The following is a 249,137-nucleotide window of genomic DNA, read 5'->3' as shown; positions in this document are numbered from 1 at the left end:
TATGGTCGGATGAAAGTATGCCCGACATCTACGAGACGTTCGATACCAAGCGAGTCTTCAGACTTGATACTTTCAATCTATTGCTGGTGCAAATAATACGAGCTGCAGAACTGAAAGAGAAAGGTTATGCGGAAGATTTATTGTCCTTTGAGTATTGGCAGCAGCGTGTACCGCAGGCGAAATATGTTAGATCTATTTCGTTATGTCGGAATCAGAGGCTCTTCAAGTATTAGTTACAAGCTCACACAAGAGTTTCACCCTTTCCTCAGAAACCGACAAAGACTCGGTACTGATTTAAGTTTCGGAAGACATACTCAGAAGCAAAATACACATAACAGTTCATATTAGTTCTTACTTCTTAAATAAAATACCAAAATAGTCAAGAAAATTATCGTTCGATGAATGGGTCAAGAATGACATGGTCACCGATCCCGATAGCCATTTGAATGGGTACGTTTATAAAAAAAATTGTCGCATTTGGAGTGATGCTTGTTGAGTCGCCTTTCGATCCTAAACATTCACTCTTTAATGTGCTCTATGCGCAAAGGGAATTATTGGCCCATATGTCTTCAAAGTCGGCCGTGATATTAAATCAATGGGGAACTCTATGGTGTCATATTAAAGACTGCGTGAATTGGAGGATGTTGATGTGCACGACCTTTGGTTCCAACAAGACGGTGTTACATACCTTACAGGCAACGTTGCAATCAATTTATTTTAGGAAACTTCTTGATGAGTGCTTATCTCGCGCCGAGAGTTAGTGGCGTGGTTGCCAAGATCGTGCGATTTAACACGGTTGGAATATTTTTTGTGAGGTTATGTAAAGTCACTTGTCTACGTAAATAAGCCTGAGACCACTAACTCCTTCGAAGTGAATATATTGCGCGTCATTGCTGACATACACTCCGAGTTGCTGCAAAAAGTGGTCGGAAAACACACCCCTTACCAGTTGATCAAATTTGACGCGGTCTAAGAAAAAATACGTATCACGAATTTTTACATAACTCTTTATTATCGCTCTCAAAATAGGCTCCATTGAAGCCAATACAAGTCTGCTAACGCTTAGTTAAATTTTCCATACTCTGATTGTAAGCCTTGGCTGGGATGGCTTGGAGTGCTTTCAGTAAATTGTATTTTTTTTTCGGCTCATTTTTGGTGCGCCATTCGCTAGATGTTCAGAAGTCCAAGCCTCCTCAAGTAATGATAAGTTTGATGAATGTGGGATTCTCAAGCGATGGTTTTTGCGACCTTTACTCGAACTCGTTTTTGCTAAAGATTCATATCTTCTGGTACGAGTCTGGCATTGATACGCTTCATACCCAAAACATTAACCAAAATGTATTGAGTCGACTCTCAAGAGATGTTGAGATTTTCTGCTGTCTCCCTGATGCCTACACAACCATTTTCAAGCAGAGTTTCTCTAACTTTTATGATGTTATTGTCATCAGAGCGGTGGTTGGACAATGCGCATGAGACAATGAGGTGACTTTACAAGCTTTACTGAAAGCTTTGTGCCACTTAAATGCTTGTGTTCGTGATACAACAAATTGAAATTCATACAATTATTTCATCGATTCCACAACCGTGATTTCACTGGAAACACAAAATTTCAAGCAAATTCATTTTTCAGTATTTTTTCGTGGTAAAAATCGTTTGACAAACACTTTAATTGAGCCAATCAGAGTCAAATTAAAGCAAATGGTATACAGAGATGGTGTCGCCTTAATAGTTATACAAACCTGTGATCCATCTGAAGATAGTTATGTACGCTTTTACTTGCAGAGACGTATTATAAACGTTCTCTGTTACTTGTTTACGTCCCTTACCGACCTCAAACTTTTCGCTGAGCTTTCAATAATGAGCTTTTTATAGCAAACCCTTTCATAAAATAAAGCTCAGACCATACATACAAACTTACACAAGAGCAAAAATGGAGACTTAAGTGCAAAAGCGCAACTACTAAAAGCTCTGCCTGGCTTATCTGCTTTAAATGCACTAAAATCAAATTTAAAAATTGCAACTGATTAGACAGACAATGAGCGCTAAGCCGCTAGTCTCAAAGGGCAAACCACTTAGTGCAGTTTACAAACGCAAATCTTCAGGTGCAAACGTACAGAAATCTTAATTTTTCAAAACCAGCAGAGAACCAGTTATGTTCAGCATATTTTTAGCGCTAAGCCTCAGCCTTTTGGCGGCCGCTTACTACTGGTTGCGCCAGCATTTTAGCTTTTGGGAAAGGCGTCGCGTGCCACACATACCATCCACACTGATTGTGGGCAACATTTTCGATCTACTCCGTTATCGTTGCTGTTTCGGCGAACAATTTGAGCGGCTCTACAATCATGAAGCCGCCAGCGGTCAAGACTTTGTGGGCATACATGTGCTGCATAATCATGCGCTGCTGCTGCGTGACCCTGCGCTTATCAAGCGGGTACTGGTAAGTGATTTCAGCGCATTTGCAAGCCGCTTCGAACGCAGTGACCCGGTAGGCGATGCCATGGGCTCGTTGAATTTATTCTTTGCGGAATACGATGTATGGAAGGAGATACATAATATCTTCTCGCCGCTGTTTGCTCATGGCAAGGTGAAGCAAATGTATCCGCTGCTGCAAGAGGTTTGTCTTAACACCTTGAAATGGTTTTCCAAAATTAACTATAATTCCATTAAACTCCATTAAAGATTGGCGGTAAGCTGGAGACGCATATGAACGCTTGGAACTTTACAGCTGACGATGCGTGCTCGGCGATCGTTGAGGCAAAGGAGTTGTGTGCGCTCTTCACCACCGACATCATATCCTCACTCGAGTTCGGCATCGCAGCTAACAGTTTGGCGAATCCGCAAGCTGAATTCCGACGCATGTGCGTTGAAGTGAATGAGCCACGTCTCTGGCGTCTACTACATCTCTTTACCATATTCTTCGTGCCGGAGCGGGTCCGGCTCGTACGCGCACATCTCTACTCAGCAGAGTATGAGAAATTCATGCGTACCTCCATCGAGTATGCGATTGCGGAGCGCATACGTAGTGGCAACCAACGCAACGATCTCATCGATATATTTATCGCGCTGAAGCGTCAAGCTGCCAACGGCGCAAAGGACAGCGTACTGAACCAACCTGATTTCTTTGTAGCACAGGCCGCTTTCTTGTTACTAGCTGGCTTCGACACGTCCTCCTCGACAATCACATTTACGCTCTATGAACTCGCCAAGCATCCCGAGTTGCAACAGCGTTTGCGCGCCGAGCTGCGTGAGGCGTTGCTGAAATGTGGTGGCGCGCTTGATTATGACACGATTGCTAGTGAGCTGGAATACATGCGCATGGTCGTCGATGAGGTGCTGCGTTTGTATCCCGCCACTTCATTTTTGGATCGTCGCTGTACCGCTGAGCAAGGCTACTTGCTGGAGCAAACAAGCGGCAACTATCGTATACCGAAAGGCATGCCGTTATATATTTCGGTGCTCGCTTTACATCGTGATGCACGGGTGCGTTTATCGGCTTTGTCTTAAAGCTTTGTTATAAATAGTTTCTACTTCCTTGCAGTACTGGCCGCGACCGCTCGAGTTTGATCCGGAGCGCTTCTCACCTGAAAACCGCAAACTACATGCACCGATGAGTTATTTGCCCTTTGGTGCCGGTCCACGCGGCTGTATTGGCACTTTATTGGGTTTGCTGGAAGTTAAAACGGGACTTGTGCATATTTTGAAGAATTTTCGTGTGGAGACTTGCGACTCGACTTTGCCAGAAATGAAATTTGAGGAGACAGCCTTTGTTTTGGCGCCGAAGGGTGGCGTTTATTTGCGTTTTGTGAAGGATAAAATTTACTGATGGCAATAAATGTGTTATTTGAGCAGTTAAAAATTATTTTTTAGTTAAGTTAAACTCAACTGGTATTCAACAAGTCTTATATGAAGCCATTTCTACCACGTTGATAACTTTCTTCTAATATTCCTAATTTGGTTGGCACTTATGAACGATATAACTGATACAAAGTCTCACTAAAAACAAATCCTTATTTCGGTATGTTTCTTCCTATACCGCTAACCACGATCTACATTTCACCATCGCTTAAGATCCAGAATGAAACGCGTGTCTTTTAATACTTCACACCGTATAACAAAGTCACTTCAGAAGTGAGTATGCAGCAAACTCGTCCTCGTGGACTCGTGGAGTCCAATATTCCAAGTATTTGTTCTGTTAAACTTTCCTTCTACTGTGAGTCTTGACTTATTTAGTAGTACTTCAGTAGTAAAAATTGCTGGCGCGGAACAGATATGGGACCCGTATTCTCTTAGGCAAAACTGTCAATGGTGGATTCGTATAAAAGTCCTTAATTTTTTTCATAAAAATGATACTCATCGTTTTTTTTTTATGCCCAACCGTGATGTGGTCGAATATGAATTTGTTCCACAGAGTCAAGCGGCAAATAATGTATAGTACTTGGCGTTTTGCGGCGTCTAGGTGAGCGATAGCATTTTTTTGGATAGAAAATTAATGAATTTTTCTCTACGATAATGCGCTGTATTTGTAAGGTTTGGCTTTCTGTGACTTATTTCTGTTTTCGGATTTGAAAAATCTGTTTTGTGGAACGCGTTCGGAATCTACTGCAGACATTAAAATAGATTCGATGAAGGCACTGGAGACAACCTGGTCTAGTCAGGGTACGGTCCAGGGTTCGCAGCGATTCCGCTGGTTTCGAAAATCAAAATTTGAAATAAATTCTTTGTTCGATATTCTTATCTATTTGAAAAATCGCAATGGACTTCTGCGGTGTACCAACTTAAGCAGCTGCTGTAAACAAACTGGTAGGATCTTGCGATTCTGTACTTACCATGACAATCGCTGTTGTGTGCTGCGTAGAGTGAAGTGACACCTACCGTCGGAGTTTTGACATCATCGACCGAACTGTTGAGGTGCAATCTGTACTCCAATATCCAGTTTGTAAATAGGCTGGGGATTTTCCAGGATAGACTTTTAGGCTTCTTGCAGTGAAGAAGCGAGAAAGTTCTAGATGGACGTTCACTGGTGCGATTCCCAAAACATCCGGTTCTACGATACTAAAATTGAACCGGATTTTATTCGGCCATATATAACCCTATTCGAATCGGAATGTTTCAGGTCAACTTTTAGTTATGAAACGTCGCATTCTCTACCTTAAGCGTTTGTGTTTGCTCCTCTATATTATACCGGCTGATCCAAGTAGATGTACCATTTTCAATTGCCCTTTTTTTGACAGATCACCCGTGAGTCTTTTCATGTTATTTTTGATCAGTATTGTTTGGCATTTCATCGTGGAAAGACTTACGCCTGAACAACGTTGACAAATTGCTCAACTTTATTACGAAAATTCACGTTCTGGTCAACATAATCGGTTTACTGAGCGTACTATTCGCAACACCATCACCCATCTTGAGGTACAGCATTCATTATTAGAAAATACAAGGTGCGTTCCGTAGTAAACAGGACTTTAAAAAACAAAAAACAGAACAAATGTTTTTTTCGGCAAAATCAATTTATTTTATTCAAAATAGTCTCCTTCTGCTTCAATACAGCTTTTTGCACGGTCCAAAAGCATGTCGAACGAGTATTTTAGCTCGTTGGCCGGTATGGCCGCCAGTATGCCGGTGAAAGCCTTTTGAATGGCCGCTACGTCTGAATAACGCTTTCCTTTCATGAGCAAATGCATTTTTCCGAAAAGGAAGAAGTCGCACGGTGCCATATCAAGTGAATACGGTGAGTGGTTAATGGTTAAAACGTGATTTTTGGTCAAATAATCGGACACAAGCGTCGATCGATGAGACGGCGCATTATCGTGCAACAGCTCATTCGAAGCTCATTTTCGCACCGATAACACAAATATACTGACACTTAAAACGCAATAATTTCACTTCCAATCTATGAAATGTCACTGGACAAGGGGCGCTAGATAGAGCTTGTATAAGAACTGAAGCCGCTCGACCTTCCCAAGTGACATCGTCGAGTTCGAGTCAAATTTTGTTCAGCGTTAAGGCTCATTTCTGGCGCAAAGGGTAACAAGGAAAATTGTCACATTTGGGACGAAGAGCAAGCAAAAGAGATTCAAGAGCAGTATTTTCATCAAAAAAAAAAAAAACTACAGTTTGGCGGAGTTTGTAGGCCGGTGGAATCATCGGTTCATATTTCTGCAAAAATTATGCCGATGAGAGCGTAACCATCAATGGCGATCGTTATCGCGCCGTGGTAACCGACTATTTGATGCCTGAGATTAAAGCTCGTGATCTCGGCGACATTTGGTTTCAACAATACGACGCCACTTCCCACACATCGCATCAATCAATGGATTTATTGAGAAAACACTTTAGTGAGCAGATAATTTCACGTTTTAGGCCGGTCGATTGGCTACCAAGATCGTGTGATATCACACCGCTAGATTTTTTCCAGTAGAAATATGTAAAGTCTAAAGTCTATGTGGACAACTCTGCTCTGATTCAGGCCAGGGAGCAAAACATCACGCATGTCATTTGTGGCCAACATTTGAAAGAGATTATCTTCAAAAATTAAATGCCAATTAATGTTCTTTCGAATGTTAATAAACATTCTCCATTAAATTTGAAGTTTCTGTGTTTTTTCCTTTAAAAAAGTAGGGAACCTCGAAATGGATCATCCTTACTCTACTAATAGTAGATCACATAGAAAAAACAACAACAATTAAATTTCACATTATTTTTTATTATTATTGACTACAAATGACCACATTTAGCAACTGCCTCAAAAATACTGAATAAAATGTGTGGAAAATTCGCAAATTCAAAATAAATAGCAAAAAACGCCGATTACATAATAATAATGAAGTTAAGCGCGTTTTTTATTAAAAACATAAATTATTGTTAAACCAAAGAAATGCTTTTAGTCAAGTTGAATTGTTGAGAGTGAAAGCGGCTGATGGATTGGCTGATGGCGAGTGTGATGTGTTGATGAGCATGTGGCAACGCGTTTTTAAAGCAAATATTACAACAAAAAAGTGTCGCATACACACACGTTCATATATAGGTATGTGTGTATGTTTGTATGTATGCTTGATGGCTTAAAAATTTGCTTTCTTAGACAATTCTTTTTTATACAAATTATTATCTGTAATTGCTGTAATTAATTATATGCGTCTATATTTTTGTTGTATTTGTAAACAAATTTGAAAGTGGTATTTAATTAATTAAATTATTTACGGTAATTTAATTTGTAATTTTTTATTAATTTAACTTTTCATACATATTTATTTACTCACAATTTTTGTTTATGTCAAATTTCATTAATGTAATCTTTATTATAATTATTTAATATAATTATTATATATATTTAATTATTATTATATGTATTTATGTATGTATGTATTTTAAAAGGCTAACTACGTCTAACAACTAAATATTATAATTGATATTTTTTAGGCTTAATAATTCTTGTTTCTCCATCAATTAGTTAAATAATTAATTATATTTTATAATCAAACAATTCACTTATATGCCTTTAATTAATATTTATAATTATGCAGTTTTTTTTATTAATTTTTTATGTTTATAGTTTATCGAAGAGCAGCATATTAACTAAACACAATCATTATATAATTTACACAGATAAACACGCACAATTTTCATTTTCATTAATTTGTGTTTTTGTTTTTTGCATTTTTGTTGGTTTTTAAGAACTAGGCAGGATTAATACATATGTAAATATACATGTATATGTGTTTATATACTAGTTCTAAATAGTTCAACGCATACATATATGCACTAATATACATATATACTAGAAGTAGGTAGATAAAAGTAAACCGCAACAAGTGAACCAACAAGTACTTATACGAAAATAATGCGCAAGTGTGTGTATGTGTGGTAAAATTGGGATGAGGTGGCTGGTAGGAGAACATAAAGACAGTTGTGGGTGAGAAAATGAGGTTTTATGGATGGGAGGGAGGTGCAAGGACTTGTTAGGCAGGAAGATTAATATAATGGCTAATACAGTTTTTTGCAAAATTTTGTAAAAAAAACAATTAAAAAATTAAAAAAAAAAAAAACAATTAAAAAATTAAAATAAAAAAATTAAAAAGTATTTCGAGAGAAAAATTTTTAAAAACAAAATTATTTGAAAAAAATTGTACGAAAAACAATTTTTGTAAGAAATTTTGTTAAAAATTAGTTTTGTAAAAAACATTAAAAAAAACAGTTAGAAAATTTAATAAAAAAAAAATATTTGTAGGAAATATTAGTAAAAAAATGTAATAAAAATTTTATTAATACAATTTTTGTAAGAAAAATTAATAAAAAACTAAATTATTTTTGTAAGAAAACTTTAGAAAAAATGTTTTCTAAACTATATTATACAATATTAAAAAACACGTTTTGAAGCTAAACGCAAAAGACAACATTGTAGAGAAAAAAATTTTAGAAGAATTAATAAAAAAAAATTTTAATATATGTATAAGAATAATTAATAAAAAAATTATAAAATATTTAAGAATAATTTATAAGAACAATTAATAAAAAAGAAATTTTGTAAGAGAACTTGAAAAAAAATATTTTCTCAACTATATTATAGAATATTAAGAAACATGTTTTGAAGAAAAATGCTAAAAATATATTTTTTACAAAAATAAAAAAAGAGTTTTGTTAGGAAAATTAATAAAAAAAAATTATTTGTAGCAATATTAGTAAACAAATTTTAAGAAAATTTGACAAAAATATTTTTGTGGTAAACTTCAAAAAAAAAGAAAGTAACTTTGCAAGAAAGATTAATATTAAATAACATTTTTTTAGTAAAATCAATGAAAAAAATTACTAGTAAAACAAATTGATAAATAGATTTTTATAAACTATATTATACAGATAACTCTCTAAATTTGTTGCAGAATTGTGTAAGAAATCCAAAAAAAAATAATTTTAAGTAAAATTAGTAGTTTAAATAAAAAAAAAATTAATAAACAAATAAAAAAAATTAATAAAAACCGGTTTGTAATAGAAATTTATATAAACCAGTTTTTAAGAAAGTTTAATGAATAAATATTTTGAGGGAAAGACTAAATTAAATTATATAAAAAACATTATTTTAAATTATATCAAAAATATTATTTTTTATATAATGGAAAATATATTTTATAAGAATAATTTATTTCAAAAAAAATATATACATATGTATGTATGTATGTATATGTAAAATATGAATTATTCAGCTTTCGGAATTATTTTTAGTACTTTTTATATAGTCAGGCACTAAAGGGCTTAAAAACAACAAAAAAAAAATTATTAATTTTTAATTTAATTTAATTAAAAATTAATTTTATCATAAATTATTTAATTTAATTATCTTTGCAATCATAAATTAATTTAATTTAATAATTATATATATAATTTTTTTCAATTTTTATATTATTTGAAAATTATTTTTTAATTTAAACATTATAGATAAAGCTAGATCTTTATTACTTCTGTACAGCCAAGCGCTAAAGTAAGCATAAATACAAATATTGAAGAGCTGAAAATTCACAAAAAATCATTTACTTTAATTTTATTTTTGAATTTAAGAATTTTTTTTAATTGGATTTTTTTTTTAAATCTCGAAGTATTAAGCTTCAGCGAGTTACTTTTAGCACTATCTATACAAACAAGGACTTAAATATGCATACAAAAATATTAGAAACCCCTAAAAGTTTTTAATAATTTTTTCTTTTATTCAAAAAAATATACTTTTCTAATTCAATAAAAAATATTTTAAGCTATTTATTTTAGAACTATTTATACAAACAAGCCCTTAAAACCTCTAAAAAATTTCAATAATTTTTTTAATTCAAAAAATATTTTTTTTAATTCAATAAGACTATTTTTAAGCTTGAGTTTAAGTTTTAAAACAGCAAATTTTGATAATAAATATTTTATAACAAAAATTTATTCTTAAGCAACTCTAAAAAACTTTGTGGTGCACATACTTCAGCGACTGACTGTATATTTGCATGGAAATAAGACAAAAAATATAATAATAATGAATAAAAATAAAGCAAGAGATTGTAAAAAATAATAAAATAAAATATAAATAGTTAAAATAAAGCCTTAAAAATAAATTGAAGTATAATAAAAAATAGTAAATAATGTATTTAATACAAAAAGGTATAAAACAAAAACTATAACTACAATTAAAAATTGTTTCAGCTACAAAAAAGATACTACAACTACAAAAAAAGTGTTAAATAAATAAAAATATACAAAAAACTAAGCATGAAACAGTAAAAATTGGGTTTGAGCAGCAAACTGAAGGCGCATGCGCGTGGCAAAAATCAACAAAGTTGGCTGGAATACACCTAATGTCCATAATCGCGTCGAAAATATACATATTTTTGCTTATTTAGTTAAGCTAGTCCATTATTTTATTATAATTATTTGTTTTTTAATTTCCCTAAGCGCAGCAGCTATGTATACAAGCCTGTCTATGCAAGTAAGTTGGTTGCTGTTTAAAGTGACAGCATGCAAAATGAGCCTAACGGTCATGCGCAAGAACGTTTAAATTGTAAGCTGTAGTTGTACTCTTTTTCAAATAGTTGCATTACTAATATTTTTTAATTTTTTAAACTTTATTTTTTAATTTTTGAATTTAGCATTATTTAACTAATTTAATGTTTAAGTGCTTGCCAAAAATTTGCTAATTAATAACAACGCGATATTTGCTTTTGTGTACACATTTGTTATGTAGTTTCGTCAGATATTTTTCATATTTTTGAATTTTTTTTTTATCCATAAAATTTTAAGTCAACGTACAGTGGCAACTCTGCAAACATTTTGCAATTTCAAGTGAATTTTGTAGCAAATTTAGAAAATAATGCTGATGATTAACTACAATTTTTTTAAAACTACTGAATTAGAATTTTTTTTATTTAATTTGAACAAAAAAATTTAATTTGAAAAAAAAAATTAATTTTTTTTGTAACTCATCACTCTCGAAAATCACCGCTATAAACCCAATTTACACGGCTAATATTGAAAAAAAAGTCTTCAATTTTCATATAAAATATTTAAAAAGCGGGCTTAGTCCAAAAAGTTGAGGTTATGTACCTGCTTTCCATAACTGAAATGCAGTTAGAGCTTTTTATTGTCTGCCAAGCTTTTGCACTTTACTAAATTTTTTTCTAATTTTGTTTTCATATAAATATTAAAAAAAACTTACTTAAAAAAAATTGAGGTTATGGTTCATCATCTTGCACCACAGAAATGCATTCATTCGCCTCTTTTCGCAGTCTACTAGAAATGTTATTTATTTGAAGATTTAATGAATTTCGACCGCAGAACTTCTCAATTTCTTGCAGACACTGCAGAACCCGCGTCTTTATAGTGACTACCTTTCTGAATATGATCGTTCTAATATAATCAGCAGTCTAATATACTCCCAACGTGCTTTTAATTGCATTTATTTAAAGGAAGGCATCAATTCTGTAAGAAAGGTTAATCTGCTGAGCTACATAACAGCCCTTGGTTGGATAAAGTCCGAGTCATTCCGGTGCGTAGAACCGGCTGTTGTAGGAATGACATATTTGGATCTTACTTCAGAAAAGTAGTGAGCTGTTGTTGTTGTTACGGTGGCACAAAATAGTCTCCTATTAGTTTTAGAGCATACTGTTGAGCTGACAGTCTTTCGCTGGGAAAATATGAGACAGTTCGGGCTACGTGTGTCTTCGGGCACTGTCTTTGAACGGAAAAATTTTTACTGCCTTTCGCACAAAGTGACTGAAGTTGTATTTTCAAGCTTTTTAAGCTCTGCAGTCCAATTGAGTTTATTTTCGGTAGGCAAAAAACTTAAAAGGACTTCACTACAGATAAAAGCTTTTGCTTTCTTGGCAAAAAAAAGCTCATCGGCCGTTTTGCGATACGAGTTCGTGCGCCAATCTTACAAAACTAAGCTGAGTTGATTAGATTTTGCATTGCAAAAGTTTAAATTTTTATAATGTTGTTGTTGTCTCAAGCTTTTTAAGTTCTGTAGTCGATTTGGGTTTATTCTTGCTTTTTAAGTTCTGTAGTCGATTTGAGCTTATTCTTGACAGGCAATAACATCACCTGCATATTTGCTGATTTTTTCTGATCAAAAAAAGCTCATACTTTTTTGACTCAAAACAGCTGCAAATAAAAGCTCATCCGCCGTTTTGCAACAAGTTTGTTCTCCAGTAATACAAAATGGTTCGAAGCGCAAACGTTCGAATATTGTGTTGTTGTGTTTTAATGCTTATTTCAAGCTTTACAGTCGATTTGAGCTTTTTCTGTGTGGCAAAAGTGATCATTTTCAAAAGTTTTTGAAATATAAGTTAAAAATGATAATTCTCAAAAGTTTTTGAAATGTAAGTTAAGAGGGATAAATTTCAAAAGCATTGCAAATATAAAGCTTGATTTGAAAACATAAATGTTTAAAAATTGATATTGCTGTTGTTTTTGCAAAAGCTCCACAGTCGATTTGAGCCTTTTCGTTTCATCCGAAGCCATAATTTTTAAAAGTTTTTGAAATGTAAGTTAAGAAAGCTGGTTTTTCAATACAAAATTTTAAAAAATTGCTATTATTGTTGTTTTACAAAAGCTTATTTTAAGCTCTGCTCTCGATTCGAACTTTTTCTATAAGCTTTTGAAATTTATGCCACCAAATGATCAAATTAGGCTTAAGAGCTTTCGAGTTTGTTTTAAGAAAGCTGGTTTTCTAATTCAAAAATGTGAAATATTGCTACTATTGTTGTTTTACAAAAGCTTATTTCAAGCTCTGCTATCAATTCGAAGTTTTTTCGTCTTATTTTTAGCGTCCAAAGTTATGCCGCCAAATTAGGATATAAAGCTTTCGATTTTTGTTGTAGTTAAATACAAAATCAATTTCAAATATGCTTTTCGGCTACTTTTTTTAAGCTTGCCTATCACACGCACCTTTCTCAAATATTTTTAACCGCTTTCTTTGTCCGTTCCATTTTTGTTGAGTCTACTATTTTTTAAAACCAGCCAATATATACAAATTACTCACTCTTTTGAACGTTGCCGAAAGTTTAGCTTTGTCTAAAGAGCCGAAACGCGTTTGCTGATTTTGAAATACAGCCGATTTGAGAGTTTTGAGGTTATGTTGTATGTATGTATGCAGTTTGCTTGCATTATTTCTAACACTGGACGCGCCTCACTTTTATTTTTGCGGGCGAAAGCGTACTTGATACCGTTAAATTTGAAATTTATACGCTTACAAGTTGTTGTTGTTTGTGTTTGCTAATTTCGAATTTCAGCTTAGTGATTATGGCTTGAGTTGGGTGATGTTTGTGATGGAGTTGGCTGATGGATTAATGATTTCTAGGATTTACATGTTGTTAGTGGATATTCGAATGAAATTTGTTATGTTTGTATGTAGTTAGTTGACATATGGTATGTATGTATGTTTTATGCTTAATTTTTGCCTTTTTGTTGTTGGTTAGTTTGCTAGTTCTTCGGCTGACTACTTGCTTTCGCATACACTTGCTGTTTGTTTAGCTGGTTTTGCTGGCTTACATTTTCATTACAGTTACAATTTTTCTTTAGCTTTAGCATTTTTATGTATTATGTATGTATGTATTTATTTATGCTATAAATAATTTTATATTTATTATTAGTTTTGCATTTTATTTTAAATTATTTATTATTTATAAATGTGTGTGTATGTATGTTGTATATGGTTGCTGCAGTTTTGTAGTAGTAGTTGTTGTTGTTGTAGTTAATGCTGTTGTTGTTATTACTGCTTTTGTTGGTTGGGTTACGAAATTCCTTTGTTGCACTTCGCTTCCGCTGCGGCATGCCACACTACTTTGCTTATGTATGTGCGGGCACGTCTGTATGTGTATACGTATGTTGCTGTTGTAGTAGTTAGTGTGTAGTTTGTAGTCTTCTTGCTTCCGGCTTACGAGTCTTACAATTTACGCTACTATCTTGGATTCTTCATGACCACCTGCTTGAAGGCGCCGGTCGGCACGCGCGCTTTCACCTCGTGACTGCCCAACGAGGCGGTGCCATCGCGTGCTATATACAGCTGCAGGCCGGATGCTAAGCGAGAAGAGAGGAAAAAATATATTTACTTGCTTTTTATGACAATATAACGGCATTGCTACTCACTCTCCGCCGATTCGGCTAACTGATCCAATTTGGTATCCTTCAGTATTTCATCGATTAGCGAATTGGGATTGACGCGCGTCTCCTCGACGCGATCCGATACGCGTGGCCCATCGTCCAGCGGTCCCTTCTTGCGCTTCTCAGCCGCATTCTTCATGCGATCTAGAGATCCTGTTTCACTTATGACTAACGAACCGGAACTGGGGTTCCTGAAGCAAATGTGACGCAGGCGTAGTGGTGTGGTGAGTTGTAAGCGTACATAGTGTTGTTGTTAGTTTGTTGTAATAAAGTGCGAAAATTGTATAATTCCACATTGCAGTCGCGTTTTTGTTGTTTTCGGTGTTGTTTGTTGTTGGAAAAGAGCATAAAAATAAAAAAGGATTAAATTAGCTTACAATTATATGCAATTTTTGTTGTAAATATTGGTACTAACATCTAGGTATGTATGTAAGAATGTTTTACTAACAAAAAATGAGACAAGGTAACATATACATATAACGGTACAACTCGCGTAGAGTCTTTTCTGCTACTACTTGGCTATGCAAACAGCTACAAAAATTTGTGTGAGTTGTTGTTGCGTATTTGTTGTATTTTGGACAGGAGTAAACGTTCTGAGACAAAAAAGTTGATGCATTAGACAAAAATTTCTATCACGTAATGAAAAAATGTTCACAAAAATTATGTATGTGACGCTAGGTGTACAGTGTTGCATTAGATAAGACGAAAGTGTTGTTGCATTACCAGCTAGTGAGTGGTGAAGAGTGGGTAGCACGGCTTAAGGTGTTGAAATAAAATGTGTGTGGTGAATAGTGGGTAGTACGGCTAAAGATGTTGAAATGAAATGTTTTTCTACCAAAAATTAAATTTTTTATAAATAAAATGCAGGACAGCACATTATTTCGTAGCTTATTTACAAAAATATGTGTTTATTACATACAGACATATAAGAAATATGTTATTAATTACTATGTTGAGGTTAGATTTGAGAAACAAATGTTATTTTGAGGTTAGAATTGAAACAAAAAATTATGTTGAAGTTAGAATTGAAAAAAAAAGTATTTTGAGGTTAGAATTAACATAAAAAAAAAATTATTTTGAAATTTAAAAAAAAATATATTTTGTGGTTAGATTTGAGAAACAAATGTTATTTTGAGGTAAGAATTAAAAAAAAGTAGTTTAAGGTTAGAATATACAGAAAAAAATATTTTGAGGTTAGAATTTACAAAAAAAAATATTTTGAGGTTAGATTTGAATTTTTGATTTAAAAAATAAAAAAAAATATATTTTCTGGATGGGTTTGAAAAATAAGGTTATTTTGACGTTGGAATTGAAAACAAACAAAAACTATTTTGAGATTATATTTGAGAAACAAATATTTTTTGGAGGTTAAAAGTGCACTAAAAACTATTTTGAGGTTAGAATGTAGAAAAAAAAATTGTGAGCTTAGAATTGAGATAAAATAATATTTTAAGGTCAGAATTGAAATAAAACATTATTTTAAGGTTAGAATTGAAATAAATCATTATTTTGAGAACAGAATTGAAAAAAAAAAAAAATTATTTTGACGTTGGAATTGAAATAAAAACTTATGTTGATGCTAGAATTGAAAAAAATTAATTAGATTTGAGAAAAAAATGTTATGTTGAGTTTAGGTTTAATTATCAATAAAACACAAATCATATTAAAAAAGAAAAAAGTGTTAAAAATGATAAGAAAATGTTTAAATATGAAAGAAAAAAGTTTTTGTTGACAAAATTTGAGGTTGGGTTGCAATATAAAAAATGTATGCCTTAAAATTTCTAAATTTATTAAAGATAAGTTAGTAGAAAAGTTAAATGTTGCGTTTAAAACTAAATCATGCGTTATTAGTTTGAGGTTAGGTTATAATATAAAATTTTTCTTTCGAAATTTTTACTGAGTGAGTCGAAATTGTTAAAAGAAGTAGCAAAAAAACACCCTATAATGCGTAAAAATTTAAAGCAAGTCACGAATCAGGTCAAAATATTAAACTCAGTAGTTTTTCATATAAAGAGAGGGAAAGAGAGAAAGAGAAATGTCAGCATTCGAAATTTTTTTTTCCTTTAAATCAAACTTTTCGTTGAATATATAATTCAACAGGGTCAAGCGAACCAGAAACAAGAAAAACAATAACTTCAGCTGCTATAAAGTATGTAGTACACCCTTCAGGAGCATTTCTTATAGCATTAAAGTGTTCAAAAGGCTCTTTATCTTGATTTTGATAGGTCAGTTTGTACGGCAGCTATTAGCTAGGTTGGACCAATTTCAACAATTTCTTCGAAGCCTATAGCATTGACTTGGACAACAATCTCTGCCAAACTTCGTGAACTTCATACAAGAACTTAATTTTTATCGTTCAATTTGTATGACAGCTACATATATGCTATAAGGATCCGACATGAAAAAGTTTTTCCAGAGATTATATCGCTGTCTTGGAAAATAGCTCCTGAAAAATTTCGTGAGGATATCTTGTAAAATAAAAAAGTTCTTCATACAAGGAGTTGATTTTGATCATTCAGTTTGTATGGTAGCTATATGCTATAGTGATCTGATCTGAACAATTTATTCGGAGATTGCACCATTGCCTGAGATAATAATCCATGCCAAATTTCATGAAGATACCACGCCAAATGAAAAAGTTTTCCATACAAGCACCTGATTCCGATCGTTCAGTTTGTATGGCAGCTATATGTTATAGTGGTGTGATAACGGCGATTCCAACAAATGAGCAACTTATTGCCGAGAAAAAGGCATGTTCAAAATTTCGGAACCATATCTCAAAAACTGAGGGACCATATCACGTTTATACAGACGGATGGAAAGACAGTCGGATACGACTCAATCGTCTTAGGTCGTCAGGCTGATCAATTGTATATACTTAACAGGGATCTAGATGGTACAAATTTCATGGCAAAATCGAATCAGACTCAGATAAGGAGTTAACGGTTTATACAGGCTTAAGTCTCATTGTTACATCGATAATTTAAGTCTAAAGATTCCGGTTACTCTCGGTAACCTAAGGGAAGAAAAAATTTTCAGAAATATTCTCGGTAAGCTAAGAGAATAACCGAAATCATTTGCAATCAATGGTGAAATAGCTTTTCTTGATAATTAAGCTTAGATCGCTGAAAAAATGTTGACTTGATAATTTTTCGAACGGTGAGTTCACCAAAAATTATATGCGCTTGAGAAGCGTCCGAACTTTCTTCAATAGAAATTACAATGTATTACTAAAATTTAAACTTCAGTGTATTCAATTGCATACAGAACTCAACAGATGACACCAAACAAGTCTAAAATTCACCACACATGCTGAAGAGTGCCCGAGTGTTCAAAAATCATAAAACATGCGACCAAATTTCGACAAAACAAATCTAAAACAAGAATATACGCATATAGTTTTCAGAAATAAGTACCCGGGAGCATAACATAGAGTAAAATGCGTGCAAAATGAAAAAAAAAAAAACGCAAAATCGTTCGAGCGAAAAAGCGCACATTCAAATACATAGCCGAGCACTTCCGACACTACTTTCGAAAACAAGTCAAAATTAATTTTTACTGAAACGAAAAGTTTCTAGCGTTCGAGGACATTGAAAATTGAGACTAAATAATGCATTTGAAGACTGCCTCGCAAGGAGGCTGTCAAGTAAACAAGTCACCCAGCGCGAACGCACATTGTAATGCTGGGCCGTCGTATGATTTGTGTGGTCGCGAGCGGTGAGAGCGTCGCGCCCGATGCGCACAGACCGGCGTTATTGTTGGCGGCCACTTGTGCCGCCGCCGCTTCTGCCGCCGCCATTGTGGCGGTGGTGAGCAGCAGTGATGCGGCCGACGGATTCGAACGTATGCTGCAGGCATCGGTAGGACTGGCCGCCAAAGAGCTCAACGCATCGGTGGTCGCCGAAGTGGAGGTGAGCGCGCCGCCGCTCGCCAAGCGTGGACTATTCGCACCGCTGCTGCCACAGCCACCGACGGCGCCACCAACACCACTGCCAAAACCGTTATTGCATGGTGAGCCAATCAGCTGCTGGTTGGCGTTGTTGGTGTTGGGTGTGCTGACGCCGCCGCCGCCATCGCTGAAGCCAATGCCATCGACGGTGTCGCTGCTGCTGCCGATGCCCGGGTGTGCACCACCGGCACATTGGAAGGTGATAACGGCGCCGCTGCTGCTGCTGCCGCTGGACGAGGATGCCGAATGCGTGGAGTGGATGCTGCCGAGTGTACCGCTGGGTGAGGAGCTGGTGTTGGCGGCCGACGCCGTAGCGGCGGAGGGCGATGTGTTGGCGCCCAGCGCAATGGATGAGATCTGGCGATTGCTGCCGTCGAGTAGGCGACGCGGTACGCCGCTGAAATTGCGGCCGGTGCTGTTTCGTTTGCGTAGCACGTGATTTACGGTTTTTTTAACGTTATATATTTAACGATATTTTTTGATTATGGTTTTGTCAAGGGCGAAAGCGGAAAGCAAAATAACGACGGAAAAACAGTAGAAAAGACACACATGTATATATTTATAGTAATTCATATGTATAGAAATGTATATATATACTATATATATGTATGTTTGTTGTATAGACATTGATAAGCGTAGTAACGTAAATAGAGGTTTCAACACAATAAGAAGCTAAAATTTCAATTTTCAATAATTTTTGCCATTAAATTTTTTTAAAGGAAAAGAAATTTACAAATATATAGCTACTATGTACATATGTATGTGTTATGTATTGCGATGTGTGTAACTATTTGCCTCAAAATATGCATGTGTTTGTGGGGTGCGTGTAGGACGTGGTTTCACTCAAGAGAAAACTCGAAAAAAAAACAAAAAAAAATTAAAAAGCAATAAAAAACAAAACAACACAAGACTCAAAAGACAATAACACAAAACGAAAAAAATATTGATAATATAAAAATTAGTGACGGACAAATGAATAACTCCTCAGAGCAGACACCAAACGTTGAAGCCTTTTAGCAGGCTGTCTTGGTTTATTCGAGATCTCGAAGGACGATACACAACACAACTTAGAAGGCGAAGTATTATTCAGAATATTGCATTTCTTATAATATATGAAAGAGAATGCTAAATGGTCTAAGGGAAAAATTATAACAATAAAAAAAAATAAATAAAAAAAATTTTATGAAAAAAATAAATAAAAAAAAGATTAAAAATTAAAAAAAATTTTTATAATAAAGAAAAATTCAAATTAAAAAAATAATAATTTTTTTATTCCGTTCTCGACATAGTTTTTGTTAAGTTTTAAATTTTTTTATTTAAAATATTTAATTTTTATATTAATTATTTTAACAAGATTATTATTTTTGCTTAATTTCAATATTATGTTTTTTTTTCAATTTTGAAATTAAATTTTTAAAACAAAATCTTTTTGCTATTATGAAATTACGTGTCTTAATAATTGTATAAACATTATTCCGCATATATCCTAAATTTAGAAACGAAATATTAATAAGAAAATTGCATTTTTTTAAATTTGTGAAAAATAATGGTCATTAAGTGATATATGAAAAAAATTATATATTATAAAATATTTTTTACACATAAAATATTTATTTTTTCATTTTTTATTTTATATATTTATTTTATTTATTAACTTTTAATAAAAATAAAAATAAAAATAAAAAATGTTTACTGATTTTTAGGAAAATAATAATATTAAAAAAAAATTTTTTGGTATTAAATAAAAAATGCACTCTTCAAAAATTTTTTTTTTCAAGTTTATGTATAAAAAATTAATTTGTTCATCATGCGTTTATTTTTTTAAATAAAGAAAATTTCATAATTTTTGGAAAAATAACGTTCAAAAAATAAAAAACAAAGTATTTTTTTTTTAACTAACATGGAATCTCTTCGAAAGGAAAAATTGTTTAAATTTTTTCATATATTTTTTTCAAGTTTACATATTATATAAAAACTAATTTTTATAGACCATTACGCATGATATGCGCTTATTTTTGTAAATAAACATTTTTTTAATGATTTTTTAGAAAATAACGTTAAAAAAATAATATTTCTGGTTTTAAATAAAATAAATAAAAAATTCCTCAGAAAAAAAACATTTATAATTTTTTAATATATTTTTTCAAGTTTTAAATTATGTTATAATAAAAATAAAAAAATATATTTAACTTTTAATTACATAAAAATAATTTGTATGGACTGCTCTAGCGAAATGCCATAACTTTCGTTTTTTTTTTAAAGAAAGAAAAAAGTCTTAAGTGAAGCTTATAAAAATAATAGCATAAAAAACAATGAAGAATACTATTTCGAAAATTAAACATTTCTAAACTTAGGAAAGTAGTTTTGGTTTTAAATAGGACAGTATATCCTAAAGTAAAAACAATATTTTTTTAATTACATTTTTTTTAATTATAAATATTTTTTTAATTTTCTTTCTTGGTTTAAAAAAGAACATCTTAGTATGAGGTAAAAACAAAAATTTAATTATTTAAATTTTTTTCAATTATAATTATAATTGTTTTAATTTTTTAATATTTTTTTAAATTAATAGTTTAAATTTAAACTTACAAAAAAATATAATTTTTATGTATGTATGTATGTAATGTTCTCGTAAAACTTAGGATAGTAGTTTTGTTTTAAAATAGGACAGCCGGAGCCTTAGGTAAAAATAATAATTTTTTAAATAATTAATTTTTTTAATTATAATTGTAATTCTTTCAATTTAATTTTTTAAGTTTTACATTTCTAAATTTAAAAAAGTAGTTTGGGTTTAAAATAGGACAACATATCCTAAGGAAAAAACAAGAACTTTTTAATTAATTAAAATTTAATTACTTAAATTTTTTTTTATTATAATTTTAATTTTTTCATAATTTTTTTGATTTAAATTTTTTATATTTTTTAATTAGTAATTTATATTTATATCGCTCATTATAAAGGTAATAAAAGAACAATTCAAACAGTACATATACATACATATGTATGTATGTATATTTTTAAACATTGAAAGTAATAGAAATATACTCTTCAAAAAAAAATTGCATAAAAAAACAATAATTTTAATTAAAAAAAATTAATTAAAAATTAAAATAAAAAAGAAGTATTGAAAATTTTAAAAATTAAAAAAAAAATTGAGTAAAAAATTTTAATATTCCAAAAAATAAAAAATAAAAACTAACAAAGTTGAAAAAAATTAAATTAATTATAAGTATTATTACTTATAATTCCGTGACGAAGTTTTGCTCCCTCAACATTTCCTTTGGGGCTTATAATAATTGAACATAAGTATAACGCAAAAATGTTTTAAAATAATTTTTTCAAAAATGTATGGTATTACAGGTACCACTTCGAATTAGCTTTCGAAAAAATAAAGAAAATATATCCCAAAAAATTAAAAAAAAAAAAATACAAAAATTTAGGGTATTATAAGAAGACAAAAAATAAACAAAATTTCGGACTATTTTTTTCATATTTTGATTCATTATAGCTTCAAAAATAACAGACTTAAATTTTAAATCGATAATGGGTCATGAGTTTTTGAGTTACAGCCTTCTAAAGTGTAGCCGCTTTCCTAAATCAGCTCCATGAGTTTATTTTTAAATACGTGCAATTAATTTAACTTTTTCTATGTGTTCTCTATATAGTTCTCCATATAAAGACGAACCAGTTTTTTGATCTGATCAAAAGTCGAAATTTGACGGGTCAAAAATAACCAAATTGCGTTTCTTTTTTTGTGAAAATCCATTTTTTTCAAACGTCCCCATTTTGTTAATTAATTAACAATTAATCAAATTATGTTATTTTTTAGCTGTAAGTCATTCAGAACATATCTATATATCTGTAGTATCATATCATATTTTAGTATAGTTTTTTTAGGTTTCATTCACGTAGAATACCGGAATCACTGTAGCAATGGAGGCCCTTTTGATTTATTAATGCAAATATAATTAAAAAATATTAAATTATTTACTTAAATAATTTTAATTTTTTTTTCGTAAGATATGTTGAAATATATCCTTAAAATTTTACATAATTAATTTTTTTCTTTTAAAATCTCAAAAATCAACCTTTTCGCTCAAAAACCAGTTGATAAAGTTAAAAGTTTTTAGCATAAAAATTAAATTTAAAATTTATTTTTTCAGTTTTTCAGAAGACCAGCCAATCAAGAAGAAGAAGAAATTGATAAAATTCAAAAATTTTCATATAAAAATTAAAAAATTATTTCTTACAGTTTTTCATAACCCACAGCAACACATAACCTCAACTTAACTGCTTAAATACTGCGTCACGCAACGCCAACGTGACAACGTAAAGTATTTAAGTGCTTTCGAATAATTCACTTGCGATTACAGCTCAATAAATCACGCGGCACAGAGTTGTAACGCTGAAAGAAGCGAAAAGGACATTTCGCACACGAAGCGATAAATCAGGCAAGAGCAAAGATAAGCGCTAGGAAAATATGAATGTGTGCGCATATGTAACACACGCATGCAATTTAAGGGCTAAGACAAAGTTGAAAGATTTTACATAATGAAGACGATGATGGAAGCGAGTAGGAGACAGGAGTATAGCTTGAGTCTAATTGACGCTGAAATATTTTTAGACCAGAAAAACAGGAATATATACTACACAAGAGGAGTATAGTTTTTAAATTTAAGTTTAATTTTCTTTTAAATTTCCAACAGGCTCTTTTAGCTCTATAAAAAGTGCCCAACTATTATTGCAAGCAGCGCCCTAGCTCAAATTCGCCTTGTGGCCATAAAATCATTGACCCAGTACAATGCAACTAAGCACAATGCAACTCAAATCTGTATGCCTGCATACACACACACACACACACTAACAATTGTTTGAGCCTTAGAACATTTTGCGCCTGTTAGTATGCTATGAAATTCGCAGACTGTGCATGACGGCGACAGCAGTGCAAGTGCAAGTGCACCCGAGTAGCCGAGTGTCATGGCACAATATTTTAGCGTGTAGAGAAAAACAAAAGCAATAACAACAACAATAGTAGTTGTGCAACACAATAAATATGAATTTTAGATGTACACGCTTGTAGATTGCCTTGTGTCAAGCATAACGGAAGCATATCCTTGCTCCAATTTATTTATCTGTGCATATTTACACATACATATTTAAGTAGCCTGAGCAATTTTTTTCACACATACAGTACGAAAAAAAGTGGCTATAGTTCAACAAATTTATTTATATTTTATTATTGTTGACATTTTATGGGCATTCACGCTCATGCTGCGCAGCCGGAAACTGTTAGCCGCAAAAAACGACAACAAAAAGTGGAAATAAAAACTAAAAACAACAAAAACAGTTAACTGCGGCTGCAACGAAGCTATAGCCTATACAAATACAAACGTTTTCCAAACAGAGACATGATCTCGATCGTTCAGTTTGTATGACAGCTATATGCTAAAGTAGTTCGATCTGAACGATTTGTACGGAGATTGTACTGTTGGCTTAAGCGATAATCCATGCCAATTTTCGTACAAGTATCTCGTAAAATAAACAAGTTCTTCATACAAGAAGTTCATTTTGATCGTTCAGTTTGCATGACAGCTATATGCTATAGTTGTCCGATCTAAACAATTTCTTCGGATATTCTACCTCTACTTTAGGTAATAACTCATGCCAAATTTCGTGCAAATATCTCGCAAAATAAATTAGATCTTCATACAAGAACTTGATTTTGAACGTTCACTTCGTATGACAGCTATATTCTATAGTGGTACGATCTGAAATATTTCGAACGATATTGTACCGTTGTCTTAGGTAATAACTCATGCAAAATTTCGTGCAAATATCTCGTCAAATAAAAAAGTTTTCCTTACAAGAACTTGATTTTGATCGGTCAGTTTGTATGGCAGCTATATGCTATAGAAATCCGTTAAGGACGATTCTAACAAATAAACAGCTTCTTGTGGAGAAGCGAACTTTTGCAAAATTTCAGATCGATATCTCAAGAACTGAGCGACTAATACATGTATATATAAACAGAAGTAGCTGACGTTTTGTTCTGCATATGACAAACTTCGTGACAAACGAAATATATGCTGTTCAGGGTATAAAAAGTGAAAATAAAAACCACAAAAAATAAATATTGAACATGTTACTACAACGCGCGCCTGCATTTGGTTTTTAAGGTTAGTTGCAAGTTAGTTTCAATGTTGCACATGTCAACCGCGCAACACATGTGACAGCCGCAGGAGAAAGAAAAATATAACAGTACATAACCAGCTAGACAGCAAAAAAATCGAATGACAATATTAAGTGCCCAACTGCCAAGGTAATGCAATTAAAGGATATACTGCAACAACAGCAATACAAATAAATGTACAAGCCAGTTGTCATGGCTGCCACTGTCACTGTCAGCGATGGTGGAGAGTTTGCTGCGGCATAGGTGTTGACAGCTCTACACGTACAAGTGCTTATGTACTCAAGCTGAAAGTAATTTCAGGGTAATTACAACTGTTGCATGCTACAACAGCAGCAAACACTATGAAATACATACGTTTATATGCAAGTATTTCATATAAAGTTATAGAGCATATATGTATGTACATATAAGTTTCATAGTCGCCTGTCAGTTAGTGGGGATTAATTATAATTGAGTTTTGTTATACATATGTCGCACATATTTCAAAAGTACTACATATAAGTGTGTGCTAAAGAGAAAACGAATTTCATATAAAAATACGCTCTGAGTATTGGTAATGCAATATAGCTACCTCCAAACATGGATTCAGCTCGAAAGAGTAAGAACTTAAATAATGAAACAAATTTAATAACAGAAAATGGTTCTAAAATGTATTCTTTAGCTCGAGAAATAAAAGTTGGACCAGCTTAGGCAATTACTATCATTAGACATAATTTTAAGAAACTTTATTGAACACAGTTTGTACTGAAAAGTTTTGCTTCAGCTTAAAATTCATTTTTCCATGAGCTGAGTAATTAAATTTCGTTTTCTTTTCAAAGTCTATTATAAGCTGGAGCTTTCCAAAGAAATTGGTAAAATTATAAATTTGTATACCGTTTAGTTACACCAAAAATTCATTGGTGGAGAATTACAGGCGCGTTTTGAGCACGAATGAAATCATAAAAAAATAAAGCCACAAAATTATGCCAAAGCTTGAATATCGGTAGATTTCAAGTAGAATAATAAATATGACCTTGCGCTTTTATCTCTCGCTCTATTAAATAGGTGATGGAGATAAAAAAAACGAGTATTCGCGAGCTGAATAATGAAATTCGCTATTTGTTTGAACATTTACCATGAGCCACAGCTATACAAATATTTTATATAAATTATAAATTTGAATAACGCTTAATTACACCAGAAACTCATTGGTGGAGAATTACAGGCGCGTTTTGAGCACGAATGAAATCATAAGAAAATTAAGTAGAAAGTTCATATTTTTAATGCCTAGGCTTAAATATTGTTACATTTTAGTTGAAAATAAAATGTTTCTCAATATTTATGCGATAAATCCATTTTTTCGATTTCTTCACGTATAGAACGTCGAATCAGTATCGTAATCACAAACATATTCAAATATATATACACATAAAAAAATTTCAATATAAAATCCACATATTATTTAACATGTATTTAAAATTAACAACTTATTGTAATTAAGAAAAATAATGCAATTAAGTAATATTATATAGTAGGTAATAAGTAATGATTAACTTAAGCCAAAACCAGTTAAAGCGCAACACAAAGCAAAACGTCTGAACGAAAAACGAAAACGCAAGGAAATGCATTTAACCTTAAAATAAAATTATAAAAACAATAAAATATAAATACAAATATGAACTTATTTATGGATTATACCAGATGAGTAATTAAATACTTAACTAACCATAAATAATAAATGAACCCATAAAATACAATAAAAATATGGCGTAAATGCAAAGCGTTAAGTTGAAGCGTAAATAAATGCAAATAAATATTATACAAGTAAGTACAAATTGGGTACTGATTACGGATTAAAAATTCCCGTTTAGAAACACAGTGATGGGATGTAAGTTGATGCGCCGCAACCCGAATGGGAATATTTTGCTTGTATGAATGTGCTATGTACGAGTAAATGATGGAACCGGTTTTGCAACAACAACTGCATGAAGGTGGGGGTATCTTAAAAGGGCTTAAGTAACTTATTTTAAGCTGGTTTGTGGTGCTGTTTGGTGGGCGCTAATGAAGCGCAGTGACGTCGGTGGCGGTTTCAAATTCAACGATATTTCAAAAAAATAACAGAGAGTTCGTGAAGGAGTTAAACCTAAATTTAAAGTCAATAAGGCGATGCTGGTATTTCTTGGTTTGATTGAAAATCATTTAAAAATTACAGTCGATAGCATTTTATTAATCGATAACTCTTAAGCAGTTTTTAAAGCAAAATGTAATCCAAACGATAAATTAAAAATATTAATTGAAATTTAGTTGGACTTCCCTAACTCGAATTAACAGAAACAAAAACTTCGAGTTAGAGAGACTTCAAGTTATGGCAGGAAATCTGTATGAAATTCGACTTCTATTGCCAATCCAAGAGTTCTGGTTATGGATAACTTCGAGTTATAAAAGTTCAAGTTATGGAAGTTCAACTATATTTACTTTCTTGTTCAATTGTCGATAATTTTTAACTAACCTGATAAATTGTCGATAGTTTTCATCGATTAAATTGTTAAATGGAAATCATAAGAGTAAAATAAAAACACATATTTAAATACCGATCAAATATCGATAACTTTCTAACTAACTCGATAAATTATCGATATTTTTATTGATGAAATGGTCTTAAGTGGAAAATAGTAAAACAAAGAACAAAAAATTTTTGACATTATTGATCAATTATCGATAGTTTTTGTATAAATATACTCTGAAAGTCGGCAGTTATTTTCTAACAATATGAGATTAGTTATTGATTATTTCAGCAAGTTATCGACTTGATAAATACTCGCTACGTCCAAAAGTCGAAAGTTATTTTTGAAAATAACTAAATAATAAATATATTTTTTTTGATTATTTGAAAAAGTTATTGATTAAATAAATGCTCGCACGTCGGGTAATCGACAGTTACTAAACGCGAATTTTTGATTATTTCGATACACTTAAATAGAAAAATGGATATTGATTACCGTATATTTATCGAGTAATTTATTATATCGATAAATAATTGATATTTTTCAATATGCAAAACGATTATATTTTCTGACTTTTTGGAAAATCATCAATAAAACAGGTTAAAAAATATTTTCCAAATTATCGATTTTTTATCGACTTTGCTGATAATCGACAACCTCAAAATCGAATTTTTAATGCCTTGATATTTATTATCGTACATTTATCGAGTTGTTTATTATTTCGATAATTAATCGATATTTTTCAATATGCATAACGATTATATTTTCTGACTTTTTGGAAAATCATCAATAAAACAGGTTAAAAAATATTTTCCAAATTATCAATTTTTTTTTATCGACTTTGCTGATAATCGACAAACTTATAATCGAATTTTTAATGCCTTGATATTTATTACCGTATATTTATCGAGTAATTTACTATTCCGATAAATAATCGATGTTTTTTTAATATGATGAACGATTTTTTTAGAAAACTGTCAATAAAAAAGTTAAACAATTTTTCAAATTATCGATTTTTTAGCGACTTTGCTGATAATAGACAACCTTGAATCCATTTTTTTTATCGACTTTACTGTCCTTTGACCACCTAAAATCGCTTCTATGTGTGTATTATGTATTGTTTGTGACAAATAGTGAAGTGATTTTGATAATAATTATTGAAAAAATGGATAACTGAAATGTATCGGAGAGCACTAAGATCTTTAGGGCAGTTTTTTTTATAGGAATTATTATTTTTAAAGAAGCTTCAATTATACCATTACCAGCACGCCTTATTTTTATTAAAAAGGAATACCTACTTATGACCTTAATGTACAAGTATGTATATTACAGCCTACATTAAATAAATTAAGTTGGGGAAATAATTTTTCGAAATATCTTTTTGAAAGATAAGTGATTTTAAGTTACTAGAACTCAATACGAACCAAGATTAATCGACTATTTAACATTAAAAAAAAAAAAAAATTTAGTGGAAATTGTGACAAAATTCTGAGGTGAAAAGCTCGAGATTTTTCATAGATTCTTCTTGAACTTTCGAAATCCCGAAAAGCACCCTTGTGGCATACTTGCAGAAGATGCGGCGAATGAGACATGAAATTTAGTTGCATATGTTACTTATTATCGAAACTAATAGGTACGTGTTAAAAACTAAGGCACGCGTACGAACTACTACTTAAGAAGATCCGTGACGCAGTGATATAATGAAAGTTGAGAATTGCTTTTTTGAAATTGATTGATTGATTGATTGGTTAACTGTGTGCACTCTACAAACCTCATTAACTCGTAGGCGGCGTTCGTTGAATGCGGACGCGCCAGTAGCGGCTCCTGATGACCTAACATGTACTGTTGTACGCCGCCCTGCTGCAATTCCTGCTGCTCCAACGTAGCGTACTGTGTATAGCCGTGCGCCTGACGCAACGGCGTCGAACTCTTCAGCAACGTGCGACGGTAGGCGCGCTCGAACGGCGTACGCGACATGAATGACAACGCAGTGCTTGGATCATTCGACAACAACTTGCTCACACGATCCTGTGTATAGAGCTCGGTTAGGGAGCCGTGTGTGTGCAGTTGTGGTTGCTGCTGCTGATTATGGCTATTGGTGGATGGTGAGTCCACGACATCGTAGTTAAGTATGCGCGCAACGAACGACGGCGGTGAGGGTTTCTCCGCCGACTGTGTTACCAGCGGGAAATTCGGCTTGCGACCCGAAGTCGGCGTGAGAAACGGATCCGGTTCGACGCGTTCCGTCACCAAATCCGGTATGGTGCCCATCGAACGCATTTTCTGTATGGGATAGTGTGAGCCACGCTGCAGAAATAAGGGCGGTTGCTGGTTGTTTGGCTGCTGCGGCAGTGGACTGTCATCGTTGCCAATAAACTTGGCATTACCCACTTTGTTCTTCACAAACAACTTGCCCGAATTCGTCGATGAGGTGGAATTTTTGCGTTGCTGCAAATTGAAGCGATGCTTCTCCTCCAGCGCGCGTTCGCGTATGCGCAGCAATTCCTCGCGGATCTGCTCTTCGCTATAGTCATCGAAACGCAAATTGCTAAGCGAACGCATTTTGTGTATATGACCGCCATTTTCGGCCAGCAATTTGAGGCGACGCGGCGAATTGCGATCCAACTCCTGTGAGGCGCGATGAAACTCCATTTCGATGATGGAGAGATTTTCCATCGATTTGATTTTGGCCACGCGCGGCGTATGGAAATTCTCATCCAAACCCGAGTCGTCCGCCGTCTCCTCCGAGCCCGATTCACCGCTACCGCTGCCACTGCCACTAACACCGCTGGCGCTGCCGCTTTCGTAAATCTGTGAGGCGCGCGAGCCGCTGCGACTGTTGCTCGCCACGCTGCGATACGTGGGCGAGGGCGTGCTTAGCACAAACTTTTCACCGTAAATCGATAGAGAGCTATTGGTTGAGGGTGGCATTTCGTTGAGTGGCGTGCGGAACTCCTCATCGCGCATAGTTGAGTTCGGCGTTTGAAAGAGCAACTCTTCGCATTCATACTCGCAGATAGTTTCCGTTGGCTGTTGTTGATGGTTCAACGCTGGTATATTCAGCTTCATGGCGTTGGCGGTTTTCTGATTGAGTCTATTAAGTAGAGAAACGGATTTGCTGAATCTGCGGTACGTGTTTGTATGTGGATTTTGGTTTTTGGTGGTGGTGGGTGGTAGAGAATTAGAGAGAGAGAGAAAATATGGTGCGGCGTAGTTCGTTGGATTCACAGATTTTTGGTCGTTGGTGCAATATCGTTAATATTTTCGCAAATTTACATTACATTACATAACGGTATAATACAGTACATTACAGTTATATAGGATTATATTGCGTACGTTCGTTGCAGTTGCGGTGTTTGTGTACCAACAACACATGTTTTATACCAAACAATATCATTGTTATTGTTGTTGTTTGTGTGTTGGTGGATGGTGCCCATGATACCAACAATTGTTTCGTTTTACAATTTTTTCAAATTTTAATTTACAAAAATTATGAGAATCAACATAAAATAGAATACAAAGAAACGAAAAAATATTGATTAGAGGAAAAATATTGAATTGCAAGAAATAATAAACTAAAATTACTAAGCTAAGTGCTGCTGCTAAAAGTTATGCGCCTAAAAATATGTAAAATAATGATAAAAACCTACAAATACAAATAATTATGCTAAAATATTCCCATAAAATGTATAAAATACTTTGCCATATAACTTGTCTATAAATAATTTGCTAAAAAAATCAATAAAAAATTGCTTAAAAATTAAAAAAAAAATTAAACAAAATAAAATTCTTATAAAATTTCGATAAATTAAATACAAAAAAAAATCATAAATATTTTTTGTAATGAATTCCATAAATAAATTACAAAAAATAAATTCATAAAAAGAAACTCTAAAACCGATTCAATAAATAAATTGTTAAAAAAAAATCAATAAACAATTGCTTGGAAACATTTGATTAATATTGTGTTAAAAAAACTGCTTAAAAATTTCGTAAAATAAAATACAAAAAAAAATTCATAAATAATTTTTATAATAAGTTACAAAAAATAAAATCATAAAAAGAAATTCTAAAACCGATTCAATAAATAAATTGTTAAAAAAAATACTAAAACCAATTCCATAAATAAATTGATAAAAAATAAAAAAAAAAATTAATAAAAACTTGTTTAATAATTTCGATAAATAATTTCCAAAAAAAACTTAAATAAATTTCTAATAGCAATTGAATAAATAAATTGTTAAAAAAAATTTAAAAAAAATTCGATAAATAAATTGCTTAAAAATTTGTGATCAAATAATTTAAAACAAAAATTCATAAATAAATATCTAAACCAATTCTTAAATAAATTGCTAAAAAAAATTCAATAAATAATTGGCCAACAAATTTTTATAAAAAATTGTTAAAAAAAATTTTAATTTTGCATAATTCCAAAACCACAATCCAATAAGTAGAACAACCAACCAATTATTTGAATTTTGCAAACTACTCAAGATGAAATTTGCAATAATTACAATATTACACTAACAAAGCGTTAAAAATTACGCGTGAGCTAAGACTCTAAAAAAATGGTGAGATGTGAGTAATATACCAGCAACACTAGTTTTTACACAAACGCAATCAACTGAAATGTTTTTCCAAACAAAAAAAAAAATTAGTTTTTTAACTATCACTTTCGAGTGACTATTTTGAGTCAGAATTTATTTGAGTGGAAAAATTAATGAGTATTTTGTTTTAGTATTCAGAATTTACTTGAAGTTTTTCTCATTATCACCTCTGAGTGATTTTTTTGAGTGAGAAAGCATTTGAGTGGAAACATGTTTTTATTAAATAAAGGAGGCATTTTCTACAAAACAAGCGAAATTTTTTTTAAGTTAGTAATTTTTTTGAATTAAATTGTTTTTTCGAAGAAGTTTTTTTTTAAATGCAACCGTCAATTGATTTTTTTCTGTAAAAAGTAGTTGAATTTTTTTTACTGTAGAATTTGTTTGAGCGGAAACTTTCTTTCAAATAAATATATTAAAAAAAAATTATTATTTCTAAAATTTTTTCAATACAAAAACTTGAGTTTTTCACAACAATTTTTGATTGACCTTTCTTAGTAACATTTTTTAGAAATGAAAACTTGTTCTTTTTTAACAAAAGAAAAACTGAATTTGTTGAATTTTTTTTTACTTTAGAATTTGTTAGAGTCGAAACTTTTTTTTCAAATGAATATATAAAAATAAATTATTAATTCTAAAATTTTTTCAATAAAAAAAAACTTGAGTTTTTCACAACAATTTTTGATTGATTCTTAGTAACATTTTTTTGTAATGAAAACTTGTTCTTTTTAGCAAACGCAAAACTGAATTTTTTCCCTAAGGAAAAACCGTTTTTGCTATAATTTTTGAGTGATTTTTTTGAGTCATGTATTTGAGTGGAAACTAGTTTTTTTTTTATCAAACAAAGAGCTTAAAACTGTTTCTCTGTAGTTTTTCCAAAGCAACCGCCAATTGAAATTTTTTTTCCTGTAAAAAATAGTTGAGTTTTTCACTTTAACTTATGAAACTTTTTTTAGCGAACGATTTATCTATACAAAAACTTCAGGGTTTTTACAATAGCCTTTGAGTGAAACCTTTGAGTAACAATTTATTTTTTAACAAACAAAAAGCTAAAGCTTGTTTCATTTTTGATTCATTTTTTTAATTAAAATTTATTTCCGTGAAAACTAGTGTTTTTTATCAAACAAAAAAATTAAATTTTTTGTACAAATAGAATTGAAAGTATTCTTTATCAGGAATTTGAGTTATTTCACTTTAATATATCGTCACCTAAAATGTAAAATAACGTAACATAAAAAAATTTGAAATTGAGTGCTTCATTGATTACGATCCACTACTTCAAATTACATACATATAAGTACATACATATGTATGTCCAACATTTTAAGGTTCTGCTATCAGATATAACCCAGTTTTAACCAATATTTAAATTTTGTTTCTCTTATGTTTCATTTTATTACGTGTTTCATTCCTTCCTCTGTAAATTTCCGAAAATGTTGTTACGTTATTTTGCATTTCAGTTGACGATATGTATGTATGTACAATCCTTGATTCAGAATTTATTTGAGTCAATTGATGAGGCATAGTGAGATCCACCACCCTTCGGCTAAGAAAATAAATTTTTATACCAGTTGGTTAACTTCTGCGACGAAAGGTATGAGAAAAGAGCTTTTCTAAACTAAGACTCGCAAAATCAGGACGCTCAATGGAAGTAGCAAGATGGTTTTACCTTCTCTTGTTTCAGACAAAGTAGAAAAAAAATTTTACCCCCAAATATGTATTTTCAGTCAATTTCAGATCAATTTGAGATTTATGGAAAGGAAGAAAGAATTAGAGGAAAATTTTGTATATAGAGGCTGTAGAAATAGAGAACTTTGGAATAAAATAAAGGGACAATACCGAGATATTAAATAATATTGGCGAAAAAAAAAACAGGTTATCGTTAATATTGAACTAAGAATTTCATCACTGGATGGGGAGAAAGAACACTCAAAATCAGATATTATAAATCCAGTGAAATATTATCGTTTATGGCAAAATGTAGCTAACTCTTGAGCTCAAAATTTAGTAAAATTGTGTTATATTAATTCAATAGGCAATATTTCCAAAAGCGAAGGCCTCTTTACTCATAAAATTCCAATTGCCCCTGACCAAAATTGGCATTAATAAGCTGCGCCCCTCATAACTCGAAAACAAATATTTTTAATTATATTTTAATATTTAATTATGACCAACTCCAAGCGCACTGATAAAAATAATTGCAACTGCGTGCCGAAGAGATGAGCTCATCGCGGTTTACGCCCCAAAATTACACGAAAAATAATCAAAAAACTTTAGATAGCTATACAAACATATGTACTTATATGTACACAAATGAATTCCGAGTGAAACATTTGCCACAATTTCAATATCTTCGAACGACGCCACGCAACAACAACAGCGTAAAGTCAACAATATAATTTTACGAGTTAAAGAATTTATTGCCAAAAATGCTAAATGCAAATTTGTATAAAATTTTTGCATATACAAATGTAGACTGGTTGCTTTCAGTGAGTAACAAATTTGACTGGTTGCCAATTTGGTGTGTGCATTTGCAAGTGACAAATGCTGCAAGCAAAACAAACGCAGAAATAAACCAGTAAGCCATTGAATAAGTTTTGAAAGGTTTTGAAAGAGTTTAGGTTAGGTTATTTGTGTTTGTCGGTTGAAAGAAAATTTTGAAAGCGAGGTTAGAAATATACGTTTCTCGTTTGAAAGCAAACATTTTCGAGCTGGGAAAAACACATATCGTAACGCGTTTAGTTTCCAATGAACTTGCTTACACTAACGAACCTACAAAATCAATAAACCATTAGATTAAAGTGAAACACCTGACAATTTTCAATAATTTCACTTCAATTACGCGGCAATCTGAATGCATTAGGTGGTTATTTGTGCAACTATATAACAATTTCAGTTCAAATACACACAAACGCAGGGCTAATACTTATATACATATTATGTATTTACGCACATTATATGCCTTGAGTCATGTCGTCACTTTTGAGCGTACGACAAACTGTCGCGCAATGGCCTTAAACTTAACATTGAAAAATGTTTTGAGTTCGCGAATATTATTTTTATTCAATTATGTACAAACGAACACTCTTGACAATGGCCTTTTCGGTGTTTTCAACGAATATAATAATGCATTTTTTAAATATTTGAAAATTTTATAATAATTTAGTTTCCTTTTTCCAATATAAGAAATTGTTTTTCCAAATTAAAGCAGCTTATTTCAATTAAAGCGGAATTTAGAAGATTATAATTATTTTTAAATATTATTTCGAATAATTCTGTTATCTTTTATTTTAATGCAATTCGTTTCACTTTGAATTACTTTTGATTCAATTGTTTCAGCTTCGAGTTTTATTAAGGGGTTGCGTGGGTTTACGGGTTCCAAAAAATCGATTTTATTTTATTGTTTTATTAAACTCTACAACAACTCTAGAATATTGTTCTAAATTTTCAAGTGGATCCGAGTATTAGTTTCGGAGATACAGCCTTGAGAATTTGTGCGCTTGAGGCTAGCTAGGCTAAGTGCGCCCGGTATAAACACGTTTTTCTTGAAACTGTGTTTTGAAGACGGGTGGCAAGATTTCTCGAGAACTACTCAACCGATCTTCATGAAATTTTACACAGTTGTCTCAGTTCTTAAAGACTTGGACGATGGATTTTTTTTTTCGATTACAACTATTTAAAAAAAAATGTCGCGAAATTTTCAGTGAAATTTTAATTTTTTGTAAAAATGTTTGCCAAAAATCCATTTTCAGTTTTCCTTCGTCCAAGTTCTAAGTTAAGGTTTTAACTAAAACACGTATTTTTTTACTTTAGATGATTCTGTAAGGAGTTATCCTGCCAACGCGGGCGCATCTTTTTTCCGAGGGGTCACCGGAAATGGCGTCGCAATGGCCGAGTTAAAAATTTTTTTTCCAAAAATTTCAGAATATCTTTTTAATAGTGTATGTTTGTAACAAAAAAAAAAATCTAACAAAATTTTTCTGTTTTATATAAAAAAAAATTGTTGAAAAATGGTGTCTTTTATCCGAGGCAACCCTGTAAACCCTTAATAATTTCTTCAAATACTATTAATTTATGCATATATTTAATAAAATTGCCTCCAAGTAAATTTTATTAATTAAATTAATAGTTTTTATTAATTTTAATTAAACTGATTTTAATTAAGTTTTACTTTTTATTCTATTATTTTGCTATTTTTTTAATTTTAACTAAATTGATTTAATTAATTTTGTTTATTAATTTTAATTAAATTGAGCTAATTAATTTTTTACTAATTATTATTTTTTAGATTTCAATTAAATTGGTTCTAATTAATTCTTTACTAATTATTACTATTTTTAATTTTAATTAAGTTGATTTTATTAATGTTATTTATTAATTTTAATGAAATTGATTCTAATTAATTTTTTTTTACTAATTATTTTATGCTTAATTTTAGCTGAGTTGATTCTAATTATTATTTTATTAATTATTAGTTTTTAAGTTTAATTAAGTTGATTAATTTTTTTTAATTAATTAGTACTTTTAATTAATTTAATTATTATTCCTTAATAAATTTTAATTTTTCTATTAAATTTTACATCTTCTTTTCTTTTTAGACCACTGAAGATCATTTAAATTACAAAAAAATATATTTTTTTTGTGTTTGGCTTTCATTTACTTTCTTTCTAAATTCCGCTCAATTCCGTTTAATGTCAGCTAATTTAGATATTTTGATTTTTATTTGCGCTTTGAACTTTTCAAAACAAATTAATTGATGCAAAACACATTGAGTGAAGATTTGCAGCCCAACATTAACCCTTGTGTAGTCTGGTGAGCTTTTAGTGAACTTTTAACACTGGACGATTCGACTAACAATCATCGTGTTTTGTAAACAGCAGCAAAATAACGATGTCCGTTAGAACGTAGGACGGCGTATAACCGAATACTTTGAACTTTCGAAATGCTAAAGTCTACTTAAGAAGAATCACAAAAAAAAACTGTAAATTATAATAATTTATAACGCTTAATGAGAGAAAATTTAACGTAGCAAATAAACTAACTGAAAGCTAGCAGATCGAAAATGGATAATGTGAAATTTAGTAAAAAAAAAAAATTGTAAAAAAGCCGCTATTAGCAATTTTGTGAATAAAAAAATTGAAATGTACGCTAAAAATTTAAATTCTCACCAAAATGTAGGCTAAAAAATTGTTATGTAACTAAACTATTAAAAATGGCAAGTAAAATTTACTTGACGCTATTGTAGTGTGGACGCTAGTTAACTCACGGCGGAGTAAATTTAAAAAAAACACAAAAAAAAAATATTATTTTAAACTGTTATATAACAAAATTAGTTTAATTATTGATTGACAAGTGTTAATTTGTTATTAATTTTTTTTTTTTGTTTCTGCTTGTTACTTAGTAGCTTAGTAGGTGTATGAATGTCGGGTAGTAGCTTAGCGGGTTAAAATTGCGACGACTTGGCGCCTCTTTGTTATTGTTGTTAGTTGCATATATATGTATTTTTGGTTAGTGTTGCTTTGTTATTGTTAATTGTTTTGAGTATTGAGTAGGCATTTGTGTGTGTACAAAAACAAAAAGTAGAATTTCAAACAAAAAACGTAACTATTTCATACAAAATTTATATAATACCATACATAAACTAAACGCTTATATTTCGGTTTTTTGAATTTTACTTTTTTGTACTCGAATTAGTTTTGGATGGCAAATTAGTATATAAATATTGATAAGAAAAGAGAATTGGTAATTACAAATACAATACATACGTACGTACGAAAGAAGGTAGGTAGTATAATATTAAATAAATTAATTGCTGTTGTTGTTGTTGCAGTGTTGCAAACAAAACGCTTACCTTGCATGCCCCGAATCGCCTTCAGAACTTTGCCTCGAATGTTGACTGTGCGAAAAACTGCTATAACCCGAACCCTTCGACATCTAACAAAGTGAAGAGAGAAAGAGAGAGAACAAAGAAGCAGAAGAAGAAGTGAAATATTAATAAATTGCAGTTAAAAGCGCACAAATCACTGTGTCTTTTATGCACTCACTTGACTAGTGTTGCTGGAATTACGCGAGTGGCCCATTTCCATAATCGACGACGTGCCGGTAGTGCCACCCAGGCCGCCGCCGCCCATCGCATTCGCGCTGGTCGTGCCGCAATTGTTGCTACCGACAATGCCCATGCTGACCGCCGCGCCGCCAACACTGGTGCCGCCAATGCCAACGTATGGCTGCATTTGTTGTGCATTCGTCAATGTCACGACAGTGGTTGTTGTTGTTGTCGTTGAGCCTAACGTATTTTGCGGTGGATAAGCGATAAACTGTTGTTGTTGCTGCAACAGCAACGCTTCTGTGGTGAGTGTAGTAGCCGATTCGGAAGATTCCGACAAGCCGGAGTCCGTCACAATCGAAGCGATCACTACTTGGGGGTCCAAATCTGCGCGGATACAGGGAAATTATTAAAAAAAAAAATTAAATTTCAAGATCTAATAATACTTACCATCCTCACGCACGGTGGAGACGGGACGCGTGCTGGTCGCGCTATTGAGTCCGCCGCCTAGCGTAGCGCCACCAACACTAACCGGTATGCCTTGACTGCCGCCGCCGACGCTTGGTCCGCTACTGACCACACCGCCGCCACCCATGCTGGGCAACGCTGTGGCGGTGGGCGTCTGCAGGCCCACACCCGTCGACGCGGTGGCCAAGTCATCCGTTGAGGGTTTCTGTTTGTTCTTCAGATTCGGCGTGGGTCTGACGAATTGGATGTAAAAATTAAAAATAAATTCAATGAAATAATATTAAAACGCGCTTCCACTTACGCCTTGAAGAGTATATCACCGCTGAGCATGTGCATTTTGATGGATACCAGCAGCATGGAATTGTCCAGACGATGACGCGAATCATAGCCCTCGAGCAGAAAGCGTCGTGACGTCAGGCCGGCGCCGGCGAATTCGGCAAGATTTATATCGATAAAACCTAACTTAAAATAACTACGTCCGCCCTTCATCTCTTTGCGTATGGAGATGCGTAAATAGCAGGGATCCAATACGCCTGTGGATGCATTGGCGGACATTTTGCAGGGAAATTCGAAGTTGCGATTCCATACTACACGATGATCGCGCACCTCCTCTCTGTGGATTAAAGGGGAAATCAATGCTTAGTATTAAATATGGTCTAAAGCGGTATTCCGAAGTTTATGGAGCAAAGCTTTCGCCAATGGAGTCCCTTTACTAAAAGTTTTTATACTAGAAGCGTTGTACGATAACTGGTCTAAAGGACTTCATTTTGATTCGAATCATATGCTTAATTATAGTCTTCTCTGCGATAGATTGGACTTGACGGAGAGAGATAGTGCCCCAGTTCGGCGAAATGTAAGTAGGGGCACCCCACAATGTAGAGTTCCTTCTCCTATTCTATGGATCTTGGTTCTCAACGGAGGACATCTGATAATGCAGATGATGTAGCACTCAAGGAAAGAGTACGTGAAGGGAAAGTGATGCAAGCGTATCTTCTCAGTCGTGGCCTCGTCATTAACCCAAATACAACCTAAAATACAAGATTTCGGAGGCACTACTGATGAGCTGGCAAGGAAAGGCACGCTAGCCACGCTATCAGTAAAATGGGAACGGGTCGGTACTTCGCTTTCCTTGCGTGTTCTACTACTGTAAAGCTGAGCTATTATATATGTATATAGTAGTCCAAGTGCAATTCCCATCTTGAGGATCAGCCATCGAACCTTGACTAATTTAACGACAAAAAAACTTTAAACTTCTCAAACCACATATAATTAAAAGAACGAAAAATCTATAAAACAAATCCCTTTTAGAGTTAATTTAAATCGTAAGACAGTTCGCGGTGGAGTTCTATGTAATTTTTAATATTTTTGTATAAGGAGTCGTGGGCTTGTATCAGGTCTTAAATATTCTTAGTTCTGAACCTTTTGCTGACGTTAATTTGTGGACATTTTGTAAACGCATCTTAACGTTTTTCAATCGAAAATATTTTCAGAAATCTTTGTTCATGCCATATTATTTGGGAGCTTTCACTTTACTTACGAAAGCTCAGAAACTTCCGCAAAAGTTCAATTGTGGACATTTTGCAAAGGCATCTCGTAGTTTTTTAATCGAAAATCTTTTTAGAACTCACGGTTGCAGCTTCGAATAAAGGCATTTGGAGCTTTCACTTTTTCTTCGAAAGCTCTGAGATTCATACTGAAGTTCATTTGTGGACATTTTGTGAACGCATGTCATAGAATTTTAGACGAAAATCTTTTCAGAACTCACTGTTCTTGCTTTTCTACTTCGAATCATGTCATTTGGAACTTTCCTTTTCCTTTCCTTAGCTCAGAAACTTTTATTTGAAGACATTTTGTGAATATTTCAATATTTCAATCAAAAATCCTTTCAAAATTATTATTCAAGTTATATTACATCATTTCAATATGAGCTTTTGCTTTTTCTCCGAAATCTGAAAAAATGTGGTAATTGAAGTGAAAATTGTTCGGATTTTAGCTAAGGGTTGTAGCAGAGACACCAACCATTTTAGTAAATAGATTTTCGCTACCAATGAACTACAGTTGACGGTCCAACACCTCAAAAATATGCTTTCTTAACTTTATTCCAGATGTGGTGGAAGACATTTTGCTTCGAAATTAAAGCTTATTTTTTCATTGAAGAATAGGTGGGAAATGTGAACGAAGACCGTCAGAAAAACTCTTGCAAAATATTTTGATCATTTTGGGAAGGCTTACTATAGTTAGGTTAGGTTAGATGGCTGATCGCCAAAGATGGCAGGGGATCATATTTAGACTGCAAAATACAGTCCTTTTGTAAAGCCACATTCTTTTTGCAGTTGGATATTAATTTTCAACAAAACGCCTTCAACCTATCGCAAATCTTATTCTATCGGGTGATTTTTTTGAGGTTAGGATTTTCATGCATTAGTATTTGACAGATCACGTGGGATTTCAGACATGGTGTCAAAGAGAAAGATGCTCAGTATGCTTTGACATTTCATCATGAATAGACTTACTAACGAGCAACGCTTGCAAATCATTGCATTTTATTACCAAAATCAGTGTTCGGTTCGAAATGTGTTTCGCGCTTTACGTCCGATTTATGGTCTACATAATCGACCAAGTGAGCAAACAATTAATGCGATTGTGACCAAGTTGGAACTTTATTGGACATTAAACCAACACACGAATGCGTACAGTGCGTACAGAAGAGAATATTGCGTCTGTTTCTGAGAGTGTGGCTGAAGACCGTGAAATGTCGATTCGTCGCCGTTCGCAGCAATTGGGTTTGTGTTATTCGACCACATGGAAGATTTTACGCAAAGATCTTGGTGTAAAACCGGTGTGCAAGAACTGAAGCCGAACGATCTGCCACAACGTCGAATTTTCAGTGAATGGGCCCTAGAAAAGTTGGCAGAAAATCCGCTTTTTTATCGACAAGTTCAGCGATGAGGCTCATTTCTGGTTGAATGGCTACGTAAATAAGCAAAATTGCCGCATTTGGGGTGAAGAGCAACCAGAAGCCGTTCAAGAACTGCCCATGCATCCCGAAAAATGCACTGTTTGGTGTGGTTTGAACGCTGGTGGAATCATTGGACCGTATTTTTTCAAAGATGCTGTTGGAGGCAACGTTACGGTGAATGGCGATCGCTATCGTTCGATGCTAACAAACTTTTTGTTGCCAAAAATGGAAGAACTGAACTTGGTTGACATGTGGTTTCAACAAGATGGCGCTACATGCCACACAGCTCGCGATTCTATGGCCATTTTGAGGGAAAACTTCGGAGAACAATTCATCTCAAGAAATGGACCCGTAAGTTGGCCACCAAGATCACGCCTTTAGACTATTTTTTGTGCAGCTACGTCAAGTCAGCTACAGAAATAAGCCAGCAACTATTCCAGCTTTGGAAGACAACATTTCCGAAGAAAATCGGGCTATTCCGGCCGAAATGCTCGAAAAAGTTGCCCAAAATTGGACTTTCCGAATGGACCACCTAAGACGCAGCCGCGGTCAACATTTAAATGAAATTATCTTCAAAAAGTAAATGTCATGAACCAATCTAACGTTTCAAATAAAGAACCGATGAGATTTTGCAAACTTTATGCGTTTTTTTTTTTAAAAAGTTATCAAGCTCTTAAAAAATCACCCGATAGAAGGAAGTGTTATGATGATTCTATCTTTTCTTCTTCCAAGCATCCAGTAAATTTTGACTTTTACAACTACTGAATTGGCTGGAAATAGTATTACACGCCTCAATAAATTTGTGTCAGGCTCTATGCATCAGAAGTCAGCTTATTTAACCAATCTAACTATTGAAAGGCGAACTTTGTTGTAAGCGAACAGCTTACAAGAATTCTTACGATTTAGCTGGATCAAAAGGACCTTCTGAAGCACAGAGGGCCAACTGTGCTATATTGAACAGCAAGAAGTCAACGAAGTTACTATATGGTTCCATTTTGCAGCTAGTGAGCAGCTAAGGTACCTGACCTATCAACCTCATAAGCTATGTAATACTGCTGTGAACTGGCAAACAAACTAGTCTAACCATGTAATAACTCGATACCAGAGATAGGGAGTCTAGATATGCCTTCACTACTCTTGAAGGCACAGTCAACCAGCTACAAAAATTATATAGAACATTATGGGATCGACAATCTTAACATAGCGCAAAAGAAGTACTTTCGCCGAGAGACCTCAACTTTGATCAATAGCTTCTCTGCTGCTTACTACAGTCCTTTACAAGAATAGATATTTCTCTCAGGCAGCTTTGAGCAGGTTTACAATTCTGCCTAAATTTGTAGATACATCAGAAATCTTACTGTCGTTTGATATCCTTTGAATATTTCTACTTTCATAAAGTTTGCAGGATCGCAATAATCAAATAATTAAAGCTCAAATATTTATTGAAGATATTAATTTTTTAAACCAAATAACTTTAGAAATAGAATACTAGTTATCTCGCCGGCAACTCACCTGCTGCTGTACTCCTGAAACGAACCACCATCCAGTAGACGTATCTTCGCGAACAGCACCTCATTCACGAGCGCCACCTCGGAGAGCTCTTGTAATTGTACCTCAACATTGAACTTATACTTTTTCTTTTTCATCATAAAGGCCATACCAGGGGCGCTAGGCCCAAGTAATGTCATACAGTTTTACACCAATAGACGCACAAACCGGATATCGCTGTTTGGTCGAAAAACAAACTAACGAAACACTTTCGAGGTTAGTTGCGACGAGCGAAAATTACATCGGCAGCGCACAACAAACGAAGAGCTCGGTTAAAAACACCCAAAAAAAGGAAAATAAAAAGAAGCACGAAAAGCACACGAACTCAAAGCGCACTTGAGCGATTTAACAAGGGTTGTTGTAACGGTTTTGCTATGTTTTGCACGTGTTGAGTTAAAAAATTAAAATAAACACTAAAAGGTGTTGCGGTTTTGAGTAAAAAGTCTCGTAAAAAAACGGACTACGCTTGAGAAACGCTGAGACTCGGAAGGGCTGGAAAACTTTTGTTGCGTTGCTCCTTGGCGGATTTGCTGATTGTTTTTGTTTTTAGTGGTGGATTTGTTTTATTTTTTTGTTGGATACTTCTGTTTTGTTGTTGTTTTTTGTTTCTTTGCTTTTATTGTATTTTGTGTAACAATTCTCCGCAGTTAAGTTGGTAGCGACATGGCGTGCTTGATGCCGCTTCCTGGATTTGCTTTAAAACATACGATTTTATTGTTGCTGTTGTTGTTGATATTTCAGTATTTGTCGATATTCAAAGAGCCACAACTGCAAATAAAAGAAAGAAACATTATTTAGTATGAAGGTATAGAAGTTTAATTGAAATAAAACAATTAAAAAGAGAGCCATGCATAAAGTGAGTTTATGGCCACTGCCGTTTTGCCTAACGAATTGCGCAACTTAACCTTAAGCTCGGGAGATTCAGTTTTCAATTAAAATGCGAGTAGAAAACAAGTTGCTGCACATTCTTAATACCACTACTCCCACTCTCCGCGATTACAGCACGAAAAGCTAATTGGAAAAAGGCAGCGTATCGTTGCCTTGAGTCGAGCAAAATGAAGCTGGAGATGGAAAATGCTAAAAGTCTTAAATTTGTTACTCATTTAGCATGGAAATTTTAAAACTTAAGGCACTTTATGCCTTTTTGATCGCTTCTAATGGAAAATTAAATTAAAAACTTTGGATTAATGCATAGATAGTAGGGTATTTTTGGCATTTCTGAGAAAATTTACCATAGTAATGTATACCAAATTTCGTGTGTGAAATCGTTGCGGATATCGGAGGCTTATGGTGATTTAGTTTTATTAAAAACACAAGCTTACTAGTGGTACAAAGCCTTCAAAGACAGTCGAGAGATCGTTGAAGACATGCCACGTTCTGGACGACCTTCGACCTCCTCAACTGATGAAAATATAAAAAAGGGAAGGATATGATGACTGAAAATCGTCAGACAAGTGTTAGAGAGATTGCAAGAGAGCTCGACATCTCTGGCGAGTCTGTTCGAATGGTTTTGGTGGATATTTTGGGTAAGAAATACGTTCTTGCTCAACTCATACCGATAAAGCTAACTTTTTTTTTTCAAAAATATTACCGTTAACAAGTCTCTTTGAACATGTTTGGTCGTGAGAATTCCGATCTCACATTCATGGAGAGCATTATAATTGCCGATTATGAGTTTGACAAGCAAACAAGTCAACAGTCATCGGCATGGAGGCAAAAAAGCGAGCCGATGCCAAAAAAAAAAAAAAATGCCGCCAAAGCCGCTCAAAACAAAGTGATGTTAGTTTTTTTCGATATTCGTGGTTTGGTGCGTCATGAGTTTGTTCCAGAAGGATAGACGGTCAATATGAAGTTCCTTTTGGCCGTGTGAACGACCGGAATAGTGGAAGAACAAATCATGGATTCTATACGATGATAATGCGCCAACGCATCCAGCCACGATCTTCCACAAGCTGAAACTGCCGCTCCTTGGAACATAAATATTGATGAATAATTAAATATTTTTCATTTTAGTTACAATTTCCGGGTACATCGGAAAGTAGAGTTTTCAGAAAAAATAAAGTTTGCTGACTTTTTAAAAAAAGCCTGATACCTTCACTTAAGCATTTGTAATTTAAAACTAGGGGTTTTTTCGAACTGGTGTAAAAATAAGGTGGGTTATTTGAATTTTTTGCATACATTTTGAGGTTATGTGCGAAAAGAGTGTATGTGTAGGTTATAGATCCTTTCATAACCTACAACATTGCCGTATGACTTTTTTCTATAGGCCGCGTACTTTGGCTGGAAATGGGGATAAATCGTTTTTAAACTTTAAAAATCCAACCAAGACCACTCCTCCACCTTTTACCAGCCTCAGATCGCCTGTAAGTTATTCTGCCTTTATTTTGTCTGTTATTTTATCTTCCGTTTCTGATGGGTTTCAGTCTACTCTCAACTTTTTTTTATCATATGCAAAGGTTTCTGCACTAGTCCATGATTATTTGGTATGATTTTGAACGAATATGAAATTGTTAAGTATATTTTCTATAAAATATATATCGTCCCTTGAAATGCAAAATAACGTAACAACATTTTCGGAAATTTACAGAGGAAGGAATGAAACACGTAATAAAATGAAACATAAAAGAAACAAAATTTAAATATTGGTTAAAACTGGGTCATATCTGATAGCAGAACCTTAAAATGTTAGACATATATACTTATATGTATGTAATTTGAAGTAGTGGATCGCAATCAATGAAGCACTCAATTTCGAACTTTTTGATGATACGTTATTTTGCCTTTAAGGTGACGATATATTTTTTATAATTACGTATTTTTTTATAAAATCTGTATATTTTTTATAATTATATAATTTTTTTTAGAAAATATTTTTTCCGTAGTCAGCTAAAAATGTAAATTTTTCATTTATTTCTTTTTGTTCAATTTATAATAATTTATTCGCACGCACGTGTAAGTATTCACGTATCCAAGTTTTAGTACTAATTAATGAAATTAAGCTGTTTTTGCTCAATTTATTTGCCTTTAAAATACGAGTTCACTGCTCTCGTTAAAATGCTGAATGCAATAAAAAAATGCTTACACAAAAAAAACAACAAGTGGGAAAATTGCGTAGGTGAAAATGTGGCTGACGCAATCATTCAAAAGAATATAGTAATACGAGTAATAAATAATTGCGGTCTAATTGTATTAAGTAGTAAATAGGGCTAGAAAATAGTTTTTTAACGAAAATTTTTATTGTAATTTAACAGAAAAAATAATTTAGTAATGTTAATAATATTAAAAATTTTAATAAAAATAAAATCAAAATTATACCAAAATTTAGCAATTGATAAAAAGTTTTGAACACGCCACCAATCAAAACGCACCACCTCTTTTCTATTTTAAAGCTGCTTTGACAGCACGAAAAGGAGCTGCATTTATGCCGCGATGCCTGAATTTGGTATTTCTGCAAAACTACTACGACTGTGTAAGCTCACGTTGAGCAATACCAAAAGCTCCGACAGGATCGGGAAGGACGCCTCCAAGTGTTTCGATACTAAACGAGGTTTCAGACAAGGCGACTCCCTATCGTGCCACTTCTTCCATCTATTCTTGGAGATAATAATTTGACCTGCAGAACTAAATAGAGAAGATACCATTTTCTATAAGAGTGTACAACTGCTGTCGTTCGCCGACGACATCGATATGGTCTCAACAACCGCGCCGTTAGTTCAGCTTTCTCCACTTCGAAGTTGTAGATAATTTCGTCTATCTTGGAGATTGGCAACAGCGGATATCGCATTCGATTGACATAGTTCAGCGAATTATGAGACATCGGCTACAGTGGCTATGTCATGTCATCCGAATGAGATGAATGTGAAAGAGGATGTGAAGAGACCAGGTGGAGAAGGGCCTGGCTACTATTGGAAACTCCAATTGACGTCAAACATCGAAGAGGAGGAACGAATGGCGCGCTGTTGTAAAACAATAAGCGGTTTCTACGCCAATAAAGAAGAAGTTTTAATGACGAAGCATTGAACTATTCAGGATATTTTGAAGTCTTTTTGCAACAATAACGGTGGTTTAGGTAAAGTTTTTTTGCTAAATCACTTGGAGGTTTGATTATTTGGTATATCGATAGCGAATATTTAAATTTTGAAATACTTTACTTTTTATTGTCAATTTCTGATTTTCGATAATTCCAAAACTTTCCGATAATAATCGTTTTTATCGATATTTTTTTTTGATTATTCTATCACATATACGTTTTTAAATATCGTTTTATGATTTTCGATAGTTCCAAAACTTTCCGATAATAATCGTTTTTATCGATATTTTTTTTTGATTATTCTATCACATATACGTTTTTAAATATCGTTTTATGATTTTCGATAGTTCCAAAACTTTCCAATAATAATCGATTATTTGTCGAAAACATTTTTTTTGATAATATCGACACATATCTATTTCTAATTAAAGTTTATCTGATTTCCGATACTTCCAAACTTTCTGTTAACAACCGATTTTTTATCGATAAATTATTTTTTGTTTATTCCATCATATATACATTTCTACTGACCGTTTATCTGATTTTCGATAATTCTAAAACTTTCCAATAATAATCGAGTTTTTTATCGATAAATTATCTTTGATTATTACGTCACATATGCATTTGTAATTACCGTTTACCTGATAGAAAAAAGCATTTGTATTTAGGAACTACAAAATTTGAAAAATTTGTTGGCGCCTTTTGCACTCACTGATTTGTGATAAGTTTAATTTTTTCTTATAATATCCGATTTTTTTCGGTAACAAATTGTTTTGTTTCTTTTTCACAACAAACTTTTTCAATCAAATATTTAATTTTTTCAGAAAAAAAATTGTTTCAATCACGATTCTGTTAAATTAAGAATTAGAAAAATGTTAAAATTTTTTTGAACTATTAATTTCTACTAACAATAATGTTTTTCTAGTTGAGTACTTAATTTACCAACTGCCTAAGCGAATTCCGACAAATGTAAACACGCATTTCTAAATTATGGGGCATAAGCGCCTAAAAGTATACACAAGTAAGTTTGTCTGCCAATACACATATACTATAACGCGACAAATTTTTATTCCCCGTAAGACTAGATTTTGTTCGGAAAAGTAGTGCTGCTTAAGGCCATTAAAAATCATTTATTTATTATGAATAGCTGAAAAATTTAAGAAAATATTTCAAGGATCAGCAATGCTTACAAAATTTATCAGCGCTGATTGCAAATACATTAGAAGTATCAATATAATCCATCAGCATCAAACTAAACACAACTTAATCCAACTGTTTCCCTACAGGACCCTCATAAGAGTGCTGTTTAGGTGCGACTGCCGCGTCATTGGCGTCGCTAGCATGCTTTTAGGCGCACCAAAGCTATTTCGGACACAGCCAAACCGCCAACCAGCAATTCGCATGCATTAGCTGACACGAGTGGTAGTAGAGCGCCGGAGTAGACACTTGCGCTGACTCAATGCTACCAAAATAGAAACGGTAAAATCATTAAATCATTAAAACCGGTGGGCGTTATACAAACAAACATATTTGCGTGTGGACGAAATCGGCACTTTGGCCATTGAAATAATACTTAACCCACAGCGCAAGGCTTTTATGCATCACTTATGGCGCGTCAAAACTTAATGACGCAGCACAGAGTCACCGAGGTATACGCGAGTGTGGGCTCGGATGTGTGATTAAGGTTTTTCGCGTGCCCGGGAGTTGGGCATATAATGAATTGAAAAGGCAAACATGCAATTTGTTTGGGTGCAGGACAAGTTTTTGGTATTTAGTGAAAATAGAGTACGGGAAAGTGCTAAACGATTTTATGTCGGGCAATAAAATTAGTGTGAGATTTTTCAGGAATGTCGGAGTAAACATAAAGAGTGAAAAGCTAAAGAGCTGGAGTAAACAAAATACTGAAAATATAAACTGAAAAGGCTATTATTTCGAATTTCGTGACAGTCTATTGAAATTCCTCCTTTTTTTTGGTCGACACTCCTAAATCTAGGCAATATTTTTTATAGTATTGCATTTAAAGGCCTGTAGTCAACATTTGTGCGAATTAGCGAAGACTCACACCTAAACGAGTTTTTAAATTCAGAAAAAATAGAGATGAAGAAATTGCTAAACAATTTTATGTCGGAGAATAAAATTAGTGTGAGATTTTTCATGATTGTGGTACTAAAAATTGGCAGTAAAGAGGAAAAGAGCTAATTATAAAGAAAAATTTTAAATGAAAAAGCTTTATATCGAACTTTGTGACAGTCTATTGAAATTTGTGGTTTTTTTGGGTCGACACTACTAAATGTAGGCAACATTTTTGAATAGTATTGCATATAAACGCCTGTAGCCTATATTTGCGCGCTTTAGCGAAGACACACACCTAAAACAGATTTTAAAACTCAGTAAAAATAGATATGAAAAATGTAGTGAAAAATTCAAGAAATTAAAAAAAATATATTGAAATATAAAGTGAAGAGGCTATTATGTGGAAATTCGTAACACTCAAATGCGATTTCTAGTTTTTTTTATGCCACTCCTAAATGTAGGCAACGTTTCAGTTATACTTGTGCATATAGCCTACATTTGTGCGCTTTAGCGAAGACACACACCCAATGTGAGTACCCTTACTACCGCTAAATAATATCAAAGCCACTTCATTAAAATAACTTCTTTACTCCCACAAGTTCTATTCAAAATATTTAACTTCAGTAAATCAACAACCGCATTTTTCATTATTTTTTTTACCTTTCTCGTAACAAACACTTTCAATGCAACGTAATTAAATCCAATTTTATTATATAATCCCTACAAAATGCGCTTTATTAATACAAATATTAACTCAAGTGAGCTCTAACCCCTTGAGGGACCTGTATGACCCCATTTATTACCGTTTACACAGCCACATACTCAACGGCTATGGCACGACATGTGTGTCAGCAGTTCATTCATTCATGCCAACCCATAAATGCTGAGTGCAGCTGCACCTAAATTCGTGCTGCGTTCGGCGCGGTAAACTATACTATGCTTGTGGAAAATTGTGGCCGCATTTATGCAACGACAACGCTTAAAGCGATACGTAACCAAACGAACTAATAACCGAAAAAGTCAATTGACCCAGTTGTGGCAGGATGTGTCTGTAGATATGTTGGCGTGTGTGTGAATGCCTTTGAGAAGCCTTGACTTTCCACAAACGAAGAGCAAATCGACCAGCCAGCCAGTCGGTTGTGTGGCCATAAACGTTTACGTATGCGTTGCGGGTGGGGTTGGGCGGCGTACAACTTGACCTGTATGTGCAACGAGCTGACGAATGAGTTTAGAAGGGAAAGCAAATAATGTGAAAACTGTGATTTACTTCTTTAGAAATGGAAAATTGTGAGAAGGATGAAAAGTATATATTAAAATATAAGTTATACTCATATTACTCATATTCATAAGAGTATAGAGGGATGAAGATATTATGATAAAAAATGAACGAAAATCTTACAAATTTCTTTAGTTGAAATATACTAGAAATAAAGAAAGGTTAGCAGATAAATGGAATATCGCATAGTCATGTTTTTTTGTTGCATGTGTCAAATGTATGTATGCTTTCTCAGCCCAACTTTTAATGCTGCTAATAGTAAGTAAGAGTTGTTGAGTTACCGGAAAAAACTTTTCTTTACTTACGTAAGTGCTCACTAAACCACGTAGAATGCAACGAAGTATAGAGAAACCACTCCTCAGACTTTGCTTTCAAATTGAAATGCAAAACTTTAGACAGCACATCACCACATTTCACTTAAAAGCTCACGAAAGCATCCGGTAAAGCGTCTAAACTATAAGTTTGTTAGGGAGGAAGGTAAGGTAACCTTAGGATTGCTAATTGCATAAAATCGAAGAGATGTATATTTATATTTTTTAATACATAATAACCCAGCATTTTGATTCGTATAATTTCTGTGTTTAATAATTTATATAATAGAAGCATGTGGCAACATCCTATTTTGTGATACATTCACAGGGTTTGTCCGGAAAGTTCTACGACTGAGTCGATTACAAAAAAAATATTGAACCAATCGTTACAATTTTTTAAAAACTTTTAAAATGGGCTCCTTCTGCGTCGTTGCAGCGCTGTCAGCGCGATTTGCAAGCATTGAAGGCGTCACGGAAGGCATTCTCCGGAACAGCCTCAAGAGCCGAGGTGCATGCTGCTTGGATCTCCTTTCATCGACAAAAACAAAGTCCGAGGGGGCACATCTGGGCTGTAGGGCTGCTGCGGAAGCGTTGGGATGCCGGTCTTGTCGGACCCGATTGACCCTTTGTTCGAGTCTCTTGAGGACTTTCATGTAAAACCAGGCGTTGTCGGTTTGTCCAGAAGGAACAAATTTATAATGGACGATGTCAAAATAGATAATGAGCATCGCTCCGATCTTCATCAGCGACCTCTTCTCGGCCATCCAAAAAGGCATGGTGCCACCGTAACACATCACTTCTTGTTAAAGCAACATCTCGGTAAGCCTGCTTGATCATATCAAACGTCTCTGCAGCAGATTTACCAAGTTTCACACAGAATTTAATCGCATATGTCTGCTCTAACGAATGCTGCATTCGTGGCTTGCACCACTCACAGAAATACGTCGCACGAAAATGTTTGTGCTGACTCTCTAGGTGTTCGAAGACAACTGACCAGCCGCTCGTTCGTTAGCTAGAAACGCCCTCTACCGAATACAGTCGGTGCGCGAACGCTCCGAAGTACAGTCGCGGCGGAAGAAAATCAGTCCTATTACTTTTCGGACAAACCCTGTAGATTTGGCTCAGTTGTAGGACTGTCCTTTCATTACTTTGCCAAGCCTACGAGTGGTTCAAAGCCTTCAAAAACGGTCGATATATCGTTGAAGACATACCTCGTTCTTGACGACCTTCGGCCGCTTCAACTGATGAAAATACTAAAAAGGTGAAAAATATGGTCTTTGAAAATCGTCAGACAATTGTTAGAGAGATGGCAAGAGACCTCGACATCTCTCACGAGTCCGTTTGAATGATTTTGGTCGATATTTCGGTTATGTAACTCGTTATTTCTCGACTCGCTGAAAGCTGAATTCTTTTCAAGAGTACGGAATGCTCTCGGTACAGGTCTTTTTGGATATGCTTGATCGTACGAATTCCGGTCATACATTCGCGGAGAACATTATAACTGCCCATGAGACATGGGTTTAAGAGTTTGTCATGGAAACAAGTCAACAATCATCGGAATAGATGTAAAATACGAGCCGAAACCAAAATACCACGTCAAAGCCTCTCAAAAATCAAGGTGATGCTCATTGATTTTTTTCGATATTCGTGTTTTAGTCCATCATGAATTTGTGCCGGGGGGACAGACGGTCAATAAATAGTTCTATTTTCTACATTGAGGCGTTTGCGTGAGAACATCCGTCGAAAACGACCGAAACTTTGAAAGAAAAATTTATGAATTTTACAGATGATAATGCGCCGCCGCATCGAGCTACGATTGGGACCGAATTTTAAGCGAGAAATCCAATGAATACCATCGATCAACCCCGTATGCAGCAGATTTGGCTCAGTGTGAGTTTTTCTTGTCCCTCAAAGTAAAATTGCCGCTTCGTGGAACACGTTTTCAGTCTTTCGAAGGGATGAAACAAAATTCGCTTAAGAATCTGGAGGCCATCCCAAAGAGTGCTTATGAAAAGTGTTTCGAGGACTGAAAAAAACGTTGGCATAAGTGTATTACACTTGATTACTTTGAAGGCGACATAATAAATATTGATGAATAATTAATTATTTTACGTTTTATTTACAATTTCCAGGAACTTTAAAAGTTAAATTAAAATTTTTTATATGGAGTTACCACACATTTTTATTATGAGCACTGATAGGCTATCAACAATTTCTAGAATCGAGTTGGCCAATCATGATTTATAGAAACTTAATTATGTCAATGTGATCTGCGATAACAGTAAAATAGTGTTTATAAATAAATACATATGTACAAACACAAAGACCTACAAAGTTGTCTCAACATTTCCTGCCACAATACAACAACATTTATGAAAGCACACATCTGTTATTAACTTGAAAATGGAAAGAAAAGTTTCACAAAGTGTTTAATGTGGGGCGTTTGCTCATTTCCGAATTGCGGACATGCAAGGGAAATTACTAAAGTGAATATAAGTAGGCGAGCGAATGAAAGGAAAGCACACGAGCAAAAGGAAATTTTCAGAGAAACAAAAAGTAATGTGTGTGTGTATGTGAAGGTAATAATTTTGAGGGTAAGTCAATGTATTATTTCAGAAAATTACGTAACACACGAGCAGTTTATCAATCAATCAGAAAATTACTTAGCTTAACGAGCGCACCCACATAACCGGAGGATAACGGTGCATGCCATATATGGGCATGACATTTAGGTGACCCTACGCATTAAGGGGACGACAGTACGATTTTTTAACAATAAAAAATTTATAACAATTGTTTTAGTATGAGTGCAATTAGCTAATGTTATAGGGAGAAGACGAAAAATAACAACAACCGCAATAGATTAGTAAAAGTAGGCGACAAAATCGTTGACGTGTGTGCTTGCTGACTAGGTAAGCCGCTTGGTGAGCGGGTATTTTGGGCAACGCCATCAATTCCATGAAGAGTTGTTTAACGAAATACATAAAAAAGGCTATAATATGTATGTATGTAAGTATAGGTGTATATGTGTTCCAAGAAAACTTAGCTAATTGCAGCACGCACCGTCTGAATGACTGAGAAATTCCTTAGCTTACTTGCGATTAAATTTATAGATATTTAGTGAACTGCTCACACACACATGCATACTTATATTCTGGTGTATAAACACACACACAACACACAGCAGTACTTTATCAGCCTTAAGTGGCGTAGAGATGAGCTTAACTTTATAGCTGCCAGATTAGAGACGATTACGATTTAATGTGTCGAACAGTAGGCTAATGACATTTCAGCAGCTTCGACGTCATTTATAAATAGTTGTAATTAATGCAACCCAGCAGGCAAAAAGTTAAAATATAAAAAAAAAATCAACAAAAGGCAACTGTTCCGATTGGTACTAGTTGGCATAAAATAAATAGTTGCAAAAAAAAAAATCAGTAGAGCAAAAATAAGAATAAATGATTAAAATTGCATCAAAACGGTAACTGGTCCGAAGGGAACTAGTTACAATATTATAAAAAATTGCTATAAAATGCAGTAGAGAAAAAAATAGTTTACAAAATTTGTTTTTCAATTAAAATTGCATCAAACCGTGACTGACCCGATTAGTACTAGTTAGCATATTATAAAAATTAAAAAAAAATAACTGCGTAGAGAAAAAAATTTTTTAAAAATGCATCATAATCTGGTCCGATTAGCAGTTACATCCTATATATGTAAACTCGAAACTGTCCCTCAATTTTCATAACTATAGTTTTTCCTACAGGGCATTTACCAATGTACAGAATATATGCTAATTAGGTCTGAATATAGTATACTTAAGAAGTGTGCTGTAATCTATCCAGTATGATTGCTTAATCTATATAAAGGCACTCATATAGTTTGTATATATTTTTATAATCATAAAGCTTGCGACTAACGGTACGAGACAGGAAATCGCTACATTATAAGATTCACCGTTGATAAGGATTTAATTGAAAACAATTTGAACTCCTGTCACATCTGAATAGTAAAAAGTTAATGCGGCGATAAGAAAGTCGTACAAACGGTACATTGAACTATAAGTATGTTTGTATTTAAGCTGTGGGATGAACGCTCGAGCGCATAAGGGGGGAGCTTATAAGACCTCAAATCGAAATAATAACAATTAAAATAGAAATAAACTAGAAATTTTATGAGTTAAAAGGTTATAAAATGCGGCGAATAAAAGTGAGTAGCTATTATGCAATTGTAATTTAGAACACAATGTTGGTGTTATTGTTGTAAATTCGCATATATGTATGTACATATGTAACTAAGTTAGTTATTATTTTTTATAAGCCGCTGCAAAACCGAACATTGATTTGTGTTGAATATTTGTTTTATATCTACGTAAACGGTAGTAAAATCTTACTATAGTTTTTTGGCCTAGTTTGTAACTAGTTAATTTTTTTTAATTTGCTGTAAAGTTACTTTAAAAACAAAACATTGATTTTTGTCGAATATTTTTCTTTATTTCCATGTAAAAATCTTACTATGGTTTTTGGGAGTAGTTGGTAACTAGTTAATTTTTTTTAATTTCCTTTAAAGTCACAATATATAATAATTTACAACAAAAAATATAACTATAATTTTTGGGACCAGTTTGTAACTAGTTAAATTTTTGTTCAAAATTTTTTTATTAACAATAATGTGTGTATAAACATTTTATTAAAAAATTTCGTTATTCACACGGCTAAACTGTTACTTTTCAGTAGTTGTTGTAAACAATAGGTCGGTGTATTTATATATTTTTATTATTCCTATGGCATACAAAAACCTAACTGCTGATGTTCTTTGGGAGTATTTGGAACTACTGCATTTTTTGTATTAGCTAAGACCGGATACGTAAGATTTTGCAATAGAGAAGTACTATATATTTTTCAGAGAAGATTGTAACTAGTTAATTTTTTGTTCCAAAAATTATATAGTAATATGCTATACAAATGTTCTTATATCTGCATATTTGTAAATAAAATTTGGTTTTTCCATAGTTTAATTGTTATGGTCTACTAGTTGCAGAAAAGTAAAATTTTAATTGTTTTTATTCTTACGTAAAAAACTAGCTACATACATATATACTTTTGGTGTAGTTTGTAACTAGTTGATTTTTCAACATTTTTTGTAACTTGTTGCTTTTACAGTTACTAAGGACGCAATAGTAAAGGTTTTACAATAACGCGCGAACTATACTTTTTCGGACCAGTTTGTTACTAGTTTTTTTTTTTTTAAATAGGATACATAAAATTATGTTTTACATTAAATCGTGAGGTATATTTTTTCGGAGCAGTTTGTAACTAGTTGCTTTTTTTAACTTTTTTACAACAAGTTGCTTTTACTGTTATTAAGACGCAATACAGAATATTTTACAATAAAGCGCCATACCAAACCATACTTTTTCGGACCAGTGTGTAACTAGTTATTTTTTTTCAAAAACGCGATTCATAAGAAAATATTTTATAATAACGCTATAAGTAAGCGTGGGCTATATTTGTTCCGAGTAGTTCGTAACTAGTTACATTTTCTCCTAATAATTTTTATTATGAATAATACATGTATGTATGTACATATGTAGACTTGTAGATTTATATTATAATTTTGTATCTTTTCACAATATAAATTGCCGTATTTTCTAAACTTCGCCAATGTGTTAACTAAATTAAATTCAATCAACGCAATTACAGCCACAAATGCAGCAACAAGATTCAATTGAATAGAAAATAACGCCAATTGAAATTAATAAAAATCAAGGCGAGAAAAAACATGAAAGAATGCAAATTTAAGAGGAAGATTAAGTAAAGCAGAAATAACAGCAAAAAATATAAAAACAAAAACAAGAAGTATAAAAAGTAACAACAAACAAGTATAAAAAGCAATAACAAAAAAGTAAAAAAAAACAACAAAAGCAACAACAAACAAATACAAAAACAACAAAACCCAAACATAAAAAGTCTACAACAAAAAAGTATGAAAACAATTATAAAAACTGAGTAAAAAAAACAAAATGAATTTATACAATAACAACAACAGTTATTTTTACAACAACGACAAGATAATTTATGCAAACAACAACAAAACATGTACAAACGAATACAAGCAACAACATGTACGAATATCAGTGAAATGGGCGTCGAAAATTTTATGCAAACAAATGCACAGCTATAAAACAACAAAACATGCAAATAAAGTAAAACACAATTACATACACATACATAGCTATATAAATAGCTGTTAAAGGCGAATTTTAGCAACCCAGCCATAACAAATTAACAACAAATTGCTATTAAATTAATTGCGACAAACAAGCTGAGCAAACACAAGAACAAAGCAAAAACAAGTACAACAAGATGATAAAGAATGAAGACGCGACGAGTGCACGAGCTTCTTTTGGCATACAAATTGCGGCACATGATTTTCATATGAAATTAATGCAATTTGAAAACGAATTCCTTTTGCCTTATATAGAGAATTTGTGCGAAGGTATGGCACAGAGCACGTATACGCCCGGGTGTGCGTCGCTCGACTGAGCATTGGCAGAGTAGCTGGTGTGTACACCTGCAACTGAATGACTATGAATTGAGTTTGATTTAAATTAAAGCGAATACTTTAGAAAATTAATTACAGAAAATTAAAGAAAAATTAAGTAATTTAACAAAAATTATAAAAAAATTATTTAAAAAAAAAGAAAAAAATATTGAAATACATAAAAAATAGGATAAAAAAATAAAAGAAAAAAAAAATTAAAATATTTAAAAAATATATATATATTTAGAAAATATTAAAAACTTAAAAAATTCAAAAAAAACCAATTTGATTTATTAAAACCAATGATCTAATGAAAAAACCATCACGAAATTAATGATAAAGGATAAACTTAATTTAATTTAGACACATTAAAAAAAATATAATAAGTCTAATTATCTATTAATTTCCAAAAATTCTACTACAAATACACCCCTAAAAATTGAATTCACTCCATTTTAATTGCCTTGCACATTTTTCCAGCGTTTTTTTGTTTCTGTTTTTATTATATTTTCATAAAATTTTTATGATACCATTTCAATCAAAAGTCCAAAAATTATTGAGGTATGAAAATTTATGCATGTCATGCATGCCAAATTAATATCAATTCGTGCTTCACTGAAATATGAACCGCTGCTGTTGGGGCATTCAAAGTCACTAGAGACCAACCGAAGGTGACAAGCAGGCTGACTTACAAATTCAATGTCAATAACAAAATTTTACATTGGAAATTTGCATATCAACAAAGTGTATATACATATGTATGTATGTATGCTGGCACTATATGCATTTGTACTTGAATATCGATTGCGGCATTTGGAATAGGCTGAGTGCATGCACAAGCAACAAAAATAAATAAATTGTTGGAAAATGCATTTTTGTGAAATTTTTGTAGAAAGTTAAATAATGAAAATAGATAATAAAAAAAATTTTAACAAGAGAAAAGTGGAATAAAAAAAAATTATAAAAAAAAGTATAAAAAATAAAAACTTGACATTTTTTTTGTTTGAAAAAAGTGCGAGAAAATAAAATTAAAAAACAGAAAAAATAGAAGTTAAATAATGAAAATGGACAATAAAAAATGTTTAACAAGAGAAAAATAGAAAAATCAAATCAGAAATTAAATAAAAGCCAAAACTAAAAATAAAAACAAATAATGCAATAAAATATTAAATTAATTAAAGAAAACGAATTATTAAATAATATACACAAATTACACATTATAATTACTAAAATTTAGTTTTAATTTTTTTTTTTAATTTTATACATATTTAATTAAATACTCCAGTGTTACCACGAACCAGTGTTATTATATTAGATAATTAAAATAACTTTATTTATAAGTTCTTTACTTATTTCATTAAAATTTTATTTTATTTTGTCTAAATTTCTGAAACTATTTTCCATTTTTAATTTATTTAATTAAATTGTGTATTTTGTGATTTTTTATTAATTTCTGAAGTTAAATTTTTTTTGTTAAATTGAATTAATTATTTTAATTTTATTATATATATATATATTTTTTTTTTTAATTTTTAAAATTTATTGTTCTTTTCTTAATTTTTTTTTTATTAAAATTTATTTCATTACAATTTTTTAATTAAATTAATTAAGTTTATTTCACTAAAATTTGTGTTTTTGTTTTGGTAATTTTTTATTGATAATAAAATATTTCTAATAATTTTTTAAAATTTATTTCATTAAAAGTTTATTTTAGTTTTATTAAGTTTTAAAACAATTTTTAATTTATTTCATTAAATTTTGTATTTTGTGAAATTTTTTATTAATTTCTAATAACTTTTTTTTATTAAAACAAGTTATTTATTTTTATTTTGTTTATTTAATTATTTTTACTTTCATTAATTTTTTAAATTAAAACTTTTTATTATTTTTTTTCAAAATTTATTTTTACTAAAATTTAATTTTTTTTGTTATCAAATCAGTTTTTTTGGTTACGAATTTTTGTTAATTTATGTCACTAAAATTTAATTGAATTTTTTATTTTAACAAATTACTAAAATTAAAATTAATTTATTACAATTTATTTCATTTAAATCTTATTTATTTTTATTTTATTAAATTTGTTTTAATTCTTTTTAATAATTTTTAAAATTGAAATAATTTTTTTAAATTTTTCGAAGTTTTTCTAATTTTTTTTAAATTAAATTTTACTATTTTATTTCTAAATAATATTATCTACATACAATCACTTTCATTTCCCCCTAACTGTTGCACTGCTTAAACTGAAAATCTATTTTTTACTGCTTTTAATCCACATCACTCATATCTCTATATCCGCTTTCAATCTTGATTTCTATAAATATGCTAATTTACGCTACTGAATAAATCATCAAAATGCCATAAAGTACGCCTGCCATGTAGGCGCGCACCCTTAATTTGCATACAAACACATTTGTGCATGTGAAAATGTCAAGTTACCCAAAATAGTGCAACTCCAAGCTAAGAGGTGTGAAATAGTGGGCAAACAGGCACTCATGCTTATACATATGTATATGTGTACTATGTGCAAATATTTTTGTCTGAGAGTCTGGGCGTATGTGCGCTTGCATCTGTTTATTAAATTGATTGTCAGCTGTCGGAGCAAATAGATGGACGCACACACGCTTATGGCAAGCTTTGATTTCGAGGAACATATGGGCATGGATGTATGTACATGTTTGTATATATTATTGAATTTTCGAATATGAGCACATATGTACACATATTAATTAACTGCACTCTATTAGCAAATATCAGCAACACCCATGTATGTATGTGTGTATGTTTGTATTCTGCATGGATATTGCAACATCAACTTGATACATTGGCAAATATTGCGTCATTTGGCAATGTGGCCAACAACTAAGCAAATATTTCCTATTTACAAAGTGCAAAATTTAAACATACTGTACGCTTAGAGACATGTGATTAGTAAGCAAATATGTTTTGCTGCCTCTTCCATTATAAACAAACCGACACACAAAAAAAATAATTTTTTTAATTTTTAATAATTAAATATTTTGCCTTTTATTTACAATTTCCGGGTACTTTTCTGTCACAATGTCCAATAAAAAAACTTTAATATAAAAGCTGTTATTTATTTTTGGAAAGTTGTATTTCAATTCTTTGTCTTATTGCCTTTTGACCATTGACCATATATTAAAATATCATCCTAAGGATATGCCATTTTTAGTATTTTTTTGGTTATTTGTTGCGATACTTATCAAACTTAATAGAGCAAACAATGATGCTTTAAAATTTAAGTGAAAAGTAGCAAAGACACAAACCATATAAGCTTATAATTACCAATTATTACAGTATTTAACTAGAATTGAAGGTAGATTATGAGGAGAATGTTATTTTTGCTATATTTGCTAAATTTGCATTAGTCTTTATTTCGTATTATTCGTTCGTATTTTAAAGCATACATTAAAATATCATCCTAACGGTATACTACTTTTTTTATTCGATGCGATATTTAACGCTTTTTATAGAATCACATGCTTTGCTAAAACTGGTGCCTACAGTTAGACTTTCTCTGAAAAAAGCAAATACACATACCAAATAAGCCCAAAATTAGCATTTAATACAAAATATAGCTGGAAACGAAGGAGATTGTTAGGTGAAATGCCTGAACCGATCGAATAGAAATCTTCACTTGACCTTCTTATAAATATTTGATCGAAGGAATGAGATTTTATTTTAATAATTAGGATTTTTCAAGCCACTCTGAAAGATATTTTTTTTACACAAAATAATCAGAATTTTTCTAGCCACTCTGAACTGTAACTTTTTTTACAACAAAATACTTATTTTTTGGAAGACTCAATTTTGTTAGAAATTAAAATTTGGACGTAATTTTACGTTCTTTATACTCGTCATGCACTAATGGCCAGTTTTTGATTTATGAAAGATGTTCAAAGGGAACTAATAAAATTTGAAAAAAATAATAGAGACAGCAAAGAGAAAATAAGGAAGAAAAAATATAAAAAACACGTAGTAAATTTTATAGTACAGATTAATGTTGTTCGATCTATATAAAATATTTCGCCCGCAAATTTTAAGGAATTGCTTGAGTTGCCAAACTCTGTTTAGATAAAAATATGGGTCTCTTACCTTGACTAATTTGAACGAAATGAGATTTTTATCCTCTAACAAGAAAGCTGTAGCCTGAACACGAAGTTTTTAACATCCAGAATGAAACATCGGAGATCCTATAAGGTATGTATATAAATAAGTTACACTAACACGTAGGAGTTTATGATTGTAATCAAGGTGACGGGCATAATTTTTATGTCGTAGTCAAGGGTCTGTAGGGGTCAAACATTTGCTAAATTGACGAAAATAGCTGTACGTGATCAAAAATTCTGGAACTCAAATTCGTAATCAGCACATCTCAAATACGCCACAGAACTCTTAAAACGTCAGTCGCAAATTTTTCCCACAAATTTGTTAGTAGTGGTATCAGCCTTACGAGCTGAGTCGATTTATGTATGCGAAGAAGTCACTCAGTTTTTGAGATATCGATTTGACATTTCGCAGACATAGTTTCCTACCCAAAAAGTTGTCATACAAAATGACCCGTCAAAATCAAGTTCTTATATGGAAACTTTTTTATTTGGCAAGATATCTTCATGAAATTTGGCACAGACTATTATTTAGGGTATTGCCTTAATCTCCAAACAAATTGCTCAAATCGGACTACTATAGCTTATAGCTGTCATACAAACTTAGCTATCAAAATCAAGTCCTTGTGTGAAAAACTTTTTTATTTGATAAGATATCTTTACGAAATTTGGCGTGGATTATTATCCAAGGAATTGCTACAATCCATCAATATTTTATTTAGATTGGACAACTATATAATATAGCTGTCATACAAACTAACCAGTCATATTCAAATTAAATATCAGATAATACCTTTTATGACATAAGAAATGCACTTATGAAGGGTATTAAACAAAAAACTAATAAGTATAAAAATTATGTAAAATACCAAAAATAAAAATAAATTTTTCTTCTCAAATTTTAGACTTCTTTAAAATTTTTATTAACTTTTTCATACAAGATAATATTTTTGTAACAAATAACAATCTAATAACAACAGAAATGCCAACAAAACCAGCAAAAGCTATTAAAATTGTTATTGAATACTCGTAATAAAGCAGCTAATAAAGGCAATAATTATTAAGAAAATAAGATTTAGCATGTATAGGTAAGCAACCAGTTTATATTTATTTTTTAATTGCTTTCAAATCAAACGCAGTCAGTGCCAAAGCGGTTCGTCATGCCCGCGAATATTTTACACACACACACACACATGTACAAGCAATGCAATGAGCATATTTTATTTATGCCCGTCACCTGACGTCACTGATCGCCCTTTGCTTTTGCCAGCACTTTCGTGCGCCGCAAATTTCGCTAGCCACTTGACTGCTTGGCATTCGGCCGCGTTCAATTAACGATGCCTGGCAATTTTCACGCTATTGTTCTGCTCACACAAACTAGTCGCCGCGACGATACACATGCATGGCAACAAAAACATTTCCAACAACAATAAAGTCGGCGCTTGCTTGCGACTTTCTGCAACTCATCGCCCATCACGTATACGCCGTGTTGCGCGCCTCTGCCGCCGCGCCGCCGCCACGACCACTACGCTCGGCGCTCGTTTCGCTAGCAAACATTTTAAATTTCATATTATTAATTTTGATTGCATTGCTTGCTTTTTCATTTATTTGCTTGTTGCACGCTCGCGCAGAATTTCGCTTCTGCTGTTGTGCGCTTTTGAGTGTATGTGTGTGTGTATGTGAGTGCATTCATGCATGTGTAAAAACTTGCTCTGGCGTTTACGCGCCGGCACATTATTCATGCATCTCTCGTCAAGGTAAAGGTCAAGTTGTTCATATAAAATAATAATCAAGCGAATTATCGCATTCACTTGCGAAGCGTTTGAAGTCAGCTGGTTAGTCGCAGCTGACTGATTGGTGAGCAGTGAAGTTGAAGTTATGTAGGTAGACACATTTCACGTGGTATGTTGTAATTTTTAAGCTTTTAGCTGGTGATGAAGCTTAAAACTGAGCTTGAAACCAAATTGATGATTCAAAACTAAACGAAATTAATCAATTTCGAACTAAAGACTGAATTGATTAATCAAAACTAAACAAAATTAGTCAAATTTGAAATTAAAAATTGAATTGATTAATAAAAACTAAACGAAATTAGTCGAATTTAAAAGTAAAGATTGAATTGATTAATCCTAACTAAAGTGAATAAGTCAAATTTGAAACTAAGGATAAAATTTATTAATCTAAACTAAAAGGAATTAGTCAAATTTAAATACAAATATACAAAAGATTAATCAAAACTAAGAAGAATTAATCAAATTTGAAACTAAAGATTGATCCGATTTATCAAAACTAAGAAAAATTAATCAAATTTGGAACTAAAGCTTGAGTTGATCCATCAAAGCGAAAAGAAATTAGTTAAAATTGAACTAAAAGATTGAATTAATTAATCAAAGCGAAAGAAATTAGTCAGATTGTAAACTAAAGTCACCAAATCTAAAGCTAAAATGAGTTAAACTATTCTAAAACACACGAAATTAAAGAAGACTAAATGGAATAAGTCAAATTTGAAAACAACAAATGCATGATTAATCAAAATTAAAAGGAATTAGTTAAAATTGAACTTAAATGTTAAATTAGTTATTCAAATATAAATGAAATTAGTCAGTTTGGAAACTAAAGTCACCAAATCAAAAGCCTAAATTAGTTAAACTATTCTAAAATAAACGAAATTGAAGAAGACTAAATGCAACTAAAACAAAATAATCTTAATTGAATAGAACTAAAAAATATTTTCGACTGACTTCCGTTATCTGTTTATTCTGGTTTATACAACAATAACTGAAATATTTCTTATAATTTCCTATAATGTAAAAAATCTGAACATTTTTGACTTTTCGTCAATGATTAAGAAGGCATAAATATTCTTAAAATAAACGAAATTGAAGAAGACTAAATGTAACTAAAACAAAATAATCTTAATTGAATAGAACTAAAAAAGATTTTCGACTGACTTCCGTTATCTGTATATAATTTAATTAATTGCTGAATTAACTAAAATTATGGTAATAACATCACTCGCTTTGAATCCTTCAAAAAATTACAATTTTCGCAGCATAAAAACTGAGTTTTAATAATTTGAAATATTTCCAAAGCATTCTAATATGATCTTTTAATAGTTATGCAATCAATCAATTGCCAATTAATCAATTTAACATTTTCTGCTTTCATTACAATAGATTCCCACATTCTGCTGTGCGAAAATTCACATGAATTTGTAGAAATTTTGCATTTCGCGCGCATGCTTTGGCAGCTATCATACGCCACTTGACCTTGCCCGTTTCATCAGACACATTTCTTTTTTTCTCTTTTCAATTTCCATGTTCAAGTGTTGCGTTTGATTAGTTTGTTGTTGCATAATTTCCGCACAATCGCACATACATACGTGCACACGCATTGTGATGATGCCAGCCGCGCGCGTACTGACTGTGATAACGGTGTGTCTGGCTTGTCAGCGCATTAAAAACGCATCAATCAAAATAAAGTCAAGCAAATTTCTAGTAAAGTCTATGATTTGCATATGTATGTATGTACAATGTTGGTGGATCACTCAGTTAGGCAACCTTGTGTCATATACACTTGAGTGGGTGTATGTGTGCGTGTGTATGAAAATCAGCGCGCTTTTGCGTCAAAGAAATTGGAGAAATATGCAAATTTCCGGTGAGCTTCTCGCGCCTCGGGAATATGTTTTCTTTTTCAATATGTGGAAAATTGTTTTTACGTGTTTGAATTGCAAACACTCTGGCAAGTCAAGTGAGGCTAAGTGCTTTAAAATGGCCTGTTGCACGAGCAAAATCGTTGCTTAATAGAATAATACAAAAATGCTTCTGAATAATTGAATATTAACTAGAATTTAACTTTATAACAAACTCTTATTTGCTATAATGTTTATAGAAAATAAAATCTTTGGAAATTTTTCGTTGAAAATATCATTTAAACGCATTTAATTAAACAATTTTTCGAAAAATTGTACTACTTTTTTGCCATAATTTTTTACGGCAAACAAATTTTTGAAAATCGCAAAACAAAAATCAAAAACTGTGAAATAAGATATTACTTAAACATGTTAAATAAGAAAATGTGTGGAATATTAGACAATTCTTTTGCTATACTTTTTTATAGCATACAAAATTGTGCTGCACACTATCACATAAACTTATTTGAGTAAAACGAAAAATGTGTACGAAATACACCTTGTACTTTTGTATTAATTTCTAACAAACACACCAGCAAATTTAGTGAGGTTAACTCCTATAAAATGGCACGTTGTTCGAGGAATATTACGGCTTAAATGATTAATTGAAATTTTTTTCATAAAAATTAAATTTTAACGAGATATTCACTTAACAACAAAGTCTGTTATTAAGTTTTGGTTTGCTATAATTTTTATAGAACAATTTATTTAAACACTTTTCATAAAAAATATTAGTTAAGCACGTTGAATGTTTGGAAAATTATACCCATTGCTTCCAATAATTTTTATGGCATACAAATTTTCGAAAATTGTGAAAAAAATCATATCATCAAAATACTTTTAAATAAAAAAGACAAGGAAAATTATGATACTTGTTTCCTATAATTTTTATAGGATAACAATTTTCGAAAATTTTGATAAATTATACCATTGAGGCTCATGTAAGTGAAACTAAAAATAGTGGAAAATTCTCTTTTATATTTTTGAATTATTCTCCTACAAATACCTGGTAAGTCAATTGAGTTTAAATGATTTAAAATGAAATTTACTCGAGGTAAATTCTTGTTGTTACGAATAATGAAAAAAATTTTGCTAAAAGCTTAATTTACATGAGAAATTGCGTTTATAGAAAAGATTAAAATTATTTGTTTAGTTGCCATAATTTGTATAGCTCACAAATTTGGAAAGTTTTTCGTAAGTATCATTTAAACATATTCAATTAAGAAAATGTGTAAACAATTTTACTCTTTGTGTGCTATAATTTTTTATGGTAAAAAAAAAATTCTGATATCGTTTATACGGTGTTTTCTTTTCAGATAATTTTAATGTAGTGTAAAACAAATTTCACAGAAATTTTTGAGTTAATGCTATAATTTAGCAGCGGCTGCTCAATTAAGTTCCTTACGAACAGACCTTAAGCTAAGCACATAGTGAATCAGAGAGCGACGTAACATTTGACCCAAAAATATAAAAGGTTAACTACTGTCAAATCCTCTGTGAGTGAAGGTGCAAAAAGACAATTTTTTCACCTTTTGTGATAATCGAATTTTTTATCAGCTCCTTTTAAAACATTTTGTCTCTTATTGTAAAAATATAAACAATTATTACTTCCTGCTTCTCTCCACCTTCCATTTTTGTATTTTCTTTATTATTTTTCAACCATTATTCGTTTATAACGCGGCTACCTCGAAATGTAATTTCGTTTTTCAATTAGCGCCTTTGTTTACATTTTTATTATTTTTTCGGTTTTCGCAATTTTCATTTAAACGCCGCAACGTTATTTTTGTTTATTTACTCTGCCATTGTAAAAATTGTGGTTTATGGATAAAAATTTTAATATTTTTTCTTTTGTTGTCTGTTGTGAAGCTGCTAGTGCGGCGGCCTGCAGAGAAGTTTGATTTTATTTTTGTTTGTTTTCGGTCTGCTTTTGTGGCGTGGACAACACATTGGCATTAAAGTTATGTTGAAAAACCACAGAAAAGGCATTTGAACTTCCAACTTGACTGCAATGACACTTCGTTAGCCACAAAATGTAGGCTTACTTGTTTAGATGGTAGTAAGAAGACAGTTAGTAGCTCGCCTGATTGAAGGGGCTGTTATTTATGGCAGCTAAAAAAAGAGTTTGAAGGTGCCAATGAAAATAGAAAATGATTATGTTATAGATATGGTGCTTGGAAGTTTTTAATGTGGAAGTTTTTCTAACAAAATAATTTAAAAAATTATAAAAAAAATTAATAAACATATCAGGAAAATTGTAGTCCTTGTATGGATAACTTTTTTATTTGACAAAATAATTTCACGAAATTTCGCTTGGACTATTGTCAGAGGAAATGGTACAATCTCCGAAGAACTTGTTCAGATTCACTATAGCATACAGCTGCCATACAAACTTATCGGTCAAAGTTAAGTCCTTGTATGAAAAACTTTTTTATTTGAAGAGATATCTGCATGAAATTTGGTATGGATTCAATTATTTTAATTCCCCGGCAGCGCTACAATTTCCTTAGAAATTGTTCAAATCGGACAATTATAGCATATAGCTGTCATACAAACTGGTCGGTCAAAATCAAGGGCTTGTATGGACAACTTTTTAATTTGATGAGATATCTTCACGACATTCGGCATGGATTATGGAGTCAGGCAATGTTACAATATATGAAAGAATTGTTCAGATCGGTTCACTATAGCATACCGCTGTCATACAAACTGATCGGTCGAAAATAAGTCCTTGTATGGACAACTTTTTAATTTGAGAAGATATTTTCACGAAATTTAGCATGGATTTAACTCCAAGGCAGCGCTACAATTTCCGAAGAAATTGTTCAAATCGGATCATTACAGCATATACCTGCCATACAAGCTGATCAGTCGAAATCAAGGGCTTGTGTGAAAAACTTTTTTATTTGATGAGTTATCTTCATGAAATTCGGCATGGATTATTGTCTACAGCAGCGCTACAGTCTCCATAAAAATTGTTCAGATCGGACAACTATAGCATATAGCTGCCACACAAACTGATTGCTCAAAATCGCGATAAGATCCTTCTGTTATGAACCTGAGCTATTCGATTTTTATTTCTTCAATTATTTTTGGTTTTTTTGGAGTCAAATATTACAAAAACAACAAAAAAATCATAAATGCAAAAAAAAAGAATAACTCTGCCATCAGATCTCCACGAACTTCTTCTGCTCGATTGCCAATCAAGTATTTGATGCGTTTCAGTTAGCGACGCCATCTTTCGATACATACACATACATGAAAACGTATACTTGCATGTGTGCATCATTAACCCATATGTTAGCAGCTGTTAGTTACACTTCATTAACAATAATAATAATAACAACGAGCGATACAAGATACGGATGAGCACGAAAAATGATGCACACAAGCAGCTTGATGGACGGACAGAAATACAGTGCGCTACAGTAGGTACTCATATGACGGACAGACCGACAGAGAGACAGACGGTTGAATGGAATGCGCATACAAAGTGAATTGGCAAATGAAGCTGCAGCAACAACACACGCGCACTTGCACCGAACAGCAGCTGAAGAGATGGACGGTGTTAAGGAGAGCTGGTATGTACGTATGAATACACATACATATACATATATGTATGTAACCGTGTATTTGTATAAGTATGCGCAAGAAATTGAGCTTTTCGATTGAATGCGTTTTAAATGCGTAAAATGCTTTGTTGTTGCACTGCTTTGAAGCTGACTGCCGGTTGGCTGATTGTCGGCGGGTTACAAAAGGCAATTGTATGTCCGCATGTATGTATATGTGTGTGTACATACTATGTACTATAAGAAGCACTTAAGTGGAAAGAAGTACAATGAGAAATAAAAGCTGTGAAAAAGAAAGAGTAAGTAATCCGCTACTTGGAACTCATATGCTGGCTGACACTGTGCGACATGTGTGCCACACGTGTTGTCCTTTGCTGGGTGGTATTGGACTCTTATTCCAATAAATATTAAATATAAAGTGCAAAAAAATTATAAATATAAATGGATGGAGTTCAGCATAATTTCAAAAAAAAAAAATTGCAAAAAATAAAATAAAATTTAATTTGAGTTATGCCGTTTTTAATGCTGATTGCTTCGTTTATAAATATTTTTTTGCCATGACGTTATATATTTTGTAATACAGTTACTTATTTGAGAAAGGAATTGTTTTTACTACGGTAATAAGTGGATCTATATGGAAAATTACATATAAAACTGAATTAGGTGGCAACACTATCCTCAGAAACCTATAATAAAAATTTTCAAGAAATATTTCGAAGCCTCCATGTCAACTAATATATCATTTGGACTGGATAGGTATAAACTTAATTAGGTGGCAACACTGTCTTCAAAGTCTGCATTACAAATTTTCAAGAAATAAATCCAATAGGAATTATTTTGAGTACGATAATAATTGGAGCTATATAAAATATTACGTATAAAACGGAATTAGGTGGCAACACTATCTTCAGAAACCTATAATAAAAAGTTCCAAGAAATATATCGAATCTTTCGATGTCACTTAATATGTCATTCGGACCAAAAAAATTACGTATAAATTGAAGTGGGTGGCAACACTGTCATTAAAGTCTGTATTAAAAATGTTTAAGAAATATTTCGAATATTCTTTTAAGAATTGTTTCTGGTACGTTAATAAGTGGAGCAATTTAAAAGAATACGTATAAATTGAATTAGGTGGCAACACTACCTTCAGAAACCTATAATAAAAATGTTCAAAAAATATATCGAATCTTCCATGTCACGTAATACATTTGGATTTTGAAAAAAAGTTACGTATGAACTGAATTAGGTGGCATCACTGTCTTCAAAGTCTGAATTAAAAAATTACAAAAAATATTTTGAATCCTCTCTTAAGTTATTTGGATCTTACTTGACAAAAATCTACTTAAAATTAATTTTGGGCGCAAAATAAAGAGTTTACTGTATTTTTTTTTTTTTTTTTTTTTGAAATTCTTCAGAACATTCTACGAAAGATTAATTAGATTTAGACTCACAGGCGAATTATGTATATATAATTTAGGGTTTTATAAGTAAAAATATTATAAAGGACATAAATTGAAAATATTATATTAACCTCTTAAGCTCACCCTCGGGTCATTTTGACCTCTTTTCGTGAGACTGTTCAATTCCAATATAGAAGAAAGATCGAAGGGATAGGTAAAAAATGTTAACTAAGGTTGGCTAATTTGTGAAGGTTTTTAGTTGAGAGGGTTTTCGGAAAATTGAAAAATATCCAACAAGGTTCTTTTATAAATATACCTACATACATACATATATACTATGCATGTATTTTAAAGAAGAGTAGGTTTTAACTACAAACATTGAAGCAAATTTAAAAATAAACTATTTCTTCACAGCAGATACATTTCAAAACTTTTGTCAATCTATCACACATTTTAGCTATTAAATAATTTATGAGCGAAGAAAAAATTTGAAACTAGCCGAAGCGTCAAGTAGGAACAAGTGGAGCGCAAAGTTCGAAAATTTCTAAAATAAGCTTATATGGCATCTGGAGGCCGTGCCCGAACATAAACGAGCACGAATAAGTGAGAATTTATTGAAATGTGTGCGCAATAGGCGAAGTGTGGCACCAAAAATTTTACGGAATGAGATAGTAAATTACAACATAGCCGGTTTTTGGACAATTATGTGACAAAGTCATTAAAAATGGCCGAGTAGGCACAAAAACACAAAAAAAGACTAAAACGAGAAGGGGAGGTTTGTGGAGAAATATTACATAGAGTACTTGGAAAAAGAGAGGGCGTGTGGAAAAACCAGCGTCAGATGCTGTCAAAGGCAGGAAGTCGCATAGCTTGAATGCGTAGGGTTGCCAAATAAATTGAAAAATTTAAAAATATAAAATTTTCAAATATACGTAGAAGTTAAAAAAATAATAATATATTAACAACAAAAACAAAAAAAAAATAATTTTTCTTTAAAAAAAAATTTAAATCTTAAATTTAAAAAAAAAATTTTTAAAAAATCAATTATATTTTTTTTTAAATTTTAACACATAGATTAAAAAATTTAAAAATATATAATTTTGAAATATGTATATATGTATATATAGAAGTTTAAAAAATAATAATATATTAACAATGAAAACAAAAAAAATTAGTTTCTTTAAAATAAATTTTACATTTTAAATATAAAACATTTAAAAATTTATATAAAAAATAACATTTATTATATTTTTATTTTATTTCAAATGTTCTACAAAATTAACTGGGAAAAATGTATTATATTTTTTTTTTAATTTTAAAACATATGTACATTTATAAATTTTTTAATTAAAAAAAATATATTTTTTTATTAAAAAAAATGATTCTTAAAGAACAAATATTTTACAAAATTTTTCATGAAAAATGTATGAAGAAAAAATATTTTAAAATAACAATATAATAAACCTTTTTTCATTAAAATTTTTAACATATTTTTTTGTCAAAAATCATTTTTTGTATAAATAAAAATTATTTATTATTAAGAATTTATGTTAGAAAAACATTATAAAATTAAAAATAAATAAGTAGATACAAAATTTTAATTAGTTTTTTGTTCATTAAAAGTTAAAATATATTTTTTTTACAAAAATAATATTTTTATATAAATAAAATTACGCTTGAAATGTTTTATAATATAAATAACGAAAAATGTAAGTGCAAAAAAAATATTTTCAAATTATTTTGTGACATTTTTTTTTTTCATTAATAATTTTAATAGATACACACGTATGCATATATTTTTTTTTTAAACCTTTTGTTTTAATAAATAAATTGAATCATAAAAGTATAAATTTAATTTTTTATAAATTTTTACATAATTAGTTAGGAATTTTTGTTTTCAAAACTAATTTTTTTTGTATAAATAAAATGAATTTTGAAATGTTTCGCATATATTTATAATGAAAAATGTATTTAAAATACAAAAAATTATATAACATACTATTTGTAGATCATTTTATTTTCAATTTTAATATATATTTTTTCAAATAGTTTTTTATATAAAGAAAATTAATTTTCAATCGTTTTTTATAATATTACTATAATTTAAAACATTTTTTTACCATAAATTTTTTTTAAAAAAATAGATTAATTATAATCCACTTTCTCATTAAATGCTTCTCATATATTAACAAGATTTAATTCGCCGCGCTTGGCAACCCCGTTTTGCACTTAAAGCACAACGCGCGCCAATAGCACACACTAGAACGGACAAGTGACAAGAAAATGTGTGTATTTATATATTATATACATTTATATACATAAGTATATATGTACATATAACGGTTGCATGGAGACACTTTATATGATTTCTGCTGACAATACAGTAGGTATGAAAGCACACATGTGTGTGCGTGTGTAATAAAACTTAGCAGCAGGCGGTCAGCAAAAGCCACTTAAAGACAGGCATGAAGGCACACACCCTCACACATACAGAAATATTAATATATTTGAGCACAAAAGCATTTGTAAGTAGGTATGTTTGTTTGCTTTTTATTGTGATGAAGATGCGGATATTGTGGCAGAAATAAGCTGTCGATTGCAGAGTGGCAGCAAATGGCCACTGTATATGTGAGTATGTGTGTGAGTGCGTCTGGTAAGTGTGTGTGTCGAGAGTGCGTGCAGTTGTGTTTGACACTTATTAAAATTGCACAGCTTATGAATAGCGACGACAATGAAAATGCGATAAAAAATAAAATGCAGTTAGTACAAAAGCGAGGAGCAGTAAAAACAAAAACAAAAAATGAGGAAGCTACAAATATTAGCAAGAAATGCAGAAATTCAGTAAAGTAAAATTCAAAATTTTTTTTTTAATTTTTCTGGCTCTTTAACAGTAAAATACAGTTAACTAATTGCGTAAGGAAGTAGTTTTGGAACAACAAAATTTTATTATTTGTATGATTTGAAAGCAAAAAAAAAATCGTCGAATGAAAATTTCACAGTTCAGTTCCGAAAATAACTCCTTAGTGCTTTTGTACAGCATTATTTGCAGTTATCCACAGTTGAGTGGCACAGCTGCCAGCAGATTTCAGTTTCGGCGAATATGAGGCAGCCATATTTTACAAAAACGCTTGACTGACTGACCAAATGTGCAGCACAGCAAATACAAGTACAGCTTGGCGTATTATTAATAAGGATGTTTGTGCTTCAGTGGCATAACGAAATGGTTGGGCGGTAATGGAGTTCATTAAGTAACGAGTTCTACACGAAAGAGCTTTACAAGGGAGAACAGCACGTTTGAAAATGCGTACATAGTTACATATGTTTATCTGTAAATGAAGTAAAGCTCATATAAAGTGCATTTCAGAGCAAAATAAGTTTGAAAGTGGAATATACGCAGATATAGTGGTGAGTAACAAAGGGAAAAAATAACACAATAGCTGAAAATCTGTGTAGGAGAAATTGAATTTTCAAAGCAGAGTGTGGCACCATGTGATGGAGGTTTAATGCTAAAATTAGACTGCAAGGACACAGCTAAATATCGCTACAATATCAAGGTTCTGTAGCAAGAAATATTTATGTAAATTTAGGGATTTTTTTCAAAAATTCATGGGAGACTAATAAGAAGCCATAATTCAACGAAACTTGTACAAAGGATTTTTAGAAACTCCATGAATCAAATATGCATATATCATCGCCAGAAATACTAAAAAAGCAAAAAATCACAATAAAAGTACAAGTACAATTGAACTATAATAAATAAAAATTTTTTATATAAAATTTTTTTCTAAATATTTTTTTTTATATAAATTTCTTATTTTATATAAAATAATTTTTTTATATAAAAATTTTAATTTTTTTTATATAAAAAATAGTTTTTGAGAAAAAAATTATCAGAAAAAATTTTTCATATAAAAAATATTTTCGAAAAAAATAATGACTTCAAACGGTTTCGCTGTAGATATTTTGCTTTTATAAAGCAAATAAGTAACAGTTTTAAAAAATGTAATATCAAGTCCAAGCACAGCTCCTGAACTAGTTAAGCAAATTTCAACAAATAAAACCTGAATTGTAAGCTCAATTTATCACATAATTAATTAACTAATTGCGCCATTAGTTTTACGGAAAATCCTTAGTAAATGTTCAATAAGATGAAGGTAGCTGTTAATTAAATAAAAAATTAATTAAATAAAAAATTTTCAGCTTTTTAACCGTTAATTGCACTCAATTTACACTACAGAGAAAAAATTAAACATCTAACTTCTCAATTAGTACTAAATTGATATAAACTTAGTAACAAAATTTAGACTGTCAATGCGAGAAAGAAAGCTTTTATTGACAAATCAAAAAAATTTAGGTTATTAACCGCTAATTGTTCTCAACTAATTTAATATAGGTAGGCAATTAATTAACTAATTGAACAAATTATTACAAATTTATAGCAATTTAGTGAACAAATACCCAACAAACCTTTTAAGTAGTGTTCAGTGAAAGAAAGAAAACTGTTAATTGGTAAAGAGATAACTAATTAACTGTTAAATTAGTTGGACTGTTAAAAAATTTCAGATATTTAGTCACTAATTGTTCTAATTTACAACGCAGTGAAGAAATTAAATAATTCACTGTTCAATTAGTGAATTGGCTAGAATTGCTAAAAATTCCCACTTAATATTTGAAATTGTGTTCAGTGAGAACAGAAAAGCTAATTTAGTAATTAAGAAATTTTAGTTATTAAGCTCGTAATTGTTCTCAATTTAAAATTATTTGAAAAAATTAACTAATTAACCTTTACATTCAATGAAACTCACTTAAAATGCAGTGAGGCAAATAACTAATTAACTGTTTAATTAGCATTATGTTAACCTAAGTTAATGAAAAAAAATCTCGATGCTTCCTGTTAAATGTTTTCCAATGAAAGAAAGTAAGCTCTTAGTTGGGCAAATTAGAAAATGTCAGCTGTTTAGCTGCTAATTGTTCTCAATTCAAAATGCAGTGTAAAAATAAACGAACTAACTGTCGATTATTATTACATTGATTTATGTACAATTATTAATCGGATCCCATCTTTTGGGTAAATAGTCTTCAGGGAGAGGAAAAAGGCTTCAAATTAAGAAATTAATAAATATAGTTACCTAACCGCTAATTGTTACCAATTTCTATATAAACAGCGAAGCGCTTAACAAATCTAACAATTATTATGTAATTGGAAGTTTAAAAGGGTTTGTAAATTGTATGAAATCAATAGAAGTCTGTTCAATGAAAAAGTTAAGGCTCCAGGAGTTAACTAAATTAAAGTTTTTCTATATTTAATATCGGCAGAAGCTATTAATTCCTCAATTAACTTTTAATTGACAAAATATTGATTTGAAAGTCTCTATGTAACCCTGAAAATGACTGCTTGGATAGAATATGAAATTATATGCAAAGAAGAAATAGAAGTAAAAGCTGTTATCTACTTAAAATATTAAGTAATCCCAGCTGGGTATGCGTTTAGCCGTAGCCAGTTTGAAAAGTGTGATTTATTTTCTAAAAAATTTTCATCCGCTCCCAAATGTATGCAACGCATTACAATTAAATTACATTTGATGAATTAAGCATCGTTTCTGGCACAAAATAGAGAGAGTGACTTTGAAAATGATATTACAAATATAAAATAATTAGTTTTTCAATCATCAAAGAATCTGTGAAATTTAAATCTCGAAATCAATTAAATCGAAAAGTTCAAAATGTCAACAGACAGCCAAAGCTATCTCATATGACTAACATATGATCGAGAAATAATAAATTCTGTTAGGCACACCGCATTTAACTTAAGTTTCTCGCTTTTTCTATTGCTCAAATTTTCACTGCGCGCCAAAAGGTAGGCAACAGTAACAATAAGTCTCATATTTTACATATATGAGATCGAAAAGTCTAAATTCTTGCTAAGCACAATGTATTTAACTTTAACTTCTCGCTTTTCTATTATTTAAACATCTGCTGCGCCAAAAGGTAGGCAACAGTAACAATTAGTCTCATATTATCCAAAATTGATTGAAAAATATTATGTCATTGTAGAGCAGATAAAATGTTTCATATTTTACATATTTGATCGAAAAAGTCTAATTCTTACAAAGCACAAAGTATTTAGCTTAATCCTCTCGCTTTTGCTGTTGTTCGAACTTTTGCTGCGCGCCAAAAGGTAGGCAACAATAACAACTGACAACAAATGGATTATAAATTCTTTTGAGAATATGATCAATAATACAAAAGCTGAAGTTTTCTAGAATTAATTATGTACCTATAGAAGTATGTACATTAGGGTGATTCAAAAAATTTTTTTTTTTTTTCAATTGTTACTCGCAAAAATAGGTTCCTAGACACCTCTAAGAAAGCCTCTCCAAATATGAGTTTTTAATTGTAACGGGAAGGTCCTCCGCCTAACGGTTTTCTAATTTTTCTTATTATCAGATAGAAAAATTTATATCTCGCTTCCAACTACTTGAAAAAATATCTTGTTAATTAGGTTTTGTAGGAAATTGAATGCTCTAAAATATGGTCTCTTATGATTTTTTCGTAAACCCAACCGTTTAAAAGATATTAACGGTTGAAATTTGACTATTTTTGAAAAAATTCTTTATTTCTTATTAATTTTATAACTCAATGAAAAAAAATTATTATGAATGATGAAACACATAGTTTTGTATGAAATTTACTGCTCTATAAAAATGGTCTACGATGATATTTCGATTAAGTTAAGCGTTTACGAGATATTCATCGTCAAACATCAATGCATATTAGGGTGGATCAAAAAAAAAAAAATTTTTTTCGTTTGGTACTCTGAAAAATAGGTTCCTAGACACCTCTAAGAAAGCCTCTCCAAAAATCTATTCATAATAATTTTTTTTCATTGAGTTATAAAATTAATAAGAAATAAAGAATTTTTTCAAAAATAGTCAAATTTCAACCGTTAATATCTTTTAAACGGTTGGGTTTACGAAAAAATCATAAGAGACCATATTTTAGAGCATTCAATTTCCTACAAAACCTAATTAACGAGATATTTTTTCAAGTAGTTGGAAGCGAGATATAAATTTTTCTATCTGATAATAAGAAAAATTAGAAAACCGTTAGGCGGAGGACCTTCCCGTTACAATTAAAAACTCATATTTGGAGAGGCTTTCTTAGAGGTGTCTAGGAACCTATTTTTGCGAGTACCAATTGAAAAAAAAAAAATATTTTTGAATCACCCTAATGTACATAGACTTTTATTTTGTCACAAAATTTCACAACATAATTTTCTGCCAGGTCTGCGACCCTTTGCTACACATTACCTTGGAAAAAATTGGTTTTCATGCCAGACAAGAAATATAAGGTTATATATATACTTTAAAATGGATCTATAAAATCGATAAGAAATGTGGAAACCCCAAGACTGATAAATTTTTTAGATAAGCAATCAGAATGTCTTTGTTCTAATTTTAAATTTAGTACTTATGTTTGCTGTCGGCGATAACAACTTGTAGCTTGTTGATGAATTCTAAGAAATTTGCGGGTTTACTTGTTTATATTTTTTATATGAAGTAAGCTATTATAGATATTTATGAATTACTAAAAAACGGTGTTAAGTATCTCAACAACAAGTGTTGACGACGGAAATGTAAGCTTTTTGTGAGGCGAAGTTCCGGTGAATTTAGAAAAAAGTAATCAATTTAAGTGGAAATTTGTAATTAAGAATTTATATGATAATTGGCAGGTTAAGTGCTTTTTTCTGGAACAGGAAACGGATATATAAAGGTAAAAAATTGTATTATTTATAATTTGTGGTTTTTACTGTTATCTTTGACTAGGAGGGGAATTCACGTTAGTTTATATACTATATTATTGTCATATAATTTAAAGTGGTATTTTATTAGCGCACAAATGCGACAATTCGCTCGAAGAAAACGCGCAGAAAATCAGGGATGTCTTTATGAGCTATAAATTTATATTTTAATGGCATCTTTAAGCAACTTTTAGCAATTCTATGACAAAATTTAAATGACATTTCATATCTCTTCATACAAACACACGAATAAAGTTCCTCCATCTCTTGCAAGCCCCAACCTACACAGCTCTGATCGCGTGCTCCCTTCGCAAAATTCACACACTCTCTCTTTGTAGCGTGTCTTTGCCTAACTGTCGTAAGTTGTGAAATTTATTAACGCCTCACTTGTCAAGGTCAACACAATCTACGCTTGGTCCACATTGGACCATCAAATCATCAAAGCTAGTTGCTTAGTTAGCTGTCGTCTCGAATTTGTGCAACGCATAAGTATGTATAACAACTATGCACTGCAACAATATTAAGGGCCACGCGTCTTAAGCTGAAAATGTGCTTAGAGCGTTGCTGAAGTGTAGCTGCTGAAGCGTTTTGTAATGGCCACTGTCAATGCGGGCGCCGGTAAGTTGGTGTTGGGGCGCATCTGCCGCCAGCGCTGGAGACTTGTGTGTGTGCCGTTAATTGGTTTGTTGGAAAAACCCTTGGTTTAGTAGAGCATAAATATGACTGCATTTTTATTAGTGTGACCTTGCATATGGTTTTATGTGTGATATTTAGGTGTATCCAATTATTTGGTATATAGTTACTTAACAGTTATATAATTTTTGTTGTTAAGAGCAATGTTTTTGCTTTTGGTTATCAGTGGTATAATATCTAGAGAGATCTTGCTTTGGCATTCAATTCAATATTTCGTATGCTCACAAACAAAAAAATTAAAATAATATTTTTGAAATTGGTTAAAGTGGCCACCCTGTTCAATATTTTTCCTATATATTTTTTATTATTATAGAAATAAGGATTTAGTATTAAATCAAACAATTAAATACACACAATTTTTTTATATTTATTTTAAATTCAAATAGGTGGCAACCCTATTTAATATTTTTTATTGCTATAATAATAACATTTTAGTATTGAAGAAAAAAATTTTAACAAAAATTGTAGTGTTTTAAAATTGAATTAAGTGGCAACTCTGTTAAATATTTTTTAATCTCTCACATTTTTCATTGCTATAATAATAGCATTTTAGATTTAAAGCAAACATTTAAGCACCAAAAAAAATTTTAGTGTTTAAAAATTTACGTATGTAGGTGGCAACTCTTAGTTAAGTTTTAAATAAGTGGCAACTCTGTTAAATACTTTTTAATCTCTCACATTTTTCATTGCTATAATAATAACATTTTAGTTTTAAAGCAAACATTTAAAATCCAAAAAAATGTATTGTGTAAAAATATAAACAAGCGGCAACTCTGCTGAACATTAATTTGGTATTACATATTCTTTTAAACTTGTCTTGCTATCATGACAGAAATTTAAATTCTTTTTAATTAGATATACAAAATAGGTGGCAACGCTGCCATAAATAATTCGAAAACTTGCTGTTGACCAATGACTAGTAAATATTAGTTGGTTTTATTTCTGTAGGAAACTCGATTTCGTATTTACGCGAACAATAAATACTGTATACAAAACAATATTTTTTAATTGGTAAAGTGGCAACTTTCTTAAGTACATTTTAACGTATTATTTTTTTTATTGCCACAGAATTATCATTTTAGTATTATAACCAAAAATCCCAAAAATTTATAGTATTTATAAATGTAAAAAAATGGCAACTCTGTTTAAAACTTTTTTGTTTTTTAGCTATTTTACACACATCCTTGCTATAATGAAAAAATATTTATATTTTTTAAATTAGAAAAACAAAATAGGTGGCAACTCTGCAGTTAATAATGCAAATTTACACAATTTCAAACGTTGCATTAAGCATTAAACATAAATTTTTTTTTTTCTGAGTAGTGCCTAAAATCACCCTTAAGCTCCTAACTTTACTGTGTACACAGCCTTAGTACCGTGTACTCGCTCCAGTGATTTGCAGCGCTTTACTGTATTGATTTCATAGGTGTGAACTAAGGAGTATCACAAATGACGAAATATTGCTGTAAGCTTATTTATTTGTACATTAAACTATTTGATATTGCTGGGTTGGCAGGGAAGTAAAGGATTGCCAGCTTTGAAATCAAGCGCTAATTATTTGTCTAACCATAAACTTGTAGTTGGTGTTGGAAGTTGGTTCATATGTATATTGTCTATTGAGAAATCCAAAAATAAATTAATAATGTTTACATAAATATATACATATGTATGTAGGTATGTAAATGTATTAAATACCAAAAGCGCAATTATTAAGCTTTAAGCTACAAAATCACGTTTCAACTCTATGAAACAACAATTACTTTTTGTCACAAATATCATTAGTTATTTATTTGCATAACTGCCTCTTAATACCCACTCATTCAATTTGTAATTAGTGGCAGATTTGGATGGAATATGAACGGTATTTGGAATTTAGGTGTGAATGAGTAGACATTTCGGAGTTCTAATGAAGCGCAATTCACATAAAAATGCAAATAATGATTTTAGGTTTTCATTATAAATTAATTAATTTCAAATCAAGTTACTTTTTTTGAATTGAATATTTTGTAATGGCTTGAAACAAATGTAGAGACTAAATATATGTATATACATATATGTTTCTAATAAAAAAATCGGATCAAGATAAACCAAAACCACTTTCAACGGGTAAAGAAAATTTAATTTCGAAACGAACGAAGACTATTGATACCTCAAAAATATTAAGGTTTGATATAAAGACTTCTGTATCTTTTCTTTGATACCAAATGTGTTAATAATTTTAAACATGTCGTTACCCTCTTAAAACAAATATTTTTTTGAGACTTTCAGTTTGATGTTTTAATATTCCATCTATTTTCATATTAAATTTCATGGAAAAAAATAAACAGGTGGTAGCCTTAAGAAGTTTTAAACTCTAAACCAATTTTCAAAACTAAAGGTTTCTAAAACTACATATAGGTATTTTTTTTCTTTTAAAATTTAAATTTTCAACAGCTGGCAAAACTTCTATTCATAAGATTTGTTCCATTAAAATATAAAAAATCAAACATGTGGCAACTTTCTATTGCTTTCTATTTCTATTAAACATATTTAGGTTTGATATAAACATTTCTTACATACATACATTCATATCTTCCCTTTCATACCAACACTGGCAATAACTTCAGTTTTTTTTTTTTTAATTTTTTATTCTTTCAAAATAAAGCTTTTGATTTGGTATTTTTATCGTAAAGATCTATTTTCATACTAAATTGGATGAAAAAAAAAAATTAAACAGGTGTCAGCCCTACAAAATCATAAATTCGAAACCATTCTTTTACGCTAAAGGTTTCTAAAATTTGTTCTATTAAAACTTAAATTTGAAACCGATGGCAACCCAAAAAAAGTTTTTCAACTCAAATCAATCTTAAAACTTCTGAAGGTTGCTAAGGCCTCATAAAATTTATTCCATTAAAATTTAAAATTTCAAACAGGTGGCAACTCTCTATCCATAAGTAAGTTTTTAACGTTATTATACAAAGCTGTCGAAAGTCGTTTTAAGGTTTCTGAAATCTCCAAAAAGAAGACTATTCCGTTAAATTTAAAAGGTGGCAACTCTCAATTCTAAAATAACTTTTCAACTACATTAAATATGTATTTATCAAATTTATCTGTTTTGATGTTTTAACCACTACCTTATATGTATATTTTTTCATTTTAATTTTTAAACAGGTGGCAACTCGCTATACTCAAAAAATTTTATCTATATTATACAGAGCTATCGTAAGACTTAAAGTTTCTACAAAGTCAAAAAAAACTATTTCTTTAAAATTAAAAGTTGGCAACCCCGTATACTAAAATAACTTTTTTACTACATTAAATATTAGTCAAAATTTTGTTTTGGTGTTTTTATTTTACTAATGTACATATATTTTTGCTTTATTTTAAATTTTCAAAAAAGTGGCAACTTTTCAACTTTTTAATTTCAACAAAGGATATAAAAGGAATTTTAACTTGATTTTGGTAGCTCAGTTTGTATTACAACTACATATATGCTATAGTGGTCCCGTGTGAACAATATGTTCGCAAATTAAACCGTTGCCTTGGGCAATAACCTTTGCGAAATTCCGTGAAGATGTCTTCTCACATAAAAAAGTTTTTCGTTATAGGGCTTGATTTTGACCGAACAGTATCTATCGGTTCCAACAAATCCAACGAGTCGAACAGCTGGGGAGTTCTGTTCAGGGCATAATAAAGGTCTAACATAGTAATATTTATTGCAAAATGAGCATTACTTCTGAGGAGATCTACGGTTCAAGTCGATCCAGTTCGGTGGTAATCCGATAAATATGAGAAAAGAGCAGACTACATATAGTATATTGCTCTATGTATATTAAATATGTTATATAAGTTTATTAAAATATAGGCAATTTCGTCAGTTACTCACCATTTCCGCAATGTTGTGGTTGTATGCATGTACATGTCTCTGAGACCCACAATTGAATGCCTGTAAAGGATAAAAGAAAACACACTTTAGAAAATTAAGTTCGTTGCAAAGTTGACTTGAAAGCTAAGAAGAAATACAAAAGCCGAATACACACGAAAAGCTTTGCAAATTTATGCTGTAACCTTCAACCGAAGTTTGTGCAAAAACTTGCATACAAAGTGGAGCATATCAAATTACACCCATGAGGATTAAATGCAAACAATAAGGGGCCCTCGCCAGCATATGCAAAAGATCAACAATTATTCAAGCGAAAATTTGCAAGCGAAAGTTTTCATGGAAAAGAATACACTTAGGTACACAGTGTCACACACATGTGCAGTATGGGAAGTGCGGTGTGAGATGGTGTGGCAAGGCAGAGACGACTATAAATTGCGGCTGCTTTGAATGATGGAACAAATTGCCCAAGAACGCAGATGCAAAGTGCAAAGCGCAGCATCGTAGCAACAGTAAAAGAGATAGGGAGAGAGAGAAGGAGGGAGGTAAAGGTTGAAGTAGATGGAGGGGCATATGTGGTACGAGATTTAGATATTACATTGGCACTAAAAGAATGCACATACGGTATGTAAGACCTGTCAGGCGCTGAGTGTCATACGTTAGCAAGGAAGAGTTATCGAGAGAGACAATGATGTGTAGAAGCGCATGGTGGACAACAGAGCGGGCGGAAAAATGCATTTGTGTACTATGTAAGAATTGCACCATAAAAGATTTACCGTCATCATTCAAAAATAGAAATTTAATGTAATTAAAACAATAACAACTAAAGCTCCTTTAATGTTTTTTCAGCGAACGGAACGCAAAACCATGCAGCAGTTTTCAACGCCTACATTTATCAATACAAGTACGAACTGTGGCAGCCATTAGGTGTTAAATAACGGCTTTTGTGGCAATAATTCAAGCCTTCGTCACTCGGTATATGGCGTAAGGCAGGAATGCCTACACAGTTTGTAGTGAAAGCCATTAAGAGCCTACGCTGGAAAATTTACATTATGCGAAGGTTGTGACGGATTGTGAAGAGTGACGTCATCGACTAGGATTGTTGTGAAAACCTCACCTACAAATATAGCCAATTATAATAGGAGAGTGCCGTTCCAGTTTTTTTAAGATAACCCACTAATTGACCGATATATACCCTATAGGTAACCGGAAATTTCAAAAATTTGTATTTTAGGCATATGGGGGCTAGGGGACTACTGTCCCGATTTTAGTTTTTTGACACAAATGCACATTATTATCAGGTACAGGGGCGACCTGATTTTCATTGTATGTCTGAGGAAGTGTTCGGTTTATATAATATATGTGAAGTGATGGAATCAGATGGAACTTAAATTTATGATGTATGGGAAATAAGTGTGGCTGTCGTGCGGTTGCGCTCATTTTCATAATGTAACATAAGAATGTCGGGATTATTGTTGCGAAACAAATTTAGTTGTTATTGGTCGAGGAGTTCCTGAGTTACTAAAGGTCATCTTAAAGTCGGGGAGAGCCAATTCTAGTTATAAGGGTGACTAACCTTGCCAAATAGTTTTCTTATCAGACGATGAGTCATGGCAACCACTAGTGACTGTTTTTCTGCGTTTCAGTCGGTGGTTTTATAAGTAAACGAGTATGCAGAGCTTTGGGATAATTATAGTTTATTATGTATGGATAAAAAAATGAAAGGTCATCTAAACACTGAAAGAGTTAATTCTAGATACATACATGGGTGACTAACGTTATCAAATCGTTTTCTCATCAAACGACGAGTCATGGCGACCACTAGCGACAGTTTGACCGCATTCTATGTGATGCGGACGTTCAGCCGGTGGTTTTAGAAGTAAACGAGTATGAATGGCTTTGTGAAAATTATAGCTTAGTATATATAGTATGTGGGCAGAAATTAAAATTATTCATAAAAATGATTTCCAGATAATGTCGAACTAACTTAATGTTTGGAAAAGTCATAATTAGTCAAGGTATATATACCGACATTAAAGATCCCGCATCTTGTATATATGTTAAAGCATATACTCATATAATGCACTACGTAAACAACTTAGTCATACTGCCAGTCAAAAATCTAATAAATAAATTAAGTTTACAAAAAATAGTTCTACTTTCACATATTTATTTACACTCCCACCTTCATCTCACTAAACCCGCATTTAAAAACTTGTAAAACTCATTAAAATTCCTGCCAGCGCATTTAGTCACATCGGCTTGTGACGCACAGAACGCTTTTCATGCATCGCAGCTGCACTAAATGCAAACTAGCGAAGTCTATTTTTAGGCGCAAACGCGCACGCAAATTCTATTTATTTATATAAGCGCCTAAAAGTCAACTATGCGCTGTTGTTTGAACTTTTCATCTTAGCATATTTGCGCGTTTCACTTTTGCTTGCGGTAAAGGACTCCCACATCGAGGTTTTCCCACGACCATAAACTTTACTTTGCAGCGCAACATTTCTGATAGTGCAAGTTTCTATGGCGCTTTTTGTGCAGGAATCTTTGAAATTTGCCTACACGCCTGTTGTTATGCTACAGCTAGTTGTTTTATGTGCCTTAAGGAGACAAGTTGGCGGAAGTTGCATACTTTTGGGCGCATTGTTTCGAAAATATCACTTAACTGGTGCTTGACGTCGCGGCAACAAGTCAGCTGTTAGCTTAGCGCTGCACAATTTTGCAGTCAATTTGAGGATATAAGCGGTTGTGGGTGGGTTTTGTGGAGACTTTCATTGTATATAGTGGTATATAGCAATATATATACAATATATGTCAAATAGCTGTCTATATGTCAAATAGTTGGCTCCAGTGCATTGAGCGCGTAGTAAAAGTTAATTTCGGGCGCACGAAGGCTTTGTAAATAATAATATAATATTTTCCCTTTGAATATCAATAAATATTATTTGAGCACTATTGAAAATAATAGAAATATATTTCTATTTCAGGTTATTATTAATGCAACATATATAGTAAAACAATAGATGTACTTATCTTTGGGACAATGAGAGTAGTGAATACTTGAAGTAGGGAATAGTCGACAGTATACCTGACAGCTTACCACTGACAACGGTTCTACGACAAAAGTAGCATTAATGATAAAGAATTTCAGAATATTTTCTGGAAACAATTCACAGTCGAATTTCGTCTGACAGTTGACAGCTGACTACATAAGTGACAGTTGTTACATATATGACAGCTGACAGCAAAGCTACATATTGGTATTTTGAACTAAAAAAAATCAAATTGATTACAAAAGTGTATGAAGATATTTTGGAGTATATTTATGTATAAAATGAATCAGAGTTGTCATAAAGTTCAATAGAATTTGGTGATTAATAATGCGTTGAGTGTTAATAGAGATTTACTTTTATTATTTGGGAGACTTTTATAACGATTTTTTTCAATAGGGAAGCTACAAAAGTAGATCGATAGGCACAGCAACCGATACCATATTTTTCCCTGCTCTTTTGACATTTCTCTTCAATAAGGTTTGCCATTTCATCATGGAAAGATATACCATCCAACAACGAGTCGAAATTATTAAAATTTACTACCGAAATTTGGAGTCAATGGACTCAACTTTAAGTGCGCTACGTCGCATTTATAGTCGTCATAATCGTCTGTCAGATCAACAATTGAGCGTCTAGTGGAAAAATTTGAATCCACAGGCACAATACAAAATGTTCCTGTGGTAGTGAGACAAAGAAGTGCCAGTAGTGTCGAGAATATTGCTTCCGCTAGCGCATCAATTAAGGAAGGCCCAAATCAGTCTTTCACACGTCGTTTTCAAGCGTTTAGGGATCTCTGTGACATCGTTGTAGTGAATTTCACGAAAAGATCTTGGCTTAGATCTTTACAAGATCAAACTGACGCAAGAACTGAAGCCGCTTGATCACCAGAATCAACTGTCACTTATGTTCGTGAATTGGTCTAAGCAACAACTTGAAAATGATCACGATTTTCATCTAAAAATCATCTTCAGCGATGAGGCTAATTTTTGGCTGAATGGCTTCGTCAATACGCAAAAAAAAGCGTTATTGGTCAGGCAGTCGGCTCGTTCGTGCGATTTGACGCCGTTAGATTGTTTCCTGTGGGTCTATGGTCTATGCTAAAAAGCCATCGACGTTTGATGAACTTCGTAAGAATATCGAACGTGAATTTGCAGCAGTATCGGCCGATTTATGCTTGAATACGGTCGAAAATTGGGTTCAGCATCTGGTCTTCTGTAAGTGTGTCCGAGGTGGTCATGCAAAAGAAATCGAGTTCCATACATAATGGCATAGTATATACTTTCACAGGAATAAATAATTTCCCTGTTATCCCATACCGTTTTTGCTTTATTTAAAAAAAAAAAAAACTTTTTTAGCCCTCTTATTGAAAAACCTGTTACAGAACTTTCTGAAGAAGCCACAGTAGATCTCTTTAGACACAAAAATTCGCTATTCAATTAGACAATACTTTGATTCCAAAGAACTGATCGAAAGAGAATAATTCTGGTAAGTCAGTTGGGATATTGACTGCCTGAAACTTAGTAGTTCAAGGTTCTTATATAATCGGTGATGATCTCAAGAAAAATTTTCTGATAGATCAGTATAGGAGATTGATTTCCTGAGATTTATAAGCTCATTTTATGATCCTACAGGTAAACAAAACTTTCTGTAGGTCGAATGGGACATTAATTCCATGTCACATAATCAGTAGAGATCTCATGGCAGTGATATCAGTTTGTCAGTAATGAAGGGTTCTGATTCAGAACCAATTTCATGAAACACAGTATGTGAAAATTGATAAAACGACGTTTGACATGCAAATGCAATTTGAGTAAATTGTTGCTATTGTCATTAGCAGCAAGCGGTCCCACCCTCAGCATAACGACTGGACAATGTAATTACAACCAATAAAATTACTATGATTTGTAAAGCAGGCATGTTCAACCTAGTTTCAAAGAAGAAATATATATATTTATTTGTACATATATGTATATGTATGTACTTGTATCATAGGCGCTGCAATTAACGCTTGAAGTGGTAAATGGCCATTGAAGTTAACGGTAAACATGTTATACTAAATTATAATATGATATTCACCCATAAAGCTTATAAGTATACACATATACAAGAACATTCATGTATTGGTATGCGTGTAGACACATATCGATCGCTCCAACAGCGTCATGCAATGCCAATTCCATCAACTGTAAGTAATGTGATGAGGTGTCACAGCTGTTGGCAGTAAAACAAGCAAATAAAAAATATTTACCGGTGATGTGCGACAGCTTGGTAGCTTCAGTTGGCAAATTCGTTCGTTGAGTCTTTGTTCTTTTTTGTTTTTGGTTTTTTGGCAAACAGAGAATACAGCTACATTTCAAATTTATAGTATATATTTTAGTAACTATAGTGTCTGTATGTACATATCTATATATCTATATTTTTGTAGGTATGTATGCCTAATGATGAGCAGCAACATGCCAGGTGATGACGTTATTGTGCAATTTTAGCCATTACGCAAAGCTTGCTGCTAACAGCTCACAGGCCTGCCTCATTACATTAACGCTTTTGTTGCCTTTACAAGCCAGTTATCAATTATGCATATGTCGTCATAGTGAAATGAAAGCTTTCTGATATCTATTAAAATCAGATTACATATATATATAAATGATCAGCGTGACGAGCTGAGTCCACTTCGGCATGTCTCGCCTATACGTCTGTATATATAGGGTGAACTTAACCCTAAGATTGGAAATATATCTCTAAGAAGCTTCTCAGTTGTCGGAAACGCCAATATTGGACCACTGTGGTAAAGATAAATATGTATATATTTATACCCTCTGTTTTCTTGATTTTGTCGTTGTATCTTCATAACATTTAGACAATTTATGTATAGTATATGATTTTCATTGGAAAAAACAAATTATTTTATAAATATCATTTTTCGAAGATCTTAAAACTACTGAGATGCACTACGTTTGACTGCTCGACAAACCGAGAAGATCTGACTGAACGCATTAAATCAATGCTCTGAACGAAGGTCACAATATTTTATAAAGAATCAGTCTTTGCTATAAAAACTAGATCTTCTAGCAGGGTGAAAATTTTCAACGATGTTGGATAACTATCAAGAAAAACTAAATTAAATATTATCATCAACAAATACTAGTGCAATGGATCAATAATATTAATTCATAATTCACATTCTTTTAAAAGTTCTTAAAACAGTTAAAATACCCAATCTTTAAATGCTGCACAAATCGAGACGATCTCACTAAACGCACGGAATCAATGTAACAGCGAAGAACACATTATTCTACGGCGATATAGGCCTTTCAATGAACAGTGGAACATCTAGCGTTGAAGATATCTTCATCGCAGTTAGAGAATTTAGCTACCCTACCTGTATCAAAGATTAGCTTTAAAAAGAAAAAAGTAAATACAAGCTGGATGCGTCAATACCGTATAGACTAAGGTAAAAAAATCATAGTAGGTTGAAACCCATTGGAAACGAAAGGTAAAATATCAAAACTTAAGTAAAACAAATTATTTTCACAGCATAGACTCTGTAGTCCTTGACCTACACCTCTAAGAATCCTTACAGTGAGATTTTACATTCCTGTCGAAGTTATTGTTATTAATTTATTATTTGAAAATTAAATTTTTAAAACAATTTATTGTGTTTTTATTATAATTTTATTTTTTGTTATTTCATGTTATTGTCAATTGTATTTATTTTGTATTAAATTTTATTATATTTTTTTAATTGTTTGAATCGATTGGGTATATATTTTTCATCAGTGGTCGGAGTTTGTAACAATAAACTATTCATCTATAATTTATAATTTTTTTTTTGAAAATTTTGTACATTACGTTATAATTTTATTTTCGAATTACTGATTATTTTTAGTCTGATTCTAATTTTTGATGTATGCAACAGTTATTATTTATTTTTTTTTTTTTGTATATTTAATTCGTTGTTAATACGAATTTTTCGCCATAATATTTTTTTTACAAATTTTTTATTACTATTGTCCCACTGTACGTCGCAATTTCCTTCGCTTGTCAGCAAGCAAATTTGTGGCCGCTGCTTTTAGCTGTTTTAGTAATTATTTTTACTTGATTGGCAGCCTGAAAATTAATATACACAATGAAATGTATTCAGCAGAAATTAGCCAAGCAAAAAATATCGGAAAACATAAAAAAATATCGGAAAACAGCAAAACAAAAAAAAAATATCAAAAAGCGGTAAAAAAATATTGACAAGAACAATATGAAAAACGTACGCAATTAACCAAATGCGTAGCAAAAATCAGTTAATCGGCTAAGTAATGGAATATCGGGAAAATCAAACAAAATGGGTTGGTCTAAATGCCGAAATTAATACAAACATGCGAAAATATATTTGAGCTTGTGGGTTTTTACGCTTTGACTAGCGAAAATATAGCCAAAATTAATACACGCGCGTCAATGTTTAATTGAAAATGTTTACTATCAGTTGGAGATATGTGTTGTTGCTGATTTTCCTCACATTAGTTTAATAAATAAATGCCGCTTTGAGATAGTGGGGCGCAAGTTGAAAAAATATTTTGTGACTCATTCGTTAAAAAACAAGATAATTGTTTCGATAATTTTAACGAGATGTATAGTATGTGTAGTAACACAGCTAACCAGCTTTTTTAATTAGAAAGCAGTTAGCACAGAACTCGTGAGTTGAGTAATAAATTGCATAAAGTACTTCAGACATTAAACTAGTAGTTTTTCGAAGGCAAGGGAGACATTTCTCTAACTTAGCGGAAGATTTCTTTAACGCTAGATGTTCTAATGTTCAACAAGAGAGTTTATTCATTACAGAATAGTGTGCCCTTCGTTACTACTCTCGATTCATTGCATTTAGTGAGACCTTCTCGGTATATGGTGCAACATCCGGTGTGTTTAACGTGGGTACCTGCTGACGACAGCCTTACTCCACGGCGCTCAAAAGCACAGCGGATCAAAATAAAGCGTTGATCAGCGCCTTGAGAATGCTAAGTATTTGCAGTACCAATTGGCAGTGTGGCATGGGCACACTAACCACCTTGGTAGGGTTCGAGGCCCATCTAAAACCTCTGCCGTGCTTTGGGTCTGGCACCCGGTTGCAATGCAACTCCACATTCAACTGACAAGGTCAGTTCTTCCCGCATTTGGGTTTTAACCACAACCACCACGAATCTCCACAAAGGGCCAAACCCAATGAGCAGATTGGAGTTACCTCTAAGGGCTACTTCTCCCCGTGGTACCAGAAGTCTCCGGTCAGACCTCGTAGCCAAAGGTACTACGCTTCCATACGGCTCTGGACTGATAGCCAGGATATTAGTCGCCTCTTACGACAGGCATGCCTTACCACGGGTATATTCGGTTTCCCGCCCGAACCCAATGGGGTCACTCCTACCCGCAGGGGGAGGTATATGGTGCAATGGAATGTAGTGCATCTTAACTATTTTAAGAACCTTTAAAATATTGATAATTATAAAGTGATTTTATGGATCCATGCTAACTTCGCTGAATATTTCTTTAACGCTAGATGTTCTAGTGTTCATCAAAAGAGCTCATTCATGGTAGAATATTGTATTCTTCGTTACTAATATTGATTAATTACGTTTTTCAAGACCTTCCTGATTTTTGGAACAGCCAAATGTTGTGCATCTTAACTATTTTAAGGGCTTTTAAAACAATAAGACTTATTCAATTAGTATTTTTTCGAAGATAATACTTCATTCAGTTAGGCTGAATTCTTACTTCGCTGAAGATTTCTTCAACGGTAGATTATCCACTTTTCATCGGAAATTCTGATTCGCCATAAAATAATGTTATCTTTGTTGCAAGCAACGGTTTATTTTGTTTTGTAAGACCTTCTCGGATTGTGGAGCACTCAAATGTAGTACACCTGAACTATTTTAAGAATTTTTTAAAAAAATATAATTTATAAAATTATTTTTTAATGCTAAAATCTTTAAAGTTTTCTGAATTTCAAGGCGATCCAAAAGCAAAATTATGAAAACAGACATTTTTAGAAGTCAGCAGATTTTTTATCTTGTGAGAGAAGTAAAAAATAATTTTAACAGTATGGTTTTAAAGACCTGAGATCAGGATAAAGCGTTTTTTGTTTTTTGTTTAGAGACCTTTCATTCAATAAATCAATAAAAATAATGCTCATTTACAAAATTGAAGGCACTGCAATAATCGGCAATTCATTCTGGAGAAATTTTTAAAACCCTTAATCCTTTAGCCGTTCTCCTGGAGGACGTGTCAGAGGTGTCAGAGCAGGAACAAAATGTTACTGCTAAAAGTAACTCAAACTTAAATAATAAGTTATTACTATAGATGAATGCGGGTAATAATCGGAAGGAACAGTCAAGTTTTTTTTAAATAAATTTTTGAACAAAATGGCTGCTTGCCAAAAAAAAGTATTTTTCTTGAAAATCTTGACAGTTCATAGTGGCTTAAAAATCGAAATTATTATCTAATTATGGAAAATCTTTTCCTACGATCATTAGCTGACAAATATGTTTCAGAAGGTCGTTTGAAAGTTTCAAGGCGATCCGACGACAGTTCCAGAGAAGTTTTAAAGAGTTGGGAAGCGTTTCGAAGAAGTTTTCCTTACCGACTCTCGAGCGAGTTTCGAGAAGAATGCGCTTTATGTTTGGGGAGGTGTTTCAGAGAAGTTTTCCTAATCGACTCTAGAGAGAGTTTCTAGCAAACTGGGTGTAAAGTTTTGGAAGGCATTTTGACTAACTTAAAAAATTTCACAAAGACGTTCATAACTGCGAAACTATTTGTCGCAACAACTTCGAAGAATTTTCTTAAACATACTACAATATATACGAAACATCAAGTTCGATTTTTTGAAATTCACAAGTGCCCACAAGGTCCGCAAACACACTTCCGAGTTATTTCAACAAAATAATTCTATTTAGAATAAATTATTTTTTGAAATCATTGAAGTCTTCAACAATAATTATTGACAAAGGTCTTAAGATAAAGTTGTTTGCTGTTAGATTATAAGAAATAACGGTTATCGAGTTACATAACTGTAATTTAATGCTACAAATTTAACTAAGTATTCTTAATGTGTTGCTTGTTCAAATTTTGTATATCTTTTTGCAGCAGCGCGCATTGTCTTACATTTTTCGTAATTTACTTTCGAAATAGAATTGTGGATATATAAAACTTATATATATGTACACCATATATATCCTTAGTATATTTATAGCTGTATATATTTTTGCATTTGCCACACATTTAGTAACTGTAATGGGCGGACTCGCAACTTGGCACTTGGCCAGGTGACACAGAGTCTCTGCGATTGTTCAAATCAGGAATCAGGAAAGGAGAAAGAAGAGAGTGGTATTAAGAACAATAGAGTACAAATGTAATATATATATACGTAGGTATATATATCTAAAAGTACATAAAGGCACTGTGCAACTGTGGCGCTGTGGCAACAGCAGCCTTTACATTCAAATGCTTGCCAAAAAATTGTGGCGAAACAGTAGAGCAGATCATATTTCAATGCAAAAAAGCGTGTGTATGTGTGCAGAGTTGCACAGAGATTCCTTCCGCTTCATTTTGTAAGCAATTTCTTTGCCAAGGATAATGCTGAGGAAATGCGCTGTGCGGTTGAAGCTTTGCAACTGACAAATTTGCAAAATTGCAAGCGCAAATATCTAGCAAAATCTTAAAAGGTTACTGGGCAAGTGGCGTGTCGAGATTTTGCACGATTGAAAGCGAAAGACTTTAGTATATTTATGGAAAGCATTCAATTTGGTCAAACTTTTAGTGTAACGGTATGCTGTTTTTGAAGCAAATTTAAGTATTTTTGTGACAAAGTTGCTTTAAACCAGTTTCTGCTTAAGTTAAAAGCAACATGCGACATTAAAAAGTTTGCTCATATTATTTATATCTACACTGGCTGTCTTACGTTTCACAACTTTATTGAAGCTCCTATTGCTTATGAGCTTTTAAGGTACAAAATATGTGTGTAGTGTACCTATAAACTTCGCTCAAACTCATTAAAAGTGTTTAAAAAGTTTTAAGAGCTGTCTACTGCTTCAACAAGATGGTAGATCGGGTTAGAAAGAGGTGAAGTGGTGGGAATTGCTTGTGCTGTAATCAACACGTTTCTTTAAAATAGTTCTCTCAACTTGGAAAGAAAGTAATATTCGACGGTCGAGCCGTTAGGTGGCGCTGGGTACATGGAATACTTATAAAATGTATTTTGATGATTTTAGAGGACAGTTGAAAGGCTTTTTGTTACATTTGAGCCGAGACTGTAATCTATATATTATATAAAGTCTTAACCTACAGAGTTTTCTTATAGAGCAAAATCTCATAAAGCAATAGCAGAGCCTAAAAAAAAGTTCTAAAGCTTACGTTAGAGAACTTTTATCAAACATCAGAGATAAAGATAAAAAAAAATCAAAGCTTAGCTATTATAAACAAGAAAATCATTTAACTTGGGTTGTACCGAGCTATAAGAAGCCTTCACAAAGAAAAAAGTTTTTCTTACAAGAACTTGATTTTGATCTTTTCGTTTGTATGACAACAATTATATATGCTATGTATAGTAGTCCGATCTGAACAATTTTTTCGCAGCTTTAAGCGATGCTCTGGATAAGGATCTTCGCAAAATTTCATGAAGATATCTTGGCAACTAAACAAGTTTCCATACAACCACTTGACTTTGAGTGGTCAGATTGTATGATAGCTATATGCTATAGGGGTCCGATCTAAATAAAATATTGGGAGATTATAGTGTTGCCTTAGATTATTATTTGTGTCAAATTTCGTGAAGAAGTCTTGTCAAATAAATGAGTTTTCCATACAAGGACTTGATTTTGATTGGCCTGTTTGTATGGCAGCTATATGCAATGGTCGTCCGATTGAATTAATATATTCTGAGGTTGGACCGTTGCTTTGGACAATAATCCATGTCAAATTTTGTGAAGATAACTCGACAAATAGAAATGTTGTCCATACAAGGACTTGGTTTTGATCGTTCAGTTTGTATGGTAGCTATGTGCTATAGTGGTTCGAACTGAGCAATTTCTTGTGAGATGGTAGCAATACCTTAGATAATAATCTATGCCGAATTTCGTGAAAATATCTTTAGAGCTTTCCATACAACGACCTAACTTCAAGTGGTCATGATTTTGGGCGATCAGTTTGTATGGCAGCCATATTCTATAGTGGTCCGATATCTGTGATTCCGACAAATAAATAACTCCTTGCTGAGAAAAGAATTCATGCAAAATTTCAGACCGATATCTCAAAAACTGAGGGACTGGTTCTACTAGAGCTTTCTAAACAAAAAAAGAAGTCTGTTGAGTTGTTGAGTTGAACAGAAAAACGGATCTTTAGCAAGATCTTTATCCATTATCTCTTCAGGAATTTTTTCTCTTACTTCTCTTTTATCTGTTACAAATCGATTCGAACACAGCTTTTATGTTTCTTCTTATGGAACAGTAGGCTCCATAGCATCGAAATCCTGAAAGCCATTTCTAAAAGATGTCATTCTTGAATGCTGAGGTAACCGAACGCCATTAGACGTCGACCAAAGCTCAATGTTTCCAAATTATTTGTTAAAGTCGTGGCCCTACTTCGTTGTTTTTTTTAGTTTGGCATCAGTACTGTGCGTTGGTTATTGGAACAGTTTTCTTCACAATTATCAAAGCGAGCTGGGTAAAAGGGACAGCGGCTACGCTGGCTAGGTCATGTTGTCCGGATGGATGAAAACACTCCAGCTCTGAAAGTATTCGACGCAGTACCCGCCGGGGGAAGCAGAGGAAGAGGAAGACCTTCACTGCGTTGGAAGGACCAAGTGGAGAAGGACCTGGCTACGCTTGGAATATCCAATTGGAGCCACGTAGCGAAAAGAAGAAACCACTGGCGCGCTGTTGTTAACTCGGCAATAATCGCGTAAGCGGTGTCTACGCCAATTAAGAAGAAGAAGATTGTACTGTGCTTTTTGCCGGAGGCAGCAGGTCATTTACTATCCACCACCTTTGATTCCGGCTAAGCTTAGCAATTGTGGAGTTTTGTATAACGGTTATCTTACAGTGTCCCGGATCGCTCTGTTATCTCTTGCTCCCGGGTAGGTCTTCCGTCGGGGCAGTCCATAGAGGATAAGCATCTACGCATATCTTCACCGGAGTTTCCTGGGATGTTTCAGGTCTCTTAAGCCGAGCCTTTGGTCAGGAATGCTTATTGGGTATTCACAGCTAACCTAAGGACTTAGACCGTCTACAGTTAATCAAACTGTACCCCTTGAGTAATTGTGCCTGGCCTCACTCCCCCTTAGGTACTAAGAAATCTGATACTTCTTCTTCTTTATATCAAATATCTTTTTAACAACTGAAATTACTTCTCTTCTTTTCTCTTCTAAAATAAATAAACACATCCTTTTGTGCACAAACTTCACAGTCAAATTGAAATATAACGCTCAAAATAGCTCTCAGCATTGATATATGTATATATATATATGTAGGTATATATGTCATGCAATGTTTACATAAAAAATACATTTCGAATTTGCCATTTCAATTTGAGGCTTTTTTTTTATTGAGCAATTGTGCTCGTAAAAATAATTGCGAGTGCTTAAATTTGGAATGTGGGGTAGCGATAAAAACGGAAATGAAAATAATTCACTTTTGCATTGGCAAACAGCGTGAAAGTAAAACAAGGGACTTGAGAAATACACATACATAAATATAAAGGGAAATGATGTACATATAAAGCGAAACATAGTGCATAACAAATGGTTCATACTGTTATACATACAGACTAATGTTACTAAGCAGCTATCCTTTATGCGATTCAGTGGCTGTCGAAGCAGTCTAAAAAGCAGCCAAAGTAATGTAATGAATTTTTTAAGCAAATTGTGGAGAGCCCTTTGAGTTTTTTTTTTTACTAAAATGCGCAAATTGGCCTTGAAACGAATGGAATGTGCGAAATACTTTGCTTTGCAGAAAATATATATGAAAATCATTGAGCAATTTTTTGCTGTTTCTGAAGCTATTTTGGGTCAGTGTCACAGTCATTTTTAAAAATTTAAAATTTTGCAAATTTTTTCGAAATTGTTTAGAACGCTTTTTAGATCAAGGATGCCAATATTTTTCAATACGATCGAAGGTCTAGCCAATTAGGCCAATTATCAATTGATATGGTGACTGCAAGCATAAAACAAGCTGAATTTGATTTTGATAGCCTTTCAAATATTAAATAAATTTTTGGGGTCTAAAATTATTTTTTATGACTGCAAATTCTCTCAATTTAAAGGCATTTTAATAAACTCCGTTGCCAGAAATCTTTCCTTATAATATAGATAAAATTGATTTTTTGATTTTCTTTTTTTAATTATTTTACAAAACAACCCATTCCGATATTTCCTATGCAAAACAGTATTAAATAGTATGAAAAAAATATCTTAAAACGAGAATGAAAATAAGAAATCATTCCTCTAACGCTATTAAAAAAAAATTCAAAATTCAGCTGGGAAGCTTGCTATTATGGAGAGCAGAAAAAACTTAACGTGATTAAAAATAGTGTTGCGAAAATTTATTTTAAAGAAAATTTAAGATTTCTAAATTATTTAAAAGTTTTCTTAATTGAGTCAAATTAAAAACTATTTAATATTGCTTAATTTATTCAATTAGAATTTTTTAATTTGTTTAGTTTAGGCAATTAGTAATTTTTTTTTAAATTATCTGAATTCAGTAAATTTGAAAACTTGTTTGTTTAATTTAGTCAATTAGAAATTTTGTTTACAATTTTTTTAACTTGGTCATGTGAAAAAATTTTTAGACTAAAAAGTATGAATTTTTATTAATTAAGTGGCGCTTAGAAACATTTTTAGATTAAAAAATATGAATTCTTGTTAATTAAGTGGAAATTAGTACCTATTTGTCAAAACATTTTAATGCAGTTGAAAAACGTTTTTTTTTTCTAATTTAAGATTTATAAATTATTTACAAATTTTCTTAGTTTATCCAATTAGAAATTTTGTTTAAGTTTTCTTAATTTGGTCAATTAGAAAAATTTGTAGAATAAACAGCATGAATTTTTATTAATTAAGTGGCAATTAGTACCTAATTGTCAAACAATTTGAATTAATTTGGAAAAAGTTGAAACATTTTGGTACAAAAATAGTAGCTGTAATAGAGCTAGTATCTGCTTGAAAAGCAGAGGTAAGAAAATAGAAAAGGTTTAGAATATTATAAAAAAGTTGTTTTCTTAATGTACACTTCAAAAAAAAAAAAATTCGTATTTTTAGAACCGTTAAGAACTAATTTTGTGAGCTTAATTAAGTTTGTTCAACAGTTCAGTTGCTCAGTTTAAGACTTATTTGGAAACATTAAATTGTTGGCTCAATAACCTCTCGAAATTTAATTGTATGTCTAAATTGAGTGCGTTCAATCCTTCAGTGACTCAATTAACACCTTATAGCCCAAAATTAATCAATTAAGAATAATTTGTTCTATCATCTATCGGAAACTTAATTCAAAAGCTTTATTAGGTGTATTTAGCACAATAATAATATACCCAAATTTAGAGTTATTTCCATCAAAGGCTTAACAGACAGGAACTTAATTAGGAAATTCAAATTCTTTACACTATTATGAACACTTAACTACCTCAAATACTTTTCGGATATGTATGCATTTAATTTAGTCAATTAAAAAATTGTTGGTACTATAAACTGTCGTTAGCGAATTGTATAAGTTTAATTCAGCATGTTGGACACCTTAGTTACTCAATTAACACTTAATTGCATTAAAGGCTTTTCAGACATAACCTCAATTGTGTCAATTAATAAACTATTTGCGTTATCATCTGTCATATATTAAATGTGTGAGCTTAATTAAGTCTGTTCAACATGTCATTGACTCAATTTAACATATAATTGTCTCAAAGAATTTTTAGCTTGGAGCTTAATTAAGTTAATTATTTACTCATAACTTCACGAATACTAATTGTACTGCTGAATTTAGTGCGCTCAGCACTTCTATGACTTAATTAGCACATTACTGCCACAAACACCACTTTTCAGACGGAAACTTAATTTTTGTGATTAACAATTTGTTTTCTCAATTACTTTTCGAATACTAATTACGTTAGCGTAATTGACTGGTTTCAACATCTCAGTAACACTTAATTGCTTAAATACTTTTCAGACATGTTCTTAATTTAGTCAGTTAGTAACGTATGTGCTCTAACAACTGTCGTTTACTAATTGTGTTAGCTTTATTGATCGGTATCCACGCCTAAATTTCTAAATTAATACTTATTTGCTTTAAATAACTTTACGACATGTCCTTAATTGAGTCAGTCAGCCACTTGTTTGTTTTCGTTTGTCCTTTTTATACTAAATTGACTTCAGTAGATCGATGAAAATTAATCTTTTATATTGTTCCATCAACTTCTGTTAATAACGATAACACTTAATTACTTTAATTTACTTTACGACATGTCCTTAACTGAGTCTATCAGTTACTTCTATAACCTCTCGTATGTTAACTGCGTAAGCTTAATTAATTGACTTCCGTACCTAATTAACTAAATTTAAGACTTAATTGCGTTAAATGTTTTTCAGAAATGTCCTTAAATATGACAAATAGCAAATTGTTTACTCAGCACTTCTTGAAGTAAGCTTAAATGATTGGATTCAACGCATCAGTGGTTCAATTAACAATTGCCTCAAAAGCTTTTCAGGCATGCTCTTAATTAACTTAATTAGAAAATTCTTCACAATAAGTAGTAACAATAAGAAAAAAATTATTTTGAAGCCAAAAAGGCGGAGTCGGAATCTGAGAAAGACGTCGATATGGATCTCGGTTTCTACGACTAAACAGCTTAACACTAAAGTTAAACTCCATATTTGGCTCGTTAAAATGTTATTATTAGACAACATTAAGCAGGTTGGAAATCGTGTACTGCGGTTAAATTAAATTCTTTTCGCGCACTTGAGACAAGAATACTTAAATTATATCTGCCTAGAATTTTTATAAAATATTTCACAATATTATTTTCCACTCACCGATTTTTTCTTGAATTTAAATGCAATGTTGTACTAATGGAGCTGTCTAACTGAACTCACACTGCACAAAATTAACTTTTATATTTATTACTTGCTTTCGAAAATTTTTTCCGTTAATATTCAAGTATTTTTTAGTATGTAGTGTTCGAGTAACTGAAGACTTTTTCTTTTAGAATTTTTTCTAAGAAGTTTACTGAACACTCATTATTATTCAATTTAACCTTATCTAAAACGTGATGTACATTATCTGGATCGTAAATTTTATAATCTTTTTGGTTTTATTATTTGTTTTGCACACAATTGCTTTTTTAAGCAAATATATCACTTCAGCTGATTGAAATACTAACACGTCAGCTTTATTTTTATTTTAAAATAATTTTATTTTAGTAAATTGAACTAGTTATGGCAAAAATATTACTGCTAGGAAACTGCTAAAATTTACACCCGCGCACAGAATAGTCATTAATTTTAGACAATTGTTTTGCACTTTGCTGACGTTTTCAACTTTTAATGACTTCATTAAACGAGAAATGCACACAGTTGCAGCTACTTTTTACACACCGAACATGCAAATGCAATAAAAAGCTGCAGCAAATTAGCACGAAAAAGTCGGCGACATTAAAATTAACAAAATCTATTTGTTTTACGGCGTTTTTATTGCTTTTCGCACAACTCAACTTGTTTGCGCCACAAGCGCGAGCCAGCCGCACGAGCACGAGCGTCAGCGCTAGCCAACAGAACACAATAATATTTAGAATGCACACTCGTGTAAATATCGAAAAAGCAGCTGTTTGCAGGCGAAATGGCAAACCGATCCGTCCGTTGTGTGTCGATATGGTTAACGGAATGAGCGAACATTGGCGAAACTAGCAGGCAGATAGGCAAGCAAAGGCGGCCGATAATCGAACAGGGCAAAATCGAAGCAAAAACAATAAAAGAAAATCTAAAAAAAAAAAACAATAAAAACAAAAAAACAACAAAGAAAAATAAAAACAAAAACAAAAAAAGAACTAAGAAAAAAGTACGAAGCGAAAAAAATTACCAATAAAAGCGATAAAGACACTAAGCGGAAAAGCACAAAGGCACGTAAGCGCAAAAAAATATACAAAAAATATGTGTAAAATAAAAACAAAGGAAATTCGCATAAAAGTGTATTAAATGTTATCTGATGTAGTGAAAATAAAAGAGATAGTGTAGAAATTAGGGCGAATACAAGGCTATAAATATAGTTTTGTATATATTGATCGAAGTATGTGTGGCTTTATGGTGAAGTTTTACTAGAACGGAACAACACTTGATTATGATAAGTGAGTGCAAATTTGGAAATTGTACGAAGGGGCTAAATTGAGTGATAAGAGGCATTATGTTGTCAGAAAACAGTAATATTACTCGTATAGACAAGTAAAGAAGGGCTAAGTTGTAACCGAACATTTTATTCTTTCGGAACTTGCAGGAAGTACCTTCAATATCTTTAGGTAGAAAGGTTTCTAAGTTATATGAGGTCAATGGCTAGTTTCCATCCCATTTCAACTACAAAGATACTCTTTGACTTTCCTTAAGATACCTCACATAGATACCATCAATATATAGGGAGTAAAGTTTAAAAAAGCAAGTATGCCCACGTCAACTTAATTGTATTCAGAAAGTTCCCTTATTGGCCGATATATGTATGTTGCATAAATTCAATTGGAAGTTCGAAAACCTTTCTATTAGGTATAAGAAAGTATAGACCCGATTCAGCCCATTTCAAGAAACATTTCGATCGGATTTCAATAACATTTCTCAGAGATAGACCGATACTTTTGGCGAAAAGTCAGCCAAGCGCACTGAAGTCTTCAAATTGGTAATGTAAAAGCTTGAACCGTTATGGTGGGATTTTGCCAATTTTAGTCTCGAGCTCGATTAACCACTTTTAATGACGGTGATATCGAAAATGTCAAAGCAATAGTGCTTGAAAATCGTAGCAGAAGATCTCTACATCCCCTAGGGATCTACTTAACACATTTTGGTTAATGTTTCAAGTACGAAACGTGTCAATGTTATACTCATTGACTTGTAACCTTTGCAAAAATGTCGTCGAGCAGAGACCGCAAAAAATGTGCTTCAAGTATCTGAGAATCCTTCATTCTACAAACGCTTCATGATGAGGTGGGGAGACAATTTAAGAATATAGCGTCGAAACTGCCCAACAATTTAGCGAGAATGTCGCTCCAAAAATTAGTCGAAAATTAAAAAAAACCAAAATTTGCTGAATACAGAAAATTGGATTAATTGTCAGCAGGCTGGTTTTGGCTCAGGAGCCAATTTTCATGGCGATAATAGAGATTTGTATAAAAATATTTGAAAATGTATTTTTTAGCAGTCCGGGTCAAATTCGACCTACTAATAAAAAATGTTTGGTTTCTTTAACTGATGAAACATTATTTTCTTACTTTAAAATGCATTTATTGGCACTCCGGGTCAAATTTGATCAGAGGATAGAAACAACTAATAAAATTTTTGTTTTTTTAATTGATGAAAATTAAAAAATATATACATAAATCTACATTTCTTTAATTATTTGACAAAGTAATCTTAGTCAGTCCGGGTCAAATTTGATCATAAAAAAATTTTTAAAATTCAGTGCTTAAGTTTTAATCTTACCAATTATTAAACTTTCTTGTATTACTTTATGAGTATAAGTGCTTCGATTTTTGCTTACCTGAAAAGAAATAGAATAATACATCAAATTAAAAAACTGGCTCTAAATAATATTAAGCTAGGTTGGAATCTATATTAAAATAGTTGGTACACAAATGTACAAAAAAGATTGAATATACATTTATGTATATTATATACAAACATGCATATATTTACATACATATATGCATACTATCTTTAATTACAAACTGATATTTTCCGTAAAAAGCGATTTTCAAGCACTAAGCACCAAAGATAATGTTAATGATTAGTTAATACTACACATAGCTCGCACTTTTTGCTCACTATCTCGAGAATAAAAATAAAATGAAAGAGATTAGCGTAACAACTTCATAAAGTGAACGCTGCTGCAAACAAAAATACAACAATAACAAATCGTACGCCAACGCAATCTTATCAGCGAGCGAGGGAGCGCGTTATCACTGTCACTCACTTGTGTGGCTTAGGCGAACAGACTAAACATAAACACAAGTACTAAAGTGTGGCAATAAATATGAAGCAAGCAAATGAAGAGAAGAAACAACAAAAACAATAAATAAAATAATTAATTGTAATATAAGTAAACTGTTAGCGCGAGGCATTTCGCTTATCGCACGCGACAACAGCGATTAAAACTGCTTCGATTCCGAATGATAGGTGTATTTATGAGCGCTTGTGTACAGAGAGATACTTGTTAGAGTGCAAACTGATAAAATTTTGCTTTGCAAAACACATGAAGCGAGTATTTAAATACGATTTATAGAACTTCGATACGCGGCACAAAGGCCACTGGGCGTTAAGATAGCGCTTATGACATTGTTACATAAACAACAATAACAAAGCGTGCAAGTAATGACGGTTTTATGATGGAAATGTGTGCATATTTATTGATATTAACTGCAAGCTACAGGCGAGATTAAATTGAAAAAAAAAAATTAAAAAACAACAAGTTATGGTTAATGCGCTGAAAATCGAGATTACTGCGCGTTTAGGGGGGCGTTCAAGTCTAAAGGCAAGAATTTTAGGTAATTTTTGAAGCGTTGTAAAAATAAGGCAATTAATATTTTTACCATCCATTTTTTATCGTTTTGAAAAGGTTCTCCGAAAATGATTTAAATTTTGAAAAAATTTTAAAATTGTTTTTTTTAGAAATTTGAAAAATTTTGAATTTTTTTTATTTTAGAAAATCTGAAAAATTTTGATAAATTTTTTTTTTATTTAGAAATTTTGAAAAATAATTTTTTTTATTTTAGAAATTTGAAAAGTTTTGAAAAACAAATTTTATATTTTATAAATTTAAAACATTTTTAAAAAATATTTTGTTTTTTTTTTTTTACAAATTTGAAAAATTAAATACAAGAAATTATTTAGAAATTTGAAAATTTGTGAAAAGTATTTTTTTTATTTTAGAAATTTGAAAAATTATCAGAAATTTTAAAATTTTTGTTTTGTATTTAAGAATTTTGAAAATTTTTACAAATATTTTTTTTTTAATTTAGAAATTTTAAAAATTTTGAAGAACATTTTTTTATTTTAGATAATTGAAAACTTTTGAAATACTTTTTTATTTAAGACCTTTAGACCAGAATACCCTTTAAGAGGTTATATCCACTCGTAAATTTCAAAAAACTATATTTTTTTGCTTATATAGTATATTGAATATACATACTAGGGTGTGCCATTTTGAGGCAAGCTTTTTTTTTCAACTGAAAAACAGGCTCAAAACTTTCGAAATGTGTAAAACAAAGTCACTCAAAAGATGAGCTCTTAATATTAATATTAAGACGTGCCTCTTTCAAATTTTCTGTTTTCCACATAAATTACATGGAAAAAAATCATTTTTTTCGTGGTGGTTATTGTTCGGAGGTTATTATATGTGCACGCGGTGACTGCCAGTAGGGATGGTAAACTCGATTCCGATTCTAGTCGAAAATCGAGTTTTCTCGTAAAATAATCGATTTTTCGAATGTCAAGAATCGATTCTTAATCGACTTCGACTACTAAAGATCGATTCCGACTTGATAATTTTACATGACCCTTTTAAATATAGGAATTGCAAATTTTTTTTTTCCGGGAGGCTTCAAATATGAAAAATTACATCAAAAATAGTACTTCGATCATTACTTGGATTCATATATAGTAATAATACATCTTATTTTGAATTTAAGTACATTTTAGATAATTTTATTTTGGAAAAATATCATTTTAGAAAAATCATTTTTTCGCCGGACAACTTTTTTCGGAGCCCCTCCTGGAGATCGGCCAAGAGATCAAAGGGAACCCAAAAGTTTCCAGAATAAATCACCGATTATAAAGATACATTAAATTCTATATATGTATGTGTATTGTTGTTGTTTATTTATTATACAAACCTATTTTTCAAACAGAATTCACTCAAAAATGCGGTTTTCCTGATTCGCAAGTAGCTATGACCACTTAAGTGAAGTGTTGTACTTATGTATATGTATATACATATTTATGTATGTTATGCTTACATATTATGTTTATAGTGCTTCTATATACATATGTATAGCTGTAATATTTAACTAACTGAGCACATCTTTCCACTTAAACAACATAAGTGAGTCTCAAGTCGAGGCATCTGCTTATCAGCGCTTATCACTCATACGCCCTGTCGCCCGGCATGGCACTAAATTTTCACTGCCGTAAAGCATAACTATCTGTGTACACCTATGATACGATTATGTACTTATGTTTATATATGTATTTGCGCACCAAAACATGGCCATAAACTTGAGCGAGAAAACAGTTCAAGTTCATTTTAGTTTTAGCTGGAAAACAGGCGTTCACATTATGATTACAACTCACTTGACGATAAGCGGCGCACACACGCACATTTGCTTTGTTTGTCAGGTTAGAAGTAAATATTGCATGTATGTAGTGCGATTATTACTCATGTGTGTGCTTGCAAGCATATATCCAGTGGATATTTTATTTGTTTGCACCGAGTACGTTGACGCACTCGATAGAAGGCCGCTGCGGCTTAGCATATAAACGATATAGACATACTTATATACATATTATGTATAGGTTGCTATGTGCAATCAATGAGCTTTTCGTTGGAACTGACGGGGAATTTAAACCGAATGTCAATTGTGTGATTGGGAACAAAAAGTAACAAAAGAAATTACAGAAAAAAAATAAAGAAAAATAATAATAATAACAAATAAAATGTCACACCTGTACGTATGATCATATACATATGTATGTCCATATATTTATGTAATTTGTTTTTATACATATATCTATGTACCCATGTATATATATATGTATGTATGTTTATAAGTGCTTATGCACTTTAAAAGCATTTGTTGGCTAAAAGCGTCGGTGTTTGTTCAATTAATTTGCAGTGTAGCACAGGCGGGGGAGCCATTTCGCTATAAATATTGTGTTGGCCGATATGATATGAGTAATAACAAATGATTTATTGTAGTGCAAATAAGTGCCTTGTATACAAGCTTAATGTTTGTATACTTAAAATCGATTTAACAGCTGGATAGTAGTAATATGAAGCGAGTAGAAAATAACAAATAAGAAAAAAATTAAAAATAAAAAAATAAATAAATAAAAAAAAAATAAAAATTAATCAAAAAAAATAAAGGAAAAAAAATATAAATATAATAAAAAATATCTTATATATGAAAAAAAAATCAAATTATAATATTAAAAACTGGCAGGTGTATTTTTTAAAGCATAAACAATATTTATCTTGATTTAGAACTGTCAGTTTGTATGTCAGCCATATGCTAAAGTGATCCGATCTGAACAATACGTTCGGTGATGGTATCCATGTCTTCGAAATTAATCTGTGCCAAATTTTGTGAAAATATTTTGTCAAATCAAAAAGTTTTCCATACAAGTACCTGATTTTCAACGATCAGTTTGTATGGCAGCCATATGCTATAGCACTCTGATCTGAATAATTTCTTCGGATATGGTAGCCATGTCTGCAAAAATAATATATGCTAAATTTCGTGAGAATAGCTTATCAAATAAAAAAGTTTTCCATACAAGAATCTGATTTCGATCGGTCAGTTTGTACAGCAGCTATATGCTATAGCGATTCGATCTGAACAACTTCTCTGGAGATTAAACCATTGGATTAGATAATAATTCGAGCTAAATTTCGTGAAGAAATCTTTTCAAATAAAAAAGTTTTCCATACAAGAGCTTCATTTTGATAGGTCAATTTGTATGACAGCTATATGCTATAGTGGTCCGATGTGAACAATTTTTGGCGAGATTGTAGAATTGCTTAACGTAATAATCCATGTTAAATCTCGTCAAGTTATCTTGTAAAATGTATGAGTTTTCCATACAAAGACTTGGATTTCAACGATAAGTTTGTACGGCAGCTATATGTTGTAGTGGCTCAATCTGAAAAATGTGTTTGGAAATTGTAGCATTGCTTCGCGAAATATTCTATGCCGAATTTCGTGCTGATATCATGTCAAATAAGCATGTTTTCTATACAAAAACTTTAAATGGATTGGTCAGTTTGTATGGCAGCCATAAGTAATAGTGGTCCGATAACGTTGATTACGACAAGTGAGCAGCAGTTTGAGGAGAAAAGAAATTTCAGATGTTTTTTTTTTGTTACCAACTACATGACAGACTGAATGAACCCTGATCAAGGTATGAAAATATATCTTAAACAATAAATTCAAGTTACTACATGATATCAATAATCCAACAGAAAAATATACGAAAGAAACTGAACAAATGCCGATGGTAAACAAATACCAGCACAACAACAAAAAATGTGTCATCAAGCCTTCAAACGGCTGCTGGCATCATAAAATGAATAAATAAATATGTTTGCGCTATTTAAATAACCATACAAGAGAATAAACAATGAAAACAAATAGTGAAAATAATAAAAATAACAAATATGCAAAAAAATTCAGCACAAAAAACTGCCAAAGACTGACTCTCTGTCATTTCCCAGCGCGCATTTTGCATGTCCTTTGGCATTGAAAGGACCGCCGACTGTGCATTTACTTGTCGCTGCATTGCCAGCCGAGCGGGCGGTGCTTGCAGTTAGTGAGCGAGTCAACAGGGCGCCAATGAATTTGAACAACTCGCGCATTTTTTTACATTTTCACCGTTAAAAGATTGCATGCAAAGCAAAAAGTTTGAGTGATTGGTTTGCCGTAGCAACACAGACAAGAGGGGTGTAGTGGAGGCAAACTGAAAGAATCAATGAAGTAGTAGCGAGTGGAGTAGAGAGGGCGAACAGCACAAGCGAATGTTAATAAATTAAATAATTTCAGCGATGGCAGCAAAGTTGAAAGCATAAGAGCGCAAAAGTGTACTCAGCTGAGTTGAAATGATTGAAAAGCTGAATTGCCGGCTTTTAATTATTATAAGTTTGCCACTCGCAGAAAAACGCTGTTGTGATACGGTTTGAGGGGAAGCAACAGCGCATAACGCTTATTAAATAAACTTAGTAAGTACAGAAAAATGTGCTTACATTAATTACTCATACGCCCCGCATGCCGCACTGAGTCAAGTAGGGGTTAATGTAATTACGCTAATTCGGTAGAAAACTGCAGAGCTGGCAACGCAAATTATTAATGATGCGTTGTGGAAAGCCTTTTTTGGTTTGGCATGCTGGTAACGGTAAGTCGTTTGGAGATTTTCGTTGAAAAAAGTTTTGTATGAAAGGTATAAATAGTGATTATCAGTCAAATGTAAGCAAAAGTCAGCTAAATTTTGAATTTATTGATCGGAAAATATTAGAAAAATTTACAAAAATAAGAAAAACGCTATCTCCGGTAACGAAGCTAGAATATTGTTAACGGGTGCATTTCTTAAGCATAAATTGGGTATAAAAAAGCTATATTTTGTTTTTTATTGGTCAGTTTGTACTACAGCTATATGCTATAGTGGTCCGATCTGAACAATATGTCCGGAATTTGAATAGTTGCTTCTAACAATAATGTATGCCAAATTTCGTGAGGATATCTTATCAAATAAAAAATTTTTTCATACAAAGACATGATTTCTAGCGATCAATTTGTATGACAGTTATATGCTATAGTGGTCCGATATGCGAAATTTCTTTGGAGCTTGTAGCTATGCCATTACCATAAATTCATACCAAATATTACAAAGATGTCTTGTCAAATAAAAAAGTTTTCCATACAAAAACTTGCTTTCGATTGGTCAGTTTGTATGGCAGCTATATGCCATAAAGGTCCGATCTGAAAAATTTATTCGGATATTATAGGCTTGCTTTGGAAAATAACGTACACCAAATTTCGTGAAGATACCGTGTCAATTAAAAAAGTTTTTCATACAAAGACTAGCTTTTGATCGGTCAGTTTATATGGCAGCTATATGCTATAAGCATCGAGTCGGCAAAATTTCTTTGGAGCTTGTAGCTATTATTTTAACAGAAATTCATACTAAATTTTACAAAGATATCGTTAAATAAAAAAGATACTTGTGATCGGTCAGTTCTCTTGGAAAATACTGTAGGGGTCCTATCTGCAAAATTTTTCGTAGATTGCCATACAATGAAGATATCTTGTCAAATAAAAATGTTTTCCATACAAAGACTTTTTTCAGCTAATTTTGAACCTAATCCCACTTTGCTAGCCATTTGATCGATTTCATACATTTTAAATGTCTTTACTGTTCATCCTCTGAAATCGCCTTTCATTCAGTAAATATTTATTGATATCATTTTTAATTTTTAACATATTTTGAAGTGTTTTTTCTTATATATTATACAGTTCTCTATAAAAATAAATACTTTCATTCCACCTCCTGCAAGTCTAGTCGCCAAGCAGTTTCATTTACTTATCAATCAGAGTTTTTTTTTTAGATAAATTCCAGCTTTTATTGCCATTTATTGTTTTATTGCTTCAAATTATTATTGTTATTGCTCTGCCATATTTAATTGTCCCTGACATTGTGTTGCATGTCTGCCAATTCAATCGTGTTTTATTGATACACGCGCTCATGATATTTAATTGCTATAAATATGAGCGCAATATTAATGCACCTAAGTTAAATAAATTGCTTACGGTGTCAAATCTGACAGCTGTCACATGAAATTGAAGTAAGTGGAGCGATTTTAAGGGAACGTCAGCTTAACAGTAACTTGTTAAGAAGTAAATAGAATCAGGCGTAGGAGTGAGAGAGATAGCACAATATTTGAAAAAAAAAAATTATGAACTTATGAAACGGCTTTGTGTACAAATGGTTATACTGTAAAATTTATGAACTTATGAAACAGTACAAATATTATGAACATATGAAACACATTTGTTAAGGAGCCAGACCAAAATTTATAACCGCCAATTTATTGAAGGTGAATGAATAATTATTTCGAAAGAAAATGGTAAATTTTCAAGTTAATTTTAAAGAAAAAAAATGAATTTAATTGAAAAAGTATGCTATTAGTTTTAAATTTTTGATTTATATGCGAACTTATTACTATAACATACAACATGAGAACTTTTTTGTATAAATATTTACACATCTAAATTTTTGAGAAATGTTTTTCATATCATAACTTTCCCGGAAACCCGGCTACACAACCCAACATGTGGTTTGTAAATCCCACAAACAGCCATTTTTTCCATTTTTAACCCCCACTGACCGAGTGATTCATAAAATTTTGAGCGAAATGTAAACATATAAAAAGGTTTATATGATCGTGAGATCAATTTGTTTTCAGCCAATTTTCAATAATCAAATAAATCAGCACAATTAAATGGCACACATTACAGGCCAATTTACACGTGTAAAAACTAAAGCTAAATATAAACGATTACGTCGAGAATTTAAGCGAATAATTGTGAATTTTCTCATGCAATGCGAGGAAGCCGACAAATGATTTAAAGCGAAAAATGTGAGAAATGAGAAAGCTGGCGCCGAAGGTAGCGAAGCAATGCAAATAAAATGCGAAAAAAGAGAAAAATTTGATGGACATTAAAAAAATTATAAAAACAAAATTAAAAAATTAAAAAAAATTTAAAAATTAATTAATTAATAAAAATTAAAAAAAAAATCGAAAACAATAAAATAAAAAAATTAAAAAAATTAAAGCAAAAAAAAAAAGAAGAAAATAAAAAAAAAAAATTAAAATAAAAAAATTAAAAAATAAAAAATTGAAAAATAAAAAAAATAAAAATAAAAAACATTAAAAAACTAAACAAAATGAACAAGAAAAAATAAATAAATTTTAAATAAAAATTTTAACAGAAAAAATAAAAATAATATAAAAATAAACGAAGTTAATAATAAAAAATTTGAAAAATATCCAAAAAAGAAAGAAGAATAAAGGTGAAATCGCTTAAAGAAAAACTAAATCAAAACTAGCTTTTGCACAGCTCAAATAGCAAAGCAAAATAGACTGCGCACGAGATAAACAAAAGTGATAAATTAAAAATGGCAAAACCACTTATTAGCAAAAGCAAAGCTATGAAGACAGCCGCCGCCAGCGTTCGAAGAAAATAGACAAAACAAAAATTTCAAGAAAGATATGCAAGAAATAAACAAATGCCAGGCGATAAACTCGAGATGACAGCAATGTTGACTGTTTTGTGAAAAGACGTGAGCGCTCAGCGTGCCCCAGACGTTGGCAAATTGCAAACAGATGAAGGCAGATAGAATTAATTCCGCATACTAAAGAATGAGTGTGGTAAGATAAATGCGGGCGATGATGTGGGTGAAAATGAGAAAAAAATAGCAAAAGAAAACAAAATTTAAAAATAGAGAAAATGAAAAGAAAACAGAGAGAAAAGATAAAAAAATTAAAGGAAAACCAAATTAAAAAAAAAAAAAAATTTAGAAAAAACCAAAAACAATGTATATAAAAATAAAGGAGTAATAGAAAAGCAAATAAAAATTAATTCAAGATAAAACTAAAAAAAAAAAAAAAAAAAAATCGATGCATCGCAAATAAAACGCTAGAACTATACAAAAAATTACAACGAAAGCGGAGATGATGCATGGGGTTATGCTTGCATTAATTGCTAGCGTTTACTGCCATTTTTACGCTGAAAAGCTAAATAAAGCAACAGCATTACCCAGAAAGATATTCCAATAGATGTGCGAATGCATGACAGTACAGTAAACTGCAAGGTGGACGATGCGTATGAGTAACACGTGTGTACACGAGTAGAAAGGTGTGGTACGTAGCCTTTTCCTAGAGCGTGATTAATTGTTTGTTTTGCAGAAAGTTAGATAAATGTTTATTTCAAAACACATACATACACATACATGAATATAAATATATACATATACACATATGATTCCAACTGGAAGAATGATTAAAAAGGCTGACAGCGGAGTAGCGCATACAAGGAAACAGTGAAGGAAAGTTAGGAAGGAGTGAAGTTGGAAAAGCGGCGTATATCTAAAATAAAATCAACTATTTATAGAAAAAATATATAGAAATTGAAGTTTTCATAGAGCATACGAAGATCATGGAATATTTTTTAAAAAATTTTTTGTTTACTTTTCTATATGCATATGTACATATGTGGTAAATGTATTTCATTTTATAAAAAAAATTATATATTTCAGGAATTTTTTAATTAAAATAAAATTTTTAAAATCGATTTTTCCTTGGGTTTTAATTTTTTTAGACACATATGTATGTACATTTATCTTTTATTTTATTTAAAAAAATATTAATTAAAAAAGCTGTAAACATGTAAAAAACAAAAATTATAAAAAATCGTTTCAGTTGAAAACTGAATTAAAAAGTCCTAATGAGGAAAATTAATAAAAAAGGTTCTAATTAAAAAATTTTAATTAATTTTAATTTTAAAAATTTAATTTAAAAAAATTTTAAAATTTAATTAAAAAGGGTTTAATTTAATTTTAATTAAAAAAAAAATAAAAGTAAGTATAACCTAAAAATATTAATTGACAGAATTGTTTTGTTTAAAATTAAGTTTTTAATTATTTTATGTATGTACATTATATTATAATTTTTTTATAAAATTTATTTGTTTGTTATTTTTTATTAATATATAATTTTTTTTATAATTTTTCTAATTTTCCGCAATTATAAGTTATATTTATAAAAATTTAATTTTAAAAATTAAAAATAGTAATTAAAAGTTTTAATTAAAAAAATAAAAGTAATTATAACATAAAAATATTAATTGACAGATTTTTTTTTTAAATTAAGTTTTTAATTATTTCACCTATATTATAATTTTTTTTATAAAATTTAATTTTTTGGTACTTTTTATTAATATACATATGTATAATTTTTTATAATTTTGCTAATTTTCTGTAATTATAATTAATTTTGAAATATTAATGTTTTTTTTTTAATTTTTACGTACATATTTTTTGTGTTTTATTTTGTAATATATATAATGTTTGAATTTATTTTTAAATATAAGCGTTATTTGCTTTAAATTTAATAGAAAAAACATTAATGAGCTTTTGTTTGTATTTTCATTTGTTAACCTGGCCAAAAATTTTTTCAAAAATATAATTGTTTGTAATTTTTACATTTTAATTTTAGTTATGAATGTATTTCTTTTTCATGTTTAGTAATCTTTTGCTTTATTTTAATTAATTTCTCGTTTTTTATTTAAATGCCATATATTTCCAATTTAATAGCATTTTTTTTTTACTCTTCTGTAATTTTTATAAATTTTCATGAATAATTTGTTTAATTTTGTTTTGACATTCTTTAATTTTTTTACTTTTAAAATTTTTCTTATTTTTTATATTAATTTTTATGGAATTATAATAATCAGTGAACTTTTTTGGAATTATCTGTAATTAATATATATTTTTGTGAATAATTTTTTTAATTTATTTTTCTTAACTTTTGTTTTTTCTATACATCTTTTTGTTCTTTTTTAAGTTTGTTATTTTTTTTTAATATATTTTTTTTTCTTAATTATTTTTTACTTATTTTCCTATTTTTGTTTATTTCTTTCAATTATTAATTTTTTCTTAATTGTTTTCATTTGTTTTTATTTTCTTCTAAGTTTTCCTTTTTTTCAATTCTTTTTTTATTAAATTTCTTTATTTTTTATGTAATTTTTAATTTTATGAAATTTGAAATTTTTACAAATTTTTTTATTTACAATTTTTTAAATATTTTTTTTTTCAATTATTATTACTTTTTTTAATTTTTTATTTAATTTTTCCTTAATAGTTTATAGTTTCATAAGTTTATGCAATTTGAAATTTTTATGAATTAAAAAAAAAAGGTTTTTATGTATAATTTTTAAAAACTTTTATTTTTCAAATAATGTTTTTCTCTTAATTTTTTTTAAATTTATTTTTTCTTCATATTTTATACTTTTACTATACTTTATAAATGCATTTTAGAGTTTTATACATTTTCATATACAAATGTTTGTATGTACTCGCAACCATTCTGAATCAATCAAATTTCCGTGCAGTTGCAGTTGCATAAATTGTTTACAAATGAAAAATTGCTGGACTATAAAACATAGAATCTTGGCACGCGGTTTATGTGGCACGTCAGCGGTAAATTATAATAGCACCACAAGGCAAATAAGTCATGTCAAACAAAGAGGAGAATGTAAACAAAATTTGCAGCGAAACTTGCGAGATAAATTAACGGTAGTGTATGTGTAATGATTAAATGAGCGAATACTTTAATATAGAAATAAAATAATAAAATATGGAAAACCATAAATTACGAATTTTTCGAGCTGACAAGCGATTTTACAAATTCATCATAATTATTTACGGATTAAATTGATATACATATATGGAATAAATGCTCTTAGTTCTAAAAAAAGTTGGGGAAGTAAAGTATTAATTTGGAAGTGGTGAAGCGATTAAACTGTTTTTTTTTTTTTTTGTTTATTGATATAAGCAAAATGAACCAAAGAAGACTTTAAACCTACACTTAGCGTTAGCGAAACAATTTAGGGTTGCCAACTGTAAGTTGTTAAAATTGTTTAAATTTTATATAAACATATTCAGCATCAAGTTCTTGTGCCCGTCCTCTTATAGGGATTTCAAGAATTTAATTAAATACAATCGTAATAAAAGAAGACCAGGGTTGCCACAAGAAATGAAATTAAAATTATTATTATTAAAAATATTAAGCGGATAACAATTACAAATTTACTCGAAAAATGTTATACAATACAAAAAACACGCACTATAAACAAAAACAGAGTTGCCAAGCTGAAATATTATTACATTTATAAATATTTTTATGTACAAATATATTTATGACCATAGTTATTTAATAAAGCTGACGACTTTAAGAAATTAGTGCATGAAATTACTAAAAGCGTTTCAAAGAGAGTTGCCATACTTTTCAAAATAATTAGCTTAAATATTTACACTTTTATTGCTATGAATATAAATACCTACATACATATATTATGCACAGTAGGCCACAAATTGTTCGAAGATAGAATTTATGCAGCGTTGCCACAGTTTTAAGCTAAAAAATATAATTTTCCGGAGTTCAAATTTTTGTGGTGGGAAATTGCAGTGGGAAGTGCAGTAGAATAAAATGCTAAAAATTTACATGAAAAATGTTTTATCGCACAAAGCAAGGTTAATAAACGAAAACAGAGTTGCCAGGCTAAAATTATTATTATTCAATCTTTTATTATTATCAAGAACAAATACGTGTACGACCATATTTATTTCAGGAAGTAGCATTAAAAGGTAAATAAAAAATATTATAAATAAATGTATAAAATAGCTGCAAGCGTTGCAAAAAGAGTTGCCATATTTCACAAAACAAATGCTTTGAACATTTATAAATTCATTCTCATGAATATATAGTATGTAAAAGCATGCCACCACATACAAATATCATGTACTTTAAGTGGGCCACAAATCATATTGCAATTAAAATTTATGCAGAGTTGCCAGAGTTTCAAGCTAAAAAGTATCAATTTCAGTAGTACAAATTTTGCTAGTGATAAAGGGAAAAAATTGTAAAAAGTGGCCGGCTGTAATTGTGCAAAAGTTTGCAAAATATAACAGAGTTGCCACATTTTTTTCATTTCCATTAATTATTACAATAACACGTATCAGTAAGCACTTTTAAGGTACAGTTAACAACTTTTAGTACTTTTATAAATATTTGTAATATTGTTTTTGATCGTTAAAATATGCAGGGTTACCATATAGCATTTTTTTTTTGTAAATTTGTGTTTTACAAAAAATATTAATAATAAAGTAAATTATTTTAAGAATGAATTTAACAGTTACATACGTATGTTAAAGGTTGCCACTGAATGCCGTTTTCTCAATGCCTACTTAACAGCCATGAGTCAGTTAAGTTCTGGTTAAAATATAGCTCTTTACAGAAAGGAGTTTTGATAAAGTTAACCAGAACAGAAGTGACATATGGATGCTAAGCAGACATTGAGAAAAGGACCCTAAAGATAATATATACAAAAAAAATCTAAAATATTGTATACACAAACAGGGTTGCCAAATGAAAAAAATATTATAAAACTTAAAAAAGAAGAGAAAAAATTTACATAAAAAAATATTTTTCCTTTTTTAGTATTTTAAACCAAATTTAACATTTTCTAATTGAAGGAGTGGTTACCTACATATGTATGTACATACATATATAACCTACAATTTCGATAGAAAATTGGTAAGTAAAATTTTGGTTTCCATTGTTAGAAATACATAAAACTTTGAGAAAAGATAAAGGCCATGATTGATAATGATTAATAATTGATAGGTTCCAAAGAGTTATAAAAAAATAAAATTTTTGAATCGAAGCATCAGTAAAACCCTAACCAGTGAACTGTTCAAAATATTTCTAATATTTTAAATTTAATTCCACAAAAATAAAAATCGATTTTTTTGTGGACTCTAAGAATAAACTGTTCAATAGATACATTTTTGGATTATTGTTATAAGTAAAATTCGTTTCTTCTTGGCATTCCCAACCATTTGCACAAATTGGCATTGTTTTTGTAGGTTCACTCTACAAAAAATTTTCAAATTTCAATCACTTTAGACACTCTCGTTTATTTCTACTGCAAATTGCTGACGGAAAGCGCATATGGCGTTGCGTAAACAAGCAAAATATTAATTTGTTATTTTAAGCGATTTTTCCGCTACTTCACTCTGACTTTGTTTTGTTTGTGTAGAATTGTAGCACTTTTCCCGGAATTAATAACAAGGCAGCAGCAATAACATTGCTGGTAGAGACAGCTGATGTGCTGTTTGTTAGCGGATTTGCGAAAGAAGAATACGCACCTTATTGAGTGTGTGTGTGTGTGTGTGGCTATGGGAATATATCCCCGACATGTGTGGCGTACTTAAGAGTTCAAAGAGTGCTTAGAGAACTTTACGAGCACAAAGAGGATGAAAAAAGAAAAACAGAAGTTACTAGAATATGGTGTTTATGCAACAAAAGTATACAATGCTTAATTATTGACGAGAAATTTTAATAAAATTTGCTGATGATAGTTTAGACAAAGTACAGCTGACGGCCGTAAATATATGAACGGAAGTATTTATTATTTTGAAGGACAATGGAATGTACTAAATATAGTTTTAAAAAAATAATAAAAATTTATACAAAAACAGGGTTGCCAAATGAAAAATAATATTAAAAAATCTAAAAAAATATAGAAAAATAGGGTTACCAAATGAAAAAATATCTTAAAAAACATATTTTACATATTTTTTACAACAATTTAAATTCAATTCAATCTTGAAACTTCTAAAAGATTTTAAAATTTCATAAGACTTATTGTATTAAATTTTAAAATTTTAAACAAGCGGCAGCAAAAATTTTTTTGTACTCTAACCAATCTTAAAACTTCTAAAAGTTTCTAAAGCCGCAAAAGGTTTCTATTAAAATTTCAAATTTCAAACAGCTGGCAACTCTCTATCCTCAAATAAATTTTTGACAATATTATACACAGCTATCGTGAGACTTCTTAACGGTTCTAAAATCTCAAGAAAAGAATATTCCATTAAAAATAAAAGGTGGCAACTCTCTATATTAAATTAACTTTTTAACTACTTTAAATATTTATCAAAATTCTTATGTGGTGTTTTTATTACTAAAAATAATATACTTAAAAATAGAAGAAAATTTGTATTTAGTGCAAAAAAGGTGTTGCCACTTATTAAAAATATTCATAGAAAATATTTTGAATGTAAATTTAGACGAAATACAGCTGACGGTGGCAATAATATGTACGGAAATATTTTGAAAATCTATAGAGTTCATATATACTAAGAAATGGAAAATAAAACCCTAAAAAACGGTGTAAGAAAATAAAAAAAAAATTATCAAACATTTGCCATATGTAAAACAAATATATAATGTAACGTAGAAAATTATTATATATAAAATTCAGAATAAATACAAAGGCTTGAAAAAACTTGAAATTTATACCAAAATCAGTGTTGCCAAATGCGAAAAAAATATTTATAGAGTTAAAAAAAATATTTTATGAAACTAAATATTTTTAGATTAGAAAGTGGAAGTAAAGTAGACTTTACACAAGCACAAGGTTGCCAGACCTAAAAAATATTGAATATAAAAAACAATAAAATATAAAAGATTTTAAAAATCAGATAGTAGTAACAAGAGGTGTTGCCAAATGCAACACAAATATTTATAGATATTAAAAAATAAAAAGATTTTATGAATCTAAAAATATAAATAATAGTTATGTATAAAGGTGGATGAAAATAAAGTTTCATACAAAAACAGGGTTGCCACACGTAAAAAAAATATTGAATATATAACACAAAAATACAAAGGTTGGGAAAATTTAAAATTAATAAAATAACAGTTTTGTCAGATGCGAAAAAATATTTATAGATAAGATAGATATATTATGAAATAAAAGAAAAACATTTTTTTAGTTAAAAACTGGACGAAAATAAAACTTGATACAGAAACAGTGTTGCTACTTTTAAAAAAATATTTACATACACAAAATATACCCTAAACAAGAGAGTTGCAAATTTTTATATTTAAAACGAAAAACAGTGTTGCCATTACCAAAATTTTTTAATATAAAGATTAAAATAATTTTAGACATTAAAATATTTATAAAATTAAAAAAAAATCTATAATTTTACATAAAAAATTGATGCAAAGCTAACAAATCGCAGTTAAAGCGTATTTGTTGTAATTACAAACAGCTTAATAAGCCGCACTTGGAAAACTTTCAATTTTACAGTATGAAAATAATTAGTCGACCTACAAATCGATGTAAAAATCATTAACCTACAGCGTGCATTCATTGCTACGAGCGAGCCATAATGAGCTTTTAACTGTCTTTTCGCCTTTTATGCATGTTTGTATATATTATGTATGTACATATGTATATTATGTATATAAGAATGCAGTCAGCGCTAGTATAGTCATAATTACAGGCATTGGCCAACCACGGCAGACTGTTAATAAATACATTAAAAAATATTACAAGAGGCACAATGAAAATAATAACTCGTTAATGACAATCATTTATGTGGTAATCGATGAATCAGCGATCAGGTGAACGTGTGCGCAAGTATACTTATGAGCTTGAGTGTGTGCGTATATGTAAGTTGGTTGTTTAAAAAAAGTTGTGCCGTTATGTTGTTGAAGTCGAACTGTCAGCTCAGCGCCTGCCAATAATCGAAAATTGATGTTTTGGCTGGTAGAAATACCGTTAGGCGCTTGAAGGTGTAGGCTAGTGCATGCGTGAGCAGGTTGCAAATAGAAGAAAAGTGCAGTGTGAAGGAGAATATAACGTAAAGCCATCAAGAATGCAATTACTAATTAATAAGAATGCTTTATATTGAAATGTGTACGTAATACATAGGCAAATATCAGCTGTTAAAGGGTTGCCGCGCATTTATATTTTTCAGCTTCAATTATTAAAAGAAATTATTGTTATTATAAACTATTAAAGTTATATTGACAGAAAGTAATACTTTTAAATATCAATTGACAGAAATTCTTTTTAAATAGAGTTGCCATATAATTCTATAGAAAAAAGATATATAATTACATAGAAATTGATAAAACAAGTTTAATTTAATGTGACATATTTAATTTTAATTTAATTTTTTTATTGAAACAGAGTTGCCACCTTTTCGAGCATCAATTATTAAATTTAAAACCATGTACTGTCATAAAACAAGATATTTGAGCAATGTTCTCACGATTTAGAATTCCAAAAAAAAACACTTCAGTGTTGCCATCTGTACTGTACGGCTGCCACCTGTTTTAGATTTATGAACTTAGTTTAGGAGCCACTTAAAAAAAATACAATCTAGATTTGGAATTCTTTAAAAACAAAAGTAAAAAAAATCGAGGTTGCCATCTGTTTTGAAGTTATGAACCAAAGTTTAAAAGGAAACTTTTAAAACCTGAAAGGAATATATAATATATTCAGAAAACTTGGCCATTTTTTAGAAATACAATTTTTCGATAATTCAACTAGCCTCTATTTTGAATATTAACGGAGTTGCCAGATAATTTTAAATAAGAAAATGCAAATAAAACGTAAAATTATAAGTAATTCTGAAAACAAACAATATTATTTACAAAAAAAAATACTTCAAATTGAATATTAACGGAGTTGCCACATAATTTTAAATAAGAAAATACACATAAAACTATAAGTGATTCTGAAATCACGGCACAGAATAAAGAAAATGCAGTGGTTAATATTAACTAGCTTTACGCAGACTCAGCTAGATTCGTTTAAAAATTTTTTTGGGGAGTTGCCAAATGTTTTGAAAAAGAAATACTAAACCTTAAGCTAAAATAGCAACATGTAATTATATGAGATTCTGGGGGCATGGAGAGTGATATAAAATTTTGTGCAGAATATAGTTGACTTATAAATGTAAAAGTGGGGTTGCCAAATATTTAGAATTTACATTGCAGTTTTTAAATAAAAAAATTAAAAAATTTTTTTAAAATTATAGCAAAATAGTAAAGAAAATGGTAAGTGAAAATTAATTACATCAGATAGTTCTAATTTAAATTTTTGCCAAGTTGCCACATAATGTAAGTAGAGCTAAAATGGTCATAAAACATAGAAATATAAGGTTTCTGGAAGCATGTGTGAATTAGAATTTTATTGAAAATATTTTAAATAATTTGCTCAAAAATTTATAAACGGCGTTGCCACATATTTACTTTTTAAAAGAAAACTTAAATTTTTGAGGTGGTTTGTGGATTTGTGAAAGTTATTTCAAGAATTTAGAAAATATTTTACATAAAAATTTATGAACAGCAAATTTAAATTTTTTTCGTAATTTGTGGATTTGTGAAAGTTATTTCAAGAATTTAGAAAATAATTTACTTAAAAATGTATAAACAGTGTTGCCACATTTTTGCTTTTAAAGAAGCATAGTTTGTTTTAGGTAATTTGTAGCTTAATGGAAGTTACTTCATTGAAAATTAGAAAATATTTTATTTAAAACTGTATAAACAGTGTGGCCACATATTTGCTTTTTAAAGAGAGCATAAACTTTGTAGGTAATTTGTGGATTTAAGAAAGTTATTTCAAGAATTCGGAAAATATTCTACATAAAAATGTACAAACAGGGTTGCCACATATTTGCATTTTTAAAGAAAACTTACATTTTTGAGGTAATTTGTGGATTTATGAAAGTTATTTCAAGAATTTAAAAAATACTTCACATTAAAATGTATGCACAGGGTTGCCGCACATTTGCTTTAAAAAAAATATATTTTTTTAAGTAATTTGTGAATGTTACTTTATAAAAAAATCTAATAGATGCAGAAGTTATAGACATTTGTCGTTGACTAAATAATTTTTTATTTCAAGAATATATTTTTATAAAAATTATGCGTAATCTTGTTGACATTATCAGAGCTGACCACAATTACTCTTATATAACAATATTTCGCTGAATAGAAATTACAAAAAAATAAATAATATACTAAAATTATATATATGAGTAATCATAAAAAACATAATTGTTCGTGCCTATAGGCTTTTGGTTGAATGAAGTCATTAAAACTAAATATAATATTATCTGGCAACCATAATTACGCATTCACGATATGCTCACTAAGCCACCAAGTGTTGCGGTGCGAAGTTATTACTTAATTTGTGTGAGGTGAATGGTGTGCACAATGCGAATTCTATGCTTATGTAGTTTGATATCGTATATAATAGGTACATACATATGTACAGTTAAACTTAGTGGCAATGTTTAAAAACTCATAATCACAATCAGCATGCATGTCACGTCTCGGCGTTTATTTTATTTTGGTTTTGTTTTTGTTTTTTTGAAGCAATGCACTTCGCTTGTTGACTCGACTTCGTTTAATGAGTGTTTGGTGTGACCTCACACGGTAAGGGGAAGTCAGCTAGACACATGTGCGATTCGTGCAAAACATACACATTTTATTATTATTTTTTTCTTATTTTTAAGCACTTCCTTCTTTCGTTTTAGTACAATTAATATATGATTTTTCATGCTCTACGCCTACTGTCTCATTTATCTCATTTTAATACGCTTTTCCATTTTTGTCATATTTTTTCCTATTTTTCTTTTTTAATGCGGCAACTCTTTGGAAATCACTTACACCTCCACTCACTCAGCCGCTTTTCTTAAACCCCAACGGAAGTTGACAAATTTACAATTTAAATTTCGTAACTCATTAATTGTCATTCTCTTTTGTGCATTCTTCTTCAACACATAACTTCTCGACAGCAATATTCTTTTTGTGCATTTCCAAATCAACGCTTTCGAGTGGGTGCCATCGCTGCACGTTTGCATCTGATTTTGACAGGTAGACAGGCCGGCCAGCCAGCCAGAGACAAGGCCCACAATCAAGTAGTTGAGTTTATGACTGTGTTATTGTTGTTGTTGTCGCTTGTTTGCCGCATGTAGTGGCATTATGGTAATGTTTGCACGGCTGCCAGCTATTGTCTGCCGCATGAATCGTGCGCGCACATAAAAACTTATTCGAGCATTCGTTCGTGCTCATAAAGCAGGAAATTAAATTTGGTGTCGAGTTTTCGAGGTCTATTGTTTTTTATTTTAGTATATTTTTTTGTGTTTGCTTTTTTGGTGTTGAAAATGAAAGTAAAGTTAGTTGGAGTGGAGAGTTTTTTTTCGTAATTTCCCCCCCTTCTTCGTCGTTAATGTTGTGTAAAGAGCGACGCAATGCATTGGAAAATCATTAATTAAGACCAAAATGAGTTGCGTAATATTTGTTGGAGTGAGTGTTGTGAGTGTAACGGTTTAAATTGTCAAAGGAAAAGTGACTGCCGGCATAACAAAATAATTGGAGACTTGAAAAATTGTTGTAATAAATTTAAAATTATAAAAAATTATGAAATTTAAAATTAAATAAATAAAAAAACTTATGAAAAAATTAAAGAAGTAAAAATAATTTATATTTTTTGAAATCATAAAATTATTCAAAATTAATTAAAAAATTAAATAAGAAAAATAAAAATAAAAACTTATTGACAAAATTCGGCGCAAAATTAATGTTAATTAAATAAAATTAAAGTAATTAAAAAATTAAATTAGAACAATTATTACAAAAAAAATGTTATAAATAGAAAAATAAATTTAAAATTAATAAATTATATAAAATTATTCAAAATTAAAAAATTTAATTTAAAAAATTAAATAAGAAAAATAATAAATTATTGACAAAATTCGGCACATAATTAATTTAAATTAAATAAAATTAAAGTAATTAAAAATTAAATTAGAGCAATTATTAAAAAAAAAATTTGTTATAAATAGCAAAATAAATTTATTAATAAAATAAAAAAATGTTTGAAAAAATTAAAGTAAAAAAAAATTTAGAAAACTGATACTAATTAAAATTAAATAAAATTAATTAAAAAAATTAAGTAAAGAAAATAATAATTGTTTGATTCACAAAATTCCTAATAAAATTAATAAAACAATTAAATAAGCAAAATATTTACACTTTTTTTTTTGTTACAAGTTAACAGTAATTAACTATATATTAAAAAGTTAATTGCAAAAATTTTGAAAATGTCATGAAAATATGTTTATATACAAGTATATGTAGATATGTAGAATGAAATATAATATTCATAAAATACATAATTACCAAAAATAAAATAAAATTCAAAATATTGCGTAGTCGAAAAAGTCTTTTCGTATTTCTTATCAAATTTCAACATATTTTTTTTATATTTTGATATTTAATGAACCAAATATGAACCATTTTGGTCGACCACTTTTTGTCATTTTTCTTCTAGAGACATTATTCTATCAGTGTAAAACTTTTTTGGTTTCTCGGCGAAAAACTGCGACAAGTAATTTTCACAGGATTCTCTTGAAGCCAACTTTACTCCATTAAGGGAGTTCTGCAAAACAAATGGGAGTCTGATGGTGCAAGACTAAAAGTGTAAACACAATGGCTACGACAGACTGCAAACTACATCTGTCAAATATTAAAAAACACACGTTCTTATGGGCAGTGTTATTTTGACAGCTGCACGACTACACGACTGCAGGCCGACAGTTGTCGTTCTCGCTAACTTCAATATCCTCCTATTTTTGCCAACGACAGTACGACGACAGTAGAGTTGACAGTAGAATGGAAGATAGAAAGAGGAGGTAGAGTGGTGATGCCACTAATATGTAAAATGTAAAATTATTCACAGCTCTAACAAACTTGATGTTATTTTACAAATAAAAGCATAAAATAGCTCTATTATAGCTCTATTATATCATTTGTAATAGCAATTGATAATTTAAAGCAAAAATATTTACCTATTTACTTATTTTTTGCATAAAAAATTTCACTTTGAACAAAATATTAAAATTTCATTGAAGTGAAAGGTATTAGTATGGCCACAACGAAATTGTGTACATATAAAATGGACAACTGCGTTGTTTTGTGTACATGCCGGCCATTGTGTTGTTGTTGCTTCTCAAAATGTACATGTAGTAAGATGAACAACGACGTTTTCAGTTCACTGTCGTGCCGCTGCAGTCTGTCGTAGCCATTGTGTTTACACTTTAAGATGGTGGTTGCATCAAACTTTCCCAGCCAAGCTCTCCCAGTTTTTTCCGAGTCATCAAAGATGTGTGTGGTCTACCGTTGTCCTGATGGAAAACGAAGCCCTTTCTAATGATCAGTTCTGGCCGTTTTTATTGTTATGGATCGACTCAATACATTTTGATTAATTCCTTTTTTTCTGGGTTTAAAGCGTGGCAATGCTAGACTCATACCAAAAGGGTTAATCTTTTGCAAAATCAACGTCGAGCAGAGGTAGAAAAAGACATTTCTCACAATGTAAATGAGAACCCTACATTCCTCAAAGACATCATTACTGATGCAGAGACGTGGTTTTACGAATGTGACGGCGAAATAGCTCAACAATGTAGCGAATGGTGCTCAGAAAATGAGCCGAAACAAAAAAGAACTAATTTCTCTGAAGGTCATCCCCGCCGATGCTTATGTCAAATATCTTGAAAATTGGTTTAAACGTGTACATGCTCATTAAAATAAACTTATTTTGAAGGCGATAATAATAATACTTGAAAATGTTAGTTTTTGTCAGTCTAGTTCATATTTGATCAGCTGGTGTTTTCAAACTTATTTAAAAAATAATATTGTTTGTTTAAAAGCAAGTTATACAACGCTATGAAATAATATCAAATGAACGGCAAGCAAAAAAACAAATCGCTAAACCAACTGTGCCCAATGATAAAAACTTGAAATAGACTAACTATATTTACTTTTAATTACTCATACGTCCCGTCGGACAAACAGCTAACCATGTTGCGGTGCAAACCACATATGCACGTACATACATATATAGATATATGTATATATAAATGTACGTACATACGGTCATATGCATTTATATATATGTATGTATGAAGGCTGCTTGTGCTAACTAGGTAAATAACTAACTACTAGTATGTGGCGTGGTTGGTTGAGTCACCGCCACTGTTTTTGACACATGTTGCGGTTGAGCGCCTCGATTTGTTAAACGAAACTCATTAAAAACAGAAACTAAAGCAAAATAGTGAAAACCGTAACAAGTTTGTTTAATTACGAAATTTTTCCAGATAATTTGCGAAAATTGGAATTGCTTGCCAAATGAGAGTCGAAAATTGCAAAATTATATTAACGAATTGAAGTGATAAGAGAAAGGGAAAAAGGACAAATTAGCGAGATTAGAAAGGTACGAATCAGAAAAAAAGCAAAACCAAATATTATATAAAAAAAAATATTACAAAAAAGAATATAAATAAAAAAATTAAAAAAAAAAAATAAATAAAAAAATTAAAAAAAAAATAAATAAAAAAACAGAATTAAAGAAAATAATTTAAAACAATAATTAAAAAAAACTGATATACATAAAAAAAATAAAATTAAAAAAAAATTATATAAAAATAAAAACGAAAATTAAAAAAAATATAAATAATTTTTTTGTCAACAAAAACGAAGGAAAAAGTAGTCATTCTAAGCCCATGACGAAAATACTATGGGAATAATCAATTAAAGAAGACTCATGTTATAAGATATATGGAGGCCGATTCAATCTATTTCTGGTAGATAATGTACGAATTTATCTAAATGTTGGATTCTCATCTAACTTCATCGATAATCGATTGATAATCTCGATTGAAAACGATAAAAATGAAAATAGCGGATATTTTATCATTATATTATGTCTAGTGGGGCTACGTGGAGGCTAGAACCACACATTTGTGTTATAAAACTTTATTATGATCATGGAAACATAGCCAATTAATTTCAGAAAGTTAACGAAAGATATATTGAGTAGTCGAAAAAGTCTTTTCGTATTTTGTCAATAGATGTCGGTGTAGTCGTATATCTCCAAAGCTACCAATCACATTGTGTCGTACGTAATAGAATTGGAAATGTGGGATTTTAAGTTTCATTTGACAAAAAAAAATTAAATTCGGGGAACCAGAGAAAAATATGGACCCCTTACTCACTCTTTGAAAAGAGTTTTCTCCAGTCCGGAGCGCTAGTTATTGGTTCACATTGATCGAGTAAATAACGGTATACTATGAAATTTCAACCAGTAGTGAGAGCTACTAAGATCAAACTCAATTTTTTTAGGTTTTCTACCGAGTTAAGAAAATTCACCCGGATGTAGGAGGTACTAAGGTCAATCACAATTTTTGTAGCGAACCAGTTGTGGTCTTTTGAATCATTTCGAAAACTACCGTTATGCGGCAGGTTCATGCGCAGTTTCGTTAATGTTTTATTATGGTTGTTGTAGACAGATATTGTTGTTGTTGTAACGGTTACCAAGTCCTCGTTGGGATGGTAAGGATAAGTTGTCATAGAGTTGTCTTTGAGGTCATCCAACGGTAGGCCCTGGCAACGTGCTATTTCGACGGTGTAGAACCATAGGTTGAGGTTGTGTAGGGTTAGCAGGGCATGCAAAGAGGTGGTTAGTGTCATGCCGGGACTCGTCGAATGTAAAACATATGTTTGATATGTCAGGGTAGATTCTGGATAAATAGGAGTTTAACCTGACACAGTATCTAGAACGAAGCTGCGCAAGGGTTCTCTCAATTCTTGCGACAACTCTAGCTTTTCGTCTGCAATAGGTGGAGGTTTGACTTCAAGTACGCCATTCACTGAGAGGGTGGCGGTGAAGGTGTTAATGGCTCTACTGTGAATGACGGTCAGTGCATGTTGCATCCGGAGTCTGGTTGGCGTATTGTTTTATGTCGTCGACGTAGTTGAGGAAGTTGAGACGGTTCCGGTACAAGCAGATGACGCCATGGACGATTTCTGCGAAACCACCTCAGCAGAAACTGCTTGGAGAGAAATTCATTATGCTTCTTAACTGGGAACATACGGGTCTCACTGTGCAGGCGTTCGATGCGAGACGGCAAGAGGCATCCCGATGTAGGTAGGAGTGCAGTGTTCTGACTTGTCTGCAGCTGCTTTCAAAAATAAAATAAAATTTTCGAGTGATCTGGGGTAAAGGAGGAGAAGTATAAATTGTTTATCTAATAGTTTGTCATATAAATCTTTTTAATAGAACTTGCATTTTTTTCGGAAAACGAGTTAAACAGCTTTTTTGCCCTTAAGGCCTCAAATTTACCACTCACTTTCAAATCCCGAATCGAGATCGCCGTAAATTATTTTTCCTTTCATTTTCAAAGTATTATCTATAATAAGGTTTTTACCACAATTTTTACCTTTTTTGACTTTTTTAAAGGCACCAGCTGTGCTCTAGTAAAATTATGTCAGAATTAACACCAGGAGTAGTGAAAATGGTCACCATCGCAGGTGGGAAGATTTATATAAGCTTAAGTATATGTATATGCACACTTTTTCCACACTAGTGTAATCACATAAATATTTGTATTTCCCCTAGCATAGTGCCACAATGCACTCAGCCGCTTAGAAGGCCTTGAACGACCTTGGTCGCTTCATTTGTTTATATAATGTATAAATAATCACATATATTTATATACTCGTACATATGTATATACATATAATATATAAACACACATTTCAATGGAATTTTTCTTTGTTGTATGCAACAAGCGAAATTATTTGTTTATATGACTGCTGCTCGTCGCTAGCTTCGATATGATTTAGTTGATGGCACGGAACAAACACCATAAACAGACAGCAAAATTACCCGCAAGAATTTGCTTTCAAGTAGCGCAACAAGCGAATAAACAACATAAGAAAATGTACACACTTTGTATATTAGTTGGTAAATATGTGTGTGTGTTGCTGTTTGTCCAACGTATGTGAGTCTGGTAGATCGGTAAGCTAATCGCCGCCGTAATAAAACATAAATAAGATTAGAGTGAGACAAGTGTGCATATTGTATTACTAGAACAATATTGCCGCATGATTTACATTTATATGTAAATAAGCATACAGTGGTGCAGAAAGTGCAGAAGTGAAGGTAAAGCAAAGAAGGAACAAGTTTTGAAAAAATTTATATCGCTGCCTTACAAACTGAACGATCAAAGTATATTCCTTGTATGGAAAACTTTTTTATTTGCCGTGATATCTTTACAAAGTTTGGTATGAATAAATATTCAAGGCAAACCTATAATACCTGGAAACAAATTTCTAGATCGCACCATTATAGCGTGTAGTTGTCATACAAACTGAACGATCAAAATATATTTCTTGTATGGAAAACTTTTTTATTTGTCGAGATATCTTCACGAAATTTGGTATGAATTGTTATCTTAAGCAACGCTATAATAACAAGAAACAAATTTCTAGATCGGATTACTATAGCATTTGGCTACCATACAAACTGGACGATGAAAATCATGTTCTAGTATGGAAAACTTTTTTAGTTGAGAAGATATTTATATGAAATTTGGCACCAATTATTTTCCTGAGCAACGGCACAACATCCGAAGAAATTATTCAGATCGGATCACTATAGCATATAGCTGCCATACAAAGTGCTCTATCAAAATCAGGTCCTTGTATGGAAAACTTTTTTATTTGATAAGATATCTTCACGAAATTTGGCATATATTATTAACAAAGGCAACGCTACAATCTCCGAACGAATTGTTCAGATAGGATCACTATAGCATATAGCTGCAATACAAAGTGACCTATCAAAATCAATTTCTAGTATGAAAACTTTTTTTTATTTGTAGAGGGTATTACAGCTTTTGTAGAACTAAATTTATCCATTTTTGTTCTTGCTTAGGTTTTAGTTTATTTTGGAAAAAAATTAAAATACTTTATTACCATCACGCTCACTGTTATAAGTAGAGCTAATGGCATGCATTGGCAAATGCAAACTTTTTCCGATAATTTTTGTGTAAGAAAATAATTATTTACCTTAAATTTGAATGGCATCGTTTAGTGTAAGTAAATAATTGTATATACATATATGATAAACCAGCATATATTTACAAATACACATAAACCAAATTTTGGGCGTTATGTTCTCTGGTATTTAACAAAACCCTTGCAAAGACATACCTGAAAAGATAAAAGGAAAATATAAATAAATATGTGTTTAGCCAAATTATTTTTTTAACAATTGTTTAATAGAAGAAAATGTATATATTATTTAATAAAATAATTTTCTGGAAGATTATCGTTCAATAAATAATTTTCCAAATTTAATTTTTTTTTTCAAAAATTGTATAAATTTGGCGTTCTATTTATTTTCACATATTTCACTTTTTTAACATCATTTATCTGGAAAGAACAATATAAAACATGTTTTTTAAACTTTCAGAAGTGGACCTTAACTACACTATTTCGGACTAGTTGGTAACTAGTTTGTTGGTTTAATATTTTATCACAAAAATAATTTGAAGATGTTGGAGACAATAAACTAAAATGAACTAGTTACTAACTAGTCCGAAACTTTATATTTTTGTAATATGTTAAATAGTTAACAGCTGGAATGACAGCAGATAATCATGAAAAAGAAAGATTTTTTTTACAAAATTTTTGGTATACCCCATTTAATGTAAATTAAAAATTACTCGAAAAATATAAAGATATTACTCTAGCATGATCTATTTTTATATTTTTTCCATTGTTAAATAATCTAAATTACCTTTTATTGCCGTTAATAACACCATAAAACAAAGCAAATAAAGTTAAGCAGTTCAAATTTTACTTGTCTGCAGTCTGCATATCTACAAAAATGTACAAGTAGAGTAAGCTCTAAAGAAAACATATGTACATACATACATACATGCATGGCAGATAATATGAGATTATTATATAATATTGTTTACGATCAAGAATACCACAACAAAGCCAAGACGAACGAGAGACGGCAATGGACAGCAGCTGCACACAAAATGAGAGTGATTAGCAAATCTAAATCGTTTAATGGCGTTAATTATAACACAAGCGGAACACACAAGCAAACGCATGAGCAAACAATTTTATGTAAAATGTGTGGAAGTATATGAAGAAACAGCAGCGAGGCATTGCGCAAAATAATAACACCGTAGTAAAATATTGAAGTAATAAACTTTTCTTAGAAACTGAGCCTTGAGCATTAATTCAATAATTTGGCATAAAAAATATAGTTCTTAAAAAAGTTTTATTTTTGCAGTTATGTGGCAACTCTATGCGTAAGTTAAGCCTTAATTTTTATATTAAGAAGTATGGTGTAAAAAAACTATTTATTTTTAATAATTTGTTTTGTTGCAAAATAATTTGTATATTTTTTACGTCCATGTGGCAACGCTATTTGAATTTTTTAAACTCTACTTTTACAATATTTCAAGTTCGTATTACTTGAAAATCATTTTTAAATTTTTTATGTTAAAAATAGTTTAGATATGTATATTAATTATGTGGCAACCCTATGCGCAATTTAAGGCTTAATTTTGATAATAAGTGAGTTGGTTTTTGATTTTTTTTAATTTTTTTTTTAATTTGATATGTTTTAATATATGTAATTAGTGGTTTTTTTATATGGCAACCCTAATTTTTTATTAGTATTTTTAATTTTAAGTTTCACTATAACAATATTTTAATTTGTATTATTAAATTTTTAATGAACAAAATGTTTGACATATAAATATCAATTAGGTGGCAACTCTATACTATTTAAGGTTAATTTTGATATTTAAAAAAGGTGAAAAAAATATTTTCATTAAATTGAATTATTTTAAAATAATTAGAATATTATTTTATTTTTATATGGCAACCCTAAGTTTGTATTTGTCTTGGATCCCCGTTCTATTCCTAAGCAACTTGCATTAATATCCTCTCAGGTTTTGGCCTTTAGGCTGGCGTTGATCACCACAAAAATTTTTAATTATAACGATAGTAGTGACAAGGTTCCAATAGAAACCAGCACGAAATTTCGGGCTACGGTCTTTAAAACTAGAGATGGCATCCACAAATGATCTTTCGAGCTTAGTTTGTGATCTCTAAATATTAGAGCTTGGAATTAAGTTTCAAAAGCATTTCGTGGAATCATACTACTTTCTCATTAATTATTACTACTTAACACACATTCTTGGAAACTACAAGTAGATACCGTTATTTACTGTAGATCATCACGCTTTCTTTTCTCTACCACATTTCTCCCAAATCTAAACACAAATTTTAAAGGTTTACTTCATTTATTAACTTTTTTTAGTCGAGTAAAATTACAACCAACTTCACTAAAATTTCAACGAAGCAAAATTTTTTACTGTTCACCCTTTTAGGATCCAATCAGAGGAGATCAATTTTGTTTTTTCTATAATTTCTAAGCTTATGCCGCAGTCCCGAAAGATTTCCACACAATTAAATATACAAATGGTTGTTTCTTTTTATGACCCTGACGAAATGTTTCTCAATTTTTTCCAAATCATTAGCGGTGAATGCCGTTTTCTGCGGCGCGGGCTCTGTGCTAATTACCGGTTCGATTATGTTCGGTTCATCGTAACGCGCTGTAGCGTCACCTATTAAATTTAGAAACTCGGCCAACCCTTTTGCGTCATAACCAGTTTCGACGAGGGTTTTGCGGATTTCCTTCAGATCTCCTGGCGATAAGAATTCTTGATAAACACTTGGTCTATGATAGAGCACGGCGACTGGAATGTGGAGCATTTCCTTACGCTTCTCACGTACAGCATCTAGCAGGCGATATATATTTTTCAGTGTGTGATGACTTAAGGGTGGGCCTATCGAGGGTCTGTCGGCGGGCCTATTGGAAATGGAATCGCGATTGGTGTCGGCGTTAGCATTAGGATTGGAATTACTCGAGCCCCTCAACTGACGATAGTGCAAGTGAATGGATGTGTTGCGGTGTTGTTTACTACCGCGCATGCGGCTTCCACCACTACCGCTCGAACGTCTTCTACGATTTCGGCTGCCACGTTGCTCACGCTCTCCTTCATTTTCCGAACGATTACGCCTATCGTATTCACTACGCAACGTCTCATAATCACTTTTGTGATAATTTAAGAAATAATTGTCATCATATGGCTTATGGGCTCTTTTGTAGGCGTATTCTCTGTCGAAACCAGTGAAACAAGCTTGTTTGTAAAAATTATTGAAATTCTTCAACCAATTGGGATCGTTCGGTAGCGTACTCAACGAATGGTCACCTTTGACGTCAGTTAACGGTAATCCGTTCCTATTGCTTTCATTGCCATTGCGATCTGTCCATTTCTCTTGGAAGTCGGTGACGCCAGTTAACGGCAATCTGTTTCCATTGCTTTCATTACCACTGCGATCTGTCCAGTTTTCTTGGAAGTCTGTGAAGGGTATTGTTACGTTAGTCCAGGAATTCCAGGCTTCATCACATTGACACACACTGAAGTTCGGATCCAACTTTGTGAGTATGTCGTACATGGTGCGTCCTGTCATACCTGGTACCATGCATAGTTTATGCAATAAACCACGATTCTTGCATTTTATGCGTCCACAACAGTGACAGCGTGGTCCGTCTTCAGGCCAGAATTTTTCGATCATGAAACGTTTCCATTCGTTCAAATCTTGGGCGTCACAATAAAAGGGTACACTATCCAATGTAACTGCTCGACAGCTATTGTTGCAGTTGTTTGTGTAGGGGCAGCACATTTTAATTTAGGTTATTTTATATTTATTTATTTTTTATTTTTCCAATGGAAATACATATGTACGTTTGTTGCTTTGTAAAGGGAAGAAATGTAATGTGAGTGAGGTTGAAAATTCGTTGACTTAAAATTATTTTCTCATCGAAAAGACGATACGAGATATTTTGGAAGTTATTATCGGGTATAAAAACACGAGCTTCTTGAGGTAGTCTCTGACATAGGCCGTTCTCAAGCGCGGAGTAGTTTAAACTCGCTATAAAAGTAAGGAATCTTGCCTTTTCTAGCTTGGCATTCCAGTTTTGATCAAGTTATTATATGTTCTGTTGCTATGGCTGATGTGATACTGTCTCGAACAAGGAGGTATACCAATTTTACTTAGGAATAAGTGAGACAGCTTATTTAATACGGTAGTATTAGAAATCTGGCCATGATGAAATGATTTTGTATTATAGTCTGGAACAAAGTTATCCAACTTCATGCTTACTTGGTAGATTGGGCTCTGGGTTTGAAAATATTCTTTTAAGTACCAAACTTTTGAGGTATACCAATTTTAAAAAGTTAGACTTATCTTGTATGGTAGTATTAGAAATCCGACCTTATTGAGCTGATTTTGTATAAGTAGTTTCAATCAACCATGGTTTCAGATGCCTTTTCCAGGTATGGTCTATAGTAAATGCATCAATCTGTTAGAGGATAAAAAAACTTATTCTGGAGAGCAGATTTTATACCAGAATCCATATTTAAAACGGAAAACTTTCTCGAGAACACAATAGTTAGATTAATATTTATGTGGAACGATTTTTTTTTTAATTTTTCAAATTTAGTAAAATACAGTTAAATTTTTTCGTGAAAGCAAATCGACAATCCACACCAACAAATGCGATATTTCATTCCACATTAAACCGTAATATGGAAAACACTCAAAATTATGTTGAAACGAATGTGCTAAGCCAGTCCGAAAGTGGAAACTGCTCGAAACCACCTTCACTCCAGCAAAATTTTGAGCATTCCCTACGCTTTATATGTTTATTTGTATTAAAAATGTGTAACATTCGGCAGCACACGAATAGCTCGCAGTTGCAATTCTCTCTTCAGCCGATTCAAGTGTTTCGTGCGTCGCTGTAACTCCGCTCTGAGCGGCTTACACCAATCATAGTTCGTCCAATCATACTCGACGAAAGTTCGGTTATTGCGTTTCGGCTGGCAGACTTTACCGCAGCAATTGCAACGGCACTTTCGTTCGTTAACGCCACCACCCAGCAGACGACACAAGCGGCTTTCGCGACTTTGTAGCACGTTGTGCGTTGACTCTGTCTCCGTACGAGCTGACACAGCATGATCCTTGTTTAGCAGCTTCTGTAGGAGCGCTTCTTGCGCCAGCTTTGCATTTAAAGCATTGGGATTTGACTCCACCTTATCGAGTTGATTGAAGAAGTTTGCGTTGTAATGCTTCTCGGCCAACTCCTGACGTAACATGTGCTCGTCATCCGCATACAACACGCGCCGCAGCCGATCCAGTTGGTAAGGAAACATTTCCTTAACATCGCAGGTCATCTTCTTTTCGGTTGTTTGGGGTTTTCTTTTGGCGTTATTCGTAGACGTTTTTTTGTTTTCAGCAATTTTTGTTGGCGTTTCTGTGCTAAGCAGCTGTGGTTCGGTAATGGTCGCCATATCTTTGGACAGCGTTTTTACGGAATTAGTTGAGACTAACATGCGCAAGCTTTCGTTGGCTCTCTCCAGTCCGGTGAGACACCAATTCATAAACTGCTCCGGCAGCATGCTGGCGTACTTGAATCCCTCCATAATGGGTGGTTTTTCGTTTGAATTTGTTTCGTTACAATGTGGATTGTCCATTACTTTTTGACGACGGCCACAACTTATTGTTTTGGAAAGCCGAAATATTTATTATTTTCTTACTTTTTATTTTATGACTTCAGCTTTGAAGGCAAATTCTTAGACTTGCTGTTTTATAAAAGGAATACGATTGATTATCTAGCAGCGTAGGATTTAAAAAAAAGTAAAAACACAAGCAAACTCATATCCGAATAAGCCACAGTCTATAATCCGACAGTAAAATTCTGAAGATAATTTTGGAAAAAGCTATATTTTGGAGCATCCCTCAGCAGAGACTCTGAAGTTTCAAAGAGCTGTTCTTATAATGAGCCTTCGGTCGGTACAAGCGTCAGTTTTCGGTCGGTCAAAACAAAACACAACTTGGAGTGGAAAAAATTCCTCACAAAAGTCTGTCCTTCATTTAGAGAGCCTGTAAGAACCCGGATGTTGGAAGAATTACTCATAAATAAATCTCTCATCCGGATCTAATTCAGAAAGATCTTAAGATTAGGAAAATAGCTCAGACGATCGGTGGCGAACCTTCCTCCTCCAAAATAATCAAGAGGAGAAGGACGAATCTCAATCAGAAAGACCTTAAGATTCGGAAAATAACTCTGTCGATCGCTGACGAACCTTCCGCGTACAAAATAATCAGGAGGTAATAAAAATGAGAACTATGTGGTTACAACATAACTTGGAGCTAAGGATATTCAAGGAATCTACGATACAATTTTTTGAAATAGTCCATCGAACTGAGCTGAAAACTGTGTCTTTAGATCTTAGTAATAAAACTTACTCTTAGGAATATTGCACTCAACTCTTTCGTGGGTTTAAGTGATCTAGTATTGCAAAGCAGCAGAAATATTGGTTCACTTCCATTATTTTCATAAAGATCCGATCTATTAACGCAGAATCTAACTGGATCCTGGTGGACTGCAACACATTTTTTAAAACCTTTCGAGATAAAAAGCGAAGAGAGATATTCATTAAGTATCTGTTACTAGCTATATCAAGAGATTTTAGTAACGTAAACCCACATTGTCCGTAAAATAGTCAAATTTATTGAAAACATTTTAAATATCATATAGGTATACCAGAAAAGTAGTGTGCATGGACCATTATCTATGGTCAGTGCTACACAGTTTTATGGGAATATATCAAGCTTCTTGACAGATAACCAGTATTTAAAGCTTTCGATTCGCAACTATTAACTTTTACCAGAAATCAGGTTCGCAGCAGCTGTTATGCGCGGCATTAGATCGATCTAAGCTCTCATCGTTCCATTTCTCATCAAGCTAGCATCGCTGCAACTGCGCAATACGCACCCTCCTATCCTTCTTGTGATTCAGCATCAATTTGGGACAATCCTTACGCATTTCCGCCGTATACCATTCGTCCATATGCTTTAACCAAGTATTCATTTCCAGTTTCTTCGGATCAGCTAAGCGACCTGGCATTGTGATCTTCCGAAATCTTCTCCTTTTCATTTTGGCGTTCATTAGTGAATCGGTTATATAAATATCACTTTCAGCTGTGTAGTTCTGGAGTGGTATCTCCTCATTGGCGGCGCTGTACATCACATTCAGGGAGGCAATGGCTTGTTTCAGCGTTTTTGTTGAGGGCGTCGTGGGAGGCTCTGGGCCTTCAGCTGGATGGAACACCACTTGGTTGTCCGGCAAACGTTCATCGGAATTTTGATTAAGGTAACGTTTGTTGAATTGCCAGTCATCGGGATTATTGTTGTTACAAGTGGGATATGGCTGATAATCTTGCTCGTAACTGTAGATATTATACGCATTAAACATTTTGTTTAACGATATCTCTTACTTGCAATTTTGGTATTGTTTTCCAAAATATGTTTACTTAATTTAGCAATTTCGACATTTAAAAAGAAAATATAATTTCTGAAAGCGATTTGTAAACTTCAGAAATCCAAATAGGGTGAAAAGTAATGAAAATAAGTACAGTAGGACCTTGTAAAAATTGTGAGCTCTGATATACATAAGTGTTTTGAGATTTTTTAACGTTGAGTTTCCTAAAACAAACACTCATCCCTTTAAAACTCCAAAAGATCGCAAACAAGAACTCGATTTTTATTGGTCAGTGGTCGGTCTATGTGCCATAGTAGTCCGATCTGAAAAATTTTTCCGAGTATGAGCGTTGCTTTAATAGCCATTCAAGATTTTAGGTGTGATTGTCGACAGCGTGTGCTTCTTCACTCCTCACACGACCGCGATTATTGCCAAAGTACAGAACCGCAAGAAAATCCTCAAGTCGCTAGCTGAAAGTACGTGGGAAAAAAACAAAGAAACGTTGTTGGCAACATATAAGGCAATCGGCCGGTCGGTCCCTAACTACACCGCACCAATATGGTCACCTGAATTCAGTGAAACACCGATGAGGAAACTACAAACATGTCAGAACACCGCACTTCGGACTTTGACAGGGTGCTTCTTAATGTCTCCGTCAAACACACACACGTGCTTTCGCAGAAATCATCCCTGCAGACATCTGCTAGGAATGGAACCGCCTCATAGGGGCATCAAGAGGTCCTTCCTCAACCACGTCAACGACATAGAGTAATATAACACGCCGACCAGACTTCACAGTGGAGCCATTAACACCTTCACCGATTCCCTCTCAGTGAATGGCATACTTGGAGTCAAACCGCCACCCATTACTTACTAAATGCTCGAATTGCCGTGAGAATCGAAAGTGACCCTTACGCAGTTTCATTCTGGATACTGTAGCAGGTTAGACTCCTTAATTAGCCAGAATAGACCCCGACATGTTCAGCGTGCAATGAGTCCCCGGATGACACTAGTATCTCTTTGTATGCCCCGCTAACCCTACACATCTAACACCCTTTTATTATATTACATAGGATCTCCGGCAACGTCGAAGGGTTTGAGGTGCTATAAACTTCGTGGCACCAGTTCATGGTATAAAACACCGCCTGGGGAAGCTCAAATACAAATACAAGAATTGAGTCACTTTTCGATTTTAGATGTAGTGAAAACCTATTTCCTAGAATGGAGAGTTTTAGACGATCTTATCATGAAGACATTAGTTTTAGCATGGACGGTGCGTGTCGAATAAACAGAACCTATAAAAACTTGAGAAATAAAAATGTACTTGTATTGCATAAGGCTTTGATCGGCTCTTAAAACCACCCCCAACGGGAATGCGATCTTAACCGCGTGCACTTGAAAACTGGGCCTAGGTCTTTAGCTTCGAATACTCTTGGAAGCTGATGTCCTCTGAAAACTTTTCAGAGCAAAGGGAAACCTCAAGAAAGAGCATCGGAGTTGACTGGTATAAGATCTTTGAGCAGAAAATTTTTCTACAAAGTCCATACAATGAGATCTAGCTTCACTGGGAACCAAACTATACAGTTTCTGTAACAAAGAAATTCCGGAAGTGATGATTAAAACTTGCAGCTCTCGTCGCGATTACATTTTCTGGTTAGTTTGAAAAGCAAAGAACGCGTGGATTAATCCGCGAACCATTGATGAGTTCCAAGGTAACCATTCTTCTCGAAATAATCGTTTTACCCTATGCGCGATACTCGAAAAGCTATCAAACTCTTTCTCTTGCAGTTGCTGAGAGTTCATTGCTTTCAGAGAAGAAACAGTTCCAGTATAGTCACAGATATTTTCCTATTGGAACTTTGGTATATTCATAGATATTTTCCACTTCGAACTTTGATCTATAAAACCCATAGAGTTCACTTAATACAACTTGATTTATTTACATTGAAGATTTGCACAATATTCGATCAAATTGAATTAAGCGGAAACTGTTTTTCCTAAATATACAATTCGCATTATAACCAAAGTAACAATTTTCACTCAGAACGCCAACTACAACTCTTTAGTATTTTGGTCATCCCATCTTCTTCTTTCATCCATCTCCATCATCCGTGGTCCTCTCATATTTTCAACAAAACTACGGTTAGCTCAACCCCAGTTAACGAAGTTTGCTGCTGTGCTTGACACGACGCATTTTGCCCTGCTTGATCTCAAGCGCCAATTCATTGACCACGCTTTGCAACTCAGTATTCGTTTTAAACTGTTTATCCGATACAGGTTTACCTTCAATCAGATCATTCACAATATTCATAGTCCACGGTGTGTACTCGGATTTGCGTGGTTGTTTCTTTTTCTTCTTCGCTAACGTTTTGGGTAAATCGTCTAAGGGATCATAATTACGCCAAGTCCACACTACATCTCTATTGAAGGGCGAATGAAAGAGTATCGGCCGTTTCGGTTTAGCTTGTATTTGCTTCAACAAGTTCGTTAAATCCTCCATGGCAATAGTTTCGTCAACAACCTCGACATCCGGTTTGCTCGTTATAATCGTTAGACGCGTGCCCGATATTATCGTTAAAATCGAATCGGCTGGCGAATCGGTTGGCGAATCAGTTGGCGATTCGTCTTCGTCGAATATAAAATTAAAATCCGATGTCCAATGATAGCTGTTGCGTGCTGCCGAGTTACGCTTTTGCTTGCGGTTTGCTTTGCGTTTGCGTGGCTTTGTGTCGACATATGCCGAGCCGGTGTCACGTGCTGTGCGTAAACGTGCTGTACCCTTCATTTGCTTAGCATACCAGTTCTTGAGACCTTTAAGGAAGGTATTCATTTGTCGCTTTTGAACTGCGCCCGCACGTTGGCGGGGTCGCACTGTGCTCTCATTGAGTTCCCACAACAGACGTCCGGCAGCATCTCTCTCAACATTCGGTGTACTCTTACATGCGGTAGCTTCTTCACATGCTTCGGTTTTTGGCACAATCGCGGTGGACTTTAAAGGTGGACAGACACATAACGGTATTGTTGGCATGCCTAATACTTGCTTCATAGTTTCACCACGTAGACCCGGTACGGGACACAACTTATGTAGGAGATTATTCTTCTTGCACTTAATCTGTTCACAACACGTACATTTCTTCGGCATTTCGGGGGGTGTCGTACCAGTGGTGGAGCAAATGCACTAACCGGTGGCACTCATCGAGGCGACAGGACGACTGACTTTTTTTATTTGTCGGCGAGGTGTAGCAATAATTGGAACAGTTATAATATGGATTGCACATTTTGAGTTTTTCAATTTTTTTTTTGGTTTTTTGTTTTTGAAGATCTTAATTTACGAATTTCTTTTGTTATGAGGCATTGAAGTAAAATACACAGTACAGAAGTAGACAAGAAAAAATTTGGAATATTTCGAATTACAAAATTTTTACAATAATAATTTGAATAACGACTTCACGAAAAAATATGTGAATTTGAAATTTGAACACGGAGAAGTAAAAATCCAGAAAAAGGGTTGCCAAAATGCAAAAATTTTCGAAATCCTCAAAATTAGATAGGAAAAGGTTTCCGAATTTTGAAGCGAGAATTTTATTTGAAAATATTTTCGAATTTTGAAGAGAAAATTTGTTTTGAAAAATTAATACTGCAATAATTTTGGATTCTAACGAAAGTTTAAAAAAAATTTATATATATGTATATGTAATTGCCAAGCCGTAAATTTGGAAAAATAGTGCTTAATACTACAAAATATATTACAGCCATCGATTTCAAAATTTTCTAATTTTGTAGAAGCTTAAATGAAAAAGGGTTGCCAAAAAATAAAAAAATTTGGAAAGCCTTCATTTCAAAATTTTAGAATTATGTATAAGCTTAAATAAAAAAAGGGTTGCCAAGTATTAAACAGTTTTAGAATATTTCAAAACTAAAATAAAGACTTTTTTTTGAAAACTAAAACAGTTCAATTTACGGACAATAAGAAAAACTGGAAAAAATCTAAAGTTGCCAAATTGTATGTTGGAAATAATAGCGCTCAAGTGAAAGTTATTTTATAAACACTAATTTCAAAATTTATGAGACTTTTGGAAGAATTTAAAATGAAAAACAGTGTTGCCACGTATACATTTTTTTATTAAATTTCAAAATTAATTAAAAAAAAAGTTTTGAAAAGAAAAGTTTGTTTGAAAACCAAAAAAGTTAAGTATTTTTGGACACTAAGAAAAATTAAAAAATATATAGAGTTGCCAAGTTGCAAGTTTTGAAAAATAGTGCTTAGCACTGAAAAATATATTAAATACACAAGTTTTAAAATTAAAACACTGAGGAGGAAATGGGGTTGCCATGTAATAAAAAAATTATAAAAACTCAAAATTACTTAAGATCAAATTTTTCGAATATTGACTAACTATTACTGAGGAAAATTGAAAAAAAACTTGGGTTGCCAAGTTGTGGGTTTGTAAAGAATAGCGCTTATATCTGAAAAATATATTATAGACACCAATTTCCAGATTTACGAAGAATTTTGGAAAGCATAAATGAGAAAAGGGTCGCCAAGTAGAAACAAATTTAGAAAATCTCAAAATGAGTGAAGAAAAAGTTTTCGAATATTTCACAGAGAAGTTTTCTTAAAAATACAGTATTTTTGGACAATAAGGAAAATTAAAAAAGTAGAGTTGCCAAGTTGTAAAGTAAGAAAAACTGTGCCAAACATTGAAAAATATATTATAGACACCAATTTAAAAATTTTAAGAATTTTGGAGAAGCCAACTAGAGTTGCCACAATAAAATAATAAAAAAATGTATGAGAAGAAAATGAGAAATAAATTAATTGAAAAATTATCCCAAATATTGGAAAATATACGAGTATTATAGACATCTAATTAAAAATTTTAAGAATTTTGGAGAAGCCAAAAGTTTTTTCAACCATCTAGAGTTGCCATTATAAAAGTTAAGAGAAAAAATTTAAAAATTTCATTGAGTTAGAGTTAGCATTTGAGAGGTAAGTTTTATTTGAAAAGAGGGTTGCCAAGTTGTTCGAAATTAGTGAAAATGTGGTAACTTTAAATGGCTATAAATACTGTTTATATTATTTATTATATATTTTCAATCATAATTTTATTACAGTTAGCAATTGAGTTATGATTCTTATTTTAGAACAAAGGGTTGCCAGATTGTTCGAAATTAGTAAAAATTATGGTAACTTCAATTTATTCACCAATTTATCGATGAGTGGAAATGAAAACTGGAAGATAATTTTTATTTAATTTTTTAATTTTAGTTATCTTATATGTAGACCCACAAAAAATGGGTTTTTGCTATTTTTCGCGTTGCATTGTGTCTAGCTCTATATAATACTATGTTATATTTTATATTCTTTAATAAATTATTTCTTTTGCTTTTTTGTAATTCGATGGTTTTCAGTCCTTTTCTCTAATTATTCCCACGCTAGTAAATACCGCTATAGTACGAACCATTCATTTCCAAGCCTCTTCTTTTGCATTTACAACTGCCGGTCATTGTGTGTTCGCATTTGCAGGCATATTTATACCCCGCGGGGTGCGATTTCAGCAGCTGTTTTATTAATTCGTGGTCATTGCTGGATTTTGTCATCAAGGGTTGCAGCGAATATTTGGCATTGCGACGTTTTGCCTCGATTCCGTACTTTTCGAAATTTTCACATAACGGCACCCGCGCGCTTTTATCCCAAATATTTTGTGTTGAATCATTGCGGACTGAATTCTGAAGTAAAATGCGTTGAAGCATGTGGTCATTGCAACCATGTCTGTTACAGCTGGCACTTAAGTTGGTTTGTTGAGTCCACGTAGGACCAAGGGCACACATTTTAACATCACGTTTCCACGCATGCGGGTCGACAGGGCAACAATCGAAACTGCGCGGATATAAGCAGCACCACATTTTGTGATTAATTAAAGAAATTTAATTTGAAAACTTGAATTTGATTTTTTTTTATATTTTTGAAAACTAAACTAAACTTTTTTCATTAACCGAACTGATTAGAAAGCTTCAGGCAACAAATATATGATTAAAAATAATTTTTGTTTTAACTGAAAATTTTAGGCAGTTATTGGTATAATTTTGGGATGTATATTTAGAATAAGGTGGCAACTCTATACAAAATTTAATAACAAATAAAATATATGCAGTTTTTTATTAAAAAATACTCATTGGATATTTCTTGTCAAAAGAAAAAATATGAATATATGGCAACCCTATTAAAATATTTAAAATTGGTTTGCTGTGTGGGTAGGAATTTTTGAAGTGTGTTCTGATATTTATTTATTTTTTTCTTTATAAAATCATTTTTAAAATTCCTTAATTAATTAAAAAATAGTTGGCAACCAGCGGCTCAGAAGGAAATTGCAAATGTTTGTTCATATATGTATTTCTTAGCTGGCAACCATATGAATTAATGCTTACTATTCTATACAAGGCACCTCGAAAACTTAAAATATTGATTTTTAATTTAGTAACTACAATTTTTCATATAAATATATGGCAACCCTAAGACAGTCTTAACTTAATTACACTAAATATCGTTTTTTATGTGCATATTTACGCAGTATTGTCATCGCAATTTCAAAAAAAAAATGTATTCGCTTTTAATTTCTAAGTGGCAACTCTTACGGTACATTTTTTTTTTACTTTTATATCAGTATTTTAATTTGATACCAGTATAGGTGAAGCGACTTGTTCATAATCGGCTTAGTCTTCTCTAAAAATACTTGTTGGAATTTAGTGAAGTATCGAAAAAAAATTAGGTGGCAACCCTGCTACTACTATCATTACTGTTCTGTGATAATCTGTAGGATACCAAATAATTCTGTAATTTATTCAAAAATATATTTATGCGTATTTAAATCAAAGGTGGTAACCTTCACCGCTAATTTTTGGATTTTATATCAATATTTTAGTTTGAGTATGAGTTATTCGACTTATAAAAAGGTTTGCTGAAATTTTCTTGGAATATTTTTCTTTAATTTGAGGTGACAACCCTTTTAACTTTTTGCGATGTACTGGGACTTATGTATAATTTGCAGACTCTTTTCTAAAAACGTTTGCTGAACTTTTATGTAAATATTTTTTTTTAAATATTAGGTGGCAACCCTAACAACGTTTTGTGATGCATTGGGACTTTTGCTCTAAAAGTATATGCTGAATATTTTCTTGAAATATTTTTTTAATATTAGGTGGCAGCACTCAATACTTTTGGGGATGTTATAGTACTTATACATAAATAATCGGCAAACTCTTCTCCAAAAATCTCTGCTAAAATTTTATTGAAATAATTAGTAATACAAATTAAGTGACAACCTTTACTACTTTTTTGGGTTGTTCTGGGGTTTGAACATGATTGAGGGACTCTTCTCCATCACGTTTCTCATTTTTTCAAGAATTACAGTTAAAAAATGTGGATTAAGAAATAGCCATCTAGTCTTCTTATTATTTATATCTTAGAGGTAATACTCCCATGCAGGCCAGCTTTACATATTCTGATTGAAAACGAGCTCACCAGGTTCAGAATATTAAATACTTGCTAAATTTGGAGTAATATCGATATATCGTGAATATCGAGGTATAAACTCTTTAATGTTTGAAGAATATACATATATTCCAGTATATTCTTCGGAAATTTCAAGCTGAAGCCGCAGATAGTTTCGGAGAAATGAGCTCATTTGTAAGGACGTCTCCAAGCTTTGACTTTAGTATTCAATCTACAAGCAAGATATAACTTCGAAGAGTTCAACTAAAACCCAACACTTTCGAAACTTCAAATATATTTGAAATCAATAATTTAGAGACCACAACATAATACATAATAGGACAAAAAATTTTAATAGAAGTAAAGCTACATATACTTTTAAAACAACAAACTGCGATGTGATTTTGTGTAATAGTTTTCAGAAACCTATTCACAAAACCCCATCGAAATTGGTTAATGTAAGAAAATTTTAAAAAGCAACTTTTTTAGAATAACACACATTAGAAAATTTTGATTTGATTACTTGCGACGCCCGCCTTTAATGAAGAAACACCTTGACTTTTGACCACACATTGCCAGGCTTTGCTTGGAAATGGTACGGTTCTTGCGAAACATGGACAATATCGGCTTTGAGACGAGCACCGATGGTTTTTTAGTAACCTTGCAGCGTCTGCCTCTATGAGCCACAGCATCACCGGCGCCACCGGCATCAATGAAGATAGAGACTTTATTAGGTTTCTTAATTAGACAACACTTAGGCGCCAACTGATTGGCTGCACACTTGCTGTTGGGTTTCGGCGCAGCTTCAGCTGCGGGCTTACGGCTCGGAGCACCGGCGCCGCTGTTCCAAGCCATGATAGGCCTACGATTGCTACGATTCAGCAACTCATTACCACCGCCGAGACGCTGTATCTGCGGTTTGGCAACTTTGGCTTGTTCCTTCATTATACTGCCGGTGGCTTTACGCTTGCAATTGAGCTCTTCATCGCCAGCGGAGCGTGTAGCGCCTCGCTTGCCTTTGGCGAGGTTGAAGCGTATGCTCCTCACGACAGGATGACTGATCGCCTTGGCGGTTGTGACATTCGTTGACTTGCTGCTGACGCTATTCTTACTCGGCGCCTTACTTTTGTTGGTACTGCTGCGCTTGCTGGTGCCGGTACTCAAGTTGGCCGCGCCACTCTTGCTAGTTTCACCAGTTTTGCTGGTATAATCACTCTTGCTGGTATCTTTAGCCCGACTGTTTTCACTGCTCTTGCTGGTGCCGGTAATTTTACTGCCTGTGACGGATTTGTAGCTTTCGCTAGTCTTGCTGCTCTCGCTGGTTTTGCTCGTTTTGCTGCTCTCACTGGTTTTGCTCGTCTTGCTTGTCTTACTGGTCTTACTCACCTTGCTGGCTTTACTAAGCTTGCAGCTTTTGCTCGACTTAGTGCTCTCGGTAGTCTTACTACTCTCACTTAACTTGCCTTTGCTTAGCTTGCTACTTTTGCTCGGCTTTTTGCTCTTGCTGGATTTGGCACGTTTTTTTATCTTCCTGTCTTTGCTGGGTTTGCTACTTTCGGTTGTCTTGCTGCCTTTACTGGCATCGGTGCTCTTCGTGGACTTACTATTCCGACTGCTTTTGCAACAAAAGTTCGACGTTTTACTCGTATTGGTATTGCCAGTGCTCTCGCTATTGCTGACGATCGGTATGTCACTGCGATATCTACGCACTACTTTACGCTTGTAGATCTTCGGCCGTAACCCCGTCCGCGAGGCATGCCTTTTAGCATAGGCCAAACGGCAGAGGCTTGCGCTCATGTGTTTGAGACGCGACTGACTCACGCTGAGATTGCGCAATTGGTTCTCAATTGTGTAATACAGTTCGGAAGAGCTGTGCTCCTCGCTAGCTCTGCTACGTTTCGTAGTCTTACTCGTCATCGACGACGGCTTGCACTTCGTATCGTGGTAAAACACCGATTTGCTGTCGTGTCTACGAAATCTACGCGAACTATTCTTTTTGTTTAAAGCAAATACGGGATATTTATATTTTATCGTTAATTGCTCCAACTTCGACAAATCCAATACTTGACTCGAACCCTCGGCGCATCGGCTGTTGTACCATTTATTGAGACTACGTAGCAATCCTTTATATTCTGGTGGACTACGTCCCCCACCTTGCGTATGCGTCATTATGCTCTGTAACTTATTCTCCGTTGGCCCGTCTTTCTTATTATAGAAACCGAAGAACGGACAACGCGTTGTACAATTCTTTTCCTGACAAAAACACCAAGCGTGCTTCGAAGGCGTGGTTCGCTGACCCAATCGTTGGCGTTGTACGCGCACCTCACGCGGCCAACGATTGAAGATCTTCCAGGCAGCATCATATGACAACGGTATGCCAAGATCCTCTTCAATATCGACGCCGTAAAAATTTCGCGTATGCATGGTCTGACTTGGAGACCGCCACAAAAATTTATAACAAAAAATGCAAATTAAATTTTATATATTTTATTTAGACAAAATCCAAAAAATATATATATTAAATTGCACTCCAAAAATATTTTGTTTTTTATTTCTATTTTTCCAATTTTTTCACTTCATTCTCTGACAAGAAGAAACATTTATTTTAAGTCGAGTACAAAATTCGGATAATGAGTGATGTGTTTTTGGTTGGTGTAAAGTACAAACCGATAATTGTATGACATGAATTTTTACTCTCTAGAGACGACAAGTGAGTATTAGGCTGAGATCAGAGTGTTGGGTCACTAGTTAGTTCCTGAATTGCGTTAGAAAACATTTTCGCTTCACTTATGAGAGCGATCATACCTCGAAGACGATATGTTAGAGTTCGTAGAGGCGTTTCGAGCATGTGTCTCGACCATGAAGACCTTTTCTTATCTAAGTAAGTTCTTTCAGTAACAAATAATTTTAGGAAATCTAAACCTTATATATGAAAGACCAAGGATATCGGAAAGTAAAAGTGCAACGAATACTACAGAAACTTTACGCTTGCGATTAATTATATTAGACTTAGAAAATTTGGCACAATGCAGCTCTACTATTTAGTAATATCTCTAAAAATAATCTTGAGGAATACTGCTGAGTTGATGAGTCGAAAGTTCGCAGTTGGGAATGGACGAGATTAATGACTTTAAAGACTATAGTGTCTGGACTAGAAATGTTTCAAAATCGTGGATGGAGTTATGGAATGGGAAAGTTGATCGCTGGAGTATCCAGAGAAATTAAAATAACGTTTTCAGTATTTTTACAACTAATAAAATTTAATAGAGCAGATGCTTTATGTAATTCTTTGAGCTTTGTGGGAGAAGCAGTAAAGGATTAACTTTAGAGAAGATTAAAAAGAAAGAAATTCGAATGATCACAGAGCAAGGAAGAGCGAGATGTGAGATAGATGGAAAAGGAGGGATAGGGATACAGAGAGAGAGGGAGAGAAAGAAAATACGAGATAGTGAAAAATAGAGAGAGAAAGGAGAAGATAGAAACAAAATGTGAGGGAGAAATTAATAGACGGAGAAGAAGAAAGTGAGATAAATAGATAGATCGATAGATGAAAGAGACATATATGTATAGAGAAAGGAAGAGAGCGAAAGCGAGTTTTAAAAGTGAGAGAAAGAGGCAGGAAGAACGTGAGAAGTGTAGAGAGAAAGTAAGAGAGAAAATCACAGAAAGAAATAATATTGAGCTATTGAAATCGAGGAAGAGAGCAAACGAAGAATAGAGTGGAAGAGATTTACTGAAGAATAGAAAGAGAGAGTGATAGAGAGAGAAGAAGAAGGAAAACAAATTTGGTTTTTATCAAAAAAAAAATATACAAAATTAACTGTAAGAATCCGTATACCAATTTCTCACACACATTTCAGTTACAACTAAGTGATTGTGACTGTAGTGACTTTTTTTCTCACAAAGAGAAATGACATTGCACCAACAACAACCAAATAGGTAAAATTACTGACAGGGGAATTTTTCATGAATAAATTCAGCAATTACCAAGGACCTTAGTAATCAGACATGCCACTAATTCCTCGTAATTAGTAATTAACATAAAATCATAGGAACAAAGTGGGCGGTAGAATGCAACTAAAACCAGCCATTAACAGACATTGAAAGCAATGTCAGTCACACATGTTTAATTACGTTGATAAACAAGCAACCGACAATCAGAAATGTAAGCAATTAAACACGCATATTATTTATGTAAATCACATGTGCTTATATACAAGTATTTGTATATCATATATGAAGAAACAAAATTATTCAGAAAAAATTTGAATATTGTAACAAACAGTTATTAAGCAGTCATAAAATTGTATCTTTAAAAATATGTTTTAAATTAAATTTTTTTAATTGTTAATAGGTGGCAACCCCATAAAATTACATTTTTTTATTACTCTGGTATTACAACAGTAATGCTATTATTTTGACATCCTCTTTTTAAAACATGTTTTAAATTTATTTATTTTCTTTAATTGTTAACAGGTGGCAACCTCAACAGATTATATTTGCAACAATAAAACCTATTAACCCACCCCCGTATGTTTTTATTATTTTGGCATTTTCTTTTCAAAATATGTGAAAATTAAATTCTTTCTAAACAGGCAGGTGGCATCCCCAACAGAATATATTTGTGACATAAAACCATATTAACCTACTCTACTTTGATACCAGCACTGTAGTTTTGTCATATTTCCATAACCAACAATATATTTATAAACAGGTGGTAACCCTTCAAACACCATTTTTATTGTACTATTTTTTGTAAAATTCGTTAATATACCATGTTTTTTAAATTTACTTATTGGTAAACATTTTACTTTTCTTCCAATTTTATTTAACATTTTTAACATGTGGCAACCTTTTTCAAAAAAGTCTACGTTATAGTCTTATTTTAATTCCTTTCTTTATTACCAATGCTGCAGTTTTTCAAATTTACAAAGTTTACAAAAATTAATTATAGACAGGTGGCAACCATTTAACAACTAATTTTGACAGCAATATCTGTTTTGTAAACTTCTTTAATTTACCAAAAGATTTTTTAGATTTTTTATAACTAATTTTAAATATTTATTTATTTTCTTAATTTTTCATATTTTAAGTTAACAAATTTTAAAAGATGCCAACTCTTTCTCAAAATGCTTATGTTGCATCATTATTTTTTTCAGACCTTAACAGTTTGCAGCGTTTGCCTGTTTAAAAACATTGAGTGTGTAAACAGGTGGCAACCCATTAAAAATAATTGCTCACAATAATCTTCCATCTAAAAAATTAATTTTATTCGAAAACAGGTTTTTCAGGCCTCTTCAGTTTCTGGCGTTTGCCTGCTTAAAGAAGCTTATAAACAAGTGGCAACCCTTTTACACACACCCTACATGATTTTTAGTTATTTTAAACTTCCAGCGCTTTTTAGTCTGCCTAAAAAAAATTAATTTTGTTGGAAAACAGGTGGCAACACTGAAATAAATGTCTCCACGATATATTATTTATTTTTTAGGCTTCTTCAATTTTTAGCATTTTGTTTGCTTAAAAACTTTAATTTTTTAACAGGTGGCAACCCTTTAACAAAAAATTGGTCACAGCTACATGACTTTCAATTGTTTTCAGCTTCCAACATCTTTTTATTCATCCAAGAAATATTTTTTGTTTCAAAACAGGTGGCAACACATGTGAATAATGCCCACCGCGACATACTTCGTAATTATTTTGAGTTTTTAGCGTTTTTTCTGTAATTTTTTTTTAATTTAGTATTTTTAGCCTAGTGGCAACTCTTTATCGCTATTTTGGCTTAAATAAACCGGAAATGGCAAAATAAAAATCATACAGTTATTATTTTACATGAAAATAGTCAATATATTCAATTCAATAAACGCAATAAAAACTTGTAAAAATATTAGCTAAAATAGAGTGAATTAATAATACTAATTTAGTGGCATTTGCATAACGGAAACTATGTAATGCATACTGGCAATTTATTTCACAATTTGTTGCCACCCATATTAAAATACTGCCAATTGATGCAGTGAAAAACACGCCTGCAGTGAAATTGACACCAATAAAGCAACTAACACAGTTGCGTGAAAAATGTGTGCACACACACAGCTATACAACACATACATACATATTTATATACATTTAATTTTTGCACAATTCCAAGTGAATTTATGCAATATTCTGGAAAAAAACAACAACAAAAACATCAACTAATAATAAATATGCCGCACGCTGTCAGTTGCCAAGCGAATTTCAAGTAATTTGCGGTTAGGCAACAGCTAGACTTTTGCTATGAAACAAATGCTTAGCAATTTGCAAACAAAAAAAAAAAAAAAGGAAAAAATAAATAGAAAATATTAATAGCAATAAAATACTCAATTCTTCACTTCCTCTGCATGTAAATATGTGCGAACTCATTTGTGGCGGTTCTAAGCGCAGCAGCTGTGCTGCGGTCGCCTGCCTATAACCACTTGAGGCAACATCAACTGCCGCCTTGTGTCTGTATGGCATCAACAACAACAACAAAAACGTAGAAAAAATTATTGTCAACGCTTAAAGTAATTGTAGGCCTCAAAAGCGCACCGCAGGGGCGAACAATATGGATGACCAGCTGTTTGATGGGCGAGTCCAGCAGCCGCCGAGACCAACAGTGAGGGAGAAGGCGGGCATCAACGCGGTCGGTTATTGTTTGTAATTTGAGCTGTTTTAATAGAAAAGTCGCCGTCATTTTTATCTTTCCAAAGTATCAGCATTTCTATGCATATGTGTATGTAAATATACATATGTATGCGTGCGTGTGTGCTTGCGTCGCTGTTTGCGAAGCTCTCCAATGGGTGCTTAATTTCACTCTGCATTCGAAATTGAAATCGAACACAGCTATTGGCGTGACGATTACTAAAGGCAAAAACATTAACAGAAAAAGCAAAAGCAACAATAACAAAAAGCAAAATTAAAAAAAAAAAAAAAAAAACGTGGAATGCATTCTGCTTCAATTGAGTGAATCCGTTACAATTTGTTAGAGCACATAAACGATTAGGTAACAGAATTGCGTGGCAGAGCATGGGAGAAAATGAAAAAAGTTGCAATTTCTGGAAATTTGTGGATTTCTAGAGTTTAGTATATTATATTTATTTATGATTCCTGGCAATGAATTGGATTCTGTTGACTGTGTAATTGTTTAGTTTAAGTATTCTTAACTTCACATAGTTAACTAATTCTTATTTAATCCAAAATAATCTGACTAAAAAAATTGAAAAAGTCACTTAAATGGATTTTAACCTTTTTTCGTTTAAATAATCTCAGTTCCACTTAGTTGACTTAACTTTTATTTAATCTAAACAATCTGGTTCTAAAATGGGAAAAAAGTCACCTAAATTGACTTTTAACTTTTTTGTTTTGTTTAAAGAATTTTAATTTCATTTAATTGACTAAATTTACTTTGGCAGTTTTTCTTAAATAATCTTAATTTCGCTTAGTTGATCTAAAATTAAATCAATCTAAAATAAATTGATTTGAAAAGACAAGAAAAATTTACAGTACATTTCACTTAATCTTAATCCAAAATGGTCTGACTCAAAAAATCAAGAAAAGTCAATTAAATTGACTTTGACTATTTTCGCTTGAATAATATGAATTCCACTTATTTGACTTAATTTTAATTTAATCTAAACAATCAGATTCGAAAAATCACATAATAAGTCACATAAATTTCTTTGCTTAAATAATCCACATTTCACTTAGTTGACTTAATTTTTATTTAATTAAAAATCTAAAAAGTCACCTAAATTGACTTTGAAATTTATTTGCTTAAGTCATCTTAATTCTGTGTAGTTGATCTAAAATTGATTCAATCTAAAATAAATTGAAAACTTAACAAAATTTTCCAGTACATTTCACTTAGTTTGAATTAATTAAATTATTTTAATTCATTCAATTTATAGATTAATTAAACTAATTTAAAGTTAATTTGCCTCAGTTCAATTCAGTGCAATCAATGTAATGCATTAGACTGAAATCAATTTAATTCAAGTGAAGCAAATTCAACTAAACTCTACAGAACCTAAAATTTATTTCAACTGAACTCAGCACAACTCAACACAACTCAAAAATTTTTTCGACTGCAGCCAGCTCAACTAAACTCAACTCAACACAATTCAACTGAACACAACTCAACTCAACTCAAAATTTATTTCAACTGAACTCAGCACAACTCAAAATTTATTTGAACTGCATCCAGCTCAACTAAACTCAACACAATTCAAAATTTATTTCAACTGAACTTAGCACAACTCAAAATTTATTTCAACTGGACTCAGCTCAACTTAACTCAACACAATTCAAAATTTATTTCAACTAAATTAAACTCAACTCAACACAGCTCAAAATTTATTTCAACTGAACTCAACTCAACTCAACTCAACTAAACTCAGCACAACTCAAAATTTATTTTGGCTGAACTCAGCTCAACTCAATTCAACTATAAATTTATTTCAACTGAACACAGGTCAACTCAACTCAAAATTTATTTCAACTAAACTCAACTCAATGTAACTTAAATTAGCTATACTCAGCTCAACTCAAAACAACTCAATTCGATATAATTCAACTTAATTAAAAAAAAAGAAAGTAGATGACTACTTGTATTTAAAAATACTATATACATATATAAACCAAAAAAATTTTACAAAATATCCATTCCCCAACTCTACCTTCATTAAAACTCCACACACTTCCACTCCACCAAAAAATTCCCAATAACACACTTTAATTAAATGCATAATTTAATTTATTATAATTTTTTTCAATTTCATATGGAATTTCGAATCTCAGCACCACCAAACAATCACAAATTGAGCGCTTCATATTAATATCTAGAATGTCGACGCTGCTTTCTTTTAATTTCAAAACCAAAGAAATCATAGATGGGCTTTGGTTTGCGCACCAACAATTTCGCCAAGTCAGCACGTAGAGCTCTAACTAAATCAATATCGTAAAGATGTGTTGGTATCGGATCGCCACGTATTATGTAATCCATTGCCTTCATTTCCCACTCAGTGAATTTCGGATCGCAACCTAGCTCAGATAACTTGGCTCTCAAGGCAACTGAGCCCAGATCCGGATTGAAACTTTGCCATATGCCAGTGTTCTGTCTAACGAATGGCTGGTAGAATAGTAGTGCTTCGACTGTAGCTTTGCGTTTCTTCGTCAAGCTGCGCAAACGAAAACGCATATGGTGCAGATCGGCGCGCGCATCATCGGGTAATTCTTTAATTGGCTTACGTTGGCGACGTTTTCTTTTTCGTGCCTCCTCTTCATCCTCTTCAAACTCACTATCCGTATCGACGCCAGGATATTTAAAAAGTGTATAATCCAGATAGTTTAGTTCGTATCTTTTAGAAAAATCATATTTTTTACGCTTCAAGACATTATTATTACGTAGATTATAGAAATTGTTGAGTTCCTTAAGCCATCGGCGTAACATTTCTCTTTCCGACTGAGTTGTCGCGTCATCACTCAAGAAACCCATCTTTTGCATTAATGTTTTTAAGAGCAATTCCTCCTCTGTCATTGGTGGCTGGTCTAGCATGTTATTACTGAAAGGCACATGCAGGCCGGCATCGCGAGTGTTCCACTCGTCGCAACATTTTTTGCCTTTGTTTGTATCGAATTTCTCCTCGAAAAGCACAGAGCGGATTGTGCGCTCCGAGAGACCGGGTATACGCGAGAACTCTCGTAGCACACCACCGCCTTTCAGCTTCTTTCTGCAGCGCATGTGTTGTTTCAGCCAAGGATGTTGTTCGCTTAGTGTTTGCCATTCTTCGGGTTTCGGGAAATTGCAGGGCCGTAACATGCTTGGAAGTAAACGGACTGTCTTGATATCTTTTGAATTTCCGCTAAAGATATTATTGTATTTTTGAGTTCCTATACGAGTAATGCTTAGTACCGTTAACTAGCGTTGAAATTCAATGTTTGGTTGCATCGATAGCGTTTCGAAATGTATTCTTAGAATTTTGAACCGAAATTGTTTTGATCTCCAGATTTTTTTTGTATTTGAATTTCAAGAAATTACAGAAGAGTGAAATGACATTGTAAATATTGAATGTAGAAAAGAAAATTACGAGTAGTCAGGCAGTTGTTTTGTTTTTATGCCAGAAAGTAAGTAACGGTTCCGAAAGTTTTTTTAAGTAAATAGAGTTGCCAACGTCCGAAAATATGATAATATTCAAATTAATTCAAGTTAAAGGAGAGAAGCAAGTAAATACGAGTTGGAAATTCAGTTTCACTACTTTTTCTCCGAATTTTCAGTATTAAGGTTGCAGCGGAATTTTACAGCTGGTTGGAATTTTAGGAGTTTTTTGTTTCGAAACTTCCTAGTATAAGTTATGTTAAACGGCTGATCCTTCGGCAAGGATTACACTTAAACTGTTAAATACAGTTCTTTGAGAAACCATGTGAAGAAGTGATGTAGGGGGATATCAGCTATCGGCCAAAACGCTGTGGACCTATCACAAATCTGCCTAGTTGTTTTATTTCTATATCCGCTATTTCTACTGGATGTCTAAAAATATGTGAAATAATGTGTTTTTGCCTTGATCTGGCTAAAGCGAGATATTCGAGTAGGAAGTGTTTCATCTTCTTCCAAACAGTTAATGCAGCTGGCATTCGGTACGATGTTCAATTTTATTGCATGAATCCCGATCGGACAGTGTGCAGGTAGAACTCCTACAACCATTGAAAGCTGTACCTTGCTGAGGACGAAGATTTCCGCAGTATTTACCCCGTCCCAGAAGAACCTTGCGACTGCACAGCTAATCAACACTTGCTGAACTGGTCTGAGGGCCAATTGTCTAATAGTGATTCATAAGAAGTCAACGGAGCTCCTATCCGTTTTTATTTCGCAGTTACTGAGACTGAAGTATCTTTTCAAGCAAGCTTATCAGCCTTACAGTTTTCTGAATTGTACCGCTGTGGCCAGGCATCCAAACCAGTCGAATCATCAAATAACTAGATGCTTGAGATAAAGAGTCTAGACATCATTTCACTAGTCTTGAGCGCACAGTCAGCATTTACAAGGCTAGTATCTGCACTTTACTAAATATCAGGGTGTATAGTCACCAGGTTGAAGTTGGCTGCGCTGCGTAACAATAGGTCTACTGCTCAATGGTAGTCCAAATATTTCAGGATGAACTCAACGTGTGCGAGAACTACTCTCGAAACCTTCAAAACAAATAAATAAAATTATTCAGAACTTATAGACCGCATTTAAGCCAACCAGAAGATAAACAGTGGTATCAAACAAATCAGCTAAACAACTGAGAATATCAGAGATATCAAAGACCCTACTATGCGATATCGAAGAAAAAAGAAAACAGAGATGAACGTTACTATCGATTGGCGGTGAAACTGATACCGAAGCAAGCCAAACACATATGGTATTTCGGTATTTCAATAACGGAATGGATTACCAGAAACCAGATGAAGCTGAAACAATTCAAAAAAGGTAAATGCAAATAGATTTTCCGTTTCACAAATCGGACTTTCACTCAACACTGTTATTTGCAACAAACGCACATATAGCTGGCAACGCAATTGAAAACTGAAATAAAAATCCATGTCGAAATACGCGCGGGGCACTCAACCAAGAAGTACAAGCTCATGTACTTTCTATAAAATATTAATTTGCGCGAATTGTTATGAGGAAGATAATAAAAATTAATAACAAGAACAACAGCAACAACAACAATTTGAATCATTCACGCATGAAAAATGAAAGCAAAATAAACACGAAAGTATTGTTGCTCATACATACATATGTATGTTGATAGTGGGCATTATTATGAAGTGTGACAATTTCTGAGCCATAAAAGTAAAAATAACTCGCTGCGGAAAAGATTAAAAGCTTGTAAATATATACTGGAGATAAGTAGAAATGCGAGTGTACACACCAAGATTAAGAAATTCAAAAATTTGTCTTGGAGAAATTCCGCTTTAAAACGCACAGATTTGAGTTGATCTTTGGAATAGAAACGTCATAATTAAGGAAAGCCATCTTCAAGACGATGAAAGATTTGGTAAAAAACTCACAAGATTTGAGTTGATCTTTGGAATAGAAACGTCATAATTCAGGAAAGGCATCTTCACTACCAACAAAGATTCGGTAAACAATAAGCGCCAGAATAACACAATTCGCTATGCCATGGAAATAGCTGACTATAGGACGAATCTTGAAAAATGATGGTAATTGACAGGCTAATGAAATGACAAGATTCGATTCTGACACTGCTCAAGGAATTATATTATATTTTGGCAGAATTTGTTTCTGAAATTCAGACCGTCCAGAATGCGTTAACTAAGCAGTACTCTCGAAGTCCAAAATATTTCAATATTCCTAGTAAACATCGAAGCAAAACTATTTATATACATAACTGTCTCTGAGATTCCTTAAAGCTCATCAAATTTGACTGGACCCGAGGAACACATAAACTTTCGAAGTAAAAATTTTACAATTATTGAAAACTCAGTCTAAATGTAAAAGCTGTACAGAACATGGTGAGAGATTCGAAGATTATCGTTAAAGAACAAATGTAAGTTCCAAGACAGATATGGCATACATATGTATATTATGCTATGCTGTTCGTTTCCAAGGTAGATACAGAAATAAAGAAATAGCATTTTGAATTAACAGTATGATCAAATATGACCCGGACCGATAGAAAAAATAAGTTTTTACTTATTTAAATACAAATCTTCATTATCACAATAGGGTCTTGAGGCAATACAAACATGCCAACGCATAATCTCATTTTCCATACACTCTTACAAGCCTCGGCTGGGATGAGCTTCAGCGAATTTTGGAGTTTTTGGGGTAGGCTCAGTTTTAAAGACCCCTTCGCAAGATTGTTGAACAGCTTCGATGTCATATTTATAAATCCACGTCTCATCACCAATAATGAGGTGTTTAATGAAAATAGGGTACTCAGCTACGTTGTTAAGCAACTATTTTAGACCTCGACTCGACGTCGTCTGAGTCAAAATTCAGAAAATTTGTTACTAATTTAACATTGATACACTTCATACCCAAAACATTAACCAAAATGTGTAGAGTCGGTTCATTAGAGATAGGCAGATGGATCCTTTGCGATTTTCGACACGTAATAATGAGAGGTTTAATGAAAATAAGATACTTAGCAACGTTGTTAAGCATTTCTTTTGCGACCTCTACTTTACCCTTGCTACGCTTCATAGGAGAAAAAATTTTTTTGATCCAGTCCGGGTAGTTTTTGATCATATGGTTGGTTAGGCGTTTTCTAGTTTCATATCAATACTTTTAGCTTATTTTATGGGAATTTGAGAAGAAGTGAGTCCATAATCCTCGGATTTATACTAATAAAGTTACGTCGTTGTCATTTCCTTTCATGATAATAAGGCATGTGAGATCATTTTACAGCATAATGTATGGAGAAGTGAGGAAGATTACGTCGTTGCTATTTTTTATTTCAGTTCAGATTGTGATCTTCATTCATGGAAGTATACCGGTAGCTCGAAACTATTTATTTACTTATTAAAAACATTTTTTTAATATTTCCAAAATCAGTACTAAAGAAAGTACAGTCTATAGAAAAAACATACAATTTCTGACACTTTCGCTGGCTGAGTAAGGGACTGAGAACAAAGCGCGTGGTTTTTATTCACACATTCATCACTCCCAAAAGAATTTAGGACGTTAAAAATTAAATTCTTTTAACAATGTGGTTTTTAAATCTCCACATATGTACAGCTGCGGTCAAATTCTTAGTAGTGTGCTAACGTAGAAAAGAAACTGTTACAAAAGTATGCGATATCGCCTTTATAAAAAAAAATATATATTATACCATAAAAGCCATATTGCCTTCTCTTGAAATTATTTAGCTGCGTGATCTTAATTTTTTAGTATGGCAGCACAGCGTCGTGGCATTGGGTCAACAAGTTTTTGGCATCTTTCGATGGAAATTGACTCCTATGCGTTCTTCACAGCCTCCCATAGTTGCGTGGTCGATGTCGGCTTACATTGGGCGACTGACTACTTGATATCTGTTCAGAATTTTTCGATAGGGTTGATGTCAGGGGGCACTTGTTACCCCTCTATTATTTTGACATTCCTTTCCTCCAACCACCTTTTAGCAACTTTACTTGTCTGCTTGGGATCGTTGTTTTGCTGGAACGTCCAACAGGAACAAGCATTCTTCACTGGCATATGGCAGGATGATTTTCTGGAATATTCCGATATACGAATCAGCAGTCCTTAATCCAATAAATGAGTCCTACAACATGACAAGAAAAGCATGTCCAAACCATGATACTCGCAACTCCATGTTTACCGTTTTTGTTGTATATTTCGGCATTGTTTTACCGTTTTTTTGTATATTTCGGCTGGTATTCGGTATTCGGTGACATCTTACATATTGACGCCATCCCTTTCCGGCATGCTTAGCAATCTATGATAGGCTATGTGCGCTGTCTTTAAACGCGTTTTCCCGAATCTGTGTTTTTAAAGTCGGTTGGCAAGATTTCTCGAGAACTACTCAACCGATCTTCATGAAATTTTACACAGGTCTTTGAGATACAATTCTACAACTCTTAAAGACTTGGACGAAGATTTTTTTCGATTACAACTATTTGAAAAAACAAAATGTAGCAAAATTTTCACTGAAATTTTCATTTTTTTAATGTCTGCCAAAAATCCAATTTTCAGTTTTTTTATCCCTTGGTCTAAGTCCTAAGTTAAGGTTTCAACTAAAACAAGTATATTTTCAATTTGGATGATTCTGTAAGGAGTAATCCTGCCAACGCGAGCGCATCTTATTTCCGAGAGGTCACCGGAAATGGCCGAGCTTAAACCATTTTTTAAAAAAAACTTTCAGGATTTCTTTGTTAATAGTGTATGTTTGTAACAATAAAAAATTCTAATAATTATTTCCGTTTTTATATGAGAAAAAAATTGTTGAGTCGATTCATTAGAGATAAGGTTGAAAAGTTTTTTTACCGAGGAAACCCATGTAACCACTTAAAAAATGCCTAGCAATACTAAGAATTTGACCGCAACTGTATGTACCAAAAAATGTGCCTATAGAAGTATACTATGTATATGCATATGTAGTTATATTTAGGCACATGTTTCCAAAAAACCACAACGCGGGTCAGTGGCCACTGCAATACAGTTAGTCTGTGAACACTTGGCAATAAAATACGCTGCTTTTCATAAAAAGTATATTTTTTTTACTTTTTCCACAGCTGCTGCCTACTCTTTGTAAGAATCCACACGCCTGCCTCTGTCCGTGGATTACTTTTCGCTGTTTGTTGTCAAACTTTGACGGTTTGCTTTAAATTATTGCGGTAATTATGTTGTATTTAAAACAAAAATACATATATATATGTATATATACTTATATATGTATATACATATATGAATATTCACACATATTTTAGCTTTCTGTTTTTTAATGTACAGCACGTGACGGATGTGACGATGCCGTGACGCGCCACTGTCGCCGCGTTGTGCAAAGGCAGCCTTTGCGAAGAAAAATTTATATAAATAATTAAAATAAAAAATAATAATAATAAAAAGTACGAAAAAGTTAAACAATGGCGGTATAATTAGCCGGTGATATCATTAACGGTAACGTGCTACTGTTCAAGCGTAAAGTAGTACAACAAAAACAATAAGCCTTAAGCGAAATTAAAGAAAGCGAAATTAATGCTCGCTGATTAGTCGCTAATTTCGCGAGTACTTTCGAAATGTAAACACTTTTACCACAAAAAGTGACAAAATAACGTTTGTAGTTTGACTTTGAATACTTTTTGTTTGCTAGAAATTGGTTGTAAAGCGCTTTAAATTGTATGATTCTCATACTAATTACAACTGGATTTGCTTTCAGGTAACTTTCGTTTGCATTTGTATAGGAAAGATGTTCTTGGATCTGGCAGAATTGAGTCATTAACTGTAAAATACTTATTTTTATATGATAAGAGTATAAGAAAGATCTCTTAAAATTCACAAAAATATTGTAGTATCAGAAGATCTGACGCCAAAAGCTAAAAAGCAATCTTGAAGTTCAGGTGTTCTGCTGACAAACTAGGCTTTTGGGATAAAGATAATTAAGTAAGTCCACAAAAGAACCCGGCATTTCTAATATCAAAACTGTTTATATAGACTGTTAAGCGAGAGTTTAAATCTAATCAAGAGTGATATTGAAAGAAGGTAAGATAGATATAGAAGAAAGTAGCTATACTTGAGGATAGAATTAAGGTTCGGAGCTATATCAAAAATCGGAAAATTCAATGTTCAGTAAATTTTTTAGAAATATGAATATATTTTGAATCTCTATAATTTCCATACATATACGGAGGAGGGTCTGCTTATAATACAAGGACCCAATGCTAGTGAAAAATTAAAACCGGTTTTATTCTACAAATAGATAATGTACTATATAACTATAAAAAACCGCCACAGAGAAATAAATCGAAAGTAGTCCAGAGGTGCATGACAACTTCCGATTGAGAAAGTTTTTAGTTTACTTCTGCTAGCAAGACCTTTAACGATGACGCAAACGTCATCCTAAACTTTTTTCTGCGAAATAATACGGCCAGGGTAATCAAATATTCTATATATTGATCATATGTTTGTATATTGTGACAGAAAAGTACCCGGAAATCATAAATAAAACGCAAAATATTTAATGATTCATCAATACTTTTTTCGAGTCCTTCAAATTAGTTCACACCAGATGCAATGAACTTTTCATAAGCACTTTTTGGGATGACCTTAAGCACCTTCAGCGAATTTTCTTTTATCTCTTCGATCGACTGAGTTCGGGTTCCTCGCAGCGGCAATTTCAATTTGGAAAACAAGAAATCACATGGAAACAAACTAAACGGTCGCTGATGGATTCAATGTAAACGCCTCAATAAGGCCAAATAAAACTCCTTATTGATCGTCTGTCGTTCGGAACAAATTCATCATCCAGCAAACCACGAAGGTTGTAAAAAACCATGAGCATCACCTTGATTTTTGAGCGGCTTTTGTGTGGCTTTTTTTTGGCTTGGACTCATTTTTTCACTGCACTCCGATGATTGTTGACTTGTTTGCATGTCAAACTCATAAACCCATGTTTCATTGGCAGTTTTAATGCTCTCCATGAATCTGGAATTGGGATTCGCAAGATCAAGCATGTCCAAAGAAATATGTTTACAGTATTCTTTATGAAAAATATTAGCTTTAACAGGACGAGTCGAGCAAGAACGTGTTTCATACCCAAAATCACTCGAACGGACTCGCGAGAGATATCGAGCTCTCTTTTCATCTCTCTAACACTTGCCTGCCGATTTTCAAGCACTATATCCTTCCCTTCTTTAATATTTTCATCAGCTGAATAAGTCGAAGGTCATCCAGATCGAAGCATGTCTTCAACGATCTCTCGACCGTCTGAAGGCTTGTGTTTCTGATAAAATTTAATATCTTTTTCCAACATTGGCAACGATTTCGCACACGAAATTTGATTAAAAATAAAAAAAATTTAGACAAATTTTTCATTCAATATTTTTATCCCTTGTAAAAATCGCAAAGCACTACTGCGGTGTACCGACTTAAGCAGCTGCTGTAAACAAATTGGATTTTCAGATCGCGCTCAAATTTAGCATAGTAATTAAGGACAGTCCTACCAACTTAGCAGAATATATTTTTTTGAAAAATTATTTACATGGGGAATTTAAATTACAATTTTCGGGTGCTTTCTTGTCGCAATGTATTTCAAAACCTCCACATATTTGAAACTTACACTTCTTTCAACTTCTGTTTTGAACGGAAATACAATTATGGAAAAATATTATTTTATTTTTGTTATTGTTATTTATCTTTATACACTTGATTAGGCAAAGTAAGCTTTGCTAACTTCCAGAAATTTTATTTTGTTCAATTGCCACAAACGTAAATATATAATTTACTATAAATTCATATACTATATATGTATCAAAAGTATACATATATGTACATATTATACATACATATATCTGCTATGTTTCATATTTTTAACTCAAGCAATACTTTGCCACGACCTTGGCTACTTCCTTTGTTCAGAGTTATAAGGAAGTCCATATTTATGTGTGCATGGATCGTTCGTAGCAAGTATTATGATATTTATAATTATGTTTCAAACATATTTACATATTTTTATTTTATTTATACAGTTGGAATTGATTCTTGATGTTAAAATAAAAAAATGTCTCAATGGCTTAGAAATTGAAAAAAAAAAAAACCAATGTTCTAAGGTTATGTTGGTTAGCTTTAGGTTATGTTATTTATTGTGGCTTGATATCTATTTTAACTATGGTGGAAGCATATCAGATAGCCTAGACTTATTTACTTCTCTCTAGATATATCCCGAATACCCATATTCTTCCCGTTTATAAATGTTTCACTGTTGAAACCGCTAAGAGAACACCGCTCTATCGTAAACCTACAGCAAGCTGAGTCCTTTTTGTATAGCAAAATATGTTATATAGCATTAGATATAGACTGCAATGCTTCACTGAAGACGGACAAATTATTGTACACATGATCTCACTATGGTTTTATGGCACAAAGGTGCTTCGAAGGCGAGAGCAAGCGAAACCAGCAATACAGAATAAAGATATTACGATAAAACACAAAATAAGTGGCACAAACCTTACATAGTAAATTATCAAGCGTCAAAGAACGGCATATATTGCACATTTTTCTTAATAGGGTACAATGATTCAACGTTGGATCGCGATCAAGAATTGGTTAGAATAACAATTTCGGCTAGTAGAACTTGAATTGCAGCTAAAATTTCTACAGAATGAGTAAAAGTCAACACAAATAACTGAATTGTAATCTTAAAGGGGGGAAACGTTGTATGACATCCTAAAAATACGATTTAAAGGAACTTAAAGAAAGAAAGGAGCAGAGTCAATTAAAATTAAAAAGGGTATATTTATACATATTTTAAGAATAAACAGTAAAACTGTTCGCACAAAATGTTATCCACTGCTGCAGTGCCACCATCCTCCTATGTGTGCCGCTTAAGTTCGTTAAATATAGATTTTTAAATAATTTGCACCAAGCTACAAACAAAAATATCTCCAAAACAACTCAATTGAAACACACTCCAAACGACAAGTTAACACACCGACAACAAGCTGAGCGAAATTATACAAGAAAATACCTATAAAATGTAACACCAACTTAGAACAACTCGACGAAGGAAGGCGCAAAATCTACAGACATTAAAACGATGATAATAATTATAGCAACAACAAAAGAAATGTCAATACACTTATTACAAGCCGGCAGGCAATGGCAAATGTGGCGTACATAATGATCAGAACAGAGGCGAGAACAACGACAACAATTACAACAATTGATTGTACATGAAGGTGTGAAGAAAAAGTGCGGAGCAAAAACGCGGCACTGTCAAGTCTTGCGTTATTCATTCATTCAATCAGTCAGACACTTGGAAATAACGAGCGGAACAGATAAACAGCGCAAGCGAACGAGTGCAGTGGAGTGGAGTGGAAGCGGGAGATGGCGAAGAAAAGCACAACGTTGGAGCACGTTTGTTGTAGAGACTTTTTATGTATGTAAGTATATGTGCTTGTAATGCGTAACGGAATGTTGCCGTCAAGAGCTGCGCAAACAAAATTGCACAATTTCGCTCAAAAACTTTAGCAAATATTAATAAAGATGTTATTGACCGTGAATTGTGGCAAACAGCACAGAGTAAAGTACACACTAACAAATATAAATACGTGAGTAAACAAAAAATGCGCAAAATTTGCAGCGAAGATTTACTTTTTTATTAAGACAAAGCTGCCATCGATATTCGGTCGCTTTAACGCATTAACGTCAGTTTAGCGCAGCCGAATTCGTCAATCAGTCAAGGCTTCGTGCACTCTTGAGTGCGTATGAGTGAGTGCGTGTGTTGAGTTGCCTTACTTTTCGGTTGTTGAGTGAGTGATGTGCGCAAATTAACAGTGTTTACTTTGGATGGAACTGCCAACTGATGGGTTGAACAATACTTTAAGTAAATTCCAAGTAAAATTCGCTTTGTCTGTGCGCATTTGTATGGGTGCCTGTGTGTGGTAGAAACTATGCAGCTTCAGTGGCGTTGAACTCAAAAAGTGAAATAAGAAAAAATATGCAAAAAATACAATAATTTGTATTTAATTATATACACGATAATGTATGTATGTATGTACGTAAAGGCATGGGTTACCCTTTCATTAACGGATTTATTTTGTTTTTTCGAAAACGTTATTTCTTGGAAAAATAATATTATATATAAAGTGAAAAGTAACTGTAAAAAGAAACTGAAATTAATAAAAAACAAAAACAAAAGTTAACTTCGGTAGCGCCGCAGCTACTTTATATGTAGTTCACTTCACAAAGCAATGTTTCCATACAAGAACTTGCTTCCGAACGTTCAGTTTATATGACAGCTATATGCTATGGTAGTCCGATTTGGAAAATTTCTTGGTAGATTACAGCACTGCCTTGGAAAATATGCTACACCAACTTTCGTAAAGATATCTCATCAAATAAAAAAGTTTTTCATACAAGAACTTAACTTTGCTTGATTACTATGTATGACAGCTATAGACTAGGGTGGTCTAATCTGAACAATTTATTCGTAGAATATAGCATTGCCTTGGAGAATAATCCATGCCGAATTTTGTGAAGATATCTCGTCAAATAAATAACATTTCCCTTCAAGCATTTGATTTCGTTCGTTCAATTTGTATGGCAGCTATGTACATACATGCATACATATATGCTAGTCCGATACGGAAGATATCTTCAGATGTTGTTGGCGTTGCCTTAGAAAAGAATCTGTGCCAAATTTCGTGAAGATATCTTGTCAAATAAAAAAGTTTTTAGTACAAAAACTTGATTTTGAACAGTCAGCTTATATGACAGATATGTGCTATAGTTGACCGATCTGAACATGTTATTAGTAGATTATAGCCTAGTCTTATATATTTATCCATGCCAATTTTTGTGCAGAAATCTCGTCAAATGAGAAAGTTTTCCATACAAGCAATTACTTTCGATCGTTCAGTTTATATGACAGCTATATGTTATGGTAGTCCGATTTGGAAAATTTCTTGGGAGATTATAGTGCTGCCTTGAATAATACGCCATACAAAATTTCTTGAACATATCTTGTCAAATATTAAAGTTGCTTATATTAAAAGTTTTTAGGCCTGATGGCATTTTTTCTTCATTAATTTTTTGTTCCAGAAAAAATACGCAATAACATTTCCACCTTTTATCAACGCAATATCGCTGGCTCGTTAAAAAAAAAAAAACGTGTCATAAAGCTATTATTTGCGAATAGTTAAAGAGCACAAGAAGTGTCCAATAAAAATTGGAACGGCTTATTTTTAGAGCCATTAAAATGGCAATTACCTAAAGCGCACCTTTTTGATAAATTGTCGAACTAAGCAGAGAAAATAAAAGAAGAAAGAAAAGAAATAAATCATGCTGACTAGCTAAAACTAAAAATGGAGTTCAGTAAAAGATAAATTCAAAAAAAAAAAATAAGAAAAAATTTTGAAACCGCCGCGCTCGGACCAGTTTAAAAAGGAGCGTATGGCAATTGAAAAAAATCACAAATATTGTATGGAAAAAATTGTTTATGCAAGGATTTCTTGGCGAAACTTGTTACAAGTTATGGTGCAACAAAATCCTACAATAGAGAAAAAATTTCCCCACAACCTGATAGATAAAAATTTCGATTTCGAATACAAAAATTGAAAAACAAAAATTTTTAACAACGAAAAGGCAAAATAAATAAAAAAAAAAATCCGAAATAGTTTAAAAAAACTGTGTAATTCGATTTCGAAATTTCGAAAATAATTTCGAAAGTGAGATATAAAGAAATAATTCGATTTGAAAATTACAAAAATTCGAAAACCAAAACAATAATTTGATGTTGACAATATTTTCGAAATTATCAAAATAAACTGCAAACTAAAAAAATTATTCGATTTCGAAAATAACTCAAATAATTTTTAAATTAAAAAAATTAAAACCAAAAAAAATCGATTTCGAAATTAAAAATTTTCGAAAACCAAAACAATTATATTATTTCAACAATAACTTCGAATAGCAAAAATAAAGTGGAAACTAAAAACATAATTCGATTTCGAAAAAAAAAATATTGGAAAGCTGAAAGAATTATTTGATTTTATGCTATAAGAATACGTCCTTGAAGGGTATTATCGCTTCGGTGCAGCAGAAGTTAATGTTTTTTGTTTCTTTATTGTTTAAATACCCTTAATTTTTCTCCCCTCTTTCTTAACTAACAAATGTATGTAATGTCTCAAAATAGATTGCCATAAAATACTCAGTGGCTTGTGGTAGAACAATCGTTGAAGCACGTGTACTGAATCATTACTGCTTATTGACCCAGCAGTGGATAGCGGTAAACAGCAAACGGCGTATGCGACCACATGCGAAGCCGCAAACAGCGCACGCAACAAAAAAGGACACAAAAGGAAGAACACAAAAGTGAATCAAAAATAAAACTGAAGAAAAACAGAAAAATGTGCGTTTATAGCGCTGACAGGCTAACACAAAGCATTAGTAAGCAAAATGTAGACAATTTATTATTTGGCACGACAAGTTGGCGGCGCAAAGAAAACAAGCACAAAGCAAAAACAAAAACAAAAACATTGCCTACATGTAGGCGTTTTGGCGCTAACAACTGAAAGTTGTACAGTTTTGGTGAAAACTTTGCGAAACGCGGAAGTAACGGTATTGGGCTCTACATATATTGTAATATGTGTACATATCCTTTGTGGGTGAGCATACAACTCCCAACCGAAATGGCGTGATGTTATTTGAAGCCGAACTTTTTTGATTTGCAAATAACATGCGCAATGCTAGAAATAGACATTATGGCATTATAATGTAAATGCAGGGTGTGTGTGTATACGAAGTATATAGGTTCATACATATTTAAAATAGGCAGCTGGAAGTGGTACAAAGCACGCACTTAATATATACAATTTTTTTTTCAATTTGTTACTTTTTTTCCTGCTTTTATTTGCATTCCCTTTGAACAGACACACCCACAAAGCATAAAATAGAATGCGAACTAAACTAGTTGGCGAACTCTGTATGTAAAATTGGCATTTTCTAACTCTTCAGCATGCTCCTTCAATATTTTTTGTACCTTTTCCAACACTTTTTTCATCAGTTTATATTTGTTTATCTTTTTTCGGTCATCAAACCGCGTTTGTTCCTGGTTTTTGTATTTTTATTTTAGTACTTCTTTTTGGCGATAGCTTTGAAAAAAAGCACACCCTTGAAGTAGTTCAGTAGTGACTGGCAACATAGACTAAAGTTAGTGTGTAAAAAACAAAACAAAAAAAACTGAACTAAAAAGAAATTGATACAGCTGTCAGCATGTCAGCAAGGCGAAATGTGAGTAGCAGGAATTTTCACGTTTTTTTGTGGTGAATAGTGCAACAGTTCATTCAACTTTCGAACTACATTTCGGAAAGGCTAATTTTTTTGTTTGTTATTATTGTTGTTGCGGCACTTACCCTTTGGCGCCAGACATTCTAAAGCGCTAGTTGAAATAGTAATACACTTTTGATGGAGGTTTTGAGACTCACCTAGAAAGAGAGTAAAAGAAAATGTTGGCAAATTAGTGGATATGAGAGATAAGAATGCAATATGAGTTTGACATAGGCCAACTTAAATAAAATGAAAAAGATGATTTTGAGCAAAGCATGCATTATAGTTTTCAAAATTTTTTAGAATAAACTTAAATATTATATTATATATATTTAATAAAAAGTCAGTTATTTAACTGAAAATAGTACATGCACACACAGAGAAAGCACTACTAACCGACAAAAGTTGCCCGGCGGTGAGTTTTTAGGATATTATATATATTTTTTTTTAATATTTAAAAAATCAAATTTATTAAAGCAAAAAATTGTATTTGAAACGACAAAATTAAAATTATTAAAAAAAATTTGTTTATAAACAAAGAGGCAAAACTTAAAAAAGATGAAATAATTTAAACATTGTATAATTCTATGTCGAAATTCCGAATGTGAGATATAAAGAAGTAATTCGATTTCGATTTTATAAAAATTTAAAACAACGAAAAGGCAAAATAAATTTAAAAAATATAAGTAATTTAAAATATTATACAGTTCGATTTCGAAGTTTCGAAAGTGAGATATAAAAATTATTAGATTTTGATTACAAAATTTTTTAACAACGAATAGGCAAAATTAATTAAAAAAACAATGTAAATAATTTAAAAAATTATATAATTCGATTTCGAAATTTCGAAAATAGTTTCGAAAGTGAGATATAAATAAATAATTCGATTTCGAAATTATAGAAATTCAAAAACAATAACAATAGTTTGATGCCAACAATATTTTCGGAATTACCAAAATAAACTGAAAACTAATTCGATTTCGATTTTTCAAAAAAACTCAAATAATCTTGAAATTAAATAAACGAAAACTAAAAAAAAATAATTCGAAATTAAAAACATTCCAAAAGTAAACAATTATTTTATTTCGAAATTTCAAAAATAAGATCGAAAGTGCCATATAAAAAATACTTCGATTTCGAAATTACAATAAAGTGAAAACTAAACCAATAATTTGATGTCAACAATGTTTTCGAAATTACTAAAATAAACTACAAACGAAACAAATTACTCGATTTAAATTTTTCAAGAATCACTCAAATAATTTCAAAATTAAAAAGGTGAAAACTAAAAGAATAATTTGATAGCAACAATATTTTAAAAATTAACAAAATAAACTAAAAACTAAAATAATAATGCGGTTTAGATTTTCCGAAAATCTCTTAAATAATTTGCGAATTAAAAAGCTTAAAACTAAAGAAATGATTCATTTTCGAAATTAATTTCGAAACTAAAAATATTCAAAAACTAGAAAAAGTTTTTTCAACAATAATTTCGAAATTTCGAAAGTGAGATATAAAGAAATAATTCGTTCTCGTAGTTACAAAAATTCGATTTCGAAATAAAAAATATTCGAAAACAAAAACAATTATTAGGTATCAACCATAACTTCGAAATTGCAAAACTTAAATGAACACTAAAACAATAATTCGATTTCGAAATTTCGAAAATATTTCAAACAATTTCGAAATTACAAAAAATTTAAGATTTGATAGCCACATACCACAATATGGAAGTTAAAAGTCGGCCAAGCGCCCCTGATCACTGCAAACATTAGAGTAAAGAATATGAATAGTATTATTAAGGTATAAGAGAAATAAAAAGCTGAGAGCGCCAGCAAATAAAAACAAAATAAAAGAATGAGAAGGAAAAAATAGTTGCCTTTGACAACCGATTCAATAGTTATAGTATTGTATATTAGAAACACCGATTGAAATTTGTCAATAGAAGCTTTTGCAATCAAAGAGTTCTTATACAAGGTCTAGAGGGTTTAAGTGGTTGTTATATTCAGTCGTTAATTTCAAAACATCGATAGTTTTTTGTAAATACGAGTATTTTGAATGACCATTAATTTGAGAATTTTCGTAGAAAATTTTAAATAGATGCAGCAAATAGTTTCGCAGATATGAATGTTTAGGTAAGAATTTCTTGATTTAGTGGGGCCCCCTCATTCCCGAAATGACTGAATTTTTGTTCGATCTTTTTAGTTGCAGTTGTCTGGTGATGTTCGAAGGATAAGATTTGTGTTAATAATTTAATTTTGACTAGTGCTTCGAACACAGAAGCTTCCCCACCGCCAGGCAAATTATTTCGGAGGTCCTTCATGAAATTCGGAATCGAGAACAGAGGTATAAATATTACTTCTATTTAAGCCGATTTGAAAGAAAATATGGGAGGCATAATAATACCGCCCTGAACAATTTTACTAGGGTAAGCCGCATTAACTGAAACTCCATATGATTTCGAACTTATTATAGCGGACTGAGGCAATGCTTCACTGTGATCGGAGGGGTGTACGTGCACATATATGGCAAAAAAGAGACTTAATTAGCCTCAATCCGAATGTCACATTAGTTTAATTTAAAATATCCTCTCTTCTAACAACAGATGCTGCAGGAACTTGCATGCCTTAATAAATCATTATAAATGTCAATTTCTTGTGTAATCTAGGAAGAAGACTTTGTCTCCGAGCACAAGAAAGTCTAATAAGGTGCGAATAACAGCAAAGAAACTCTCAAATTCCCAATTAAATTAACCGCTTTTTGCGTAAAATCAGCAAACAGCTGTTGGCATAATCAAATTCACGTCGTTGAGGAATCTGAGCAAAGTTTTAATTAATAACAGATATGCAAAGAGAGCAGACAAACCCATAGACATAGCTACGCATAACGAAATTTGTGCGGCAGAGCTTCAATAGTTGTCAGTAGAGAAGAATGGAGGAAGAATATTTCACTTTTAATTAAGTGCAATTCCAGGCAGTGAAATGGAAACGTCCCACAGAAATGAATTCAAGAGCAACGAAGCAAGACGAGTAGACACAGAACGAGCGGAACGAGCAAGGCAAGGAGAGAGTTGGAAAAAGAGACGAGGATTGAGGGAGCGTGTAAGGTGGTGGAAGAGAAAGCCGGAATTACAACCGACGGCCTTGTCTGCTTGCCACTTAAGACGAAATCCAAATCCGAGCAAGACAAACTTCCTACTACCTTATGGCATGGTATTGTGGTGGAAAACTTGATGCATTGCTATTGTTGCGCTTCATCGTAAATCGTAAAATCGCATTAAAACAACGATGAGTTGATGAGCATTGAAACCTTGCCGCTTTGCCAATGCCACACATTACTTTCTATAGAATTCCAATTGAAGACAACTAAAACAACAACAACAAGAGCAGCAGAAAATGCGGATGTGCGGCAAACAGGCAGGTAGCAATAACTGTATGTATGTATGCAGGAGGTGGAGCTAGGTGCATGCGGTGGCAACAAGCACAACAACAACAACGGCTTGTTGACACAAGTTGCGGCGCAAATATTTGTGTAGAAATGCATAGAAACTCAAAGCAACGCGAAGAATGCGCGGAATTAGTGCAATTGTGGCGAGGCACGCACGGCGCGAATGTTTTTTTTTGCCTCTGTGTGCGTGTTGTGCTTGCATCATAGTCAATGTCAAAATGGTATAGACCGCAATGGCTGGTGATTGCCTCAAACCGCCTGGCCGCTCGCGTGGCATGTTATCGCGCCCAAGTTGGTGATAAATTTTACGCATTGACATGAAAACACGCATACGCGCAACGGCATGCGTTGATGTGCGTGTGGAACCAGTAGGAAATCGAGCGCGAGCTTTACCTTGTTTGCTGATATTTGTCGTAAGTTGGCTCTGGTGGTTTCATTTTTAAGATAAACTTAACTCTGGGTTCAAAAGAAACCGCTTCCAAACTGGTCGTAATGCGACTAGTTTGGAACCAGTCTGTAGGTAACTAGTTACGAAGTAGTTAATTAACAAAAATTTAGTTACTTTTCAGGTAGCAAACTTATTTCAGACTGGCTTTAGCTTCCAAACTGGTCGTTATATAACTAGATTGCAACCAGAGCAATAGTAAGTGGTATCGAAATAAAGTGTTAACATAGTTTTAAATACTTTTTAGGTAGCAAACTTATTTCAGACTGACTTGAGCTTCCCAACTGGTCGTAAAATAATTAGTTTTCAACCAGTCCGTTGTAACTAGTTTCAAAGTAATTTGTTATGTTTGCATTTTATCTATTACAACGAAGAGCTGTTTTCATTAGTGAATTTTAGGACCTTTAGTTTATAAGTGAAAATTTTGTTACTTTACGCCCTTCTGGTACCAAATATGGACCTTCAATAGAATTAAATATAATCTTAAAGAAAAATGTAAAGCAAAATTCAGTTTAAAAAGCCATACAGCATACATATTTTCAAAAAAAAAGTAGAATATAAATACAAGCTGATTTTTATTTAAATAGTCTGACAGTAACTAGTTTCGAACTAGTTCGTTAATTTTTGATATTTTTCTAACAGAGAAACTTATTTAACCTTACTAACTTAATTGCTGATTTTTATTTAACTAGTCCGACAAGAACTAGTTTCGAACCAGTTCTTTACTTTTTGATATTTTTCAAACAGAGGAACTTATTTAATCTGTCTAACTAATTTGCAACCATTTTCTAGAAAAATTATTATTGGCAATAATAAAATAACAAGAAGAAAATACGTTTCAAACACATATACCGTCATAAACTCTTATACATTTTAGAAAAAAACAGTTTTTCGATCAGACATTTTTAAGACCCTAAGGTATTCTATAACTCCATAAGCGGTGTCTACGCCAATAAAGAATAAAACTGGTTACAAATTGATCTGAATTTAACTACTTCGAAATCAACTTAAAAAAAAAAAATGTAATTCAGCTTCCAAAGATTTTAATTAACTGGTCCTAATTTAACTAGTCTGAAAACAACTAGTTTTGAACTAGTTTGTAAACATTTCACCCAAATTTCATTTAACAAGGATTATAAAATCTTCATGCCCAATTTTCAACCGCTAAATAGTGTTCAATACGACTATTCAACTATGAGCTGGTAAGGTTCTTCGACTACTCAGCAACTACAAAAACAAAACTTTACAGATATTCTTAAAACAAATTTCCTTATTACAACCAACAGCTATTTTCATTAGAGATTGTTAGGACAGCCAGCCAACCTATAACCGACAATTGTGTGCAATCTTCTGAAAAAACTTTTTTAATGAGTGCCTAGAGGGTACCTAGTAAAACAGATATATTTTCGAGAAATAAAAATACAACTCAGTTTCCAAAGCCACACAGCATAAACTGCCTGTTGCTAAGTTCTTTTACCGCAACACCCAACAAAAAGTACAAGAAAAAACGGAAAAAGTAACAAAAAACACTGGAAATTAACAAAAAAAAAACACCGGAAAATAATATAAAACCCCCAAAGTGGAAGCCATGCAAGCGCTGTTTTACAAAAACAAATATGCGCATAATTAGCTTAAATTTTTACTTATTTTTCGTGAACAACAATTTTTGGTAATGCCTGGCACGTCCGTGCGCCGGTGCAAACGCACTGAAAATACCAAATTCGGTAATTTGACAGTCGCCTAGAAATGTGCCAAAGTGTCGGCGTAATTTCAAGAAGGACATGACAATGTGGCACGAGGTTGTTGCATAATTTTGCTAACCATATACATCGATCTGAAAATGTACATGTAAAATATGTGGATTAATTGAGGTTATGTCGCTCTTCATTTGGGGTTTATCTGTACAAGGCCTTGACGTATGTCAACTGAAGCCTAGAATTATCTTTAAATGAAGTGGATTTTTCAAAAAGTGCCAAAAATCACGAAGAATTTTGTTGCAATTATCGCGCCTTGATAACAAAGTAAGGCATGATGTAACTTATATCGATACGAAAACTACACTTTTCGCCATTCGGTTGACCTCGTATTATTTATCAGCTGTTATGGCTGCTTTAGAGATCGTGAAATACAGTTTTAGTTAGCGAGCGTGGCAACGGCACTCACGTTTTGCCAGCAAATGCGTGATTAGCGAGCGTGCCAAATACCACCCGGCCTATGTTTTGCTCTGGTAAAAAAAATAAATAAATCAAATAAAAAAAATTCCGAGAAGAGATTTGCACAATGGCGCAAAAATTGTCGTGACACCTTTCTTTTCACGCCCGAAGAAATGAAGAAATGTTTGCCAAGTCAGAGTTAGATTTGAAACGAAAAATCACTATAAAAGTTAATAAAGCGTAACGAAATAAATGACGCATAAAAATAAATAAATATCGACCAAAAAAATAAATAAAAATGCCAAACAAAAACTTAAAGAAAATAAAACAAAAATACAAGACAGAAATGAGTTCAACCGAAAGCGTTTACAACACCAAATAACAAAAACAAAAATAAAAAAATAAATTTAAAATTAAAAATTAAAAAAAGGAAATATAAAAAAAATAAAAAAAATAAAAAAAAAAAAAAAATGGAAAATAAATAAGATACAAAACATAAAATAAAAATTAAAAAAAAAAAAACAAAGTAGTACAAAAAACTCTGACTTTTGTTTGGCAATTCATCGCCGCTTGACAGCCTCTCCGTGTAGCGTGCGACAAGGTTTGATGTGTCAAACCAGTTTCGGTTCCAATCAATTGGTTTTGGTGCTGCGCTGCGCTACTTTGTTCCATCCGCTTTTTGTTACTTTTCTTACGTTTCCTTTTGTTGTTGTATTTTGCGCTATTTTTGCACTGTTTTACACGTTTTTGTGTAATCGCTGTGTTCATGTTTGTCATCGTATTTACAATCTTTTATATTATGGTGTGCTTCTGTTTTTGGCCTACACTGTGATTTAATACAATTTGTGATAAAAGCAAGTTTTTTTTCTCCTAAAATGTGTTATGTGTTTTCGAAAGTCACGTACAATATTTTTTTTTGGAATTTGTCTATGCGCGGTATGCGCTCTAAAGAAACATGCGATGTTAATAATAATGAATCAAATAACGCTTTAAACGCATTTTGAATATTAAAAGAATTTTTTTTTTTACATAAAAGTATAAAATATTTTTTAAACAAAAAAAATTATTGAAACCGGTATAAAAATATTTTTACAGAATTCGTTGTTTTTTTTTTTTGTTTTGCTTCGCACGCTCTTAAAACAATGCCACTCCAGCTGAGTTAAACTTATTTATCAAAGACACACAACCGTGGGTCGGTCTATGCCGAGCACACAAAACTGCGCCCAAAGTTCTAACCGCTCACTTACTTACTCTTCACTACCCATATAATTTCCAACTAAAAAAAAAAAATATAACTAAAACCAACAAAATAATTAATTATTTATTTTAGAAGTATTTTATGGACAAAGTCTTTTTACAACATTTTGAAAGTCTACGCCTCTGACTCATCATAGCCACAAACCATGAACTACTAAGTAGAAAAAAATAGTAAGACTCTGTTAATAATATAAAAATTCTTAATTTCTTCTTCAAAATCTATGACGACCCCTCAAAATAATCCTCCGAGGTAGTAGTTTCAGCTACGAGGTCTGACCGGGGACTTAATTGTGGTATCACGGACAGCAGGAACGCTTGAAGTTCGCTCCAACCGGCTCATGCGGACTGAGGTCTCGTGAGTATCGTGGTGTTTGTGGTTAAAATCCGAATGCGGGAAAAACTGACAAAGCAGTTGAATGTGGAGTTGCACATAACGAAAAAGAGTTAAATTTTTATATTTAAGATTTCATGTTAGGTTAAATTAGGTTGTCAAAAAAGTCTTGCGGTATTTTCGCTAGTTGGCGCTGAAAGTGCGTAGTTCTAGTTTTATTCGTCGCATCATGCTATACCTTTTTGGAAAGCTCATTTCACGCGCTAACACGTGTTTGATTGATTGTCGTTTCTTTTAAGTCGTTCGTGAGTTATAGCGTCGCAAACATGGAGCAAAATAAAGAGAAAATACGGCATATTTTACAGTACTCCTACGCTAAAGGCAAAAATGCATCTCAAGCCGCCAATAAAATTTGTGCAGTTTATGGACCCGATACAGTTTCCATTTCCACCGCACAACGATGGTTTCAACATTTTCGTTCTGGTGTAGAGGTGGTCGAAGATGCGTCACGCTCCGGAAGGCCTGTCGTCGAAAATTGCGATAAAATCGCTGAATTGGTCGAAAGAGACCGGCATAGTAGCAGCCGTAGCATCGGTCAAGAGCTGGGCATGAGTCATCACAAATTCATTTCAATTTCAATCAAAAAAAAAAAATCAATAAAAATACCGCAAGACTTTTTTGACAACCCATTATATACTGGTTAGATTATGTACTACTTGTCCTTAGTAATGACAGTTGGAGGTTCAGTCGCTAACCTTAAGAGTAACTTTAATCTAATTTTGATACTTCATCTAGCCCTTTGAACAACGAAGCTCCTAGATATCTAAGGCGAGTTCTACATAATGATAAACAGAATATGAGGAGATGTTCCAGCGTTTCTCCCATACCAACTTTCCTGAACTCAGGCTCTACTTTTGCTCAAACATAGTTTACGTTCAGAGTCTCCAGCGCTAGGTCAACAACCGAGATGCCAGGCTTGTTAAAATAATTAGCCAAAATTATATAGGCGATAATAAGTCAAGGCAAAGAAGGCAACCAAAACTGTGACTGAAACGAAATAAGTGCTAAAAACCACAAGCAAGGGACGCCAAGTGGCGCACAAAGCAAAAACAAAATATCTATAATAATAAGTGCCACTGAGCATTGCATGTTGCACGCCGCAAACACGCAATGTACATAACTGAGTAAGTGTGTGTATGTATGTATGTACATATGTACGTGTTGTGTCTGTGTTCATTTGTTTGCCGCGTATTAAATTACCAACCAAAGCTACAAGCAAAAGCGGTGAGCAAAGCGGCCACAATGCCTGCACCGCGACGCTGCAACCGAAAATAATTGTCAAGCCGAGTAGCAGGCAACAACAATAACAAAAACACGTAAAAAATCATAAAAACAGAAATATTTAAACGACAATGACAACGAAAGGCAAAAAAAATCACACAAAAAAGGCGAAAATTGCAACAGGTTTCTTTCGTTTTTGTTGTTGTTGCAGACTTTTTGCTCAAACAAAAAAATTTATTGCAACTACTTTTGCAACAAACAAATGCACCGCGACAGTGGCAGCAAACTAGCGGTTTCGCATGTGCGTATGTGTGCATGTGTGTGTGTATTGTTGCTGTTGTTGGCATGCATGTGCAACTGAACGTCCTTGAACGGTGAAGGGGAAAAGCATTGCACACATCAGCGGCAGACCGGCAGACAGTTGTTGTGGGTTTTTATTTCTGCTGTTGTTGCTGTTGCAAGTTTCATTGTTGTTGTTGTAGCTTGTGTTGATGGTTTCGTGGTTGCTGATGATGCCACCGATAGCATACACCAGAATAACAACAATAAAAACATATTATTAAATTTACAACAACAACAAAACATAATATAAAATTAAGAAAAACAACAAACAAACACGGAATATCAAATTTACATAAGTAACAAGAAAATATAATACTACATTTACAACAATAACAAAAAAATCAACACTGTAAATCAACAACAAAAACTATCAAATGTGCAACAACAACAACAAAATAATATTGAATTTACAACAAGAACAACAACAACAAAATATTTTTACATTTAGAAGAACAACAACAAAACAAAAAATTGCTTGCACAACAACAAAAACATAAATCTACAACAACAAAAACATAAATCTGCAATAACAACAAAAAAGTAACACAACAACAACAAAATTAAAACAAAAAAATTTTCAACAACAACTAATTCAACACTGTAAAACAACAACAAGAAACTATCAAAAATGCAACAAAAACAACAAAAGTGCAATTTGTTGTATTTGTAACCCGTTGTTTGTTGCAAGCGTAAATTGAAATTTGTACGGCTCGTAGTGCGAAAATATTAGCGGGGGAACGTGAGTGGCATAAGTAGTCAGATAATTTCGCAAAAATGTTGCAACTTTACTCATACTCACGCATTTTCAGGTATCTAACGGCGTAAATTCGCTTATATTAAGCACTCATGCGGATCTAACGCACACACAGGCGCATAAACTCATAACCAACAATTAAGCCGCGTTTTAATACAAACACAGACACACACGCACAAATAATTGCTAAGCAATTGGCTGTAACGAGCCGGCGGCTAATGTCTGCTACTTTGCGAGCGCCCAACAAAAGAAAAAAAAACAATAAAAACACATGTATTCTTCCGCCATCGGCAGCACCACTTCCTCCACTCGCATACTTGTCTAATGTCGTTGCTGCCTCTTATGCTTCTTCTTCTTCCTCAATTTGCGTTTATTGACTGCTGCGCCGCTTCACTGCATAGCCAGCGGCATTATTAAGGTTTTTGTTGTTTTTTGTTTTAAGGTATTTACATATATGTTTGTGTGTGTGTATTATTGATCATTATGAGGAAACATCTTCGGCCGGTCAAGCGTGGATTTACGAAATTCTTCGCAACATCACAACATATCGTCTAATTGGAGTTTACAGTTTGATGGTTTTCGTTGTTGTTTGGTTTGTGGTTTTACTCGGCACTTACGGGGTTAAGTGTGGGTCAGCGTTTTTGTGTGAAAAATGCAAAATTAAAAGTTTAATTGGCTGAAATATTGATTATTTGGAAAAAAGGTGAGGGTTGTTGACATGAAATTAAAAAAAAAAAAAACAAAAGTGATAATACATAATATGTATTAAAGCAAAAGTTAATAAGTTTGAAGAGTATTAAAAAACTTTTCTTTTTACAAGCAATAATCAGAGCTTAATTCTTCTCTATATGTGGCAATTCTAACCAATAATACTTCTACTATCAAAATTCAGTTTCTAAAAATTGTTAAAGAATTTTATTTATATCTGTTTGATTTCAAAATCTCAGAATAATATTTTGATAATAATATTTATATTTTTCTATAAGTGGCAACTCTAACCACTATTATTTTTACAAGCAAAATTCAGCTTTCACATTTTTTTCTTAAGCACCTTATTTATGATCTTTTTATTTTTAAATATTATTTTGAACATTATTTTTTACGGGTGGCATCTCTGACCACTATTAATTTTACAATTCGGTTTTCAATTTTCTTCTTAAACATCTTATTCATGACCACTTGATTTTGAAATATTACTCTGAGAATTATTTTCCTATAGGTAACAACTCTAAACACCATTATTTTTACAAGCTAAATTCAGTTATTAAACGTTTCTCAAATACCTTATTTCTTGCCTTTTGAATTTAAAATATTTTTCTGAACATTATTTCTTTTATAGGTGGCAACTCTATTTACAAAATTTTTGCAAGGAAAAATTACATTTTTCAGTTTTTAAAAATTTTTTCTATACAAATTATATTTGGCCTTTTAATTTTAAAATATTATTCTAATAATCCTTACTTTTTTGTGGCAACTCTGACCACTATTTTTCTTACTAGCCAAAATCAGTTTTCAAAAATTTTTCTGTAGCACTTATATTTTTTTTATTTTACAGAATTATTTTTGAAAATTCATTTGAAACAAAATTTAAATTCCTTTTGAAAGAAATATTAAATTAGTTAAAAAAAATTATTGAATGAAATTAAAAAAAAATATTAAATTTAATTTAAAATTTTAAATAAATATTAAATTTACATAGGAAAAAAAATTAAATTAATTTTGAAAAGTTTTTTTTCTTATTTTTGAAAAAAATGTCTATTACTTTGGAAAAAAAGGAAAAATTATTAAAAAAAATATTAAAAATTATTAAAAAATATTAAATTCACTTTGAAAAATTTTTTTAATTAATTTTGAAAATATATTAAATTTACTTTGAATATGTACTAAATTAAAGTTGAAAAAGTACTAAATTAGTTTTAGTATATCCAAATTAATTTGGAAAATTTTAAATTAATTTTGATAAAATATTAAATTACATTTGAAAAAATTTTAAATTTATTTCAAAAAAAATTTAAATAATTTTATAAACTTTTTTATTAATTTTGAAAAAATTTGAAATTAATGTTGAAAAAAAATTAAATTTATTTTTAAAATATATTAAAATAGTTCGAAAAAAAAATTTAAAAACAAAATATGAAATCAATTTTTAAAAATATTAAATTAACTTTGAACTTTGAAAAAATTTTAAATTAATTTTGAAAAATTTTTAAATTAATTTTGATAAAATATTAAATTAAATCTGAAAAAATTTTAAATTTATTTAAAAAAAATTTAATTAATTTTATAAAACTTTTTTATTAATTTTGAAAAAAAAATTAAATTTATTTTTAAAAAATCAGTTTCGAAAATATTAAAAAAAAATATTACATTAAATTTGAAAAATTTTCAATTAAATTTGAAAATATAATAAATTAATTTTGAAAAAATTTTAAACTAATTTTGAGAAAATATCAAAAATGTATTGAGTTAATTAAAAAAAAAAATTAAAATTAATATTGAAAATATTTTAAATTAATTTTAGAAATATAATAATTTAACTTTGAAAAAAATTGTATAAAAATTCAATTAATTTTGAAAATATATTAAATAAGTTTGAATATAAATTAAATTTGCTTTGAAAAAATTTTGAAAAACTATTAAATTAATTTTGAAAAAAATGTAATTAATTTTGAAAGAATGTCATAATTAATTTTGAAACTACAATAAATTACTTTTGTAAAAATCAAAAAAACTGAATTAAAAAAATTTAATTAAATGTGAAAATATATTTGATTAGTTTTGAATAAAAATTTTAATTAATTTTCAAAGAAATATTAATTTATTTAGAAAAATTTAACTTCGAAAATATGTTAAATTAATTTTGAAAAACATTTCAAATAGTTTTGAAAAGACTTTAAATTAAATTTGAAAAATTTTTTAACTTATTTAAAAAAAATTTAATTAATTTTGAGAAAATGTTAGATTTATTTTCAAAATACATAAAATTAAGTTTACAAAATTATTAAATTAATTTTGAAAAAAATATTGAAAAAAGTAGTGCTAATGATTTTCAAAACTTTTTAACATTCATATATGAATTAATTTTCTAAAGGGATTCAAAAATACTAAAACTGAAAAAATTGTATATAAAAATTATAATATTTTCCAAAAATTATACAATTGATGGACCAAAACAATCAAATTTCTTGGAAATTTAAAATTTCGAAATTTAAGTTTCGAAAATATTTTTAACTAACTAGTAATACTCACAAACCAAAACTTCACACATTCAAAACATGTATTTCTCTCCACATTTAACAAATTTACTGCTGTCCAAATTTCATAGCTTGCTCCGCATTACAGCAACGTAATTCAATATTTGTATATGCACATTATTTTACCGTTACACCAACGATAAATAATGCAAAATTCTCGCTAAACGACGTTAGAACGCTAATAAAACTATGATAGCTTTATCATTTTCGCATAAATTTGCCAGCGCGTCATATGTAAAGGAGTGTGTACATATTTAGTTTCACTTTACGGCACAGCAGCGCAGATTAGCTCAACTGCCATTTAACCTAGTTTAGTTAAGTTGACTTTCAACGGTCTTGTCATACAGCCATTTTGCCATTGTCTCTTCACATCGCTTGATGGCTGCCATGAAAATGCAAACAATCTTTATTAGGTAACTGAAGTCAACGCGATACACATAGATAACGCGAGGACTGGTGCAGCGGCGCAGCGGCTTTTGGATATATCGCCAAAGGCGTGGATTTTACTATTGAATATTTTCGCTATCCGTCAGCAAAGTGTGTGTATGTGTGTGTGGGTGTTTATGCACGCTAACCCACACGTTGCGCGGCAGCGCAAACAAATGCTGCATTTCCTGGTGACACATGGCGTATATAATGTGCAACGGATACGTCAACGTATACGTCAGCGCTAACGCAACGTGTATGTAGGCGTTTTGGGTGGAGCTTGTAATGCTGTTTGTAAGCGGCAGAGCGCATAATGCACGTAGCGCTTTTTATGTCTATGCCACAATCAACAACAACTATCAGCCGCTGGTGTGTGGCGACGCAGGGTGGCAGCGGCGCGGCCTGCTTCCGTTGTGGGGAAACTTTTAATGCTTTTTTATGTGAATTAAATTTGTGTAATATCAACATTTTGTTACCCTTCATTAAGCATAATTTCATTCATAAATACAGTTATACGTGTGTATATGCTTATATATGTATGTGTGTGTGTGTTTGTGAATATATTTTTGTAGCTTTTGTGCGATAAGCGTGGCAAGAAATCAGTTTTCCGCTAGTCTGACTTAATGGATTTAGTTTTGCTGGGCGATAGAGCTGACATTCAGTAGGGTTGTATGTACATACATACAAACATACATATATATGTACATATTATACGAATATATAGACTTAAAAACATGAGGAAATGTAACTAACGGAAACTTCGATAGTGGTCTGTACATTCAAATAATTTAATCATGGAAATTTTATAAATATATCGGAGCACTAAAACATATAGCGGTCATACAAACTGATCGATTAGAATCAAGTGATTGCATGGAAAACTTTTTTATTTGACGAGATATCTTCAAGGAATTTGGCACGCATTATTGTCTAAGGAAATGATGCATTCTCCGAAGAAATTACTCAGATCGGTTGACTATAGCATATAGCAGCCATACAAACTGAACGATTGGAATCAAGAGCTTGTATGGAAAACTTTTTTATTTTTTGAGATATCTTTAAGAAACTTGACACGGCTTATTGTCTAAGGTTATAGTGTAATCTCCGCAGAAATTATTCAGATCGGATCACTATAGCACATAACTGCCATACAAACTGAACGATCGGCATCAAAGGCTTGTATGGAAAACTTTTTCATTTATTGAGGTATCTTCAAGAAATTTGGCACGGGTTATTGTCTAAGGTTATAGTGTAATCTCCGCAGAAATTATTCAGATCGGATCACTATAGCATAAAGCTGTCATACAAACTGAACGATAAAAATCGAGTGCTTGCATAGAAAACTTTTTATTTGTCGAGATATCCACAAGAAATTTGGCACTTATTACTGCCTAAGGCATCTGTGGAATATCCGAAGAAATTGTTTAGATCGGACCACTATATCATATAGCTGCCATACAATCTGAGCGAAAAAATCAAGTTCTTCTAAGGAATTTTTAGTATTTTTAGTAAGGGGTTATGATTTTTGTTTGTGAATTCAACTGCTAGAATCGTCTAGTAGTTTCATTGCTGTTTATCAGTGCCGAAAAAGTCACTTGTTAAGCAAGAACTTGTTTCTACGTAGCCCGCCTGTTCGTTTATCACCCAGTTCCATAATATAGCAACTAGGCGGCTATCGGTACAAGTGTACCTACAAATCATGCCAAGCAAATATGAACAATCGTACAGCACAACAAGCAGACAACCACCCACAACACAATCCAACAAAAGCATACATAATTTAAGCACATACACACGTTTACATTCAGTACATACGCAATCCAAACGCCCTCTTTCAAGCCATAATTTCACTCACATTCAAATTCTCTGCCTCCTGCCACTCACTCAACCACCGCCACCAACAACGTCCTTTAACAGCATTTTATTGATTTTGTGCTGCCACACTTGTACTCTGGCAGCAACAGCCAAGCAGCAAGCCACTGAGCAAGGCGAGAAAGGCAGGCAGGCAGGCGCGCGAGCTCAGTCATGCAGCGCATGTTTTCGTAATTTGTGTTTGCGACAAGCGAAAAACAAGTAATAGGAACATTTCAGTTATGAAATTATGCGGCATTTGGGTGGGGTTCTCGGTTGCGTTGTCGCTTTTCACGCCCGCAAGGTGGTCGCTCGGTCGTAGCATGAATGAAAAGTTTGCGCATGCGCACAGCTGACATGTGCTGCGAACAAACAAACCACCAGCACGCGTTACGATATGTAAATATTCGACTGGCATATATAGACTTACATACATACATACATATGTATGTATTATATAGAATATTCAAATGTTGTGACACGCCAGCACATTTGTTGACAAGCGTCGCGTTTGCTCGCGTTGCCAATGCGAAACGGTGTAGGAACGTGGTTGCGCACCGAGTATGCCCATATTTACACTACTACTCTTTAGACGCGCTTTGGGCCACGTTTGCCAGACAATTAGTCGCTTGAATAAGTAGAAATGTTGGCGCTTGTGGTTTTTGGCAGTGAGCAAAAAGATCTTTTAAGCTTTCTGACTAATTTCGTACTTTAAAGAGTTTATCTCTTAGCTGGAGAGGGGGTTACACTTAATTAGCTGGCGCTTTTAGAAACTTTGTCGAGAAAATTTTCTATAAATATTGCGCTTTATTTAGCATGTTATGTTTTTCAGCCACGAGCAAGTAAATATTGAGGCAAAGCTGATTTAGAAATAAGGAAAGCCATTGAAGGGTTATTTTTATGTTTACAAATCATTACTCTCAGCTTACTCCTCACATATTTTTCGTTATACTGCTGATAAATTTCATATTTTTGGTTTAGGTTTGTGTCTTTGATAAAATAAGAGCCGGCCGCCTTAATGTAGGCAAAGTTTTTTATTAATATACAATTTTTTTAATACAAAAGGAGCATTAAAATAATGAAAATATAGCCTACCATGAGAGGAAACTGTTAATCTTGTAAATCATAGCCTGCTTTCCAATTTATGATATTTTAGGTAAGAGTCTTGAATAAAATAAGAGTCGGTCGCCTAAATGTATGTAAAGTTTTTAATTATTACTCTATTTTTTGAATACAAATTACTTCAAAGTATGAAAATATAACTTACTATGATAGAACAACAGTCTTGTAAATCATAGTCCACAAGAGATATGAACCTCGTAGGTGTAAATAAAAAATAACTTTGAAAAGCGGCACTATTGAATTTCATCATTAAAATTTCAAAGAAATTTTTGCATATAATTTTTATTTATTTTCAGTATTTCAAGTCTTCATTTACATAAATATATCTAGTAGTTTTTTAAGAACGAAATCAGGCTCTATGGTAATAGTGTCGAAAATATAATTTATATCTATCCATTGATTAATTTATTTTTCTAGGTGTGTGTCTTTGATGAAGTATGGGATATAAGCCTGAATTTAGAAAATATTTTCCAATTGACGAACCTTTAGAAAATATACCTTCAGGTAAGTGCCTTTGATGATATATTACGAAATAAGCCTAAATGTAGGCAATAATTTCCATTTGACGAAATGTGCTTTAGACAATATTTGTTTTAGGCCTGTGTCTTTGATTAAACATAAGAAAGAAGCCTGAATGTAGGCAATATTTTCTATTTTAAGAACTTTTATATACGAAAACTGAATTATAGGCTACATTTAAGATTTTAACAAGAATAATAAGGCACAAATTGAAATCAAAAGTTCATATCTACGAATAAAAAATACTTCCGTTAATGGGTTCTATTCGATTTTTTAATCTTTGCATATGTAAAAAATGTGGTAGTGTCTAAATTCCCATTATTTCTCGAAACTTTATTAATAATTAAGTTTTTTTCCAAGAATATACATATGTATGTTTTTGCTTAAACATTATTTGTAAAGCCAAAGGCAGGCAACGTTCTTCATAATATACTTCTTCTTCTTCTTTATTGGCGTAGAAACCGCTTACTTTATAATATACAGTCCTGTAATATTACATATTTTTGCTAGAAACTTAATAAGGTTACTATATGATTAATTTTTCTAGGTGTGTGTCTTCGATGAAATATAATTTATAACCCTAAAGATAGGCAACGTTTTTGATAATATACTTGTATAAATTTCCGCAGATAAGGTTTAAAGCAGTATTGCGTATATATTTGCGCTTTAATCCAGAAGTAAATTAAGAAAAATGTAAACATTTTACAAAATAATTAAAAAAAATTAAATTGGAAATAAAAAAATATTGAAGAAATAATATTTAAAATAATTAAAGAAATAAAATTTAAACAATAATTTAATTTACTTAATTAAAAATTACAAAAGAAATTTAAATCAAGATAAAAAATTTTAAACTGACATTATATAGCTAAAAAATATTAAAAGTAAAAACATTAAAATTAAGAATTAAAAAGAATAATTATTTAATTTAATTAATTAAAAATTGAATTAACTATTTTCATAGAAAAAAAAATAAAAAATTTAAAAAGAAAGAAATTTATTTTCTTAATTACAAATTTAAAAAAAAATCTAAAAACAAAATAGAAAATAGAAAACTTAAATAAAAAATATTTAATTCAATTAATTAAACATTAAAAAATACTTAATTTAATTAATTAAAACATTAAATTAATTATTTTTACTTACTACTTAATTACTTAATTTAATTAATTAAAAATTAAATTAATTATTTTTAAAAAGAAACAAAAAAATTTATTTTATTAATAAAAAATTAAAAAAAGTTTAAAAAATTTACTGAAAAAATAAATTAAAAACAAAAGAGAAAAATTAAAATTAAATTTCAAAGTAATTATTTCATTCAATTAATAAAAAATTATTTTTTAATTAGTTCAAAAATAAATAATTAAAAATCAAATTAATTATTTTTATTGAAAGAAATATGAAAATTGAAAAGGAAAGAAAAAATTTATTTTCTACTAAAAATTAAATAAAAATTACCTAAAAATAATATAAAAGCATAATAGAAAAATTAAAATTTTATTTAAAAAACAATTATTTAATTAAATTAATTGAAAATTAAAAAAAAAATTATTATATATTTTAATTAATCAAAAATTTAATTAATTAATTTTATTGAAAAAAATATGAAAATTGAAAAAAAAAATATTTTCTTTTAAAAATTAAAAAAAAAACACAAAATACAATTAAAAATAATTTTTTAATTCAATTAATTAAGAATTATATTAACATTTTTGTCCATATTAAAAGAAATATAAACATTACAAAAGAAAGAGAAATATAATTTCAAAAAATACTAATAAATGTGTTTGAAGACATTCAACAAAAGTGAAACAGAAAGTTAATTTTTATTTGTCGTCAACGCGTAAATATTTCAACGCATAGCTCAGCTGCCACACAACTTAAACAGAGACGAAATAAACCAAAACAACTGTGTGCTTCAAAAATTGTTGAAATTCGTGGGAATTTTCGTTTTTTTAATGCATTTCGCTTTTGCTTTGTCTCGCAAATGCATTTTGAGCGACAACTGACAGTACTAACAACAACAGCAACACTAATGGAGTCGGCTATAGAGTACTGGATTAAAAACAGTAAGCGCGTATATACTTACATACAATATATATCTATACATATATGTATACATACATATGTGTGTGCGAACGCATTGCTGCCGCGCGTGATGACACACCCTTTCACGAATGCGCTACGAGCGAAAAAATTTCTGCAACAATTTGAAATGTTTACTTGTGATGGATGACTGACTGACTGTGCGCTGCCAGCAACTGTCTCTTTGTCTTTGGCTTTGTTGTTGGTTTTGCTAAAATATTTTTTCCTGCTAAATTATTTTAGCTGTGCGCTTATGTATTTTCGGTTTGATTGAAATGACGGCCTTGTTCAAGGTCGTTCATATTGGACTTGTTCGCTGCAAATTATTTTCCACTCGAGCTCTTTCGCTGACAAGTGTTTGCCAAAATATTATTTTAAGCTGACGTAAATTACAACTTGGCGCTTGCTTTGATGGATTTTACGTATTCTTGTTAGGGGATTTGGAGATTTGTGGAAAAATGGTAATAATGCATCTAACGGTAAAGATTTTGAAGATAACTTTAACGCAAAAAAAGACTTTATAGTATTGCCACATATTTCAAAATAATATTTCGGTGAAAGAAAATTATAATATGAAAATTTTATAAATGACAAAAATATAATATAATGTAGTTGCCATCTGTCGAATTAATATTTTGCAAAACAAAACAAATTGTGATTTGAATATTTTTTAAATTACAAAAAAAAAAAAAATAGTTTTGCGTTGCCACCTATTTAAAAATAATATAGTATATTGGTGAAGTAAGATAACAATTTGAAAATAATATTGCGAAATATATAAATTTGGTGTAGCCACGTATTTCAAAAAAATATTTCGGTGTAGGAACATAATGATTAAAAATTCGTTTCCAAAAAAAATATTTTTGGTGTTGTCACCTCTCTGAAATATTGTTTTGCTACAGGAAAATAACGATTTTAGTTTTTTTAAAAAACAATAATATATTTTCGGGGTTGCCACCTATCTGAAAACAATACTCCGGTTAAAAAATTATATTTTGAAAATTATTCATAAACCGTGAGTCTAAATTTTTTAGCTTCTAGCACATTTTTATGTGAGAATCGTAAGTCTGGCAACCCCAAGTAATAAAAATTTCTAAATAACTATTTTTATTAAAAGTATATTAGGCGTTTTTAGTATGAAATAAATATTATTTTAGAAAGTATTTAACAAATTCATATATAACTATATCACGTTGCCACCTAATTTAAAATATAAAAAAATGTTTTCACATCAACACCTACCCAAGTTGGACTGATACGAAAGTATTATTTAAGAAAGCTAATGTCTAAGTACACAACTTTATAAGACTACAGAAAATATTTAACAAAATTTTAAATTTATAAGGTTGCCACCTGATCCGAAATATAAAAAAAATGTTTCCAAAGCTACATTTACTGAAATTGGATACGAGGGTATCATTTAAGAAAGTTTAAGTCTGAAAATACAACTTTAAGAGACTGAAGAAAGTATTTAACAAATACATAACTATATAAGGTTGCCACCTTATCCGAAATATATTAAAAAAATGTTTTCAAAGCTACGTTTACGCAATTTGGAATGATACAAAAGTGATATACTGAAAAAGACTGCCTTAATTTCGGTAGTGGCTATGTAACACTCATAGCTTGAGAGATTTTGAAAACACAGGGTTGCAATTTAACTGCAAGGGACTATTTTTTTTGTTCATTGTCAAATAGACGAGAAAATTTTGTTTTTGACCAAAGCTGCTAAAATTAGCAAATCCCATTTAAGAAGAACTACGCCAGGGCAACACCGTCTTGCTTTTTCAAAAATATTCCTATTTAATGTAAGATCAATATTGCGCAAGAAACAAGACTCAAACATTATTTTACAATATCGATATTGAGATGCTCAATGAATTAATTTGAGGTTCAATATCATGTCACGTGTGCTCGTGGTTGTCCAATACTGTTAGTACTTCAAATGAAATATTGAAGACCAGAGGTTTCCAAATACAAAGGAGCTAATTTTACGAAAAAAAATTATAATATTATCCTTTGTTTCATAATACATTCTCCCAAAGTTGGATTTCAATTGTTACTTCCAGGTGAGTATACCCTCTAAACGATAATGGAGAAAGGGCATTATAGGGGAGGAAGTTACCATCTCAGTCAATACCTTTGGGTCCAAAATGGACTGCGGAGTAGGCACGGGAGTATATTCCGATGATCTGGACATTTCTCTTTCTATTCATCTACCGAACTTGTCGAGTAGAGAGTAAGAAAATAATTTTCCACTTTCTTTGTGAATGCTCAGCCCTATCGCAGATCCGACCCAGAATACTTGGAATCCATCAAGCATCAAACCGTGAATGAATGTCTACAAAAAGCTTAACGGGCGTTAATAGCTTCATTGAAACCACAAAATGGTTTGAAAGAGAAGGTGAAACGTTATAGCAATAATAAAAAGGTCTACGACTAGGACCTCAAAATGGCACAGCTAGTGCTAATTGAGCCCGAAATACAACAGGGTTGCACTCCTCCCTACCTGCATATCCTTTGCGTGAAGATTTTTTATTGAAGAAAATAAGTTCGGGTGTTCTTTCCACGAAAACCATGTTCATACTTGTATTTAAAAACCACACCTATCCTTGTTTTAGTAATGAACAACCTGTAAACGATCTTTGTATCAAAATTAAGTTCCTAATATATTCAAATTGGAGACACAAACTTAGAGGTTAATGTTCATTGGTCTCATAATTAACCAAAAAATTATCGATTTTTATCTCGTTTTGCATCGGTCAGTTTGTATGCCAACTAAACGCTATAGTGGTTCGACCTGAAAAATTCCCATGACAGTCGGGTCTACGTAACCGGAACGGACCCGGATTTTTATTCCGGCCAAGGACTGTCAACTCGGCAGAATTCTGCCGCTACAACAACAACAACAACCTGAACAATTTTTTTCCGAGGTTACAGCATTCTTTTAGAAAATAATTCATCCCGAATTTCGTGAAGATATCAGGACAAATAAAAAAGTTTTCCCTACAAGGACTTGATTTGATTCGGTCAGTCTATATGGTAGCTATATGCTAAAGTGGTCCGATATCAACGCTTCCGACTAATGAGCCGCTTCTTAAAGAGAAAAGAATAAGTGTAAAATTTAAGATGGCTATCTCAAAGACTTCGAGACTAGTTCGGAGAGGCTAAATCGGCTCAACGCTTCACGCTGACCTTTTATATGCATATATACCTTAAAGGAATCCAGACGGTCCCTTCAGGGTATAAAAAAATCGTGACAAACATGATATACACTCTTTAGGGTATAATTATACCTTCAATACAGCAACAAAAAATTGAAGTGAACCCAAAAATCACCAACTCTTCATCACAATTCATTAATTCGAAGCAATTGTTAAGAGATTTAGGGCGACTTAAATCACCAAATCTCGCAATATAAAATCCAAATAAGCTTAATAGATTTCATAAATGGTCAAAAAGGCAGACCTAGAAAACCAATAATACAAAAATTGATAAATTACTGAAAACAAATACAAAAACAAAGCAAGGCGGTATGTATAGACGACCTTGACAAAAAATGGTACAGGTAAGAAACTAACAACAAAACAAATTGAATATATTCATGCGTCGCCGCATGAATATGTGTAAGAGAAGAGCAAAAAAAAAAAATATAACAAAAAATACAAAAACAAAAAAACAAAAAAAACAACAATACAACAACAAAAAACACGAAACAATGTCAGCCACAAGAAACGTTGAACCGAAATGTGTGAAATTTTGTAAAGCAAAACCAAAGACGCGGCTACACACAGCCGAGCAAACACCAAAAAAATGTTCGTTACGTTTATAATCGCCGGAAAAATCGAAAAACATAATTAATTAATAAGCGACTGATGCGGCAAGCGACGCATATGCAAATTACTAAGCGCCAAACAATGCGGCGGATGCGCGAACGCTCCGCAATACGAGCTACACACGCGGCTCCAGATAAACACGAATATGTGTTTGTATATATGTTTGTATACACTATATATTTACATACATATATATATAAATATATATTACATGTTATAATTTGATCGCGAAAATCTAATGGCAATTGTTGTGTAGAATCGGTTGAGTTAGGCGAAAACCAGTCAGAGTCGGCAGAGTGGAGCTTGAAGAGCGCAGAACACACTTGAAGCGGTTAATAAACTGTGGCAGGCAGCTTTGTGGAGCCAAAAACTGGTTTTGTGCACCTAATTATGTGTGTATGTACGTGGCTACACATACACAGGTAAACTTTTTTCCGATTGTGTATGTTTGGTTTTTTTCTTTGTTTTTTGCTCAACGGGTACCCAAGCACTCAACGCGCAGAAACTTGAAACGTTAGTGAAATGGGTTTTTTCTGTTACTTTGGATTCTCTCAACGGACCCAACATTTTGTAATTACTTTAAATATTAATTTTATTGGATTTAAGTTAAAAAAGCTTAAGTCGACTTAAGCTCATTTAATCAGTTTGAGTTCCGCTGATATTATAGACATATTTTTAATATTATTTGAATGGTAGGTTAAGCTTAGAGCATGTAGCCATGTGTAGAAGTTCACGCAAGTGTGGAAAGTTCTTTGAACGCCATTCAATTGCGATTGGACCTGAAACGATTATTTTACATGTGGCTCAAGCATCTTACGACTTCCGGTTTTAGACCAAGTATACTCTGGGTTACCAAAAAAAATAACATCCGCGGATGAGAGACCCCCCTTTTGATGACGACCCCTGCAAAAATGTTAAGGAATACGATTTAGGGGCACGCAACTGGAATGTACGGTCCTTTAATTGGGAAGTTGCCGCTGCCCAGCTGATTGATTTCCTCTTTAGAGTAAAGAACCGCCGTCCAGGAATTGCTACACACGGGAAAAGGACTTTGGCGAGGAGGTCTACTGCTAGAGCTTGGAGCGTACCTATGAGAGCTGTCTCCGCCTCGATATCAAAATTGTGCTTGGCGACTTTAAAGCCAGGGTGGGCAAAGAAGGTATCTTTGGCACAACGGTCGGTAAATTCAGCCTCCATGATGAAACATTCCCAAATAAGTTGAGGCTGATCGACTTCACCTTTGCCCCAAATATGGTTATCTGTAGTATGAGATTCCAGCTTAGAAAAATTCATCAAGCTACCTAGCTGTATTCGGATCTAAAAGCCACTAACCAGATCGATCACGTTGTGATAAACGGAAGACACGTCTTCAGTGTTTTAGACGTGCGTTCGCTACGGGGTCCTAACATCGACACAGAATACTATCTTGTTGCAGCCAGGATACGCAACCGCCTCTGTACAGCAAAAAACGCACGTCAACAAGCACAAGGAAGGTTCGACGTCGAGAAGCTGCTATCACAACAGACAGCCGAACGATTTTCTACTCGACCAGCACTCCTGCTCTCTGAGAGCACTCGTCAACAACTCGGTATAAGCGTACTTTGGGACGGTATTTCAGCGAACTAAGAGTCAACGGCTACGCTGGCTAGGTTGTTTCGTGTGCATGGATGAAAACGCACCAGCTCTGAAGGTGTTCGTCGCAGTACCCGCCGGGGGAAGCAGAGGAAAAGGTAGACCTCCACTTCGTTGCAAAGACCAGGTGAAAACCTCAGGTCCGGCGATCACAACTTCATTCGACGAAAAGTTCTTCCCAGCGAGCTTCTTTTACAGGAAATGGTCGCTGGAGACCAGATCTGGAGAATACGGTGGATGAGAAATAATTCGATTTACATTGTTTTTACTTTCCTTTCCTTGAAATATAGCGTTTTTCAGCGATTTCGTCTTTTAAACGATCCAATAACGCTATCGCACGGGGAATGATCGGGAGCAGTCCACTCGGAATACTATCGATTGGATTTTGGAGTGAAATGATGGAGCCGTGCTTCATCCATTATCACATATCGATGAAAAAAATCGGGTTTATTGCGCTTAAACCTCTCCACACTGCTTTCCCGAGGCAATGTCCGGAAACTCGTCATCAAGCTAAGCTTTTGTTCAACTTTTCCCTTCAAAAGCAATATTTTATCAACACGCGAAATTCCCATTTTTTTCACAATAACAAAAGTTGCTTTGCCGAACCGCAATTTATACAAGCAGCTTTTGAAGGTTAGGCCTAACTAATATCGTATTTAGTATCATTGCTTCGACCAATATTCGAAATTAACAAAAAAAAAAAATAACAATAGATTAAATGATATTGAAAAACATATCATGGGAAAAAATCGTAAAAAATATATACGTCGCTGAATACAACAACTCAACAACTAATTTGGAAAATACGAAAGAAAACTGTGAAGAGCTACACACAAATATTATCCACAAAGCATGTATCAGAAGTAAACAAAAAAAAGCTAGAAGACATGAAAATTTATAGACAATGCCATAGGCAAACACACACAAAAACACAAGCACCGGCCTGTGCTGCGCGTTAGAAGTGTGAAGAACACGCATATCAGCGGCATGAACTGTAAGCGCGCAGAGGTCATGGCGCCGCTAGCTAGCACGCTAGCACTGCAACTTGCCCCCCAACATAGAGAGACATAGAAAACCACGCTTCCTAAGGGAGCCATTCGTTATGTTTACAGTTTTCAATGTGATTTCTAGTTCTGCTTTGTCGTGTTTTGTGCATTTCGTATGACTTAGAGACGATGCTCATGTGTTCGAGCGTTGGAGTCAATGCTTTGAAGCTGTGTGCGTGGTCTTCACTTGGTCAGCGTTGCCAGTGTGTTGCAAGAAGCTGTGTAAACTCAGTTGCATATAATATAGAGGAGGTCTTACAGCAGCTAACCTCTCTTATCGCTCACTCTTGCCTTCGTAACTTAGTGACTGGTGCAAGTTTTCCGGATTTCTGCTTTGAACTGGGCAGCTACATGAGTATATGCATATTTATAAATATATAACGGGTGATCCAAGTAGTGGTAATTTTTTCAATACCTTTTTTTGACAGCTCACGCCTGAGTCGTGTCAAGTTGTCATGTTATTTTTGTTCAGTATTGTTTGGCATTTCATCGAGGAAGCACTTACACTTGAAAAACGTTTATAAATCGTTCACGTTCAACTTGAAAAGATTCCAGAGCTGCTATTTCATACTGAAAAAACAACGCTTTGGTGTGGTTTGTGGACCCGTGAAATCATTCTTCAAAAATGATGGCGGTGAGAACGTAAACGTCAATGGCGACCGTTATCGCGCCATGATAACCGACTTTTTCATACCTGAAATTGAAGCTTTTTATCTCGACGACATTTGGTTCACAACAATACATGTTGAGAGAACACTTCGGTGAGCAGATATTTTCACGTTTTGGGACGGTCGATTGGCCACCAAGATCGTGTGTTATTACACCGTTAGACTCTTTCCTGTGGGGATATGTAAAGTCTGAAGTCTATGCGGACAATCTCGTTTCGATTCTGGCCATGGCGCAAAACATCACGTTTGTCATTATCCAGTTACCAGTCGAAATGCTCCAACGAGTCATCGAAAATTGAACTCAACTCAATTGGACCGCGGCTAACTTTCGCAAGAGATAATAATCAAAAAATAAATGCGAAAGAACGTTCTTTCGAATGATAATAAACAATCCCCAATAAATTTGAAGTTTCGGTGTTTTTTCTTCAAAAAAGTAGGGAACCTCGATGTGAATCACCCTTTATATGCATGTATGTATGTATTGAAACTGAATGGTGAGGGCTTGCTTTCGTAGTCTATCTAACTTTGAACTAGCCAACAACAAATATGTATCTGCATATGTAAATCACCAGCATGTGGGTTGTTGGCATCACTTCAAGCCTTTAACGGTACAGCATAGTCTTACTCAATCATTACCAAGACATTATATACAGACACGTCTGTCTGTGTCTTCAAACCTTTACTACATTACAGCTACGCTCGTATTATGTAAACTAAATCGTTGTTTTAAGTGTGTACGACGTCTTACGGTCTTCATCGTCTTTTGTGGGTACCTTTTCCACATCACACCCAAGCGAGCGCTTAGTTATCAGCATAAATGCTATATTACAAGTGTTACGTTATACATTAAAGTTATGACTTTTCAGAGCCGGCTTTTTATTACGTTCAATTTTCTACCATGACCACATGGCAACAATAAAAATATGTGAAACAAAAAATATTTCAAGAAACAAGAAACAAAGCGGAAATTGGCACGTGGAAACTTACACGTAAGTTAAATGCTTGAATGGGAGGCAGTAATGTGTTGCTTGTAGGGCAATAGAAACATATAGACATAGGTGAATAACTGTATTACAACTGTAAATGGGCGTATAAAAGTATGTATCTGTCTAGGTGCGGAAAGTTCACTGGGACGCAGCGCTAATTTTTCGTTTGTGGGAAAATTAAGTGGTGTGACGGGTAGAAGTGTTCGCGGTCAATAACGGTACTTAATGGTGAGACTTTGATGTAATAATAGAGAAATTATGTGCATACGCTTTGCGAATGATATTTAACTATAAAGTAGTTAGGTAAAGACATTACGTAAAGGGCATGCCTAGTGTGGCAGCCTAAAAAAACTCATTTTTTGGGAATGAAAGATATTACTAATAATTGTTCAAAATTCAGAAATAAAAAACAATACATAGGTTATATTTGGATGTACAAATGTTAGTAATTTTTGGAAAAAAATTAGGAAAAAATATTTTAAAAATTTGGGAGTTCCAAGAGATCTTTGGCGGTGTTGATAGTGATGGGATCATTTTCGCGTCTAAAGATGATCCAAGAAGAACTTTTAATACTCTTGAATAGATTAATAATCTCTTCATTTTTCTTTCGAAAGATCTCTACATGTTTCTTCTTTTTAAAAACTTCGATTTATTCTTGTCAAAATTCGTCCAACTAAATGTTCCAAAACTTTTCAGTTATTTCAGTAAGACAAAATATTATTTAATTGCCCTCAAAAACTTCATAATGAAATAAAGTTATTTTTTTTAACATCAAGCACTGTCAAATTTTACTAATATATCGATTTTCTCGCGCTGTATCGTACATTCGCTGACTATTGTGATTTGTTTTTGCTTGATTTTTCTCAAATTTGTATTGCACATCGGTTATGCATTATGTGCTCATCTTTTTCATATCACTTGCCTAAATATTCAAAGTACCGTTTCGTCAAAAAAACCTTTGAAGCTGGAAACCGATTATACAATTTAAGGATTTTACTAACATAATAATTAAATACACTGATCTGCATGCAAGGTCTAACCTTTTATATGAATCTTAAATCATTTCAAAAATTGTAAATAGAAATATTTTTAGGCTTCTATGAATTATTGTCTTATAACCTAAATTTCAGAAAAATTAAAGGCTATATGTATAAGTCTACATATTTTTTTTCCAAAAATTGTGTAAGTAGAGTAAGTTTTTCGAAGAAAAAAATTCAATGTCAAGAACAAATGTATCCAGAGTTGTATTCTATAACTTCGTCTCATATTTAAACGACTCTTTTGACAAGTAAAATATTATTGTGTTCAATGGCTTCGTCTCATATTTAAATGCCTCTTTTGACAAGTAATCTATTATTATTCTCTTTTCGTTCCAATTCCACATATTTTAGACATATACTTTATATCTTAAACCTCATATTCTCGTACTGCATCACTACTTCAACTCTCATTTAATCTATTTCTTTCCTCGTACTATTTTTAGAGATAAGAAAAAGCTTTAGCGGAATGAGATAATTGAAATTTTGATGCACAGAGATTTTAATACCCTCACATAACATCCCTTTCAGGTTGAGTAAGCTCATCGACTACCTGTAACTCGCCAAAATCCACAAGTTTAATGGTTCGTCTTAACCTTGCCCACCACAAAAATTATGCAAACTCTAGTGATGGGAAAAATGAAAGCAAAAGAAACAAAAAAAAAGGGTTGAAACAAAGGAAAACTTAAAGAGTCCGTCATAAGGTGGGTAAGATAGGAGGTTAAAAGCGAGAGAAAAAAATAAAAATAAACAAAGTGAGGATACAAAATCCACTGAAGAATTACAAAATCCTGTATTAAACTCAAACGAACACCTAAGGGTGTCCAAAAAACGTGCAACAACCTGGCAGACAATCGGGTTGTATGTATGCGAGAAAGCCACAAAGGCGAAGAAATCAAAGAAAACAGTAGCAAAAATAAGCAAACAACAAACAAAAATGTTGAGGGAATCAGTAGATAAGTGAAAAAAACAAACAGCGTTGCAAGCAACGGCAACAAAGTGTCGGCATTAAATGGGGTATTCAAATTGAGGGTTGAATTTACAAGGCTGAGCGCAAGGTTTACTTGAATGGTGAGGGAGGTGGGCTAATAGCTCACTCAGTTTGTTTCAGCAATCATCTGAAAAAAGGTGCGTTAAAAATGGAAAGCAATTATGTTTACCGACGATTATGAGGGTGGAAAATAATTACAGTTAGGTTGGTAGCGTTAATATGCTACACAGCTGCAGCGCAGTACACGGGCAATTATTTGACCAAGATAATGAAGAATAATGATAAGCACTTTCGGTTGATATAAATGGGTGTCAAAATGTTAAATATTTTGGACTGCTGTTAGGACCTTCTTTGATATAGAGGGAGCTGTCAATAACGTCCTGCCGGAAACAGTCGTATCTACTCTGGGTTTGAGTCGAACCTCAAACACCTCATTTTAAGCCTTCTGTGCGACAGAGTGATTGAAACGGAATGGAGTAGGGTAACCTCACAAGGTGGAGTTCTCACACCTCTGCTATGGATCCTGGTCGTTAACGACCTGTTTAAAAAACTTGAAACTCGTGGCTGCAGGGTGATTACTTATGCAGACGATGTAGACCCAAATAAAATCGAGATGGTTTTATTCACCAGAAGATACAAGATTCCGGAGACACCGCTGTCACGAATTGAAGATATCCGTCTGCCACCAGCGGATACAGTGCAATATCTAGGGCTCATCCTGGATAGTAAATTTCATGAAAGCCAAATATCGAGAAGAGGACAAAAAAGGCATCGATTGCTTTGAACTGCTGTAGAGGAGTCATTTTCAAAAGGCGGGATCTCTCACCGAAATTGGTCCTCTGGCTCTACGACTACATGCTCTTTGAAGTCTTTATATGGTGGAGGGCTCTAAAAAAGACCTCACTTGCAAAGAAACACGAGAGCGTTCAACGGACGGCACTCATCAGCATGTGTGGTGCAATAAAGTTCACTCCAATCATGGCACAGAGAGTCTGGTTTACTAAAAGAAAACGGATCTAAGCCCTCAGATATCTTCATCCACTTTGGCTTCATACCGGATCATTTGGATTATGGAGTCGCCAAACCGAACTCTGGCGACTCCTTCTCTACCCATATACAGGCAAAGGAGTTGTGGGTAAGAAGAAGCCGTTGGAGGAAAGGGGCAGTGAGCAGCTTTATGGATGGATCAAAGCTTAGGGGGAAAGGTTGGTGGAGGGGTCTACTGTCAAGTGCTCTATATGACCTCCAGTTTCTGTCTTCCTGACTGTTGCAGCCTCCTTCAGAGGAGTGACCATCCACAAGAGGGCAGAGCGGTGATACTAGCTTTGAACTCATTAACAGTGCGTTCAGGGCTAGTCGAAGAGTGTCTAACCTCGCTATCAATAGCATCGAGTGTCTTTGTGATAATACTAGTATGGGTACCAGGCCATAGCGGTATCGCAGGAAATTGTAAAGCTGATGAACTACAAGAACAAGAAAAGGCACCCTAGAACCGCTATCGGTAAAATGGTTCGGTGTTCCCGTATCCTCTTGCGTTCTGCTACTAAAGAGCAAAGCCTCGCGGAAGCTCGGTCAGCGATGGCCATCGGTACATGCGCTGTCGCAAAATCCATTCGGCCCAAGATCGTTCGCAAGAGGTCTAGTGATATCTTTGCATTTGGTAAGGCTAGCCCCTCCCTAGTTTTGGGGTTCTTCTTTTCTATAGCTTCACAAAGGACAAAATATATCAATCGAGGTGCGACATTTGATCAGTCATCTAACCTAACCCTATGACGGTAATATTCATTGTGATTGCTCATTTTTTAATTGTTAATAAATTTTTTTGAAATGAATTTAAATAATTCTAATAAATGTGTTTTCCTGCTTTGATAGAGCATACATATAAAAACCAAAAAGAATCCAAAACGGCAATAATACAAAAATATATTCAAGAGAACACATGCAAACACACGATTGCTCCCACACAGACTCTTAAGCGCATTAAATTGATATCTTCATAAATATAACTGTACATATGCAACTAAAGCACTGCTGTCACATATTATCTTACAGCACAATTCCGAAAACAGCAACAATAACAACAAAAAACATTAAATATGAATGCAACAAAAATTTGAGACACTCAAATCCGCAGCGCTGCATTTTCTGAAGAAGACAGAACTAAGTAGACAAGCAGACAGAATAAACAGACAGACACAACAAAAGCTCGTGTCAAATTCCTTTGGTGAAAAAAATGTGTGTGCATTGTCAAAGATTGTATTGATCAAAGCGGCGCAGGCGAAGAACTGGCCAGAATTTATTGAATACAGCGTGAGGGAAGGCGGGGATAAAGCTAGCAAGAGGGGACTCAAAGCGTGGGTACACAAGCATAGCACTGCCACATGGACATGCACACACCCTAATGTGGCTAACAGTGAAGAATATGCAGTAATTTTCAATTTCTAGCACCCAGCACAGCTCCTACCCCTCTACCCTAGATCTTCGAACACCGACAGCACACAAGTTATTTTTCTTTCACACACACATAAGCGTTAGCTTTGGTGTTGCTGTTGTTGTTGCGTAAAGTGAAAAATATGAATTTAATTGAATGCATCCTCATTAAATTTGTGCGCCCCATATTCCCCAATATTTACATATTTGTGGGATCCGCTGCGCGATTGTCGTCAACGGCGAGCAGCTGCTGTTTCAGCTGGAGGCAAATGCACACACCCACACATGTGTATATATACACGTATGTGTGCTCCCATGTGGTTCTAAGCTAGCAATTGTTGCGCAAATAGCTGCTCCGCTCTGCTGGCTGTTCGCTTGCTTGCTTCATTGGGCAACCTTTTTTTGGTGGGATGCTGGCTATAAATCGCATTATATTTGATTTAGCGATTTTTATTTCTCATTTTGATTATTTTGCTTCAATTGAAATCACTGCAGCAGTTTGAATTGAATCACAGCGCAATTTCTTCTATTTGCACAGCAGCATTTTTTGAATATTTCTAGATTTTATCGCAGCACAGTCATGTGTAAAATAATAAATCGTAAGCAAAAGTGTGGAATATTTTGAACGAATAAAATTAATGGCGTGAAAATTTTGGTGTGATGGGTATTGGAATTGGGGGTATTTTAATTTCCACATAATTTTCGAAATAATTTTTTTTTTGGATAGAAAAATTTTTTTGATTTTTGAATAAAAAAAAATTTGATTTTTTAAAATAAAGTAAATTTTTTTACAGAATTTGGGAGTTGTATAAAATCATGAAAACGTTAACTTCGGCTGTCCCGAAGCAGTAATACCCTTCGCGGATGCGATTTTATAGTATAAAGGAGTATAAAAAGATCTTTAACTTGATTTTGATCTGTCAGTTTATATGGCAGTTATATGATTTAGTGATTCGTTCTCAAAAATTTATTCGGCGATTAAAGCATTATCTCAGAAACTAATCCATGTCCAATTTCGTAAAGATATTTCTTTAAATAAAAAAGGTTTTCATACAAAAACTTCATTTTGACCGTTCAATTTGTATGGCAGCTATATGCTATAGTGGTCCGATCTAAACAATTTCTTGGGAGATTGTAGCAACACCTCAGAAAATAATCCAATCTCATTTTGGTAAAGATATCTCTTCAAACAAAAAAGTTTTCCATGCAAAAACTTGATTCTGATCGATCATTTTATATGGCAGCTATAAGCTTTTTAGTCCGATATTGTCGATTCCGACAAATGTGTGGCTTCTTAGCGAAAAAGCGACATCCGCATAATTTCAAATCGATATCGATGACCAAAAAATGTCTGAGCGCTCTAAAAGACAAAGAAGCTCAAATGGAATTATATTCACTCCTTGCTCTGCCTGTATACAAAAAAAAAATTGCAAATAAACTTTATAGGAGTATGTGCCTTCAGAAATGTTAAACATTTGTAAGTATAAATTGTTTTTTTTTTTTTAATGTTAAAAGCCACACCCTCTTACTCTGATTTGTACATAACATTCCTTTCAAATGATGCTCAATTCCACATACTTTTATACCTTTCTTTTTGTTTTGTTGTTTATTTTTGTTGAATGTTTTGCTTTCATTACTGCTTGATGCCATTAAAATTCCAAACGGCTTTTTGCAAATTTTTCAATCTCAAAAATAAATTAGAACAATGAAACAAAACGAAAAAAATAATTTTTGTATGTAAGTACAAAGTAAAAATGTGGTTTTTGAAGAATTTAAAGAGAGTACGAAATTTCAATAAAAAGTAAAAAATGCGGGTTTTAAAGCAGTTAAGCAAAATTGGAAATTTCAAGTAATTTCTAGTCAATTTTTTGAAATATCAAATAAATGAAGGAAAAAAATTTAAAACGATAAAATAAAAAATAAATTACAAAAATTGTAAATTAAAAAAAAAAAAATAATAATAATAAAAAATATAATAAAAATAAAAAATATAATAAAAAAAAATATTTAAAAAAAGTTTAAAAATAAAATAATAAAAAAATAGTAGTAAAACAATAATAAAAAAAAATTATAATAAAAAATTAAATTAATAATAAAAATTGACAAATAAAATCTCAAGAAAATAAAAGAAATAAATTTAAGAAAAACATAAAAAATTAAAAGTAATAATTAAAAAATTATATAAAAAATTAATTAAATAATTTAACTATTAAATAATAATATTAATAAAGAGAAATTAATAAACTTTTAACTAACACAAATAAAAAAAATTAAATTAAAAACATGAACAATTTTTTTAAAACTATGTAAAAATTCACATAAAATTTAAATAAATAATAGAATGTGGTTCCCAAAGCAATTTCCAGCTTCTTGCAAATTTTTAAATAATTTTAATAAAAATAAAAAAAATAAAAAACTGTATTGAAAAAATGTAACAAAAAAAATAAAACACATAATAATAATTAATAAAAAGTTAATTTTAAAAATTAAAAAAAAATTAAACAAAAAAAAATTATAAAAAAATTATTAAAAAAAATAATTAAAAAATAGATCATAAAGAAAAGAGTTAAAAAATGCTAAGTAAAATAAAAAGAGAAATTAAAAAAATTTTATTTAAACAAATTAAAAAACAAATTAAATTAAAAGCATGAAAAAATTGAAAAAATATATGAAAAATATGTAAAAATTCGCATATAAATATAATTCATAATAAAATGTGGTTCTTAGAACAATTTCCAGATTCTCCTAATTTTTTTAAATAATTATTATAAAAATAAAAAAGTTATTTGAAAAATATAGAAATAAACAGAAAATAAAAAAATTAATTAAAAAATAATTGAAAAAGAAAATATTATAAAATTTCAAAAAAATTTAACATAAAAAACAGATATAAAAAAATAAAAATTAAAAAATTAAGAATTAAAAAAGAAAAATTAAAAAAAAAATAATTAAAAAAAAATAATTAAAAAATAATAATTGAAAAAAAAATTATAATAAAATTGAAAAAAAATAACATTAAAAAAAGGAAATAAAAAAAATTAAAAAACAAAATAAAAATAAATAGAAAAAAAAAGAAAAATAAAAAAAAAATTAATTAAAGAAAATTTAAAAAAATATTAAATTAAAAACATGGAAAAAATTATAAAAAAATATGTAAAAAGTACAACTATAAATAAATAATAAAATAAAAAGTTAGAAAATAGGCCAGAAAAAATGTTAAAAATCTGTAAATTTATTTTCAAATAGAAACAAAAAAATTTTGTTAAAAAAATATTAAAAAAAAACGTTTTTATAATACATTTTTACAAGAAAATCTAATAATAATTTTTGAAAAGCAAATAAATAAAGTATCAAATGTATGTATGAAAACAACACTATAGCATCTGACATATCGATCTGCCTATATCATCTGAGCGATCAATATCAAGATAAAGGCTTTTTAATATTCTCTTCTGCTATATGAAATGGTTCTGTGATAGATATTGTCTTCGAAGCAGCAAATGTTGATGTGTTGTCTGTTTGTGTTTTATTTTATCACTCAAATTGTTTTTGTCAAACTATGCAGCACTAAAAATTAATATATCAAAAAACGAAGAAATTCGTCAAAGACTAATAATTCTACAATTATGAATTGCTTATAAATATTATATTATTTTTTTATAATTGTCATTCTTTTTTCCACCAAAACTAGCTAACTTTCCTACAATTTTCGCTTTAATATACATATGTATGTATGAGTATATGCATGTACATATGAATGTACACAATTACTAAATAAATGCTTTGGAGGAAGACTGCGAATTGGTATTCCAATTTGATTTGCCACAATCAAAGCACAGCAGGCAAACCAGAAAATTCAAAACCTCTTCTTTTTTGATTAAATTGAAATTTTTATATACATATGTATGTATGTAGGTGCTGTGGCTACTTCAATGCGCCGACATGTGGGGCAGCAATAGTTGTTGGTGTGTCATTTGAGATGCTCAAGTGGCTGCTTGCGTTCTGTGTGCCGTCCACTTCAAAGCATGTATGTAGATACATATGTACATATGTATGTGTGTACATTTGTAAGCTTCGAAGCATGTAGATACCATATGTTTGAACATATGTAAGCAGCGCAGCCAGTTGAAGCACACACATTCATTAAAATCGACTAAAGGGGCTTCTACGCTTTCTTTATATTTTAGTTTTATTTTTAATTTCTTTTACTTTACTCAATCTCGTCTCTTTCTTCATACAGCGATTCAAGTTCTTTGCTTTCTTTAGAACTTTTTTCTTTTAGTTGTTCAGCACTTTTTAATTATGATCTTATTTTAAAGTATTTTTTCTTATACTTTTCTTTTTTTAATTTTTATTATTATTATTTTCCTTTTTCATGCTTTTTTATTATTTTTTTTTTATGAAGTCGAACTTGTATAGACATTGCCACCGCTTTTAGCGCCCGACATTAGACGAGCCTCAAGCAAACTGGCTAAACTTGTTTCCAAGCGCTAATAAAAAGTCTAAAAAGTAAAAATACGAAAAATAACATTGAAGCAGAAGAATAAATGAAGAAGCGCAGAATGAGAAATATCAAGGAATGTTTAAGTTCCGGCAAAACGAAAATGGATTAATACTTTTATCAGCTTGTTGTTTTTGTGAGGCTTACTGTTACTCTGTGTGTTAAGAAAATGTTAAGTTAAGAATGAGGGAACATCAAGACAGTGGTGATGAGGAGGCCTAATGATGAGTTTAATAAGGAAGCAAGCATTTAATGAGTGGCATAAGTAATGATTACTTTACTATGAAGAGGGAGGGTAGCTAAAAACAAAACAAGTAAGGAGGAGATAAGTTCAGATATAACCGATTATTTTATACGCAGTCTAGATCGAGTTTTCACCCGATGTTATACAATCTTAGCAAAAATATGCACCGTTATTAGAAAAACACGCTCCTTTAATACTGTATTATTCAGATAATTCATATATTGGCCGGTATAAGGGGTATAAAGGCACCCGAAAGCTCGAAAATCCTTATTTTAGGTATGTGGGGGCTGAGGGATTTACTGACCCGATTCAGTTCATTCGTGGCACACAGACATACATTTTAGGAAAGAATTCTCTTTAAATTTCAAAGATATATCTCACACATTGTCCGATATTTTTCCCACATATTCACTATCTAAGCGCTGAGCAGTTTTTGTTGGATTCGAACAATTTTTGATTTGTACTCTTCCCAGTTCCCCCATCATAAGGATATCTCAATTTTTACACAAGTTACAAGTCGGACGTACGGACGGCCAAACATACAGTCCCCGGATTTTAACTCGTCTCGTTATTCTGCTAATTTAATTTTGTATAAACCTAAACCTATCGCCCTTAGTTACTATAATAAGCTTTAGCAACATGTTTGCAAGATTCTCTATAATAGCATACGCTGTACAGGATGTAGAAATACACCTGACCGCAGAACGCTTACACATTTAATCTGATTCATTCACATGCGAGTTTTCCGTTGAAAAATATTATGGTTTATTTCCAAAAACAGTAAGAGAATCACTCCATAATTAAACGGATAACTAATTAGTTAACTTTTGTTAAACCTACGAGTTCACAATAAATGTTAAAGCACTTCTTAAGAATATTATTCACACAAAGCAAGTTTGAGCTATTAGCAACTTTTTTTACACAACTCTTACACACGCATACAATATTTGAATAAGGCGGACAAAGCTTGTGAAAATTAATTAAAAAATAAGAAAATATATTTAAAAATAATAATATTAATAAAAAAACAAACATTTTTGAATTAAAAATTATAATTATAAAACATAATAAAAATCAAAAATAAAATAAAAGTTCAAAAAATATCTATATGTATATAAAACAAAGTAATAATGAAAAAATATATAAAACCAAATAATAATTAAAAATTATAACAATATAATTCTATAATTTTTTCTAACGCCGCGCATTAAAATTATGACTTTTTCACAACAAAATCCGGCAACTTACCTTTTTGAACTGTAAGAGTTGAAACAATGCTGTTGCTTGCACACGGCGCTATTGACAGGCTTTACTTTGCCAAGATTACAGGCGAGCCGCACCTTTGTATACCAATTAACTGTTTACGCAGCTGCTATGGATTTTTGTTGTGTTTTAGAAGCGTTTGACACTAACTGCCGGGTATATTATGCACTTTTTTTTAAACAATTTGATATATTTTTAAGTCGAAGCACAATAACGATTATTAACACGCAGAACTACTATAAACTGGAAGCCTAAAGTTGAAATTTACGAATTTATTTTACATACAATAATAATTTTTCTACTAAACAGCGATTGCTTGCTATTTACAAACGTACATACGAAACTATAGCACAATAAGCAATTTATTACACAATATTTTTTATATAAATTTCAGCTTTGTATTTGTAAATTCACATTGTACAAATTATTGTAAATTGTCGCATTAAAAACAAAATTGAAAATTTTAACTACAAAATCGTTAGATTTTCCGCAAACGTTTGGCGAAAAATATCCGACAGCCGACTGAACAGCATTGAAAAATCCAATTGGCGAATGCCAAGGAGAAAAGTAAGCAAAACAACTACGAATATAGGTGAAAAGCAGACGTCAAGAATCATGAATGAACAACAAGAAGACGCAGCACAAAGCGTACCGAGCAAACAGAGAGAAATAGCAAATAAGTGGCGATAGGAAAGCAAAAAAAAGAACAAATTATATGAAAATTTTATGGACAAAAACCTAAAAATCCCTAAAGAACCAACTTTTGCATAGAGTAATTCTATAATTTTTATTTATTCAGTTGCAGCACTTATTGCACAAGCTATAGAAATTGTTTGGCGTGGCGAGTTGTTGCTGCTAGAATAGCCACACCAGCAATTACGCTATTATTGCAGCCTTTCTACCTGACTTTTGTGCCAATACTGCTATTATTAATAATATTTACTATATTTTCAGACAGCTGCTATATTACTTTGGTAAAGTTTCCGATAGAAACAAAAAAAATTGCTACGGACCCCCCACTTGGTTGAAATTTCTAAAATCCAGCGCATTTTGCATAAATTCTATAGCACTCAATTGTTTCGTTTCGTTGTCTATCTTTCACATATTTCTCATTTCCAATTTACATTTTATGCAATTTATTCACACACTTGTACACTTTTTCACCGATATTCACAAACTTTGCAAAAAATTTTCATGGCACTTGGCTGTATTTTCTTTGCCAAAAATGCGCAAATAAACACCGCCAATGGCATACTCACTTAATTATATATGATTGTGTTGATATTTTAAACTATTTTTCACAATGTGTGTATATATTATTTTTGCACTGCCCGTAAATTATGGAAAATTCGACACGCACTTCTTCCGCTACACTTATAATCGATCCGCCATTTGTTTCTCAACTGACGTTTTGCCTCGCAACGGCGAAAAATAATTCCGTGAATTTTACAGTTCTGCTTTGTGCTGCACGTTCGTATGCCAGCGTTGCACGGAATGTCAAAACTGGTGTACACTGACGGGTAAGTTTGGCAGCACAGCGTATACAGTTTGGCAGGTACTGTAGGTGGATATGGTTAGAGAAGGAAAATAATACGAATTATATGTAGATTTTTTAATTAAATTACATGTTTGACTGTATTCATGAATTTTTTAACCGTTAATAAGAGTATTTGCAGGATGTAGGCGAATTATTTGATCTTTTTCATAATTTTTTCTTCAATTTTTTCCGTGCTCGCATTGGTTGTAGGAATGCGATTCGGGTAGCAATTATTGTAAAACGATTTACTTTGTATAGAAATATAATTACAAAGTTATTGTATGTTTAAATATATTTATTAAATTCTAAACCGTTACCATTAGTAGTTGTTAAATTTTTTAACATTATTTGAACTTTTTATTAATTTTAATACGTTTCCTCTAATTTCTCATACCTCATTTTGGCAGCACTTATTTTCTGAATTAATTTCATTGCAAACTATATTGGAAAATAATAAACAAATTAGATAACAAAATCATATTATTCATCTTCAGGAAGATCAATGCATATATAGATGCATGAACTTTCGTCTACTAAGTTTAATATTCCTCCAAGAATGGTAAAAATTTTGGGGATCTCATTCGCGAGATTCAACTGATTTCCGATAACTAGTAACCCAAAACTTTTACGTTCATATTTTTTCAATAATTTTGAAAATATTATTAATAAAAATATTTTAATCGTGAAATTTGGAACTCTTTTTTTATGACGTTTTTTGATGAGTTATTCTTTTTAAATTAATTTGATATATTTGTTTTGATTTAGAGCCACTGGAAGTGTGGTACATGACATTGCTATGCAGCTTTAGTACCACTGTAATCCTATGGTGGTCGCCTGAACTAAACTCTACAATTGCCGAGTTTGCGCAAATCTCCTTGGAGGCTTTCAAAGTTCTGGATTAATCTGTTGTGCTTATTAAAGGGTTTTATGTCTAGAACTTCAAAGCTTTTCGCACCTTTGCAGGGATAAATATATTGACAGGATGCTCATATATTTCAACAAAAATTTTTTACGGAGTCGAGTGGCTTTCTGCTCTGGTGAAAGTATTTACAGAAACGATTTTAAACTGAAGGTAAGTTAGAAAGAGAAGAAACGAAGTGAACTCCGAGTCGTCCAAGGAAATAGTATAGATCTGATATTTAAACAAAGAAGTAGGAATGTCTCCGTAATATGGTATTGAAAGAGATAACGCATTTTGGACGAGGTTTGAAGGTTTCGTGTAAAATCTCTAGCGCCTATTTTGAGAAGATGGTTCCGAACGAGGTTTGAAAGTTTAAACGGATAAAAGCTTTAGCGTCTATTTTGAGCAAATCGAGTATTTATACTATTATTATTATAATTTTTAATACTATATATAATATAAAAAAAATCGATTGTTTTGGACACAAATTTAAAAATATTTTTCGAAAATTTGACGTTGATCCGACAAAAAATTTCGGAGTTATGGAATTGTAAGAATTTTTAACTTGGTATAGTCGGTTGTCGAAACTTTAACAAGGATTTCGAGAAACGCTTTTTTCCGAGTCGATGAGAAAAATCTCTTCGAAGCGTCTATACTGATTCACCTACAATTTTTACACGACTTTCTCAGAAATAATTGTCGGATAATGATCGAAGGAATCGGATGATAATACTTTCGATTTTTTAAGCTTTCTGTGGAAATATATGTACATTTTTTCAGAAAAAATGACTCCTTTTGGGAAAGACGATTTTTGGAAAGCCGGCGCTTTGTCCAAAATCAAAATTTTGGCTAGTCCCTCGATTATTATTTATGCTCATGTATTTTGGAGGTACTCTTGGGGGTCTGCTACGGCATCAATGGAATCTAAAATATTCATCGGTCATTATGTTAGGTTATGTTACACTGGATGGTTGTCACGCCGTATATAAGCCTACAGGAACCTAACAATTTTTAAGTTTACGTCGTGCAGAACGTCTACGATTTTCATGAAGTGTAATGGAGATTCGAAATCTAATTCTGATACTTTAATTAGTCCCTTGAATTGCGAAACTCCTAGATATCTAAGCCGTGTTTCGGACATAAGCTGAGAAGGTGTTCCAGCGTCTCTCTCATGCCTATTTCCCTGCACTCTCCGCATATGTCATCGTCAATAATGCCCATACGGCTCGCTTGTCCTAGGCCAACAACTGTTCTACAGTCTTTCCCAGACTGCGTGTGACCTTGTGTGTTTTCCCTCCGCTTTCTTGTACATGATCTTGACGACCCAGGAAGTGCCTAAGGCATTTCACCAAATCTAGACGAATCAAGGTTAACGGTTGCCTTACGATTAACGTACCTCCTGAACTGGTTCGGCAGTCAAGCGAATGGGAATGTCTATATTCACAATTTTGAGGTTGAGAACCAATAGATCATCTCTTTAATTCTCTTTAACAGAGAAATGCCGCTGCTATACTCATTCCATTTTTCATTCCTTTCATCACTACTTTCTGCCACGTCACAAAAAGCACATTGGCAACCCCGAGCCGCACACGTTGTCTGCACAGTCAATGAAATTGGAACTTTGGAACTTTCACACCTGCTGGAAAGGCGCCAGAATATGGAACTTTGGAAGTGCGTGAACTGTGTCCGTGTGTGCATGAGCGCGCCTGTGCATGTGTACCGCTAAGTATAGGGGTGTGTGTGTGCGTACTCCGAGCCAAGAGAGCTTTTTCGAATAACTTTACGTCACAGCTGGCACAAACTCGGCAGCACGAGCGCACGGCGGACGGCAAGCGAAGTGCCACACGACGGGATGTAAGGACAAACGAGAGTAATGGCGACGCTGCCGACGCTAGCGTTGGCCTAAACAACAAACAACAAAGTGGAAATGTTGTAAAGTGCTTGGTTGTGCTTTTCAGCTGCTGCGCATTGCCAACGTATGTATGTATGTATGTGGCGCGCGCGTTACAACAGCTGCCGCCGTGGCAAGCTGCAGCTGCAGTTGGCATTGACGACGAGCTTAGCGCCGGCGTTGACGCGCGCAGCGGCGTTGTTGTGCTTGCGCCGATTCGATGTGGCTGTGGCTGGTAAGGAATGAAATTTTTTCGATGTCAAACGTCAGTCATGGAGTTCCAGTCGTCGGGTCAATTTGGAACGCGAACAATAGCGCGCGTGTGTTTCACCAAACGCCACAAATTCTAAGAAGCAAATGTGGAGTGAATTCTAAATTTCCACCAAAGCAAATGTGTTGCAAACAAAATTAAGCAAATTATTTAAAAAATTATGGCTTGCGTTAAAAAATTATAAATAAATAAAAATATATTAAGTGCCACTAAATTTGCGTGCAACAAAAAAAAAATTGTGTGTAAATTGTGAAAATTGTTGGTTGGCAGGCCCGTCAGGCCAGTCGCAGCACGAAAGCAATTCTGCAGCAGCGTCTTCGAAAGCAGGCAGCAGCGCAAAACGTGAAATAAAACAGAAACACAAATACAACAAAACGCAAAAAAAAAACACACAAACAACAAGCACAAAAAAGTTTCGTCAAAGTCAAGCCGCTTCCGCCTTGCGAAGCATTTGTTAACGCGTGTGCGTGCGCTTAACCCGCACTACCGCTCGCTTCGCGCCGCGTTATCGCGTACATCGCGTAGTATCCGCGTTCACATACGCGTCCGTGCCGCTCCAGAGACCGCGTGTCAGTGCGTTGTGCTTATATGCGTGTGTATGTGTGTTAGCGCGCGTCCCCTTTGCCTGGCGCGTATTTGCGCGTAACGCGTTTGTGACGCCGCGCCACTTCCCCAGCTGGCGTCGTCGCGCAAAGGACATTGGTATGTTTACACCGATGTGTTTTGCTGAGACAAACACTTGTGCAACATGTTTGTGTATGTGTATGCGCTCGTACTATTTAAATAACAAATCAATCACAACAACAAATACTCATTAAACAAATATTCTACTTTGCAAATGTACAAAGTAGGCATCAGCGACAAAACGCGCGCGACCACACCGCGCTGTTGGCATGCCGCTGCTTGATTTAATTTGGGTTACTCAAATGGGAGGGTGTGTTTTGTTGCGGACGTGCGGTGTTGGTTGCGAGCGCGTGGCGGCAGCATGGCTGGCCACCTTCTCAGTCTGCTTATCTTTAGCTATTTTACGCATTCATTAGCTTGTTTTTATTGCTTTGGTTATTGGCGTCGCGGGCGCTGTTATCAAGCGCGCGCTTATAGCGCTGCCAACGGCAACAAAAATTACAAAAAATGTTGCGTTGATTATTTTCAGTAAAGGCGCCTAGTTTAAGGCAGCTGGCAGGTGTATGCTTCTCATCAAAATATTTATTTTTGTGACAATTATCGTTAAAAATTCGATATTATTTATAGCAAGCGCTTGAGCGTTTTCCAGGCTTTGTGTTTTAAAACCGCTTAAAGTCGGTGATAGCGTGTGGTACCGTCTTTATATACTTGGTTATTTCAGCTTCCTACAAAATGGTTGTAATTGTATTTTCATTAGAAATAATATGCAAACGCTGAAGCTTACTTGTATACAAACAGTCAGCCTATATTAGAATCATTTCGTCACCTAAAATGCAAAATAACTTAACATCACTTTTCGTAAGTTTACAGTCGAAGGAAAAGCGATATAATAGAAACCACTCATATTGAAACAAAATTTGAGTTCTGGTTATAAATTGGTTATATATTGGTTATATACTGGTTATATGTTGGTTATATCTTGGTTATATATTGGTTATATATTGGTTATATCTTGGTTATATCTGCAGCGGAAGCTAAAAATTCTTTGCTACTATATACTACATATATATAACAGGATGTAGTGAGTCGTAAGCAATAAAAAACTCAATTTCTAGTTTTTTGATGATACATTGTTTTGCATTTTAGGTGACGATTCGACTTTATTGTAACGTAATTAGTTATTTTGTATTTTTGTCTATAATTGTGACGCTCTCTAATGAATATAAAAAATGTAAACAAACACTTTGGAAACTAGCTATGTGTCTTAACTGAGAATAGCTTAGGAGCTGTTGAATTCAATTAGATTTGTTTAAAAGTTGATAAAAATTAAAAAAAAAGATTCAAATAAAATAATCCTTAAATAAAAAAATTAACTAACAAAAAACAACAAGAAAAAATTGCGATTGCAGCGCAGTTATAATACCCTACACAAGTGAATTTCTTACAGTAGAAAAGGTTATACATATAATTCTTTCTTGATTTTGCTCGATTCGTTTGTATGACAGTTATATACTACTTGTAGAGTGATCCGATCTAAAATTTTTTTCGCAGATTGTAACACTACAATTGACAGTAATCTATACCGAATTTCGGTAAGTTATGCCGTTAAATAAAAAAAATCATACAAAGACAGGATTTTGATCGGGCGGCTTGCATGGCAGCTATATGCCATAGTGATCCGATAACGGCGATTCCGACGAATGAGCAACTTCGGGGTGAAAAAAATATGTACAAAATTTCAGACCGTTATCTCAAAAGCAGAGTCATAGCAAAAGCCTGAGACTCAAACCTTTTGGATAGTTAAACTGGGCATTAACGTGGGAAGCTTAATATACTCAGTTTGGGATATAGAAAAAATTGTGTTGAGCAGAGTTCACGGCAATTTTTCTAGTCTTCTTCTACAATGATTATTATCTGCTGTGTTCTTTTGAAAATAATATTTTGCTCAAATTGCAGTTGCTTACTAGTATGCTCTGGTAACTGCGTACTTTCTCAGTTGTGTGATGAAAGAAAGAAAATCAAGAAAATAATATAATTAAGAACTGTGATAAAGTTTCAAATGTGGAAACAGATTTTTAAAAGTGGAAACAGACTTTTAAAATTGGAAAATATTTTTTTAAGCTCTTGTGACGGTCTGGAATCCACAAAAAATTACTAACATAGATAACTAATGCTGCAGTAGAGAAAAAGAAATGAAATTACTCTGCTTTAGACTTAATCAAGCATGAAGTAAAGTGTTTAGAAAATTTTTTGTATTGACTTTTTGATACAAAATGACGGCGGCTGGGCTATACTTCGAAAAGGCCCTTTTCAGCAAGGCAAAGACGACTCTAGGAACTCATGAAACGTAAAAAACGGGATCTAAAAAATGTTTTGTAAAATGACGGACATTTAAGAAAGAGATTGAATTTTTTTTTAGCAAAACCGAGGAGTAAATGGTAGCCCGATTTGAAAATTGAAGTTTCGAAAGAAAACTGTTATTGTTTACTATACCATTAATTGAAAATGATTTAATTACCCTAAAATGCGTTTTAATCAAAACCAAAAAAAAAAAAAATTACAGCCTGTTTCGAAAAAAAAATTCAAGACTCTAAAGTGTACTTTTAACTCCAAAAAAATTTTTTTGGTTCTTTTTAAAACCAAAAAATTTCTCGAGAAATCATTTCTTCACTTTTCTATCCATTAAAAGTATTTTTCAAGACCCTAAAATGTCCTTTAAGCCCAACAAAAATTCAACATTTCAAGACTCTAAAGTGTATTTTTAAGTGAAAAAATATTTTTTTGGCCTTTTTTAAGAACGAGTTTTCTTGGTAAAACATTTTTGTTCACTAATCTACTAATTGAAAATGTTTAGAGGCCCCTAAATTGCACTTGAAGGAAACAAAATATCCTAGCCCGAATTGAAAAATAAAGTGAAAGCTAGTTTCTTCACTTACTACTAATCGAATAATGTTTTCAGAAACCCAAAGTGCACTCTGAACCAAACCAAAAAAAAAACATCAAACAAAATGGCCGCCTTCTAAAGTGTGCTTCAAGCCATAATTTTTTTAATTTTTTTTGAAAAACTCTGTCTACATTTGCGTAATTTTTACGAAACTATGTTTAATCTCGCATATTAAACAAATGCCGCGTCTTCCAATACGGATGATATGATAAGTGTCGTTCCGGTCATTTATAATTCGTAATTTGTCGACTCTAAGACGTTCTCAAGACTTGAGACTGTCTCAAACCACAACCTTACAGATTTTGAGAAAGCATTAGGGCTTGCATCCGTATAAAATTGTTCTCACTCAAGAAGGGAAGGGAATTGGTCGTAAATCTGCTGATTTTGCCTTGGAAAAACTTGAAAACGATAACGATTGTTCTAACAATATTATCCTCTCTGATGATGCTCACTTTCGTCTGAGCGGTGTAGTAAATAAACAAAACTATCGATTCTGGTGCGCAGAAAATCCACAAATTATTCATGAACAACCATTACATTCAACTAAATTAACAGTTTGTTGTAGTTTCTGGTCTGTAGGAATTATCAGTCCGTACTTCTTTCGAATGATGATGACACCGTTACTGTTAATGGAGCGCGGTATAGATCGATAATAATAAAATTTTTGTGGCCGCAATTGGAAGTAGTTGATCTCGATACCATCTGGTTCCAACAAGAATGGGCCACACAGCACTTGCTACAACCGAATTATTGCGAGAAAAATTTTGGTGATTCGATTATTTCAAGAAATTGTGACATTGAGTGGTCACCAAGCAGTTGTGTTTTAAAAAGCTTTAGACTACTTCTTGTGGGGTTATCTCAAGTCATTGGTCTTTAGCAAAAAAACAGACTCTCTTCAAGCCAATATTGAGCATGCTATTCATGACATACGACTTGATTTAGTGAGAAAGTACTCTAAGCTTGTGCTAATGGAATTTGCTCCTGTAAAAAAGTCAAGGTCATTTAAATGATGTTATAATCAGAACTTAATTGTATCGTTTTTCTATTCAGTCAGCGCCTGCTATTTCTAGTCTCTTCTAGTTGTCGGGTTTAATTGTATCGATTGTATTTCACATTAAATAAAAAAACATTTGAATTTCCTTAACAATTAGTCTGTTTTTTTATTTCTAAAAATCATAACACTTTTATTGAAAAACCCTGTATATTTTCATACTATTAACTTTATACATTAACTCAATCGATTAGAGTGAGGTATTACCGGGAAATCGCCTAGTTCACTCCAAATGGAACAAGGAAATAAGTGCACATATATATAGAAAACAAAAGCAAACGAAAATTCTAGCGAACGTCTTCGCCTCTAAAGCAATCGATTAGAGTGAGGTATTAACCGGGGGAAATCGCCTAGTTCACTCATAAGCAATTTATGAAAAAAGTAAGTTTGTATGTGTGTTTTGATTTTCAAAATACTTGGAATTCAACGCACATTTGGAACAAGGAATTAAGTGCACAATATATATATATACCAATATAGTATATATACTACATGTACTCTCACATCGAAAAACGCGCGTGTTGAACTTCATAAAATTTAATTTTCTAAGAGCGGGAGTGCAACCACTTCAGCGGAACGACCTAAGGTTAGTATTCAGCTCAGGAAGAGCAGTACGTGCTCATTCTCCTGCTTTCTTACTTAAAAATAAACTTGTTTGCACATTTTCCTTTTAAAATTTCCACGCATGTCTTCGATAATTCCACATAAAAGTGAATATTAAATCAAACTGAATTTTGGCAAAACCTATGCTTGGGGAAATATCTCGCGCTTAGTATCGATTTGAGTTGCTTAACGGTGTATATGTGGTACATATGTTTATGTGTATTAGTCTAGTTATAGACTTTTGTCAAATATGTAGGTGTAGGTGCTGACTTTCAAACGACTGAATTTAGTTTTGGGTATACTTTGTAGATTTTTAATCGTTCCAGCCGGTCTGGAGGGCTTCAAATGTATTTTATTTAGTTACTGAAATTTTCAAGCAATTAATTTTTGATACAATATTATTGTCAATATAATTCTCTGACCTTTTCTTGCCAAATTTTGTTCAGAGGTGAGGCCCATTTCTTCTCAATGGGTATGTAAACAAGCAGAATTTCCGCGTTTAGGACGAAGAGCAACCTGAATATATTTAAGAGCTGTCATTTCATTCAGAAAAACAACAGTTTGGTGTGGTTTGTGGGCCCGTGGAATCATCGCTCCATATTTATTACCGCGCCATGGTAACCGACTATTTAATACCTGAAATGGAAATTCGTGATCTCCATTGGTTTCAACAAGACGGCGCCACTCCCATACATCGCCACAATCAATGGATTTATTGAGAGAACACTTCGGTAAGCAGATAATTTCTCGTTTTGGGCCGGTCGATTGGCCACCAAGATCGTGTGAAATCACACCGTAAGAATTTTTCCTGTTTGGATATGTAAAGCCTAAAGTCTATGCAGACAATCTCATTTCCATTCAGGCCTTAGATCATAATACCACGCGTGTCGTTCGCCAGTTACCAGTCGAAATGCTCGAACGAGTTATCGAAAATTGGACTCAACGGATGGACCAACTTAGACGTAGCCGCGGTCAACATTTGAAAGAGACAATCTTCAAAAAATAACTGCCAAAGAATGTTCTTTCGAATGACAATAAACGTTCTCTATTAAATTTGATTCTGTGTTTTCTCCTTTAAAAAGGTGGGGAACCTTGAATTGGAACCCCATTTATTAGAGAGTTCCAGCTTCCGTCACGGCCTCTTTCACACTCCACTATGGTTTTTAGGTCTTCAATTTATCAATATAATCTATATGACAATATTCAACCGATTCACGAGATAAATTCACCTTGCTTTAGGACCCTTCAGCGCCTGTTTAACCAACAAATGCAATATCTGTAAAGTGCGTTGAGGAAAAAAATTAACTAGAAAAGAACTTTATATAGATTTCTCCAGAAAATCTGAAAAGAAATTTTCAATATACGTATATATGTACTTCTCTAGTTTAAATAATGCCTCCCCAATTATCTGTATTTTGTAATATTTCCATAAAAAAAATTTTATAATGAATTTGCTTGAAATCTTGTGGTTTCAATGGTTTAAAATATTAACCGCTATTATTTGTATATTGTTTTGAGTGTTTTTGGTAATATTTTGGTTACTATTTGGATAATGTTTTGGGTAATATTTTGGGTAGTGTTTTGGGCATATTTTGGATAAAGTAATGCTTTGTGTAATATTTTGGGTAATGTTTTGGGTATGAAATCCTCTACTAGTACGAGGTAAGCACTAATGTAAAAGAAAAACTTAGATAACGAGCGTTGGATATGTAATCCCAAATAATTTCTATCTCTCGTAAGAAGTGACTAACTGTCTATCCAATTTCAATCGCACTTTAACTCTCCAAGTTACAACTCGCTCAATACGAAATATACCAGAAAATCCTTAAATTGTATTATACCCCAAAAAATCTAAGAAAAAGTCAACTATTTTCCTCTTTACGCTCTCTTCCCAGAGATGGAAATTTGACATTAACAGAAAAATTACACGCTCTCCCCGGAGATTTGATTTTGACATTATCAGGAAAATTACAAATAAAAGTCTTACACAATTTTATTACGCACCCATCAATATGGCCGGTGAAGTCATTGAATTGAAAATATCTAAAAATCATAAATATTTAATAGCATAAGAGAGCATAAGTTGCGGCGCATAAAAGTATGCAATGATAAGATGTGCGATAAAGGCAGCGGAAAAGCGGAAAACGGAAATGAAAATGACAGTTACGCACCATAACAGAAGAAGCCTTTGGCGAATCTTAAATTTATACCAGCTCTGCAACCGAATTTCTGGCTTCACAACAACACAACAACAATAACCATCACTCGCACACTGGCTTCGTATGTGTGCATACATGTTACGCACTTTCTTTCTTGTCCTTTGTGTCTTGGGACAGTCAGCCAGTGCTGCTAAACTTGACAATGTCCGGCAGGTGTCAGCCGCCAAACAAAGCTGCTGCGCCTAAAAAGCGACTACGCAATTTTATGATTATTATTATTATTTGTATTTGGAAGTTTATGTGCAACGAAGGTTTGCTTATCACGAAGAGCTGATGTTACTAAGCACAACAACAACAATAACAAATGATCGAAATCTAAAGAGACATAAAAAATATATATGTATGTTTCTCGCTCTCCATATAATATTTGCAGCAAGCACATGGCTGTTATAATGAGAAATGCCCAGCACGTTTCTTTTCATGACAAACACAAACCCTTTGCCGCATCAACACTACCGCCTCCTAAACACTCACATTGCGGCCGCCTCTCTCATTAGACGAATATTCCGCAGATTTAGTATTTCTGCTGCTAACGAGGTGAAATGAGGGTAAGTTGAGTAATTTGGATGGGGATGCGGGCGGGGGGCGTTGTGCTTTATGCCAATGGTTGTCAAGGGTAACAGGATGTAATGCGTGCGCGCACAACAGCAACAACAAGAACAACAACAAGTGAACGGAAAAATTTGAAAACCGACATAGCGGCATACAATGGACTGAGCAGCAGCAACAAAAACAACAACAAAAAAATAGCAACAACAAAAACAAAAACAACAAAACAACATTAAGAACAACAACAATGACAGGGGTGCCACAGAAAAGAAAAACTGTCTTGTAATAATGACAGCACCAACAACAACAACAACACTACCACCGACAAACATCCGCTGGCAGCAAGCGAGCAGCCAGCAGCAAAGCAAGATGAATGTCGATGACGATAATAATAACTGCCAACATCCGTCCATATTCCTCCGCCAACTGTTAAAAAGAAGCTTACAATAGCAACAACAACAACATAAATGACGAACTGTTGCAATATTGAGAAAAGCAGAAAATGAAAAACAGGCAAAACACACACACACACACACATACGCGCACGCACACAACTTTCAATGACAGCAATTGACGTTTGGTAAGTGTGAAAAATGTCAAGTGAAAAGCAGACGACGAAGAAGCAGAAGCTGCGGAGAAATTGTCGGCAGGTCGTCTTTGTGCTTAGTTAGTGCGGCGTGTGGCAGATTTCGCTGCAGTGGCTGTCTGTTGGGGCATGGCGAAGTGCTGACTGAGAAGAGCCTTTGTAACTGTATATAGTTGCAGCAGTGTCATTATTTGTTGTAATTGCGGCGCTATTTTAATGAGCGAAAGGTTTTGTGCTCCAAAGTATTTCAAAGTAAAAATACATCTTTGTTTTAGCTGTGGTAAATCATGAGTAAGAAAGTTATTAACAAATACTTTTTACAATATTTTATTATTTCTTTGAGTTTTTCATATTCAAATATAAAGCGTGATCCGAGGTTGAGGTTGAAATTTAATGGAGAATGTCTACTATCATTCGAAGGAACATTCTTAGGCATTTATTTTTCGAAGATTATCTCTTTCAAATGTTGACCGCGGCTATGCCTTGGATGGTCCATCCGTTGAGTCCAATTTTCGATGACTCGTTCGAGTATTTCGACTGGTAACAGGCGAATGGCACACGCATGATGTTTTGCTTCAAGGTCTGAATCATAGTTGGGTTGTCCGCATAAACTTTAGACTTAACATATCCCCCGACAACGTCTCACAGTGTTATACCACACCATCTTGGTGGCCAATCGACCGGCTCAAAACGTGAAATTATCTACTCACCGAAGTGTTTTCTCAAAAAATTAATTCACTGTTTGAAACCAAATGTCGCCGAGATCACGAGCTTCAATTTCAAGCATCAAATAATCGGTTGTCATGACGCGATAATGGTCGACATTGACGATTACGTTATCATTATGGTAGATGCATTAAAACTTCCCAGCCAAGCTCTCGCAGTTTTTGCCGAGTCATCCAAGATGGGTGTGGTCTAGCGTTGTCCTGATGGAAGACTTCCCTTTCTGTTGATCAGTTCTGGCCGTTTTTTTCGATTTATTGCTTCAATCTCATCAGTTGTTGACAGTAGAATCAATCGCTCGACCAGGCTGGAGCAGCTCATAGTAGATGATTCCTTTCCAATCCCACCAAAAACTCAACATAACCTTTCGAGGCGTCAATATTGGCTTCGCGACCTTTTGTTGAGCTTCACCTTTCTTGGACCATGCTCTTTTTCGCACATTATTATCGTATTTGTTGCACTTTTCGTCTCCTGTTACCATTCGCTTCAGAAATGTTCCGATTTTATTTCGTTTCAGCAAATAATTGCAGCTGTTAATTCGGTCCATTATATTTTTTACAGACAATTCATGTGTAACCCAAACATCGAGGTTATTTTTGTAGCCAGCCTTTTTTAAATGGTTCAAAATCGTTTGATGATGAATGTTAAGTTCTTTAGCGATGTCATGGCTGTTTATGTGATGGTTCTGGTCAATCTTTTCTATAATTTCATGGACTTTTTCAACGATTAGTCGACCAGAGCGAGATGCATCTTTCACATCGAAATTTCTAGAACGAAAGCGAGCGAAACATTGTTGTGCTACACGAACTGATACAGCATCGTCTCCGTAAATTTTACAAATTTCATTGGTGGCTTGCGTGGTATTCTTCACCTTTTTATAAAAAAACTTAAAAATATAGCGAATTTCTTCATTACTTTCACTCATTTTTGAACAGCTGTTACTTCCAACTTCCCCGAATTAATTTTCTTTGATTAAATAAAGCTTAAAACCTCACCTTTCCAACACTATGATATGATATGATACAATGGTAGTACTGGAGATATATGACTGCAACGACATCTATTGACAAAATATGAACAGACTTTTTAGAATAACCAATATATCGGTTACTTTTTTACAAATGTATCTCACTGGCAAATATATTTGAATTTATCGATTAAGCCTCTGCCAATTTATTTATCTTACTATTTAATATTTTTCTGACCTTTCTTTACCTTTACATTATTTCTTAAATTGACATGCTCTCACTTCTGCTCTAAGTTAACTTTGAACTTTTATAAACTAGCAACAACAATAAAATTCGCAAAATGGCCAAACTTTAAACAACTTGCGAAAGCAATTCGAATAATTTTTGATGAGCAACTCCGAGTAAGATGCATGAAACACCAAGAAAATTTCTTCATATTTTGATAAGTTAGTGAGATAGTTAGTAGGCAGGCAGGAAAGAGAAGAAGGGAGTATTGAGAATTGCCAGCAAAGTTACTAGGGAGCAACGCTTACTTTCATTTGCGGCTGACCAGAGCAAAAAGTGCCAAAAAACCGTTGAACAAAGCAAAAAGAGCACAATGTATGGCAATACAGATATTAAAGCAAAATTGAATAAACGAAATTCTAACGGAAATTCAGCAGAAAAACAAAAAAATATATTTGTTTCGCGTCACACAGAAAGGAAGTGAAAGAGAATGTATAAATGTGCAGCAAAAAAAGGAAAAACAAAAAACAAAATTCCGGCAAAAACCGGTCAGCACTGGGAATATGAATTCTAAGTATTAGTAAATGTATGTGCGTGTGTCAGCTGTGTGTACGTAGCGCCTAAATGTATGCTGTGCGCGAGGCGTAAATAAAATTCGACATTTCGGACACAATTTCCCTTTTTCCACGCGCTCAAAACTTTGCTAATACTCTTATTTCAGCGTTTTGCCGGTTCGCCTCGTTTCTGTCCCCCTTTCTACTTCACTTTGGGTACACACATATACTCGCATGCTGTATGCTGTTTGAGGGAGTTTGCTTTGCTTGCTGATGTGCATAGCGGAGGCTGCCAATAAGCTCAAATAAGCTGATGGGATAAATATAGATGAACCCATCAATGGCGTTGCCGACAAAAATTTGTTACAACAACAAGAAAAGTTATTAAATTACAACAACAAATTGCAACAACAACAATAACAAATGAACTTTTGGAAAAAGGAAAAAATACAACAACAATAACAAATGTACATATATATTAAATTACAACAAAAACAACAACTACAAACACAAAACTTGTGAAAAAGTCAAAAAAATTAATACAACAACAACAAATGAATTTATGAAATTACAAAAACTAAAACAACAAAAATGAAATTTTGAAAAAAAATTTCACAATAATACCGATAGCTGAACTTACGAATATACAAAGCAAACTACAACAACAACACAGGAAGTTTTCGAAAAACAACATACATATAATCAGAACAACACCAAGCACAAGTGAACTTATGAAATTATAAAAACAAACAAACAACAACAAAACTGCTTTTATGAAATTACAAAAATAACAATAAGAAAAAATTGTCTTCCGCTGCCGGCAAACAAATGACAAGTGTGACGCCAATCTTATGCCATGCCGTACTCTGCCTCAATATAATATATACGGCGTGGTGGAGGCACTCGGAAGTGTCTGTAAAGCAGATGAAGAAAAGAGAATATGAATACAAAAGTGTAGGACGGCAGATTTGGTTGCCACTCATTGTGGCAGCGAAATTGACATTTTAAGCCATCAAATAAATCGCTTAAGATGGGAACTGGAAATGACAACAGGGCCGGAGCAGAAACCGTTAGTAACGTAATTCGTGGTGGACAAGTTTGCGTGGATTAATGGATGTAACGGTAAATGGCAAAGTGGACAATGGGCATTTTGAGAATGAGTTTTTGGTATTTTTGGTAAAGGAGATAAAAAAGAAATAAAATAATAAGTAACAATAACGAAAAAATAAATTGAGTAAATTGCAAAATTTTTTTCGATGTAGTCACATAAAAAATAATAGTTCAAAAAAATTTATTTTTAATGAGATGAAGAAAAAATAAAATGCTAATAATTAATAATAAAAAAAAACTACTTCGAAAAAAAATGTTTAAATTTTTTGGTGGATATTGACAAAATTAAAAGAAGATTATAAAAATAATTTTATTCAAAACAAAAGAAACAAATTTAATAATACTAAAAAAAAAAAATAAATTATAAATAAATAAAAGAGCAAAAAAAGGTCTTTATGAAAGTTTAGTAAAGTTTTATTTGATGCATTTTGTTCCAGAATGTGAAAATCTGTTGAAAACAATTTCAAAAATAATTTTAAAAATATTAATTACTATTTAAGTTTTTTGGTACGAAAAACAATTAATTAAACAATAAAAATTTATTTTATAGACTTTTTAAATAATTTTGTGAATTTTTCATACATATGTACATATGTATATTTTTTGATATAAAACAACACAAAAAGTTTTTCAAAAAATTAAAAAAAAAATATTTAAAAATATTTTTGAAAAAAAATTTTAATAGTTTTAAATCCCATTAAGTAATAATGTTTTTTACCAATTTAGAAAAAAAACTAATGAAAAAAAAATTAAAAGCTACTTAGAATTTTTTCTATTATTTTAAAAATACATAAAAAAAGTAAAAAAATAAATAAATAATAACTTTTTTCTTTGACATACATACATATGTAAGTCCATATAAACATATAAATCTGATTTTTTTTTAAATAAATTAATATAAATAAAAAAATTAACACATAATTTCAAAAAAACTCGAAATTTCGAAAAATTTATTTTAAATTTAATTGTTATTTTTTTTTTAAATTTCGTTTTCAAAAATATTGAAATTTTGGTTGTTTTTGAATTTTGAAAAAAAATTTATGAAACCTTCGAAATTATAGAAATCGAAATTCAGTTTCTAAAAAATTAAGTTTGACTAAACTTAAATTTATTTTAAATTTAAATTCTTGAAATTTTTCTAAACTTGGAGTTGTTTTTGATATTTTTATTCTTTAATTTTTTGAAACTTTTTTATGAAGTTTTATTTCCAACTTTCAAATTTATAGAAATCGAAATTTATCTAAAAAATTAAATTTGAAAAAACTTGGATTTTTCTTTTCTTGAAATTTTTTGATATCTCGAGTGGTTTTTGATTTTTTTATCTTGTTTTTTAATTTTTTTTTAACTTTTTTATGAAGTTTTATTTCAAACTTTCAAAAACAAAATTTAGTTTATAAAAAATTAAATCTGGCAAAACTTGGATTTTTTTAAAATTGAATTATTGAAATTTTTCGAAACTTTGAGTTGTTTTTTTTTTCTTTCTAAATTTTCGAATTTTTTTTGAATTTCTTTAAATTATTTAATGAAATTTTTTTGAATATATTTTTAAAAATTTTTGAAATTATTTTATGAAATTTTTTTGATTTTTTTTTTATGAATTCTTAGTTTTTGGAGTTTACAATGCAGTTTTTCAAAAAAAATTTCGAAAATTAAAAAAAAAAATTTAAAACAAAATCAATGAAATTTAATAACTAAAAAATAAAATATAACAAACTTCGAAAATTCAAAAAATTTTGTACATACATACATACCTAATCAGTATTAAAAAGTTGTTTAATTTTTTATTTCAACTTAACGCTGCTAAAAAATCGCTAAACAAGTCAACCTTACTAAATTAGACTTTACGCCACAAAATCGCTCAAACTATAAACGCATTTAAATTTTAAAACTGAAACGGCTAATGCCCGCGCACTAAGCCCATTCAAAAGCAACCAACTGTCAATCAAAACGGCGCTCAAAGGGCTTAGAACGCCGCTACAATAGCCGCCAATGGCGTTTTGGTCAGCATGTCAAGGTCAAAGGCGCAATACCCATGCAGTCCCACATATAAAAAGTGCAGGCACTGAGCATATAAATATGACTAAGCGCACATAATTTGACGAAACACGAAATTATTGCAGGCGACGAACTCAAGCCACGCACACCAACACATACACACAGGCGCGCGGACTTTTCCGACATGCAAAGGTCGCTTGAAAAGCGCCGCTCAACCATTTAACCCAACAAAACGGCCATAAAAGTGTAAGCCGAAAGGCATGAATAACATAAAAGGTACACACACACACACAAACACCTACAAAAACATATACCAAGGCTTAAATGCTTTTAAATATATGTATGTATGTATGTATGTGTTGGTCGAGGTAAGTCTGTCATGCTTGCAGCGGAAGTCAGCGTGAACGCATAAAAGTCAACGCTCAAAATTAACAGAGCAAAACGTGAAAATCATGCAAGCGAGGCATATTTTTGGGCGTGGTACATGGAAATAGTTGTGCTACACGCACTCGCCTGTGTTGGTGTATTTACAAGGCACCGTTAACAAGTTGTAGCGCTAAATGCGTGCATGTTTGTTGTTATTGCTATATTTATTTGTGGCTGCGTATTTGCTCTTGTTTGTTGTTATTGTTTGTGTCTGCGTTCGGCTTCGTCTTCGCAACACTTCGCGCATCATAAAACGCCAAGTGTGTGGCATAAAGATAGCACGCACATGTATTTGGCACATTTCACGACGTCATTTGTATTTGTAGGGTATATAGTTTGTTGGGAATAATTTGTGAAAATGGGACTTGAAATTGTGAGTGATAAGTATTTGAATACTGAATTAAAGACTGCTTTTCTTCAAGATGTTTGTCATATATGTATTTATACTCTCGCAACAAAGTTGCTAAGGGGAGTATTATAGTTTTGTTCACATAACGGTTGTTTGTAAGTCCTAAAACTAAAAGAGTCAGGTATAGGGTTATATATATATAAATGATCAGGGTGACGAGCAGAGTTGAAATCCGGATGTCTGTCTGTTTATCCGTCCGACCACGCAAGCTGTAACTTGAGTAAAAATTGAGATATCACGATGAAACTTTTTACACGTATTTCTTGGCTCCATAAGAAGGTTAAGTTCGAAGACTGCCACGCCCACAAAATGGCGAAAACCGAAAACCTATAAAGTGTCATAACTAAGCCTTAAATAAAGATATTAAAGTGAAATTTGACACAAAGGATCGCATTAGGGAGGGGCATATTTGGTCGTAATTTTTTTTTGAAAAGTGGGCGTGGCCCCGCCCCAACTAAGTTTTTTGTACATATCTCGGAAACTACTATAGCTATGTCAACCAAACTCTACAGAGTCGTTTTCTTCAGGCATTTCCATATACATTTCAAAAATGGAAGAAATCGGACAATAACCACGCCCACCTCCCATACAAAGGTTATGTTGAAAATCACTAAAAGTGCGTTAACCGACTAACAAAAAACGTCAGAAACACTAAATTTTACCGAAGAAATGGCAGAAGGAAGCTGCACCCAGGCTTTTTTTTTTAAATTGAAAATGGGCGTGGCGTCGCCCACTTATGGACCAAAAACCATATCTCAGGAACTACTAATCTATTTAATTTTACAGCAAAATAAAAAATATGTAAATGACGGATAATGAAATATCGATTATCACTTTATCATGCGAGAATATAAAATGTTCGGTGACACCCGAACTTAGCCCTTCCTTACTTGTTTTTTTTACAGTTAGGGAAATTTTTTGGTTTTGGAAGTGGTTTGCTTTTCTCAGAAATCCAAATTTTCTTAAAACAGCTCAATTAAAAAGCCTCCGGCCTACCATAGAAAAACATACGTGGCAAAATTCGTCTTTTTTATTCAAATAGTTCCCTTCAAGGGCGATGAAAAGTTGGAGGGTCCCTATATAATCAGTGTATAGGAACCCTCCAATTTTTCGATACCATTTTTGTAGTACGACTTGTCTTTTGCTTCAAAATAAGCCTCAGTTTCGGCGATCACTTCTTCATTCGACTAAAATTTCTTCCCAGCGCATATTCTATTGAGATCTGAGAACAATAAATAATCGCAGGTGGCCAGATCTGGAGAATACAGTGGATGGGGAAGCAATTCGAAGCCCAAACCATGGATTTATGCCAGCATTTTTACTGACTTGTGACTCGCTGCATACTGAAATGGCAACTGTTTGTTTCGCTCACTTTTGGCTTTCATCACTTACCCTCTCACTTAAAAATTTCGCACTCCAAATTATGGAAAAAATATAGGCAAAATAGTATTTTTGATATTTTTGTTCTGCAGGGATCGGATAAAAGATTAAATGCTGCTTTGATGGACGTGTGTTACCTGTTCGAAATCGAGGAAAAGAAGGGGTTTCTGCTTCTGGAGGTCTTGGTTTTGATAGTTGAGTGGGGTACAATTGTGGTGTGTAGTCCCTTTTGTACTTGGGTCTGCGGGACTGCCGTTAAGCAAGACTTCCTGGCACTAAACTGGGCAAGAATGCCTCTTCCTAAACTCCTTGCGGGATTATTCAGCTTGTCTTAAGTTTATCCGCTGCCGTTCTGTTATCCCGAGTTCTTCGATAGCTATTGCGGCCCACTCTTACCATGCCACATGCCACTCTAATTGCGCATAACCTGGACACTAGCTTTGCCTTATTGACAATTGTTTTTTGGCGCAGTGCTGTCCCCAATAGCAGCCGCGTACTTCAGTGTTGACTGGCTGAATTTGGCTTTTAGGACTCTCCTACTTAGGCTAGGGCTATCAGTGTTAGCTATTATTCTTGACATGGCCGTTGTCATTGTAGCTGCCTTCCCACAGGCTTTTTCATGTAACGTTTATCCATAGATGTCGATGATCGCTTGGTCTCAAGCGACTATGCTTTGAAACAGATTTGTTCTTTGATTTATCTATAACAGACATATTAGATGTTTTTGTTTTGAAAAGTGATATTCGTGATTTCGTGATGACCTTTTTTGCATTTGTTTGTATAATTTTCAGTAGGAATTCCACTTGTATTTAGCACTTTCTTTAAGAGCTTCTCCGAAAGCGGCTCACATTTCAATATCGCTTCAAAACTGTTGTTTAAATCTATTTGTATGCGTGTTAATGTTTGTTGGTGTTGTATTGCCGACAGTTTGTTCAACAACTTCCGGTATATAACAATCAACAATAAACAACAAAGGCTGTTGAAGCAAAATTTTGACAACGAAACCGGAGCTCCTGTGCCGAAAACAACAATAAGTGCTATTATAACAACAATAACAATAACAGAAACAATAATGGTAGTTGGTATTACAAAAACAACAAGAGTTGGTATAACAACAACAACAACAACTAGTATAAAAACAACAACAACAATTAATATAACAACAACAACAGCGCTTGGTATAACGGTAACAAACTCACTCTTTGATATAACAACAACAACAATTAGTATTACAACAACAACAATTAGTATTACAACAACAACAATTAGTATTACGACAACAACAATTAGTATTACAACAACAATACTACTTGGTATAACTCACTTTTTGATATAACAACAACAATAGTAACAATTGGTATTACAATAACAACAATAAGTAAACAATAACCATAACAAAGGCGATCTGCCTCACACCAAGCTTTGCACAAAAACAACAGTTTAATCGACAGTATTTACAGCTAAACGTCTGTGTGTTGGTGTGCACTTTTGCTATACAGTTACATGCATATATGTATTTGTATATGTTATAGTTTATATGTATGCATGTTTTAGTATATAATACAATAATATACAAACCTAAACGCTTGCTACGGAAATGTATAGCAACAAACTCATTGACTAACCGACAGACTGACGAAGATTAATATGACCAGTAAGCGCCACATACATACATATATATGTACAATAAATGTGTAGGTATGTATGTGAGCACCAACTTGGCAAAACATAAAGCGTGGCGTGGTGTGGCAAGTGTTGAGTGCACACGTAGAGCGGAAGTCATCATTATTTTACGCCATTAGCTTTGAGTGCTAAAGGACGAAGCGTCTGTTTCAGAATGGATAAACAAATAGGTGCACATAAATTTATAAACATTCTTGTAGATACATAAGTAAAGAGTATTGAAAATATATACATAGTATATATCTACATATACAGGAATCTACTTTGTTGCTTGCAAAGTTGGAAGTTGGAGTTTTAAGCTAATTCCGATTAGCTGCTAGACTTTATGAGATACGCGTAACACTCAAATAGTGTTCTTTGATGACAGTTTGGTCGGTCGGAATAAAATTTGAATTGCATCACACCTCGATAATCGCAGAAAACACGATAATTTCGGCTGCACCGAAGCTAATATACTCTTCACTGCTGCATTTCTTTTAGTAACTACGTGTTCAGTTTGTATGGATGCTATACGCTATAGTAATCCGATCTGAACAATTTTTTCGGAGATTATATTATTACCTTAAGCAGTAATCCAATGTCAAATTTCGTGAAGATACCACGTCAAATGCGAAAGTTTTCCATACAAGCCCTTGATTCCGATCGTTCGGTTTGTATGACAGCTATATGCTATAGTAAGCCGATCTGAACAATTTCTTCGGAGATTACATTGTTGCTTTAGAAAATATTCTGTACCAAATTTCGTGAAGATACCACGTCAAATAAAAAAGTTTTCCATGCAAGCGCTTGATTCCGATCGTTCAGTTTATATGGCAGCTATATGCTATAGTAAGCCGATCTGAACAATTTCTTCGGAGATTACATTGTTGCTTTAGGAAATATTCTGTACCGAATTTCGTGAAGATACCACGTCAAATGTGAAATTTTTTAATACAAGAACTTGATTCCGATCGTTCAGTTTATATGGCAGCTATATGTTATAGTGGTCCGATATCGCAGTTCCGACAAGTGAGCAGCTCCTTGAAGAGAAAATGACGTTTGCAAAATTTCAAAACGATATCTTAAAAACTGAGGGACTAGTTCGTATATAAATCGACTCAGCTCAACATACAGACTCAATATATATACTTTATAGGGCCTCCGACGCTTCCTTCTGGGTGTTACAAACTTCGCGACAAACTTAATACACCCTGTTCAGGGTATAATATTGCTCTCTGAGCATTCATTAAGCTACACAAACCATCACCATATATAAAATGTAGCGAAAAGTCAAATTTTTTTTAAATTTGAAAATTAGTTATGTGGGGACTAAGGCAAATTTTCACCTGATTTTATCTATTTTAAGCACAGAGTTGCATCGTGAGGAGACAAGCATGCTCACTCAATTTAATAAAGATAACTCGCATATTGACCAATATATGGATTGTAACTTCTGCCGGAATCTTTCTATTCGGTATATGATGTTATAGGAAATATTGACCCGATAAAATCCATTTTTGACATTCAGACATACTATTATCAGAAAAGGATATTCTCCTAATTTCAAAAATATATCTCACAGTTCGAGCGATATTTTCGACAAAAAGTCAGTGCCAAGCGCACTGGAGTATAAATTTAGAAGACTTTTTCGCTGATACTTAACATTTATATTCTTTCATTTTTCAAAGTATTTATTTAACAAAAGTATAAATGGACTAATCTCGTAACGTTGATCAATTATAACTTTTTTTCATAGGGTCGCCGACATTTCCTTCAGGGCACTGATCTTGATTTGATTGTCATACAGAGAGCTGTTGCATACGGGTCAAGGAGAGATTTCGGTATGTCATTGCTGTAGAGTGACTGGATTTCTGATGGAAATGTGGAGAGGGAGGGATATCTAGCGAGCTGTAGGCTTGTAGATGACAGTGTTAGGAGTAAAACCGTTGGGATAATAGCCATAACGGTCGGGTGTCTTATGAGTAAATTCGGGACGTTTGGTTTTTTAAGTGTAACCCAGACTTTAAATTTTTCTGTGTGTAAAGCATCCAACCCCTGATCATCAGTTAAGAGCGGTATGGAAGCCCAATTTGTAGTAGTTTCGGCTACGAGCTCTGACCGGCTCTGGTAAAACGGGGAGCAGGAGCTCTTGATGTTCACTCCAAAGTGATCATGCGGACTGGCCGGCCCTTCGGTGAGTATTGTGGTGGTTGCGATTAATACCCGAAAAAGACAAAAACTGACATTTCTCAGTTGAATGTGGTGTTGCGTTGCAACAGGTTGTCGGTCACAAAGTACTGCAGAAGTTTTAAATGTGTGTCTATTCCACAATACCAATTGCTACTGAAAAGGTCTGCCATTTTCAGGGCGCTGATCGACATATTCATTTGATCTGCTGTGATGTTGAGCGCCGTGAGACATGACTGTCGCTAGCAATTACCCACCGTAAACACGCCGGCCGTTGTTTCCTCCTGGGTATTAACAACATCATGGAAATTTTAATATACGTATCTATAACTTGTTTTAACTTTTCGGTTCAAAATGTAATCCTATTTTTGCCAGCTCGACCTTATTGCGAACAATTTACATAAAGAAAAAATTATAGGTATTTTACTAGCAATTTTTATATCATATGTATATCATGATTCTAGGAAATCACCGCCGCCCATCGAAGCTCTCTTGAAAAAGGTGATTTCGATGACTTACCCAGCAGCCATCATTTTGACGATAGAAATTCGATCTCCTTTTTCTTTCTTCTAGAATAAATTGTTCAAGTTCGCCTTTCTAGGGCTCTCGGCGGACATCATCTATTCAGAGAAAGGAAAAGCGTGAAAAATGCACACAAAAGTAAATATACAAGTATATGATCTTATAACTAATTGATGTATTTATAAATAAAAGCAATCGCTTAGAATTTTTCTCTATAACAACTAAGACTATATTAATAAAATTTTTTCAGTAAATAACTTTAAATTCTTCCAAAGAAAACTGAAAATGCATTCACGGCACACACACACAAACATGTTGACTTCAGCGCATTAATATTAATAAATTAATTTCTCTATTTTCCGTTTCCCGAAGCAGCTATTTACATATTTGTCCTATTTTCAGCAGAAAAATTACAGTTATTTTTAACGTTTATTTACCTGTTTCGCATTTTTCTATATATTTATTATTAATACTGATATTTATTGCTCTTAACCGTTAATCATTTATTTATAGTATTGCTGCCAACAATTGAGCGATGAGCAGACGCCAACGGAATTTGAAATGCAAAGCTGAGTAAAGCTTGGAGCTAGTGAGCTACAAAGAAAAATGAAAAAGGTATAAAAATAATTGCAATGAAAATAAATATTAAAGTGAAATTATAAATAAAAGATAAGCAATTTTAAGAAGAGCTAAGGAAAAAACGTGTTAAACATAAGCAATGTGGCAGCAAATTACAGTTATGTACATACATAAGTGATGTTTATATGGCAAGCAATAAAATGAAAGTGAAAGAGAAATAAGTGATTTTGTGCAGATTTGTGTGAAAACAAATTATTTGCTGGAAATTAGCGATTTTTAAAATTGGTTACCTGTGAATAATTAAAGAAAAAAAAAATTAAGAAGATTAAAGAAATTAAATTAAAAATTAAAAAAAAAAAATAAAAATGTTAAACAAAATTAAGATAATTAAAAAATTAATTAAAAATTAAAAAAAAATTAAAAATATTAAAAAGTTAATTAAAAATGAAAAAAAATAAAAATACTTAAATAAAATTTAAAACAATACAAATAAAAAATTTTAAATACAGTAAAAAAATTTAAAATATGAAACAAAAAGCTTAAATAAAATTAAAAAAATTAAAAAAAAATTTTAAAATTAAAAAAAATTTAAAAAATTAATTAAAAAATTTAAAAAAATTAATTAAAAAATTCAAAAAAAATATTAAATTATTTTGGTGAAAAACTACGTGTTTACTGTTGAAATAATGCCCTAAAATGCATTTCAATGTATAATCCCAAATCAAGTGTCTGCTTAAAGTTCCTGAAAATCACGCATACGCCCTGGTGCACCAACACTTGCTTGCATATATGCTGTTCCGTAAACACGCTGTGAGCAAACAATAAAGAGCAACGGCAGCGTAGCATGTGAGCCTGCTGGGCAGCTAAGCAACCCTATAAGCAAACGCTTCCTTCCAGCAACACACGTCCCCCAGCAGGCAAGCAAGGTGGACTATTATATCTACTGTATAAGTATCATATGTACATACATACATACATACATACATACATAATACATACATATAAAGAAGTATAGGTTCTTGTTAGAGCTTTAGTGAAAAAACTGTTGTTGTTGTATTTTTTGTTGCGCAGGAAAGCTGATAAAATGAAATAACGGCATTTTTGAGTTAAAAAAAATTAAAAAAAAACAAATTTTTGAAAGAATTATATTATAAAAAATTAAAAAAATATTATTATTAAAAAATAAAAATATTATTATCATAGAAAAATAAAAATATTATTATAAAAAAATTTTAAAATTAAATAAAAAGTTATCAAGTGCGAAATGAAGTTGTGAAAAAGTAAAACAAAAGTGAAGAAAATAATATTTAAGATAACAAAAAAGAAACACAAAAGCCACAAAAATTGCGCCACAAGCATTTATGCGGCAGCTTTTAAAGTAGTCTACAAGTCGCCGCTAAGCCCTAACGGTAAATCCATCAGCGCAATTTGAGGACCAGTAGAGGAAGCAGCAAACTTCCGCAGTCAGCAGCTGCCTTGACGCAGAAAGAAAGGAAAACAACCGAAACCAAAAAAATAACAACAACAATAAAAATAACAAAAAATAAACTAACAAAAACAAAAATAAATAAATAAAATAAACATTACGATCTTTCAACATCACTGGCTCCAGCTACATTCAATACATAGAAAAAAATATATAAATATATAATATAATACTAAATAACAACAACATTACCCGCAAGCATCAAACGGCGTAACAAAAAAGCCAAATCAGCAACGAAAAAGTTTTTCAACTGTTAAAAAGTTTCAGCATACGTTCCAACGTTTTACGAAAAGTGAGTACATTTTTATAACTACACACACCTACACATGCAAGTACATAAAGGATTACATATACATATGTACATAAGTCTGTATGTAAGCATTATGGGTGCGATAGGCACATCAATAGCTCTCAATCTAGCTTAGCTGAAGTTTTTCTACTTCCAAAGTATTATCTAACGTTCTTTGACACACACACACACATACATGCATACTTGAGAGCCTACATACACACACGCACACACATGCAGACATGTGTTTGTGCTAAGTTGGCTTTTTCCTGTGGCATTTTTCTTTCCTTCTTGTTGCGGCATCCTTCAAGTTATCCCATCAAATCATCGATCAGCGTGTGTAAACCCATTAAAATTCAATTAGACGCAATAGAGGTAAATGAGAAAATTTAACAAAAAGCGATGGGTTTAAAAATTCGAAGAATTTAACAAAAGTTGCTGGAAATTGCACACATTTACCGCCATTAGGGAAAATTGCGAAGCATATTAAGCTCAAAACAAGTTTATTGCGTAATTTTGCCAGCACTTTTGGTACTTTGTGTAGTTATTTGTATGAGGTATAATTTTAATTTATTGAAATATACATATGTAAGTATGTACGGAAATAAAAATCAAAGCGTATTTCGTTATAATTACATAAAAAAAAATATTTTGATAAAAAAAATGTCGACACAGGTGGCAACACCCAACAAACAAATTTTTCGTTTTCTTAACACTTACTGAAGCATTTGAAATAAAAAATTTATTTTAATCTTTTATTTAAAAACAATTTTGAAAAAATATTATCTTATAAGGTATAACTAGGAAGTTTTTTTAAAAAGATCGAAACAGGTGGCAATACCCAATAAAAAATTTCTCGTTTTTATTAGCATATTCTGATAAGCAGGTTTCATAAGCATTTGAAATAAAAAAATATTTTGATGTTTTATTTATTTCGATTTCAAATTTTGAAGCAATTGGCAACCTTACCAAAAAAAATTATAATCTTATAAGATATAACTTAAACATTTTTTTTAAATACAGATTAGTACATAAATCAGTTGCTAACTTTAGTGTATTCATTAAATAATATTTTAATCGAAACAGGTGGCAACGCTCCTCAACTTAATTTCATTCTACTCTGAACAGTTCTTCAATATCTCTTATACCCAGTGATAATTAATCATTTATTTTATTATCTTATCGAATTCAAATTTTGAAATTCAATTGGCAACCCTACTCAAATAAATATGGGTGTATGCCTTTATCAACAAAGTTATAACTTAATTTTAAATCAGCGGCTATTCTTAAGCTTATTTGGTTTGTTTCACATGTTGAAATTTTTGGTTTTTGTTTTTTTTTCTAACAATTTCTATGTATTGAAAATATTAAAATGTTGGCAACCCTCTTCAAAGAAAATATTTTCAACTGTAGACGTTAGAGTTTAAGTATTTATTCGTCTCATAAATTTTATCAACGAAACACATTTCGATTTATAGGTGGCAAACTGTCATCAAAATACTTTCTAAAAGAAATTGAACGTTTGGCAACTCTCCACATTTTTTTTTCAACTGTAATTGTTTTAAATCTCTTAAATCTCTGTATGTGTGTAGTCTTTATTTTATCAATTTTTCCATTTAAAAATTTCTCGACTTACAGTTGTCAAAAAAATTCCTAAAAAAATATTTTAATATGAGAAATAATATGAAAATAATTTATTAAAATGCCACCTATTTGCAATATTTTATTTATTACATACATTTTTTTCCGAAACCTCTATAGTTATAGTGCCATATTGTTAAGCTTTCTCCACTTTAATTTTTTCACTTTTACTTTGTAAACAGGTGGCAACCTCTCTCAGAGAAATTTCCAACGAAGATTTTTTCTTAAATCTGTTAGTTTGATGCCCTCAATGTAATATTATTTTTTCATCAAATTAATTTACATACATATGTACAATATTACAATGTTTGTATAATTGGCAACCCTAATCAAATTTATTTTCAATAGAAAAACATTTTAAACCTCCTTAATCCTTGATAAAATAGTTATACTATATTAAAAGCTTTACCTTTAATACTATGTTTTCTATTTTACTATAAATTTTTATAAATTTTGAATTGTTGGCAACTCTAGACTTAAAATTTACTTAAATATCTGCCTTCGAAACTGCTTTAGCTTTTTAGCGAAATATCTAATAAATAAACTTATCTTTCCCATTTCAACGACTTAAAATTTTTAATAGGTGGCAACTTTAAACATAAATAATATGCATTATTTATTATTTTTAATAAACAAGCATTTTAAACATCGATATAATGATATAAAATAATTAAATTATATTATATATTTTTTTGAATCGAAAATGTTAATTAATTGGCAACTCTCTGCAGAAATAGTTTCAAATGCGTGCTTTTGTATGTCCCTTTAATTTGATATCTTTATAGAAACAATGCATTTTTCTAATCCTTTATCTTCTCAATTTCATCAACTTACAGTTTTTATAGGTGGCAACGCTTAAGAATGAATGATATTATTTTTTAATTATTTTTATTATAACGTCACATTAAATCTTGATAACTATATTATTTTATAAGTTTTAGTAAACTGAAAATTATAAATAAGTGGCAACCCTTAAAAATAAACAATATGCCTTCTTATTTATTTTTTATATAAAAACCTTGACTTTGATTTAGACCTTGAATTAGCTTGAAAAAAATAATTATATACATTTGAATAAAGAATTTTATTTATCTTATTATTTTAATGAACTGAAAATTATAATTAATTGGCAACTCTTCAAAGCAAATTTATTAAAATTTGTGCTTTCGCAAAGCGCTTTTGTTTCTTATCCGTATAGAAATAGATAATTTATCTAATTACATAATTATCTATTTATTTATCTTCGCAATTTCATCGACTTATAAATTTTTATAGGTGGCAACATTTAAGAATCAATAATATGCTTTCTTAATTATTATTCCTATAGAGACATTATACATATCGATGAGCTATAAAAAAATAGACATAATATATAAAAATTTTAATAAACTGAAAATTTTAAATAGTTGGCAACCCTTCAAAAAAATATTTTCGAATATGTGTTTTCGTAGATCGTGTTTTTTCGCGTTAGAAAATAATCAATTTTAATAAATTTCGTAAAATAAAATGTTTATATGTGGCAACACTTTAGAATAAATATTTTAAAAAATATGCTTGCTTAAACCTCTTACTCACTGTTTCTTACTTTTTGCTACAACATTGTCTATAATGGCATCATCGTCTCGGTGTAAAGCACGAAATCTCAACTTCTTAAATTTCCGCTATGCGAAGCAGCTCGTAAAATGGAGGTGTTTTAAGTGCCTTAATTTTAATTATGCAACATAAAAACTTCGCGCACTAAAAGTTAACGAAATGTGATACAAAAGGACGCACAATAATAAACGAAACTGACGCAAAGCAACGCAAATGTGGCGAAATAAAAATATTTTTGTTGCCTGATTAGAATTTTAATTATGATTTCGTGGTTTCTGCTTCACCAAAGAACATTTCAAAATAATTAAAGTTAGGTAAAAGCTAATGAAATGCCGCTACTTACGATTCATTGCAAAGAAATATGAAAAAAGTTTGCTTATAATTATAATTCCTTGCACAACAATACACTCCAAACCACGCTACTACCCTCCACTCATAATAAAAAAACATTTGACGCCACAAAATTTAAGAACAAAAGGCTCTCGCCCAAAATTCTTTTGAATGAAGCGCACTGAAATCGCCGAAAAACTGCCAGCAAAAATGGATTGAAAGTAGAACACTTTAAATTTGGCTGCAAATAGGTATGTGCATTTGTATGTATGTGTGTAGCACTCAAACAGCACTGCAAGGCAGCAAACGACGGTGCAGCAGCTGCCAGACAGCCTAAAAGTATGCCAAACTCAAGAGCGCTCCTCAAACGCAAGCCTTTTATTCGGTGTTGCAAGCAGATAAATATGCCAAATTTATCTTAGTTGAATGAATTCGTGTTTTTGGGGCAAAAGATACATAAACTTACAGCATATTAGTATGAGAGCCACGGAATGAAATGAAAAATATTAAATGTACCGTAAAAAGTTATTTTGTACGCGTATTATTTATAACTTGTGGTACTAAAAAGTTTTGAAATGCGAGAAAGGAAATTAGAATACTTGATTTTATATTAAAAAAATGTTGTAGTAAAATGTAGAACAAAGCTTTTAGTACGCCATTTTTAGGACAAAATTTTGGAAAAAATTTTAGTACACAATTTTTATTGCAAAACTATAGAAAACATTTTTAGCATACAATCTTTAGTAGCAAGAAGTTTCTGCATAATTTTGAGTACAAAAGCTTTTAGTACTAAATTTTTAGTACAAAAATTTAGAGTACAAAAGTTGCGATTTTTTTAATAAAATTTAAAAGAAAGCCTTTAGTATACAGTTTTGAGAACAAAAGTTTTTAGTACTAAATTTTTAGTACAAAAATTTTGAGTACAAAAGTTGCGATTTTTGTAATAAAATTTAGAACAAAGCCTTAAGTATCCAATTTTTAGTACACAAGTTTTAGTAGAAAGGTATATGAAAACATTTTTAGCACACAAACTTTCGTGTCAAAAATTTACTACACAATTTAAAAAAAAAATGTTGTGTTTGTAATAAAATTTTGAACAAGAGTGTGGAAAACATTTTAGTACACAATTTTTAGTACAAAAATTTGGAAACAATTTTAGAACACAATTTTCAGTACAAAAATTTTTTACTACTAAATTTTTCAGTACAAAAATTTTAAGTAAAAAGAATGTTGTTTTTGTAATAAATTTTGAACAAAGCCTTTAGTATACATTGTTTGGAAAAATTTTTAGCACATTTTCCAGTAACACTACACAATTTTACATACAAAAATTTTTAGTACTAAATTTTTAGCACAAAAATTTGGAAGAAATTTTAGTACACAATTTTTAGTAATACATTTTTTGTTAAAAAAATTTGTAGAAAAACAATGACTTTTTTATTATTGTACAAAATATCATAGGTAAAAAATATTTTTGAAAACTTTAGTAATAATAAAAGTATTTTTAGTACAAAAACGTTAGTACAAAATTTTATATATTAATATTTTTCATGCGATCAAATATAAATTTTGTATTGTTTGTATAAAAATTGTTTTGGAAAAATTTAGTATAAATGTTTTAGTACACAACTTTTAGTACAAACTTTTGTCTTTAATGAATATTTCTCAGAGAAATAAAATTTTATTTCAAAATTCACAAATAATAGATAAAAAATATATTTTTTAAGAGATTTCTGTAACTTACTTTAAGTATGAAGCCATTAGTACTAAATTTTGCGTATCAATTAATTTAATTTGTCTCTATTTATATATAGTTGCGCTATCTTCGACCAAATATATTACGAAACAAATTTATTATTTTCCTCTAAACTTTTAGAACTAGTTTCTGAAAAATTTTTAACAGGAGTATTTAAGTTTAATGTTTTTTACAAAATTTTTAGTACTAGTTTTTAAAAATGTTTTTAGCAGCAATTTTACTTTCAAATTTCTACACGCACTTTAAATAATATTCATTAATTTATGTACTAAAAACTAGTAACGATTAGCTGAAAGCATTCTCGGTTCGTTTCTTTAGTACACTGTCTTTTTTGCTATTGGTTTTTAAATTACTTGTTTTCCATATATAATAATTTTTAGTACTAAATTGAAGTGAACAGCAATTAAGTTTTCGATTTAAAGCAAATTTTTGTATATTTCTTGGACACGAAATTGGTTTTAAACCTAACTGTTAGTACTTAAAATTTTCTTTCCATATTTTTCAAGCGAATATTTACATATAACTTCTTTCAGCTTTTTGTTGAAAAAAAAGCAATGCGACAATGAGGCATATTCCTTGTTCGAGAAATTGTGTCTGACCTACATTCACTATGGTTTTATGCGATTTTAGAACTAATTTTTAGTACCTTAAATTTATTTGTGCTAAATTTATTTTCTTATAAGGTTAATGTAATCATTATAAACTTATTAAACTATGTCTAGAATTTTTACTAATCTGTTAAATAATTCTATTATCTTTTATTTAGCACGTAAACCGAAAATAGTACTAAATATTATATAGAATTGTAAGTAATTTTTTTGTTTCGAGAAATAATTTTTTTACCTTCTTTTTATTCCCACACATCAAGAAAATAATGCGTGGTCAACGATTTTCGTCGCCAGAAGATGCTGTTGAAGCATTCAAAAACCATGTTTTGGAGGTGTCTCAATCGGAGTGGAAAAAGTGCTTCGAAAATTGGTTTGAGCGCATGGAAAAGTGTATAAATCTTGATGGAGAATATTTTGAAAAACAATAAAACCATTTTCGTTGATAAAGATTCCTATTTTCATTATTAGGCCAGAAATATATATAGCAGCCTCCGTATAACATTTACTAAAACCAAGCCCAATAATTTATAATCATAATTGTTTACTAAAATTTATTAACTGTTTGAAAATTTTAGTACAAACTACTAAATGAAAAAAGATAAACCTTCTCTTCTTGAGATAAAATCTCAATATCAACATTTAGTTATATTTTATTAAAAAAGTTTTAGTACAAAAATTTAGTACAAACTACTAAATGAAAATAATGTAGACATTCTGTTCTTGAGATAAAGTCCTAATAACAACAACATGAAAAAAATTTGGATCTCTTTTTTTCGAGGAAATGTCTCAATATTAACATTTAGTACTAATTTGTAAATAAAAATTTTAGTACGAAAATTTAGTCCAACCTGCTAATTGAAAAACATTCGGACCTTCTCTTTTCAAGATAAAGTCTCAATATCCACATTTAGTACTAATTTGTTAACAAAAGTTTTAGTACTTAATTTTAGTACAAACTGTTAAGTGAAAAAACACCTATTGTTTCAAATAAAGCCTCAATAAAAAAATTAGTTAGCTTTAACAAAAGTTTTAGTATTTAATTTGTACAAACTGTTAATGAAAAAATCTATTTTCAAGATAAATTCTTAATAAATTTTGTCAAAATAAAAGTTTTATACATAAATAGTATGCAAAAATTTTACAGTTAACACCTGTTCAAAGTTTTAGTACTAAATTTGGTCTAACTTGTTGTACAAGTTGCTTAAAGTCTAAACAATTATTTAAAACATAATGCATGTCATTCTGTAAAAAAATTTTAGAACTAATTTTTTTAATAAAATTTTATGAAATTTGGTCTAAATTATACATTTTAAAATTTATTTAAAACATAAAGCAGTATTTTAAAAATAAATTTTAGAACAAACAAAATATTTGCACATTTTTTTTAGGAAAATTTTAGTATGTATTAAATTTTTATTTTATGCATTTGTTTCCATAAAAATAATTTTAGAACAAAATCCACACATTTTTTGAGCAAAATTTTAGTAGTTTTTACCCACTTAAGTAAAGTGGATGTTTGACGACTTAGCTCGGCCTTTAGAAGACCAATTGGGGAACCACCTGTACTAATATTCCCGCACTTTATTGTCTTTTCTCTGCACTACACTTCAACAATACAAATCAGAATTTTGTACTAAACTCTTTTTCACTGCTTCTTTTTGTGCTAATAACTTTTTTGTTTTGAAAAGTTTTATTTGTGCAACGTCCAGAACATTGTCAAGATACCGTCGTCCTTTTCTTATACAATGCTTTGCTTTTGCATTCGCATTGGAGACGTTTTTATAGGCTCGTCTTCTACTACCTTCTAGCAGCTTCTACCATAATCATTACATGGCGTCGAGTCTGCTAGCCCGCTGCCTGCTAAGTCCTCATGTCAGTCCTTTTCAATTTTACTAGTCGGCATATGCGGCCCGTATTCCATCCATCCATAGTTGAACAAGTTAGAGTTTGACTCCACAAAGTCTCAGCTATTTTTTTTTCAATAATACAAGTATTCTCGATTAAATATCTACAAGTAGCCAGAGGCATATAAACTCTCACTTTTTTTGTGTTTAGTTGCAAGTTGGTGCCTGGTCTGACTATTTCAACTGTTTCACAGTTATCAGTAATATGGTACACTGGAGGAAATATCGATAGTGAGACCGGAGAGTCTGTTAAAATTCGTGTCAAGCGCAGGCGTCCTAAACGATGACTACTCCTTTTGGATTTAGCAGGTGAACTCCATCTGGTATCGCAAAGGACCAAACTATGCGTGGCTTATTGCCCTACCAGATTAACCTAATCTAACTTAACCTACCAGTAATGTCACTATGTCTTGGAACTCATTCTTTCAGTAACTTTGACGAAACGCTAAGAAACTTAAGTGATTTGGACCGGTTGGGCAATTGAAGAAGAAGTTCTTGTATATAGTATAAATACATTCATTGTTGGGAGCACACTTTTTATCAGTACCACAGTTCTCCGCTTGGTACATACTGCAGTGGTCTGCTAGACGGAAGGCGATTCTGTTTATCAATTTTACTGAAAAGACACCAACTGCCACTCCATTATATAGTTTGGACACCTCTTTATATATGCTTATCCCTGCGTACCTACACCTGTCCATCTCCCCATTTTTCCATTCTGCTCTAGAAGCAAGGTATTCTTGGTTTCGATTTTATAGGAATGTGAAAATCCTTTATTTTTGTACTAAAATTGTTTTCGATATATCATTTTGTGCAAATAACTTTTCTGCCATGAAAACCTTGCAATTAAACATTGCTATTCACTTCACGTTGAGTTACAATTAGCATATTTTTAGGCGCTCTTCAATATAATCCACACTTAAAATGTGCTTCCGTCCAAACGCTACCAAAAAGTGAAGCACGTATTGACTTTGTATTGAATACAACTTCAAAAATTAATATGCAAAAAAATTAATTTCTCTGCAAAGTGTATTTTTAGGCGCATATCAGTTGCCGGCGCAGCATAAACATAATAAGCAAAGTTTGTGAAATAAAGTTTAATTAATTTACGAAAGTAACAAAATATACCAATGAGTTTGAGGGGTTTGGAGGGGTGCGCAGGGTATGTGTGCGGTATATTGAGTGTATTACGCATACATGGGAACACTTATATTTACATATGTATATATGTATGTACATATGTACATATATATGATAATCGGATTAAATTTGGTTAGACCCACACAACCATATATACAACAATTAAATATAAGTTAGCAGCACATTTTAATAATTTCATAATTAAAATTCAAAAGCGTGTAGGTATGCTGCTTTGCTTTTGTATGTGTGTGCGTGTGCGTGTTTTTCGTTTTTCAAGCATACAAAACTCACGTATAAATATTTAATTACCTTGAAGCGGCGAAACTAAGTAGCTGCAAGGTTTCAAGCAAGTCACGCACGAACGCACACATACACATTTATGATTTTCACTTTGTATGTGTGTGTACATGTGTTTATGTGTAAAATTCGCTTATGTATGCGTGTCGGTGTGTGAATATTAAATATGGAAATCACGCAATTTGGCTTTTATGGTCGGCGTTCCGCAAAAATCTGCGCATAGTTTTAGGCGCGTAAGCGCATTAAAACTCACACACACACAAATCCATGAAATTGTGTTGTTAACAAATGTGCCAAACAAAATGAACGATGGGTGCCGCGCGCGTATTAAGTCGTCAAGTTGTAACGCTGTCGTTTTTATATTCACATTTCTAAATGCGACAATGTCACGTTAGCGCGCCTAAAAGCATGCTGTGCGCGAAATAAAAAATTACACAAAACAACAAAAAAATAAGTAAACTATGAAACCAGGCAACGCAGGAAATAAAAATATGAATATAAAAGAAGTGAGCAGTGAGTAAAAGGCATGCCAGCGCTAACAAAGCGTTGCTAATTCAAGGCTTCTTTTTCCTGCTTGCGACTTTTTTACACGGAAATGTCATTTGCTTTCTTTTCTTTGTTCTTGTTGTTTGTCATTACATATTTTTGGTTATTATTCTCGTGCATTTGGCGCAGTTTTAGAAATTTTCGGCACGCACAACGTGCTACGCGTGGTCGCTAATGATGATGGAGCTGCTAAGTGAGTGTATATGTGTACACTAGGGAGTGCTTTATTTCTCAAGTTGATATTTTTTTATGTTGTGATAGTTGATGTTTCAGTTTTTACTTTAAAATAAGTTATCTAAAGTAAAAAAGCACATTATTTTCGATTTAAACGGTGCCTAAATCACATTTCTTCCATGTATGTATATATCATGAGATTTTTAGATATTTTGCGCTATGAAAGTAAACCTAGAATATTCGAAAACCAATATTCTGCTACCTAATTGTTCGCTCTACGAAAAAGCTCTTAATACTTTTTTCCATTAAACTATTATTTTAAAAGTTATACGCAGTTAAAGTTATGCTACGAGTGTACTGAGCATTCATAGCTGCTAGGTAAACTATATGTTGCTCATACGACATGTTGTACTACATATATGCAGGCTTAATAGACTTGATATATGTATAAATTTAGCTGCGTAGAACTTTTAAGGTAGTGGTTATATGAAAAAAATTATAAAAAAATTTATAAAAATAAAATATAAAAATTTATAAAAAAAAATTATAAAAATTTAGAAAAAAATTTATAAAAAATTATAAAAAAATGTATAAACAATTTATAAAAATTTATAAAAAAAAAATTATAAAAGTTTATAAAAAAAAAAATATAAAAAAATCATAAAAAATTTTCTACAAACTAAATTTTATATTAGAATACGTTTTTTTCAAAAGTTGTAGGTTTACTCATATCATGCAAAATATCAAAAAATCGCATGATACATGGGAAAAATAGCATGCTATACAAGGCACGATTTGAATTGAAAAAAAATTTACTTCACTTTGAATAATTTTTTTAGTTCAAGAAATGAAACATCAGAGATTAAAAAAAAATCAACTTGGAAAATAACGCACACCTTAATATTTATGCACATACAAACACCAACAATATATACATGTATATATATAAATAAAAAGAAATAAATAAGCAAAAATATTTCTGCTTCGTTAGTCAAATTGTTGTGAGTGCGCTTAGCTAACTTTTTTCTTAATTTATAGGTGCTACATCCAGGTGCGTACATAATGTAATATTTCGACCTTTGGTAGGTAGTCAACACCCCCAATATTTGCACCGTTTACGTTTTGGTCAATTAAGATTGCTTTCCAGCCAAGTGGGCGGGAAAATATGAGTGCCACATTAATAATTAACGCTTATTTAAATAGATGAAGACAAATGGCTTGCCTACTTTCAGGCGCTGTGAAATAATTATATGGAAATTGGGATTTGCTGGGAATAATGTGAGAAATTTGGAGACATTATTGTCACCTGGAAGAGAAATATTTAATGGATGAAATATTTTTCATTTAGTAGAATAGTGTTATTCAATTTTTGTGGAAATTTGTGCGTATGTTCTCACAGATACATATACATACATACATACATATGTATGTAATATATTAAAAATAAAATTGTTGCATTTATTATTAATAATAAATAGCAATTTAAAAAAGTTTTAAGCAAAAATATTTACACAAAAATTTTTATGCATAGGGTTGCCACATATTTCATCGCAAAAAATAATATAACGTAAAATAAAATCGATGTTTTTAATATTAATAAAGTAGTAATGTAAGAAAAAAAATTTACATAAAAATATTTACGCCTAGGGTTGCCACACATTTCTTCGCAAAAAATAATATAACGTAAAATAATTTCAGTTATTTTTTCAAAAATTAGCTTGCGTTAAATAAAACGTGTAAAGGTATTGAATTTACCGTTTTCGTAAAATAGAGTTGCATATTATTTTTTTACACATTTTTTTTTATAAAAAATTTACCCAAAGTTGAGGAATAAATTATGATCATACTGAACGCAAGTTAAATTAGACGTTATGTTAAGTACTAAAAAAATTTGAAAACGAGTTGCCAGATGCTAAAATGCTGTCAATAAAATCAACAATTGATATCAATATATGTATTGCTTATGTCAAAAATTATTAAACTAAAGCAAACGACATTTCAGAATTTCAGAAAAATATAAAACGAAAGGTTGCCACCTTTTCAACTAGAAACTTAAACAAAATTTTATAGAAAAAATGAAGACTGAAAAAGCGAGCTAAATAACTCTTAATGATAATAGTATTGAGATCAACGGAAATTGAATATTTTGGTAGTACTTTTAGTACTAAAAAGATTAAAAATGTTAAAATTTATACCAATATATTACTTACTTAAAAAATTATTAAAATAATGCAGACATAATTTCAAAAAAATTTAAAATATAATAAAGGTTGCCACCTTTTTAATTAAAACTTATTTAAACTTTATAGAAATTATGAAAACTGAAAAAACTCTCAATGCTGATAGTATTGAGATCAAGGTAATTTGAATTTTTTAGCGCTTTTGGCAGGCGTTGCCAGATGGTAAAAGGCATGTTGAAAAAGTCTAAAGAATATTGTAAAAAATAAATTCATTAAAAATTTAATTTTTAAAAATAAACAGTTTTGGTGAGAAAACCATAACGAAGAGTTGCCATCTTTTTTTTTAAATTTCTTAAACATCTTTGAACCTGAAAAAGGTTGTTTAGAAAGCTTGAAATGATAATAACATTGATCGCAAGGCAAATAAAATATTTTAATACTGACTTATTTTTTTGGCGTTGCCAGAGACCACAACACTTGTTTATATTAATTTATATTATTAGTTATATTTATTATATTTATCACGACAAAAAGTATTAAAATAAAAAAAATTGCTATGAGAAATAAAAAATTTTTTAGTCAACAATTGTATAAGAATTTGAATTTCACAGAAAACATTAAAACTGGAAAAATCATAATAATTTCACCAGAATGTGAATTAAAAATTCTAGTTCTGAACTATATTCTACAGGCGTTGCCAGATGCTAAAGCACGTTTAAAATAATCTACGTCATATTATATAAATACATTAATAACTAAAAGTAAAAATAAAACAATGACAACGGCTTGGAAGTTAAATACTCAACGAAAGGTCTTATTGTTAAGTTGCCAAACAGCGTAAAATGTAATAAAAGTTTGTGTGTAAAAATTTTAGCTATTTAAATTGCTACAACTCGTAATTCGTAATTTGTTTGATGAAATCAGTATTAGCGGGGTTGCCACCTTACTTTTTTAAATAAAATTTTAATTTTTTTTTGTAATTTTAACGGCAAGCATTGTAAGTACATATTTCGATTTTCGTAATTTTGAAATTGGTATTAGTGGGGTTGACATCTTACTTTTTATAAACATTTTGTAACGTAACACAACACAAAATTAATTGTGGTACAGGTTAACAATTTGGTAAAAATGTGTAACAAGGTTGCCATCCTTTTTTTTAATAAAATTTTTTCTTTTAAAATTAAAAAGTTTGTGAAAATATGTAACAAGGTTGCCACCTTTTTTAAAACAAAATTTTAATTTTTTTATACTCTTCTGTTTCATTATAGACGACGTGTGGTCATTAAACGGACCAACAAAGTTATATGGCTTTAAGTCTTTCAGGGTTGCCATCTGTTTCATATTTTTTAATAAAATTTCAAAATTCTCAAACTTGAGACCATAGTAAAAAATGTATGAAATAAAAGTCGTTAAAGGGAATAGCCAAATTTTCGATTTTTCTTCAGAAATGTGTGAACCTTTCTAAATTTAATGGCTATCTGATTTTTCTAATTTCCGTCTCGCCTAAGTTTTTTCTTTACTTTTCAGCCCAGTCCAATTTTTTTGATTAGAAAGGTATGAATAATTAGCATTCTTGCTTGCGTAAGCTGCGAGTTCTATTTGAATGTTATGAATATTTAATGAGCCAATTGCGAATGGGCGTGTCGTCTGTGTTTCATGACAAATAAAACACACGCAATGTACGCACACGCAACAAAAACTAAAGGGTGGTCCAAAATAAAAATACTTTTTTTTTACAAAATTGCTTTGAGTTGGGTAAGATATTGCTTCTTTTGACACAATTATAACAGAATTTTCTGTACCACAAGTAAAAAATATTATTTTGAGCTTCTGGAACACCCTGTATCTATGTAAAATTAGCAGCATTCATAAGAAATTTTCTCATAGAAAAAATATTCATATCAAATTTTTTTTGTTAATTTTTATTTTTATATAAATTTTTTTTTAAATTATTGTTTTAAAAAATGTAACCAAAAAAAGTAAAGAAAGAGTAAAAACTACAATTTTTCTTTACTACTTAACGAGCATACAATATTTATCAAAGAAAAATTTTCCAAATATACCTGTAATCAGACTTAATACTACGTAGCCCCTAAATGTATGCTCCACCTATTTAATAACCAAGTTTGCGAAAGATTCAATAAAGCATACAAGCTTACATACAAAGCGTGTAGAACTTACTATTAAAACTAACAAAGCCAACGAAGCGAAAAGCGAAGTAGAAGACATAATCAAACTATCCTTTATCAATACAAACAAACAAACTTTCATGTAACTAAACATGATGTTAGTGCTCATATTTCACATTCCACTTCGGCTGACGCCGAATGTCGACATTCATAATTGCATTTGATTGATGAAGATATTCAGCAGTTTTGATTGGTTTGTTCAATGGCCGTTGGGTATAACTAAAAGAAAGCGAACATAGTGGCTTGGGCTATATTTGCAATAGACAGTGTCACGTTACAGGCACATAAGAAGTATGAGTTATAAGGGTTGGAAATGGTTATAACAGGAAGTCAAACTAGTTTTCGGAAGTTAATTAACGGTACTCGATTCAAGAGCACATATTTTGTTTTGGGTGAAAAAGTTCTATTTTTTTATGTTACTGGTGATGATCCTTCTCAATTAGGATGCTGTCAAATACTGACAGAAGTTTTCAAGAATAAGAAAAAATTATGTTTCCTTCAGACCGTCAAAAGTTTGGATTCAGGCATAAACAAAAAGAAGATACCGTTAAGTTCAAGTTTAAGTTGAAGTTGAAGTTTAAGTTTAAGTTTAAGTTTAAGTTTAAGTTTAAGTTTAAGTTTAAGTTTAAGTTTAAGTTTAAGTTTAAGTTTAAGTTTAAGCTTAAGTTAAAGTTTTAGTTAAAAGTTTAAGTTTAAGTTTAAGTTTAAGTTTAAGTTTAAGTTTAAGTTTAAGTTTAAGTTTAAGTTTAAGTTTAAGTTTAAGTTTAAGTTTAAGTTTAAGTTTAAGTTTAAGTTTAAGTTTAAGTTTAAGTTTAAGTTTAAGTTTAGTTTAAGTTTAAGTTTAAGTTTAAGTTTAAGTTTAAGTTTAAGTTTAAGTTTAAGTTTAAGTTTAAGTTTAAGTTTAAGTTTAAGTTTAAGTTTAAGTTTAAGTTTAAGTTTAAGTTTAAGTTTAAGTTTAAGTTTAAGTTTAAGTTTAAGTTTAAGTTTAAGTTTAAGTTTAAGTTTAAGTTTAAGTTTAAGTTTAAGTTTAAGTTTAAGCTTAAGTTTAAGTTTAAGTTTAAGTTTAAGTTTAAGTTTAAGTTTAAGTTTAAGTTTAGTATCAATATCAATAGCAATATCTATATCTATATACATACATATATGTATGTATATCTATTTTTAACTTCCAAAACAACACTTTTAATTAGTCATAACGAAGCCATCTAACCATAGAGTTTTCAACCGAAGCTCGTAAATTACACGAACGCTAATAAAATTACCTTAAAAATCCCGTTAGCCTTGCCGGTAGTCTCCATATTTCTAGATATGAGCAAATACTTAATAAATATTCTGCGCTTTCCGCGCATTTAACACAATCTCTATCACTTTGCCAGCATCATGAAAATTTCTCGCTAAATTTATGCACAGTTCTTCTCATACACACACACACACACATACACGGCCACTTACATGCATGCGGCGAGCAACCACCGCATAGCCTTAATTTCTTTTGAGAGATTTGCGATAGCGGCTTCCAAAGGGCAGCCAAATGTAAGATTCCTCAATTTCGCTGAGTCCACAGTGGCGCAAGGCTTTGGGAGCGGGCGGGAGAAAGGAAAAATATGCAGAGTGAAATAAGACCACCAAAGGCGTCTCGCGAAAGACTAAGCAGGCGAAATTTAATTTTCCGCACACACACTTACACGTAAAATACATAGTATACGTTTGTATTTGTAGCCACACATGCCGGCGTGTGTGTTTTTGGAGGCTTGGTGATGTGTCTGCAGTAGCTCAAGGCCATCATTTTTATGTTGGTTTTGCGTGCATGCGAATTTGTTGATAAGCGCGAAAATTTTGTATTTATTTTGTGGAAGAAAGTATTTCTTTTTTTGTATTTGTTTAACAATACTTTTCCTTGATACTCTTCACACTTGCAGTTGTTGAAGTGTTGAGACGGAAATTGAGAGATTTATGTGCTTGTTGGCTGCTGGGCGCTGGTTGCTGTGACTGCTGTTGCAGGCATTTCTTAATTTATTATAATTCATTTTCTTTGTTTATTGTAATTTAGCATGTTTTGGTTTAAAGGAACCACTCAACTGATTGTGTGATCCCGATGTTTCGGTACTATTAATTTTTTTTTAAATCACATGAATTGTTATATTGCTATATTGAAAACAAAAAACGGGATCCCGAAATTTTTTCGAACAAAATCCCGAAATTTCGGGTTTGTCAGAAGTATTTTTTTTTAAATTTGTGTTAAAACCCTTTACAGTGGATGATTAAAAAGTTCGGGATTCCGAAAGCACTTCCAACAAGGTCCCGAAATTTCGGGATTGTATAGTTTTAAATTTAATATATCGTGACTTAATTGTTGACTCCGAAAACTTATCAAGCAAAAATTACAAAATTTAAGAATCGTCCTAAGCTTTTCCAATAAAATTCTTACGCAAAGAGTTTCGGAAACTCAAAACATATTCGAGCAAAATCTCGAATTTAAAATTAAAAACAGAATTGGTTAAATATTAAAGCC

The 249,137-nt window shown here is 32.1% G+C and overlaps 4 protein-coding genes across 11 annotated transcripts in view; 2 read left to right on the top strand and 2 right to left on the bottom strand.

Moving 5' to 3' along the window:
• Positions 1-2,072: 2,072 nt before the first annotated feature.
• LOC126753029 (probable cytochrome P450 6t1) lies at positions 2,073-3,856 on the top strand. The gene is made up of 3 exons (XM_050464133.1): positions 2,073-2,614; positions 2,680-3,480; positions 3,539-3,856. The coding sequence occupies exons 1-3, from the start codon at positions 2,153-2,155 to the stop codon at positions 3,821-3,823; spliced, it is 1,548 nt and encodes a 515-aa protein (XP_050320090.1). The 5' UTR covers positions 2,073-2,152; the 3' UTR covers positions 3,824-3,856.
• A 6,535-nt stretch (positions 3,857-10,391) lies between these two features.
• LOC126753023 (protein FAM102B) lies at positions 10,392-205,968 on the bottom strand. Of its 8 annotated transcripts, XM_050464122.1 has the most exons (12): positions 205,839-205,968; positions 204,565-204,830; positions 81,745-81,804; positions 42,333-43,136; positions 38,163-38,474; positions 37,844-38,094; positions 37,392-37,780; positions 37,199-37,281; positions 28,515-29,867; positions 17,796-18,485; positions 14,107-14,303; positions 10,392-14,037 (listed from the first exon to the last, which is right to left on the bottom strand). In XM_050464122.1, exons 4-12 carry the CDS (start codon positions 42,506-42,508, stop codon positions 13,919-13,921), a joined length of 3,570 nt encoding a protein of 1,189 aa, XP_050320079.1. In that variant the 5' UTR covers positions 42,509-43,136; positions 81,745-81,804; positions 204,565-204,830; positions 205,839-205,968; the 3' UTR covers positions 10,392-13,918. The 8 variants fall into 8 exon arrangements, with proteins under 8 accessions (XP_050320079.1, XP_050320072.1, XP_050320071.1 ...); XM_050464115.1 differs by lacking the exon at positions 17,796-18,485 and having other exon boundaries at positions 14,107-14,312; positions 81,741-81,804; XM_050464114.1 differs by lacking the exon at positions 17,796-18,485 and having other exon boundaries at positions 14,107-14,312.
• Positions 143,670-145,690, bottom strand: LOC126753025 (uncharacterized). Its single transcript, XM_050464124.1, has one exon. The coding sequence runs from the start codon at positions 145,594-145,596 to the stop codon at positions 143,692-143,694; it is 1,905 nt and encodes a 634-aa protein (XP_050320081.1). The 5' UTR covers positions 145,597-145,690; the 3' UTR covers positions 143,670-143,691.
• A 25,734-nt stretch (positions 205,969-231,702) lies between the features above and the next one.
• Positions 231,703-249,137, top strand: part of LOC126753024 (gamma-aminobutyric acid type B receptor subunit 1) — a 499,314-nt gene continuing 481,879 nt past the window's right edge. Inside the window, exon 1 of the mRNA XM_050464123.1 lies at positions 231,703-232,273. The gene's annotated coding sequence lies outside the window, so the exon portion shown is untranslated. The remainder of the gene's footprint in view (positions 232,274-249,137) is intronic.

The sequence above is a fragment of the Bactrocera neohumeralis genome, chromosome 3, assembly GCF_024586455.1.
Source record: "Bactrocera neohumeralis isolate Rockhampton chromosome 3, APGP_CSIRO_Bneo_wtdbg2-racon-allhic-juicebox.fasta_v2, whole genome shotgun sequence".
NCBI lineage: Eukaryota > Metazoa > Arthropoda > Insecta > Diptera > Tephritidae > Bactrocera > Bactrocera neohumeralis.
The sequence above is the reverse complement of the archived record's forward strand: the minus strand, read 5'-3'. Positions and strand labels throughout refer to the sequence as shown.

What these genes read in the sequence shown, in the direction of transcription:
- LOC126753023 (XM_050464122.1), bottom strand. Translation starts at nt 42,508, where the DNA reads ATGACATTACTTGGGCCTAGCGCCCCTGGTATGGCCTTTATGATGAAA. An exon ending in GCCGCCTACGAGTTAATGAG is followed by an intron (nt 18,486 to 28,514) that starts GTTTGTAGAGTG and finishes CAAACGAAACAG; the next exon opens with CACCGGCCGCAATTTCAGCG. An exon ending in GTTAGCCGAATCGGCGGAGA is followed by an intron (nt 14,038 to 14,106) that starts GTGAGTAGCAAT and finishes CTTCTCGCTTAG; the next exon opens with CATCCGGCCTGCAGCTGTAT.
- LOC126753025 (XM_050464124.1), bottom strand. Translation starts at nt 145,596, where the DNA reads ATGCATACGCGAAATTTTTACGGCGTCGATATTGAAGAGGATCTTGGC.
- LOC126753029 (XM_050464133.1), top strand. Translation starts at nt 2,153, where the DNA reads ATGTTCAGCATATTTTTAGCGCTAAGCCTCAGCCTTTTGGCGGCCGCT. An exon ending in TGTATCCGCTGCTGCAAGAG is followed by an intron (nt 2,615 to 2,679) that starts GTTTGTCTTAAC and finishes ACTCCATTAAAG; the next exon opens with ATTGGCGGTAAGCTGGAGAC. An exon ending in CTTTACATCGTGATGCACGG is followed by an intron (nt 3,481 to 3,538) that starts GTGCGTTTATCG and finishes ACTTCCTTGCAG; the next exon opens with TACTGGCCGCGACCGCTCGA.